Source organism: Anomaloglossus baeobatrachus, chromosome 5 (genome assembly GCF_048569485.1).
Source record: "Anomaloglossus baeobatrachus isolate aAnoBae1 chromosome 5, aAnoBae1.hap1, whole genome shotgun sequence".
In the NCBI taxonomy this organism is placed as follows: Eukaryota; Metazoa; Chordata; class Amphibia; order Anura; family Aromobatidae; genus Anomaloglossus; species Anomaloglossus baeobatrachus.
This window is the reverse complement of record NC_134357.1, coordinates 263610023-263898380: the sequence shown is the minus strand read 5'-3', so window position 1 is coordinate 263898380 and position 288358 is coordinate 263610023. Positions and strand designations below refer to the sequence as shown.

Genomic DNA, 288358 nt, shown 5'->3' with positions numbered 1-288358 from the left:
GGCCTTCCCATCTTCCCATCCTGTGGGCTGTATGACGTACGGGGTCTGTTCCCATTGATCATCCAGCTTGTGGGTTCTCCTCTTCCACTTCAGTACGACATCTCCGGGCTGAAAAGGGCCAGCAGACGCCTTTTGATTGAAGCGCTGCTCCTGCAGTTCCCGACTCCGACTCAGTTCTTCTCAACATATTCTTGAATCTGCCGGTATTGTACCCTCCACCGAGTTTCCCATTCAGCTGTTGAAGGGAGTGCCTCTGGGGCCTCCAATCCCATTTCCAGGTCCACCGGCAGTCGGCCGGGGCGAGCCCTCATCAGATATGCTGGGGTGCACTTCGTTGAGCTGGACGGGATGTTGTTGTACATATCGACCAAGTCGGGTAGCTTCTCTGGCCACAGGTTCCGCTCTTCCAGCGGTAACGTCTTGAGGAGTCCCAGGACCAAGTGGTTCATTTTCCCACACATGCCGTTGGTCTGGGCATGGTAAGGGGTGGTCCGGATCTTCTTACAGCCGTACAACTGGCAGAACTCATGGAACACCTCTGCTTCAAAAGCCGGGCCTTGGTCAGTAAGCACTTTTTCTGGGTGTCCATGTGGTCGGCAGAAATAAGCCTGGAACGCTCTAGCGGCCGTTCGACCAGTTAGGTCCTTGACTGGGACAACTACCATGAACCTCGAATAGTGGTCTACTATGGTCAACGCGTAGGCTTACCCACTTCGGCTGGGGGTGAGCTTGACATGGTCCAGGGCGACCAGCTCCAGCGGCTGATGTGTAATGATCGGGTGTAGGGGCGCCTTCTGGCTGGCCTCGTCCTTCCTCCTCAGTGTGCAAGGACCGCACTCTCGGCACCAGGCCTCTACAGACTCCCGCATCCCACTCCAATAGAACCGCCCTCTCAACAGCATCTCCAGCTTCTTCCTTCCGAAGTGTCCGGCACCATCATGGTATGCCTGCAAAACAGTGGGCACATCAGCTTGGGGAATAACCAACTGGCGGATTTTCTCATGAGTCTTCGGGTTGATCAGCTCACGGTACAGCTTCCCTTGATGTAGATACAGCCGGTTCCGTTCTTTCCACAAGCGTTGGGCTTCAGCTGGGGCGGCAGGGTCCATTCCAACAGCGCCTTGTTCCACCAGGGTCTTGACTAGGAGGACAGCGGGCGCCTGGTCTTGAGCTTCCTGCCACTCCTGACTGGGCAGTGGATCCAGGTTCACCCGTTGTTGGTGGACATGTACCTTCTCAGTTGGTGGCTGGTGAAATGCAGGCAACTCGATCTCTTCGAGGTCGTCATCCTTGCACCCTTCTTCTGACAAGTGGGGCATCCGAGAGAGTGCATCAGCATTAATGTTGACACGACCAGCCCTGTATTTGATTGTGAAGTCATAGTTGGCTAGTCTGGCCACCCACTGCTGCTCCAACGCGCCCAACTTGGTCGTGTCCAGGTGAGTCAACGGATTGTTATCCGTGAAAGCGGTGAATTTTGCTACGGCCAAGTAGTGGCGGAACCGCTCGGTGATAGCCCATACCAGTGCCAGGAGCTCGAGCTTGAAGGAGCTGTAGTTCTCAGGGTTCCTTTCAGTTGGCCGGAGCTTTCGGCTAGCATAAGCAATCACTTTCTCCTTCCCATCCTGGACCTGGGACAGGACTGCCCCCAATCCCACATTGCTGGCGTCTGTGTAGAGGATGAATGGGCAGCCATAGTCAGGATACGCTAGGACCTCTTCTCCGGTCAAGGCCGCTTTCAGCTGGCAGAAGGATTCCTCATGCCTTTCTTCCCACACCAGTGGGGCTCCGATGGGCCTACCACCTTTGGTCTGTCCCACGAGGAGATCTTGCATGGGGGCAGCCCTCTTCATGTACCCCTTGATAAAGCGCCGGTAGTACCCCACCAGACCCAGAAACTGCCTTACTTCCCTCACTGTGGTTGGTCTCGGCCAGCCTTGGATGGCAGTGATCTTCTCAGGGTCGGGGGCGACACCTTCTGCACTCACCACATGCCCCAGGTACTGCACTCTGGGTTTCAGCAGGTGACACTTGGAGGGCTTCAACTTCATCCCGTATTTAGCAAGGGGCGCGAACACCTCGGCCAGGTGCTCCAGATGGGCTTCATACGTCTGGGAGTACACAATCACATCATCCAAGTATAACAGGACGGTCTCGAAGTTTAGATGTCCCAGACAGCACTCCATCAGCCGTTGGAAGGTTCCTGGGGCGTTGCACAGCCCGAACAGCATACTATTGAATTCACAGAGCCCCATTGGGGTGGTGAAGGCGGTTTTCTCCCGGTCCTCCGGTGCCACTGCCACTTGCCAGTATCCACTGGTAAGGTCAAGGGTAGAGAAGTAATTTGCAGTTCTCAGTGCGGCCAAAGACTCTTCAATACGGGGCAGTGGATAAGCATCTTTATGCGTTATCTGGTTAATCTTCCAGTAGTCCACACACATCCGCATGGTGCCATCCTTCTTCTTGACCAGTACCAACGGGGCAGCCCAGGGACTACAGCTGTCCCGAATAACCCCTACCTCCTTCATGTTCCTCAACATATCCTTGGCGCATTGATAATGCGCAGGGGGAATAGGCCTGTACCTCTCTTTGATAGGGGGGTGCTCACCGGTGGGGATGTGGTGTTGGACCCCTTTAATCTGCCCAAAGTCTAAGGGATGTTTGCTAAAAACTTGCTCATACTCCCGCACCACCCTGTACACCTTTTCTTTGTGATGTGTAGGGGTATCGTCAGTGCTCACATGTAGCTGTTGGTGCCACTCATTTAACTCCCCTTGGGGCGGGTGAGTGCTGGTAGTAGGTGGAGAGACTGGGGGAGCTGCCTCGTGGATCGTGTGGGGATCTAGGGTGAGCAGCTTGGCAAGGGTGGCATACCGGGGAAGCCTGACTTCTTCCTCCCCACAGTTCAGCACCCTCAGGGGCACTCTCCCCTTCTTTACATCTACCACCCCTCGGGCGGCCATTACGGTGGGCCAGTGTTCGGAGGGCATGGGCTCTATCATGGCAGAGTAGTCACGCCCCTGAGGCCCTACTGCCGCTCTACACCAAATCATCATCTCACTCCTAGGGGGTACAATCAATGGAGCAGCATCCATCACTCTCACTCCACCAATCTCTCCTCCTGTTGAGTTCACATGTTGGCGGTACATCAAGGCTCGGATCTCACGCTGCACAGCTCTCTGTCGGCTTCCCGCCGCCGTGGCGGCCAACTGCTGCAGTAGGGCCAACACATCACCCATACAGTGCTCCATCACATTGGTTCCTAGCACCATCTTCGGGTTATGGTCACTGGGTTCATTCATAATCACAATCATACCCTGGTGTTGCAGTTCAGCTCGCCCCACGGTCATAGCCACTTGTTTATACCCCACTTGGGTCAGTGGGAGTCCATCAGCGGCAATCAGTGTTATACTAGTATCTGGGGGTGCCAGCTCGTCTGTCCCCCAATACCGCTGGTATAATGTGTATGGTATGGTGGTTACCTGTGATCCAGTGTCCAAGAGAGCCATCACCGGTATACTGTCCACAGCCACGGGGATGATGGGCCGGGCACCGATATACCGGTCCAACCAGTCTGGGGGGCCACGGGGTTCTACTCCTGAGGATTGGCCCGTGGCCCCAGGGGTTGCTCGTTTAACGGGCACTGTCGGAAGTAATGGCCAGGCTTGTTGCACTTGTAGCAGGTTGGAGGTCTGCTCCGTGAGTTGTTAGCACTTCTCCGCTGCATCCAGGGAACATCCTCAGGGCTGTCGGCGAGCTGTATCCTGGTTGGAGGCTGAGATCTGGTCAAAGGTTGGAGTGCAGCGAGAATCTTGGCGAGGTCTCCGTCCATGCGGCGGACCTGGGCTGCCAGCTCTTCCATTGTGCTGCTGGGAGCTGTAGGCATTGGAGAGGCTGGTGGAGCAGGGGCCACCTCAACGGGGGCTGTCTCAATTGGCCACGGGGTGGGCTCCGAGACTTCTGAAGCTGGGGGTTGCAGTGCTTTAATGGCCCGTTCCTTTAATACAGCAAAGTCCACATCAGGGTGTTCCAGGGCCCCCAGCCGGAGCTGTTTGCGATCCTCAGAGGACCTCATCCCCTGCACAAATTGCTCTACTAACATCTTGTTGCTGTCCACCTCATTGATAGTGTCTACCCGCTTTAGGGTGCGAAGAGCGGTTTGCAGGCGTAAAGCGTAGTCCCGAATGCTATCCACAGGCCGTTGCTGGCATTGGTAAAACTGCATCCTCAGCTCAGCTTCGGTACGGGTCTCAAAGGCAGTCTGTAGCTTCTCAAAGATGGTGGCTACAGAGAGCCGGTCCCCCTCGGCCCAGGTCTCCGCTTCCTGCTCAGCCGAGCCGGTTAACTGGCCCAGCACTACCACTGCACGTTGCTTATCAGTCAGGGGGTACAATTCCAAAAGCGGATTAAGCTTTTTCCGGAAGACCTGTAAAGCATCAGGTTTCCCGTCATACTGCGGTAGCCAGGTAGCTCCGGGCGCATAGGGCAAGGAGAACGGTATCACCTGAGCGAGAGCGGGGGCCGCGGCACCTCCCGCCAGCACGGCCGGGACCTGGGCAGGCCCATTCCCATCCACGGGTGCCACTGCGGCTGCGACCACCGCTCCTCCAGCGGCTCCGTCGGGTGCAGACATCTTGTTTCCGTCCCCCTTAGCCTTTTTCCGGCCCCTCCTCTATCGGGGCGGGGTTTTGGCCTTCGCGCCTCTGCTACTCGAGCAGACGCTCGAGCGGGAACTTTTCGCGCCAAAGATGGCGACTTCTGAATTTTTCCGGCCGGACACCTCCGGCGGTCACAAGGCGCACCTCTACCCAACGGCAGAGCGGTAAGATCCTGTTCGTGACGCCAAGTTGTCGCGGGCGGAGGAGGGGACGCTGCGCTCTCCCACTGCTCGGGTCCGGCTGCCGCGGCTGCTGCGGCCTGCTGCTACTCGGTGGCTCGAGCGATGGGCCGGATCCCGGGGACTCGAGCGGCGCTCCTCGCCCGTGAGTGAAAGGGGTTTGGTTTTTGGGATAGTCTATTGTCCGTGACGCCACCCACGGTTGTGGTGATGGTGTGGACACCACCGCTGCTCTGGACAGGGATCCCGGGAGTGATGATATGGAGCAGCCAGATGTTGGTTTGCCCCTCCGTGGGTAGGGGTTTTGGTAGTCCCGGGGCCCAGTGATGGGGAGGTGGTCAGGATGGTGGACAGGCGGGTTATGGGGCCTGTGGAGGTGCAGGGACGCAGGGGCAGCGCTGTGCCGCACAGCACGGAGGTACTCACTCAGCCAAAAGATGATGACACAGTTCACGGTAAACAAACGGCTGGTTGGACGGGTCCCTCGGACGGCTATGGTGCTGATGTTCCCTGCAGTTAGCGGTGACGGTCACTTCCCTGCACCTAAGTACGGTTCTTTGGTAGCGATGGGTTCCCACCGGTATCCCGCTCCCCAGCTTGGATGTGAGCCGGAGGAGCCCCTCTCTTGCCCGCAGGCGCTGGCCCTGAGAAACTGGTGCCCTGGCGGTGGCGGTGTCTCTCCTCAACGGTCGGACTGTTGCCTTCAATCGGGACTTGGTTGTTGGGAGACCCAGAGGTCCCGTTCACTGACGGATTTGGCAAATTCACGGCGACTCCTAGCCTTGCCGGGATCCGAAAGGCCCCTGCCAATAGTGCTGACTGCTCTTCGTATACCGCTCCGGTACCGCCGGGCCACCACCCGTCCACGGTCCTTTCGGCAACCTCCGAGTAGCCTCTCCTGCAGACGGTCACCGCCGTCTGCCAACCTTGCTGTCTCAGTCCAGGGCACACACCCGGACCAACTTCAGGCTTTCAAACTGTCACTCTCTCTGTCACTACTCTTTACTCCTTTCTCTTGCTCCTCTACCACTTCACTCTTTACTCCTTCACCTCTCCTCTCTATCTCTTCACTCCCTAAACTCATCTGCCTGGTTTTCCCGCCTCCAGGGCTGTGAACTCCTCGGTGGGCGGAGCCAACCGCCTGGCCCACCCCCTGGTGTGGACATCAGCCCCTGGAGGAAGGCAACAAGGATTTGTGTTCTGACCTTGGTGTTCCTGCAGGGAATGTGGGGTGTATGTGGTGTTGTGACCTGTGACCCCTGGCTTGCCCAGGGCGTCACAATTACAGGTGGCGTCACGGACAATCTCACCTGTAAATACCCCCCTTTTTCACTGTTGCGAGGATGGGCGGTTGCACGAGCCCCGAGTCCGGTCACCACTCAAGCCCCAGATACAATCCCGGATCCGAGCGTCACTCGAGCAGCCCGGTTGCCGCAGCGGAGGCGGCACCCGTCCGCGACAATCTCTTTTCATAAATAAACACAAATCATATCAACCAAAGTTCGCCACTGCCATGAAGTACAATGGGACATGGAAAAACAGTCTCAAAATCAGAGGAAAAATGTTGAAGTGTTTCAGATTTATTATATCATAAAGTGACACGTCAGAATTGTAAAATATGTGTCTGGTTATGATGGGGAAAACAGTCTTAGGGATGAAGGGGTTAAAGAAGTCTGATTCATCACTCCACAGAACACTTTCTCCCCCTCAAGAGTCCAGTGGTGGCATGCGTTATGCCATTTCATTCAACTCTTGGCTTTGTATTTGGTGATATAAGGCTTACATGTAGCTGCACGGCAATGGAAACCCATGCCACGGAGCTCTTGGCACAGTTTTTGTGCTGATTTTAATGCAAGAGGAGGTTTGGAGCTCTGCAGTTATTGACTATAATGCACTATGTACCTCAGCACTTTGAGAACCAAGTCTGTAACTTTACATATAGACTGGCATTACAATGGCAATATGCAGGAACACGCTGGAATTCAGTGAGCACTTTGGATCAACTCGTTCTTTCATTAATGTATGTAAAGGAAAACTGCGTGATCAGAGGCTGAATTTCATACATTTGGAGCACCGGGATTGGCTGAAAAGTCATAATTTAATTATTTAGAGGATAGTCCCATAGAGGATAGTGTATGTGTATAGCAGGATGTGCAGTTGTCTGAGTGATAGTTGGCTTCTACTGTAGACTGTGCAGCTTTACCACCAAAATGTATGGCCTTTAGCAACTATGCTAATGGTCAAGCAGTTTTGTAGGTGAACCTGTGCATTTACCTTTCATGAAATGAAACTGACAGTATTTCATGTGTGAGACATGTAGCGCCCCTGAGCCCCTCAGGGCACTACAGGGAACTGCATCCTCTTGGGGATGCAGGACCTACTGGGCCACCCCCGTGGAAGCAGCCGAGCTGCTCGGATCCGGGTTCTCAGTGGCTCGAGGGTCTCCGGACCCGGGGGTCGTGCGGCCACTCAAATGAAGGGGGTATGTACAAGGGATTATAGAGTTAGTGATGCCACCCGTGGTGCGCAGTAACTGGGGTGAATATCGCCGCTGCCATTGGGGAGTACCCGGGGTGATGACAGGGGGCAGCCAGGTGTTGTGACCCTCCACGGGTAGGGAGGATGCCCCGGGACTCGGTGTGAGGGTAAGGCCATGGGATGCAGGCATCACTCTTGTACTCACTCAGTCCATTAAGCAGACACCGACAACTGGGTAAATCAAGTCTCTGGACACCGCTACCGCTGAGGGGAGCTAGTTCGGGTCCCATTCCCAATGGTGCTGCCTGGTGATCCGTGACCTGCTTCCTGGCCTTAAGTTTACTTCTCTGGTGGTCCCGGTAGTGGGAAACTTGCCGGGTCCCGCTCCCCACTGTGGCTAAGTGTGTGAGCTTGCTCTCAGGGCTCATGCTTGGGATTTTCTGGACTGTTTTGGATGGAAAGTCCTATACCCCTCATTGCGGTAGCGCCCCGATTTTGGAGCAGTTGGGAACAAATCTTGAAGGCTCCGTTCTCCACGGGTAAACTATCGGGTTGCCTGCAGCTACTCCCCGACCTAGGATCCACGTACCAGGTCGTGCCTCAGTCCCAGGCCAGTGATGGTGCAAGGCCGCTGGCTGTCCTGCTCGACAGATCTGAGCCGACTCCTCTAGGCCCAGACCACCGTCTGCAACCTAGACAGCTTCCTTATGGGAGTCACCACTCCCAACCTCCTCGGACTTCCTCACAGCTCGAGGGCTACTCTCTCACCACCACTGACTAACTCTCTGACTAACTGACTACACTCCCCACCTCCCCTCCCTGACCCCCCAGGTGGGCGACTCTATTCCACTCAAGCCGTCCACTGGTGTATCTGGTGGGTGTGGTGCAGGGTGTATCTAGGATTTGATTTGCTGTTGTAGGCAACACCATCTGGTTAGGGACCCATAACCAAGAGGTAGGTGGATACTGCACGGGAGGGTAGATTGTGCAATACCCTGTGACGACCTGATAGTCCAGGGGCGTCACACTACCCCCTGGGACCTGTAGTACCAGTGCCGATTCCACCAAAGCACAACCAAAATCCTAGTTCTCCACTCCACACTGGGCATAGTAAGGGGATGGTCACCATGGGAACGAGTCCCTGGGTTTGGCCAGTCTAGTGGAAGGGGTCAGCAGTCAGTCAGTAGTGAGTCTGGAGAGTGTAGCACACAAAAGTGGTGTGCGGACATGCCTGAGCTGGGTCCCTGTAACGGTGACCCGGGGGGCACAGGAGTGAGGTCGCCAGAACGGGTACCGGAGATACCGCTGGGACCGGAGCATGAACGTGGCACAGGGCCCTAGGTCAAGCGCAAGTTTTATTCTGTTTGGCAAATACCTGCCCTGTGAGCACACCTTCACGGACTTCACTGAACTAAATAATCCGGGGGCATCAGCAGTAAACTAGGATCGGGGTTCGGACACTTACCTCCCCGCGGGGTCCGCACTGCCCGCCGTACAGAGAAGGACACTGTACCATAAAAGGGAAAGTCGGGGCCCCCAAACACTCCACGCTACGGGGACCCAATCAACTGAGAGTGCCGGGGACAGAGCAACCTGTGTCACTGCATTGGCACTGGTCCTCCTGGGACCTGAACCAGCAACCCCTGAGTCCACAGTGAGTAAAGACTGTTAAAGACAACCCGGTATGGTCTCCATTATTACCCAGTTACATTTCCCAGGCACAGCCCTACTTGTGGAGGGCCTACCATCACAGCTGCCACTTCCAACAGCTCTGGGAGTACCCTCATTCAGCAGTGGCGGTTCTCCATCCTTAACCGCAACCTGCAGGTGGCGTCACATGACAAAAACTCTTATCTTACCTGTAAATGCTTCCATTTCCAAAAGGGGCCCAGGGCATGGGACGGGGCAACGGCCACCAGAGTGACATTCCCATTTATTACTGCCCGGGACTGAGTACCCCCTTCCCTGGGCGACACAACTCCCTTTTTCTGGTGTCACGAACAGGATCCAGACAAGGCCCGTTAACACGGGTGATGTGTGCCTTAAGAACTGTATTTAATGCACTGTTTGTGTAAAGACTGTCGCCATCTTTAATGCTGAAAAATTTGCTGCACCATCACTGTCCCCAAAAAAGCGCAAAACTGCAAAAGCGTGCGAATGGTAGGCTCGCCCACGAGCCCTGAGAGCGCGGGTGGAAGTCGGCAATAACCGGACACGGAAGTTCCCAGGGCGCTCCATCCCCGCGAGAGTGGTGAGAAATGACCGAGGGGGAACAAAGGATGCAGGCACCGGACGACGAGAGTGCCGCGGGGTCCTCCCAGGCCATGCAGGGCGATGACAACGCATTGGGCCCTGCTCCGGTAGAACAAGCAGCACCCATAGCCGTGGCGGCCGCCCGATCATGCCGATCACCTTACCATATGTACCCGGAGCAGCCTGGCTGCCCCACTATGATGGCAAACCCGACGCCTTACCGGGATTTAAAAAGAAAATTTTCACTGTACTGGACATGTACGTGATGACCGTCAGACAACGGGCGTCTGTGGTGTTGGGACAGTAAACGGGCGCATCGGAGTTGGAGGTGGAGACCTGCTCAGATGACGATCGGAACTCAGTAAACACTATATTTGAAAAGCTCAAAGCTGCCTTTGAAACTCGCACTGAGGCAGAGCTCAGAATGGAATTCTATAACTGTAAACAGCGGTCCCAGGACAGTATCAGAAACTATGCCTTGAGGTTGCAGGCAGCGCTGCGGACCCTAAAGCTTGTGGACCCCATTATTGACAAGGAAGGAAACAAAATGATGGTTGAGCAATTCCTGCAGGGTTTACAATCAATGGAGGACCGCAAGCAGCTGAGGCTGTGGACCCTGGAACACCCAAATGTGAACTTTGTCATCCTCAATGACCGGGCCATCAAAGTGTCGTGGGCGGGGAGAACGCCGCTGCGCTGCGCTCGCCAACGCTCGGGTCCAGCGCTGCTGCGATGACGGCTCGGTGGCTCGAGCGATGGGCCGGATCCGGGGTCTCGAGCGGCGCTCCTCACCCGTGAGTGAAAGGGGTAGTTTGGTTTGGGGATATTTAGTCCGTGACGCCACCCACGGGTTGTGGTGAGGTTGGGCACCACCGCTGCTGGTGACGGGGATCCCAGGAACGATGGTAGGGAGCAGCTGGGATGTTGTTTTCCCCCTTTGTAGGTAGGGGTTGGTGGTCCCGGGGCCCGGTGAGGTGTCAGGGAGGCAGGGTTGGTGTCTCGGGGCGGGGGTGTGTGTTGCAGTACCTGTGATAACCTGGCTAGTCCAAGGTGCCACATTCCCCCTTGGTTAAATGCAGACCGTCCGCGGGCTGCCCGTCCATCACCGGTTTTATTTTTAACTGTAAAAATATAAAACAAAACAACAACACAGTATACTTTTCAAATCTTCCCATACGGGAGGCAGGTCACTTGAACATTGCAAAACGCATATATATATACTTTTAATAACAACGGACGGACGGTTCCACTCTCCCACCCAAGCAACCTAGCCCTGATGCTGCCCCTAAGAAGTGGGCAGCACCCCTTGACCCCAGTCCAGATCCAGGCTGCCCGAGCGGGAACGGGTACGGTGACTCTCACCCGACTGTCACTTCAGGGGAACCCACGTCCATGGGGGACCCCTGACTCCCGGAGCGTCACCACCGGTTACGGTAGTGGCGGGCCTGGGCCATCACTTTCCTCCAGGCCCATCCTCCAAACCTGCCTCTCCGGAGGCGGCAACGGAAAACATATCCCCAACATATTTACAATCCCACAAGTTCGTGGGTGCCCTGCAAGTTCTCATGCATGTCCATGAAGAGTTCCTCATGCCAACGGTAGCAAAGGGTCCCTACGGGGACAACTTGCCGGCAACGGCCGGGTCAATCACGGTGTCAATCAGGTCATTCTCTCGGTTTGATTAGTCTTATCATTCATTTGTAACAAAAACGGTGCTGAGGGTCCCAACAGGGACAACTTTATGCAACGGTGGACCGCTGCCGCATCCTTTTCCTCCAAGCAGCAGTCTTAAGGCACAGCTGCCATGGCCGCCGCTCTTGGTCAGCTGGTGTGGGGGACGGGCCTAGCCGGAGCCTCTCCGTGCCGGCTACGACCGGCACCTCCAGTAGTGAGGGGCCCCGCTGTGACGTGGCCTGCTCTGCCGCTTGGCAGCTACGTCCCCGCGGTGCCTCATTCGAGGCCGGGTGTCTGGAAGCGGTCAGCATGGCTTGCGGTGCTGGCGTCGGGTCGAGGATCACCTCTGTTGCGGCTGAGCGGACTGCCGGAGCCGTCGTCATCTCCGTCGCGGCCAGGATGGAAGCCGGGATGGGTGCCAGGGCGGTGGTGAAGGTAAGGCCCGGAGGCCGCAGGTCTGGGCCCTCTCCCACAGACGCTACGGGCTCCGCTACCGGTGGCAGTGGTAACGGGTCGGTCGGGGCGGTGGCCGCGGGCATGGGCAGTAAGGGAGGTGGCGTAGTGGACGGCAGCAGGCCAGGCCCCTCAGACGCAGCCGACGTTCCATCAGGGACATAGGGGTGTGGGTCGCTTATGGGCTCCTCGGAAACCACCTCCACTTCGCATGCCCACACGGTTGCAGCCAGGCCCTTCTTCTCCGACGTCCACTCCGCCATCATGGAGTGGACCGTGGCCTGGAGCTCCTGGCATGTCTTGCTCCTGGGTCCAGGAACGTGGTCCGGCAGGGTCCTGGCGTCCCTGCACTTCTGCGGCGCTAATTACATGCGGCCGCTAAGCACTGCCGCTCCTGCGGCCAGCGCTCCTCCGCCAGACACGGACATCTTCTCTCCGTCAGGCGCAGACATCTTGTTTCCGCCCCCCCTTGGTCTTTTCTCGGCACCTCCTCTTCAGGGGCGGGGCTTCGGCTTTCGCGCCTCCACTGCTCGAGAAGACGCTCGAGCGGGAAAATCTTCGCGCCCAAGATGGCGGATTCTGAAATTTCTCGGCCGGACACCGCTGGAAGGGCACTTCTACCAGCCGGTAGAACGGTAAGATCCTGTTCATGACGCCAAGTTGTCGCGGGCGGGGAGGACGCCGCTGCGCTGCGCTCGCCAATGCTCGGGTCCGGCGCTGCTGCGATGACGGCTCGGTGGCTCGAGTGGTGGGCCGGATCCGGGGTCTCGAGCGGTGCTCCTCGCCCATGAGTGAAAGGGGTACTTTGGTTTGGGGATATTTAGTCCGTGACGCCACCCACGGGTTGTGGTGAGGTTGGGCACCACCGCTGCTGGTGACGGGGATCCCGGGAGCGATGGTAGGGAGCAGCTGGGATGTTGTTTTCCCCCTCCGTGGGTAGGGGTTGGTGGTCCCGGGGCCCGGTGAGGTGTCGGGGAGGCAGGGTTGGCAAGGTGCCGGGTCGCCTGGACTGCGCAGTGCGGTGCCGGATGGCACGGTTGTACTCACTCAGCCACAAATGTACGCAAAGTCTCTGGTAAACCAAACGGCTGGATGGACGGGTCCCGCAGCCGGCTGCTGTAGCTTCTCCCGGACGGTTGGTGGTGGCTGCCTTTCCCTGCACCTTTGTGTATGTTCGGTCCCGATGGATTCCCACCGGTAACCCGCTCCCCAGCGTATATATGCGCCAGAGGAGCCCTTTTGCCCGCAGGCTCTGGCCCTTGGAACTCTAGTTGTGGTGGTAGCTGTATTTCCTTCTACCGTCTGCCAACCTTGCTCTTAGTGCCCGGGCCACACACCCGGACACGGTCAGATTACTCCTCCACTACTACTTCACTCCTCTCTCCTTCACTTCGCTAACTGATCTCCTCTGACTTCCTTTTCCCACCTCCAGGACTGTGAACTCATCAGTGGGTGGGGCCAACCGCCTGGCTCCACCCCACCTGGTGTGGACATCAGACCCTGGAGGGAGGCAACAAGGATTTTGTGTCTGGCTGATGTGCCTGTCTCGGGGCGGGGGTGTGTGTTGCAGTACCTGTGACGACCTGGCTAGTCCAGGGCACCACAAAAGCCTTGCAGCCCCCTGAGATCATTGACTCTAACCCACAGTCCTGGCAAGCCAGCCCCTCCCCACTGCAGGCGGAACCCCCTTCTTTAACTGTGGCAAAGACTATACCTCAGGTAGCGCCCTCATGTGCTCCTAGTGATCTGCGTTCTCATGTACAGCAGCTGAACAAAGATGTGGCCAGAATCCTAGAGGTCATGCAACTCCTGCCAGAGATCAAGCCGGCAGAGAGGATCGAGCTGGCTGATTGCCCTGAGGATGTCCCCTGGATTCGAGGAAGGAGGACCCCACCGCTTCGAGGAAGGAGCAGCAACCACTACAGTGCATCAGGACAACCTATCCGCCGTAGGTGCCAGCAAGTCGGCCATCTTGCCAGAAGGTGTCCTTTAAACTGGCAACCCCTGGGGCCAAGGGCCAATCCCCAGGAATAGGACAACAAGGCCCCGCTGACTGGCGAGACCGGTATGTAGGTGGGCGTCCCATAATCTCCATCACCTTGGATGGGATCCCTACCTCTGCCTTGTTGGTCACCGGCTCGCAGGTAACAACCATCCCGTACGTACTGTATAAAAGGTTTTGGTCAGATGCTGAACTCACCCAGCCCCGTGCAGGCCTTACCATCTATGCTGTCAACGGTTCACCAGTGACTCAGATTGGGTTTAAAGAGGTGACCATAAAGGTGGGACGGGTAGAGCTAGCAAAAGAAGGACTGATTGTTGTGGAAAATGATGCTAATGATAAAAATCCTAAAATGATTCTGGGGACAAATGTCATTGAAAACTGTTTGGGAGAAGTGTTGTTTTTGCTCCAACAGATTGCTGAGACTGTAGGTGCTGAGCAGCAGCGGGTTCTGCAAAGAGAGATCAAAACCCTCCTGCAGAGACAACAGGTAAACTCGTCTGGTGGTGAAATTGGCAGTGTAAGGGTCATAGATGCTGGTCCTCTTGTAATACCCCCGAGAAGTGAAATGATGATATGGTGCCGGGCGGCTATAGGCCTTAGCGGACAGGACTACCACTAAGCCACTACATTCTAAGCACTGGCCCACTGTTTTGACAGGTAGGGGGCTAGTGGATGTCAGCAAGGGGAGAGTTCCCGTGCGAGTGTTGAACTATGGGGATGAAGAGACCAAATTGCCCAGGTATGCCACCATTGCCAAATTATTCACTGTCACTGAAGAGTCCATCCAGGCAGCAGAACCCACAACCCCACGGGAGCAAACAGAACATGACAACCCCCAGGGTCAATTAGAGGGTTGGTGCCAAGAACTGCATGTAGGTACTAACTCTACACCCTCACATCATAAATATGGAGTCTTCCAGATTGTGCAAGAGTATAAGCAGGTCTTCAGCAAACACCCATTAGACTTCGGAAGGATAAAATGGGTACATCACATACCCACAGGCAACCATCCACCCATCAAAGAGCGATATAGGACTATACCACCCACACACTATCAATGTGCCATGGAAATTTTGAGGAACATGAAGGAGGCAGGGGTCATCCGAGATAGTTGCAGCCCCTGGGCAGCTCCACTGGTTCTGGTTAAGAAGAAAGACGGCAGCATGAGAAAGTGCGTGGACTATAGGCAGATCATCAAAATCACTCATAAGGATGCCTATCCATTACCCTGTATTGAAGAGTCGCTGGCTGCACTGAAGGCTGATAACTATTTCTCTACCCTAGATTTAACCAGCGGCTACAGGCAAGTCTCAGTTGCTGAAGAGGATCGGAAGAAGACTGCCTTCGCCACTCCTATGGGTCTGTGTGAATTCAACATCATGCCGTTTGGACTGTGCAATGCACTATGAACGTTCCAGCAGCTAATGGAGTGCTGCCTGGGCCACCGCTGTTGAGGGAGACCTCTAAGGGGGTCTCTCTCAGGGTCACAAAGAAGGATTCCAAATCAAATCTGTACAGACATATATGAATTAAAATGACCACTCAGAGACATGTCTCTATCTGGGAAAAGGTACAATGCCCTTCTAACCCGTATATTATAAAATACACACAGTTATACAGTTCATCATTGTCCATGATTGGTTAGAGATAAGCAACAGGGTCTATGCAGTACATCATCAGCCTGCTACTAGCATTCTAATACCAGTTTGAACCAGCTACTGAATACTTGAATTGTTCAGCCTAGCATAATTTGTTTCTATAACACATTCCAAAAGGCGCATCCTAGTATGGACATCAGAATTTGAGCAATAATCATACAAACACAGATTTTGGACAATTGATTCATGGCCAGGCCCTCACACCGCAACTTCGAGACCGTCCTGCTATACCTAGATGATGTGCTCGTATATTTAAAAACTTACGAAGAACATCTGGAACACCAGGCAGATGTATTCGAAGCCTTGGCGAAGTATGGGATGAAGCTGGAGCCCTCCAAGTGTCATCCGCTGAAGCCTAAGGTCCAGTACCTGGGTCATGTGGTCAGCACTGAGGGAGTGGCCCCCGACCCTGAGAAGATAACAGCTATCAAGAGCTGGCCTAGGCCAACTACCGTCAAGGAGGCGCGCCAGTTCCTGGGCCTAGTGGGATACTACCGGAGGTTTGAGAAGGGGTACACGAAGATGGTTGCGTCCTTACAAGAGCTCCTGGTGGGTCAGACCAAGAAAGACAAGACTCTAAGCCCTCCATTCACATGGGGTTAAGAGGAAGAAAGCTCCTTCATACAAATGAAGTTGGCCTTGATAGGAGATGCGATTCTGACGTATCCTGATTACCATCTTCCCTTTGTGCTGTACACAGATGCCAGTAACGTGGGATTGGGAGCTGTACTATCCCAAGTACAGAGTGGCAAAGAAAGAGTGATTGCCTACGCAAGCAGGAAGCTCCGTCCTACTGAGAGGAATCCCGAAAACTACAGCTCCTTCAAGCTGGAGTTCCTGGCACTAGTCTGGGCAGTGACTGAAAGGTTCAAACATTACCTGGCAGCTGCAAAATTCACGGTGTACACCAACAACAACCCTCTGACCCATCTGGACACCGCAAAGCTGGGTGCGCTGGAGCAACGCTGGGTGGCAAGACAGGCGAACTATGACTTTATCATCAAATACAGAGCTGGTCACAAAAATGCCAACACGGATGCGTTATCCAGGATGCCTCACCTGTCTGATGAAGGGACAGATGAAGATGAACTAGAAGAAATCGAGTTGCCAGCTTTTCACCGCCCTAGTAACTGAGGAGACCATCAACCTTACAGCATGCGGCAAGAAACCACATTAGATTCCGTGCCTCACCACGGGTGGAGAGAAGTACAAGATAATGATCCTGCAATCAAGTTGATCAAAGAGCTGATAGTTCAACCAGACTCACATCTGGATCCTGGAGCTCCACCAGAGACTCAGAAGTTGTGGAGGGACAGAAGTCGATATTATCTTCATCGAGGAAAGCTGTGCCGAAGCCGCACTAATCCTAAGACACATGAGAGGGTTTGTCAGATAGTGATACCAAAAAGCCATGTTCCTGTAGTTCTACAAGCGTACCATGATCGAGCAGGACACTTTGGCTGGAAGAAGCTGGAAGCGTTACTACGTGATTGGTTCTATAGGGTTGAGATGAGAGGTACCATAGAAGAATGGTACAGAAGTTGTGGTCCTTGTACCTTGAGAAGACATGATGGTAACTGTCAAAAGGCACCACTACAGCCCATAGTCACCAAGCAATCTTTGGAAATTGTTGCCCTAGATCACGTCAAGCTCTAACAATGGTAGATCACTACTCCAGATTCATGGTGGTGGTATCTGTCAAGGACTTAACAGCAAGCACAGCAGCCAATGCTTTCCAAGCCCATTTCTGCAGACCTCATGGTTACCCAGGACAGGTGCTGACAGACAGAGGCCCTACTTTTGAAACTGACATCTTCAGAGAATTCTGTAATCAGTACGGGTGTAAAAAGATACGTACTACACCCTACCATGCCCAAAGAAATGGGATGTCTGAGAAGATGAATCACCTTGTCATCAATCTGCTGAAAACCCTGACACTAGAAGAGAGAAACTTGTGGCCTGAGAAGCTACTTGATTTAGTGGATATGTATAACAACATTCCAGTGAGTTCAACAAAATGCACCTCCGCCTATCTCATGAGAGCGAGACCAGGGAGACTACCAGTAGATCTTGAAATGGAGGTTGAAATACTAGAAAACAGCTTACCAGATGAAAACTGGTACTCCCACCGCCAAGCCCAATGTAAAAGAATCCAAGACTATGTTGAGCAGAACTTAAACTGTAGTCAAGCAAAACAAGAAAAAGACTTCAATAAGAAAGTGCAAGCTAATCCTCTCACGTCTGGAAAAACAGTTCTCAAAAAAAGACAAGACTTCACAATTTTGTTGATCAACGGGAGAAGGAACCTTATGTTGTACTACCTTCAAATTTTGATAATCAGAAGACCTGTCTAATTAGCAAAGATCAGGGAAGAACAACATCTATTGTCTCACGTGACCACTTGAAGAAATGTCCGGAACCACTGAAACCAAGAGAAGGAGTACCCCATCCACCTCAAGTCGAAGAAAAGGAAGAAAAAGTGATCCACACTATCTTGGGAGACTTTTCAGAGAATTGGCCCTAGTATAATGGAACTGTCATTGTACCGGTCCTTACATTTCCACAAGTTGCGGAGGAACAAGTTCTAGAGGAGCCCTCAGACCATACACTGCTAGGCTTACAAAGAACACGTAAACAATTGCCTAGTCCACCTGCAGACAATAGGGAGACACCTGCCCTAGACATCAGAACACAACCGAGGTTAGATGAAGGACCAGAGTTACATAGATTAATAATAATAATAATTTTATTCATTTATATAGCGCTATTAATTCCATAGCACTTTACATACATTGGCAACACTGTCCCCATTGGGGCTCACAATCTAGAGTCCCTATCTGTATGTCTTTGGAATGTGGGAGGAAACCGGAGTACCCAGAGGAAACCCACGCAAACACGGGGAGAACATACAAACTCCTTGCAGATGGTGTCCTTGGTGGGATTTGAACCCAGGACCCCAGCGCTGCAAGACTGCAGTGCTAGCCACTGAGCCACTGTGATACCAATGTGATATGACTGAAAGAATGTGTGATTAGATAGGAATCAAATCATAATCAAAAGATAGGAGTGATCCCAGATATTATTTGATCCATCAATAATTCAGTATCAAAGAAGATGTCCTTTGGATAATATTTCACTAATACCAAGGAATACATGTCTTGAAGCAGTTTTAGATAATAAAGGAAGTAACATTTACAGTTCCACTTACAGGAAACTTGTGGTTAGCTTAAAGACAGTTTTAAGGATGAAATTTACGGTTCATTGCAATATTTCACTAACACTGGTCAAACTGTGGTCAGCCAGTTGTCAACTGGCAGGATGTGCTGGAAATGTGCAGGAAGCTGCCGTTACCTACAACATTTTGTGGTCAAGTTACATGAACATGACTCAGCTGTCACATGCCGGTGACCATTTAGACACAACCTACAATATTTTCCTATAAAATATACACCGAACTCGCTTAAGGTAGGGAAATACCTTCCAGGACATTGAAGTGTACGTACGCACTGTTCCTGTGATGCCATGCCAAGATGCCATGTTGATTCCTTATCTTAACTCGAGTTCCCTCCGATGTGAAAGGATTGCTACAACATAACGGTAATGTTGATGCATATTTCTGTTATTGTATAAGTTTCTATGACTATAGTTCTTATGCCTATGTACCATTGACTATATATATATTCATGTGCTATTAAAATAAATAGTATCTTGCTATAAAGAATATTAGTATTCGTGCCTGATTAGGATATCAGTGAGCGCTTCGTAAGTACGGGCTTTCAGCCCCCTTTTTAGTAGAATTTAGCAAGACATAAATTGGCGTAGTCGGCAGGATTACTTCTATAAGAAGTAATTAACGAATTTTTGTAATTTAGAAATTAAAAACATATATTTGGCAAATTTCCAGATATATTTTTTCAATCTTTTTGCATAGTGTCAAAATGTTCAGAAAACGTAAGGATAATGTTAAGGAGGTTGTTGTGGAGATCCCATGCTGGACTGAGGCTCCCTACAATCTTATAGCACATGAATTGGTCAATTGTGGATTGGCAGAACAATGGCAGAATAAGCATAAGGGTTGTGTACCTACTGATGTTGTAAATGTACTCAGTAGTGCCCCTGTGAAAACAGGTGATGTAGTGTCTTGTGGATTGGCAGAACAATGGCAGGACAAGCTTATGGGTAGTGAAGCTACTGATGTTGTGAATGTACTCAGTGGTGCCCCTGTGAAAGCAGGTGATGTAGTGTCTTTAGCACGGCACAAACAATGGCAGGATAAGCTTAAGGGTAGTGAAGCTACTGATGTTGTGAATGTATTCGGTAGTGTCCCTGTGAAAACAGGTGATGTAGTGTCTTTAGCACGGCGCAAACAATGGCAGGATAAGCTTAAGGGTAGTGAAGCTACTGATGTTGTGAATGTATTCGGTAGTGTCCCTGTGAAAACAGGTGATGTAGTGTCTTTAGCACGGCACATCTGGATTTTGGCAAGTGCATATAGTGTAATGCATGAGCGTAATCTAAAGATGCAGAAGAAAAGTTCCCAGATGGAACAAAAGATGATAGAATTAGGTGGCCTGAAGACAGTTCTGGAATGTAATACCAGACTGTTGAAGGATAAATTGGAACATTATCAGAATGTGGCAGAAAAAGCTGCCGTAAAAATTGCTCAAAATAAGTACAAGAAAAGAGGAAAGGTAAATAAAATCAAAATTGCTCAAAATAAGTACAAGAAAAGAAGAGGAAAAGTAAATAAAACCAAAGTACATAAAAGTATCGTCTCAGCTTCTATAAACTGGGATCCCGATACTTGGGATGGGGATTCATCTTCATCATCTGATGAGGAGGATTACCATAAAGGGAAGATTCAGGCTAATCCCATAAGGAGGTGCCTAGAGAGGACAGAGAATGAGATCATCTGGGAACATGTCCGGGATGGTCAGGGGAATCTGCAATATGACAAAGATGGTAATGCCATCACAAATGAGAGAACGATTCCTCATGTAAAAAATCGAGTAACCATTGAAGATTACTCTCAGGGAGAAGTTGATAGCATTTTAACACAGTTTAGACAAAAACCAGGAGAAGGAGAAATTCCCTGGTTGGTCAGAGTGCACGATCTCGGAAAAGGTGGAGTGCACTTTGACGCCGGAGACGTGGCAAAATTTGTCACCATGTCTCGTGACCCAGAAATTCAGAGATCAATAAAAAATTATTTTGTTGATCATAATGAGCATGGTACTCAAAACTTAATCATGATCCTAGCCCATGCTTTTCTGGACAAATACCCATCAGAAGCAGACTTTCCTATCAATGGTAAACCTTGGTATACCTTAAAAGATGGTATGGAAAGACTGAAGGAAGAAGCAATGAGGAATGCTCTTCCTCTTTTGGGAATGGATGATGATGATTATCTCCAGTACCCATTGACAGCCAGCATAAGAAATAGACTGGTTAAACATGCTCCTCCAGCATACAAAACGGTTATTTTAAGGTTAACTGTAGCGCTGACTGGAGAATCAATCGGTGTAGTTCTAGGGAGGATGAGGGAGTTACAGGATATGGGACAGTGGGATAAACCATCCCCTGGAGGCCATGTTGGTAACAGTAAGCCAAACAATCCTGATTGGAAAGAGAAATCAGTAGGGGAGGCCCCATGGGTGCCTCGCAAAGACATGTTCCAGGCTTTGCTTAAAGCCGGGATCAATAAGGAAAGGATTGATGGAAAGGAGATAGGAGAATTATGGAAGTTGTACAAACAGAAAGTTCTATCCACAAAGAAAGTGACCACTACAAATGTGGAAGGGGGTTCAAAAACCCCCAAGGTAAAGAAATCAGAAGGAAAAGGGGAAAAACCCCCAAAGAAAGTGTCTTGGGAAGATTTTCAGTCAGTTTATCCATTGGAAGAACTGGCTGCAGCCGTGGCCACAAAGGTCACGGAAGGAAGGGCTAATACACAGACTGAAGTCTGTGTAAATGAAAGTTCAGAAGGAAGTGATTTACCATAGGTAGCCAGCCAAGCCCCCCTATTGATAAACAGGGACGAACGTCCCTACATCAATCTTAGCATACATTGGAAAGGGGGAAATATTCAAAGAGTCCCAGCTTTGATTGACACGGGGGCGGAGGCTACTTTAATTCATGGAAACCCAGAAAAAATAAAAGGACCTCGAGTAAAAATTGCTGGACTAGGTGGTCAAGTGATCACCAGGGTTCAGACACAGGTAGCTTTGAAGATAGGTAATTTACCTATCAAGCAGTATACGGTGCTGGTAGTACCTATACCAGAATATATTTTGGGAATTGATATCCTAAAATGGATGACTCTTAATCTAACCGAAGGAAAATTCTCCTTTGGGGTTATGTCTTGTCATAAGGAAATGCAGATCTCACATTATATCAATGATATAATGATACAAGGACAAGATGAGCAAAGTGTGAAAGATCAATTGACAAAACTGGTTGCTCATATGTGGAGTAAAGGATGGGAAATCAGTGATGCCAAGGTTCAAGGACCGTCTCAGGTGGTAACATTTCTAGGGATTCAGTGGAACAAGGGGCACAGAGAGATCTTGCCCAATGCCAGACAGAAAATTATTAATTTTCCGGTCCCTAAATCCAAACAGGAGACTCAGTCTTATATTGGATTGTTTGATTTTTGGAGACAACATATCCCTCATTTGGGACAAATGTTGGCTCATTTGTACAAAGTAACGAGTAAAAAATATGAGTTCCAATGGGGAGAGGAACAGCAAAATGTGTTTGAGATGGTCAGGGAAGTGTGGCAAGACATTGAAGGGATTATTCAATCTACCAAGACCACTGTATTTCATGTCGATGCTCATGTCCCTACTAACTCACTTGAACGTTTGTTTAATTCAGAAGCAGATAAAGCAGCAGCCATCAGACAAATCAGTCCAACAGTTGACAAGGCAAGGTACAGCTGTTTGGGCACACCAGAAAGAGCCACGCCTTATTCAGCAGGTTTAGACCTCAGTACATTGGAAACTGTCGTGGTACCCCCAGGTAAGGTAAAACCAATTTCAACAGGATTGGGTTGCCATATACCAAAGGATCATTATGGTCAAATAGCCACTTGTTCTAGTTTAGTGTTAAAAGGAGCCATAGTGGTGGGAGGGGTAATAGATGCAGATTATCAGGGAGAAATCAAGGTACTGATGCTAAATTTGGGAAATGAACCTTTGATATTGATGAAACACCAGAAGGTGGCTCAGGTGTTAATAATTCCAATAAACTTGTCTGAAATAAGAGAAGGAACTGCCCCAGCAGAATTAACAATACGGGGTACTAAAGGTTTTGGATCCTCTAATATTACAAATGTAGGAGCAAAAATATGGATTCAAAACCTCCAAGGACCGCCCTCAGAGACAGCGGTAATAGCGGTCAGAAAAGATCGTACTCTCCTGATAATGAGACCAGGAGTGGAAAAGTGGGAATATGTCCCACAAGAAAAATGTTATTTACGAGAATAATAGTGTATCTTTATTTGCAGATGGTGTTGTAAATAAGCGAAATCCATGGTATCGGCTACTGGGAAGAGCTCGATAGTGATGAGATGGAGAAATTCCTGTGTTTGATGTTTGCCTCTCTGGTCGTTGGATGGACAAGTCTACATCAGGAGGAACCTGTGGCGAATGAATTTCTGATGCACCATCACATTTTCAACACACAGATTGCTGGATCTGTACACATTCTCCGGTTACAGCCACCAGTATCCCTTATCTGGATGTCCCGGTATCGATGGAGGAAATCTTAAAGTAGAAAAGTTGTTCTGATCATCTTGCTGATAAAGACACTCGAACTGTTCGTCTATAGAATACTACAGTACCCATTTCCATAGTGGGATGGATCAATCTTCCATGGTGGCAAGGCAATTTGAATGCAACAGTCACCAATTTGCAATATCTGGCTTTCAAGGGAAGAATTTGGGTACCAAGAAATAAGACTGGACTGACTAACCTGGGATTCATCCCTATGGGGAATATAAAAATAAGTTTTGGGACAGCTATAAATACTGTAGATGCTTTTAAACCCAGCTTAGTGGAAAAGACAATTCATGATATGTTATGGCCTTATGCCAATATGTTCATAAATCGGACTAGTGAAACTTCTAGTAACATATCGGGAAATGTAATGTGTAATGATTCCTTTGAATATCGAGCAAATGCCAAAACACATGATATTCAAGGGAGCTTGTCAGATAATATTGCTTTTAGTTTTAATATACTGTACAAAAGTAGTGAAAGTGATTATATTTGTGATTCAACGTTTATCTAAACAAACCAAGAAAACAAAATTTGTGGCAAACAATATTTCTTGGTCATGGTATGGTATGTTCCGAGTGATCTTCTTCTAGTGGAATACTGATGATGGAAAATAATCCCTGGGATCAAGGACCGATTGTGATACCAATGTGATATGACTGAAAGAATGTGTGATTAGATAGGAATCAAATCATAATCAAAAGATAGGAGTGATCCCAGATATTATTTGATCCATCAATAATTCAGTATCAAAGAAGATGTCCTTTGGATAATATTTCACTAATACCAAGGAATACATGTCTTGAAGCAGTTTTAGATAATAAAGGAAGTAACATTTACAGTTCCACTTACAGGAAACTTGTGGTTAGCTTAAAGACAGTTTTAAGGATGAAATTTACGGTTCATTGCAATATTTCACTAACACTGGTCAAACTGTGGTCAGCCAGTTGTCAACTGGCAGGATGTGCTGGAAATGTGCAGGAAGCTGCCGTTACCTACAACATTTTGTGGTCAAGTTACATGAACATGACTCAGCTGTCACATGCCGGTGACCATTTAGACACAACCTACAATATTTTCCTATAAAATATACACCGAACTCGCTTAAGGTAGGGAAATACCTTCCAGGACATTGAAGTGTACGTACGCACTGTTCCTGTGATGCCATGCCAAGATGCCATGTTGATTCCTTATCTTAACTCGAGTTCCCTCCGATGTGAAAGGATTGCTACAACATAACGGTAATGTTGATGCATATTTCTGTTATTGTATAAGTTTCTATGACTATAGTTCTTATGCCTATGTACCATTGACTATATATATATTCATGTGCTATTAAAATAAATAGTATCTTGCTATAAAGAATATTAGTATTCGTGCCTGATTAGGATATCAGTGAGCGCTTCGTAAGTACGGGCTTTCAGCCCCCTTTTTAGTAGAATTTAGCAAGGCAGCCACCGTGCCGCCAGAGCATAGATCTACCCATAGCAACTTCGGCCAACCCCCACATAGGTACAGAGAGTAAAGCGGGCTTTACACGCTACGATATATCTAACGAGATATCGGCGGGGTCACGTCGTAAGGGATGCACATCCGGCATCATTAGTGATATCGTAGCGTGTGACAGCTATGAACGAGCAGAAATACTCACCTTCTCGTTCATCGCTGACACGTTGCTCATTTTCTAAAAATCGAGCGTCCGGTTGTTCATCGTTCCCGTGGCAGCACACATCGCTCCGCGTGACACCCCGGGAACGATGAACACAGCTTACCTGAGTCCAGCCGGCAATGCTGAAGGAAGGAGGTGGGCGAGATGTTTACGTCCCGCTCATCTCCGCCCCTCAGCTTCTATTGGCCGGCCGCTGTGTGACGTCACTGTGACGCCAAACGTCCCTCCCCCTTCAGGAAGTGGATGTTCGCCGCCCACAGCGAGGTCGTTTGGAAGGTAAGTACAAGTGACGGGGGGTTACAGGATTGTGCGACACGGGCAAGAAATTGCCCGTGCCGCACACACGATGGGGGCGGGTGCGATCGCAAATGCGATCGCACAATAAATTGATAGGTGTAAAGCAGCCTTTAGCCCTAAGTGAAGTATACAGTTATTAATGTAAACAAGGTTAACAATGTTGAAATGTTATATTTGTTATTTCTGCTAAAAATCTGCAAAATGTTTACCTAAATCTGAAAATGTTTGAAAAGTTGAATCATCCCGGAAAAGTAACCTGATTAACCTGTTTCACAATGTTAATTTAAATATGGACCACGGCTGCAGAACTGGCAGCAGCCAACTCAAAGTTGTGTCTTGTATATAGTTGCACCCAGTGTGCCTTCCAGAGTAATCCCAATTTGCACCATCAGGACATTGAGCCTGCCACCACGGAGAGGAAGGTTGGAGGAAAGGTCTGTGATAGAGAAGGCCCAGATCTGGTCACCAAAGGGACCGGTGACCTGCCTCCTCAAAGGGTTTTGGGGAACCAGGACCTTTTTGGGAGGTGGGTTGATGGGGGGATGTTCAAAGTTCGCAACGTTCAAGAAAACGTACCTCCCCTATGTGGGAAGAATGTTATGTAACTTATTTAACCTTTTACTTATTGTTTATTGCAGTTATAATAAAACTCTATCTTGCCTACAGCCCGAGGACGTGCTGTGTTTCACCAAGGTGGAATTTAGCGCCCCTGAGACTCTCAGGGCACTACAGGGAACTGCATCCTCTTAGGGATGCAAGACTTACCCCCTGGGACCTGGAGTACCAATGCCGATTCCACCAAAGCACAACCAAAATCCTAGTTCTCCACTCCACACTGGGCATAGAGGGTTAACCATGTAAGGAGATGGTCGCAATGGGAACGAGTCCCTGGGTTTAGCCAGCCAGGTGGGAGGGGTCAGCAGTCAGTCAGTAGTGAGTCTAGAGAGTGTAGCACACAAAAGAGGTGTGCAGACGTGCCTGAGCTGGGTCCGTGTAATGGTGACCCCGGAGGCACAGGAGAGAGGTCACCAGAATGGGTACCGGAGATACCGCTGGGACCGGAGCATGAACGTGGCACAGGGCCCTAGGTCAAGTGCAAGTTTTATACTGTTTGGCAAATACCTGCCCGGTGAGGACACCTTCATGGACTTCACTGAACCAAATAATTCGGGGGCATCAGCAGTAAACTAGGATCGGGGTTTGGACACTTACGTCTCCGCAGGGTCCGCACTGCCGCTGTACAGAAAAGGAGACTGTACCCCAAAAGGGACAGTCGGGGCCCTCAAACGCTCCAAGCTACAGGGACCCAATCAACTGAAAGTGCCGGGGACAGAGCAACCTGGGTCACTACATTGGCACTGGTCCTCCTGGGACCTGAACCAGCAACCCCAGGGTCCACAGTGAGTAGAGACTGTTAAAGATAACCCGGTATGGTCTCCGTTATTACCCCCGTTACATCCATCTCCTAGGCAGAGCCCTACCTGCGGAGGGTCTACCATCACAGCTGCCACTACCATCAGCTACGATCCTTAACCACAACCCGCAGATGGTGTCACATGACAAAAACGCTTATCTTCCCTGTACATACTCCCAATTCCAAAAGGGGCCCAGGACACGGGATCGGGCAATGGCCACTAGAGTGACATTCCCATTTGTTACTGCCCAGGACTGAGTACCCCCTTCCCTGGGCGACACAGACACATTTTAAGAAATAAATTGTATGGTACATAATGAAGAATACAAGAAATCAGGCAACTGTAGCCAAAACAGTTACTGAGTCACAAAAAAGAGGAAATAGAGAATACACACTGGGTGGGTTATTAATATAGTTATGTGTATGGTTGTGCAATTATCCTATTTCTGCCCTTTTTTTTTTTGTTTCATGCTGATGTCCTGCTTTTCACATAGCGAGGCCGGGTTCAAATCACGTTTTAGCACACATTAGTAACAACTCAATTGAGACTTTTGCTTAAAATGTAGTCAAGCAAGTTTTTGTTCTCTCCAAAAAAAAGGCGGACACTGACGAAAATGGGGTCAGACAGAGCACAAAGTGACTGCTATGTTAAAGTCTTTGGCTTCATCGATGGATGCACCTGGTTCTTGTTCTTCAGGGCTTGAGATTGAAGCACCAACTGACCCCTGACATGTGGCTATAATGTGATGAGAACCCGCCCTTAAGGCCTCTTTCACACGTCAGTGAAAAACACACACGTTTTTCACAAACATGAAGGTACGTATGGCCCTCTGTGTGCCATGATTTTGGTGCACGTGTTCTCCGTGTCCTATTTGTGATAGTACACGGAAAGCAGGAACCTTTTACTCACCTGTCCCCTTTGCTGCTATCCGTGGTGCTGATGTCTCCAGCGCTGTGGTCACACTTGATTCCAGGACCGCGGTTCATGGAATATTCATGAGCATAATAAGAGATCCCTGAAGCAAGTGACAGCAGCGCCGAAGACAGCATCGCTGGAAACAGGTGAGTTTAGAAATTAATTTTATTTCAAATACACGTTTTCTCCAGTACCTGTCACATGGATCACACCACTGTGTGGTCCGTGTGACATCAGTGCTGCAGGGGGAAAATGGACTTGTCTTCCTGCAAAACACGTGGAAACACGTGGACACCACGTGGACACATGGTATGTGAGAAATCACTGATAAGTGCGCAGACCCGCTGATTTTAAGGGGTCTGTGCATGTCCTTGATTCCTGTATTAAAACAGCATCATACGTACCGGAATCACTGACAGTGAAGGCTGCCTAAGCTAAATATAAATGGTGCTCGCTTCCATCTTTATCCATATGTAAGCACAATAACACAAATTGGACTAGTACCATTTATTGCTTCTGGACATGAAAAGCAGCAGTAATTGCCTATACTTCTATTTGTGACAGTTTCTCTCTAGTAGCCAATTTCTCTTTCAGTGACCCTGACATTGCTCACTCCAGGGTTTATATTGTGGGGTTCACCCTTGTTTGGAATGCTAGTGTCGCGGGCGGAGGGAACGCGCTCGCCACGCTCGGGCCCGGGGCTTCTGCTGCTGCTGCTCGGTGGCTCGAGCGGTGGGCCGGACCCGGGGACTCGAGCGGCGCTCCTCTCCCGTTAGTGAAAAGGGGGTGGTTTGTTTGGGGAGATAGTTCGTGACGCCACCCACGGGACGTGGTGATGATGGCACCACCGCTGATGGTGACGGGGATCCCGGGAATCCATGACAATCAATGACAGAGTCTCTGGTAAACCAAACGGCTGGATGGACGGGTCCCGCAGCCGGCTGCAGTGTTGTTCCCCTGACCCCGGGTTGGTATTGTGAGTCCTTTCCTGCACCTTCTTGTACGCTCCTCCTGTGCTCCGGTTTCCAGCTGGCTCCCCGGTTCGGTACCGGACGGGCCACCACCCTGTCCCGGCTACCTACGGTTCCACCAAGACTGTCTTCCCGGCTCCTGCAGACGGCCACTACCGTTTGCCTGACTGGCTACATGAGGGCCCTAGGCTCCAACCTAGGCCCCAGTCTGCGTCTGCCTCTCTGCACACCTCCTCTCTCTTCCTCTGCCTGGACTTGTCTGAACTTGTTTTCTGCCTCAGGCCAGCTAGACTCCTCGGTGGGCGTGCCCATCTGCCTGACTCCGCCCACCTGGTGTGTCTGTCTGAACCCGAGGGAAGAAATCAGGTCTCAATGTGTGTGTGTGTTGTTACCTGTGACCCCTGACTAGTCCACGGCATCAAACTAGTGATTCCTATTACAATCAAGCCCTTGTCAAGAGGTATAAATGTGATGCCCTGGACTATCAGGTCGTCAAAGGCTATTGTGCAATCTGCCCTTCTGTGCAATATCCACCTCCTTCCTGGTTATGGGTCCACAACCACACGGTGTTGCCTACATCAGCCAATTAAAGTCCTAGGTACACTCTGCACCACACCCACCAAACACACCAGTGGACGGCCTGAGTGCAATAGGGTCGCCCACTTGGGGCGTTGGTAAGGGGAAGTCAGGAATGTCAGCGAGTCAGTCAGTGAGTGGAGTTTGAGAGTGAAGGTGGAGGAGGTCAGGAACCGGGCTCTTTGGAAGCAACTAGGTGGCAAACGGTGGTCTGGGCCTAGTAAGAGCTGGACCCCCGGTCACAGGGGATCGTGACAAGGGGCACGGAACTGTCGAGGAGGACAGCCGGCGGCCTTGTACCATCACCGGGCTGGGACCAGGGAACAACGGGGTACGTGGACCCTATGTCAGGGAGTAAGGTATCACAAATAAAGTGGTAACAATTAAAATATAACTTTTAATAGTTTATGATAAAATTTTAAACCACACAACATAAAAGGTTGTAAAACCAACCTAGCATAATTAGGGCCAGTGTAGGCTCCTACTATTACCAAAATAGGACAAATAGACACGGTAGGAGAGTTCCCCACCGTGGCAAAGAGTATTGGAAGTGACAAAAAAGACTTAAATTGTCACACCAATATGCACATTAAGATGTACTGCACTTTAGTCCACAGTACTCAAAACAATTACCAGGACCCTAAAAAAGGCCCCACCATAGTAATTAAAGAATAAAGAAGTTGTACAGTAGAGGGGGGGGCAGACCCTTCAGCATCACAGTACACCTCAAATGGCAACAATCTGACCTTAAGATGTTCTTAGACCTCTCAACGCGTTTCTTAAGTCACTTAGTCATCAGGGGACTGTGGTCAAGAAACCAAAGGCTGCAATAAATGAGCAATGTCAAAATGAACAATGTATAAAAGTGCACAAAGAATCCCAGCATGTACATAGAAAAATGCTCCTACCTTCAGTATAGTACGGACTTCCTGCATGGTGTGTCCGGGCATGGCCTATAGCACAGGGCTTTTGAAATTACCGCCCTTATATATCCTGTGGGTGTATACAAGTACCATCCCACGTCAAGGGCCCAGCCCATAAACATGTCTCTACACAACAGTGAGAAACACTGCAAGGATACCGCCCATTAAATGTGTTGCCTAGCAATTACCAGGAGTCAGGGCCCTGGGAGGAACGCCCACCGCCACACTGCTCCAATAGAGCACAGACACTCACAGAAACGTCAGCCAGGGCGACGCCCAACATCGCGTCGCTCCCTGGCAGACGCCCCACACAGTGTCACCAGCGAAGACCACACCCCCACAAAGGACATCACGAGCCAGGTAGTGCCGCCCATCCGGTCACATGTTAGCCTCTAACGGGGACGCTATTGGGCAGATAGCATTAAAACGCCACCCATCAGCGCGTCACTCACCCGGTCACGTGGCCGCTACTCTCGTGCACTAAGGGGCCAAAACCAAACCCCTAGCAGACGCCCCCACACAGCATCACCGACCATAATCACGCCCCCACCAAGGACGCCACCAGGTCAGGCAGCGCCGCCCATCCGGTCACATGCAAGCCTCTCCAGGGGACGCTATTGGGCAGACATAATTCAGTCGCCGCCCATCATCGCGTCACTCACCCAGTCACGTGGCCACTCCCCTCATGCACTAAGGAGCCAAAGCCTTGGTGACACTGTGTGGGACATGCCCGGACACACCATGCAGGAATTCCGTACTATACTGAAGGTAGGAGCATTTTTCTATGCACATGCTGGGATTCTTTGTGCACTTTTATACATTGTTCATTCTGGCAACATTGCTCATTTATTGCAGCCTTTGGTTTCTTGACCACAGTCCCCTGATGACTAAGTGAATTAAGAAACGCGTTGGGCGGTCTAAGAACATCTTAAGGTCAGATTGTTGCCATTTGAGGGGTACTGTGAGGCTGAAGGGTCTGCCCCCCCTTCTACTGGACAACTTCTTTATTCTTTAATTACTATGGTGGGGCCTTTTTTAGGGTCCTGGTAATTGTTTTGAGTACTGTGGACTAAATTTTCTCAAGAAATTCTTCTCAAGGAAATTTCTTGAGAAAAATCCGCAGTGTGCGCACAGCTATTTTTTTCACATATGATTTCCTGGGAAATGTCTGCACAAAGATTGCAGACATTTCTCAAGAAATTTCCGCGGCAAATCCGCGGGTAAAACGCACTAGTGCGCACATAGCCTTAAGTCTTTTTTGTCACTTCTGATACTCTTTGTGGAGGACTCTCCTACCGTGTCTATTTGTCCTATTTTGGTAATAGTAGGAGCCTACACTGGCCCTAATTATTCTAGGTTGGTTTTACAACCTTTTATGTTGTGTGGTTTAAAAATTTAACATAAACTATTAAAAGTTATATTTTAATTGTTACCATTTTATTTGTGATATCTTATCTGCTTGGCTGGTTATATTATCATTGGTAAGCATTGACACGATTAGTCTTCCTAGGTCAGGGAGTAGCTTCAGGAAACTTGACAATTGACCCGACGAGAACGGAGCCTTCAAGATCCGTTCTCCACCCACTCCAAAATCGGGGTACTAGCGTAACGAGGGGGATAGGACTTTCCACTAAAACGGTCCAGAAAATCCCAAGCGTGAACCCTGAGAGCAAGCTCCCACAGTTAGCCACACTGGGGAGCAGGACCCGACTTGTTTTATGCTACCGGGGCTAACCAGGAAGTGAACTAAGTGCTAGGGAGAAGGTCACAGATCATCAGGCAACACCATCGGGGACGGGACCCAAACTAGCTCCCCTCAGCGGCAGCAGTGTCCAGAACTTTGGTTTACCCAGTTGTCGGTGTCAGCTTTATGGACTATGTGAGTACGAAAGTGTCTCTTCACTCCCCATTGCACCCCCCACTCACCAATGTGTCGCCCTGGGCAAGCCAGGGGACACAGGTCACACACCACCACACCCCACACTCCAGGTAGGCACATCACAGCTAAACTACAAATCCTTGTTGCCTTCCTCCAGGAGTCTGATGATGCACACCAGGGGGTGGGCCAGGCGGTTGGCTCCGCCCACCAAGGAGCTCACAACTCTGGAGGTGGGAAAACCAGGCAGAGAGAGTCCAGTGAGGGACATGAAAGGGTGAACAGAGATAGCTCAGGGAGGAGCAGGAGTGAGGAGCTAAGCAGAGGAGTTAAGACAGTGAAAGTGAAAGTAGAAAAGTGGAAAAGGAGGAAAGCAAGTGAAGTGACGGAAGAGAAAGAAAGCCTGAAGGGTCCAGCTTTGTGTAGGGCCAGATCAGCAAGGTCAGCGACGGCGGTGACTGTCTGGAGGGGGACCGTTTGGAAGTTCCTGGAAGGACCCCGTTGGCTGTGTGCCCGGTGGTCTGGAGCAGTGTTCCGAAGGACAGTCAGCACCAGGGCAGGGGCCTCTCGGACCCCGGCAAGGCTAGGAGTCGCCAAATTTGCCGAATCCGTCAGTGACGGGGACGCAGATCCCCCAACAACCAAGTCCCGATTGAAGGCAACAGCCCAACCTGAAGCAGAGAGACACCGCCACCGCCACGGCACCAGTTTCTCAGGGCCAGCGCCTGCGGGCAAAGTGTAGAGCTCCTCCGGCCCAGATTGCAGTCGGGGAGCGGGTAACCGGAGGGAATCCACCGCTACCACAAGTCAAACATAGGTGCAAGGAAGAGGGACATCACCGTCACCTACCGGGAGTGCAGGTGCAGCCGTCTGTGGGACCGTCCTACCAGCCGTTTGGTTTACCGTACAAACTGTGTCCATGTCTCAGGCTGAGTGAGTACCACAGTGCCGCAAGGCACAGCGCTGCCCCCGCGTCCCTGCGCCCACCAGGCCCCGCACCTACTTCTCCATCACCGGGCCCCGGGATCACCAACCCCTACCCACGGAGGGGCAACACAACACCTGGCTGCTCCGCATCACCATCCCCGGGAGCCCCGTATAGAGCAGCGGTGGTGAAATCACCACAACCGTGAGTGGCGTCACGAACTATAACAATCCCCACACCCAACCACAAACCCCCTTTCACTCACGGGCGAGGAGTGTCGCTCGAGAAACCCCGGGATCCGGCCCACAGCTCGAGCCACCACAGAGCAGCTGCCGGACCCGAGCAGAAGGGGTGAACGTAGTGTGCCGACACCCTCCTCCCCGCCCGCGACACCATCACCGAGTCCCGGGGCATCCCCCCTACCCGTGGAGGGTTCTAACATCTGGCTACCTAACTCCATCGCCCAGCAGTGGTACTCCACATTACCACACACCACGGGTGGCGTCACGAACTCTAACACAATTCCCTATAAATACCTCCTTCATTTGAGTGGCCACATGACCCCAGGGCCTGGAGCCCCCTCGAGCCAACACGGATCCGGATCCGAGCAGCCCAGCTGCTGACACGGGGGCGGCACACCTCAAAATTCCTGGTGTCACGAACAGGATACGAGCAGGACCCACTTACCTGGGTGGTGCGCGCCTTAGAAGTCAAAACCGCAAGTCAAGATCCCGTTTCCCACCAATTCCGCCATCTTCCACCATCTTTTGGCGCCAAAACACCGTCTTCTCCACAAAAGCGCGTGAAGCCAAAGCCCTGCCCTTTGTCCTGAGAGTGAGCCCGGAACCAGAAGTTCCCAGAGGGCCTCAGCATCGAGAGGTGTGCTGAGTGAAAACCGAGGGGGCATGACAGCATGTAGCAGCAGCAGAAGAGAAGCAGGGGCACCAGGACTCTGCCATAACGTTCCTGGACAGCGCAGAGTAAGATGACAGAGCGGCGCGGCTGTTCAGCAGAGGATACAGCTCCAGGGCAGCTCCCCGGACAGAGATGCAGAGGACGGCCGCGGCGATGCAAGCCCGTGAGATTGGAGTCCCACGAGAGGAGCGGGTAAGTGGTTACCCAGTCCCAGTTGATTTCACTAATCCGGCTGTGGGATCCGAGCCGCCCCCGCTCACGGCAAGCACTCAGCCACTGTCAGCTCCGCCCTCCACCCCGGGTGACCCAGAGGCGCTGCCCTCAACACCGGCAGTGGATCCCTCGACTCCTGAGAGAGATGACCAGTCTGCGGCCTCTGACCAAATTGACCCAGTTACCGTGGACTCGGAACCGGAGGAGATGGCGGATTCAGGTTCCAGCGCCCCAGAAGCTGCCTGGGTACCACGTTTTGGAGGGAACGGCTGTTTGATGTCTCTATTATCACAGGCACTAATGGCATTGGAAATAATGGAGGTGGAAGCAGAGTCCACTTCGGATGAAGAGAATTCAGTCAGTACCATGGATGTGGTGGTACCCATATGTCGTCGCTGCATTTTACCAGGGCACTGTACAAGAGTGTGTCCAGTAGATGCCCGACGTTAAAGGGATGGAACCTGCGAGTTTTAAAGTTTTGTATGGATTGTCACCTTTGTTGAACGTTCTCCAGTGTTCAAATGGCAGAGGCTGTCGGGGACCGGCTGAAGTGTTCCTGATGGAAGGTGACAGGAAAGTTCTGCTATAATTAGACTGCACCCTCCCTTGTTGAACCTTTTTCCACCCTTTGTTCCAGGGAAAAGGCCATCAGGGCCTTGGACGGTGCAGTGCTGGTAGGCAGCACCAGGAGGCCCCGGTGGGGGTTGGCGCAATGGGCAACGGCTACCAGGATGCTCAGGACTGCTACCAGAGTCGTCTATTGCAACACCCGGGACCTTAATCTGGTCCTGGACCCACCATAGGTTTGCAAGGGGTCAGGTTGTTTGGGTGGTGAGTTAATGGGATCCGGGACATTGAGACTGGACTGTTGCAGGAAGAGGCTGCAACGGAGCAGGTTGAGCCTCCACTACTACTGAAACCAAGAGAAACCAAGCAAAAAGAATTGTGAAAACATACCCTGCTGTAACTAAATAAAAGCATAGTGCATATAAACATAGGGTACTTAGTAAACACTGTGTTTTGATAAAAAAAAGCATAAAGCTATCCCACCGACGCCAAGGTGTACCCAGTTGGGATAGTACCTACACTCTCTAATATTAAAACCTTACCATGGGTCTAAAATAGACCTCAATGTGACTAAAGCGGGCTTTACACGCTACGACATCGCTAATGCGGAGTCGTTGGGGTCACGGAATTCGTGACGCACATCCGGCCGCATTAGCGATGCCGTTGCGTGTGACATCGATTAGCGATTTTGCATCGTTGCAAAACAGTGAAAAATCGCTAATCGGCGACACGGGGGTCCATTCCCAATTATCGTTACTTCAGCAGTAACGAGGTTGTTCCTCGTTCCTGCGGCATCACACATCGCTGCGTGTGACGCCGCAGGAGCGAGGAAGCTCTCCCTACCTGCCTCCCGGCCGCTATGCGGAAGGAAGGAGGTGGGCGGGATGTTACGTCCCGCTCATCTCCGCCCCTCCGCTGCGATTGGGCGGCGGTTCAGTGACGTCGCTGTGACGCCGCACGGACCGCCCCCTTAGAAAGGAGGCGGTTCGCCGGTCACAGCGACGTCGCCGGACAGGTAAGTATGTGTGACGGCTCTGGGCGATGTTGTGCGCCACGGGCAGCGATATGCCCGTGTCGCGCAACAGATGGGGGCGGGTACGCACACTAGCGATATCGGGACCGATATCGCAGTGTGTAAAGTAGCCTTTAGGGCTGAGAGTGACCGGGTCCCAACAGGACACACAGCCATGGGATGCACAGAATGAAATGCCCAGCTCACTGAGAGGGAGGGCCACACCCTATTTGTACTAAATACAATAGACTACATAAAAACAAAAAAGTGAGCCGGAGTATGAGGTGGTATACATGGAGCTTGTGAGCTCATGTTCACACTGGCCATAAGACAAAGAGGAACCAAGGAAAAAAAAAATGTGAAAACATACCCTGCTGTAACTAAATAAAAGCATAGTGCATATAAACATAGGGTACTTAGTAAACACTGTTTTTTGATAAAAAAAAAAGCATAAAGCCATCCCACCAACGCCAAGGTGTACCCAGTTGGGATAGTACCTACACTCTCTAATATTAAAACCTTACCATGGGTCTAAAATAGCCCTCAATGTGGCTAAGGGCTGAGAGTGACCGGGTCCCAACAGGACACACAGTCAGGGGATGCACAGAATGAAATGCCCAGCTCACTGAGAAGGGGGCCACTCCCTGTTTGTACTGAATACAAAAAAAAAAAATATCTGTCTATAAATGTCTTATGGCCAGTGTGAACATGAACTCACAAGCTCCATGTATACCACCTCATAGTCCAGCTCACTTTTTTGCTTTTATGTAGTTTTTTTGTATTCAGTACAAATAAGGTGTGGCCCCCTTCTCAGTGAGCTGGGCATTTCATTCTGTGCATCCCCTGACTGTGTGTCCTGTTGTGTGCCGCTGTGACGCCGCACGAACCGTCCCCTTAGAAAGGAGGTGGTTCGCCGGCCACAGCGACGTCGCTAGGCAGGTAAGTACGTGTGACGGGGCCTAGCGATGTTGTGCGCTATGGGCAGCGATTTGCCCGTGACGCACAACCGACAGGAACGGGTACTTTCACCAGCGACATCGATAGCGATGTCGCTGTGTGTAAAGCCCGCTTAAGAAAATACACGGTATTAAAGGGAATATGCCACCAGGTTTTTGCCCCCCTGAGCACACAACTGCGAAACACGTGTCAGGGTGCAGGTACACGCCATTTGGATCACCACTGCCACCACTTAACTGAGGTAAAAACATCCTATTGTCTCTAATAAGCTATGGCAGTCTGTCATACCCATACACAGTATGATTTTGACTGGGATTTTGATTGGGATCAAATTCCCGCATCACTTCTGAGATTTTACTTATTTATAGCACTACACTGTTAGGCTATGTTCACACTAGAAAAATGATTTTTCTTAAGAAATTTCTTAAGAAATTTCTTAAGAGTGAAGGATTAGTGCACCTGCATTAAAAAACGCATCAAAAACGCACCTGCGTTTTTGCCGCGTTTTCGCCGCGTTTTCGGTGCGTTTTTGGTGCGTTTTCGGTGCGTTTTTGATGCGTTTTTACCGCTGGTTGCTCCCTGCGTTATTGTGCCAATTATCTATGGCAAAAAACGCAGTTAGCTGCAGAAAAGAAGTGACATGCTCATTCTTTTTCTTAAGAAAATCTACTGAAAGAATTTTCTTAAGAAAAAAACGCAGTGTGCGCACAGCTAATTTTTTTTGCCATAGGTTTTGCTGGGGAATGTCTGCAGAAAGGTTACAAGAATTTCTCAAGAAATTTCTGCAGCAAAAACGGACCCAAAACGCAGGTAAAAGACGCAGTGTGTGAACATAGCCTTAGTTGTTTTACCCTGCCCGCAGTACCATACCTGGCTTTTTAGGACATGTTATAACTTATGATACCTCATATGCTTGAATTCAGTCTATTCAAATATTATTGTTACATATATATAGTGCCTACAAGTAGTATTCAACCCCCTGCAGATTTAGCAGGTTTACACATTCGGAATTAACTTGGCATTGTGACATTTGGACTGTAGATCAGCGTGGAAGTGTGAAATGCACTGCAGCAAAAAGGAATGTTATTTCTTTTTTTTTTTTTTTTTTTTTTAAATTGAGAAACGTTTTTTCAGAGGGTCATTTATTATTCAACCCCTCAAACCACCAGAATTCTGTTTGGTTCCCTTAAAGTATTAAGAAGTATTTCAGTCACAAAGAACAATGAGCTTCACATGTTTGGATTAATTATCTCTTTTTCCAGCCTTTTCTGACTAATTAAGACCCTCCCCAAACTTGTGAACAGCACTCATACATGGTCAACATGGGAAAGACAAAGGAGCATTCCAAGGCCATCAGAGAAAAGATCGTGGAGGGTCACAAGGCTGGCAAGGGGTACAAAACCCTTTCCAAGGAGTTGGGCCTACCTGTCTCCATTGTTGGGAGCATCATCCAGAAGTGGAAGGCTTATGGAACTACTGTTAGCCTTCCACGGCCTGGACAGCCTTTGAAAGTTTCCTCCCGTGCCGAGGCCAGGCTTGTCCGAAGAGTCAAGGCTAACCCAAGGACAACAAGGAAGGAGCTCCGGGAAGATCTCATGGCAGTGGGGACATTGGTTTCAGTCAATACCATAAGTAACGTACTCCAACGCAATGGTCTCCATTCCAGACGAGCCCGTAAGGTACCTTTACTTTCAAAGCGTCATGTCAAGGCTCGTCTACAGTTTGCTCATGATCACTTGGAGGACTCTGAGACAGACTGGTTCAAGGTTCTCTGGTCTGATGAGACCAAGATCGAGATCTTTGGTGCCAACCACACACGTGACGTTTGGAGACTGGATGGCACTGCATACGACCCCAAGAATACCATCCCTACAGTCAAGCATGGTGGTGGCAGCATCATGCTGTGGGGCTGTTTCTCAGCCAAGGGGCCTGGCCATCTGGTCCGCATCCATGGGAAGATGGATAGCACGGCCTACCTGGAAATTTTGGCCAAGAACCTCCGCTCCTCCATCAAGGAGCTTAAGATGGGTCGTCATTTCATCTTCCAACAAGACAACGACCCAAAGAACACAGCCAAGAAAACCAAGGCCTGGTTCAAGAGGGAAAAAATCAAGGTGTTGCAGTGGCCTAGTCGGTCTCCTGACCTTAACCCAATTGAAAACTTGTGGAAGGAGCTCAAGATTAAAGTCCACATGAGACATCCAAAGAACCTAGATAACTTGGAGAAGATCTGCATGGAGGAGTGGGCCAAGATAACTCCAGAGACCTGTGCCAGCCTGATCAGGTCTTATAAAAGATGATTGTTAGCTGTAATTGCAAACAAGTGTTATTCCACAAAATATTAAACCTAGGGGTTGAATAATAATTGACCCACACTTTTATGTTGAAAATTTATTAAAATTTAACTGAGCAACATAACTTGTTGGTTTGTAAGATTTATGCATCTGTTAATAAATCCTTCTCTTGTTTGAAGTTTGCAGGCTCTAACTTATTTGCATCTTATCAAACCTGCTAAATCTGCAGGGGGTTGAATACTACTTGTAGGCACTGTATATACAGTCATATGTAAAAGTTTGGGCACCCCTATTAATGTTAACCCTTTTTTCTTTATAACAATTTGGGTTTTTGCAACAGCTATTTCAGTTTCATATATTTAATAAATGATGGACTCAGTAATATTTCTGAATTGAAATGAGGTTTATTGTACTAAGAGAAAATGTGCAATCTGCATTTAAACTAAATTTAACAGGTGCATAAGTATGGGCACCCTTATCAATTTCTTGTTTTGAACACTCCTAACTACTTTTTATTGACTTACTGAAGCACTAAATTGGTTTTGTAACCTCATTGAGCTTTGAACTTCATAGGCAGGTGTATCCAATCATGAGAAAAGGTATTTAAGGTGGCCACTTGCAAGTAGTTCTCCTATTTGAATCTCCTATGAAGAGTGGCATCATGGGCTCCTCGAAACAACTCTCAAATGATCTGAAAACAAAAATTATTCAACATAGTTGTTCAGGGGTGGATACAAAAAGTTGTCTCGGAGATTTAAACTGTCAATTTCCACTGTGCGGAACATAGTAAGGAAATGGAAGAACACAGGTACAGTTCTTGTTAAACCCAGAAGTTGCAGGCTAAGAAAAATATCAAAAAGGCAGAGAAGAAGAATGGTGAGAACAGTCAAGGACAATCCACAGACCACCTCCAAAGACCTGCAGCATCATCTTGCTGCAGATGGTGTCAATATGCATCGGTCAACAATACAGCACACATGCACAAGGAAAAGCTGTATGGGAAAGTGATGCGAAAGAAGCCGTTTCTGCAAGCACGCCACAAACAGAGTCGCCTGAGGTATGCAAAAGCACATTTGGGCAAGCCAGTTACATTTTGGACGAAGGTTCTGTGGACTGATGAAGCAAAGATTGAGTTGTTTGGTCATACAAAAAAGCGTTATGCATGGAGGCAAAAAAACACAGCATTCCAAGAAAAGCACTTGCTACCCACAGTAAAATTTGGTGGAGGTTGCATCATGCTTTGGGGCTGTATGGCCAATGCCGACACCGGGAATCTTGTTAAAGTTGAGTGTCGCGTGGATTCAACTCAGTATCAGCAGATTCTTGACAATAATGTGCAAGAATCAGTGACGAAGTTGAAGTTACGCAGGGGATGGATATTTCAGCAAGACAATGATCCAAAACACCGCTCCAAATCTACTCAGGCATTCATGCAGCGGAACAAGTACAATGTTCTGGAATGGCCCCAGACATGAATATCATTGAAAATCTGTGGGATGATTTGAAGTGGGCTGTCCATGCTCGGCGACCATCAAACTTAACTGAACTGGAATTGTTTTGTAAACAGGAATGGTCAAAAATACCTTCATCCAGGATCCAGGAACTCAATAAAAGCTACAGAAAGCAACTAGAGGCTGTGATTTTTGCAAAAGGAGGATCTACAAAATATTAATGTCACTTTTATGTTGAGGTGCCCATACTTATGCACCTGTCAAATTTTGTTTAAATGCAGATTGCACATTTTCTGTTAGTACAATAAACCTAATTTCAATTCAGAAATATTACTGAGTCCATCATTTATTAGATATATAAAACTGAAATAGCTGTTGCAAAAACCCAAATTGTTATAAAGAAAAAAGGTTAACATTAATAGGGGTGCCCAAACTTTTTCATATGACTGTATAAATATATATATATATATATATATATATATATATATATATATATATATACACACTCTTTCACCTATGAGTTTTTCACTCAATAGTAATAGCACTACACTGCTAGTGGTTTCACTTTTTTGTATCTGGCTTTTTATGACATGCTATGACATCTCTTATGTTTGAATTTAATCTATTTGATATCATTGTTACACATATATACATATACCCTTTCATTGTGAGCATTGTGTGGTCCCCATACCTTGCTACAATTTGTGCTCTGTCCATATATACTTTTGAGGGTTGTTTCATTATTTAAACGGTCTGTGTACCTCTTTTGATCTCATGAGGCACTGTTCTTTGCTCTTTTTAACTTATTATATCTAATAAAAATAATATCATTTTTAAAGATTTTTTTCTGACCTTGTCACTGGTTATTTTTGGTTCATTTGTGCTGAAAATTGTGTTATACCTTATATCTGAGAGCAGCATAATGTAAAGACAGAGACACTGACTCCAACAATGTATCACTTAGTGTACTTGTCGCGGGCGGAGGAGAGGACGCTGCGCTCACCCACTGCTCGGGTCCGGCTACTGCTGCTGCTGCTGCTCGGTGGTGGCTCGAGAGGTGGGCCGGATCCCGGGGACTCGTGCGGCATTCCTCGCCCGTGAGTGAAAGTGGGTGGTTTGGGTTTAGGATATTGTCCGTGACGCCACCCACGGTTGTGGTGAGATTGGTGACACCACCGCTGCTCTGGACGGGGATCCCGGGAGCGATGACAGGGAGCAGCTTGGATGTTGGTTCTCCCCTCCGTGGGTAGGGGGGTTTGGTTGTCCCGGGGCCCGGTGAGGGTTAGGGAGGACAGGCGGGTTACGGGGCCTGGTGAGGTGCAGGGTTGCGGGGGCAGCGCTGTGCCGCACGGCACTTTGGTACTCACTCAGCCAGTAATTCACACGGAGTCTCTGGTCAAACAAACGGCTGGATGGACGGGTCCCACAGGCGGCTGCGGTTGTTCTCCTCCCGGTAGGTTGATGGTGACTGCCTTTCCCTGCACCTGTGTTATGTTACGGTTCCAATGGCTTCCCACTGGTAACCCGCTCCCCAGCTTGGATGGATGCTGAAGGAGCCCCTTTTGCCCGCAGGCTCTGGCCCTGGGAACTGTAGCCTTGGCGGTGACTGTGTTTCCCTCTACGGTGTGAGCTGTTGCCTTCAATCGGGTCTTGACTGCTGGGAAACCCCGGAGGTTCCCTTCGCTAACGGATTTGACCAGTTTTACGACGACTCCTAGCCTGGTCGGGGTCCGTAAGCCCTGCCGGATGGTGCTGGCTTCTCTTTGCTCTCCGATCCAGTACCGTCGGGCCACCGCCTGTCCACGGTCCTTATGGTTCGCTCCAATCAGCCTCTCCTGCAGACGGTCACCACCGTCTGCCAACCTTGCTGTACCGTCCGGGCCACACACCCGGACGCCGTCAGACTGCTCCTCTATCACTCTACTTCACTACTCCTCAACTCTTCTTCAAAACTGATCTAACTCCTTTTCCCGCCTCCAGGACTGTGAACTCCTCGGTGGGCGGGGCCAACCGCCTGGCCCACCCCCTGGTGTGGACATCAGCCCCTGGAGGGAGGCAACAAGGATTTTGTGTTTGGCTTCGGTGTGCCTAACCGGGGTGTGGGGTGTGTTGGTGTAGTTCTGTGACGACCTGGCTTGTCCAGGGCGCCACATTCCCCCTTAGTAAAATGCAGACCGTCCGCGGGCTGCCCGTCATCACCGGTTTTATTTTAACTGCAAAAGAGTAAAAACGGTAAAACATGTAAAAACATCATAAACATTTTATAATGGTACGGCTTCCGCTCTTCTCCCACCCAAACAACCTGGCCCTGATGCTGCCCCTAAGAAGCGGGCAGCACCCCTTGCCCCAGTCCAGAACCAGGTTGTCCGAGCGGGTTCTGTCTCTTTCAGGGGACCCACGTCCATGGGGAACCCCTGAACCCCCGGAGGATCGCCACCGGTTTCGGCAGTGGCGGGCCTGGGCCATCACTTTCCTCCAGGCCCATCCTCCCAAATCAGCCTCTCCGGAGGCGGTAACGGTATCAAGCCAAAACACATTTTTATTTACATTCCACTTAGTTTGTGGTTGCCCTGCCAGTTCTCGGGCTTGTCCGTAAGCAGTCCCTTACGCAACGGTTTGCAGACAGTCCCTACGGGGACAACAGTTGCCGGCAACGGCCGGTTCAATCACGGTTCAATCAGGTAAACTTCTTCGGTTGATTTTTCCTCGCTTATCATTCACAAACTTTTAACAACAGCGGTGCTGACGTTCCCAACGGGGACAACTTCTAACAACGGTGGACCGCTGACTTACTCCGGATCCACGGTGTCGGCCGGGGGAGGGGGCTGGGCAGATACTCGGGCCTCTTGACTGCCCCTCAGCTTCGCATCCAGTGCAAACCAACGCCTCTCCCCGCAATGCCTGGTGTACTGCACCAAGTCTCCTGGCATCAGGTTGCGTCCCGGGTGGTCTTCCAGCAGATGGGCATTGACGTCCCGTCGGGCCACAAAAACTTCGGCCTCCAGGCCCGGCTCATATATAAAACCATAGCCCCGACGGACGTCAAACCTCCTCACTTGCCCTTCATAGAGCGGGCCCCGGACACGGAAGGTGGCTTGGCGGAGGCTTTCCTTCTCTCGGAACGTGCGGGCCACCAGCTCCGCCTTCCTTCACTCCCTCTCTGCAATCTCCTGGCCCAGCGGGGTCTGTCCTCTGTCCCAGTAAGGGGCTACTGCGGGCCCCGGTGCACGGGTCGGGCCCCACGAGACTTCCTTCACACTGCCAAGGACTGGCATTCTGGGGGGATGGTCCCGCGGTGTCGTGGCCTGGGGTGCTGCCCTGCAGCGGCAACCCGGCGCGGCCTCAGCCGAGGCGTGGTGTATGGGCACAGGGGTCGTCTCCCGCTGGACCTCCTGCACGGAGCAGTCTGTCGGCACCGGTTCGGGGGGAGTCTCCACAGGTGCCTCCGGTTCGGACTTCGGCACTTTCCACGGGAGCGGCTCCGAGCGGTCACGGGCCCCGGCTGCAGGTCGGTCCGCCTGGGCGGGGTACCGCTACCGGTGGTGGTGGTAGCGGGCCTAGTGGCGGGGCAGCAGCAGCCAACACGGGTAGTGGGGGAGGTAGCAAGGCGAGCGGGTGTAGACCGGGCCCTTCGGCTGCGATGACCGACCCACTAGGGGTACAGGGGCGTGGGTCACTTACCCTCCCTTCCAAAACTCCCTCCACCTCGCGTCTCCGTATGGCCGCCACCACTTCCGCCATGTCGGCCTCCCACTCCTCCAAGAGGAGTTGCATCCTGATCTGCAGCCGCTGTTGGAGCTGGGCGGTCCGGACCTCCACCCACGCCGCGGTTCCAGGCGCGAGGGCTACGGTGCTGCGGGATGGCTGGTACATTGCTGCGGCGGCCTCTTCCAGGAACAAAAAGATGGCCGCAGGGTCCTGGCGTCCCTGCTTTTATAGCCACGGGCTACATGCGGCCAGACGCCATCCGTCCCCCTTAGCCTTTTTCCGGCTCCTCCTCTACAGGGGTGGGGTTTCGGCTTTCGCACCTCCACTACTCGGGAAGACGCTCGAGCGGGGACTTTTTGCGCCCAAAATGGCGGCTTCTGAAGATTTTCGGCCGGACACCTCCGGCGGTCGCAAGGCGCACCTCTACCAGACGGCAGAGCGGTAAGATCCTTTTCGTGCCACCAAGTTGTCGCGGGCGGAGGAGGGGACACTACGCTCACCCACTGCTCGGGTTCGGCTACTGCTGCTGCTCGGTGGTGGCTCGAGCGGTGGGCCGGATCCCGGGGACTCGAGCGGCGTTCCTCGCCCGTGAGTTAAAGGGGGCGGTTTGGGTTTAGGGATATTGTCCATGACGCCACCCACGGTTGTGGTGAGATTGGTGACACCACCGCTGCTCTGGACGGGGATCCCGGGAGCGATGACAGGGAGAAGCTTGGATGTTGGTTCTCCCCTCCGTGGGTAGGGGGGTTTGGTTGTCCCGGGGCCCGGTGAGAGTTAGGGAGGACAGGCGGGTTACGGGGCCTGGTGAGGTGCAGGGTCGCGGGGGCAGCGCTGTGCCGCACGGCACGGTGGTACTCACTCAGCCAGTAATTCACACAGAGTCTCTGGTCAAACAAACGGCTGGATGGACGGGTCCCACAGGCGGCTGCGGTTGTTCTCCTCCCTAACGGATTCCCTTCGGTTCCCTTCGCTAACGGATTTGACCAGTTTTACGGCGACTCCTAGCCTGGTCGGAGTCCGTAAGCCCTGCCGGATGGTGCTGGCTTCTCTTTGCTCTCCGATCCGGTACCGTCGGGCCACCGCCCGTCCACGGTCCGTACGGTTCACTCCAATCAGCCTCTCCTGCAGACGGTCACCACCGTCTGCCAACCTTGCTGTACCGTCTGGGCCACACACCCGGACGCCGTCAGACTGCTCCTCTACCACTCTACTTCACTACTCCTCAACTCCTCTCCAAAACTGATCTAACTCCTTTTCCCGCCTCCAGGACTGTGAACTCCTCGGTGGGCAGGGCCAACCGCCTGGCCCACCCCCTGGTGTGGACATCAGCCCCTGGAGGGAGGCAACAAGGATTTTGTGTTTGGCTTCGGTGTGCCTAACCGGGGTGTGGGGTGTGTTGGTGTAGTTCTGTGACGACCTGGCTTGTCCAGGGCGCCACATACTGGGTGCAGCAGTTATGACACAATTAGAGTTCTTAGATGTAGCATGTAGAAGAGCTCAGAAAGCTAACCACACCCACACCACAGCTTTCTCTGTACATTCTCTATTAACTGTTATGCTAATCAGTGGTGGGGGTGTGGTTGGACCAGTATGCATGTGGGCAACTATTCCAACATTGATAAGGTCCTGCTAATAATACACTCAGTGTACTCAGCACCTCAGCTGGCACTGTCATTGTGAGATTAGAATATTCGAGCTTTCAGAACTTCCAGGGCCACATACCACAAACCAGCAGCACCCTGCTTTGGCAGGCTCCCACCGGGAATAGGATAGTGACAAGCGTAGGAAGCTTCACAAGCACAGCAAAGTCCGTAGCCAAGTAACTGAATCATCCCAACCTGGGTTTCTTCCAGCAGCATACTAGAATTCTTGGCGGAGATTCTGCAAAATATAAACCAGTTTCTGATCCCCTAACCTGTGCCAAAGTGCCTAGACTGGATAAAGGACTTTCCACCGTGACCAAAACCCCTAGATTGAAGCTATGTAGAAAAAAACACCCTGGTGACTCAGGCAGTCCCTTTTAATATCTCTCGGGCACTCATCATAGGGTACTGTCGTCTTACAGGATTGGTGGAATAAGGATGTGCTCTTATTGGGTGACATTCCAATCTGCATAGTTAATTCTCCTGCATACTGTAACTGAGGAAATTTACATTAAATTAGCAATAAACTACCTCGAACAATGGAAGGCTTCGATGAATCCGGTGGAAAATAATGACTTAGGCTAAGTTCACATTTCCGCTAAAATGTATCAGTCACAATCCGCTGCTTTTGTAAACGACGGAATCCGTTTAGCGGATTCCGTTGTTCCCATAGACTTGTATGAGCAGCGGATTGTGACTGATGATGCTGCGTTGCACCCTCCGCCCGACTGATCAGTCGTGGAACGACTGACCGCCGGTCGGGAGCAACGCAGCCTGTAACGTTTTTTGAGCAGCGCGATCCGTCGGATTTCGCTACGCATGCTCTCTGGCTCCCTGCACACGTAACCAGCTTTGGTTGGTTACCCGATATTTACTCTGGTTACGGTGCAAGGAGCCAGCGCTAAGCAGTGTACGCCCGTAACCAAGGTAAATATCGGGTAACCAAGATAAACATCGGGCACTTTGCTGTTACCCGATATTTAGTCTGGTTACGTGTGCAGGGAGGCCGACACTTCCCTGCTCGGCCCCGCCCCCTCCCGCACTCCGCACATGTGTGTACACACACACACACCTGTCCCCTGCCATGCAGACCAGCACTGCCACTGACACCCTCGTCTGGCTCCGCCCCCCGCTCGGCTCCGCCCCCTCCCGCATTCAGCATGTATACACACACACACTCTCACACACACTCACCTGTCCTGCAGTCCCTGCGGCACTGACGTCCTCAGTGCCACGGCCCCGCTCGGCTCCACCCCCCCTGAACTCCGCCCCTCGCGCTCCGCCCCCCGCACACAACGGAGTCCGACAAAGAATTCTGTTCTTTGTCATCCGTTGTACAGCGTTGTACAGCGCATCAGTCACATGCGTGAAGCGACGCATGTGACTGATACAAAACAACGGAAATGTGAACTTAGCCTTAAACATGAGTTACAACACAAAAGGGACCCACGTCTGGCCAAATTATGAACATTAACCCCTGTCAGACATTTAACCCTAGAACGCATACCTGGGGCCTCGCAGGCCTGCTAGGTCATTTGTTTTCTATGGTAGATTGTTATGCTTGCGTGTTCTAGGGTTAACAGGGGTGTGTCTTCACACCTAGTTGTCCAGCTTTATCATGGCTGGGTATCAAAATTGGTAGCGACCACACGCCAGTTTTTAAAATTATTTATTAAATAATAAAAAAAAATCTAAATCTGCATGCGGTTCTTGTTTTGATACAGAGCCAAGATAGGAGCACGGCTGGCGGCTGCAACCTGTAAGTGTGTCGCCCAGGGAAGGGGGTACTCGGTCCCGGATGGTTGCAAATGGGAATGTCCCTCTGTTGGCAGTTGCCCGGTCCCGTGCCCTGGGGCTTCTCTTGAAAAAGGGGATTTATTTAAAGTAGGGGTGAAAGTTAGTGTACGTGATGCTGTGACACCCTGGACTATCAGGTCGTCACAGGGTATTGTGCAATCTGCCCTTCTGTGCAATATCCAACTCCTCCTTGGTTATGGGTCCCCAACTACATGGTGTTGCCTACATCAGCCAATCAAAATCCTAGGTACACTCTGCACCACACCCACCAGACACACAAGTGGACGGCCTGAGTGGAATAAGGTCGCCCACTTGGGGGATTGGTTGGGAAGGTCAGGAGTGTCAGTGAATTGAGTTGAAGTTGAAGTTGAAGTTGAGGTTGGAGTGGAGAAAGTGAAGGAGAGAGGAGGTCAGGAGCCGGGCTCCTTGGAAGCAACTAGGTGGCAGATGGTGGTCTGGGCCTAGTAGGAGCTGGACCCCCAATCGCAGGGGATCGTGACAAGGGGCACGGAACTGTCGAGGAGGACAGCCGGCGGCCTTGAACCATCCCCGGGCTGGGACCAGGGGACGACGGGGTACGTGGACCCTAGGTCAAGGAGTAGCTTCAGGCAACCTGACAATTTACCCGACTAGAACGGAGCCTTCAAGATCCACTCTCCACCAGCCAGCTCCAAAATCGGGGTACTAGCGCAACGAGGGGGATAGGACTTTCCACTAAAATGGTCTAGAAAATCCCAGGCAACACCATCGAGAACGGGACCCAAACTAGCTCCCCTCAGCGGCAGCGGGGTCCAGAACTTTGGTTTATCCAGTTGTCGGTGTCAGCTTTATGGACTGTGTGAGTATGAAAGTGTCCCTCTTCGCTCCCCACGGCAACCCCCAGCTCCCATCACCGAGTCCTGGGGCATCCCCCCTACCCGTGGAGTGTTCTAACATCCGGCTGCCCCACTCCATCACCCCCGGGTACTCCCAACTGCAGGGGTGGTACGCCACATTACCACACACCACGGGTTGCGTCACTAACTCTAAACATCTCCCCCTGTAAATATCCCCCTTCATTTGAGTGGCCGCACAACCCCTGGGTCCGGACACCTCTCAAGCCACTGCGGATCCGGATCCGAGCAGCCCAACTGCTGACACGGGGGCGGCACAACGCCACCTGCAGGTTGCGGTTAAGGGTGTAGAACCGCCGTTGCTGAATGTGGGTACTCCCAGGGCTGGTAGTAGTTGCAGCAATGATGTTGGGCCCTCCGCAGGTAGGTCCGTGCCTGGGAGATGTGAAGGGCAATAACGGAGACCACACACGGTTGTAATGAACAGTCTGTACTTACTGCAACCCGTGGATGACTGGTTCAGGTCCCTTGGAGTATCAGTGCCAATGCAGTGACCCATGTTGCTCTGTCCCCGGTACTCTCTGTTGGTTGGGTCCCCGTAGCATAGAGCGTTTGGGGCCCGACTGTCCCTTTTGGGGTATCAGTCTCCTTCTCCGTTCGGCGGGCAGTGCAGACCCTGTGGAGAGGTAAGTGTCCGAACCCCGTTCCTAGTTTACTGCTGATACCTCCGGATTATTTGGTTCGGTGAAGTCCATGAAGGTGTTCTCACAGTGCAGGTGATTATCAAGCCGTGTAAAACTGGCGCCTGATGTAGGGCCCTGTGCCCCGTGCGTGCTCCGGTCCCAGCAGTACTTATCCGTACCCACCCTGGCGAACTCTCTCCTGTGCCCCCGTGTCACCGTTGCACGGACCCAGCTCGAGCACGTCCGCACACCTCTCTGTGTGCCGCTGTTCTCTCCCTGTCCCCTCCCACCAGGCTGGCTAATCCCTGGACTCGTTCCTAACTCTAGGCGACCATCCTCTTACTTGTTTAACCCTTTAGTCTTGGTGTGGAGTGGAGAACTAGGATTTTAGTTGTGCTTTGGTGGAATCACCACTGGTACTCTAGGTCCCAGGGGGTAGGTCCTGCATCCCCTAGAGGATGCAGTTCCTTGTAGTGCCCTGAGTGACTCAGGGGCGCTACATAAGCTTTATCTGTGCTGGGTATCAGCGGCATGGGTGGAAGCCCAGACTGCGCGGATGTGTCGCCGGATCCAGACGCAGGCGCGCTTTATAATGGAGCGGTGGATGGCCGAGATGGAGGAGCTGGCTACGGCCGTGTGGGCACGTGAAGTGGAAGCAACCTTAGAGAAGCGGGTGAGTGACCCACGCCCCTATGTCCCCGAGGGACCGGCCGGTTCGGCTGAGGGACCCGGTCTGCCCCTGCCCGCTATATTGCTTCCCTCTCCGTCCGTACCGGTTGCCGCCGACCTCCCGCTCGGTCCGCTGCCATCAACACTGGCAGCAGAGTCCGTCCCACCGGCCCATGAAGACCCGCCTGAGGAAGCCACCGACAGCCAGCCCGGCACCACCCCGGCACCAATACCAGCCCCGAGGAAAATCAGTCCCCGGAGGGTGCCCTGTCCCGATGTGAACCTGCCGGTCCCGGAAGAGGCTGCACCCCAAGCAGCAGTGGCTCCGGCAATCCGCCCGGCCAAGATGGAGGTGGCTGCTGACCGGAAGTGGACCCAGTGGGCAAAGCTGGCCAGTCCCAAAACACAGGCCTCGGCTGAGGCACCGCGGGGCTGCCACTGTCAGGCAGATGAGCAGGCCGCGACACAGCAGGGTTCCCCAGAGCAGAAAGGTGTTGGTCGTAGCCGACACGAGGGAACTCCGGCTGGGCCCGACCCCCGCGCAGAGTGAGCAGGAGTAGGCAGACGCTCCATACCGGGAGCGGCAGCAGCGGCAGCTGGGCCGGGAGATAGCAGCCAGGGAGAAGAGGAAAGCGGAGGTACTGGCCCGGACCTATTCGGAGAAGGAGCCCGACGCACGAAGGCCAGGTCCGGCACTTTGACCCCCGACGTGGATGGGGTTTCATCTTCGAGCTGGGCCTGGACGAGGAGATCTGCGTGTCCCGGAGGGACGTCTACTCCCATCTCCCAATTGGCCATCCCGACCGGGACCTGGAACCCGGGGAATTGGTTACGTACAACCGGCATTGCAGGGAGAGGGGGTGGTTTGCCCTCAATGTCAAGAGGAGGGTGGGTCACACCCGCGCCCAGTCCCCTCCGCCGCCATACAATTCAGAAGAATGTTAAGTGGTAGCGGTTCCCGGCTACCTTTCTGCAAGTCCCTGTTGGGACCCTGTTGATGTTCCCGTTTATTAATGTTCTACAAAACAAAAAGACAAGGCCGAGAACTTGCAGGCCAACCCAAAAACTATTGGGCCTCGTAAATAGCCCTGGACCACCCTTTTCATTGTCCCGCAGCCTCCGGAGAGGCTGGTTGGAGGAAGGGCCTGCGGCAGAGTAGGCCGGGGTCCCGTCACCATGGAAACAGGTGACTACCCTGTAGGGTCAGGGGTCCCCTGGACGTGGGACCTCTGAGAGAGACTGCCGGGTAAGGAACTTATTACCCGGCCCGTGTGGGCACCACCCGGACTCGAACCTGTTTCCTGGACTGGGGAAAAGGGGTGCTGACCTGTTTTTTAGTGGCAGCATCAAGGCTAGGTTTGTTTGGGTGGGTTTGCAGTGAAAAGGACCCGGTCCCGTCCCGTTCCCGGTTAATAAAAATGTTTATGCAACGTTTAAGTAAAAATGCCTCCCGTTATGCGAAGAAAATAAGCTTTCATATAATTGTAAATATGTTATTATAATTGTAAATGTTTTTATCTTTTTCCAGTTCAAAAGCAAAAAAAAACAGTGGTGGTCAGACAGCCCGCAGATGGGCCAGGTAGTCACAGATAGGGCCTCGCATTACACCTTTCCCTCACAGGTAAAACACAGCCAAACATTTACACCCTAGTCACCTCCCTCAGGGCTGATGGACACACCAGGGGGCGGAACCAGGCAGTTGGAAGACGCCCACCGAGGAGTTCTGATAGCTTGAGGCGGGAAAAGTAGTCAAAGTTTGGAGTTTAAGGAGAGTGGAGGCCAGGCCTGTGACAGGGCCTGAGGCAAACTGACTGGTGCCAGGGTTGGAGCCCTGGTGCCTTTGGCTAGGAGGCAGATGGCGGTCTCGTCTGCAGGACTCGGGGAGACGGCTCGGTGGAACCGAGGTGGACCGGGACAGGGTTGTAGCCCGCCGGTACTGACCCGGGGAACCGACCCGGAAACCGGAGCAAAAAGAGGGGTACTCAGACCCTGAAGCTAGGTCCAGAAACCACTGGGGACTAGTTAATTAACTGATTGAGACCAGGACTCTAGGTCCTGTTCCACCCAAAGTCCCGACTGAAAACAACAGCCCACCGAGAAGGGATAAAAGGCTACCGCCACGGCTCAGAGATCCCACGGGCCAGCGTCTGCGGGCAAGGGCTCCTTAGGCAGTCACAAGTCGGGAGCGGACTCCTGGAGTTGCAAGCACAGGCAGTCTACTGTTCTAAGAAGGTGCAGGAGAAAGACTGAGACCACCAGCCGGGTGGGGGAACCAGAGCGCAGCCGGTTGCGGGCACCATCATCTTGGTTTATCAGAGACTCGTGTGTTTACTAATAGTGAGTACATCAGCACCCTCCGGTCGCCCATCTCCCTGCACCGCCAAGCTCCCCACGGGTCCCGGTGCCACCATCCCTGCCCACGGAGGGGTTAACAACTTGCTGCACAACATCTCCCCCGGGTGCCCCGTAACTGCAGCAGTGGTGTCCAATATCACCACACACCGTGGGTGGCGTCACAAACTCCGTATGGCCCAGCTCGTACATCTACGTCCTACACCCACCATCCCATCACCTCCCCTTTACATTTGAAGTGACCGTGAGGCCTCCGGGTCCAGAGACCCTCGAGCCACCTACCAGAAGGGCCGGATCCGAGCGGCTCGGCTACCGCCGAGCACGGGGCACTACACTACTGTTTTCAATGGCTAAGCCAGCCCCATTCTTAGTTTGTTCATGGCTCAGACAAAAGGTTGTTTCCTGGGCCCAACAATGCTTCCATTGAGAATTGAAAATTATAGGTTTATGTGACGCCCTGGACTAGCCAGGGGTCACAGATAGGCCCCCTGCACAACACCTACCCCCCAAAAAGGTTCCACCAGTCAATCAAAACCCTGAGTCTCCCCTATCTGTCCCAGACATCCACACCCGGGGGCGGGGTCAGGCGGTTGGTCATGCCCACCGAAGAGGATAGATGGGCAGGGGCGGGGAAAACAAACAGTGAGTTCGCAGATTGTGTTAGGGAGAGGAAAGGAGAGGAGGTAGCTGAGCGAGCTGTGAACTAAATCTGTCAGGGCCTAGGTGGGAGCCTAGGGACCCTGTGGCCAGGAGACAGACGGTGATGGCCGTCTGCAGGAGGCCGGGAGTAGAACCGGCGGAACCGTCAAGGCACCGGGACAGGGTCGTAGCCCGCCGGTACCGAATCGGGGAGTCAAACCGAAACCGGAGCACCAAAGAAGGGTACTCAGACCCCGTACGAGGCCCAGAAGCAACTGGACCGAGTCAAATCAACTGATTGCGGCTTGGACTTGAGGTCCACTGCCACCCAAAGTCCCGATAGACGGCAACAGCCCACCGAGGGGGATAGGAAGCCACCGCCCAGGCACCGCAATCCCACGGGCCAGCGCCTACGGGCAAGAAGGCTCCTCCGGCATCCACAAGTCGGGGAGCGGACTACCGTTGTTCAGACATAAGTAGTCATACAGTCAAGGATGTGCAGGGAAAAGGCAACACCACCAACCCGAGTAATGGGAATCACGCAGCCGGCTGCGGGCACCGACCACCATCCCGTTTTTGGTTTACCAGTGACTCCGGTGTGTTTCTTCTGAGTGAGTACACGAGTGCTCTCAGGCACTGCACCGCGCTACGCCGCCCTGCCCTGCATCCCTCCGGCAGCCCCATCATCCCACCAGCGGGCCCCGGGACTCACACCCCCTACCCACGGGGGGGTCAACACCTAGCTGCGCCACAACACCGTCACCCGGGAGCACCCACCATCACCAGCAGCGGTGGTGCCAACAATCACCACGACCCGTGGGTGGCGTCACGAACAATCTCCATAGCGGCTCCGGCCGCGCACCCACCCGAACACCCAAAACACCACCACCCCTTTACAGAGCGACGTGACCCCCCAGGTCCGGGGGCGCTCGAGCCACCGTCACTCACCCGAGCACGGACCCGAGCGGCTCGTCGGCCGCAGCCGTGCCCCAGGGTGGTACATTTATGTACTGTATCAAAAATTAATAGCTAAATGTAATTGTGCCGCCCCAGCGCGGACCAGGGTGGTTGGATCCGGGGTGGTCATGGCTCGAGGGGTCCAGACCCGGGCTAGGCAAACACTCCGATCATTGAAAAGGGATTACTTACAGGGGAGAAGTTTGTGACGCCACCTGCGGGTTGCGGTAATGGGAGTAACGCCGCTGCTGGAAAGAGTACCGGGGCAGATGGTGTGGAGCAGCAAGGTGTCAGTCCCTCCACAGGCAGGGAAGGCCCTGGCCTCCGGGGTTTTGATGGTTATTTGGTAGTGCAGGGTGCAGGGATCAGGGTACTCACTGTGGTAGTTGTGGTGCTGGATGAGGTTTATAAAGTAGACACCCACACTGCAGGTAAACCAAAGTCTCTGCGCATCACTGTCACTGCGGGGAGCTCGTCCAGGTATCCGCTCCCACCGGTGTCACTTGGTAATCCGGAGCCCATCTCCGTGAACAATTTAGTTGTCTGTTGTGGCCCCTTGGCTTGAAGCTGTTAGGGCCCCGCTCACTATGTATAGTGTAGTTGTGCTCTTGATGGCTGGCACTTGGGATTTCAGTGGGCTGCTTTACTGGAAAACCCTATCCCCCGCGGTGTGCTGACGCCCTCAATCTCTGAACTCTTAGGGAAGTTTGTGAAGATACTCTCCCTCACAGGTTAATTATCAGGACGTTGAATCGGTTCCTGACCTAGGGTCCTGTACCCCGTCGAGCTCGGTACCGGTTAGTTCTTTTGGGTTTCTGATGCCGACAGTCCTCCTAGACTATGTCCGTCAAAACCTTTTCCAATGTCCCTGCCACCGGTCCCCGACTCCTCTGGTCCCAGACCACCGTCTGCGACCCAACCTCGGTCTAGCTTCCCAGGAGCTACCATCCAGCTCCTCACTCCTTGAGGGCTCTCACTGAACTACTCACTTCCTCCCTCCCACCAGTCTGCCTGACCCCTAGGGGGTGGCTCTAATCCAGCTTAACCAACCCACTGGTGTGTCTGACAGGTCATGATGTGAGGTGTTGTTGGGATTTGTGGTGCTGATGGTAGTTACAACGGTTGTTGGGAACCTGGAACCATGAAGAGTAGGTCCTGCACCCTGGGTGAAAGGATGCAGTTCCCTGTGGCACCCTGATATATTCAGGTGCGCCACATAATTATGTTCTTTATACTATGTATTAGGCTCACCTACTGAGGTGGATTCTCCAAGCCGTAGGTCCGTGTGGGCACACGAGCGTCAATGCTGTAGGAAGGTGAGGCACATGGGAAATACATAACAGAGATACTAGACGCTGCAAGCAGACAGAAGGCTTTTAGCAGAAGTACTGGTGGCCACAGACAGACAGAAAAGTGGTAGCTGAGGAACTGGACACTGCAGACATACAGGAGACCGGTACTGAAAGCTGCAGGCAGACAGCAGACAGGTACCAGAGGTACTGGAAGTTGTAGACAGGAGATTAGTAGCACAGGTACTGGAATCCTCAGGCAGACAGGAGACCGGTAGTAGAGGTACTGGATGTCGCAGGCAGACAGGACACAGAACCATTAAAAACCTTAATACCAAGACACAGGTGTGTGTCTTGCTGAGCCTTATATAGTCCCAGGCAGACGATCACATGGGAGCTTGCCAGGCCACCTACAAAGCCCGAAGTGGAGCACAACAGAGTTCAGCAGAACGGGGTGAGGGGAGCAAAGCTCGGATCCCGGACAGGTGTGTAACATTATATAAAATATTTGAAGCCAAATAGAACACAAGGTATTTATTCTTCTTAACAAAATCCCTTCTCTCCGGGCTATAGCCATCAGTTATGATTACACAATGATAATAAATCAAGAAATTATGGGGGAAAATCTTCAAAGTGCTTTCAGCAGAGAACTAACATAAACACTAGTCCCAAAATGTTTGTGCAGCACAGACTTGTGCAAAAAATGGCCAACTTTTGGCTCTTCCATGTCAGTTTCAAGCAGCTCTGCCAAAGTGGGTAGATCTTGGGAGGACGAGGCGTAGCTACGCTCCCCCTTCATATTCATCGATAGTGCCAGCGTTTCTTACAGAGGCAGAGACCAGTAATAAAATGTGCTGAATTTGGTGCATTTTGTTTCTGTACAGCCCTAATTAAGACTAACATTAGAGATGTAGCAAATCATCACGTAATATTAATTTCTGGTAAGACAGGTCTTACCAGCATGTTCCTACACACATTATATTGTTTAATATTAAAGATCATTAATTCTGTCCGTGTCCAGACTTGTTCGAATTTGATATTTCTCATAAGTTACAGAAAATTAAATGCTGATTAAAAGAACACTCCAGATTTATCAGGAAGGAATTTGTCTAGTGAAATGTTTGCTCAATGTGTGGTACATGGACCAATGTGTAGCTAAAGATAATGGACCCCCTGACGATACCAGAAATTACATATACAAAAGCGTCTGCTGTGTGTCCAGCTATGAAAGACATTGAATTTTGCAGTTAAGGTGGTTTTCCCATGAACAACGTTCATTTTAAAGTTGATTTTAATCAATAAATCTTGGAATAATAATAATTTCCACAATTGGATGTATTTTAAAAAAATGTTCCTGTGCTGAGATACCGTATTTTTTGCTTTATAAGACGCACTTTTGTTCCCCCAAATTTTGGGGGAAATTAGGGGGTGTGTCTTATAATCCGAATATACGGGTCCAGGGGAGGGTAACTCTGGAGCCGTGCTGGGGGCTGGTGGAGGCTAGTGGAGGCTGCAGGAGGCAGCGGAGATCCCCTGCTCCCGCTCATATAATATGCACTGCCGCTGTCCATCACCGTAGTGCTGAAACCACACCGCTGCGATGGGCTGGGGGAGCTGCGCATATTATATCTGCCTGCTTCCCGCCTTTGATCGCACATGCCCCCCCCCCCCGTGTTAGATATGGCCCCCATGCTGCTGCCCATCCTAAAATAAAAAAGATTTACTTACCTCCTCCAGCATGTCTCCCAGTGTCTCCCCGATCTCACTGCTGCCGCTGTGATCAGGCACGCAGAGAACATGTCACTCTGCTGTGCCGATCACATGACCAGCACCAAGAACCAGGAAGTGCAGGAGCTCAGCCGCACGGAGGGAAACACGAGGAAGGACAGCGCTGGAGAAGGTAAAGTAAAGTGTTTATTTTACTATGGGCAGCAGCATGGGGGCCATATCAAACACAAGGGGATGTGTGCCAGCAATAGGAGACCTGAGCCAGCTGTATGGGATGTGTGGCAGCTATAGGAGACCTGTGCCAGCAATATGGGATGTGTGCCAGCTATAGGAGACCTGTGCCAGCTATAGAAGACCTGTGCCAGCTATAGGAGACCTGTGCCAGCTATAGGAGACTTGTGCCAGCTATAGGAGACTTGTGCCAGCTATAGGAGACCTTTCCCAGCTATAGGAATCTTGTGCTAGCTATAGGAGACTTGTGGAAGCTATAGGAGACTTGTGCCAGCACAAGGGGACATGTGGCATCACAGGTGGACGTGTGCCAGCACAAGGGGGCTATATTCAATATAAGGGGGCCATATTCAGATTAAGGGGGCTAATTATAGGATGGGGGCTATAAGAGACATATACCCTATATGATTTGTTAGACGGACACTAGCATTATAAGACGGACCCCATTTAACATTTAAAAAAAAATTTCTCTTTTCCTTCACCAAATTTGGGGGTGCGTCTTATAATCAGGTGCATCTTATAAAGCGAAAAATACAGTAATCTTATATATATGTCCCTGTTATGTACTGTGTAATGGCCGTGTCTGACCGTACATGGACATGGTCTGATCATACTACACCTGCTGGGCCAGGGATGAAGTAATAAAGTATACAGACATTACATCCTGGGATCGCAAATTATTCTTTCTATGAGGTAAAACATTTTTTAAAAACAGGCAGGGAAATGCTTTCCCTGAAAAAAAAAAGAATTAGATACGATCCCATGCTGTGCGATCTGATTATTCACTTTTGTGTCCTCCTTTGTCCAAGAGATGTGGTATCATCAGACCATGTCCTGTTGTAAGACACATCCATTACACAGTACATACCAGGGGCACATTTCTAAGATTATCTCAGCACAGGGGAAAAAAATTAAACACATCTAATTGTATAAATTATTATTATTATAAGATCTATTGATTGAAATCAATTATCAGGGGGCTGGCTGTTAGTAACAGAATGGAGCAGGTCCCCTGATGGGTGATGTAAGGTCCCAGAGGGAAGAGGGAGAAGTGAGAGCAGCTCATGTGTCACACTGAATTACAGGTATTATAAGAATAATAGAACTGTACTGGGCATCTCATCTTTATAGTTTATGAGTGCAGGTACAGTACAAGAATTTGTAATCTCTCCAGAGTACCCCTTTAACAATTTGATGCAGAGACAGCCCATTTAAAAAAGCAGACACTGATCGCCTCCATGCCACGCCGCATTGATGCAGTAATTCATGCAAAAGGAGCCCCGACGAAGTATCGAGTGCATTTAATGTACATACTTTTCAATAGGCCAACATTTCTGAGTTTAAAATAATTTTTTCAGTTGGTCTTATATAATATTCTAATTTTCTGAGATAATGACTTTTGGGTTTTCATTGGTTGTAAGCCAATATCATCAACATTAATAGAAACAAACACTTTAAATAAATCACTCTGTGTGTAATGACTATGTAATATATGGGTTTCACTTTTTGTATTGAATTACTGAAATAAATTAACTTTTTGATAATACTCTAATTTTTTTGAGATGCACTTGTATCTGCATCTGTCTGAAACTGCACTGTACGTATGAAGAAACCACTACATCGCGCCTTCAGTACAGAGCTTCAGTAGTTACACTGTACAGATCGATGCAGCACGCTGTGTAAAAGGGGTTGGTTGTTTAAAAGGCGTAGTGTTGTTTTTATTTTTTTAATGTCAGTAGCTGTGGGGACCCTCATACTGAGTGGGGGGTTGGCAGTGAGGACCACATTGTGAGTGGGGTGCAGTTTAAAACATCCTACTGAGTAGGGGGTGGGTTGTGGTGGCGTCATACTGAATGGGGGGTGGGCATGTAGAGTCACCTTACCGAGTGAGGGGTTGGCATTGGAAGTTATCATACTGAAGGAGGGGTTGGCATTGGGGAGCATCATACTGAATGGGTAGTGGGCTGTGGGGACATCATGCTGATTAGGGACTGTTGGGACAATTTACTCAATGGGGGGTGGGCCTTTGGAGATATCGTACTGAATACGGGAATGGCATTTGGGGCCATCATACTGAGTGGGTAGTGGGCTGAGGGAACCATTATACTGACTGGGGGTGGGCTGTGGAGGACATCATGCTGAGTGGGAAGCTGTGGGGACTATTTTACTGAGTGGGGGTTTGGCTGTGGGGCCTGGAACTGGAGGCCAGGATACTGAGTGGTGGCTAGCATTGGGGGCCATCATACTGAATAAGGGGTTGGTTTTGGGGGCCATCAAACTGAGTGGGTGGGAGCTGTTGGGGCCATCATACTGAGTGGGGGTTTGGCTGTGGGGGACATCATGTTGAGCGGCGAGCTGTTTGGACATCTTACTTAAGTGGAGAGCTGTGCAGACATCTTACTGAATGGGGAGCATTGTGAGACATCATTATGAGTGGGCTGTGTGGACATCATACTGAGTAGTGTCACGCTCCCCGGGTCCTTGGCTCCCCTCCCCGGGTCCTCTGCTCCGCTCCCCGGGTCCTCAGCCCCGCTCCCCGGCTCACCTGCCACGCTCCCCGGGTCCTTGGCCCCGGTGCCCGTCCTTCCCAGGCCCCCTGGTCTCCGATCGCGGCGCCCGACGGCTTCCCAGGCCCTGGCCGGCTCCCCTGCGTCCTCTTCTCAGCCTCCTTCCCTGGCTTCTGGCACCCGGGCTGCGCGCATGCGCATTAGGGCGCGCGCGCGGTCACTGACCCTTTCTTAAAGGGCCAGCGTCCATTAACAGGAAATGAGGCTAAACAGGTACAGGGTATAAAGGGGTGTATTGTCCAAGAGGGCGGGGCCTGATCTTCGTGTTTTCCAAGCTAGGAGTCAGGTCTCCTTGTGTCTTCGTGCCATACTCACGTATCTCTCTTCTAGAGCTGATCCTGCCTCGCCATCCGGTCCTGCTGAATCCCGAACCCCGCACGCTGTCCGTCTGCCATCTGACAGTCCGTACCATCTCGGATCCCTGCGGTGACCCGCCATCTCGCTCCAAAGGTTCCGGACCCCGCCTGACACCACCTCGGCTTCCGAACCTGAGCTACGTCACCCGGACTACCATCTGTGACTCCGTGGTCCCAGGGACTTCTTCGTTACACTCACTGGCACGGACTGTTCTACTGCCCATAGTGCTTCAGCTACCAGACTCCTTACCACCATCTTAGAGTTCGGCCCAGTGGATCCACCTCCTGGGTCTGCCCGACCGCCTGGCCCTGACAGTAAGATCAGGCCATGGATCCCGCTGCAGCACTAGCAGCCTTGCAAGAGGAACTCCAACGCCAGCGTGAAGTCCAGACCCGCATGCTGAACTTTATGACTTCCGTGGACACCCGCCTGACCACGCTACAAGCGGCAGTCACGTCTTCGACATCCCAAGCCGCCACTAGTCAAGCCACGTCCCCCGCTCCCGTGGCTGCTTCTTCGGATGCTTCCAGACTGCGTTTGGCCTCACCACCCCGGTACGCCGGAGATCCCAAGTCCTGCAGGGGGTTTATAAACCAATGCTCCCTCCATTTCACGCAGCTGCCACATCTGTTTGCCTCCGACCAAGCCAAGGTCGCCTTCATCATGTCTCACCTGGAGGGCGAGGCACTGGCGTGGATGAACCCGTTGTGGGAGAAGGAGGACCCTATGACCAAGGATCTTCAAGAGTTCCTGCAGGCCTTTCGCAGCACCTTTGACGAGCCGGGACGCGCCTCTGCGTCTGCTTCATCCCTCCTCCGCTTACGTCAAGGAACACTGACGGTGGGCCAATACGCCATCCGTTTCCGCACTTTGGCTTCAGAACTCGGGTGGAATAATGAGGCCCTAACAGCCGCCTTCTGGGAAGGACTCTCGAGTCGCATCAAAGATGAGTTGGCGGGTCGTGACGTGCCCTCCACCCTAGATGCCCTGATTGCCCTAGCAACTCGAGTGGACATTCGTTTTCAGGAGCGCTCCAAAGAGCTGTCTAGTGAGAGACGTCCGGTACGGCATTCCTCTCCTCCACAGAAGCCCTCCGTATCTCAGTCATCAACAGCTGGGATTCCCGTCCACGAGCCCATGCAGATCGACCGAGTACGACAGTCTGAACAACGTCGAGCAGAGCGGCTCGCCAAGGGTCTCTGCTTTTACTGTGGAGAGGACACACACCTCCTACGCTCCTGTCCGGAAAAGCCGGGAAACTCCAAAGCCTAGGGTTGGTAGGAGAGGCCACCCTAGGTGCTGGGACTCTCTCAGACCCGGTTATGTGGACTGTGCAAGTGTCAACGGGAGAGACGCGCTTCACGGCTGAGGCATACCTCGACTCTGGAGCAGCAGGCAATTTCATCCAGCAGGCCACGGTGGACAAGTACCAGCTGCCTGTTACTCCACTCGAGAAGCCCCTAGTGATTGCCTCTGTGGATGGGAGACCCCTCTCTGATACCATCTCCTGGGTCACCAGTCCGGTCGAACTGCGTATCGGTGCCCTGCACACCGAGAACATCGCTCTCTACGTCCTTCCACACATGTCCCATCAAATCCTGCTGGGACTTCCCTGGTTGCGGACACACGAACCATCAGTCAGCTGGGGTACTGGCGAAATCACCCGATGGGGTCCTGCTTGTCATGAGAAGTGTCTGAAGTCCATACAACCCATCCGACGACCTCCGGTTCCAGAGAACCTACCGGAACTGCCTTCGGCCTATTGGTCCTTCGCAGACGTTTTTGACAAGAAGGAGTCTGAGGTGCTTCCGCCACACCGTCCCTACGATTGTGCCATCGACCTGCTCCCAGGAACAACACCGCCTCGAGGACGGATATATCCGTTGTCTCCAGCCGAAACCAGGGCCATGTCTACCTACATCACAGAGAGCCTGGCAAGTGGATTCATCCGGAGATCCTCCTCTCCTGCGGGAGCAGGCTTCTTCTTCGTTAAGAAGAAAGAGGGTGACCTACGCCCATGCATCGACTACCGGGGTCTGAATCAGATCACCGTAAAAAACAAGTACCCTCTGCCGCTCATCCCCGAATTGTTCGACCGGCTCAGAGGAGCCCGTGTGTTCACCAAGCTGGATCTTCGGGGTGCCTACAACCTAGTTCGTATCCGCTCTGGGGACGAATGGAAGACCGCGTTTAATACTCGCGATGGGCATTATGAATACTGCGTGATGCCCTTCGGCCTGTGTAACGCACCAGCAGTCTTCCAAGAATTGGTGAACGACATATTCCGGGACCTCCTCTACATCTGTGTAGTAGTTTATCTGGATGACATCCTTATCTTCTCTCCGGACCTCCAGACCCACAGAGAGAACGTACAGCTGGTTCTACAAAGACTGAGAGAGAATCGTCTCTACGCCAAATATGAGAAGTGTGTCTTTGAGCAGTCTTCTCTCCCTTTCCTGGGATACATCATCTCGGGCACTGGACTGCAGATGGATCCAAAGAAGGTCTCCTCCATACTCAACTGGCCTCCCCCTTCTGGACTGAAGGCAATCCAACGGTTCCTGGGATTCGCCAACTACTACCGCCAGTTTATCCCTCACTTCTCTGCCCTGACTGCTCCTCTCTCCGCTTTGACCAAAAAGGAGGCTAATCCAAAGGACTGGTCACCTGCGGCCGACGCCGCGTTTTGCTCACTGAAGCGAGCATTTGCCTCCGCTCCTGTACTCCACCGTCCGGAGTTAAACCGCCAGTTCACCTTGGAGGTGGATGCCTCCTCCTCGGGAGCCGGAGCAGTGCTCATGCAGAAGTCCTCCTCCGGCAAGATGGTGACGTGCGGTTTCTTCTCCAAGAGCTTCTCAGCGCCTGAACGTAATTACACCATCGGTGACCGAGAACTATTGGCGGTCAAACTGGCTCTGGAGGAGTGGCGCTACCTCCTGGAAGGAGCAGTGTACCCCGTGATTATCTACACGGACCACAAGAACCTGGAATACCTGCGGTCCGCTCAGCGACTGAACCCACGGCAAGCCAGGTGGTCCCTATTCTTTGCCAGGTTTGACTTCCAGCTCCATTTCCGACCCGCGGACAAGAATGTACGCGCTGATGCCTTGTCTAGGTCTTTCATGCCCATGGAGCAGGAGGAAGAGACTACCCAACCCATCATCTCTCCTAGCAAGATCATTCCGGTGGCCCCTGTCACCCTGGCCCAGATACCGCCCGGAAAGACCTATGTCTCTGAGACTGACAGGCAAAAAGTGTTACACTGGGGTCATGCCTCAAAAACAGCCGGTCATGCAGGCCAGAAGAGAACATGGGGTGCGATTGTACGCCATTACTGGTGGCCATCCCTTCGCACGGACGTCGCTGCTTTTGTCTCTGCCTGCTCCTCTTGTGCCAGGAACAAGACGCCCAAACACCTGCCCTATGGCCGTCTTCTGCATCTGCCTATACCCTCAGTTCCGTGGCAACACATAGCGATGGATTTTATTACGGACTTGCCATTATCCTCTGGACACACAGTCATATGGGTCGTGGTGGACCGGTTCTCCAAAATGGCTCACTTCATCCCCATGGCTGGACTGCCCTCTGCTCAGGAACTCGCGGAAGCCTATATACATCACATCTTCCGCTTGCATGGCTTTCCATCCCACATTGTGTCCGACAGAGGAACTCAGTTCACCTCCCGCTTCTGGAGGGCGCTCTGCAAACATCTGGGAGTAACTCTGGACTTTTCGTCTGCATACCATCCTCAGTCTAATGGCCAAGTGGAGAGGGTCAATCAAATCTTGACATCCTTCTTACGTCACTATGTCAACGCCCATCACGACGACTGGTCCACGCTTCTGCCTTGGGCTGAATTCTCACATAACCACCACATCAGTGAATCGTCCTCCAAATCTCCCTTCCATGTCGTTTACGGACTTCAGCCCTCCGTCCCATTGCCTATATCCCCTTCTTCGGATGTCCCTGCGGCTGATACTGTAGCCCGTGACTTCGCTACCATTTGGGACTCTGTCAAGGCGTCCCTTGGACGCGCTTCCCAGCGGATGAAGAAACACGCTGACAAGAGGCGTCTGGACCCTCCGTGTTTCTCTCCTGGTGACCTGGTCTGGCTTGCTTCCCAGTACATCCGATTGAAGATACCTTCCTACAAGCTGGGTCCTCGCTACATCGGGCCGTTTAAGGTCCTCAGCAAGATCAATGAGGTCTCCTACAAGCTACAGCTCCCGGCCACGATGAGGATACCCAACTCGTTCCACGTCTCCCTGCTCAAGCCGGTTGTCCTTGGTCCCTTCTCCGCTGCTGCCAGCCCGGCTCCTCCACCTATTGCCGATGACGACATCTATGCGGTAAGGGATATCGTGGCCATGAAGACCGTACGAGGTCGACAGTTCTTCCTGGTGGACTGGGAGGGGTATGGTCCTGAGGATAGGTCCTGGGAGCCCAGGGAGAACGTGGGCACTCCTCTGATCCGTGCCTTCATGTCCCGGTTGCGGGGAGGGGGGCGTGGGGGGGGGGTACTGTCACGCTCCCCGGGTCCTTGGCTCCCCTCCCCGGGTCCTCTGCTCCGCTCCCCGGGTCCTCAGCCCCGCTCCCCGGCTCACCTGCCACGCTCCCCGGGTCCTTGGCCCCGGTGCCCGTCCTTCCCAGGCCCCCTGGTCTCCGATCGCGGCGCCCGACGGCTTCCCAGGCCCTGGCCGGCTCCCCTGCGTCCTCTTCTCAGCCTCCTTCCCTGGCTTCTGGCACCCGGGCTGCGCGCATGCGCATTAGGGCGCGCGCGCGGTCACTGACCCTTTCTTAAAGGGCCAGCGTCCATTAACAGGAAATGAGGCTAAACAGGTACAGGGTATAAAGGGGTGTATTGTCCAAGAGGGCGGGGCCTGATCTTCGTGTTTTCCAAGCTAGGAGTCAGGTCTCCTTGTGTCTTCGTGCCATACTCACGTATCTCTCTTCTAGAGCTGATCCTGCCTCGCCATCCGGTCCTGCTGAATCCCGAACCCCGCACGCTGTCCGTCTGCCATCTGACAGTCCGTACCATCTCGGATCCCTGCGGTGACCCGCCATCTCGCTCCAAAGGTTCCGGACCCCGCCTGACACCACCTCGGCTTCCGAACCTGAGCTACGTCACCCGGACTACCATCTGTGACTCCGTGGTCCCAGGGACTTCTTCGTTACACTCACTGGCACGGACTGTTCTACTGCCCATAGTGCTTCAGCTACCAGACTCCTTACCACCATCTTAGAGTTCGGCCCAGTGGATCCACCTCCTGGGTCTGCCCGACCGCCTGGCCCTGACAAGTAGTTGCTGGTATTTGAGGCAATCATACTTAATGAGGGTCTAGCATTGGAAGATATCGCCATCATACTGAGTGGGGGACTGGCATTGTGGGCCATCATACTGAGTGGGGAATGGGCTGTGGAGACCATCATACTGAATAAGTGGTGGTAAGGACATCATACTGATGGGCCATCATACTGTCTAGAAGATGTGTAGTGGTCATGTGGAAAAAACTGAGTGGGAGGCTGGTATTGGATGCCATCTGAGTGGCGGGCTGGCATTGAAAGTAATCATACTGAGTGGGGGCTGGTATTGGGGACATCATACTAAGTGGGGACTGGGATTGGAGGCCTTCATACTGAGTGACGAATAGGCTATCAGGGCCATCATCCTGAATAAAGGGCTGTAGGGGCATCATACTGTGTTGGAGGTTGTGGGGACCATGATACTGTGTGGAGTGGGGGGCTATGGGGTATTATACTGGGTGGGGGCTGTAGGAGCATCATACTGAAGGGCTATGCGAGCATCGTAATGAAGGGTTATCATACTGAATGGGGAGCTAGCATTGCCTGTCATCATACTGAATAAGGGAGGTTGACATTGAGGACCATCATACTGACTGGGTGATGGGCAGTGGGGGCCATCATACTGAGTGGGGGGTGGGCTGTGGGTGACATCATGCTGTGTGAGCAGCTGTCAGGAGATCCTATTGAGTAGTGATGTGTGGGGACATCATACTGAGTGGAGGGCTAGCATTGGAGGCCATCATACTAAGTGGGGGGCTGGCCTTGGAGGCCATAACAATGAGTGGGGGTATGTTACGAACCGGCGCCGCCATAGCCGCAAGCATCCTGCTGCGGTTCCTGTTGCGCCCAGGCGCCGGCTGCCGTTCTTGGCCGTGCCTCGGGTCGTCCAGTTGGCTGCTCCTTCCACCACGTCTAAGTGTGGAGAGGCGGCTAGTGCGCATGTGTGCGCCGATTTACCCCAGCCGGAGTCTAAGCCTGGTGTTTTGCCTAGTGAGCATGCTCAGCCTGATTGTGTTATGTCTGAGACTAAATCCTCAGTTCAGGCTACTGAGCATGCTCCCACAGTTAACCCTAACAGCCTCTTTGCACAGGTACTTGGACTTCGTGCTGTGTCTAAGTTCTGGGATGTGCCTACTGAGCATGCTCAAACTGATAGTCTGCTTTCTGAGCCTGTTGCTCAGGCTACTGACCATGCTCAGGCACTTAGTGCATAAGAGGCTAGGTCCGGTAAGGACCTCACTGAGCATGTCCGCGAGGTGGCAGGCCCTGATAGGGCAGAGGGTGTCAGGTGTCCTGATGGCGTGGCAACTCCGGACTGGCTCGCAGAGGCCCGCCCCTATGATCTGGCACCTCACCATTGGTCGTCAGACGATGACTGGTGAAGTGTTTGGGGCGTGGCTGCCATGAGGTCATCAATGACATGGCGGTTCCTGATAGGTCGCATGTGACGTCACTGATGACATGGCACTCTGCTATTGGACCTTGGTGGTTCCACCCTGGGTTTGGGGTGGACCCAGGTGATAAAAGGGGCTGGAGACAATATGGAGGTGTGCAGTCTTCATTTAGAGTTCTTGGTGGCATAAGCCTTGTTGGAAGCGGTAGGTAGGGCTAGGCGAACGGTGCCTGTCACGCTAAGATTCGTGGCTCAGCACATGAGGGTAAGGCGCCGTGCTTCCTTGCCACCGTTCCTGTTGTGCTAGAGCAGTCCAGTGGCGTTAACTGGACTGCGGCTGCTGCGTCACCTGTTCAGTTGTGCCTCCTACGCACACGGACAGAATACCTGTTGCGTCACCTGTTCGAGAGTGCCCTCTACGCACATGGACAGTGTACCTGCTGCGCCACCTGTCCGGTTGTGCCCTCTACGCACACGGACAGCGCACCCCAGAACCCCTGTAAAGTTAACAGGGTGTTCCTGGATTGGGTGTGTGAACCCTATTATCCTCCTCGGCTTCCCAGTCAAATGCTACTGGTGTGACTACCTGGTCTGACGTGTCCTTTACACACGTGGCCAGTCGAGTGGTGGCCAGAAAAGCTAATCGGAGGACCGCTCGGCCTGACTTGTCTTACACACGTAGCCGACAGGGCGCTGTCGCAGCGGTCTTCTCGGTCAACGCTAACTGGTTACCATCCGGCCTAACGTGTTGTTACACACGTGGTCGGAGTAGCGTCCGCTCCACCGAAACACTAACTGGGTTGTTGTCCGGTCTGACGTGTCCCTACACACGTGACCGGTTCCTTGAGTTATCTCAGAGCCATACAGCTCTATAGTCTCCGCCTAACCCACAGGGTGCCAGCAGCTCCATTACCATCTGGAGCATGGTGGGCTCCGACTGACGATTGGGATATATACCCCTGGTCCTAATCTGCCGGTCCCCCGTAACAGGGTATCATACTGAGTGATGGTTGTGGGGGCATCATACTGAGTGAGCAGAATCGTATTAACAGATGTGGGGAAATTATACTCTGTGTGTGTTAGTGGGGTCATTTTTGAGTGCATCAAATTCTATACTGATCATGAAAGGAGTTTTGTGGGTGAGACCCCTAATGGACTTCAACAGGGGCATTGTTACTGTGTGTGTGCTGCAATACATGTCTCTCTCCCATTTTATAATGGTTGGGAGATGTGACTCTGTCTACTCACCAAAATAGTTTTTTTTTAGAGAGGTATAACTAAAACTGTTACCCACCTGTCCCCAGTCCACTAAATTTTTATGTGCTCAAGTTGAGTGACGTTACAACTGATCGCGCGGCTCACTCAGTCTCTGCCTAAAGGTCACAGCTGACAGTCATGTTCCATGATCGCGCACTGTGACTTTAGATGTAGCTAGAATCATAGTGGGACCTCGTGTGGATTACGTTGGACCTGCAGGGGTGTTTTTGAGGTTACTAAAGTGGTGAAAGAGGGTGCTTTTTTGTCTTTTATTTCAATTAAAGATTTTTTTCAGTATTTGTGTTTATTTACTTCACTTACAGATTAGTGATAGGGGGGAAGGTTCATAGATACCTTCCATTACTAATCAAGGGCTTAGTAGTAGCTGTGAGCTGCCATTAACTCTTTATAACCGGGCCCGAGCCCGGCACTCAGGTACCTTTGAACCCACGGGTGTCGGACTTTACAGGATGAAGTTCTGTGGTCACCACAAAGATGCAGTGTGCGCACATAGCCTTTAACTACCTACCTGCCTGCAGTTTCCAGTAGCTCAACTGTCTGCCTGTGGTCTCAAGTCCCTCTGCTGTCTGTGCCCTTCAGTGCTTCACATGTCTGCTGCAGAGATGCCTGTCGTCTATGTGCCCTCCAGAACTTTGGTCTAAGAGGATCTACTTTACCTTGCGAGAATATATGTAACAAAAATTTTTGCTATGGGGCCCCATAAATTTTATGTACGCATCTGTCTGGAGTTATACCAAGCAAAAACACAAATAACTAGTTATGCCTGATAGAACCAAAAGTACTCATCAACTTTTAGTCTCCACCCTATGATACATATAACAGATGGGTGCGTTTGACTACTATTTTAATAAATTGGGAAAGCAGTCTTATCTTCTAATTTTATCTTCTATGCAAGGCTTATAGAATAGCTTGAATTGAAACTTGTCTGGCTTTGTAGAGACAAAAGACAGCTCCAGCGACCACAAGCAGATATGCCATAGCAATACATCCACGCCCTCTCCCAAATTCAGATATTCATGCGGTAAGAAACTTCAAGGAGTTACCTCACATGTTTACAGAAGGGTATGTGCACATGTTTTCTTTGTTTTGACAGAGCCTAGTTTTTTTTACGTGAAGCCAAGTCAGGTATCTGAGGTCAGTCTTTCTCCTGAAGTGGCTTTGCTGTCGGTTTCATCGTCTATTTTTGCCGCCGTCTTTTTTTTGTTTCACTTCGCGCTATAGTGGAGAGTGGTTTCTTAACAGAAACTGCCTTAAGAATAAACATGTTACCTTTTTTAACCGCTTTAGGGTTTCTGTAACCTGAAGTGGTTAAAAGAAGTAAGAGACCGACCGCAGTAATGTCCTTCTGACATTGCTGTGAACTATGTTTATTTTTTACAGTGCTATTTTCAGGTGGATTCCCTATATGCCTTCCTGACTGGCTGAAGGATCTCACTAAGAGGCGTCTTGTGTCTCATTTTTTACCAAAACATGAAGATATTGATCCTGCACACAACATATGATAAAACAATATCTCAAAGCAAACCTGTCACCAGATTTGACCCCTATAAACTGCAGCCACCATTAGTAAGCCCTCATAAAGAGAAAAGTGTGCGTGCGCAGGAAATCAATGGTGGCCTCTGTTTGGTTGGTGCCAGGCCAAGACCAACGATGCCCATCGGACCGAACCGCTCCACATGTGAGTATAATAAAAGCTGTTTTTTACATTATACAGATCGGCCTGGGCTCTTATATACAGAGTTCTAGAATGATGTATGTAAGGGCTCACTGGTGGACAAATTACTAGGGGACAAATCTGGTGACAGGTTACCCTTAAATTAAACTTGAAGCCGCAAAACAACATAAAAATTAATTTACATATGTTTCAACATGGGCTCTTCATCAAATGTGACCATGTATTGCATAAAATCCATAAGCATTTTTATACTCTATGCAAAAGAAAGAGAAAAGTCTCTGTGGTCAGCTCCCCCGAAGAAAGATCCACTGCATGATCACTGCGGTACATCAGAGATAAGTAGAGTATTGAAGAGTCCAGCATTCGAAAGTTCTATAGATGTCCATAGTTTAATGATGAAATTCAAAACTCCAATAAACGCAAAACTCCTCCACCAAATACCATTAAAAGCATTTAATATACATAGCAGACATATTTTGGACATAGATCCCTAATCATTGCATATCTTCCAGTGGTCACATGTGGGAAGTCAGCCAATCACGGAATTGGTCTTAATAACAGGTGTATAATATTTAACAAAAAATTTAAATTAAAAAAATTCTTTACTCATAGTAGTGATAGATCATATACTGCCTTATATTACATCCTAGGGGAGATCGGGTCTGTAATATATTCGGTAGGAAAAGCTTGCCACCGATAAAAGGCTGCTTAACCCTCTCAGTTCCATGCGCTCTAAAACAAGAAACATCACCATTATGTTTAGTGGCAAAATGTTTAGAAACCACTGAACTTGTGTAGTAATTTATTTACCGCCTCATTATTATTTGTAATACATAAATAATAATGAATTAAAGTGATCCTGTCAGGTGTAACATGCACGCAGAACCACGAGCAGTTCTGGGTGCATATTGCTAATGCCTGCCTAACTGTCCCTGTATATTCTAGTATAGATAAAAAGATCTTTAGAAAAAGTATTTCTAAAGACCCTTTTATCCTAATTAGCGAGGGGACTAGTTCCCTGGGCATTAGTTTCCCTTGCCAGTCGGCTCCATTAGCATGTTACTACGCCCCTGTGGGCGTGCTAACATGCTAATGATTTAAACAGCGTCACAGGATGATCTCACTCACCTCTCCGCCGCCATCGCGTTTGACAGGGGATTTAAGCTCAGTGCCCATGATCCCGGAGTTTCGGTCATGCGCACTATGAAGCCGGGTGTACGGGTCCTGGCTTCAAACTGAAGTAGTGCGTATGACCCAAACTCTGGGGTCATGCGCAATGAGCTGAAATCCAAAAAGGATAGTATTGAAGGAAGGCCCTGGAACTAAGGAGAGGGGACACCTCCTCAACTCACCTGAGTCAGTACTCTAACTGACTAAGCCACTAACATCCCTATACGGGTCCTTCCCCCCGTCGCAGTAACATGCCTAGGCCCTCACTTGCCCTGAACTCACCCTGGCTAGTGAAAAGGTTGGAGAGAGCACTTGTTTCACCACTACAATAATACAACACTAGGTAAGGTAGACACACTGAGGGAAAAAGACTCAAAAATTAAAACACTACAAGGTTCTTCAATGCAGCAAAGGACCCCCCTTGCAATAGTCACGATTCCTCAGCTTCTTCCAGAGAATGGCTCCTTCCATAGTGGACAGCATAAGAATGACATTCTATAACCGGCATCATATGGTAAGACACATGACTTTTTATAGCAAAGGGGAAGGGTCATATTGAGCTGCACCTCACAGTAAGGCTACAAAGGACAGCCAGATAGGAAAAAGTCCTTTACAGCTCTAAAAGAAAGTAGATTTCACTAAAATACAAATAGTGGATCTGTGAGCTATAAGGTATTGTGATCTTGTGATCCCAGACTCGCAAGAGGTCTCCCCAGAGCAGGACACACTCATGACAATACTAGAATCATTATTTTTTAGGTCACTTCAACTGCTGAAGCAGCTCTTTCACTACCAATACACCGCGTGCAGAATTAATAGGCAAGTTGTATTTTAGAGGATTTTTTTTATTTGTGATCAACAACTATGTTCTCAATCAACCCAAAAGACTTGGAAGTTGGAGTGGTTTTTTTAGATTTGGCTATCTTAGGAGGATATCTGTTTGTGCAAGTAACTATTACTGTGCAGAATTATTAGGCAACTTAATAAAAACCAAATATATTCCCATCTCACTTTGTTTATTTTCACCAGCTAAACCAATATAACTGCATAAAATGTATAAATAAACATTTCTGACATGCAAAAACAAAACCCCAAAAAACTAGTGACCAATATACGGTAGCCACCTTTCTTTATGATGACACTCAACAGCCTACCATCCATAGATTCTGTCAGTTGCTTTATCTGTTTACGATCAACATTGCGTGCAGTAGCCACCACAGACTCCAGACACTGTTCAGAGAGGTGTACCATTTTCCCTCCCTGTAGATTTCACATTTTATGAGGAACCACAGGTTCTCTATGTAGTTCAGATCATGTGAACAAGGGGGCCATGTCATTATTTTTTCATCTTTTAGAACTTTACTGGCCAGCCACGCTGTGGAGTAGTTGGATGCATGTGATGGAGCATTGTACTGCATGAAAATCATGTTTTTCTTGAACGATACCGACTTCTTCCTGTACCAATGCTTGAAGAAGTTGTCTTCCAGAAACTGGCAGTAGGTCTGGGAGTTGAGCTTCACTCCATCCTCAACCTTAAGAGGTCCCATAAGTTCATCTTTGATGATACCAGCCCATACCAGTACCCCACCTCCACCTTGCTGGTGTCTGAGTCGGAGTGGAGCTCTCTGCCCTTTACTGATCCAGCCTCTGGCCCATCAAGAGTCACTCTCATTTCATCAGTCCATAAAACCTTTGAAAAATCAGTCTTAAGATATTTCTAGGCCCAGTCTTGACGTTTTATCTTATGTTTCTTGTTCAAAGGAGGTAGTTTTTCAACCTTCCTTACCTTGGCCATGTCCCTCAGTATGGCACACCTTGTGCTTTTTGATACTCCAGTAATGTTGCAGCTCTGAAATATGGCCAAACTGGTGGCAAATGGCATCTTGGCAGCTTCACGCTTGATTTTCCTCAATTCAAGGGCAGTTAGTTTGCGCCTTTTTTGCCCAACACGCTTCTTGTGACCCTGTTGGCTATTTGCCATGAAACGCTTGATTGTTCGGTGATCACGCTTGAAAAGTTTGGCAATTTCAAGACTGCTGCATCCCTCTGGAAGACATCTCACAATTTTGGACTTTTCAGAGCCCGTCAAATCTCTCTTCTGACCCATTTTGCCAAGGGAAAGGAAGTTGCCAATAATTAAGCACACCTTATATAGGGTGTTGATGTCATTACACTACACCCCTCCTCACTACAGAGATGCACATCGTGTTTGAGTGGGGGTGCTGGAGGCCAGGAAGCGGTCCATCCTGCTTGTCCCGGTCTCCGGATCTGCTGCTTGCTTGAGGGAACATCTGGGTCTGCCCATGTGAGGTTTGGGCTCAGCTGCACCACCTGTAAGAGGCTGAAAGGGCGGCCTGGGCACAGAGCTAAGGAGATGTGTGTCTCACTCTGCCATCGTCAAGCCACGCCCCCATACTCCATTCTGTGCTTTTTGATACTCCAGTAAAGTTGCAGCTCTGAAATATGGCCAAACTGGTGGCTAATGGCATCTTGTCAGCTTCGTCAATTCATAGGCAGTTATTTTGCACCTTTTTTGCCCAACATGCTTCTTGCGAAGAAACCATAGGTGCTGCATAGGCTGACAAAGCTATATGCGAAACACGTCGGGGTACAGTCAGTGTGAGTCACTTGGTCCACATACTATGACATGCAATGGGTAATCCTTTAAGTGTCTAGACTTTTTGTCTACATAAGACCATTATTAGTTGGCCAGCATAATTGCTTATATGGTCAAATGACTATAAGGTTGATGTATATAATACCACTATTGGTGTTTTGATACGTTTATTATTTGCATTATTCATTTATAATACATAATCTTTTAATTCTTGTATCATGATTGTTATATTGGTTTATGTGTAGTTTCCTTCATTGTACCCCCCCCCCCCCCACTGCTTTATGTGTGATAATTCCTGATTGATATTACATGGTGCCATTCTGAGACTTACCTTTGTATTCACACTGCCTGGGTTTTTAATAGGGGTTTTTTTTGGCAATTGTTTGTCATTTATTTTTTTGTATTTAATAAAGTTTGCATATTTGTGTTCAATACAGTATGGTTATTTATCCTATATTGGAATTTATGGCTTTAGAGTAATTTATAGGTATCTTTATAGGTAATCTTTAATGCTTTCTAATTATGTTACAAACTTATTATGGGTCTTTTGGCCCAATTTTGGTTGCTTCCTGTTAAGAAATGCATCTAAAACTTGAGCCCAGCAAAAAAGCTTGGGGAGCAAGACACCTTCAGTAGTCTAACAAGGTTGGGCATCTACAGTATAATATGGGAAATACAGGTTTTCCTAGATGTACTACTCATGACTTGGAATAGTAAAAGTTATGAGGATTGGATTGAAGCCCAAAATGCTCCACCTGTTACACAGGACCCGCCTAGATCTTTCTTTCATGTCAGCCAACATTTAGACTATATTATAGCTTCCCATCTCTGCTTCTCCCTGTCCTTGGCCAAGAACTTTGCACCTCAATCCAGCAAGCCTTAAATGTCTCCGTTGTAGAGGATAAGGGAGGTAAGTCGAAATCATATACAACATATCAAATACGCACATACTGTGTGTGTATATATATATATATATATATATAGTATATATATATATACATTATATATAATCCCAGTAATGTAATGCAATGTAATGTATTCGGTGTATTTGCTGCATTTATAGCGAGTGCAATAATTACTGAACACATCACCAATTTCGTACCAGGTGTTGATAACAACCCATCCGATCCACTCGAACAGAGAAATCCGACCATAGATATCCATAAATGTGGTAATATGTAATTATCTGAAATGGCACAGGAAAAAAGTATTGAACACTGTTACTAAAATTTATTTAATACATAACTTCATACAAAAGCATTTGCTGTCGAGTACAGTCTCCTGTATGGTGAAAGTAGTTGCATGCATTGCTCAGGTGTGATTTTGACCAATTTTCCACACAAACACTCTTCAAATCCTGAAGGTTCAGTGGGCTAATTTTATGAACTCTGAGCTTTAGTTTCTTCCAGCATGTTCTGTTGGATTCAGATCAGGTGATTTGCTGGGTCATTGTAGCAGCTTTATTTTCTTTCTCTGAAACCAATTGAGAGTTTCCTTGGCTGGGTGTTTGGGATCATTGTATTGCTGAAATGTCCACCCTTGTTTTATATCCATCATCCTGGTAGATGGCAGCAGATTTTTATCATGAATGTCTTGGTACATTCATCCTTCCTTTAATTACATGAAGTTTGCCAGTGCCGTATGCTGAAAAGCAGCCCCACACGATGATGTTGCCATCTACAAACGTCATTGTTGGTATAGTGTTTTTGGGGTGATATGCAGTGATGTTTTTCCTCCAAACACTGTTTTTTTTATGGCATCCAAAGAGTTCAATTTTGGTCTCATCTGACCAGATCATATTCTCCTAGTATTTCACAGGCTTGTCTAAATATTGTTGAACAAACTTTAACCGTGTTTGAATATGCCTAGTAGTGGAGAGTTGCATGGTAAACGAGCCTACAGGCCATGGAGGTTGTGTGCATTACTTATTTCTTTCTTTGAAACAATTGTCCCTACTGATTTTAGGTCTTTCAGTAGCTCTCCACATGTAGTTCTTGGCTCTTTAACAACTATTCTGATAATTATTTTCATTTCTGTCTGAAATCTTGTGGGGAGAACCTGGTCGTGGCCAGTTTATGGTGAAATGATGTTCTTTCCAAATCTGGATTATGGCCCCAAACGTGCTGACTGAAACCTTCAGCAGTTTAGAGATATTTCTGTAACCAATGCCATAAGTAAGTTTTGTAAAAAATAAGGTTGGACGTTCTTAGACAACTCACTGGTTGTACTCATTGTGAGATGTTTCTTGTGTGGCACCTTGGTAATGAGACAGTTGAGCCAGCTGATATTATTTTTCACTAAGTAGCAGAATTGCTTTCTAATTACTGATAGATTTCAACTGGTGTTATGACTTCCCAAGGCTTTTTGTATATCTTTTTTCATGTGTTCAATACTTTTTTCCTGTGTCATTTCTTATTATTATACCTAATATATGGACATAAAAGGTTTGATATTTTTGTCTGTGGAGATTGGATGAGTTGTTACCAACATCTGGTGAGAAATTCATATCAATAGAATCTTTCAAAACGTATTTACTTAGAAAATTGGTGGCATGTTCAATACTTATTTCACCTGCAGTATGTAGAGATTTAAAAAATGTATAAAATCCTATTTTATAATTTGCCACACTCAGGTTGTAATCATAAAGATGTGGAAAATATTATATATCGTTACGGTCACTGGAGTATTCCTTCAAACCATCAATGGTCAGCAATGGGACATTAAGAAGATGGAACAATGTGAGTATTAATACTTAGAAGTAGCAACTATTATAACCCTGGCTGGCTGTATTACATAATGTTATAAAAACTACAATGTGCTTTTTAATTAGTGCCATGGTATCTAAAAAATCAATGTCTGACAAGGTGGACAGTCGGTAAATGTACAATAGTAGACTTGGTTGTAAAAGCCATGCATGGGCATAAAGTTTAGCTTGGAACTGTGTAAAAGTAAATGTTGCTGATGACAAAATAAGGGTTAGCATACATCAATCATGATGGATAAGACAGGAAACTAATGAATCTGATTAGAAGGAATGGTATATATTATGAGTGACATCAAATTAAATTTGGGAATACTTAGACATAGGGACTGATTTATCAAGACCAGTGTTTTTGATGCAGGTCTTGATAGTGAGATATGCTCCAGTCAGATGATCCTGGTTCATGAATAGACATATACCTGTTCATAAATTAGGAGCACAGGACAGGTGTAGCGCACCTCCATGCGCTAAGCTAGAAATCTTACTCTAGTCCCTGCTGGAGTTAAATTTGTAGCATAGCGAACACCACCGCTGGTCATGAATTTGTCGAACAGCAGATCCAACTTTGTCAGAGCTGGGCAAAATTGGTAGAAGAATGCCAAATGTTGCATGACTTTAGCACAGCCACCAGTAGCACAAAATGTATGTGATTACTCAATGCTTTTTCACACCAGAAAACTCGCTTAAAAGCTGTGATGAATAGGGCCCATAGTATTTTGGTGTCACATACTCTGGTCAAAGGTCTAGTAAGCCATAGGAAACATGATACCAGTTTTGAAAGTTACTAATATGTAGGTAGAATTGTGACACAGACAAGAAAGTGTAAAGATTTAGGCAGATATTAATTAGGTTGCAATGAAAACAAGGTGGAGTCCATGGTTAATATTACAAGTGAACATTTGTACTAATAAATGGGTGGATAATTTAGTAGGAATTATATAAATCAGGGAGGGTGAATATGGAGAATATATGATGAAGGTGTGTTGATATGTTGGGGTGGATAACTTAATATTTCTGAATTGGAGCCAATTTAGCAGGTAAAACAAAAGTGTTTGGGTGTAAGGAAAGCTCTAGCTGTATTCACTGTTCATGGTTATAAGGAGAAAGGCTGTTTATTAAAAGGTACTTTCTGGAACAAGAAAAAAAAAAGCTTCTGATTTCTTCAGAAACCACTTTATCCAGCCCTTCTGCTTTCTCTAGTATTGCGGTGCAGCCCATTTTACTTCAAAATGTGAAGGACAAGGGGCCGATTGATTCTAGAAATTTTAGGCAACCCATTTGTGACTGGATCTGGCCAGTCAGTCAACGAACATTTGTCTGTCAGCGGTTTCTTTCCAACTCCACCATAAACAGGCATGCTTGGCTGAGTTTGCATATTTATTTCAAAGGGGGAAAAGGAATAAGGCACTGCCTAAACTGTCTCCCATGGTAATAAAGGTACAGTGATCCCTCACCTATCGAAGGAGTTACGTTCTAGAGACCCCCGTGATAGGTGAAAATCCGCAAAGTAGTGGAGTTACATTTACTTTACTATTTTTCAGATTATAAGATGCACCCCTCATTTTCCTCCCAAAAATTTGGAAGGAAAATGAGGGGTGCGTCTTATAATCTGAATGTAGCTTACCAGGGGATGGTGGAGAGGGGTCACTGAAGGGGCTGTGCTGTGCGCTGTGCTGCGGGCAGTAAGGCCGGGGCCGCCATCCTGAAAATGTCGGCGATGCGGGCTTTAAGTAATTGCGCCCGGAGTTGGCACGTGTGCAGATAAAGCTCTCGGCTCAAGATCTCATCTGCGCACGCGCCACTTTTAGCCCATTGATCTCCCAGCAGCGGACTTAAGGAAAATGACGCCTAGAGGTGGCACGTGCGGAGATGAGATCTCGGTTTTTCATTGAGTCGATAGCTCAATCTGCACACGTACCAACTATCGGCGCCATATCTTTGAAGCCTTCACAGCTGACCATTTCTGGATGTTCCTGCCAGCGCACACAGCAATCATCTGGGACACCCACCGCACCGCCCACAGCATCGTCCTACTCCACCACTGCCTCTGCCTCCTGTGACCCCGTTCCACCACCGCTGCCACCCCCCGATAAGATATCACTGCATTATAAGATGGACCCCATGGTGGGTTTTTTATCTTTTTTTTCTCTAAATATGGAGTGCATCTGATACACGATATACCAGGGGATGACTGTACAGTAAAACCTGACAATCCCTCTTTTCTTGAATTGGGAGTTGGAAAGCCCCAGATACACATAAGATATTTAGGCCATCTTTTATCTTACGCTAGATGAATGACCAGCTTTACTGACAAATTAATATTGCTTTATTTTCTACTTATTATAGGTCCATGTGGAGATAAAGTAATACAAAAATTTTTAGACTCTGTGTCCAAAAATACTGTTGAAGTTGATAATGGTCAAAAACTAAGGTAGGTATGAGGTCTAGATCTTATATGTCTGAGAAAAGACAAAATTCTAGGCATTAGGTTAGGAAGATTGCAATTTGTAATGACCTATTTTAGATGCAAGCCCTTACAGCTACTAATTACACCAGACCCCTAAATAAGTAAATATAACTTTTTATTAGTAAAATCAAAATATTAAATGTACAGTTAATATAATCTACAATTAAAAAAAGGCAAATAACTCACCATACTTTGCCTTGTCTGCAATATCTATTGCAAAAATAACCATTGCTGGGTTGAGCTATCGCAGAACACTAAAGTTTCTATTGTGAGACCAGATCCTTGATGTCCTAACCAGTGATGGGCGAACCCGCAGATATCTGGGATCGGGGGGTCTAACCGGATTTTTAAAAGAAACCTGGTTCGGGCCTGGAATTGATCCCGGATATCTGGCCGGATGTCGATGACCATATAAATCTATGAGAACCGGAATCATGTGCTTTAAAATGTTGGTAGAAAGGGTTGGGGGGGATTAGAGCAGGCGTGTTATATTTACCAGTCTCTGTGTGACTGTAACGCTACTTCCGGCACCGCTCGTTAACATCATGCATATGCACTGCTTCTCCAGGCCACCGGAAGTCCCGATGTCTGTGATTGGTTGCAGTCAGTCCGTGATCCCACCCTAGGTGACAGCATGTCTGACTGCTTGTAGTTGCACATGCTTTGTGTGTCCCTATCGTTATGTAAAAATAAATAAATAAACAAATAAAAATAATGGGGTAGGGTCCCCTAGCACAGATACCCAGCACAGATAAAGCATACGGATACAGGCTGCAGCCCTTCTCATGCTGGAGAGGCCCATGGTTATTGGTCCCCCCAGCCTAAAAATGGCAGCCTGCAGCCACCCAGAAATATTGCATCCATTAGATACGACAATCCTAGCACTTTACCTGGCTCATCCCAATTGCCCTGCTGCGGTGGCAATCAGGGTAATAAGGGGTTAATGACAGCTGCCAGTAAGCCTTAGATTAGTAATGGGAGGCATCTATGAGACCCCCATTACTAATGTGTAAGTGAAAAGAAATAAAAACAAATACCAAAAAAATCTTTTAGTTGAAATAAAATGCAAAAAACACCCTCTTTCTCTAGTTTATTAATTCCAAACACTCAGTTCTGCCGTAATCCACATAAGGTCCCATGACGATTCTGGCTCTATTACATACATACTGAAGTCACAGCGTGTGGGCACAGATCATATTTGTGTTTATTTCTTTTCAATTACAGATCAATAATGGGGGGTCTCATAGATCCCTCCCATTACTAAGCTAGGGTTTACTAGCAGCTGTGAGCTGTCATTAACCCATTATTACCCTGATTACCACCATGCCAGGGATAAGCTGGGTAAAGTGCTGGGATTGTCGTATCTGATGGATGTGACAATTCTGGGTTTATACAGGCTGTTATTTTTAGGCTAGGGGGACCCAATAACCATGGGCCTACCCATCCTGAGAATACAGCCTCCAGCTGTCGGCTTTATCATGGCTAGGTATCAACATTGGGGGTTTCATGACAGTTTGTTTAGTTATTTACAAACCTGCATGGGGTCCCTCTTATTTTGATACACAGCCAAGCTAAGCACACGGCTGGGGGCTTCAGCCTGTAGCCGTATGCTTTATTTGTGCTTGTTATTATAATATGGTAGACCCTATGCCAGTTTTTTTATTTATTTATTTTTACACTGCGATAAAGATGCAGATAGAGTGTGCAATTGCAAGCAGTCAGACACTGGGCAGGAGAAGCAGTGCATATGCATGAGGTTAATGAGCTGCCCTGAAAGTAGAATTACAGCCACGCAGAAGCTGGTAAGTATAAAGCTCTTGCTTTATTCCTCTTTTCTTTCTTTTCTTTTATTACTCGGGTTGCCAGATCCATATAGTTACAAAGAGTTCCCTGAGAACTTTGGGGCCGGGATCAGTGCATTGGTACTAGGTTACCGCATCAATCCAGACTTTTAAAGTCTGGATTCACTCATCACTAGCCCTAACTAAAACCTGACATATATGCGCTAATTTACCTTTGACCTCATCAGAAGCATCCAAAACAAGGATATTTAGCATTTTAATTATCAAAGAAAAGGTCTTTCTACTAATAAACATGAAACAACTAAAAGCACAAAATTAATATGTGAACCTTGCCATTTGGTTGTCAGCACCCTACCTCCTCTCATTAACAAATCCAAAAGTTCCAAAACCACTGATTTTGTATTTTGATTGTTAAGAAGATAGAAAATTGAAGCTGCCAAAAGAAAACAAACTGGTTAATATGTAAAAATAGGTCAGATGAGAGGAATTCATGAAAAAAAAAGCCAACTGAAAGCTTGTACATCATGGTCTCTGGTGTAAGATTTTTCTGCTATTTTTCAATTTTTTCATTATATATTACAGATTACAATTATGGCAATTAAAAAATAAGGATTGCACTGTCCATGTTCAGGATAAATCTCCACAGCCTGGACAAATAGATATCAGTATGGTTTATAGGGGAAGCGTACTTATCAAAGGAACGGGTGAGAGTGACGATATGGAAGACCAACAAACAAGTGACTATGGTGATCAACAGCAAGGAAGAATAGATATTGGACAACAGCAAGCAGTTGGGGATATTGGACAACAGCAGAGTGTTGGGAATAATGGTCCACAGCAAGTGGATATCGGACAGCAGCAAGAAGATGGGGAAATTAGTCAACAGCAATCGAATATCGGACAGCAGCAAGAAGCTGGGGAAATTGGTCAACAGCAAGCAGATATCGGACAACAGCAAGAAGATGAGGAAATTGGTCAACAGCAAGACAATATCGGACAGCAGCAAGAAGATGGGGAAATTGGTCAACAGCAAGATGATATCGGACAGCAACAAGAAGATGGGGAAATTGGTCAACAGCAAGACGATATCGGACAGCAGCAAGAAGATGGAGAAATTGGTCAACAGCAAGACGATATCGGACAGCAGCAAGAAGATGGGGAAATTGGTCAACAGCAAGACGATATCGGACAGCAGCAAGATGATGGGGAAATTGGACAACAGCAGGGAGTTGGGAATACTGGACCACAGCAAGTGGATAACGGACAGCAGGAGGAAGATGAAGACTCATATATTGAAGAAATACTAGGTAGTATTCAGCAACAGGAAGTGGATTTCGCACAGCAGCAAGAAGATGGGGAAACTGGTCAACAGCAAGTAGATATTGGACAGCAGCAAGAAGATGGAGAAATAGGGCAACAGCAGAGAGTTGGGGATATTGGACAACAGCAAGTGGATAACGGACAGCAGCAAGAAGATGAGGAAACTGGGCAACAGCAGGATGATGGGGCTATTGGACAACAGGTGGATAATGGACAGCAGGAAGAAGATGGGGAAACTTGGCAACAGCAGGGAGTTGGGGATATTGGACAGCAGCAAGCAGCTGAAGATGCATATATTAAAGAAATCCTAGGAAGTATAGATTTAGAACAATTGCAACAAAGTATTCAACAAGTACAACAAGATATGGGCCTTGGACAAGACCAAGAAGAAGATGGGCAAGAACAGTAAGTAAAACAGAATTCTTTATTTTTGTTACCTTTGAATATATGTAAGCAGTGAGACTATGGACTCTACCACATGATGTAACTGCTGATTAATTACAAAAGTACCCTCCTGGATGCATTTCTTGAAGAATATAATATTTCAGGTTTTAACTACTAGTTTCTGTGATGGGGTGTTGAACCAGGGAACTAGTTTCATTGCCATATATGGAGCTGGGAAGGAATTTTTCCCCTAATATGGGGGAATTAGCAACTGCCTTATGGGGTTATTGCCTTCATCTGGATTAACATGTTAAAGTATAGGGGCATTTCAAAAAGCTCTCATGAACAAAATAAAAGGCATAAAATTGCTCATGGGAGACAAGACACCAAAAATGAAAATATTAAAAAATATATGCTTTATTAGAAAAATATTTTAAAAATTTAAATATTACGATTTTTTTCATTATGGTTACTGGGAACAAACAATATTTGAGAAGACAGGGTTATTCCAAAAAGGCAAAAGACGAGGTGAATAAATACCAGAGGGACCACCAAAAAGCTATAATTAAATATCTATCCATTGCCAATCAATAATTAAGCTCCAATAGCAGATATCTAGACAATAATAAGGTGCAATAGTGCTTAAGTGAAAATGCTGCAACGGAGACTTACTCGCTACACTACTGCCCCCTGAGGAAGTCTAACGCAAGACGAAACGCGCATCGGGCTGAAGGCTGACGAGTTTCACGGACCCCTTTTTCTAGGTATTTAATACTCCTCTCTATTGCTTAATCTTTGCAGTCTCCTTTGCAGCATTTTCACTTGAGCACTATTGCACCTTATTATTGCCTAGATATCTGCTATTGGAGCTTTAATAGTTATTGATTGGCATTGGATGAATATTTAATTATAGCTTTTTGGTGGTCCCTCTGGTATTTATTCCCCTCGTCTTTTGCCGTTTTGGAATAATCCTGTCTTCTCAAATATTGTTTGTTGCCTGTACACATAATGAAAAAAATCGTAATATTTAAATTTTTAAAATATTTTTCTAATAAAACATGTGTTTTTTAATATTTTCATTGTTTGGTGTCTTGTCTCCCATGAGCAATTTTATGCCTTTTATTTTGTTCATGAGAGCTTTTTGAAATGTCCATAGTCTTTTTTGAGCATCTAAAGCGGGCTTTACACGCTACGACATCGCTAATGCGGAGTCGTTGGGGTCACGGAATTCGTGACGCACATCCGGCAGCATTAGCGATGCCGTTGCGTGTGACATCGATAAGCGATTTTGCATCGTTGCAAAAACGTGCAAAATCGCTAATCGGCGACACGGGGGTCCATTCTCAAATCTCGTTACTGCAGCAGTAACGAGATTGTTCCTCGTTCTTGCGGCAGCACACATCGCTCCGTGTGACGCCGCAGGAGCGATGAAGCTCTCCCTACCTGCCTCCCGGCCGCTATGCGGAAGGAAGGAGGTGGGCGGGATGTTACGTCCCGCTCATCTCCGCCCCTCCGCTGCTATTGGGCGGCGTTTCAGTGACGTTTCAGTGACGACGCTGTGACGCCGCACGGACCGCCCCCTTAGAAAGGAGGCGGTTCGCCGGTCACAGCGACGTCGCCGGACAGGTAAGTATATGTGACGGCTGTGGGCGATGTTGTGCGGCACGGGCAGCGATTTGCCCGTGTCGCGAACAGATGGGGGCGGGTACCCACACTAGCGATATCGGGACCGATATCGCAGTGTGTAAAGTAGCCTTTAGGCTAAGTTCATATTTCCGCTAAAATGTATCAGTCACAATCCGCTGCTCTTATAAATAACGGAATCCGTTTAGCGGATTCCGTTGCTCCCATAGACTTGTATGAGCAGCGGATTGTGACTGATGATGCTGCGTTGCACCCTCCGCCCGACTGATCAGTCGTGGAACGACTGACCGCCGGGCGGGAGGAACGCAGCATGTAACGTTTTTTGAGCAGCGCGATCCGTCGGATTTCGCTGCGCATGCTCTCTGGCTCCCTGCACACGTCACCAGCTTTGGTTGGTTACCCGATATTTACCCTGGTTACGGTGCAAGGAGCCAGCGCTAAGCGGTGTAGGCCCGTAACCAAGGTAAATATCGGGTAACCAAGGTAAACATCGGGTGCTTTGCTGTTACCCGATATTTAGTCTGGTTACGTGTGCAGGGAGGCTGACACTTCCCAGCTCGGCCTCGCCCCCTCCCGCACTCCGCACATGTGTGTACACACACACACACCTGTCCCCAGCCATGCAGACCGCAGCACTGCCACTGACATCCTCAGCACCTGGCTCCGCCCCCTGCTCGGCTCCGCCCCCTCCCGCACTCCGCACATGTGTGTATACACACACACACACACACACACACACACACACTCACACACACACACACACACTCTCACCTGTCCCCAGCCATGCAGATCACAGCACTGCCACTGACATCCTCAGCGCCTGGCCCCGCCCCCCGCTCGGCTCCGCCACCTCCCGCACTCCGCACATGTGTGTACACACACACACAGTCACACACTCTCACACACACACACACTCACCTGTCCTGCAGTCCCTGCGGCACTGACGTCCTCAGTGCCACGGCCCTGCTCGGCTCCCCCCCCCCGAACTCCGCCCCGCACACAACGGAATCCGACAAAGAATTCTGTTCTTTGTCATCCGTTGTACAGCGTTGAACAGCGCATCAGTCACATGCGTCAAGCGACGCATGTGACTGATACAAAACAACGGAAATGTGAACTTAGCCTTATTTGGGGATCTTTATGATTAAGCATGTTAGAGTATAGGTTTAACTTGAACTTATGTCTTCTTTCAAAATCATTAAACTACAATAGGTTTATTTATATTTCAGAAATGGGTCCTGTGTATGGTCCAAGGTAGATCTATAATGCTCTTTATATAATATCAAAATGTAAGATGTTTCTGAACAAATTTTTGTGTCCACAGATCAGAAACTGACGATGACTCGCAATTAGAAACTGGGAGTGATGAGAACTATTCTACTGACTATTCCTTCATAATAGATGTGACTTCAGGAAAACTTTCAGAACCTACAGGAGCTACGTGAGTTTAATTTACCTGACTCAAACAAAGTCTGAAAAACTATGAGGCCGATTCATCAAAATTAATACACCTGAAGACTAATAAATCGGTCTCAGTGCATACACAGTCTTGGAACATGAACAGACATGATAACTCAATACACATAATAAAATACAGTAACTCTTAATGCCAGTTGTATCCCCCATGAATTGTGGATAATGTACTTGACTTTGGTTAAAGCTAAGAGAAATTATTGATAAAGGCAAATTGAAAGTTAACATTTTTAATAGAAGATGAATACACCCAACACTAATATTGATTAATGTCTAATGACGAATGTATGGAGTGGGTTCAGGAGCTGAGCACACGCCAAATTATGGAGATGATGGCTGTGTTATATAGCGATCCCAGGGTGCCAATGGGTCATCATGGCAGTCAGGGGTCTGCTAAAGCCCCTTACTGCCATCTTAGTCTTCTTATAAATGTCATTTTGACTATATACTGCAATACCACATTGCAGTATATACAAGAAACAATCAAATGATCTCATGTCCAAGTCCCCTAAGGGAAGTAAAAAAAAAAATTAAAAAAAAAGTTTTTAAAAATATGAAGAAAAAAAATCCTTTTCCACATTTAATAATAAGAAATAAAAAATTCTAAGATTTCATATTTTTACATCTATAAAAGTCTTACCAAGCAAAATAGAAAATTAATTAAGCCATATGGTAAATGCTGTTAATAGAAAAAAAATAAAAAAATGGCAGAATTGTTGTTTTTATTTTTACCAACACAACTTTCTAATAAAATGCAATAAAAATTGATTAAAGGGAAACTGTTAGCAGGTTATTCCCCTATAAACTGCGGCTACCACCAGTGACCCTTTATACAGTATTCTAGAATACTGTATATATTCTAGAATACTGTATATAAGAGCCCAGGCCGCTCGGTATAACATAAAAAACACCTTTAGGCTATGTGCGCACGTTGCGTACAGTCACTGCAGAAATCTCTGCAGCGATCTGAAGAACACATGTGCGCTTTAAATCTCTGCAGAAATGTCCGTAGTGAAAAAAAAAAAAAAAAGCCGATTCCATGCGCTCTGCCTGCAGCTCCTGCCATAGACCGAGCAGGAGCTGCCGGCAAAGCGCAGGAAAGAAGTGACATGTCACTTCTTAGAACGCAGCGCTTCGGCAGTAGCCGAAGCGCTGCGCTCTAAAACGCCACGTGCGCACGGCCCCTGCACAATCTCCATAGACTGTGCAGGGGACGTAGGACGCATGCAGTTACGCTGCGCTACAAAGCGCAGCGTAACTGCATGTATTTACGCAACGTGCGCACATAGCCTTATAATACTCACCTAAGGGGATGGTCCGGTCCTATGGGTGTTGCTGGTTCAGCGCCTCTTTTCTGCTGCGATCACCGTCCTCCTTCTTTCCAGCCCAGTGTGGATGATGCATCCTACGTCATCCACACAGGCTGGCATTACGCTCCTCGCAGGCACACTTTGATCTGTCATGCTGAGAACAGATTAAAGTACTGTAATGGGCAAAAAAAAGGAAAAGTCAAAGACCGCCTATGCATGCGCACTACAATACTTTTATCTGCCTCAGTGGGCAGATCAAAGTATGCATGCGCAGTAGCGTAATGCCGGCCTGTGTGGATAACGTAGGACACATCATTCACACTGGGCTGGGAAGAAGGAAGGCGGTGATCGCACAAGATAGAGAAGTCGCAGGACCCGCAACCAGCAGTGCCCATCAGACCGGTCCGTTGCCTAGGTGAGTATTATAAAGGTCTTTTTTACATTCTACAGAGCGGTCTGTGCTCTTTTATACAGTATTCTAGAATACTGTATATAAGTGCTCACTGGTGGTGGCTGCAGCTCTAAGGGAAAAAGCTAGTGACAGGTTCCCGTTGAAATGTCATAGACAGCCCGAAAAGGTATAAATAAAAATTTCAACTTGCCACAAAACAAATTACTTACATGATTATTTCTAATTTCTGATATTTTTTACACCACTTAACAAAAGAAAACTCACAAAACAATGGCGGAACTGCGTTTGCCATTTCAACAAACTGAGAGATTTTTCCTGTTTTTCAATACATTCTATAGTAAAATGAATGCTGTCTTTAAAACATGTAACTGGTCCCGCAAAACACATACCTTTGTATGACTGTCAAGAGACAAGTAAAAAAGTTAGAGAAGGAAAAAATGGAAATGCAAAAAAAATTAATCTCCAAGTCACAAAATATTTCATATAAAACCATCCATGGGGATTCCATGAAGTAGTGTTGTATAGCGATAACCCATGTCTACAACATCATTCACCATCTCTTCCATCATGTTTCACAAATCTGTTATTCTCCATTAGGATAAACAGAAGGAAGCGGGATCTCATGCCCTTTGATACAGTTAGAATCAATATAACAATTAACTAGTAAGTACTGATTTTATTGGATTAACATGTTAAGGGGATGTGGAAGTACTTCTTCATTTGGTGTAATTTCTTCTATTCTAGTGACCAGCAGCCAGATTCTAATGACAGCACAAGAAAAGATCAGATAAAATCTGTGGTAAGGTTTAGTTCTGTAGACAAATAATAACTACTCTTAAAGGGGTTATCAGGTCTAAATCCATAATAAGTCTACAGTCACTCTATGTATCCCTCTATGTGTCTCTCTATGTGACTGCAGACTTGTTAATCCTCTCTTCGCGCACACTGTGCGGACTCATTCAATTTGTGAAAAAAACAAGAGACATGGTAATGGTGTTTGCCAAAATCCTTTGCCCGTATTGTTCACAGTCTATAACGGACATGGCCTAGGATTATTTCACATTACGTGTGATTTTTTTAATGCCTTGAGAAAGTGTGTGTGATGCCAAACTCTTGTGAGACCTTGTTCCTTTCGTTTGGGAGCAGCACCAGGAGGAATAATATGTGAATAACGTGTGGCGCTAGCCAGTGTGGCCATCTAGAGGAGCTTTACATGTAGTACTGCCAATGAATATAGCACTGCTATATTTTTTTTCATGAGTGTAAGAAAATTGTATGTTCAAATCTCATTGCCGAAATAACTTTTTCTATTTTTCTACAGTTAAAAAAGAGCATGGCGGACTACTGGATGGCAATGGCGTTTTGCTTACGTAAGAATAATTTACAAATGTTTTCTTGATAATGAAAATTGATTAGTGGTTGTTATACTCTATAGTAAATAAAAGTACAAATGTTTGGGGGGTATTAATTAATCAAACACTACATTTGAGAAAACAGTGGCCAAAGAATCGAGTATTGTGTCATTTCATAACTTGGCAGATTTGTGGTTGACAACTTGGGGAAACGTAGGGACTGAGGGGTATTAGTTTTCACTTTGTTTTCCCTGAAACAAATTTAAAGAGATTCTTCCACTAGGAGTTTTATGTTGTGTCTTGAGTGTCCGATAGATGAGGATGCTAGAAATAAACAAAGAGAGATGACCATCTCTCCATTCCTGACAGTATGTCCCGGGGGCCTCATTCTCTAATCTATACGACATTTATGGCACATACAGTTAGGTCCATATATATTTGGACACTGACATAAATTTTGTTTGTTTTTTTTATCTGTTTCCTAAAACATATTAAAATTATAGTTATACAATGGACATAATGTCCTGACTTTTAGCTTTTATTGGAGGGTATCCACATTAAAATTTGATGAAGGGTTTAGGAGTTTCAGCTCCATTACATGTGCCCCCCTGGTTTTAAAGGGCTGGAAAGTAATTGGACAAATCATGCCACTAGTACAGATGTTTATGGAAGGATCATAATCAACTACATTTTCAATCATTTCTAAAAATGTCTATAAATACATTAAAGAGGACCTGTCACTTGCTCAAAAAGTTGAATCAAATGCCTTGTAAAAATGCATGAGCTCCCTTGATTCTGTTACTCTTTTTTTATTTTGCACTATGTTATTCAATTGTCGAAATATTCACACTTGTTGATTTGGGAGCTCAATATGTGAAATCTCTGTTTATAGTCCAACTGGGTGTTAGTTCAGAATCTTTTCTGGGGGTGTGCACTTTCACGTCTCCCTTCAGTCACAGCTCAGCAGCTGATCTACGGTAGCAGTTTATCAGTATCAGACGCTGCCGATCTGTGATTGTTAGTGTCAGGCAGTGAGAGGTGAAAGCGCATGCCAACAAAGAACATGGTGAAGAAAAGACCAGTTGAACTGCAAAACCTGAAATTTCATATAATGTGATGCAGAAAAAAACAAATATGAAAATCTCTGAAATGGAATGACGCATTGCAAAAAAGAAAAGACATGCACAATCGGAGGAGCTGAGGGAGTTTTACAAGGTATTTATCTCAATTTTAGAGTATCCAACACATCTTCTTTAGGCTATGTGCGCACTAGAAATTGACTTTTTCTTCAGGAAAATCCGGACCCTCTAAAAGAATCCCGCACCTGCTGTAAAAAAAACGCATCAAAACCATAACGAAATCCGCATGCGGTTTGTTGCGGATTTGCCGCGGTTTTTCTGCAGGTTGGTCCCTGCAGATTTTTACCATTATCTATGGCAAAACCCGCAGGTACCTGTAGAAAAGAAGTGACGTGCACATTAATTCCGCAGCGGACATTCCGCGGGTAAATCCGCAGGTATAAAAAAATGCAGTGTGCGCACAGCATTTTTTTGTACCCATAGGTTTTGCTGGGGAATGACTGCAGCAATGTTAAACACATTTTCTGCAGCAAATCCGCGGAAAATCCGCAGCGTGCGCACAGGGCCTTAAAGGGGATTTCCCCCAAACAAAGTAAAGTTTAAGTAATAGATCTTGGAATAATAATAATTTCCATAACTGGATGTCTTTAACCCCTTCACCACTAAGCCTGTTTTCACCTTCTTGAACAGGCCAAATTTTACAATTCTGACCAGTGTCACTTTATGTGGTAATAATTCTGGAGCGCTTCAATATTTCCCAGTGATTCTGAGATTTTTTTTTTCATGACATATTGTACTTTATGGTAAATTTTGGTTAATATGAATTGCATTTAATGATGAAAGTAATGAAAGTTTTTCAAAAAATGTTAAAAGCCTAGATGATAGAAAATACCCAAAAGTAACACCATTTTAAGAACTGCACCCCTCAAAGTGTTCAAAACTAAATTCAAGACATTAAAGACATGTATTAACCCATCAGGTTCTTCACAGAAATGAAAGCTATGCGGAATTTAAAAAATGAAAATATTACTTTTTCCCCACAAAAAATATTGCTTTAGCCCCATTTTTCTTTTACAAGAGTAACAGGAGAAAATGAACCATACAATTTGTTATACAATTTCTCCTTAATTCTCAAATAACCCATATGTAGTGAAAAACTACTTTGAAGCACAGTGAAAAGCCCAGAAGGGAAGGCATGCCAAATTGGAGTTTAGAATTAGTTGGAATGGTTTGGGGGTGCCATGTCACATTGGCAGAGACCCTGACATGTCAGAAAAGCAGAACCCCCATAAGTGAGCCCATTTTACAAACTACATCCCTTAATGAATTTATTTAGGTGTGCAGTGAGTGTATTGACACCACAGGTGTGTCACTCAAATTTATACTATTGGGTGGTGAAGAGAAAATAATTACATTTTACCACTAAAATGCTGTTTTAGTCCCAGAATTTAAATTTTCACAAGGGGAATGAATAAAACAGACCCCATAATGTGTTACACAATTTCTCCTGATTGTCTCCTTCTGCTGTTCTGATACTTAGGCGGGCTTTGCACGTTGCGACATCGCAAGCCGATGCTGCGATGTCGCACTCGATAGTCCCCACCCCCATCGCAGGTACGATATCTTGTGATAGCTGGCGTAGCGAAAATTATCGCTACGCCAGCTTCACATGGACTCACCTGCCCTGCGACAGTCGCTCTGGCCGGCGACCCGCCTCCTTCCTAAGGGGGCGGGTCATGCGGCGTCATAGCGACGTCACATGGCAGGCGGCCAATAGCGGCAGAGGGGCGGAGATGAGCAGGATGTAAACATCCCGCCCACCTCCTTCCTTCCGTAGCCGCCGGCGGCAGGTAAGGAGATGTTCCTCGATCCTGCGGCTTTACACACAGCGATGTGTGCTGCCGCAGGAACGAGGAACAACATCGTACCTGTCGCGGCATCGCAATTATGAAAAAGTCGGAGCCTGCAGCGATGATACGATAACGACGCTTTACACATAACGATGTCAAAAGTGATGCCGGATGTGCGTCACTTTCGATTTGACCCCACCGACATTGCACGTGCGATGTTGCAATGTGCAAAGCCGCCCTTAGAGTCTCTGCAAATGGAGTCCACAAACTAGTCTAGTAAAATCTGAACTCTAAGGCTATGTGCCCACGCTGCGGAAAATGCGCGGATTTTGCCGCGGATTTCTCGCTGAAAAGCCGCGGATTTCCCGAAAATCTGCAGCACAGCTACTCCCCAGCCATTTCTATGGCATTTGGGAAATGCTGTGTCCACGCTGCGGATTTTTCCGCAGCGGAAATCGTGCGGATTTTCGTCCGGAAAAATCTGCAGCATGTCAATTATTAGAAAAAAACCAAGGAGAAAGTTGTAGAAAAAATACCCTGACTATAAATAAAAAAATTGCAAGTGCTTAATAAACAGGGTACTTAGTATATACATTTTTGCAAAAAGGTAAGAAGCTGTCTCACCTCGTCACGGTGTACCCATCTGAGACAGTCCCTAACCTACTAAAGTTAAAAACATATTCTGTACCTGACTAGTGTCATGTCAAAACTTCAATATGGATGGTAAAGTGGTTAGCTGGGTCCCAGATTAAATACACAGCAAAAAGTGACAAGCAGGTAATTGTTCAGCCTCAGTATCAGGAGGGCTGCACCCCCAACTTGCATTAAAGCAAGATAACAGACAAAAAAAACAAAAAACTGAGCTGTGACAAATGTTCAATAAACATGCAACATTACAAGCATGTGAATTGCAGCCTCAAGACTAGAAAAAAACCAAGGAGAAAGTTGTAGAAAAAATACCCTGACTATAAATAAAAAAATTGCAAGTGCTTAATAAACAGGGTACTTAGTATATACATTTTTGCAAAAAGGTAAGAAGCTGTCTCACCTCGTCACGGTGTACCCATCTGAGACAGTCCCTAACCTACTAAAGTTAAAAACATATTCTGTACCTGACTAGTGTCATGTCAAAACTTCAATATGGATGGTAAAGTGGTTAGCTGGGTCCCAGATTAAATACACAGCAAAAAGTGAGAAGCAGGTAATTGTTCAGCCTCAGTATCAGGAGGGCTGCACCCCCAACTTGCATTAAAGCAAGATAACAGACAAAAAAACCAAAAAACTGAGCTGTGACAAATGTTCAATAAACATGCAACATTACAAGCATGTGAATTGCAGCCTCAAGACTAGAAAAAAACCAAGGAGAAAGTTGTAGAAAAAATACCCTGACTATAAATAATTTTTTTTTGTCTGTTATCTTGCTTTAATGCAAGTTGGGGGTGCAGCCCTCCTGATACTGAGGCTGAACAATTACCTGCTTCTCACTTTTTGCTGTGTATTTAATCTGGGACCCAGCTAACCACTTTACCATCCATATTGAAGTTTTGACATGACACTAGTCAGGTACAGAATATGTTTTTAACTTTAGTAGGTTAGGGACTGTCTCAGATGGGTACACCGTGACGAGGTGAGACAGCTTCTTACCTTTTTGCAAAAATGTATATACTAAGTACCCTGTTTATTAAGCACTTGCAATTTTTTTATTTATAGTCAGGGTATTTTTTCTACAACTTTCTCCTTGGTTTTTTTCTAGTCTTGAGGCTGCAATTCACATGCTTGTAATGTTGCATGTTTATTGAACATTTGTCACAGCTCAGTTTTTTGGTTTTTTTGTCTGTTATCTTGCTTTAATGCAAGTTGGGGGTGCAGCCCTCCTGATACTGAGGCTGAACAATTACCTGCTTCTCACTTTTTGCTGTGTATTTAATCTGGGACCCAGCTAACCACTTTACCATCCATATTGAAGTTTTGACATGACACTAGTCAGGTACAGAATATGTTTTTAACTTTAGTAGGTTAGGGACTGTCTCAGATGGGTACACCGTGACGAGGTGAGACAGCTTCTTACCTTTTTGCAAAATGTATATACTAAGTACCCTGTTTATTAAGCACTTGCAATTTTTTTATTTATAGTCAGGATATTTTTTCTACAACTTTCTCCTTGGTTTTTTTCTAGTCTTGAGGCTGCAATTCACATGCTTGTAATGTTGCATGTTTATTGAACATTTGTCACAGCTCAGTTTTTTGGGTTTTTTTTTTAGCATGTCAATTATTGTTGCGGATTTTCGTCCGGATTTTGGCTATAAAATTGGGGAAAAAAATCCGCACCAAAATCCGCATCAAATCCGCGGCAATTCCGCGGTAAATCCGCATCTATGAAAAGGTGCGGATTTTGCGGGAAAGCTGTGGATTTTGATGCAGAAAAATCCGCAGATACATAGTCCTGTGGACACATAGCCTTAAAATCAAATGGCGCTTCTTCCTTCAGAGCCCTGCGATGTGGACAAACAGTACGGTACAGTCACATGTGGAGTGTTGCAACATTCAGGAGAATTTGTGTAACACAATAGGGTGCATTTTACCCATCCCCCTTTTAAAATTGGAAATCTGGGGTTAAAACAACATTTTAGTGGTAAAAATGTAATCATTTTTTGTTCACTGCTCAATAATATAACATTTTGTGACACACCTGTGGTGTCAATATACTCACTGCATCCCTGGATGAATTCATTGAGAAGTGCAGTTTGTACAGTGGGGTCACTTGTGGGAGGTTTCTGCTGTTCTAGCACAGGGGCTCTGCCAATATGATATGACACCCTCAAACCATTCCAACTAAATCTAAACTCAAATATGGCATTTCTTTCCTTCTTCACTTTGTACTGTGACTCAAAAGTAGTAGGGGTATTGGCGTACTCAGAAGAAATTGCACAACAAATTGCACTGTCCATTATCTCCTGTTACCTTAGTGAATTTGATAAATTCAAAAAGTAACATTTTTGTGGTTAAAAATATATTTTTTTCATTTTCGCAGCTTAGGGTTATAAAATTCTGTGAAGCACATGGGGATTCAAGATGCTCACCAAACATCTAAACAAATTCCTTGATGGGTTCTACTGTAGTTTAAAAAAATGGGGTCACTTATGGGGAAGTTCCACTGCTTAGGCACGTCAGGTGCTTTGCCAAAGTGGCATGGCACCTGCAAACCATTCCAACTAAATCTGAACACATATATAGCATTCCTTCCCTTCTTCACTTTCCACTGTGCCTCAAAAGTAGTTTTCGACCACATATGGGTATTGGCGAACTCATGAGAAAGTGGACAACAAATTGTATGGTGCATTATCTTCTGTTATCCTTGTGAAAAAGAAAGATATCGGGTTAAAGTAACATTTTTGTAGTAAATTATTTTTTTTTATTTTCACGGCTCAACGTTATAAAAATCTGTGAACCACCTGAAGGTTCAAGGTGCTCACTAAAAATGTAGATAAATTCCGTGAAGGGTCTAGTTCCCAAATTGGGTCAATTGTGGGGGAGCTCCATTGTTTAGGCATATCAGGGGCTCTCCAAATGCGACATGGTGTCTACTAACAATTTCAGACAATCTTATGCTGTAAAATTTAAATGGTGCTCCTTCCCTTCTGAGCCCTGATGTGCGTCCAAAGTAGATTTCCACCACATATGGGGTATCAGTGTACTCAAGGAGAAATTGCACAACAAATTATAAGCTGCATTTTCTCTTGCTACCCTTGTGAAAATACAAAATTTGGAGCTAAAGTAATATTTTTGTGGGAAAAAGTAAAATTTTCATTTTCATTTCTTTAGTCCCTGTGAAGCATATAAAGGGTTAATAAACTTTTTGGATGTGTTTTTTTGCAGTTTTAAGGGTGCAGTTTTCAGAATGGTATCACTTTTGGGTATTTTCTATCACCTAGGCCTCTTGTAGTCACTTAAAATGTGATGTGGTCGCTAAAAAAAATGTTTTGTACATTTTGCTGGAAAGATGAGAAATTGCCTCGGGGGTGTCCAGAACCAGGGGCTAGGGGCCACACTCGAATAAAGAAGGGGCTATTTACAGGGGAGATATAGTTCGTGACGCCACCCGTGGGGTACGGTAATTGGGAGTACCGCCGCTGCCGTTGGGAGTACCCGGTGTGATGGAGTGGGGCAGCTAGGTGACATTGCCCTCCACGGGTAGGGACAGGCCCCGGGACACGGTGGGATGCCGTGGGATGCAGGGGTCACTCAGGTACTCACTCAGTCAATAAGCAGACGCTGACAACTGGGTAAACCAAATCTCGGGGTATCGCTGCCACTTGAGGGGAGCTCGTCCGAGTCCCGTCCCCTATAGTGTTGCCTGGTGATCCGTGACCTGCCTCCTGGCACTTAGTTTAACTTCAACGTGGTGGCCCAGTAGTCTGAAACTTGCCGGGCCCTACTCCCCACTGTGGCTAAGTGTGGGAGCCTGCTCTCAGGGCTCACGCTTGGGATTTTGGGACCGTTTGTTTGGAAGGCCCTGTGCCCCTCGTTGCGCTAATGCCCCGATTCTGGGGCGGGTGGGAACAGATCATAAAGGCTCTGTTCTCCTCAGGTTAATTGCCGGGTTGCCTGAAGCTTCTCCCCAACCTAGGGTCCGTGTACCCCACTGTGCCTTCGGTCCCTGACCGGTGATAGTGCCAGGCTGTTGACCGTCCTCCTTGACAGGTCCAGGCACCTAGCAGCAATACCCTGCGACCGGGGGTCCAACTCCTCTAGGTCCAGACCACCGTCTGCAACCTAGACAGTTTATCCTGGGAGCAACCACTCCCAACCTCCTCTCACTCTTCACTAGTGACTACTCACTACACTACTCACCTCCCCTCCCCTCCCTGACCGCCCCAGGTGGGTGACTCTATTTCACTCAAGCCGTCCACTGGTGTGCCTGGTGGGTGTGGTGCAGTGTGTATCTAGGATTTGATTTGCTGTTGTAGGCAACACCAATAAGATAGGGACCCAGAACTATGAGGGACTTGGGATACTACATGGAAGGGCAGTTTGTGCAGTATCCTGTGACAACCTGATAGTCCAGGGGCGTCACAATTACTCTCTGGTTTAAGGGTAGAAAAATTAAATCTTTGAAAATTGCAATATTTTAAATATGTTCACCAAATTTCCAATATTTTTACAAAGAAACGCAAAAAATATTGTCCTAAATTTACCACTATCATGAAGTACAATATGTCATGAAAAAACTTTCTCAGAATCACTGGGATTCGTTGAAGCGCTACAGAGTTATAACCTGTCAAAGTGACACTGGTCAGAATTGGAAAAAAATGGCCTGGTCAGGAAGGTGAAAACTTGCTGAGGGGAAAAGGGGTTAAAAACAGGCATTGAAATATTTTACCTCATAGTAAAAAACAGCAGTGATCCCATGATATGCTATATGTATACTCTTTTACTTACTTCCCTTCTCAGGAGCTGTGGTAAGAACAGACAATGTCCCTGTATGGTCAGACACGGCCATTACACAGTACATAACAGGGTCACATCTATAAAAGTATATCAGCACAGTTACATTTTTTAAAAAAAAACCTCCCCAATTGTGGAACTTATTGTTCCAATATCTATTGATTTAAATTGACTTTGTATGTGGGACAATGCCATTAAAGAGGTTATCACTACCTTTACATTGATGTCCTATCCTTAGGATAGGTCATCAATGTTTGATCGGCTGGGGTCCAACACCGTACAGCCCCACTGATCAGCTGTATTTGGTGTTGGTGGTGGTAGCAGGCAGACGGAAAAATTGTCCAGTCAAGTGATAGCGGCCAAGGCTGGGTAGTGCACATCTACCTCCTATTCAAATCGATAGGAGGCGGATGTGCAGTACCCGGCCGCGGCCACTATCAGAAGATGTCGCAGCTCCGGAACTGAGCATTTCCGGTTGCTTGCTTCAGCTGTCGGCACCAAAAACAGTAATCGGCGGGGGTGCAGGATGTCGGACCCAGCTGATCAGGTACTGATGACTAATCCTAAGGATAGGTCATCAATGAAAAAGCAGTGACAACCTTGTCAAGACTTCAGAGTCTTCTACCTAACAGGAGCACAAAATAACCCCTGCTTTATTATCCAATAGGTAAATAGCCTTTCCAGGGAGGAAGTGGACTAGAACGCTACGCCACCTATTGGGGTAGCAATCCTAAAAGTCAATATTTATCCATTAACATGCATTGCCATATGACTTAGGATAAAAAAAAAAAACACAGAAATTCCATTTGAAGACACATGTTTCAGGGAGTTTTCCCCTCCTCAATGCAAAGTAGGAGATCTGATTTGGGGGTATGAGGGGCCTCTAGCAGTGGGTCTAAAGGAGAACATTTCTCCTTGTGAAGAGTGTCAAGCCAATGTTTTTTTTTTCACAAACTCTGACAGTGTAACATGTTAAGTGATGATTTTTATTTTCATATTTGATATCACAACATTTTTGTTATTTTTCTTACAGTTGATGTTCAAGAATGAGCCAATATAAATCAAGTTTTATAATAATAACTGAATGGAGCCAAATCTCTTCATTTTCAACAGCATTGATTCTAAACGCAGGAGTTGTGAGTTTGTGAAAACATCTTTACTCCCTTTTGTTGTATTCGAATCAATAAGCCGTCATAAAGGATAAAAACATAAAATAAATGAATGATTTTACATCAGTCTCAGTGTTTTTGTGTGACAATACTCTAATCAATTCACTGTTTAAATGTTTACATGGATCGTAAATTGAACACATAATTTAAAAAAAGCAAACTGTACTCTCCTCCTGCATCCAATCCGCGGTTGCTGACCTGCATCTAATCTGTGGTTGCTGACCTGCATCTAATCCGTGGTTGCTGACCTGCGGCAGCCATCATTTGACATTGTTTGAGGCAGGAGACTGGTGGGTTCAGAGTGGTCAGTTTGGTCCAAAATGAGAAAACACTTTTTACCACACTTTTTGTCTTTTCCTTTTGAATTCCTCTCTCTGGATCCAAACCAAATAACCTTTAAAGTAGAGAAAAAAAACCTTGAACAGTAACTTCCTTGAATAGTTTACTTATATGCTAACGACATGAGATTGTTACTGGGAGTCCATACATCTGAAGAAGAAATTTGGACTCAATCTGGGATCCTAATAATTTGCGATAAATCTGTTCTTTTGCCAATGGACCCTTTCCCCTCTAAACCCTTTTTAACAGATCTAGATATAAGTCATAGCCACAAGGAAATATTCTGGGATTGTGGTGAATACCAGAATTATTCTTCTATCAACCTTGTCCGCATTTTGGCGCAATGCATTTTCACGCCACTTTCAACAGGTCAGTCATAATGGCTAGAGCTGTGGAGGAGCTGTGGAGGTGCACGGTGTGATTACGCTTGCATGTCAAATTCGTGAAAAGTGGCAGTTTCTCATGCCAGTTTCTGAGTTGACTAACATTCCTGGTGAAACGCATGCCGCTGAAAAGATGGACCAAATACTTATCAATACCTGATCAGTGAGGGTGTAATACCGGCATCAGCTATTACTAGTGGCAACCGAAAGTTATCGTATGGTGCCAGAACACATCAGCTCTGTCATTTCTATAATGACCAGGTCAGATACTGCAGATCCACCCCTATTCCAAGAAATAGTATCCAGGTACAACCAATATAGTTTTGACAGAGCTGCTGTCTTCTGGCAGCATCTGTGAACTTCCAGACATTCCCGGTAACAGCTGATTGGCGGGAGTGACGGGTATTGCCCCCCCACCGATCACATAAGGATGGCCTATTCTCAGAATGGGACATCAATAAAATAAGTAGTAGGCAAACCCTTTAATGAATAAATGTTTATTTTCAGCATATGATTGGGGCATCCAAGGGTCTTTATGGCCTTTTCTGGTTGGTATATGTCAGTATACTTTTTTATTTTTTCAGTACGGAGTAGCATTGTTGCATAAAACTATTCAATACAACGGCAAGACAAAGGAGCAAAAGAATGCAAACACACTGGTCCAAAATATAATGCAAAATTAATTTATTGTTACAAATAGAACAGGTGAAGGGGGCGTAAAAGTAGGAACATCACCAGGAGCAATACAAAGATGCAAAGATAAATAATGGTATATATCAAGTTATTGAATCAAATATCTACAACAAGGTAATCGATATGATATTACTATAAAGACAAGCGTAATACAATACCTTCACAATAATGTCAGATGTACCAACCAACGTAGTTCCAATATGTGTAAAGTAGACACACCAGAGAGACAATAGGCTAAAATCCAGATTAATAAAGGAGAAACCTATATAGTTCCAATATATGTATATGGCGTGACACTAAGAGTGTTAAAAGGTCTATATGGTACTAAGGTATATATAGTATGTTAAAGCATGTACCACAATGGATAGATCTATAGTTCCAATATGAGTATATGGCAAAAAAAAAGAAGAGCCTATAACACCAGTATCTATATATATAATTGCCTTATTCTGTCTGTCTGTCTCGCTCCAAAATGACGTCATTACAGTGACAACCGTCGCATTGGCCGCTCGGCTCGGCCCCGCCCCCGCATGCATTGGCCGCTCGGCCACGCCCCCACACACTTTGCCCGCTCGGCCATGCCCCTCCGCACACTTTGCCCGCTCGGCCCCGCCCCCCGCACACTTTGCCCGCTCGGCCACGCACCTCCGCACACTTTGCCTGCTCGGCCACGCCCCTCCACGCACTTTGCCCGCTCGGCCACGCCCCTCCGCATACTTTGCCCACTCAGCCCAGCCCCCCGCACACATTGGGCACCTATACACCTCCCACCAGGACTACTCCACCTATTACACACCTCCCCACAGGACTACTCCACCTATTATAGTCACCTCCAGAACTACTCCTCCTATTAGACTCCTCCCCCCCAGGACTACTCCTCCTATTAGACTCCCCCCAAGGACTACTCCTCCTATTAGACTCCCCCCAGGACTACTCCACCTATTAGACTCCTCCCCCCAGGACTACTCCTCCTATTATCCTCTCTCCCCAGGATACTCCTCCTATTATCCTCCTCTCTCCCCAGGACTACTCCTCCTATCATACTCCTCTCCCCCCAAAACTACTCCTCCTATTATCCTCCTCTCTCCCCAGGACTACTCCTCCTATTATCCTCCTCTCCCCCCAGGACTACTCCTCCTATTATACTCCTCTCCCCTCAGGACTACTCCTCCTATTATCCTCCTCTCTCCCCAGGACTGCTCCTCCTATTATCCTCCTCCCCCAGGACTACTCCTCCTATTATACTCCTCTCTCCCCAGGACTACTCCTCCTATTATACTCCTCTCCCCCCAGGACTACTCCTCCTATTATACTCCTCTCCCCTCAGGACTACTCCTCCTATTATCCTCCTCTCTCCCCAGGACTGCTCCTCCTATTATCCTCCTCCCCCAGGACTACTCCTCCTATTATACTCCTCTCTCCCCAGGACTACTCCTCCTATTATACTCCTCTCCCCTCAGGACTACTCCTCCTATTATCCTCCTTTCTCCCCAGGACTGCTCCTCCTATTATCCTCCTCCCCCAGGACTACTCCTCCTATTATACTCCTCTCTCCCCAGGACTACTCCTCCTATTATACTCCTCTCCCCCCAGGACTACTCCTCCTATTATACTCCTCTCTCCCCAGGACTACTCCTCCTATTATACTCCTCTCTCCCCAGGACTTCTCCTCCTATTATCCTCCTCCCCCCCAGGACTACTCCTCCTATTATACTCCTATCGCCCCAGGACTACTCCTATTATACTCCTCTCCCCCCAGGACTACTCCTCCTATTATACTCCTCACCCCCCAGGACTACTCCTCCTATTATCCTCCTCTCCCCCCAGGACTACTCCTCCTATTATACTCCTCTCCCCTCAGGACTACTCCTCCTATTATACTCCTCTCTCCCCAGGACTACTCCTCCTATTATACTCCTCTCTCCCCAGGACTTCTCCTCCTATTATCCTCCTCCCCCCCAGGACTACTCCTCCTATTATCCTCCTCTCTCCCGAGGACTACTCCTCCTATTATACTCCTCTCCCCCCAGGACTACTCCTCCTATTATACTCTTATCGCCCTAGGACTACTCCCCCTATTATACTCCTCTCCCCCCAGGACTACTCCTCCTATTATACTCCTCACCCCCCAGGACTACTACTCCTATTATCCTCCTCTCCCCCCAGGACTACTCCTCCTATTATACTCCTCTCTCCCCAGGACTGCTCCTCCTATTATCCTCCTCCCCCTAGGACTACTCCTCCTATTATATTCTTCTCTCCCCAGGACTACTCCTCCTATTATCCTCCTCTCCCCCCAGGACTACTCCTCCTATTATATTCTTCTCTCCCCAGGACTACTCCTCCTATTATACTCCTCTCTCCCCATGACGTCTCCTATTATCCTCCTCCCCCCCAGGAATACTCCTCCTATTATCCTCCTCTCTCCCCAGGACTGCTCCTCCTATTATCCTCCTCCCCCAGGACTACTCCTCCTATTATACTCCTCTCTCCCCAGGACTACTCCTCCTATTATACTCCTCTCCCCTCAGGACTACTCCTCCTATTATCCTCCTCTCTCCCCAGGACTGCTCCTCCTATTATCCTCCTCCCCCAGGACTACTCCTCCTATTATACTCCTCTCTCCCCAGGACTACTCCTCCTATTATACTCCTCTCCCCCCAGGACTACTCCTCCTATTATACTCCTCTCTCCCCAGGACTACTCCTCCTATTATACTCCTCTCTCCCCAGGACTTCTCCTCCTATTATCCTCCTCCCCCCCAGGACTACTCCTCCTATTATACTCCTATCGCCCCAGGACTACTCCTATTATACTCCTCTCCCCCCAGGACTACTCCTCCTATTATACTCCTCACCCCCCAGGACTACTCCTCCTATTATCCTCCTCTCCCCCCAGGACTACTCCTCCTATTATACTCCTCTCCCCTCAGGACTACTCCTCCTATTATACTCCTCTCTCCCCAGGACTACTCCTCCTATTATACTCCTCTCTCCCCAGGACTTCTCCTCCTATTATCCTCCTCCCCCCCAGGACTACTCCTCCTATTATCCTCCTCTCTCCCGAGGACTACTCCTCCTATTATACTCCTCTCCCCCCAGGACTACTCCTCCTATTATACTCTTATCGCCCTAGGACTACTCCCCCTATTATACTCCTCTCCCCCCAGGACTACTCCTCCTATTATACTCCTCACCCCCCAGGACTACTACTCCTATTATCCTCCTCTCCCCCCAGGACTACTCCTCCTATTATACTCCTCTCTCCCCAGGACTGCTCCTCCTATTATCCTCCTCCCCCTAGGACTACTCCTCCTATTATATTCTTCTCTCCCCAGGACTACTCCTCCTATTATCCTCCTCTCCCCCCAGGACTACTCCTCCTATTATATTCTTCTCTCCCCAGGACTACTCCTCCTATTATACTCCTCTCTCCCCATGACGTCTCCTATTATCCTCCTCCCCCCCAGGAATACTCCTCCTATTATCCTCCTCTCTCCCCAGGACTACTCCTCCTATTATACTCCTATCGCCCCAGGACTACTCCTCCTATTATACTCCTCTCCCCCCAGGACTACTCCTCCTATTATACTCCTCACCCCCCAGGACTACTCCTCCTATTATACTCCTCTCTCCCCAGGACTACTCCTCCTATTATACTCCTCTCTCCCCGGGACTACTCCTTCAACACACACACTGCACAAAACATACCTCCCCCAAAACACTCACATGCACCCCACACACCCAAACAAACTGCGTAACACACACAGCACCACACACACACAACGCTGCAGACACACAGCGCTCCACAAACAACGCAACACACACAACGCAACACACAAACAACACCGCTCTCACCCCCCCAACCCCCCCCCCACACCCAGGAAAACACCCAGAACATTTACAGCGCCCTACACAAACACTTGGCAACTACACACAACAACATCTATATATATAACAGAAATCATACATTAACTACACAATAAATTCTAGAATACCCGATGTGTTAGAATCGGGCCACCTTCTAGTGTGTAGATAATAAGGCAACACCTATATCGTTCCAATATGTGTATATGGCGTGACACTAAGGGCACTAAAGGACATATGGTTCCAAAATACATATAGTAAGTTAGAGGATATAGCACACTGGATAGATCTATAATTCCAATCTATGTACGACTTAGAACACACCAAAATATAAAAGAACCTATAACTCCAGTGGTATACTGTAATTGGTTAAACAAACCACAAGGGGAAGCCTACACCATGTGCAGAATTATTATTGCAGCAAAGGACCCCCCTTGCAATAGTCACGATTCCTCAGCTTCTTCCAGAGAATGGCTCCTTCCATAGTGGACAGCATAAGAATGACATTCTATAACCGGCATCATATGGTAAGACACATGACTTTTTATAGCAAAGGGGAAGGGTCATATTGAGCTGCACCTCACAGTAAGGCTACAAAGGACAGCCAGATAGGAAAAAGTCCTTTACAGCTCTAAAAGAAAGTAGATTTCACTAAAATACAAATAGTGGATCTGTGAGCTATAAGGTATTGTGATCTTGTGATCCCAGACTCGCAAGAGGTCTCCCCAGAGCAGGACACACTCATGACAATACTAGAATCATTATTTTTTAGGTCACTTCAACTGCTGAAGCAGCTCTTTCACTACCAATACACCGCGTGCAGAATTAATAGGCAAGTTGTATTTTAGAGGATTTTTTTTATTATTGATCAACAACTATGTTCTCAACCCAAAAGACTCATAAATATCAAAGCTTAATATTTTTGGAAGTTGGAGTGGTTTTTTTTTAGATTTGGCTATCTTAGGAGGATATCTGTTTTTGCAGGTAACTATTACTGTGCAGAATTATTAGGCAACTTAATAAAAACCAAATATATTCCCATCTCACTTGTTTATTTTCACCAGGTAAACCAATATAACTGCACAAAATGTAGAAATAAACATTTCTGACATGCAAAAACAACACCCAAAAAAATTAGTGACCAATATAGCCACCTTTCTTTATGATGACACTCAACAGCCTACCATCCATAGATTCTGTCAGTTGCTTGATCTGTTTACGATCAACATTGCGTGCTGCAGCCACCACAGCCTCCCAGACACTGTTCCGAGAGGTGTGCTGTTTTCCCTCCCTGTAGATCTCACATTTTATCAGGGACCACAGGTTCTCTATGGGGTTCAGATCAGGTGAACAAGGGGGCCATGTCATTATTTTATCATCTTTTAGACCTTTACTGGCCAGCCACGCTGTGGATTAGTTGGATGCATATGATGGAGCATTGTACTGCATGAAAATCATGTTTTTCTTGAACGATACCGACTTCTTCCTGTAGCACTGCTTGAAGAAGTTGTCTTCCAGAAACTGGCAGTAGGTCTGGGAGTTGAGCTTCACTCCATCCTTAACCAGAAAAGGTTCCACAAGTTCATCTTTTATGATACCAGCCCATACCAGTATCAAAAACGAAGAAACTTCAGCTCTCCCCTCTTCACTCCCAATTCTTACCTCCGGTGCACGGAAACACCCTGACCTGGGTGGGAACACATGAAGAAAGGAAGAAATTCCAGCAACTTCAGGAGAAAGTAGAATTTTCTTAAAAAACAGTTTCTTTATTGGTAATAAAAATATTAATATTCCATCCAAGCAAGACAAAAATAAAGAGGCAAGACAGAGGAGCTGTTTCCTACGCGTTTCAACCTGAATAGGTCTTAATCATGGAATGCCATGGATGGATGGAATATTAATATTTTTATTACCAATAAAGAAACTGTTTTTTAAGAAAATTCTACTTTCTCCTGAAGTTGCTGGAATTTCTTCCTTTCTTCATGCAGCCCATACCAGTACCCCACCTCCACCTTGCTGGCATCTGAGTCGGAGTGGAGCTCTCTGCCCTTTACTGATCCAGCCTCTGGCCCATCCATCTGGCCCATCAAGAGTCACTCTCATTTCATCAGTTCAGTCCATAAAACCTTTGAAAAATCATTCTTAAGATATTTCTTGGCCCAGTCTTGACGTTTTATCTTATGTTTCTTGTTCAAAGGTGGTCGTTTTCCGCCTTCCTTACCTTGGCCATGTCCCTGAGTATGGCACACCTTGTGCTTTTTGATACTCCAGTAACGTTGCAGCTCTGAAATATGGCCAAACTGGTGGCAAATGGAATCTTGGCAGCTTCACGCTTGATTTTCCTCAATTCATGGGCAGTTATTTTGCCCTTTTTTTGCCCAACATGCTTTTTGCGACCCTGTTGGCTATTTGCCATGAAACGCTTGATTGTTCAGTGATCACGCTTCAAAAGTTTGGCAATTTCAAGACTGCTGCATCCCTCTGCAAGACATCTCACAATTTTGGACATTTCAGAGCCCGTCAAGTCTCTCTTCTGACCCATTTTGCCAAAGAAAAGGAAGTTGCCTAATAATTAAGCACCCCTTATATAGGGTGTTGATGTCATTACACCACACCCCTCCTCATTACAGAGACGCACATCACCTGATTTACTTAATTGGTAGTTGGCTCTCAGCCTATACAGCTTGGAGGAGGACGACATGTATAAAAAGTGTCATGTGATCAAAATACTCATTTGCATAATAATTCTGCACACAGTGTATAGTTCCAATACGTGTAATTAGTTAGACACACCGGAGAAAAGGAAACCTATAGTACCAGTGGGTGAATGATATCAGCAGGGGTCTAAGCACTCCAAAAAGGCACGTAGATGTAAGTAATTGGATTTAGACAAAATTAATAATCAGATTATGCTAAAGAGGAGTCAATAATACCCCAATGATAATGGGAATGCAGCACAATCTTAGAATTGGAATCTCTGATGGCTACATAACAACATAAGGTGGAGAGATATTTGCCTTGTTAGATAGTACCCATGGAGGAAATGCGCCCTATGCGCATTTCGGCGGAAGCCTTCGTCAAGGGGCGTTGATCTGATTATTATATTTGTCTAAATATAGATTGTAGTTACGAAACATGTATACTTTTACTTTTATCTAAGAGGTTAAAAAAAATTCAGAAGTTTGTCCCCCCAAAAAATTGCGCTTTTATTGCTATTTTCCGAGACCCTTGAGTTCTCATTTTTGGGTTCTGGGGCTCAATTTTTAAGTCTTGAGCTGATGTTTTTAATTATACCATTTTTGTATAGATGCTATGCTTTGATCATCTTTTATTGGAATGCAATATTGCAGTGACCAAGAAACATAATTTTGGCGTTCAGAATTTTTTTCTCGCCACGTCATGTACTGATCAGATTAATTGATTTCATATTTTGATAGATTGGGCATTTCTGAATGCGGCGATACCAAATATGTGAATGGTTTTTATTTTTTTTATTGTTTTATTTTCAATGGTGCAAAAGGAGGGGGGGATGATGTGAACTTTTACGTTTTTTCTTATTTTTTCATATTTTTTAAAACTTTTTTTGTTTAGTTTTTTACTTATTTTACACTTTTTCACTGCACAGTCCGATCGCCTGTGCATATCGGCTGATCACAGCAGCATCGCTTTGATCAGCAGAAATGCACTCTTCCTGTGAGTGCATTTCTGTCAGCTCTCATAGAAAATATGTCATGGTAGCGTCAGGGGTCATCAGCGGACCCCGTGCTACCATGGAAACACATTGACGCCCCGTGATCACGTCACGTGGCCGCCATTGGCTGCGGGAATGGCGTGATCCCAGCCGCGCCCATTTAAATTACGCTGTCAGATTTTGACAGTGCGATCCAAGTGGTAAGCATTCACGGGGGAGCCGAACATGTCTGTTGATCGGATTAGCAGACATGTGCGGGGATTACCGCGGACTCAACTCCGAAGACCATGGTTACCAGAGGAAAACAACCTAGGACGTAGATATATACGTCCAAGGTTGTGAAGGTGTTAAAATAAAAAAAAATACTACATAAAAGGGCAACACATGTCAATATCAACATGATTTCATCCATAAGCCAATCATCGATAATACAGACAGAGAAGGAGGTATAAATTGGTACAAATGGCAGGACAAAAGGTAAGCAGGTCAATCCATACAATTTACACAGCAGTTGCTGCTTACAGCAAAAAGACCCTTAAGTCCTGGAAGTGATGACCCGGCCCCAGGGCCGGACTGGGACTAAAATTTAGCCCTGGCATTTCGGGGTACACAGGCCCACTTTTCGCGTGGTGAATGTGTAATATATTTCTGCACTTGTATATGTAAGTACTGTATGGCATTATGTCAGCACTGTATGGCACTATGTGACACTGTATGGCACTATGTCACACTGTATGGCGCTATGTCACACTGTATGGCGCTATGTGACACTGTATGGTACTATGTGACACTGTATGGCACTATATGACACTGTATGGCACTATGTGAGCACTGTATGGCGCTATGTGACACTGTATTACTCTGTCACAGTGTATGACGCTATGTGACACTGTATGCTGCTATGTCACACTGTATGGCACTATGTCACACTGTATGGCACTATGTCACACTGTATGGCGCTATGTCACACTGTATGGCACTATGTGACACTGTATGGCACTATGTGACACTGTATTAATCTATCACACTGTATGACGCTATGTGACAACTGTATGGCGCTATGTGACACTGTATCACTCTGTCACACTGTATGACGCTATGTGACACTGTATGTGAAAACACTGTGGATAGAGAGCGCAATAGGGTCTTACCCCACAAACAAATAGGGTATGATTCACGGAGGTTACTCACCAAGTAAAGTTGTGAAAGTCACAACCACTGTGCAGGCATATATACTCGGTCAACGGCAGCAGTCATCCCTGTAGTAAGCAATTTTGGGTAAGGAGATGGATGTTTGAACACCGCGCCAAAGACCACTAATGCAGGAGATGAATTTAACGTGACTTTATTCCATGTTCAGGTCTACGCGTTTCAGGAGCGTCCGCTCCCTTCCTCAGGACAATACAGGCACAAGCAACATCAAAATCAGCAGTCAAAGAATGAGCCGAAAACTATATACCTTCCGGTGTGACGTCATTAATACGCCCACTTCAGCAAGAAAAGAAAAAAATCGGCGGAAATTCCATACATTCATTGAATAGCAAGTGACATGATTTCAATGCAAAATCTGCTTTTCCTTATCATAAACATATCTATTAAAATTGTCATAAAAACTTCCAATTTAATAAAAAGAAAAAGAAAAATGAAGTCCCGTGTGTTTGTAACAATTGAAAACAATATATAGAGGAATAGTGGTAGTGTGAAAATAGAGCAACCAGTGAATCAGAATAGAACCCACAAGACATCGGGTTAATATGTGTAATGAATGTGACAGGAGATCAAACCATTGGGCCACACGGAGCAGGCCGCGGTACATGTAAAAACCCGCTCCTGCAACAGCAGAACATCAAATGTGAGTGCTATAAACACACTATATAAGATACAAGGAGCAGAGAACTGCACTTCTCAGCACAAGTGAGGTCGTGAAAGTTCAAACCGTGGGAAAAAAACTTATACGCATGCGGGAAAAAAAGGTAAGAAGCAAGATGAGTGTGTGGGGTCGAGAAAGTTCAAAGCGTGGGAAAAAACATTAAAGCGCATGCGGCAAAGAGTGAACAGATTTACCGTGCTGGATATGCACGGAAAATGTTAATACACACAGAAAACCCGTGTAGAAAAATGAAAGAAACAATAAACATATGTAAAAAAACAGAATTCACATCTGATTATAAAAAATGAAAAGAACAATAAAATACATGATATACATAAATATTAATATATATTAGCAATTTGTGTGGTCATTGAATTACACAACCAACATAGACATAAAACTAAAAGTTTTTTAATCATTTTTAGTTTTATGTCTATGTTGGTTGTGTAATTCAATGACCACACAAATTGCTAATATATATTAATATTTATGTATATCATGTATTTTATTGTTCTTTTCATTTTTTATAATCAGATGTGAATTCTGTTTTTTTACATATGTTTATTGTTTCTTTCATTTTTCTACACGGGTTTTCTGTGTGTATTAACATTTTCCGTGCATATCCAGCACGGTAAATCTGTTCACTCTTTGCCGCATGCGCTTTAATGTTTTTTCCCACGCTTTGAACTTTCTCGACCCCACACACTCATCTTGCTTCTTACCTTTTTTTCCCGCATGCGTATAAGTTTTTTTCCCACGGTTTGAACTTTCACGACCTCACTTGTGCTGAGAAGTGCAGTTCTCTGCTCCTTGTATCTTATATAGTGTGTTTATAGCACTCACATTTGATGTTCTGCTGTTGCAGGAGCGGGTTTTTACATGTACCGCGGCCTGCTCCGTGTGGCCCAATGGTTTGATCTCCTGTCACATTCATTACACATATTAACCCGATGTCTTGTGGGTTCTATTCTGATTCACTGGTTGCTCTATTTTCACACTACCACTATTCCTCTATATATTGTTTTCAATTGTTACAAACACACGGGACTTCATTTTTCTTTTTCTTTTTATTAAATTGGAAGTTTTTATGACAATTTTAATAGATATGTTTATGATAAGGAAAAGCAGATTTTGCATTGAAATCATGTCACTTGCTATTCAATGAATGTATGGAATTTCCGCCGATTTTTTTCTTTTCTTGCTGAAGTGGGCGTATTAATGACGTCACACCAGAAGGTATATAGTTTTCGGCTCATTCTTTGACTGCTGATTTTGATGTTGCTTGTGCCTGTATTGTCCTGAGGAAGGGAGCGGACGCTCCTGAAACGCGTAGACCTGAACATGGAATAAAGTCACGTTAAATTCATCTCCTGCATTAGTGGTCTTTGGCGCGGTGTTCAAACATCCATCTCCTTACCCAAATGTGACACTGTATGACGCTATGTGACACTGTATGGCATTATGTGAGTACTGTATGGCATTATGTGAGTACTGTATGGCACTATGTGACATTGTATGGCACTATGTGACACATTTTTGCAGTGTGCAGCAGACCTTGATGTATTTTCTGCTCTTTGCTTCCCTGATTTGTGGATTGTTCCGCCACATACCTGTATCCTTATCACTCTACAAGCGCTGCAGTCACTACAGGGGATTGTACTTGTGCTGACAGGTCCAGGACTAATATCACACACACACACACACACACACACACACAATACAATGCACCCCCATTACCCCTCCCCACACACACATACAATATAATGCACCCCCATTACTCCTCCGCACACACACACACACACACACATTCAATACAATGCACCCCCATTACCCCTCCCCCCCCACACACACACACACACACACACAATACAATGCACGCTCCATTACCCCTCCCCCACACACACAATACACCCCCCATCACCCACTACACTCACAATACAATGCACGTTTCCATTACCCCTACCCCCACACACAATACAATACACCCCCCATCACCCACTACACACACATAATACAATGCACCTCCCATTACCCCTCCCCCCACACACAATACAATGCACCCTCCATTACCCCTCCCCACACACAATACAATGCACCCCCCCATTACCCCCTCCCCAGACATAATACAATGCACCCCCCATCACCCCCTCCCCAGACATAATACAATGCACCCCCCATCACCCCCTCCCCACACACAATACAATGCACCCCCCATTACCCCCTCCCCAGACATAATACAATGCACCCCCCATCACTCCCTACACACACAAATTACACTACCCCATCACTACACACTCCAGCCTCCCCTCTCCCTCGGAATACAGTAACCACCCCTGCCTGTCACAAAGCTGTGTTCCTTCACAAATATTCCCCCATTATGTGTCCTCAGCCCCTCCCCACTCATCCCCATTAATTAAACCTGTCTCTTTGGCTCCTCCATGGATGTCCCCTGATGTCCCCTGTGTGCCGGCGCCCGCAGCACTGTGATAACGTCAGCAAGGTGCTGATCTCATCACGTTGCTGCACGTCGGGGGGCGGGACCCAGTCCCGGCGCACTGTTCAAATGTATTTACGTCTGAAAGACGCAAATACATTTGCATAGGAAGGAGGAAGCTGCGGTCACCGACACTGCCACCGCCGCGCTCCTCAGCTGTGTGTGCATGCCGGGCCGGCACAGCAGCACACAACAGGGCCGACACAGCACAGCGCTGCCTCCTGCTGTAGCTAGTGTGCACGGCATTCACACACTGCTGAGGAGCGCGGTGGTGACTGCAGGTATACCGGCCCACTACAGGCACCGGCCCACCATAGGGACCAGCCTATCTGGCATTTGCCAGAATTGCCCTATGGTCAGTACGGGCCTGCCCGGCTCCCACAGAGCCCTGATCTCATCATCATCCAGTTTGTCCGAAATCAAGAGACAGAAGGATTTGCACAAGCCTACATCCACAGAAGATCTGTGATTGGATCTCCAAAATGTCCAAGACAACTTCCCTTACGAGTTCCTTCAAAATCTGTGAAGAAGTGTACCTAGAAGAAAAGACATTATTTTGAAGGCAAAGGGCGGTCATATCAAATATTTATTTGATTCAAATCTCTCTTTTGATCACTCACTTTAAAATTTTGCTAAAGGGAATCTGTCGTCAGGTTTTTTATATGGAATCCGAGAGCAGCATGATGTAGAGGCACAGATCTTGATTCCAGCAATATGTCAGTTACTGGGCTGCTTGCTGTAGATTTGATAGAATCTGTTTTCCCTGCTGAAGATATGCAGTGGTCAGAATGCTGAGCTGTATAACTCCGCCTACACCCAACTGCAAGCTTCCTGTGTCCATTGTGCACTGTCAGCTAGCTGCTAATCACTGGTGAGGGTGGGCTTACACAGATTCTCTGACAGCATTTAAATGAATCTTGTGCCAGCTCCCATTGGCGCATAATTACCCAATAGCAAGGAGGCGATGGGTTACTATAAAAGTTGGGGGCTTTCTCAAGGTCCCTGTCTCTATCATTGTGGTCCTTCTCTTTAGGCCCACTTCACTCGTCCGTTGAAAAGATGCATGTGTTAAACGTTTTGTGCATCAGTGTGCCGTCCGTGTGACATCCATGTGGCAAGTACTGGAAAAAACACATGACAATCAAATGAATGGTTTTTATGTATTAAAGATCTGCAAAGATACACAGATGAATAGACGTAGATGGATGGATAGAGACATATAACAATAGTTGGATAGATAGGTAAGAGATACATAGATAATGGATATTTAGCTGCATTTAATGTACAACTACTTAGCCAAACAAATAAAAAATGAAAAAAAATTAGGTGGGTTCCCCTTTATTTAGATAACTAGCACAGGTAAACCAGACAACTGTGGGCTGCAACTGTCAGCTGCCGGTTTCACATTGGCTGTATATCAAAAATAGAGGGGATCAAAAGTTGTATATTTTAACTATTTATCTTTATTTTATTATTTATTTTATCACCTGATGATGGCTTGTGAGCCATCACTGCGCTGTACATGGATGGAGGTTTGCACGTCTTAATGGCAAACAGCACCGTTTCAATAAGGGGGTTCAGACTGTGAAGGGGCAATAAGCTTATGCTGCCTGATCAAAAGGTGTACCACAAGCCTTTATTATAAAATCCACGCAGAATTAGAGGATACTCTCAAGTCTCTGACTACTGGGACCCCCACTGATCCTGAGAGCCCAGTGTTAATGGATCAGTGGTCTATCCTATGAGCTGCCGCTCCATACATTCTCCATTGGAGAAAGTAAAGCATTCCCAGTAAAGGCCCCGTCACACACAGAGATAAAGCTTTGGCAGATCTGTGGTTGCAGTGAAATCATGGACATATTGTTCCATTTGTACACAGCCACAAACCTGGCACTGATTGTCCACAATTTCACTGCAACCACAGATCTGCCGCAGATTTATCTCTGTGTGTGACGGGGCTTTTAGAATAACTGGCGCAATGTCCATGACCGACCACTACTCAATCCACAAGAGCTTCTCAGGTCAGCGGTCACACCCCCATTCCAATGGATAGCGGGTTAACTTCCAAACTTGAAAATGCCCCTTTAACTTATACAGTCATATGAAAAAGTTTGGGCACCCCTATTAATGTTAACCTTTTTTCTTTATAACAATTTGGGTTTTTGCAACAGCTATTTCAGTTTCATATATCTAATAACTGATGGACTGAGTAATATTTCTGGATTGAAATGAGGTTTATTGCACTAACAGAAAATGTGCAATCCGCATTTAAACAAAATTTGACCGGTGCAAAAGTATGGGCACCTCAACATAAAAGTGACATTAATATATTGTCACTACCCCTAGAAATGCACAACTAGAGTAATAATTACTATAATATAATGGCATCTCCTCAGATTATATGAGCCAACACAATTAAATAATCACCAAATATACATTTTATTGAGACAAATAATAAATTAATTTACTGTATGGTATTTACAATAAAAAGTGGAGAACAATGCCCCGGAGAGAGATCAGACTGCATTCCATATACATGGGGTATAATACAAGTAATGGTGTATATTCTGCTAATGTTAGTCCGTATATATGGCGATATAGTATAAATGGTCTCATCTGAATCAGTTTACACTGAAAAAGTTCATGTCTCAGACAACAAAATACCATAGTGGAATATATAGTATATATCAATGTAAAAAAGAAATGTGTATACTATATATCCATATATAAAGACTAACATTAGCAGAATATACACCATTCCATGTATTATACCACCATTTGTATATGTAATACGGTCTGCTCTCTCTCCAGCGCATTGCTCTCCACTTTTTATCATAACTACCATAGTAAATTATTTTATTATTTGTCTGCATAAAATGTATCTCTTTTATATTACCCTTTGGTGGATATATTTGTGTTGGTTCCTATATCTACCCCGAGTACACCAGGGACACTTTTAACCCCTTACCCTCTCTAGATCACCAGCCCCCAAATCACCTCACGTCAAAACATCACTTAGGAAACTATGAACTCATCACTAATGGCATAATCTCTACATGAAATATCTACACATGGATTTATGGAAGTCTACAGTCTGCGGTTTACATAAGAACTGAAGAGAAGTCCTCGGTGCCAGTCCTGTCTCCAATGTCACCGGTCTACAAGAAAATGGAGGCGCCGCGGGCTAACAGCAGCCGATATGGCGACACTTCTGCCTATACGTGCGTCCTCTTGTAACCGTAACTACTGCTTTGCGATTGGCACTGGCAGGTACTGATCACATGATCAGGGAGACGCTATGGCTGTGTGGATGCCGGATGGTTAGTCCCTCGCTGTGACTTCCGCCGGAGGGCTCCATCACTATCTGCTGTGTGTTGTAAGGCAGTACTCCCCGCTGGTTACGGGAACAGTATGACTGCACTGTGGAGTACGCGATACACCCAGACAGGACTTGCACTGAGGTGACTCACATGCTCAGGTTAGTCATGTGACCTAGAAGCAGCTGGTATGGCAGAGGGTACTGCTACTGTACTGCCCTGTGAGCTGGGCAGAGTAATGACGCCCCTTCCTCCATCATCTAACCTCTTCTTCTGTTCTACAGTATTATGGCCAAAGGCAATGTCACTGATGCTATCCTCAGCCTCACCCTGGAGATCATCTACCTGCTGACTGGAGAGGTGAGGCATTCTGGGAAATTGAGAGGGCTTGTCACAAGGCAGACACTTGGCCATCCTCATGAGCAGCTATCCTCAGGACCACCCATCCTCTAAAGTGGCCATCCTCAGGAGCAGCTCCCATCCTCAGGAGCGGCTCCCATCCTCAGGAGCGGCTCCCATCCTCAGGAGCGGCTCCCACCCTCCCAGGACCTCCCGTCCTCGGCTGCGGCCCACCCTCCCGTCCTCGGCTGCGGCCCACCCTCCCGTCCTCGGCTGCAGCCCACCCTCCCAGGACCTCCAGTCCTCGGCTGCGGCCCACCCTCCCAGGACCTCCCGTCCTCGGCTGCAGCCCACCCTCCCAGGACCTCCCGTCCTCGGCAGCGGCCCACCCTCCCAGGACCTCCCGTCCTCGGCTGCGGCCCACCCTCCCAGGACCTCCCGTCCTCGGCTGCGGCGCACCCTCCCAGGACCTCCCGTCCTCGGCTGAGGCCCACCCTCCCAGGACCTCCTGTTCTTGGGAGCGGCCCACCCTCACAGGACCTCCCGTCCTCAGGAGCGGCCATAAGTCTATTATGTGCAGGTCCAGGCTCTCCAGAACGGGGTCTCCTGCTCCCTGGATGTTGTTTGGCTGTATCAGGGGCGACCACCTTAGTGAGACTCCAGTCTGGATATGGCTGTCTGGGGTGAGACAAGCCTGGTAATATTACATGGACAGACCAGATTTGTGATGGGTGATCTATCACCTCACTCATTTATAGTAACCCATTTCCACCCGATATATTATGCGTACACCAAAATGTTACCACTTAAAGGGTTTGCTGGTACAAGAAAAGTCTGCAGTCACTCACACTGTACTGATTACGGAGGCACGTGGGTGGTCACATGACTTGACACCGTTAACCTTGCAGTCTCATTTCACTGTATGTGACAGTGATCAGTGCGAGCACTGCCACTATTACTCATGAGACTACTCAGCATGTGGCCATAAGGATGCAAATCGCATACATGCAGTCATGTGACCGCCTCTCATGGGGTATACAGGGTGATTGTGACATCGCATAGAGTAGCTGCAGTGTTAGTCCCTGTGTGCACTAGAAAATGGAATTTTCTTAAGAAAATTCCGCAGGCTCTTAAAAGATTTCCGCACCTGCGGGGAAAAAAGCCACAAAAAATCCGCATGCGGTATGTTGCGTATTGTTGCGGATTTGGTGCGGAATTGCCGCAGGTTGTTCCCTGCGGGATTTCACAGTTCTCCCCACTCCTGCTATCCGTGGTGCTGAAGTCTCCGGGCCGTGCTTTTGTCCAGCACGGCTACCTCCGGCGCTCTGCTGTTTGTGGGTCAGCTGTGCACTGCATAACTGCATATGCATGAGCCGGCCTGGAAGCAGGAGAGCAGTGTCCGGAGGCAGCCTCGCAGGAGAAGGTGAGTATAAGATCAGCGGTGACTTCAGTCAGCTGATGTGCAGTGACAGCTGGAGTCCTCCACCTGGAGTCCTCCACCTGTCACTTCAAAGCACATCAGTGAAGTCACAGCTGATCCCGGCGGCTCACTTCACTTGCGGCCTGACCCTCACAGTGAGCAGTCATGGTCTATGGCGCTCACTCTGAGTGCCAGGTGTAGCAGAGTTGGAAGCGTCGTGGGACATCTTGTGGATTACGTCGGACCTGGAGGGCTGTTTTTAGGTGTTAATAAAGTGGTGAAAGAGGGGTCTTTTTTTGTCTTTTATTTCAAATAAAGGGGTGTTTGTGCTTATTTACTTTCACTTACAGTTTAGTGATGAGGGGGTGTCATATAGACGGCTGCCATCACTAAACTAGGACTTAGTGGCAGCTATGGGCTGCTGCCATTAACTTCTTCATTACCCCGATTGCCACAGCATCATGGCAACGGGAAGAGCCGTGAAAAGTCCGGGACTGTCGCATGTAATGGATGCGGCAATTCCGGGCGGCTGCTGGCTGATATTTTTAGGCTGGGGGGCTCCCCATAACGTGGCGCTCCCCAGCCTGAGAATACCAGCCCCCAGCTGTGAGGCTTTATCCTAGCTGGTTATCAAAATTGGGGGGGACCGCATGCCGTTTTTTTAAATTTATTTTACTGTACGCTGTAGACCCGCCTACCGGCGGCTGTGATTGGTTGCACTGGGACAGCTGTCACTCAGCGTGGGGGGGGTGTCTGCCTGCAACCAATCACAGCCACCGGTGAGCAGGGAAGGAGTGAATACGAGATGGAATAATGAGCGGCCGGCTCTGGAAGATCAAAGAGCCACCGCTGGAGCAGTGTGACAGCCGCCCGGTCATCGGTGAGTATGAAGTGCTTGCTCTTACCCCTTTGGGCTAGATTCTGTTCCCCATAAACTTTATATGGGGAGCAGCATCTGGCCAGATACCGGGGATCAATCCTCCGCCAACCCAGAGTCAGCGGGTGATTGATCTGCCAGCCCTTGAAACCGCAGGTACCTGCGGAAAAGAAGTGACATGCAATTGTTTTTGCTGCGGGAATCCTGCAGCAAAACATGCAGCTTTCAAAATCCGCATAGTGCGCACAGCATTTTTTTTTTCCGATAGGATTTGCTGGTGAATCACTGCAGAGATGTTATGAACATTTTCTGCAGCGAAACATGCAGCAAAACCGCAGGAAATCCACGGCAAAAACCGGCAAGTGCGCACAGGGCCTTATTTAACCAGTGTCTGCCTGTATTTGCAGCAGCCAGAGCTTGCTCTGATCATTGTCATTTAACCATTTAAAGAGATTGTCAACTACTTTTCCATTGATGGCCTATCCTTAGAATAGTTCATCAATGTCTGATCCCACAGTGTCCGACACCCCACACCCCGCCGATCAGCTGTTCTTGCTACCGGCAACGAGAGCAGGAAATGCTCAGTTCCAGAGCTGCCCTGTGAACTGATAGTGGCCGCAGCCGGGTACTGCACATCCACCTCCCGTTCACATCAATACAAGGCGGATGTGTAGTACCCGGCCGCGGCCACCATCAGAAGACGGAGCGGCTCCAAGTCTGGCATTGCCATAATCGCACTGACCCAAAGCATTGTGTTCCCAAGTTATTTGTAGTTCAATCAACTTTTTGACAATAAGTCTCAAAAAACAGCGGTGGCATTGAAATTTTTATTTCTTTTTTTGCAGTTTTACCGTACTTTGATTTTATTTTTATTTTCCAGTACATTGCCATTCGAAACTCCAACTTGTCCTGCAAGAAAATAAGCCTATGCCAACAAAGTGGATTAGTGGATAATCTTCAGTCTCCAAAAGACAGTGTTATAAAAATTTTATTATTTTGAATTCCTAGGATTATGTTCCAGATAAGAAGACAACTGATGAGTGTAGAAAATGGAACTGGACCAGGAGCCCCATTATTGGGTCATCTCAGTCACTGCTACAGGGGATACAAAATGATCAGAAGATGTTAGACCTCACCAACAGGATCATTGAGCTGCTGACTGGAGAGGTGAGCGCTGCTGGGAATACTGGGACATTATACAGTAACAAAGTATGTGTCTGATCATGATGTATCATTGTGTATCAGGTTCCAATAAGATGTGAGGATGTCACTGTGCATTTCTCCATGGAGGAGTGGGAGTACATAGAAGGACACAAGGATCTGTACAAGGACGTTATGATTGAAGACCTCCCAGCCCCCCTATCAAGTAAGAGATGATCATCGTTGTCAGTAGATTTCTTAGGTTCACAGTAGATATGACTACACACTAAACAGGAAAAGTTTTTTATTTTATTATTATTTTATTTTTATAGCGCCATTTATTCCATGGCGCTTTACAGTGAGGGAGGATATACATACAACAATCATTAACAGTACATAACAGACTGGTATAGGAGGAGAGAGGACCCTGCCCGCGAGGGCTCACAGTCTATAGGGAATGGGTGATGGTACAATAGGTAAGGACAGAGCTGGTTGCATAGTGGTGTACTGGACTGGGTTATTGTAGGTTGTAGGCTTGTTGGAAGAGGTGGGTCTTGAGGTTCCTCTTGAAGCTTTCCACGGTAGGGGAGAGTCTGATATTCTGTGGTAAAGCGTTCAAGAGTATGGGGGAGGCACGGGAGAAATCTTGTACGCGATTGTGGGAAGAGGAGATAAGAGAGGAGTAGAGAAGGAGATCTTGTGAGGATCTGAGGTTGCGTGTGGGTAGGTACTGGGAGACTAGGTCACAGATGTAGGGAGGAGACAGGTTGTGGATGGCTTTGTATGTCATGGTTAATGTTTTGAACTGGAGTCGTTGGGCGATGGGAAGCCAGTGAAGGGATTGGCAGACTGGTGAGGCTGGGGAATAGCGAGGGGAGAGGTGGATTAAGCGGGCCGCAGAGTTTAGGATAGATTGGAGGGTTGCAAGAGTGTTGGAAGGGAGGCCAGAGAGCAGGAGGTTGCAGTAGTCGAGGCGGGAGATGATAAGGGCATGCACTAATGTTTTTGCTGAATCTTGGTTAAGGAAAGCACGGATTCGGGAGATATTTTTGAGCTGTAGTCTGCATGAGATGAAGAGGGCTTGGATGTGTGGCTTGAAGGATAGAGCAGAGTCGAGGGTTAGTCCAAGGCAACGAGCTAGTGAGACTGGGGAGAGTGAGCAACCATCAAGTTTGATGGAAAGGCTTCTTGGAGGGGATGAGTGAGGAGGAGGAAAGACAATGAATTCTGTTTTGTCCATGTTAAGCTTTAGGAATCGTGCAGAGAAGAAGGATGAAATAGCAGACAGACATTGTGGAATTTTGGTTAGTAGAGAGGTAATGTCAGGTCCAGAGAGGTAGATCTGTGTGTCATCAGCGTAGAGATGATACTGAAAGCCGTGGGACTCTATGAGCTGTCCCAGGCCGAAGGTGTAGATGGAGAACAGCAGGGGTCCAAGAACTGAGCCTTGGGGGACACCGACAGATTGGGGGCGAGATAAGGAAGTGGTTTGAGAATGGGAGACGCTGAAAGTTCGGTCGGTTAGGTATGAGGAGATCCAAGATAGGGCCAAGTCTGTGATGCCCAGAGATGAGAGAATCTGTAGTAGGAGGGAATGGTATACTGTGTCGAAGGCAGAGGACAGGTCTAGGAGGAGGAGGATAGAGTAGTGTCGCTTGGCTTTGGCGGTTAGTAGATCATTGGTGACTTTGGTTAGGGCAGTTTCAGTAGAGTGATGAGGTCGGAAGCCAGATTGTAGCCGGTCAAAGAGGGAGCAGGAGGAGAGGTATGAGGACAATTCAAGATGGACATGCTGTTCCAGTAGTTTTGAGGCATAGGGGAGAAGGGATATGGGGCGATAGTTTGACACAGAGGATGGGTCAAGGGAGGCTTTTTGAGGATGGGTGTAATGGAGGCATGTTTAACGCAAGAGGGGAATACACCACTTGTTAGTGATAGGTTGAAGAGATGGGTTAGGGCTGGGATGAGGACTGCGGTGATGTTGGGGATGAGATGCGATGGGAGCGGGTCCAGTGCACAGGTGGTTAGATGTGATCTTGAGAATAGAGTGGAAAGATTGTTTTCTGTCATGGTGGAGAAGCTGGATTTGGAGGACGAGGGCTGAGTAGCGATGATGAGGGGCTGTGGTGATTGTGGGCCAAAGCTTGCTCTGATGTTGTCAATCTTCTGCTTGAAGAAAGAGGCAAAGTCTTCAGCTGAGATGAGAGGAGAGGGAGGTGGTGCCAGAGGACGGAGGAGAGAATTGAAAGTGTTGAATAGCTGTTTAGGGTTGTGAGATGAGAGATAAGTAGGTTTGTTTTGCAGCAGTGAGTGTGGACTAATTTAAGAATGTCTGCAACGTTGCTTAATTTTATGGATTCTGTCAAAGCTTTGGATCGCTGATCCCTTCCATTGACAAGCACTGAGATGTGCTTATCGTTAGAGAGATCATTGTAGCAATTATCAATTCAAGCTTCCAGCACCAGCTCTCCAAGGCAGGGTCAGTCTGCACCACGCATCGGCATGCTCAGATGAAAGACTTTACTGTCTTATGTACTGATTCTGCCAATGCTTTTGAGCACAAGTGTCAGCTCCTTCAACTGACAAGCTACACAATATGCTTTCTAATGACAAACACTTTGGAGCACTTGTCAATTGAAGGGGCCGGTACTTTGAAACATCAGCAGGGTCAGTTTAGTGGACACTGAAGTCTGTCACCTGAGCTTTTGCATTCAGACGTGCTGTGAAAAATGTATAGGTAACTTTGCCAGTTTCAGACAGGAAGTAGTGCCTGGACGTTAAAGGGGTTGTCCACTATTAGGACAACCCCTTCTGATTCCACATATTTCCCCCAGGTAAAATAATAAAGCCTATACTCCCCTCCCGTACTGGCACTTGTCCAGCGGTGTCTGGGATTGCGATGCCAAACCTCACGCAAGTCCTGTGTGCAGTCAGCTCTGGTTTCTGTGCTGCGTCTGCGCTCACTTCCTGTTAATTGCTCAAGGAAGCCGGTGCTGATCGGACGCATGAACCCCATTGCCATGACCTTGGACACCGCTGGAACGGCACCGGTACGGGAGGTGAGTATAGACTTTATTATTTCATCTGGGGAAACGTGGAATCAGAAAGGGTTGTCTTAGTAGTGGACAACCCTTTTAAAGGATTACAGGATCCACATGGAAATGCTCTGATAAAAGAAGTGTAGGCAATGAAAGTGTATATATAAAAGATGGTTAAACAGTAGTGGAAAATCCCTTTATTGCAAAGAATGTAATACATCCTGATGTTTCAAACACTTGCTGCATCTACGAGGGCTAGCTCTTTAAATCTTTTCTACTTTCTGATACCAAGTCTCTACATTCCAATTGTAACATTCGAGGCACAGCACTCTTCGCGTTGGGGTGCAGCATGACATGTTTTATTTCATAGCTCTTTCTATAGTGTTGAGAAAAAACGTAAGTACACCCTCTTTAAATTCTAAAAATTCTAAGGTTTTACATATTCAGGACATGATAAAAAAAACATCATCTGGTCCTCTGCACCAGGTCATTTATTTATTCATCGAAAACTGTGTGAAAAATTAAGTAAACTTTACTACTTACATTAGCATTAAAAGGGTAATCAGCAGCCTGCTGCCGCTAATCAAGTGGCCTTCATCAGCAGTTGTGACCACCTCTATATAAGAAAGCATTTTGTGAGCTTTCTGGTCTGGAGAATCAAGGTGTGTAATCCTCAATAATGATCTTCGAGGTGCAATTGTTGCTGCCCATCATTCTGGGAAGGGTCATCCTTCAATGAGAAATATTCACAAGTGGAAAAGAATGGCTGACAATCTTCCCAGGACAATCCAGCCAATTTACCCCAAAGTCAGATCATGCAATGGTTGGAGAAACAAACAACCATCCACAAGAGCTAGAGCTTGGACTGTAAAGGCCTCAATGACTTTGTTAAATGTTCAAACCCATGAGAGTGCTATTAGAAAAAGACTGAACCAGTCTGGCTTGTTTGGAAGGGTTGCTACGATAAAAGCTATTCTTTCTTTAAAAAAGTATGGTAGCATGGCTAAAGTTTGCAAAGTTGCATCTGAACAAACCACACGACTTCTAGAACAATGTCCTTTTGACAGACTACACCAAAGTGAGGATGTTTGGCCATCATGCTCATGGCCACAACTGGTAAAAATCAAACCCTTCACATCAGAACAAAAACCTCATACTAACTAGAGTATAGTGGAGGAGGGGGTGATGATTTGGGCTTACTTTGCAGCTATAGGACCATGGCACCTTGCAGTCAGGGAGTGTACCAAAAACACCTCTGCATACCAAAGTATTATACACAGTGTGCAGAATTATTAGGAAGTTGTATTTTACAGGATTTTTTTTATTATTGATCAACAACTATGTTCTCAATCAACCCAAAACACTCATAAATATCAAAGCTTAATATTTTTGGCAGTTGGAGTGGGTTTTTTTAGATTTGGCTATCTTAGGAGGATATCTGTTTGTGCAGGTAACTATTACTGTGCAGAATTATTAGGCAACTTAATAAAAACCAAATATATTCCCATCTCACTTGTTTATTTTCACCAGGTAAACCAATATAACTGCTCAAAATTTAGAAATAAACATTCCTGACATGCAAAAACAAAACCCCAAAAAATTAGTGACCAATATAGCCACCTTTCTTTATGATGACACTCAACAGCCTACCATCCATAGATTCTGTCAGTTACTTGATCTGTTTACGATCAACATTGCGTGCAGCAGCCACCACAGCCTCCCAGACACTGTTTTCCCTCTCTGTAGATCTTACATTTTATGAGGGACCACAGGTTCTCTATGGGCTTCAGATCAGGTGAACAAGGGGGCCATGTCATTATTTTTTCATCTTTTAGACCTTTACTGGCCAGCCACGCTGTGGGACAGTTGGATGCATGTGATGGAGCTTTGTCCTGCATGAAAATCATGTTTTTCTTGAACGATACCGACTTCTTCCTGTACCACTGCTTGAAGAAGTTGTCTTCCAGCTTCACTCCATCCTCAACCCGAAAAGGTCCCACAAGTTCATCTTTGATGATACCAGCCCATACCAGTACCCCACCTCTACCTTGCTGGTGTCTGAGTCGGAGCGGAGCTCTCTGCCCTTTACTGATCCAGCCTCTGGCCCACCCAGAGTCACATTCATTTCATCAGTCCATAAAAGCTTTGAAAAATCAGTCTTAAGATATTTCTTGGCCCAGTCTTGAGGTTTTAACTTATGTTTCTTGTTCAAAGTTGGTCAATTTTCAGCCTTCCTTACCTTGGCCATGTCCCTGAGTATCGCACACCTTGTGCTTTTTGATATTCCAGTAACGTTGCAGCTCTGAAATATGGCCAAACTGGTGGCAAATGGCATCTTGGCAGCTTCACGCTTGATTTTCCTCAATTCATGAGTAATTATTTTGCGCCATTTTTGCCCAACACTCTTCTTGCGACCCTGTTGGCTATTTGCCATGAAACACTTGATTGTTCGGTGATCACGCTTCAACAGTTTGGCAATTTCAAGACTGCTGCATTTCTCTGCAAGACATCTCACAATTTTGGACTTTTCAGAGCCTGTCAAATCTGTCTTCTGACCCATTTTACCAAAGGAAAGGAAGTTGCCTAATGATTAAGCACACCTTATATAGGGTGTTGATGTCATTACACCACACCCCTCCTCATTACAAAGATGCACATCACCTGATTTACTTAATTGGTAGTTGGCTCTCAAGCCTATACAGCTTGGAGTAGAATAATTATCATGTGATCAAAATACTCATTTGCCTAATAATTCTGCACACAGTGTATAGTCACATTTTCAGCCATTTATTGAAAACTTTAAGCTTAACCAAAACTGGCTAACACAACAGGACAGTGACCCAAGCACACCAGGAAATCTACATCAGAATGGCTGAAAAAGAAAAAAATCTGGGTGCCACAATTCTTCATTCAGTCCAGACCTCAGCATGATTGAATTGCCGTGATGTGACCTTAAAGGGGTCGTCCATTACAAAGCATAGTAGCCACATTGATGTATAACTGAAACAGAAAGTTTTTCTAAATACCTTCTGTTGTAAATTCTGCCTGTGAGTGGCGCTATTTACGTCCGCTCATCCCCACGTGACCCCCGGCTGCACTGACCTCTGATGTGCGGTTATCTCACGTCAACTTCTGGAGTTGGAAGTTGACCCGGCATCACCCAGGTGGGACTGAGTCATCATGAGTGACTGGACTGTGGGCCCAGCATTCCTCGTGCTTGTGGCGCTCTGCAGTGAAGGAAAGAGCGCGTGAGATGATGGGCTGTGACGTGCGGTGAAACTCTGCTCACAGCCCAGTCACTCATGGAGACTGGGTCTTGCCTCGGTGATGCCGGGTCAACTTCCAATTCCGGAAGTTGACGTGACATCACCGGATATGAGAGGTCACTGCAGCCAGGGTTCACGTGATGGGGATGAGTGGACAGCAATAGTGTCACTCACAGGCAGAATTTGCAACAGAAGGTATTTAGAAAAAAAAACATCTGATATAGCTTTACATCAATGCGGCCACTATGCTTTGTAGTGGACCACCTTTTTAAGACCACTGCATATAAACCAATCCCCACAAATCTCAAATGAAGCTAAAGGGGTGATCCGGGACTAAGTTTTTAGGCACATAGATTAAAAAAAAGCAGGTAGTTGCTAACAGAGGCAAATTCCTGCCTGCTGTAACCAGGCGCTAGCACAGAGCAGTCACTGATTACTCCTGCCGGTGATTCAGCTGCTCCATGTCAACAGAGCAGCTTTTCTTCTCCCAGGTTGCTGATGAAGCGTAACTGCTGATGTCATGCTGATTGCTTAACTGCAGGAAGCCAACTGTCAAAGAGGAGCCGGCTGTCATTCGACATGACGTCGCCAGTCACACCTCGTCAAGAGAGCAGAGCGGAAAAGAATCCACCACTCTGTCAACATGCCTTCAGTGGAAGCCGTTGAATTCTCCGACAGCAGCGGCTTGTGAGAGACCACTCTGTGCCGGCAGGGAATGGTACCAGTCAGAAAGCAGTAGTTAGCAACTACTTGCCTGTTAGTTCTTAAGCACAGTGTAAAAAAACAAAAACCTTTTAAAGGGGTTGTTCAAGCTTTAGACTCAAATCTATGACTGGACATTTGTGAATCCTCACAGCACTCTGTGTGAGCGAATTCTCCAGTGCCAGCGGATTGAGCTAACCGTTCTGTGACCTCAAGTATGCAATTAGCATATTTCCAGCCACATTACACCTAATTCATTTGTATTGAGCGAGGCCGTCCACTTCTAGTCAGCATGTGATTGCATGCATGCAAATCGCATTCTTGTGCTTACGCTTCTGCCTGCTCCTGACTTCGGACAATTCTGACAGCGCGTGCCCGGCACACTCTGAGGAACCATAAGTCTGCAGTCAAATAGAATGGGGAACCCCTTTAAATGGACTCTGTCAGCACATGTTTGTCTGTTTCACATTGTTCTTTACAACAGTACTCAAAGGGACTGTCAGCACAGAATGATTGTTCAAATCAAGTACAGGCACTCAGTGCATCATGGCGGTGGTCAACCTTTTATGTGCACCTTCACACCGGCTTGTTTTCCATTTATCACCGCTCTTCTCTGGCTCTATGAAGCCTAAGCTGTCAATAACAGAAGGGGCTGAGGGGTAGAGAGGGCAAGCCAGCAGGTGGGAAGGTGCACTTAAAATGTTTGGTTCCCGCCATGATGCACTGAGTGCCTGTACTTGATTTGAACAGTCATTCTGTGCTGACAGTCCCTTTGAGTACTGTTGTAAAGAACAATGTGAAATAGTAATATAAAGTTTTTCAGAAAATAACTATGAAGTTATTGCAGCTAAAGATGAATGTACAGCTATTGATTCGTGGGGTGTTCTTAATGTTTCACACGGCGTCTGCATTTTGACCTAGTTTTTGGCTAATAATGACAGTGTAATTTTTCATATGTTGTTAATCTGAAGTTTTTATATAATGTCATTTTAATACCTTGTAAAGACCAGATGTTTGGTTTCATCATGTAATGAGACGTATTGCAGTAGCATTCAAAGAGGGTGTACTTAGTTTTTCTCCAGACACTATATGTAGGAGAAGTGCAAGAAGGGTGAAGATATCAGCCTGTAACCTCCATCTTCCCTGCACAGTCGGCAGTCAGCCCAGTGTGTAATACAGATAAAATGTTCACTGGCCAAACATGTTTGGTCTCTTCAGTTTTGATGGTTTTGTGAAGATCCAGTGCACACATGTATAAGTGACATCTGAGGATCTGCTTAGGCCCAACTTTTAGCCACAAAGATGACTTTTACACAGCAGCAGACCAAAGAAGAAAGGCCAGAACTTGCCTAACATCTTGAAAAAGTCAATCCTTTATTTCATCTGATAAAGGCAGAATGGAGGGGAAGGGGAGCATGCAGAGAGCAAGCAGAAGGACGACTGCCGTTTCGCGCATATGGTCCCGTAGAAGCATGGCAGTTGTCCTGGTAGTTACAGAGATAAGCGAGCACTACCATGCTTGGGTGCAGTCTAGCCTGTCCCTTTTTGCACAGTGACCTCTGTATAAACACAACACTCCCTCATCAGTCACTTTTTTTTACTGCCCAGGTGCTTGCTGTAAAGCCAAGTTCTGGATCTGTGCTTGCAGTAAATCAAACATTGCTTCCTGCACATTCATGGAAGGAAAATAAAAACCATGTAAAAATATTGAGTGTTTGAGTATGTAATAAACGAGCCAGTAAAATAAGTACAGTGGAACCTCGCTTAACGAGTAACCCACTTAATGAGAATTTCGCTTAACAAGCAAAGCTTTCTGTAAATTTGTAACTCGATTTACGAGAAAGCTTTGCTCTACGAGCAAAATACTCACCGCACACACTTCTGGTTCCGTACATCCACCGCGCTCTAACATGATCTTGCAGTCCGGACAAGCATGCAGAAAACACAAACAAACACGCATGCACACACATACAGTATTATGCTCACCTTACCTTCCGTTCCATCGCTGGCCTCATGGTTCTTGTAGTTCGCTGGTACATCGCGACGAGGGAGGAATCCTCGCGGCGAACTTCAAGATCCTCAAGGCCGGCGATGGAACGGAAGGTAAGGTGAGTATAATATGTGTACCTTCCGTTCCATCGCCGGCCTCCTGGGTCCTGTAGTTCGCCGCTCCGGGATGTGAATCGGCAAGCATCGCGACGAGGCAGGAACTTCCTCTGTCACCACTACTCAAAGGCAACGCGCTGACCAATCAGAGGCAAGTTGCTCCTGCCTTTGACGTCAGCGCTCTGGGTGCGGAAGTTCCTCCTGCGTCGTGATGGTTACCAGATACACTGCCCGTACTAGTGCCCAGCAAGTGCTAGGAGATCGGTGATGGAAGGTAAGGTGAGCATAATATGTGCGTATGCGTGCATGCTTGTGTGTTTGTGCATGTGTGGAATGACACAATAGGGGACCAGGATGGGACATTTAACAAGTTGTGGAACGAATTGTCTGCATTGCAATGATTTCCTATTGGAAATCTTGCTTTGCTGAATGAGTAACTTGGTTAACAAGCACACTCCCAGAACGGATTGTTCTCATTAACCAAGCTTCCACTGTAAATACATGCTACCATTTATTAAAGGGAATCGGTCACCAGGATTTTGCAATGTAAGTTGAGAACAGCACGTTGCAAGGGTTAACAAAGAAGAACATCTGCATTTCTCTTATCTGTGTGCCAGCTATTTTTTTTTTTTTACTCATTTTAATGGGTTTATTGCTCTGTGATTAATATTGATATGACTCCTTGGCTCATGGAGAGTAGACTGGCACGCCTCCTGCTGTGATTGGCACCTCACAGTCAATGTACATTTACTATAGAGAGCCTGGTGTGGGCAGGGACAGCTTCCAGCTCTGCTAAACACAATCTCGTATATAAGGCGGGGAGTGTATGTCCACCAAAGGAATCCGCACCTTCACATTTACAGTCACAAAAAAAAGGCTTATTTACTGTTTGGATGTGTGAGGTAATATATTGGCTGTTTTGACAGCCTTGATATTTATCAGGTGGCCTATAGCAACCAATCACAACTCTGCTTCTATTTTGCTTCAGGTCATTAATAGCTCTGATTGGTTGTTATAGGCAGTGAAGGACATTCTTAGTATAAGAAGCTTATGTGTCAGTTAATGATTTCGGTGATGAGAGGGAGAGTGGGAGAAAGAGACTTGGTTACTATCCCAGGTAACGCCGGGTATTACAGCTAGTTCTGAGATAAAGTCACAACGACTGCACCATGTTATCTGAGTTAAACATGGTTAGTTTCAGAATCTCTGTGTCTACATTATGCTGCTCTCAGATGCAGTAGCAAAAATCTGGTGACAGATTCTTTTAAAAGATAAGATTACAGATTCCAATTAGCTATGGACTTTTGTTGCCCTATGTCAACAGAAGTGTAATTGCTGTGTTTATTTTATATCATACAGGTAGTCCTATACAAGATAAAAGTTCATCTGACATCCAGAACCTAAGCTGTATTTATAGTCCTGATCATGATCAGAAAAATTCTATTGCGTCCCATCAAACAAAATCCATTCTGGAAGATAAAGGATGTGAAACAGGGAAGACCCTGGAGATGGATGCCCTTGTACAATCAGCTCCACCAAGAGAAAATAACTTCAAATATCATGATTGTTCCATAGCTACAGATAATACACAGAAGTGTGTATCTGCTCCCATTAAGGACAAATCGATGACATGGGAAGCTGGAAAACCTTCTTCAACTACCCAAAATCTGTCTACTTGTATTAAAGAGGAACCCATCTCATGTCAAGATGGAAATTCAACCAACATAGATGTGTTAAACCCTTACGGTCCTATACACCTCTCGACTAGTCACATTAAAGAGGAATTTGTATCATGGGATAGTGGAACTCTTCCAGAGTCTGATTTTTGTGCTCCGGCGGACATTTATCAAGAGGGTAACCTCAATATGTATACACCAGTTGACCAGCTGTATACAGACATGGGGTTTCTGGAATATGATAACTGGGATATTGGCTCAGAGAATGTCCATCACTCATCACTGATAAACTTTACTGAACATGGGGAGATCTTTACAAGTAGGTCTGCTTTTCCTATGAATCCAAGGACTTCTGTGGGAGATAAGACGGCAACTTGTTCTGACTGGTGGAAATCAGTTGCTAGTAACTCTAGTATGGCTGTCCAGCAGAAGGAGCAACCTATGGTGAGGCCAGTTGTCAGTTATGAACGAGAAAAAAGGTTTCCAAAAACATCTGACTTTTCCCGGCAACCTAGATTTAATCCAAGAGAGAACCAATTTTTTTGTTTCATCTGTGGGAAATATTTCTCAACTAAACCCCATCTCATCCGACATCAAAGAATCCACACTGGTGAAAAACCCTTTTCTTGTTCAGAATGTGGTAAGAGCTTTAATCAAAAGTCAATCCTGGTGACACACCAACGGACCCACACAGGGGAAAAACCTTTTGTATGTTCCATTTGTGGGAAAAGGTTCATAAAGAGTTCCAACCTTGTTTCACATCAGAGGATCCATGGAGGGGATAAGCCGTTCTACTGTGCAGAATGTGGGAAATCCTTTATGAAGAGCTCTAGCCTGTTTGCCCACCAGAGGACTCATAGGACAAGAAACTTCTCTTTTTTTTGAGGCGTTTGTGTTCTTCTCTTCCATCCCAAATGACTGATTTAAGAAAATATTTAGTATTTAATATATGTATTTTAGAAAAGGTATTGTAATGCAATATGCTTCGTAATTAAAGGGAAGCTGTCATGTCAAACAATATTAACTTGGATCCGTTGCAGATTTGTTCGGCTTCAGCAGAAGTAACAACAGTCAGACGTTTGTGGGAGAAAACAGATTTTACTAGAGATATACAGTAACAGTGCACATCAATGGAAAAACGCGACTTATCCAATGATAGCAGTTAACCCAGAGAGAGAAGTTGAAAACATCCAGATGAGGTATACTACATACAAGTGCTTCTCAATAAATTAGAATATCCTCAAAAAGTTGATTTATTTCAGTAATTCAATACAAAAAGTGAAATACATTTATAGAGTCATTAGACACAGTGATCTATTCCTATATATTATATGGAGTCATTACAAACAGAGTGATCTATTTCACGTGTTTACTTCTGTTAATGTTGATGATTATGGCTTACAGACAATGAATACCCAAAAGTCATTATCTCAGAAAATTAGAATATTATTTAAGACCAACTGAAAAAATGATTTTAACCTCAGAAATGTTGGCGCCTACTGAAAAGTATGTACAGTAAATGCACTCAATATTTGGTTGGGGCTCCTTTTGCATGAATTATTGCATTAATGCGGCGTGGCATGGAGGCGATCAGCCTGTGGCACTGCTGAGGTGTTAAGGAAGCCCAGGTTGCTTTGATAGAAGCCTTCAGCTCGTCTGCATGGTTGGGTCTCGTGTCTTTCATTTTCATTTTCCTCTTTACATAGATTCTCTATGGGGTTTAGGTCAAGCAATTTTGCTGGCCAATCAAGCACAGTGATACTGTGGTTCTTACACCAGGTATTGGTACTTTTGGCAGTGTGGACAGGTGCCAAGTCCTGCTGGAAAATTAAATTTCCATCTCCTAAAAGCTTGTCGGCAGAGGGAAGTATGAAGTGCTCTAAAATTTCCTGGTAGACGGCTGTGCTGACTTTGGTCTTGATAAAGCACAGTGGACTTACACCAGCAGATGACATGGCTCCCCAAACCATCACTGATTGTGGAAACTTCACACTAGACCTCAAGCAGCTTGGATTGTGGCCTTTCCACTCTTCCTCCAGACTCTGGGACCACGATTTCCAAATGAAATGCAAAATTTAATTTCATCTGAAAACAACACCTTGGACCACTGAGCAACAATCCAGTTCTTTTTTTTCTCCTTGGCCCAGGTAAGACTCTTCTGGCATTGTCTATTGGTCATGAGTGGCTTGACACAAGGAATGCGACACTTATTACCCATGTCCTGGATACGTCTGTGTGTGGTGGCTCTTGAAGCACTGACTCCAGCAGCAGTCCACTCCTTGTGAATCTCCCCCAAATTTTTGAATGGCCTTTTCCTAACAATCCTATTAAGGCTGCAGATATCCCGGTTGCTTGTGCACATTTTTCTACCACACTTTTTCCTTCCACTCAAGTTTCCATTAATATGCTTGGATACTGTGTGAACAGCAAGCTTCTTTAGCAATGACATTTTGTGGCTTACCCTCCTTGTGGAGTGAGTCAATGACTGCCTTCTGGACATCTGTCAAGTCAGCAGTCTTCCCCATGATTGTGTAGCCTACTGATCCAGACTAAGGGACCATTTTAAACGCTTAAGAAGCCTTTTCAGGTGTTTTGTGGTAATTATGGAAATTTTCTGAGATGACTTTTGGGGTTTCATTGTCTGTAAGCCATAATCATCAACAGCCACAGAAATAAACACTTTGTTTGTAATGGCTCTACGTATATAATGTGTTTCACTTTTTGTATTGAATTGCTGAAATTAACTTTTTGATGATATTCTAATTTATTGGGATGCACTTGTATTATTAACCATCAATACATAGAACAGTGCTATCTACTGACACTGCAATGTAACACCTCCAACATATAATAAGTCTGTAGCTTGTTGCATTTATCTCAACAGGATCTAAGAGTTTAATAGCATTCTAAAGCCATGCAAGCACAACTAAAAGCTTGGCTACTAGTATGAAAATTTTACTTTATTCCTCCCGACAACCTCCGGCCTTCAGTCAGAGGTGTAACCGGCACGGCTCCAGTCACTGCCCAGTACATAATGGGCAGCAGCTCTCACCACACCCCGACACTTTCACGACAGCCAGCTCTATACTGCTGCATTAGTGAGCTGGCTGTCAGTGCCAGGGCATGGGAACAGCCGGCAATCACTACGTACTGAGCGGTGATTGAAGCTCTGCCTCTGTGAATTCAACATGGAGGCTACCAGGATGAATAAGGTTAATTTCCTTCCATTAGCAGGGCTTTCAGTGCAGTAGCCGCACAGGTTTAGAACACTATTAACCAACAGATTAGCCCCATATCTGCACATTAATAGCGTTTTTTTACATGATAGATTCCATATAAAATGGGGTGAAGCTTAAAGGAGTTGTTTGACATAAACTTCCCAGAAATGTTTAAGCTAATATAATAATAAATAATATAAAACACCTCCGCATTATTTATTTATTTTTTTTTCTAACTTTGGTTCCTCTTGATTTTTTACTTTTTTTTTTCTGCAGCTCTTTAATTCCATGCAGCTCAACCAAACATGACATGTTTTACTTCTGAACTCCACAGTCACAGCTGGCACTGCCCTGCCTCACTGTCCAGACCCGCCTCCTGCCCACCCTCTGCACACACATTCCCTGTCAGTATTCTGCCCCAGCACCTGATAGATAAATAAATACTATTTAATGAAAATTATATATAGCCCCTAATGTGAGTATATAGGAGGCAAGGCATATACATACCCACCCACACATACCTAGTTTTATATATATATATATATATATATATATATATATATATATATATATATATATATATATATATATATATATATATATATATATATATACACACATATATATATACACACAGTACAGACAAAGTTTGGACACACCTTCTCATCTCTAGAACAAACTGTTAAGAGGAGACTTTGTGCAGTAGGCCTTCATGGTAACATAGCTGCTAGGAAACCACTGCTAAGGACATACAACAAGCAGAAGAGACTTGTTTGGGCTAAATAACACAAGGAATGGACATTAGACCAGTGGAAATCTGTGCTTTGGTCTGATGAGTCCAAATTTGAGATCTTTGGGTCCAACCACCGTGTCTTTGTAGGAAAGGTGAACGGATGGACTCTACATGCCTGGTTCCCACTGTGAAGCATGGAGGAGGAGGTGTGATGGTGTGGGGGTGCTTTGCTGGTGACACTGTTGGGGATTATTCAAAATTGAAGGCATACAGAATCAGCATGCTACCACAGCATCTTGCAGCGGCAGGCTGTGTAAGGGCTATTTGACTAAGGAGAGTGATGGAATGCTACGCCAGATAACCTGGCCTCCACAGGCACCAGACCTGAACCCAATCGAGATGGTTTGGGGTGACCTGGACCGCAGAGTGAAGGCAAAAGAGCTAACAAGTGCTAAACATCCCTGGGAACTCCTTCAAGACTGTTGGAAAACCATTTCCAGTGACTACCTCTTGAAGCTCATCAAGAGAATGCCAAGAGTGTGCAAAGCAGTAATGAAAGCAAAAGATGGCTACTTTGAAGAACCTAGAATATAAGACATATTTTCAGTTGTTTCACACTTTTTTGTTAAGTATTTCATTCCACATGTTTTAATTCATAGTTTTGATGCCTTCAATGTGAATCTACAATTTCAGAGTCCTGAAAATAACTCTTTGAATGAAAAGGTGTGTCCAAACTTTTGGTCTGTACTATGTGTGTATATGTATGTATGTATATATGTGTGTGTATATATATTAGTCTCTCTATATCTATATCCCCCTGCGCTGCCTCCTCTGCCCCCCCAGCACCCCCGTCACGGTTTTCTCTGCCCCAACCGCTCTGTCGCCCGTGCACTCTCTTCTCTGTCCCCCCCGCTCTCACCAGTGCACTCTCTTCTCTGTCCCCCCCCCTCCGCTCTCTCACCAGTGCACTTTCTTCTCTGCCCCCCGCTCTCTCATCCACCATGCACTCTCTTCTCTGCCCCCCGCTGTCTCCCATGCACTTTTCTCTGCACCACCCGCTCTGTCTCACACCTGTACACTTTCTTCTCTACCCCCCCGCGTTCTCTCACCTGTGCACTCTTCTCTGCCCCCGCCGCTCTGTGACTCGTGCACTCTTCTCTGCCCCCCCGCTCTCTCACCCGTACACTCTCTTCTCTGCCCCCCCCACTCTCTTCTCTGCCCCCCCCGCATGCTTTCACCCATGCTGTCTCATCTCCGTGCTGTGATGAGTGCAGTGTCCTTACAGCCGAGGGATACAGAGCTCAGTGCTGCTGACCTGGTATTAGGTGACATCCCGGCTCTCTGCTTCTGACTGTATTCAGAAGCCAGGAGCATAAGAGGCTGCATTCATCACAGAGCCAGCGCACAGGGGATGGGGGTCACAGTTGCCCGGGCACCATACAACATAATGAGCTGAGGACACCGTCAGGCAAACAGCGCTGACTGTGTCCTTGACAGAGAGGGCAACCTGCAGGGCACGGGGGTGGGGCGAGGACTCCGGTGCACTGTACCTGCCCATCAGTGCAGCTACATGACGTCGGCTGTGATGCCCGTCTACAAGGCGAGCATAAGTTTCTGCCCCTGTGGCCGTGACACCACAGGAAGCAGCAAAATCACAGCAGGAGCGGTCACATGACCGCTCTGAGCCGCGGGACAGGGGCTGACAGCAGGGCAGGTAGGTAGTTACTATCTACTTACCTGCCCCAATGTAGCCCAATAGTGAAATAAACAAAAATAAGTAAACTAACCCGGATAACCCCTTTAACTTTTGGGTAGTAGCATTTTGATTAAATTTCACAATGAAATTCCTAGTCTCTGGAGCAAACATGGCCTTAGGATGATGCTAATACAAGGGAAAACTTCTTGTAGAGGACACACTCAGGGTCACAGAATGGACATAGGGCAAGGACTGTTGGTGTGATTGGCACATCTGCTTGTCTATGTCCACTATAACAATGTGCTATATCTAATGAGGATTACATGGCGCCCTTTGGTTAAAAGTACTCTCCTATTATTTTCCACAGGAACACACCGCTCCTCTGTTTTCTGGGGGTTATGCCTTCTCAAAGGTTGAAAGATTGGACCAAATATTAAGGTGTCACTGCTGCTCCAAAGTGAACAGCTTTGCATGTGCAGCTTGGCAAAAGCACAGGGACACGAAGGCTGGTCAGATCCATCTTCAGAGAGGTGCTGGAAGGCTTTAAAGCATACATCCTGCAAGTGGCACATGCTCACTGCCTAAGTAATATCCTGTATAAAAAAAAAAGCGTTAAAGGGGTTGTCCGACATAACAAAATTTTTTGAGTTTAAGCTAATCTGTGCTGTATTGTCATATAAAACACCCCTACATTGTTATTTTTTGTTTTCTAACTTTTGTTCCTCTAGAATTATCCCTTTATTCTCTGCAGCTCTTGTTTACATTCAGCTCCAGCAAACTGACCACTTCCTGTGCAAAACCTCCCAGTCACAGCTGGCACCGCCCGGCCTCAGTGTCCAGCCCCACCCCAGTGTCCAGCCTCGGCCCCTGCACACACATTCCCTGTCAGTATATTCTGCCCCAGCACTGACCTCTCATCACTACAGCATTGCAAATAACAGCCCCACATCGGGCTGTGCACCGCACACACACACACACACATCGGGCTGTGCACCGCACACACACACACACACACACACACATCGGGCTGTGCACCGCATACACACACACACACACACACACACCGGGCTGTGCACCGCATACACACACACACACACCGGGCTGTGCACCGCATATACACACACACACATCGGGCTGTGCACCGCATATACATACACACACACACACACACACACATCGGGCTGTGCACCGCATACACACACACACACACACCGGGCTGTGCACCGCATATACACACACACACATCGGGCTGTGCATCGCATATACATACACACACACACATCGGGCTGTGCACCGCATATACACACACACACATCGGGCTGTGCACCGCATATACACACACACACACACACCGGGCTGTGCACCGCATATACACACACACACACACACTCATCGGGCTGTGCACCGCATATACATACACACACACACACACATCGGGCTGTGCACCGCATATACACACACACACACACATCGGGCTGTGCACCGCATACACACACACACACATCGGGCTGTGCACCGCATACACAAACACACACACACCGGGCTGTGCACCGCATACACACACACACACACACACATCGGGCTGTGCACCGCATATATACACACACACACACACACACATCGGGCTGTGCACCGCATACACACACACACACACCGGGCTGTGCACCGCACACACACACACACACACACACACACACACATCGGGCTGTGCACCGCATATACACACACACACACACACATCGGGCTATGCACCGCATATACACACACACACACACACATCGGGCTGTGCACCGCATATACACACACACATCGGGCTGTGCACTGCATATACACACACACACATCGGGCTGTGCACCGCATATACACACACACACATCTGGCTGTGCACCGCATATACACACAGACACACATCGGGCTGTGCACCGCATATACACACAGACACACATCGGGCTGTGCACCGCATATACACACAGACACACATCGGGCTGTGCACCGCATATACACACACACATCGGGCTGTGCACCGCATATATACACACACATCGGGCTGTGCACCGCATATACACACACATCGGGCTGTGCACCGCATATACACACACACACATCGGGCTGTGCACCGCATATACACACACATATCGGGCTGTGCACCGCATATACACACACACACATCGGGCTGTGCACCGCATATACACACACACACACACACACACATCGGGCTGTGCACCGCATATACACACACACACACACACACATCGGGCTGTGCACCGCATATACACACACACAATCGGGCTGTGCACCGCATATACACACACACACATATCAGGCTGTGCACCGCATATACACACACACACATCGGGCTGTGCACCGCATATACACACACACATCGGGCTGTGCACCGCATATACACACACAAACACACATCGGGCTGTGCACCGCATATACACACACACACACACATCGGGCTGTGCACCGCATATACACACACACACACACACATCGGGCTGTGCACCGCATATACACACACACACATCGGGCTGTGTAGGCTCCCATAGGGAACACATGTAGGGAGTACATACTCACCCGTCCTCGGTCCCCGCCGCTCCTGCACGTTCGCGCGCTGTCTGTGCTCTGGCCATATCAGCACAGTAGTGACGTCACCGCTGTGCTGAAGAGAGCACAGACAGCCGGGCAGTGATGAGAAGCTGCACTCCTTCTCATCAGCGTTTTCAAATATATCGGCATCTGTGATGCCGGTACATTTGAATGTGCGATCCTGAGCAGGGGGCCTGGTGCTGGCGCTGACACCACGGCAGCCGCCAGGCCCCTCCCCCAGGTCACAGACCCCACAGAAGTGCAGGGGGAGGTTGTGGGCAGAGTACGGGGTGTGGGGGAATGTGTGGGAGGGTGCAGGGAAGGGGGGCGGGGCTCATCGCACTGTACCCGCCCAGCAGGGAGGCGACATGCTGTTTCCAGATTTGCATGTCAACATGGCCCTGCCCATGTTGACATGAAATGACCGGAAGTAGCAAAATCGTGGCAGGAGCAGTCACATGACCACTCTGAGCCGGGGGAGAGGGGCTGACAGCAGGGCAGGTAAGTGGTCACTATCTACTTACCTGCCCCAATGTAGCCCAATAGGGTAATAATGAAAAAAATCAAAATAAGCCGGATAACCGCTTTAATCTTTCCCTGTCCTCACATGTATGTAAGCTGATTGAGACTATTTATAACCGAGTGATGGAGCTTGAGTCCAAGTTCAGACCTCTATGAAACTTTCGACCTGAACATAACAGCCTTATATATGTCTCAGGCTGTTGAGTTTGGGTCAGGAGACCCATGACTGGACCATGCGTTATGGATCCCTGAATTCAGACTAAAATTAGGATTAGGGGTTGATGTCAGCTGTGTAGTGTCAGTTGGCATCACGTTTTGGTGATAATTATGTACTTACTAACCCGGTAAGTGTAAAGAGGAAAATAAAAACACACACACAAAAATATTTATTTAAAAAAACACTCTCCAACTCTTTCCCTGGTTCACCAATTAATTTTATTTAAAAAAAAAAGCTATGCTGGTCCAAAGTAGTCTAAGGATTCCGATAAAGTCACAACTGGAAATATGAAAGACATAAAAATAGAGAATAAAATAAAGTTAATGGACTGTACCTCGCAGGGCTGCAATCAGGGCATGACAATCATGACTGGTATATGGGGCCTGGCTGAGACTGGGGTAATTACTTAGCTTTATTCAGCCCTGGTCCGTGCTCCCCTCTTCACCGGACCCAAGTCACAGCAGCAGCAGAGGGGCCTGGCCATATTGCTTCGGCCACTACACATGGCTAATTTGCATGCGAAGGGGCATCATATGCAAATTAGTCATGTGTTGGAAGGTCAGTGGAGAAGGGTGCTGGCTCGTCATCCTGTGGCCCAGCGTGCAGCAGTGTGATGAGGTTCTCATTCTGAGACCTCATCACACCGCTGCAGGTAACACCCACAGAGGTGGCGAGGATACAGCGCTCCGTGAGCTAAAGACAGGAGTGAGAGATCACTGGGGGATTGGGCGGGGATTGGAGAGTGACCTGCTGACCCCAGTCCCTGCCTTGCTTCAGCTGGATGTGCGGCCGAGGGCACATATCCAACTGAAATGCATCGCGGCTCAGAGAGAGCAACGTGGGAGCCAGGGAGGGTGAGTAAAATGTTTTGTTTTTTTTTATCTTTTTGCGGCACACAAATATACAAGGAGGAGTCCAAAAAGGGAACATATATACCAGGAGCAGGACATACCAGGAAGAGGGCAAAATCCAGGATGGGACATATATACCAGAATGTGCCCGGGGGGGTGCTATATATATACCGGAGGGGCCCAGGTTGAGACATATATACCAGGATGGAGACAAACCAGGATAGGGGCATGTCTACCAGGATGGACCCATATATACCAGGAGGGGGACGTACATGCCAAGAATGGTCCAGGGTGGGGCTATATATACCAGTAAGAGGACATATTTACCAGGAAGGTTAACATATTTACCAAGAGGAGGCCATTTATACCAGGAGGATTTTATACAGAGGGGCGGTGTATGTGTGGCAGATAGTATATAGAGGGGTAGCGTATGTAAGGGATATTATACAGAGGGGCAATGGGGTGGGGGGATATTATACCAAGTTTCAGTGTGTGTGTTGGGGATATAATATAGAGAGGCAGTGTGTGTGTGGAAGAGATACTATACAGAGGGACAGTGTGTGTTGGGGATATTATACATAGGGACAGTGGGGGAGAGATATTATGGAGAGAGGTGGTGTAGAAGGTGTGTTATGGAGAGGTGTGGTTACACATGTGGTCAAAATTGGTGGTCCCCTTGTTTAATGAAAAACTGACAATGGTCACAGAAATAACTTGAATCTTACAAAAGTAATAAAAAACTTCTGAAAATGAACAAATGAAATGCTTTTCAACCACGCTTCCCAGAATTAAAAAAAAAACAAAAAAAACACTCATGAAATAGGCCTGGACAGAAATGAATATTTTGTTGCACAACCTTTTGAGGCAATCACTGCAATCAAACAATTCATGTAACTGTCAATGAGCTGAGACATCTGCACCTGTCGACAGATATTTTGTCCCACTCCTCAACAGCAAACTGCTCCAGTTGTCTCATGTTTGAAGGTTGCCTTTTCGAGACGGCATGTTTCAGCTCTTTCTAAAGATGTTCAATAGGATTTAGATCAGGGCTCATAGTAGGCCACTTCAGAATAGTCCAATGTTTTCCTCTTAGCCATTCTTGGGTGTTTTTAACTGTGTGTTTTGGGTCATTATCCTGTTGCAAGACCCATGACCTGCGACTGAGACCATGCTTTCTGACACTGGGCAGCACATTTCTCTCTAGAATCCCTTGAGAGTCTTGAGATTTCATTGTACCCTGCACATGTTGAAGACACCCTGTGCCAGATGCAGCAAAGCAGTCCCAGAATATAACAGAGCCTCCTCCATGTTTCACAGTAGGGACAGTGTGCTTTTCTTGATATGCTTCATTTTTCCGTCTGTGAACATAGAGCTGATGTGCGTTGCCAAATCGTTCCCTTTTTGTCCCATCTGTCCATAGGATATTCTCCCAGAAGCTTTGTGGCTTGTCATTTAGTTTGGAAAATTCCAGTCTGGCTTTTTTATGATTTTTTTTTTTTTCAACAATGGTGTCCTCCTTGGTCGTCTCCCATGAAGTCCCCTTTGGCTCAAACAACTACGGATGGTGCGATCTGACACTGATGTTCCTTCAGCTTGAAGTTCACCTTTAATCTCTTTAGAAGTTTTTCTAGGCTTTATTGTTACCATTCATATTATCCGTCTCTTTGATTTGTCATCAATTTTCCTTCTGCAGCCACGTCCAGGTTGGTTGGCCACAGTCCCATGGATCTCAAATTTCTGAATAATGTGCAACTGTAGTCACATGAACATCAAGCTGCTTGGAGACGCTCTTATAACCTTTACCATTATTGTCTATAATTTTCTTTCTAATCTCCTGAGGCAACTTCCTTCGCTTCCTCTGGTCCATGTTGAGTGTGGTACACACCATGTCATCAAACAGCACAGTGAGTATCTGTAGCCCTATATACAGGTCCACTGACTGATTACAAGATTGTAGACACCTGTGATGCTAATTAGACACACCTTGATTTAACATGTCCCTTTTGTCACATTTTCAGGGGTACCATCATTTCTATCCAGCTATCCAGGCCTATTTAATTTGTTTTTTTTGGGTTTTTTTAAATTCTGTGGAAGCATGGCTGAAAAGCAGTATCTGACGTTCATTTTCATATCTTTTTTAGTTATCATTACTATTGTCAGATTCAAGCTATATCTGTGACCATTGTGGGTTTTTCTTTCATTAAACAAGGGGTACCAACAATTTTGACCACGTATGTAGATGGTGTATTATGGAGAGAGGCAGAGTAGAAGGTGTATTATGGAGAGGAGCGGTGTAGAAGGTGTGTTATGGAGAGGGGTGGTGTAGAGGGTGTATTATTAATTTTCTGAGGGAAAATTTTTCCAAGAGTGGCAGTGGGACTGTGGAAGGATTGAGGGGTGGAGGCGCAGTTCGGGTGAAGCCTTGAAGAGTCTAAAGGGGCCCAAAAATGTTGCCAGTATGGGGCCCTGAAATTCCTAGTGGCAGCCCTGGTCCCTCATCCACCAATTTATTAGAAAGCAAAGTTCCCAGCTCTGACATGGTCCAGCGCTTAACAGGAGAGTTCCTTGATTGCAACGATCAAAGGCTCTGTAGCATCATCTGAGATTCCATAGGTTTTGATCAGCATTCCCTCCCGGTGCATGCTGAACTCAGCATGATTCGGTGACTGTGATGAGTGGTGATGTCCATAATGCCGCAGCTCATCAGAATTGCCGAGTCCGCTGCGGTCTGGCTGACCCAGTTACTGCGATGAGCGGTAATGTCACCACTCTAATGAGTCAGGCAGGCCGCAGCGAACCAAGCGATTCTGATGAGCAGTAAAATGTTACTGATGTCATGGCTCATCACATTCCTTGGTTCACGCAGAGTTCAGCTTGCGTCGGGAGAGGATGCTGGTTTCTGCTCACTGCATTATCTCTTTACAATGTGCACTGACTGTGCTGTCTGCTGTCAGCTCATCACTTCTTAACAGAGTCAGCGAGCGTACGGACACTGTGCATTGAGAATATTGCACAGTGTGCTTGTACTGAGCATACGTTGGAATTAACGAAGAAAGTAATCCTGCTGAGTGCTCATGGTGATTTATTAGTGCAAAACAGGCAGTGCACAGAAGACGTTAACGCGTTTCTAGCTTGACGCCCTTAATCATAACCATACGTTGGAATTGACAACCAACAGTTGCCCGCAGCCTCTGCACCTTAATGACGACCCATTTGACTATCCCAGAATGCATTGGGGGTTCTCAATGGAAGCGTCATCACACAAGAAGTAGTAGAAGCAAAAAATAAAGCAGTCTGAGTAGTGGGAGAACAACAGGAAATTTTGAATTAAAATATAGTAGAAAATATATCAGATTATGACTTTAAATAGATTTAGGGTTGAAAGAAATGTCAATTTTGGACCACCCCTTTAACTGCTTCATGACCTTGACAATTTCCATTTTGTCCTCCCCTTCTTCCAAGGGCCACAAATGTTTTATTTTTCCGTCATTACAGCAATTAGAGGGCTTGTTTTTGAAGGACAAATTGTATTTTTTTACTGAATGTATTCATTTTACCATAAATTGTACTGGAAAATAGGAAAAAAAATGTCAAGTGCAGTGAAAGTGCAAAAAAAAAGTGCAATTCCACAATTTTTTTTTTATTTACCATGTTCACTATTTGGTAAACCTGACCTGGCAATATGACTATCCAGGTCAGTATAAGTTCACACATACCAAACAGGTATAGACATTTTTTATTTTTCGGGTTCTGGGGCTGTGTAATGGCTTAGTTTTTGTGCCCTGAGCTGATTTTTTTTTTTATTGATACTATTTTGGGGTAGATATGATGTATTGATCACCTGTTATTGTATTTTAATGCTATTGTGTGGCGGTAAAAAAACGTAAATCTGATGTTTTGATTTTTATTACGCCATGTACCAATCTGTTTATTTTATGTTTTGATAGGTCGAATATTTCTGAATGCAGTGAAGACAAATGTGTAATTTTATGGTTTTATTTTCAATGGAGCAAAAGGGGGTTGATTTGAACTTATGTTGTTTTTTATATTTTTAAAAACTTTCATCCCCACTTTTCACTGTATTTACTAGTCCCCTTAGAGGACTTAAAGTTGCGGTCATCCAACTGCTTGTGCTGATCAGAGCATCAGCCCTCCCTTTGTATAGCTGAAACCAGTCTCCTATGAACATTGGTTCGCAGCAGGCGTTCACAAGTGGATCGTAATAACAGACACCGGGGCCATCAGCTAACTCTTGGCTGGTATGACAACCCATCGGCGCCTTATGATCACGTCATGGGAAAGCCAAATGGTGCAGGGAATCACACACGCTCTGCTGCTGGCACGTGTTAAACTGGTTAAAGGGAACCTGTCACTAGAATTTTCGCTATGAAACTAAAAGAATCCCCTTCTGCAGCTCCTGGGCTGCATTCTAGAAAGGTTCATCTTGCTACTGGACCCCCTTTCAGACCTAAATAAACACTTTATAAAATCTTACCTTTTGGTATGCTAATGAGGTTTGCTGGCCACAGGGGCGGGCTGCATTGCGTCCGATATTCCCCCTCCTGTCGCTGTTCGCCGCACCCCAGTGTTGATTGACACATAGATGAGTCCGCAGCCCACATCTTCCACAGTAATCCTGAAGTCTCGCGCATGCCCAGTGGCACTATTGCAGGACTGAGCACTGTTCAAATCGCTTGCGCCGGTGATCTTATTGCGCAGGCGCGAGATTATGGGCGGGTACTTGGATGACACTGGTGACATCACCAGCGTCATCCAAGTTTAGGTCTGAAAGTGGGTCCCAGTAGCAAGATGAACCTTTCTTGAATGCAGCCCAGGAGCTGCAGAAGGGGAATCTTTTAGTTTCATAGCGAAAATTCTAGTGACAGGTTCACTTTAACAGCCATGAGGCGATCTCCGATCCATCCTGTGGCTGTTAGAGGCAGATGACAGCTGATCAGATCAGCCGACATGTGGGGGGAAAGAGGCGGGATCAGCATGTGAGCCCACATCAAAGGCAGGGGAGACATGGCCTAGGACGTAAATATACAAAGGCTGTGAAGGAGTTAAACCAACCCTTATCTCCCCCCCGTTAATTTTTTTATTTTAAATTAAATAAAGAAAAAATGATGGCTATGTACAAAAAAGTCTGGTCAAAATATATTTCGACCGTAAAAAATATTTAAACCGTACATTTAACAACAGAAAAATAACAGAAAAAACACAACCAAAACACAAAGTGCCAGGTTTTCGGTCATTGCACTTTTTACCCCATAAAATTTGCCATACAAAACCACTGACTGTCATATTCAACCCTCAGCTCAGGGGCAGAAATAAAACAAGGCCTCGCTGCGCTCCGTGGACGTTATGGTAAAACACAACAAGCCTCACATACAAGACGTGCAGACACCTGCTACTTCGCGGCTCTCGGCTGCTCCCGTCAGCAGACAGAGCAGACTGCAGCAAGCGGTCACGTGAGACGGGAGGCACGTGACTCTACGATGAACCTTCTAGGAGCCCATACTCTGCGGCCGCACATCCCGGAAGTGCTGTGGAACGCAAGCAGGGTGTTTCCGGTAAACAACTTCCGGTTCGGGTTTATAAGAAGCAGAGGGCAGAGGAGTCTCTGTGGTGAGTTTCGCTTATTAGCACCGCTGGTTTCGTAGCTGCCACACTAGCCATTTACACGATGTACACCGCCTATATAATATGTACTCGCCGTATGTACATCGTGTAACCCAAGGATTCTTTACTGTCCTTTCATACAGCGTATGACACCCTCAATTACCTGTACTGTCATTATATACACTGTATGAGCTGATATTACATGTACTATTCTATATAGCATATATGATCTCAGTAGTATGTATACCATCCCTATATACACTGTATGAGCTGATATTACATGTACAATTCTATATAGCATATATGATCTCAGTATTATGTATACCATCCCTATATACAGTGTATAATCCTGATATTACATGTACTATTCTATATAGAATATATGATCTCAGTAGTATGTATACCATCCCTATATACACTGTATGAGCTGATATTACATGTACAATTCTATATAGCATATATGACCTCAGTATTATGTATACCATCCCTATATACAGTATATAATCCTGATATTACATGTACTATTCTATATAGCATATATGACCTCAGTATTATGTATACCATCCCTATATACAGTATATAATCCTGATATTATATGTACTATTCTATATAGCATATATGATCTCAGTAGTATGTATACCATCCCTATATACACTATATAATCCTGATATTACATGTACTATTCTATATAGCATATATGACCTCAGTATTATGTATACCATCCCTATATACAGTATATAATCCTGATATTATATGTACTATTCTATATAGCATATATGATCTCAGTAGTATGTATACCATCCCTATATACAGTGTATAATCCTGATATTACATGTACTATTCTATATAGCATATATGATCTCAGTATTATGTATACCATCCCTATATATACAGTATATAATCCTGATATTACATGTACTATTCTATATAGCATATATGATCTCAGTAGTATGTATACCATCCCTATATATACAGTATATAATCCTAATATTACATGTACTATTCTATATAGAATAAATGATCTCAGTAGTATGTATACCATCCCTATATACACTATATAATCCTGATATTACATGTACTATTCTATATAGCATATATGATCTCAGTAGTATGTATACCATCCCTATATACAGTGTATAATCCTGATATTACATGTACTATTCTATATAGCATATATGATCTCAGTATTATGTATACCATCCCTATATATACAGTATATAATCCTGATATTACATGTACTATTCTATATAGAATATATGATCTCAGTAGTATGTATACCATCCCTATATACACTATATAATCCTGATATTACATGTACTATTCTATATAGCATATATGACCTCAGTATTATGTATACCATCCCTATATACAGTATATAATCCTGATATTATATGTACTATTCTATATAGCATATATGATCTCAGTAGTATGTATACCATCCCTATATACAGTGTATAATCCTGATATTACATGTACTATTCTATATAGCATATATGATCTCAGTATTATGTATACCATCCCTATATATACAGTATATAATCCTGATATTACATGTACTATTCTATATAGCATATATGATCTCAGTAGTATGTATACCATCCCTATATATACAGTATATAATCCTAATATTACATGTACTATTCTATATAGAATAAATGATCTCAGTAGTATGTATACCATCCCTATATACACTATATAATCCTGATATTACATGTACTATTCTATATAGCATATATGATCTCAGTAGTATGTATACCATCCCTATATACAGTGTATAATCCTGATATTACATGTACTATTCTATATAGCATATATGATCTCAGTATTATGTATACCATCCCTATATATACAGTATATAATCCTGATATTACATGTACTATTCTATATAGCATATATGATCTCAGTAGTATGTATACCATCCCTATATATACAGTATATAATCCTAATATTACATGTACTATTCTATATAGAATAAATGATCTCAGTAGTATGTATACCATCCCTATATACACTATATAATCCTGATATTACATGTACTATTCTATATAGCATATATGACCTCAGTATTATGTATACCATCCCTATATACAGTATATAATCCTGATATTACATGTACTATTCTATATAGCATATATGACCTCAGTATTATGTATACCATCCCTATATACAGTATATAATCCTGATATTATATGTACTATTCTATATAGCATATATGATCTCAGTAGTATGTATACCATCCCTATATACACTATATAATCCTGATATTACATGTACTATTCTATATAGCATATATGACCTCAGTATTATGTATACCATCCCTATATACAGTATATAATCCTGATATTATATGTACTATTCTATATAGCATATATGATCTCAGTAGTATGTATACCATCCCTATATACAGTGTATAATCCTGATATTACATGTACTATTCTATATAGCATATATGATCTCAGTATTATGTATACCATCCCTATATATACAGTATATAATCCTGATATTACATGTACTATTCTATATAGCATATATGATCTCAGTAGTATGTATACCATCCCTATATATACAGTATATAATCCTAATATTACATGTACTATTCTATATAGAATAAATGATCTCAGTAGTATGTATACCATCCCTATATACACTATATAATCCTGATATTACATGTACTATTCTATATAGCATATATGACCTCAGTATTATGTATACCATCCCTATATACAGTATATAATCCTGATATTACATGTACTATTCTATATAGCATATATGACCTCAGTATTATGTATACCATCCCTATATACAGTATATAATCCTGATATTATATGTACTATTCTATATAGCATATATGATCTCAGTAGTATGTATACCATCCCTATATACACTATATAATCCTGATATTACATGTACTATTCTATATAGCATATATGACCTCAGTATTATGTATACCATCCCTATATACAGTGTATAATCCTGATATTATATGTACTATTCTATATAGCATATATGATCTCAGTAGTATGTATACCATCCCTATATACAGTGTATAATCCTGATATTACATGTACTATTCTATATAGCATATATGATCTCAGTATTATGTATACCATCCCTATATATACAGTATATAATCCTGATATTACATGTACTATTCTATATAGCATATATGATCTCAGTAGTATGTATACCATCCCTATATATACAGTATATAATCCTAATATTACATGTACTATTCTATATAGAATAAATGATCTCAGTAGTATGTATACCATCCCTATATACACTATATAATCCTGATATTACATGTACTATTCTATATAGAATATATGATCTCAGTAGTATGTATACCATCCCTATATATAGTGTATAATCCTGATATTACATGTACTATTCTATATACTATATATGATCTCAGTAGTATGTATACCATCCCTATATACACTGTATGAGCTGATATTACATGTACAATTCTATATAGCATATATGACCTCAGTAGTATGTATACCATCCCTATATACACTGTATGAGCTGATATTACATGTACAATTCTATATAGCATATATGATCTCAGTATTATGTATACCATCCCTATATACAGTGTATAATCCTGATATTACATGTACTATTCTATATAGAATATATGATCTCAGTAGTATGTATACCATCCCTATATACACTGTATGAGCTGATATTACATGTACAATTCTATATAGCATATATGATCTCAGTATTATGTATACCATCCCTATATACAGTGTATAATCCTGATATTACATGTACTATTCTATATAGAATATATGATCTCAGTAGTATGTATACCATCCCTATATACACTGTATGAGCTGATATTACATGTACAATTCTATATAGCATATATGACCTCAGTATTATGTATACCATCCCTATATACAGTATATAATCCTGATATTACATGTACTATTCTATATAGCATATATGACCTCAGTATTATGTATACCATCCCTATATACAGTATATAATCCTGATATTATATGTACTATTCTATATAGCATATATGATCTCAGTAGTATGTATACCATCCCTATATACACTATATAATCCTGATATTACATGTACTATTCTATATAGCATATATGACCTCAGTATTATGTATACCATCCCTATATACAGTATATAATCCTGATATTATATGTACTATTCTATATAGCATATATGATCTCAGTAGTATGTATACCATCCCTATATACAGTGTATAATCCTGATATTACATGTACTATTCTATATAGCATATATGATCTCAGTATTATGTATACCATCCCTATATATACAGTATATAATCCTGATATTACATGTACTATTCTATATAGCATATATGATCTCAGTAGTATGTATACCATCCCTATATATACAGTATATAATCCTAATATTACATGTACTATTCTATATAGAATAAATGATCTCAGTAGTATGTATACCATCCCTATATACACTATATAATCCTGATATTACATGTACTATTCTATATAGAATATATCATCTCAGTAGTATGTATACCATCCCTATATATAGTGTATAATCCTGATATTACATGTACTATTCTATATACTATATATGATCTCAGTAGTATGTATACCATCCCTATATACACTGTATGAGCTGATATTACATGTACAATTCTATATAGCATATATGACCTCAGTAGTATGTATACCATCCCTATATACACTGTATGAGCTGATATTACATGTACAATTCTATATAGCATATATGATCTCAGTATTATGTATACCATCCCTATATACAGTGTATAATCCTGATATTACATGTACTATTCTATATAGAATATATGATCTCAGTAGTATGTATACCATCCCTATATATACAGTATATAATCCTGATATTACATGTACTATTCTATATAGCATATATGACCTCAGTATTATGTATACCATCCCTATATACAGTATATAATCCTGATATTACATGTACTATTCTATATAGCATATATGACCTCAGTATTATGTATACCATCCCTATATACAGTATATAATCCTGATATTATATGTACTATTCTATATAGCATATATGATCTCAGTAGTATGTATACCATCCCTATATACACTATATAATCCTGATATTACATGTACTATTCTATATAGCATATATGACCTCAGTATTATGTATACCATCCCTATATACAGTATATAATCCTGATATTATATGTACTATTCTATATAGCATATATGATCTCAGTAGTATGTATACCATCCCTATATACAGTGTATAATCCTGATATTACATGTACTATTCTATATAGCATATATGATCTCAGTATTATGTATACCATCCCTATATATACAGTATATAATCCTGATATTACATGTACTATTCTATATAGCATATATGACCTCAGTAGTATGTATACCATCCCTATATACACTGTATGAGCTGATATTACATGTACAATTCTATATAGCATATATGATCTCAGTATTATGTATACCATCCCTATATACAGTGTATAATCCTGATATTACATGTACTATTCTATATAGAATATATGATCTCAGTAGTATGTATACCATCCCTATATATACAGTATATAATCCTGATATTAAATGTACTATTCTATATAGCATATATGACCTCAGTATTATGTATACCATCCCTATATACAGTATATAATCCTGATATTACATGTACTATTCTATATAGCATATATGACCTCAGTATTATGTATACCATCCCTATATACAGTATATAATCCTGATATTATATGTACTATTCTATATAGCATATATGATCTCAGTAGTATGTATACCATCCCTATATACACTATATAATCCTGATATTACATGTACTATTCTATATAGCATATATGACCTCAGTATTATGTATACCATCCCTATATACAGTATATAATCCTGATATTATATGTACTATTCTATATAGCATATATGATCTCAGTAGTATGTATACCATCCCTATATACAGTGTATAATCCTGATATTACATGTACTATTCTATATGGCATATATGATCTCAGTATTATGTATACCATCCCTATATATACAGTATATAATCCTGATATTACATGTACTATTCTATATAGCATATATGATCTCAGTAGTATGTATACCATCCCTATATATACAGTATATAATCCTGATATTACATGTACTATTCTATATAGAATAAATGATCTCAGTAGTATGTATACCATCCCTATATACACTATATAATCCTGATATTACATGTACTATTCTATATAGAATATATGATCTCAGTAGTATGTATACCATCCCTATATATAGTGTATAATCCTGATATTACATGTACTATTCTATATACTATATATGATCTCAGTAGTATGTATACCATCCCTATATACACTGTATGAGCTGATATTACATGTACAATTCTATATAGCATATATGATCTCAGTATTATGTATACCATCCCTATATACAGTGTATAATCCTGATATTACATGTACTATTCTATATAGAATATATGATCTCAGTAGTATGTATACCATCCCTATATATACAGTATATAATCCTGATATTACATGTACTATTCTATATAGCATATATGATCTCAGTAGTATGTATACCATCCCTATATACAGTGTATGATGCTGATATTACATGTACTATTCTATATAGCATATATGACCTCAGTATTATGTATACCATCCCTATATACAGTATATAATCCTGATATTACATGTACTATTCTATATAGAATATATGATCTCAGTAGTATGTATACCATCCCTATATATACAGTATATAATCCTGATATTACATGTACTATTCTATATAGAATATATGATCTCAGTAGTATGTATACCATCCCTATATATACAGTATATAATCCTGATATTACATGTACTATTCTATATAGCATATATGATCTCAGTAGTATGTATACCATCCCTATATACACTATATAATCCTGATATTACATGTACTATTCTATATAGAATATATGATCTCAGTAGTATGTATACCATCCCTATATATACAGTATATAATCCTGATATTACATGTACTATTCTATATAGCATATATGATCTCAGTAGTATGTATACCATCCCTATATATAGTGTATAATCCTGATATTACATGTACTATTCTATATACTATATATGATCTCAGTAGTATGTATACCATCCCTATATACACTGTATGAGCTGATATTACATGTACAATTCTATATAGCATATATGACCTCAGTAGTATGTATACCATCCCTATATACACTGTATGAGCTGATATTACATGTACTATTCTATATAGCATATATGACCTCAGTAGTATGTATACCATCCCTATATACACTGTATGAGCTGATATTACATGTACAATTCTATATAGCATATATGATCTCAGTATTATGTATACCATCCCTATATACACTATATAATCCTGATATTACATGTACTATTCTATATAGAATATATGATCTCAGTAGTATGTATACCATCCCTATATATACAGTATATAATCCTGATATTACATGTACTATTCTATATAGCATATATGACCTCAGTATTATGTATACCATCCCTATATACAGTATATAATCCTAATATTACATGTACTATTCTATATAGCATATATGACCTCAGTATTATGTATACCATCCCTATATACAGTATATAATCCTGATATTATATGTACTATTCTATATAGCATATATGATCTCAGTAGTATGTATACCATCCCTATATACAGTGTATAATCCTGATATTACATGTACTATTCTATATAGAATATATGATCTCAGTAGTATGTATACCATCCCTATATATACAGTATATAATCCTGATATTACATGTACTATTCTATATAGCATATATGATCTCAGTAGTATGTGTATACCATCCCTATATACACTATATAATCCTGATATTACATGTACTATTCTATATAGCATATATGATCTCAGTAGTATGTATACCATCCCTATATACAGTATATTATCCTGATATTACATGTACTATTCTATATAGCATATATGATCTCAGTAGTATGTATACCATCCCTATATACAAATCAAATCAAATCAAATCAAATAAGCTTTATTGGCAGGACCAAATACAAATTAGTTTTGCCAAAGCAAGTGTACATTAGGGCCTGGGGCTGTGGGGATGGTGGGTGGGGATTGTAGGAAGGATGGATGGGGCACATCCAGGGTGGGGACTGTGGGGGCACTTCTAGGATGGGGGCTATGGAAGTCCATGGCTTATGATGGGGCATACCCACTGTATGAGCTGATATTACATGTACAATTCTATATAGCATATATGATCTCAGTATTATGTATACCATCCCTATATACAATGTATAATCCTGATATTACATGTACTATTCTATATAGCATATATGATCTCAGTATTATGTATACCATCCCTATATACAGTGTATTATCCTGATATTACATGTACTATTCTATATAGCATATATGACCTCAGTAGTATGTATACCATCCCTATATACAGTGTATAATCCTGATATTACATGTACTATGCTATATAGCATATATGACCTCAGTAGTATGTATACCATCCCTATATACAGTGTATAATCCTGATATTACATGTACTATTCTATATAGCATATATGATCTCAGTAGTATGTATACCATCCCTATATACAGTGTATGAGCTGATATTACATGTACTATTCTATATAGCATATATGATCTCAGTATTATGTATACCATCCCTATATACACTGTATGAGCTGATATTACATGTACAATTCTATATAGCATATATGACCTCAGTAGTATGTATACCATCCCTATATACAGTGTATTATCCTGATATTACATGTACTATTCTATATAGCATATATGACCTCAGTAGTATGTATACCATCCCTATATACACTATATAATCCTGATATTACATGTACTATTCTATATAGCATATATGACCTCAGTAGTATGTATACCATCCCTATATACACTATATAATCCTGATATTACATGTACTATTCTATATAGCATATATGACCTCAGTAGTATGTATACCATCCCTATATACAGTATATTATCCTGATATTACATGTACTATTCTATATAGCATATATGACCTCAGTAGTATGTATACCATCCCTATATACAGTGTATAATCCTGATATTACATGTACTATTCTATATAGCATATATGACCTCAGTAGTATGTATACCATCCCTATATACAGTGTATAATCCTGATATTACATGTACTATTCTATATAGCATATATGATCTCAGTAGTATGTATACCATCCCTATATACAGTGTATAATCCTGATATTACATGTACTATTCTATATAGCATATATGATCTCAGTATTATGTGTATACCATCCCTATATACAGTGTATAATCCTGATATTACATGTACTATTCTATATAGCATATATGATCTCAGTAGTATGTATACCAGGGCTGTGGAGTCGGTAAGCCAAACCTTCGACTCCGACTCCGACTCCGACTCCTCAAATTCTCTTGCACCGACTCCGACTCCGGCTCCGACTCCGACTCCTACATATATTGCTTATAGTTAGGTGAAAAATTTATTGTGGTACATGAATATGTGTAAGTGAACATCAGACATTTAATAATTTTTATGATACAATAATCAAGATATTTGGATAGAACATAAAATATATTTATTGGAATACAACTTTAGAACACAAAAAACTGTAATAAATTGTAAATATGTAATACACTATGTAATATACAGTAGATTACATATATATCTTGTGTGTGTATATACACTGTATGTATATATATATATATATATATATATATATTACATATTTACAATTTATTAGTTTTTTGTGTTCTAAAGTTGTATTCCAATAAATATTTTATGTTCTATCCAATTATCTTGATTATTGTATCATAAAAACAATTAAATGTCTGATGTTCACATTGTACTACAATAAATTTTTCACTTAAATATAAGCATTATACTAAATGTTATTATTTAGTAAAATATTCAGCACATTCTGCATTGCACTCCTGTCCCCAATTTATTATATATTTTAGGAGTCGGAGTCGGTGCATTTTATACCGACTCCGACTCCACCAAAATGAGCTCCGACTCCGACTCCACGACTCCGACTCCGACTCCACAGCCCTGATGTATACCATCCCTATATACACTATATAATCCTGATATTACATGTACTATTCTATATAGCATATATGACCTCAGTAGTATGTATACCATCACTATATGCAGTATATTATCCTGATATTACATGTACTATTCTATATAGCATATATGACCTCAGTAGTATGTATACCATCCCTATATACAGTGTATAATCCTGATATTACATGTACTATTCTATATAGCATATATGACCTCAGTAGTATGTATACCATCCCTATATACAGTGTATAATCCTGATATTACATGTACTATTCTATATAGCATATATGACCTCAGTAGTATGTATACCATCCCTATATACAGTGTATAATCCTGATATTACATGTACTATTCTATATAGCATATATGATCTCAGTATTATGTGTATACCATCCCTATATACAGTGTATAATCCTGATATTACATGTACTATTCTATATAGCATATATGATCTCAGTAGTATGTATACCATCCCTATATACACTATATAATCCTGATATTACATGTACTATTCTATATAGCATATATGACCTCAGTAGTATGTATACCATCCCTATATACAGTATATTATCCTGATATTACATGTACTATTCTATATAGCATATATGACCTCAGTAGTATGTATACCATCCCTATATACAGTGTATAATCCTGATATTACATGTACTATTCTATATAGCATATATGATCTCAGTATTATGTGTATACCATCCCTATATACAGTGTATAATCCTGATATTACATGTACTATTCTATATAGCATATATGATCTCAGTAGTATGTATACCATCCCTATATACAGTGTATAATCCTGATATTACATGTACTATTCTATATAGCATATATGACCTCAGTAGTATGTATACCATCCCTATATACACTATATAATCCTGATATTACATGTACTATTCTATATTGCATATATGACCTCAGTAGTATGTATACCATCCCTATATACAGTGTATGAGCTGATATTACATGTACAATTCTATATAGCATATATGACCTCAGTAGTATGTATACCATCCCTATATACACTATATAATCCTGATATTACATGTACTATTCTATATAGCATATATGACCTCAGTAGTATGTATACCATCCCTATATATACAGTGTATAATCCTGATATTGCATGTACTATTCTATATAGCATATATGACCTCAGTAGTATGTATACCATCCCTATATACAGTGTATAATCCTGATATTACATGTACTATTCTATATAGCATATATCACCTCAGTAGTATGTATACCATCCCTATATACACTATATAATCCTGATATTACATGTACTATTCTATATAGCATATATGACCTCAGTAGTATGTATACCATCCCTATATACACTATATAATCCTGATATTACATGTACTATTCTATATTGCATATATGACCTCAGTAGTATGTATACCATCCCTATATACAGTGTATGAGCTGATATTACATGTACTATTCTATATAGCATATATGACCTCAGTAGTATGTATACCATCCCTATATACACTATATAATCCTGATATTACATGTACTATTCTATATAGCATATATGACCTCAGTAGTATGTATACCATCCCTATATACACTATATAATCCTGATATTACATGTACTATTCTATATAGCATATATGACCTCAGTAGTATGTATACCATCCCTATATACACTATATAATCCTGATATTACATGTACTATTCTATATTGCATATATGACCTCAGTAGTATGTATACCATCCCTATATACAGTGTATGAGCTGATATTACATGTACTATTCTATATAGCATATATGACCTCAGTAGTATGTATACCATCCCTATATACACTATATAATCCTGATATTACATGTACTATTCTATATAGCATATATGACCTCAGTAGTATGTATACCATTCCTATATACACTATATAATCCTGATATTACATGTACTATTCTATATTGCATATATGACCTCAGTAGTATGTACAGTTAGGTCCAGAAATCTTTGGACAGTGACACAATTTTGGCGAGTTGGGCTCTGCATGCCACCACATTGGATTTGAAATGAAACCTCTACAACAGAATTCAAGTGCAGATTGTAACGTTTAATTTGAAGGTTTGAACAAAAATATCTGATAGAAATTGTAGGAATTGTACACATTTCTTTACAAACACTCCACATTTTAGGAGGTCAAAAGTAATTGGACAAATAAACCAAACCCAAACAAAATATTTTTATTTTCAATATTTTGTTGCGAATCCTTTGGAGGCAATCACTGCCTTAAGTCTGGAACCCATGGACATCACCAAACGCTGGGTTTCCTCCTTCTTAATGCTTTGCCAGGCCTTTACAGCCGCAGCCTTCAGGTCTTGCTTGTTTGTGGGTCTTTCCGTCTTAAGTCTGGATTTGAGCAAGTGAAATGCATGCTCAATTGGGTTAAGATCTGGTGATTGACTTGGCCATTGCAGAATGTTCCACTTTTTTGCACTCATGAACTCCTGGGTAGCTTTGGCTGTATGCTTGGGGTCATTGTCCATCTGTACTATGAAGCGCCGTCCGATCAACTTTGCGGCATTTGGCTGAATCTGGGCTGAAAGTATATCCCGGTACACTTCAGAATTCATCCGGCTACTCTTGTCTGCTGTTATGTCATCAATAAACACAAGTGACCCAGTGCCATTGAAAGCCATGCATGCCCATGCCATCACGTTGCCTCCACCATGTTTTACAAAGGATGTGGTGTGCCTTGGATCATGTGCCGTTCCCTTTCTTCTCCGAACTTTTTTCTTCCCATCATTCTGGTACAGGTTGATCTTGGTCTCATCTGTCCATAGAATACTTTTCCAGAACGGAGCTGGCTTCATGAGGTGTTTTTCAGCAAATTTAACTCTGGCCTGTCTATTTTTGGAATTGATGAATGGTTTGCATCTAGATGTGAACCCTTTGTATTTACTTTCATGGAGTCTTCTCTTTACTGTTGACTTAGAGACAGATACACCTACTTCACTGAGAGTGTTCTGGACTTCAGTTGATGTTGTGAACGGGTTCTTCTTCACCAAAGAAAGTATGCGGCGATCATCCACCACTGTTGTCATCCGTGGACGCCCAGGCCTTTTTGAGTTCCCAAGCTCACCAGTCAATTCCTTTTTTCTCAGAATGTACCCGACTGTTGATTTTGCTACTCCAAGCATGTCTGCTATCTCTCTGATGGATTTTTTCTTTTTTTTCAGCCTCAGGATGTTCTGCTTCACCTCAATTGAGAGTTCCTTAGACCGCATGTTTTCTGGTCACAGCAACAGCTTCCAAATGCAAAACCACACACCTGTAATCAACCCCAGACCTTTTAACTACTTCATTGATTACAGGTTAACGAGGGAGACGCCTTCAGAGTTAATTGCAGCCCTTAGAGTCCCTTGTCCAATTACTTTTGGTCCCTTGAAAAAGAGGAGGCTATGCATTACAGAGCTATGATTCCTAAACCCTTTCTCCGATTTGGATGTGAAAACTCTCATATTGCAGCTGGGAGTGTGCACTTTCAGCCCATATTATATATATATATAATTGTATTTCTGAACATGTTTTTGTAAACAGCTAAAATAACAAAACTTGTGTCACTGTCCAAATATTTCTGGCCCTGACTGTATACCATCCCTATATACACTGTATGAGCTGATATTACATGTACTATTCTATATAGCATATATGACCTCAGTATTAGGCCTCACTGTCATTAGCATATAGCGTTTGATGTGAGGGTATCTGATGCGATATGTTAATGACCCCCGACTTAGGCTCTGCTGTGATCTGCCTGCCTGGTCGTATATCGCACTGCAGTCGGATGACATCAGTGCAGTGTGATGTTTTATACGCACCCATAGACTTGTGTGAGTGCGTGTGATGGAAGACTCGCTGCCTGATGTAGCCTGCTGCGATTCATTTCTCGTACCGATTCAGCGTGAGGTAAAAATTGCAGATGAACATGGTTTTTTTAATGCATTTTTTTAGCACAGTTTTCACATAAAACTGAAAGCAAATCCTTATACCAGCAAAGTCAGTGAGAAACCTGAAGTGGAGTGCACATGTTGAGTCTTTTTCCTTGAAGATTTGGTGCAGAAAATAATCTGCAGCATGTCAATTCTTTCAGCATGTTTGCCTGCGTTTTTTACTATTGAAAGCAATGAAAAAAAGTGTTTACAACACTCATTTTTGCACTGCATTTTTCTTGCCAAGAGATGCAGAAATGGTGCAGAAATTTTGCACATAAACCTAATGTCGCCCATAAACTATACAAAACCTTTGAGAAACAAAGTGATATCTTTTTGGGTGGATACAGAAAAATTAATGTGGTTGCATAAATATGCACACTCTTAAAGAGGTTGTCCGGTCTTATGCGGGCGTCACACGAGACGATATATCATGCGATATGTCGTCGGGGTCACGTCATAAGTGACGCACATCCGGCATCGTTAGACATATCGTAGCGTGTGACAGCTACGAGCGACTGTGAACGAGCAAAAATACTCACCTTATCGTTGCTCGTTGACACGTCGCTCATTTTCAAAAAGTCGTTTCTTCTTCTCTGTGCCGGTTGTTCATCGTACCCGGGGCAGCACACATCGCTCCGTGTGACACCCCGGGAATGATGAACTGCAGCTTACCTGCGGCCGCCGGCAATGCGGAAGGAAGGAGGTGGGCGGGATGTTTACGTCCCGCTCATCTCCGCCCCTCCGCTTCTATTGGCCGGCCGCTGTGTGACGTCACTGTGATGCCGAACGTCCCTCCCCCTTCAGGAAGAGGATGTTTGCCGCCCACAGCGACGTCGCTCAGCAGGTAAGTGCGTGTGACGGGGTAAACGATTTTATGCGCCACGGGCACGATAGATCGTCTTGTGTGACGCCAGCATTAGGCTACAAGTCTGCAGTCATTCTATGTGACTTCAGACTTGTGAATCCTCACATTGCGCGCTCTGTGCACAGTGAAGGTTCTTCAGTTCCAGTGCTGAGAACGAGCGGTCAGGTGATGGTTATGGTATCACATTATTGGTGGTTATGGCAGTTATGGTATATGCACACTCCCAGCCACATTCCAACTAAATTGTGGCTAGCCTCTCTCAATACACTTGCAATAAGAGAGTCCGCGCCCATCTAGTTGGAACATGCCCACATGTATGTAAATTACATACTTGTACACACCCCGCCGCTCTTGGCATCAGCATCGGAGAAGCCTAAGGCGGGCTTTGCACACTACGACATCGCAGGTGCGATGTCGGTGGGGTCAAATCGAAAGTGACGCACATCCGGCGTCACTTGCGATGTCGTAGTGTGTAAATCCTAGATGATACGATGAACGAGCGCAAAATCGTCGTCATCGTATCATCGCTGCAGCCTCCGACATTTCCATAATGCCGGGGGAGCGACAGGTACGATGTAGTTCCTCGTTCCTGCGGCCGCACACATCGCTGTGTGTGAAGCCGCAGGAGCGAGGAACTTCACCTTACCTGCCGCCGGCTGCAATGAGAAGGACGGAGGTGGGCGGGATGTTTACATCCTGCTCATCTCCGCCCCTCCACTTCAATTGGCCGCCTGCCGTGTGACGTCACTGTGACGCCGCACGACCCGCCCCCTAAGGAAGGAGGCGGGTCGCCGGCCAGAGGGACGTCGCACGGCAGGTATGTGCGTGTAAAGCTGCCGTAGCGATAATAATCGCTACGGCAGCTTTCACTAGATATCGCACGTGCGACGGGGGCGGGACTATCGCTGCAGCATCGGTAACACATTGTTACCGATGTTGCAACGTGCAAAGCCCGCCTAACAGTGTGCAATGTGAGATTTCACAAGTTTGCAGTCACATAGAGACTGGCACCCTAAGACTGGACAATCCCTTTAAGATATATTATTTAGGTACTCTTTGAATTTATGACAGTATTCAGTCTTTTTAAGTAGGAAACTATCAGTATGGCACATGTTGAATTGGTAAACTTTGGTCTCATCTCCTTGCGATAGTTGAACTTTGGTCTTAGACCATAACAGGTTTTCCCACAGGCTTGTGGCAGACTTGATGTAGGTTTTGGCAAAACGAAGCTGGGCTTTGGATGTTTTTGTTGTCGGAAAATGCTTCTATCTTGCCAGTCTACCTCACAGGGCAACACATGAAAGATATGGGAGATTGTTTTCACAAGCAGAGCACAACCAGTAATTGCCAGAAATTCATGCAGCTCCTTTAAAGCACCTCACCAGCGGGTTTTTTTGTTGTTGTTTTTTTTTTTAATATTTCAATTCTGAACTGGTGCTATTAATCTAAGTTCCCAGACCTTAGTATTGTACTTACCAGCTGCCTCCTTCTGCTCTTTCCCGTGTTGTCCTGGTCTCGCACCACCATCTTCTAATCCCAACTTCTGACCTAGTGGAAGTCAGAGGGTAACGATTAAAAGCTCTCAGTGTAAGTCTATGAGAGTATTTTTCTGGCTCTCATAGACTTACCGTATTTTTTCGCTTTATAAGACGCACCTGATTATAAGACGCACCTAGGTTTTAGAGGAGGAAAATTTAAAAAAAAAAAAATAATTGAGCCAAATAGTGTGCTAAAACATTTTAATAAAATTAAAAAAAACATTATTTTAACAATTTAGACTCAACAGGAGGGTCTGTTATGGGGGGGATCTGTGGATGATGCACTGCTGTGGGGGACCTGTGGATAACGCACTGCTATGGGGGACCTGTGGATGACACTATGGGGAACCTGTGGATGGCGCACTGTTATGGGGGACCTGAGGATGATGCACTATTGTTGGGGACCTGTGGATGACACTGTTGTGGGGGATCTGTGGATAACGCACTGCTATGGGGGACCTGTGGATGACGCACTATTATGGGGGAAATGTGGATGACGCATTGCTATGGGGGACCTGTGGAGGACGCACTATTATGGGGACCTGTGGATGACGCACTATTATGGGGGACCTGTGGATGACGCACTATTCTGGGGACCTGTGGATGATGCACTGTTATGTGGGATCCGTGGATGACACGGCTATGGGGGACCTGCATGATGCACTTTTATGGGGATCTGGGACTACCACCCCCCTCATCCTTAGGAATACACCCATGTACTGTATACCATACATGGCTGTATTCTGAAAGATGAGGGGGGTGGTAGTCACATTTACACTTTGGCCACTACATTAGTCCCTCACTGGAGTGTTTACACTAAAGGACTACAGCCCCCATCATCCTTCAGAATACACCGATTGATACAGTATATTCTGAAGGCTGATGAGGGTTGTGTTCCCCTTCAGTGTTTTTTGCTCACCTATTAGGACCCTTCGTTCAACTGATAACATTTGTCAGGCTCAGATCACTGATTGGTGGAGGCAGCTCTGCAGAAGTTGTCTCCACCAATCAGCATCCAGCCCTAGCGAGGAGAGGGAGAATCGTTCTTCTCTCTCTCCTCTTTCTTATGATAGTCTCCGTCTGCTGCGGAGATCTAACATGGAGCCCGCGCATGCGCAGATCTCGATCTTCGAGAGCCGCGATCTCTATCTGCGAGATGGACTTCAGGAAAATGGCTACGGAAGGCAGCGCATGCGCAGATGGAGATCTCGCTTCTCCGAGATCTCCATCTGCGCCTGCGTCACCTCCGCAGCCATATTCCGGAAGTCGCGTTGGAGGCAGCGCAGGCGCAGATAAAGATTTCGGCTATGGTGACCGCCACCGCAGCCGATTGCCGGGGGATCCATGGCGGCCGCCACCGCAGCCGATTGCCGGGGGATCCATGGCGGCCGCCACCGCAACTGATTGGCGCGGGATCCATGGCGGCCGCCTCCGCAGCCGATTGCCGGGGGATCCATGGCGGCTGCACCAGCCTCCTGTGACTCACTCCACCGCCGCATTGCTGCCCGGTAAGTTACATTCACTTTGTAAGACGCACTCCTATTTCCCCCACAATTTTGGGGGAAAAAAGTGCGTCTTATAAAGCGAAAAATATGGTACATTGAGTTGCGATATCTGGATCGACCAGCAACACTTGAGTGATCCGGCAGGTCACAAACTGCTGGAGACTGACCGGAGTGGCGCTGATAACAAAAGAAGATGTGTGCTGGTAAGTATGAGACTGAGTGCTGGGAACTTCGATTAGGGGTACCTATTTATTTAAATAGGGGGCAGATCTGCAGTACCTCAACGTAACTACTGCACTGCACTCATCTGGCTGCCGCTGGCACTGGGAACAGCTGATGGGGTTCTGGGTGTCGCACAACGGATGATCAGCCATTGATGACCTATTCTAATTGGCTATCAATATAAAAGTCACAGATAACCCCTTTAATTGTAGTTTCACTAACTAGAAATTATTCTCCTGATAACAATAATTACAGCATAGAGTCTCCCCCTCTTTTCTGTTTTTCAGGTTGTATTGAACTAAAGATGGGGCCCAGTCTAGAAACTGATGATGTCAGAGAAATATTTTAGGCTAGATGTAATCAACTACTGTCAAATCATTAATGTCAACACCAGGAACCGGACTGAAGATGGATAATGAAAGAATATTAAACCTTACCCTGGAGATCATCTACCTGCTGACAGGAGAGGTGAGGTTTCTGGGATATATATATATATATATATATATATATATATATATATATATATATATATATATATATATATATTATTTATATTTCTTAATCTCTTCCATTTATCTTTTTGTACGTATGTGTGTGTATATCCGAGCTCGGAACACTGAATATACAGTAGTTATGCACACACAGCTGTGTGTTTAAAAAATGTAGGCATATGTGGATAAAAATGCTGCAAAGTAAGAATTCTTTCACAAATAGAGGTGTTAAAGGGAACCTGTCCCCAGTTTTTTGGCCTATAAGCTGCGGCCACCACCAGTGGGCTCTTATACACAGTATGTTAGAATGCTGTATATAAGAGCCCAGGCCACTGTGTAGAACATAAAAAACCACTTTATAATACTCACCTAGGTCGCTCCGGTGCACAACAGTCGGATGGCTGTCTCCGTTCTCCGGGACCGGCGCCTCCCCTTTCGGCCATCTTGGTCTTCCTTATTCTAAAGGTGCTGGTCCCGGAGAACAGAGACAGCCATCTGACTGTTGTGCACCGGAGCGACCTTCTAGGTGAGTATTATAAAGTGTTTTTTATGTTCTACACAGCGGCCTGGGCTCTTATATACAGCATGTTAGAACCCTGTATATAAGAGCCAACTGGTGGTGGCCGCAGCTTATAAGCTCAAAAACTGGGGACAGGTTCCCTTTAACCACTTCAGCCCCCGGGCATTTTGTGTTTTTCCATTTTGTTTTTTTCCTCTCTTTCTTCCGAGAGCCATAACTTTTTTATTTTTCTGTCAATCTTGCCATATGAGGGCTTGATTTTTGCGGGACGAGTTGTACTTTTAAATGAAACCGCAAAATTTTCGGCGACCAAAAAACGTAATTTTTTTGCCGCTACGCTTTTTACTGATCAGATTAATTGATTTTATATTTTGATAGATCGGGCATTTCTGAACGCGGTGATACCAAATATGTGTATATTTTTTAACCCTTTAATTTTCAATGGGGTGAAAGGGGGATGATTTGAACTTTTAGGTTTTTTTTTTTTATTTATTTTTTAAAACTTTTTTTTAACTTTTTTTTTTTTTTATTTTACTAGTCCCCCTAGGGGGCTATAGCGATCAGCAATCCGATCGCTCTGCCCTATCTGCAGATCACAGCTACGGAGCTGAGAACTGCAGATTTGGTGCTTTACTTTCAATGCCGGCTGTATTCTGGCATTGAGAGGAAGTGACTCATGTTAGCTACAGGCGTCATCACATGACCCTGTGCTACCATGGCAACCACCGAAAGTCACGTGATCATGTCACGTGACTTCCGGTGGGGGCGGGGTAAGTCACTGTCATGGCGGCGCGCATATACATCTCTCTGCCAGATTTTGGCAGCGAGATGTAAGGGGTTAATGGTCGCGGGTGGAAGCAGATTGCCGCGACTTGCCCACGGCAGGGGGTAAGGATTAACCTCACACGATCCATGACGTACCCAGTACATCATGGGTCGTTAAGGGGTTAATTGCAAAGTGAAATAAAAGAGAAATCAATCAATATATGGCGTAACCATCCTTTGCCTTCAAAATAAGATCACTTCTTCTAAGTACACTTACACACAGTTTTTAAAGTAAATTGGAATGAAGATTGTTCCAAACATCTTGGAGATCTAACCACAGATCTTCTGTGGATGTAGGCCTGTGCAAATCTTTCAATCCCTTTATGAGATGTCCAGCATTGCTAGAGGCTCAGAACTGACAGCAATCAGTGGGATCCAGCTTTACTTATCTACAAGTTTACTCATATGCCGAGTGGAGAAATCTGTCCAGAAATGGTTTTCATGTGGCCAAAAAACATACCTGCAATATAGAAGTAAAGCCATGCAACTCAACTAGACACGAAAGACATAGGAACTAGAGTGCAGAAAAAAGGCAGCAAGTGCAGCAGATAATCGCTCTGTGGGTGTCATATCTTCACTTTGAGGACTCCTTTTTTACACTTAAAATCGTTCTTACAGACAAAGGTTGTATGTTTTGGGTCATTGTCCTGCTATAGACTTCATTTGGAGCTCATCAGATGCCTCTCTGGTTGTACTGCATGAGAGATAAGTATCTGCATCTATTTGTCAGGTCCAATATGCACCCATTGACCACGAGCAGTTCTGGGTGCATATTGCTAATCCCTGCCTAAACGACCCTGTATCTAGCAGCAAACATAAAGAGATCTAAAGTATTTCCAAAGATCTTTTATGATATGCTACTGGGCGCAAGGAGTAGTCACAAGGGTGTTAGTTCCTGCGCTCATTCTGCCCTCTTAGCATGTTAGTACACCCACAGGGCCGTGCTAACATACTATTCCATGCAGCATCACCATGGGTGACGCGCGTACCTGTATCCGCTGTCACCGCTCTTCTGAATGCCCTGCACTTCCGGTTATGCGCAGTATGAAGCTGGGTGTACGCGTCTCGGCTTCAGAGAGGTCTAGTGCACGTGACCAGAAGTGCCGCGGACTTCTGAACAACGGTGACAGCGGACTCCGGTTTGCTCCTCACCGCTGATGATGCTTCATTGAATAGCATGTTAGTACAGAATAGCAAAAAAATCAAGGGCATCCAGCGCACCTGTTCCTCCAAGTGCACGACATCCATCCAAGGCAATCCAAGAAAAACTTTGTTCCAGCACATATGGAGTAAAAACTTCTTTTATTGGAAAAATTGTACTAAAACACACATGGATGGCAGGTGAAAAAAACTCAGTAAACTGGCCCCAAAAACACCGGTTTACACGTTTCGAGACATGCCTTGAAATCTTATGATTAAAAGGCGGATGTCTCGAAATGCGTAAACCGGTGTTTCTGGGGCCAGTTTACTGTGTTTTTTTCACCTGCCATCCATGTGTGTTTTAGTACAATTTTTCCAATAAAAGAAGTTTTTTTCCATACGTGCTGGAACAAAGTTTTTCTAGCATGTTAGTACACCCCTGTGGGCATGCTGTCATACTAAGAGGGCGGAATGAGAGCAGTAACTAACGCCCTTGCGACTTGTCCCTACACTCATTAGCATATCATAAAAAATCTTTGGAAATACTTTCTCTAAAGATCTCTTTATGTATGCTACAAGATGCTGGGACGGTTAGGCAGGGATTAGTAATATACACCCAGAATTGCTCGTAGCTCTTGGTGTATATTGCACCTGACAGGTTCCCTTTAAGGACACCAAGAAATCTGAAATGTTGAGAACCATACACTCAGTGGTTGGCCAAGGAAACGTATTGCAGCAGATGAAAGACACATCACAGTTACTTCAAAACTGGAATATGTCCAGCAGTGGCATCATTTCAGACCTGGGAAAATCTAGCAGGACACAGCCACAACTATCTGTTATTTGATCGTCATGGCCAAAAAACAATGTATGAAAACACATGAACTGGAGGGCAGAAACATGGCAGCAGGTGCTCTGGACTGATGGATCAAAATTTGATATATTTGGCCGAAACAAAAGGCAGTTTTTCACCACAGGACTGGAGAACAAAACAATAATGAGTGTCTGCAGGCAACAGTAAACATGGAGGAGGCTCCTTGCAAGATGTGCTGGATTTCACCAAGTGGAGTTGGGGATTGGATCAATCTCAATAGTGTGCTCAATGCTGAGACATAGAGGTAGATGCTTATCATTCATACAATATTGCTTCTCTCCCTATTTATTCTGCTGCAGGACAAATCCCCAAACATAGAGCCAATGTCATTAACTATCTTCAGCGTAAAGAAGAACAAAGAGTTCTTGGAATATTGATATGGATTCCTGATCTCAACATTGAGTCTGTGTGTAATGAAGAGACAGTAGGATTTGCAGAAGCCTAGATCCATAGATTTGTGGCTAGTTCTCCAAGATATTTGGAACAACCACCCTGCCAAGCTCGTTCACAGCAGACCCTGCTCTCCTCCCTTCACAATGACTTTTGCAAAGGCTCATTTGATGCTTCAATACAAAAATATAAAGTCATATCTGACCATTGTGACTATGTACATGTGTTGTTTCCTGAAACATAAGGAAGCTGGAGTCTAAAAATTCCCTAGTGGCCAATGTGAAAATTACAAGCTCTCTATTGCCAATAATAATAAAAAAAAAAAATACATTTAACACAAAAACCTGATTTAATTATTCAATAATTTTCTGTTGATAACTTCCCTTTAAGATGTTAATAACAAAGCCACAACAGGAGAGATGAGGGATTAATTTAATTTTTGGTGATACTGTATTTGTACTGCAGGGATATTGTTTCTTGGGTCATAAAAATGACACTTACTGTATTATGTAGGATTATGTTCCATCTGGTGAGTGCGAAAGGAGGAATAGGACCCAGAGCCCCATCACAAAGTCAAATCATTCACTGCTCCATGAGAAGAGCAATGATCAGAAGATCCTAGACATCACCAACAAAATCATTGAGCTGCTGACTGGAGAGGTGAGCGCTGCTGGGAATACTGGGACATTACACAGTAACAAGGGATGATGTGTCTGGATGATGACTGTATCATTATGTGTATCAGGTTCCTTTAAGGTGTCAGGATGTCACTGTCCATTTCTCCATGGAGGAGTGGGAATATATAGAAGAACACAAGGATCTGTACAAGGATGTCGAGATTAAGAACTACAAGCCCCTCACATCATCAGGTAAGTTATGCTTTAAGGGGATCTCCAAAAATGAGAGAAAATGGTATCCATTACATAATTCAAACAGCCACCCATCTTAGTCATGTTAGTATGTGCTGTAGACTGAAGTCATACAGCCGACAAGACCTATGTCTCAACTGAGAAGCGCTGTATCACACATAACTCAGTTGCTGGCTGGGAGCAGGGCTGTGCTATAGGAGGAAATGTATCTTTTTGTCTCAGAGTACAGTGCAACAGGGGTCAGTTTTATCCTCTTTAATGTTTGTATTACCATTTCACACAGTCAATTGCTATGAAGTCAGTCAATGTGGCGATACACATATAGCCACCGCTCACTGTGTACCAAGCGGTAACTGAGGCCACGCCCCTGGGACTGAAAACCAGAGACTGTCGGCCTTTCAGTGTGGTGGCTGTGTAGCTTCAAAATGCTATTAACCTGCAAATTAACCCCAGATCTGCAGGTTAATGACGTTTGGGAACATGAGAAGATCACTTTAAGTGATGAAAAATATTTGTAAAAGTAATATTTCTCTTGTATCTCTATTTTCTGAGACCTGTAACATTTTCAGTTGATGGCGCAGTGTGAAGGCGGTTTTTTGTTTTTTGTTTTTTTTTTGCACCATGAGTTTATGTTTTTATTGATAACATTTTGGGATAGATGTTTTGATCGCCTCTTATTGCATATTTTTTAGGTGTTGCTTCGGTCAAAAAAAAGCAGTTGTATTGATTTATTTCTCTTATAATGCCATTTACTAATTGCGCTAATTAATTTTATATTTTTAACGATCAAACGTTTTATGTTCGTAGCGAAGCCACATTTTTTATCTTTAATAGGAAAAAAGAAGGGTGATTCCAACTTTTGTGTTATTACTTTATTTTTTTAATTTTCAAATATATATGTATTTGACTTGTATTAGTTAGTCCCTTTAGAAGACTTGAACCTGTGATCGCCTGATCGCTCGTACTATACACTGCAATACCTTAGTATTGCTGTGTATAGCAAAAATCACTGTCTCCTATGAACTATAAAAACCTGTGGCTACCTTCATGACAGGACAGGGATATTCAGCAGATGCCTGACTGTTGTCCTGTGATCACATCACAGGGGTGCCAATGGTCGCGGTTACAACCACGCACCCTCAGGACATGCACTGTAAATGCTACTGTCACAGATTGATAGCAGCATTTAACAGGTTAACAGTCGCAGGTTGAGCACTGCTCCACTCATGGCTGTTAAAAGGAAATTGATGATTGAGTAACACAGCCATCATTTGTTGGCATAGATGCGGGCTCAGGAACTGGGAGCCAACATGACATACCAAAAAAACACCTCTCGGGCCAGCGCCATTTCTCCAATCTCCCCTCTGTCACGTTTGTCACATGAATTAAACGATGTCACGTTACCACTGCAGCTTTTTCTAATCCATTCTGAGGAAATAGTGAAGTCTGCAACTGATTAATGGTGGCTGACTGAATGCAGCGTTCATGTGACATTCTGTCATGCGACTTACGGGAGACACCGCGTTGAGATCGGAAGAATGTTGGGGGTCCACGAGCTACGTCTGCTGTTTTTTTAGTTTGTGCAGAAGACTGGAGCCATTGAGATATGGTTGTCAAGTAATGGACAGCTCCTTTAACACTACAGTAGAAGTCCCAGAAATTTCGAGCTCCCCCTGAAGTCCCGAAAGAGGGTCAAATGACTGATGATAAACTGAATAGAACTAACTAGAAACTAAATGGCTAAACTCAATGGAAAACCACAACCTCCTGTGGTGCGACAGTAATGGCCTTAGTTACAGAACAAAAGACGGTGATTATAGGATGTTAGCTAAAATCCTTCAGGTCATTTGACCCGTCTCTGGGTTCCAAAGGTAGAAATGTTAAATGACCCCTCTCTGGGACTTCTAGTGTTAAAGGGGAATCTGTCATCCGATTTCATAATACAAACTGCATACATTATTAGGCAATGTGCGCACGCTGCATCTTTTATCACAAACATGTACGTTTTTGGTCTCAAAAATTCGCACTCACGGCAAAAACGCATAAAAAAAGCATGCCTTTTGCTTCGTTTTTGCCCAATGCATTTTTTTTTTTTTTAAGTCAAATCTTTTGATAGAAAGAATAGATAGATAGAAACAACATATAGAATAGATAATAAAGAATAGGTAGGAGAGAATAGATAGAAAGAAATAACAGAATAGCTCAATTGATAGAGCGATAGCTAGCTTGCTAGCTGTTTTTTAAATTTTTGGTAAATAAAAATGACGTGGGTTTCCCCCCATTCTTCATATCCAGCACAAGAACAGCAGCAGCTGCAGGCTGCAACCCTCAGCTGTCTGCTGTACCGTAGCGGGTTATGAAAAATAGAGGGGATCCCACGATTTTTTTTTTTTCTTTCTTAATTGCTTGATTTGTTTAAAAAAAATAAAAATAAAAAATATGATGATGTGGTCCCACCCATTTTTCTAAAACCAGCTAAGTTACAGTAGATAACTGAGAGTTGATCTTATATGGGTGGTAAAGGCCATGGTTATTTGACCCTTTTTGTCCTAACAATAGCAGCCCGCAGCTGCCCCAAAAGTGGCGCATCCATTAGATGCGCCAATTCTGGCATTGGACCCGGCTCTTTCTGTTGCCCTGGTGTGGTGGCAATCGGGGAAATAAGGAGTTAATAGCAGCCCATAGCTACCACTAACCCCTAGATTAGTAATGGGTGGGTGTCTGAGACCCCCCCATCACTAATCTGTAAGTGAAACTAAATAAACAAAAACACCCAAAAAATCCTTTATTTGAAATAAAAGTCAAAAAACACCCCCTTTCACTACTTTATTAACTTTAAAAACACCCCTGCAGGTCTGACGTAATCCACAAAATGTCCCTCAAGCCTTTCCAGCACTGCTACATCTGAAGCTGACAGCGAGCGGCCATAGAACAAGACTGCCCGCTGTGAGCTCCAGGCAACTGAAGTGAGCTGCGCGAGCATGCTCTGTATGGTTGCATAAAACATCCGAGACTCTCCAATGTAAGTTCATGGGTGCGAGAGAAAAAAAAAAACAGTCGCACCAACAGGCTGTATGCAGTCTGTTTTATACAGATACATTACTATTCTGTAACATGGAACACTGTAAATGGTTGTGTAAATGATTGTAGAATATTAGCTGCTGTGGAAAAAAAACTGATGGCGCATATGGATACTCCTCGAGAAATAAACATGCAAACTTGCATAGCTCTCGCATGACAAATGGAACACCAAATGGATTTCACTCTTCCTACTTTTCTGGATGAGAATGGGAGCTATTTATTTTTTTTTTTTATAAGCCAGAGTGAACGAGCCCTAAACAAAACAGTCTATCATCCACAAAAGGCTACATTTTCCACTTATAGGGGTACATATGAGATTTAGGCGGGCTTTACACGTTGCGACATCACTAGCAATTGCTAGCGATGTTGAGCGTGATAGCACCCGCCCCCGTCGCACGGCCGATATGTGGTGATTGCTGCCGTAGCGAACATTATCGCTACGGCAGCGTAACACGCACATACCTGTGCAGCGACGTCGCTGTGACCGGCGAACCGCCTCCTTTCTAAGGGGGCGGTTCGTTCAGCGTCACAGCAGCGTCACTGAACCGCCGCCCAATAGAAAAGGAGGGGAGGAGATGAGCGGCCGGAACATGCCGCCCACCTCCTTCCTTCCTCCTTTTCCGGTGGACGGAGGTAAGGAGATGTTTGCTGTTCCAGCGGCATCACACATAGCGATGTGTGCTGCTGCAGGAACATCAAACCACATCGTACATGCAGCAGCACCGATGATATGGAAATGAACGACGTGTCAACCAGCAATGATTTTGCACTTTTTTGCGCTCGTTGATTGTCGCTCAATTTGTGTTACACGCTGGGATGTTGCTATCGGCGCCGAATGTGCGTCACTAATAACGTGACCCCAACGATATATCGGCAGCGATGTTGCAGCGTGTTAAGCCCGCCTTAGTCTCTATAAAAGTCATACCTGTTTAGCTTTTAGATGTTTAGTTAGTATAACATTTATTTTAGACGCAAATGAGCGGTCTTCAGTGCACATATTATACAGCCATATGAACATGGATTTTCAAAGTAAGTACATCATCTTCATCAGGTTAGGGAAATCTATTTAATAGTGTATGCAGTATCTATTGTGATTTCACTGTAACCCTTTCGAGCTCACTGCCATGCTTGTACGTCGCAGTCGGTGTGCATGTATGCAGCAGGCTATGGAACTCTGCCCACTTGATGTAGGGCAGATGTAATATATAGCTAGCATCTACTCGTAACCGCACTAGCCGCGATCGCTGTTTAACTGTTTAAATGCCGCTGTCGTTCGCTGCGTGATTGCTGATGTGTATTCCCATAAACGCCCTAGAACGTGATAACGGGTTACCATGGCAGGGGGTCTGTGTGCTGAAGCCCCCCCTATTGCCACCAGCTTGGTACTGAAAATATAGCACAATTTCTACTACATATTGCAGTACTGTGGTACCACAGTATAAAGTATAAGTGATCACACTATTGTAGATTAAATTTCCCTAACGGGACTAAAAATTAAAGCAAAAAATATTGAATTGATGTTTTTATAGGTACCGTTTTGGAATACTTAAGATTTCCATTTTTTGGGACAGATAAACAAAAAGCAGCAAGTCTGCCATTTTTTATGGTGTTTACTTTATGCTTTTTTTATTATCAATTTTTTTTTTATCTAAAACTGAAATAGATAAGGAGTAAAGGACAAGGGTCCCAATTCATCAAAGTGTTTATAACAGATCCTGACATAGACCACTTTGAAAAGTCGCAACAGTTTTGCGTACCATAAGGTTGTGAAATTGTAAAATTTGCGGCTTTTGACGAATTGGCTCAAATTTCAGCCGTCTCCACCAAAATGTGTAGAGGTGAGGCAGGGCGTGGTGACAAGCTGAGGCACTTCTGGCTCAACTTATACTCCATAGAAGAGATGAGACTGCACTCTCCGGAGTATGCCAAAAAATCTTCTTTATTAAATTATCGGTGCAAGGTAAAAAGCAGGAGAGGAGCTAGGTGCAGGACCCCTCACGGACGACGGCCGTTTCGCGTCTAATCACGCTTCAACAGATCCACATGGAGAGACGGGAAACACACCCTTTTAAAGGGGAGCACCTAGTCCACATCACTGCCATTAAAAACAATGAGGAATATGCAAATACAAAACTGCAACATAAACAGAGATCTCAATAATCCCATACACAATACATAGTGCCCAAATAAAAAAAAAATGGATGCAGGGGTATGAGGATGAATCATACAAATACAGATAGATCATTTCTATCATTTAATCCCAGATCTCCTTGTGCCTTAAATATAATGATCAACTTTGCCTCAGTCTGCAACAGCAGTTTATGCAGGTTACCGCCCTGAGGGGGAAGATTAACCCTTTCAAGTCCGGCAAAATGTAATACCTCTGCAGTGTCATTGTGACTGTCACGAATATGATCAATTAGGCGAGGAGAGCCTCTGCCAGTAATGATCGAATTGTAATGTTCCTTAAACCGGACATACAAGGGTCTAATTGTTTTCCCAATGTAAAACCTGCCACATGGACAGAAAATGATGTATACGACAAACTTAGTTTTACATGAAATGAACTTTTTTACATAGTGAGAGAAAGGGCCAACCTGTAGGGGATTATTAGTAAGGTGTAAGCTACAAAATCTTCTGTCTCAACTGCATGCCTATCATCAAGGCATGAACTGCAGTAAGACTGATGACTCCTAGAATACTGCACTTCTGTCCTTTGTTAGGATCTAATAGACTAAATACATGGCCAAGGAGCAATTGGAAGGACCAACCCCTGTTCCCTTGACAGTATGATAGAACCTATATGATCGAGACATGGGTGGGACAGGAGAAGCCTAAAGGTGGCTAAAGCGATCTCGTTTGGGTCACGGAATTTGTGACGCACATCCGGCCGCTTTAGCGATGTCGTTGCGTCTGACACCTATTAGCGATTTTGAATTGTTGCAAAAACGTTCAAAATCGCTAATCGGTGACATGCCCCCCTATTCCCAAATATCGTTGCTGCTGCAGTAACGATGTTGTTCCTCGTTCCTGCGGCAGCACACATCGCTCCGTGTCACACCGCAGGAACGAGGAACCTCACCTTAACTGCGGCCGCCCGCAATCAGGAAGAAAGGAGGTGGGCGGGATGTTTGTCCGGCTCATCTCCGCCCCCTCCGCTTTGATTGGGCGGCCGCTTAGTGACATCGCTGTGACGCTGAACGAACCGCCCCCTTAGAAAGGAGGCAGTTCGCCGGTCACAGCGACGTCGCAGAGCAGGTATGTGCGTGTGACGCTGCCGTAGCGATAATGTTCGCTACGGCAGCGATCACCACATATCGGCCATACGATAGGGGCGGGTGCTATCACGCTCAACATCGCTAGCATCGGCTAGCGATGTCGCAGCGTGTAAAGCGGCCTTTACCCTCTAGAATCATAGTTGCTCAATTTTTTTCTTTTATTAGTCTCTTAGCAGAATTACTGCTGTGCAGTGTGCATGATTTCTTATACTTAGCAATGACATTTTTCTATGGACAGAATCGTTTCCGTCGTCTTCCGCACTACATGCAGATCATCCAGCTCAACAACGTCTTTTATCTGCACCGAATCTTGCTTTCTCAACATCAGCTTATGCAGGGCCAGATTAAGGTTGGTGGGGGCCCCTGGGCAGAAAATCTGGTGGGGGCCCCATAACGTTAAAATTTTTATCCATAACAGTAGAGCGCGAACTGTAGCATTTAGATATAAATCCAATGAACATGTATCTTATCCTGTTCTGCCACATTCAGATTTACAGAACTACAATACAGATACAGTCCAGGATCACTCACAGCCGTCACTTATACACACAGTACAATACAGACACAGTCCAGGATCACTCACAGCCGTCACTTATACACACAGTACAATACAGACACAGTCCAGGATCACTCACAGCCGTCACTTATACACACAGTATTACTATACAGACACAGTCCAGGATCACTCACATCCATCACTTATACACACAGTACAATACAGACACAGTCCAGGATCACTCACATCCATCACTTATACACACAGTACAATACAGACACAGTCCAGGATCACTCACAGCTGTCACTTATACACACAGTACAATACAGACACAGTCCAGGATCACTCACAGCCGTCACTTATACACACAGTGCAATACAGATACAGTCCAGGATCACTCACAGCCGTCACTTATACACACAGTACAATACAGACACAGTCCAGGATCACTCACAGCCGTCACTTATATACACACAGTACAATACAGACACAGTCCAGGATCACTCACAGCTATCACTTTTACACACAGTACAATACAGACACAGTCCAGGATCACTCACAGCCGTCACTTATACACACAGTGCAATACAGATACAGTCCAGGATCACTCACAGCCGTCACTTATACACACAGTACAATACAGACACAGTCCAGGATCACTCACAGCCGTCACTTATACACACAGTACAATACAGACACAGTCCAGGATCACTCACAGCTGTCACTTATACACACAGTACAATACAGACACAGTCCAGGATCACTCACAGCCGTCACTTATACACACAGTACAATACAGACACAGTCCAGGATCACTCACAGCCGTCACTTATACACACAGTACAATACAGATACAGTCCAGGATCACTCACAGCCGTCACTTATATACACACAGTACAATACAGACACAGTCCAGGATCACTCACAGCCATCACTTTTACACACAGTACAATACAGACACAGTCCAGGATCACTCACAGCCGTCACTTATACACACAGTGCAATACAGATACAGTCCAGGATCACTCACAGCCGTCACTTATACACACAGTACAATACAAACACAGTCCAGGATCACTCACAGCCGTCACTTATACACACAGTACAATACAGACACAGTCCAGGATCACTCACAGCTGTCACTTATACACACAGTACAATACAGACACAGTCCAGGATCACTCACAGCCGTCACTTATATACGCACAGTACAATACAGACACAGTCCAGGATCACTCACAGCTATCACTTTTACACACAGTACAATACAGACACAGTCCAGGATCACTCACAGCCGTCACTTATACACACAGTACAATACAGACACAGTCCAGGATCACTCACAGCCGTCACTTATACACACAGTGCAATACAGATACAGTCCAGGATCACTCACAGCCGTCACTTATACACACAGTACAATACAGACACAGTCCAGGATCACTCACAGCCGTCACTTATATACACACAGTACAATACAGACACAGTCCAGGATCACTCACAGCTATCACTTTTACACACAGTACAATACAGACACAGTCCAGGATCACTCACAGCCGTCACTTATACACACAGTGCAATACAGATACAGTCCAGGATCACTCACAGCCGTCACTTTTACACACAGTACAATACAGACACAGTCCAGGATCACTCACAGCCGTCACTTATACACACAGTGCAATACAGATACAGTCCAGGATCGCTCACAGCCGTCACTTATACACACAGTACAATACAGACACAGTCCAGGATCACTCACAGCCGTCACTTATACACACAGTACAATACAGACACAGTCCAGGATCACTCACAGCCGTCACTTATACACACAGTACAATGCAGACACAGTCCAGGATCACTCACAGCTGTCACTTATACACACAGTACAATACAGACACAGTCCAGGATCACTCACAGCCGTCACTTATACACACAGTACAATACAGACACAGTCCAGGATCACTCACAGCCGTCACTTATACACACAGTACAATACAGACACAGTCCAGGATCACTCACAGCCGTCACTTATATACACACAGTACAATACAGACACAGTCCAGGATCACTCACAGCTATCACTTTTACACACAGTACAATACAGACACAGTCCAGGATCACTCACAGCCGTCACTTATACACACAGTACAATACAGACACCACTCACAGCCGTCACTTATACACACAGTGCAATACAGATACAGTCCAGGATCACTCACAGCCGTCACTTATACACACAGTACAATACAGACACAGTCCAGGATCACTCACAGCCGTCACTTATATACACACAGTACAATACAGACACGGTCCAGGATCACTCACAGCTATCACTTTCTTTGTCGCTCTATTGGGAGACCCAGACAATTGGGTGTATAGGCTATGCCTCCGGAGGCAGCACAAAGTATTACACTCAAAAGTGTTAAGCCCCTCCCCTTCTGCCTATACACTCCCCGTGCTCCCACGGGCTGCTCAGTTTTATGCTTTGTGCGAAGGAGGCAGACATGCACAGCACAGCTCCACAGATTGGTCAGCAGCAGCTGCTGACCAGGTCGGATGGAAGAAAAGTGGGCCCATATAGGGCCCCCAGCATGCTCCCTTCTCACCCCACTCTTGGCGGTGTTGTTAAGGTTGAGGTATCCATTGCGGGTACGGAGGCTGGAGCCCACATGCTGCTTTCCTTCCCCATCCCCCTCTGGGCTCTGGGTGAAGTGGGATCCTATCGGTCTCCAGGCACAGGAGACCGTGCTCCATCCACAGCTCCTGAGGACCATGCTGGATAGGAGCCGGGTACCGTTCAGGGACATGGCCCTGCATCTTGAAGGTACTCTGTATCCCTGTAGGGACCGTGCACGGCAACACCTCAGCTTTGCTGGGTGTGCTAGTGCACCGGGGACCGCGGCGCTGACCGGGTCTATATGTGCCATTACACACTCAGCGTCGCTGAGTGTGTTTATATGTAGGGGCTACCGCGCTAACCGCCGCTGCCATGTGAAACTGCGGCGCGCCTGGGACTTGTAGTTCGCCGGGGACTTCGGCGTCGGCCGCGCTTTTACGGCGGCGACGCTTATACTCGAGTCCCCGGCTTTCTTGCGGCCTAGCTTCCTTTTTCCCGCCCTCAGCCCTGACAGGCAGGGGGAAGGGCGGGACGCTGCACGGAAGAGAGGGACAAACGAGCAGCATGAGGGCTGGAGCATGCTTTGCATACTCCACTCCCCTCACTGTGCACTGTGTGAGATGCCCACGGCTCCCTTCTCTCGGCAGGACGCCGCAGCCATTTCCTGTCAGCTCCTCCGACGCTGCAGAGAGGGATTAACCCTGGGAGACCCAGACACGGTCTCTGGTGGCCTCACAACCGCCTTAGGCGGCTGGTAAGCAGCACCTGTGGTGTTAGCCCCATGGTGCTGTAGTGTATTGATACATTCTGTGTTATTACTATATACTTTACACTGTATGAGCACAGTTCATTATGGCTATTTACCCTTTTGTGTTAATCAGGGAAAACAATAGCATGGCGCCCACAAAGACAGGGGTGCCAAAACACAGGCTTATTATGCTGCCTGCACCGCTTGTACGACCCAGCTGCCGGCAGGTCCCATTGACCCTCATTGTGTGCAATGTGTGGCCCCTGTGACTCTCTTCTTCAGCCAGAGCATCTGCTAAGAGGGGCCCAGGGGGAGACACCTGTTGACACGGTCCTTAATGATGGGGATGGAGTTTGCAAAACTCTCTGAGACTATGGCTGAGATACTAGAAGCCTTGCAGTCCAGGCCGGTATCTCAGCAAAGGGACTCTGTTGAATCATTGTTCCCTGGCCCCCCTCAATTGGACCAACAATGTCCTCCCGGGACACAATTTCCAGGCTGAGGGTTCTGACTTAGACCCCAGCCCCAGACCGACTAAGCGAGCTCGCTTAGAATTTCCCTCGACATCATGTTGTTCAGGGTCTCAGCGGGGGGAATCTCCGGTTGATGATGCGGAGACAGCTGATCAGGATTCTGATCCTGAGGGCGCTCTCAATCGTAATACTCCAGACGGGGACGCCATAGTGAACGATCTCATTGCGTCCATCAATCAAATGCTGGATATTTCTCCCTCAGCTCCTCCGGCGGAGGAGTCAGATTATCAGCAGGAGTAATTCCGCTTCAGGTTCCCCAAGCGTACACCGAGTATGTTTCTAGACCATTCTGATTCCAGAGAGGCAGTCCAGAATCACCATGCTTGTCCAGATAAGCGTTTTTTCTTAGCACCTTAAGGATACACGTTGTCTTTTTCCACCTGACGTGGTTAAAGGTTGGACTCAGTGTCTCAGAGTGGACCCTCCAATCTCACAGACTGGGGGCTAGATCATTACTTGCAGTGGAAGATGGAGCCTCGCTCAAAGATGCCACTGACGGGCAGATGGAGCTCTGGTTGAAATCCATCTATGAAGCTATCGGAGCTTCTTTTGCCCCAGCATTCGCAGCCGTATGGGCGCTACAAGCTATCTCAGCAGGTCAAGCGCAAATTGAAGCAGCCACATGCACGTCCGCGCCACAAGTGGCATCCATTACCTCCCAAACCTCGGCAACGCTATTAGTGCTGTCCTGGACTCTGCGAGCTGTACGGCGGTTGCGGCCGCCAATTCGGGGGTACTCCGCAGGGCCTTATGGCTACGGGAATGGAAGGCAGATTCTGCTTCCAAAAAAGCGCTTAACCAGTTTGCCAATTTGTGGCGACAGGTTGTTTGGCGAGCGTCTGGATGAAGTCATCAAACAATCCAAGGGAAAGGATACATACTTACCCCAGTCCCAACCAAACATATCCCAACAGAGGAGAGGGCAGTCGAGGTTTCGCTCCTCTCGGGGCGCGGGCAGGTCCCAATTCTCCTCGTCCACAAGGTCTCAGAAAGACAAAGGAGCTCTGATGCATGGCGGTCTAAGTCACGTCCAAACAGACGGGTAAAAACCAGGCGGTTCCGGATGGAATCCCTCCGCTCCGTCATCGCCTCAATGTCCCAAGGAGATTTCCTTGCATCAATCGATATCAAAAATGCTTATCCCCATGTACCGATTGCTCCAGAGCACCAGCGCTTCTTGCGCTTCGCCATAGGACACGAATACCTGCAATTCGTGGCACTGCCGTTCGGCCTGGCAACAGCCCCACGGGTTTTTACCAAGGTTATGGCTACTGTAGTAGCGCTTCTACACTCCCTGGGTCACTCGGTGATCCAGTATTTGGACGATCTGCTGATCAAGGCACCCTCTATAGAGGCATGCCAACGCAGCCTTGACGCTACCCTGGAAACTCTCCAGGGTTTCGGGTGGATCAGCAATTCTCCAAAGTCAAATCTGACACCGGCCCAATCGCTGACATATCTTGGCACGAAGTTTCATACTCTCAGCGATAGTGAAGCTTCCGCTGATCAAACAGCAGTCACTACGGAAAGGGGTACAATCTCTCCTTCAAGGCCAGTCACATCCCGGGAGGCGCCTCACGCACTTCCTGGGGAAGATGGTGACAGCAATGGAGGCAGTCCCTTTCGCGCAATTTCACCTGCGTCCCCTTCAATGGGACATCCTATGCAAATGGGACAGGAAGCCGACGTCCCTCGTCAGGACCGTCTCCCTCTCTCAGACGACCAAAGCTTCCCTTCGGTGGTGGCTTATTCCCACTTCATTAGCGAAGGGGAAATCTTTCCTACCCTCATCCTGGGAAGTAGTCACGACGGACGCGAGTCTGTCAGGGTGGGGAGCGGTTTTTCTCCACCACAGGGCTCAGGGTACGTGGACCCAGCAAGAGTTCTCGCTTCAGATCAATGTTCTGGAGATCAGAGCAGTGTATCTTGCCCTGAAAGCTTTCCAGCAGTGGCTGGAAGGCAAGCAGATCAGAATTCAGTCAGACAATTCCACAGTGGTGGCATACATCAACCACCAAGGCGGCACACGCAGTCGGCAAGCCTCCCAGGAAGTCCGGCGGATTTTGATGTGGGTGGAAGCCACGGCCTCCACCATCTCTGCAGTTCACATTCCAGGCGTGGAAAACTGGGAAGCGGATTATCTCAGTCGCCAGGGCATGGACACAGGGGAATGGTCCCTTCACCCGGGCGTGTTTCAGGAGATCTGTTGCCGCTGGGGGGTGCCGGACGTCGACTTCATGGCGTCCCGGCACAATCACAAGGTACCGACGTTCATGGCACGGTCTCAAGATCCCAGAGCTCTGGCGGCAGACGCCTTAGTTCAGGATTGGTCGCAGTTTCAGCTCCCTTATGTGTTCCTCCGCTGGCACTGTTGCCCAGTGTGTTACGCAAGATCAGGACCGACTGCCGCCGCGTCATCCTCGTCGCTCCAGACTGGCCGAGGAGGTCGTGGTACCCGGATCTGTGGCTTCTCACGGTCGGCCAACCGTGGGCACTACCAGACCGACCAGATTTGTTATCTCAAGGGCCGTTTTTTCCATCTCAATTCTGTGGCCCTCAACCTGACTGTGTGGCCATTGAGTCCTGGATCCTAGCGTCTTCAGGATTATCTCAAGACGTCATTGCCACTATGAGACAGGCTAGGAAACCAACGTCCGCCAAGATCTACCACAGGACGTGGAAAATTTTCCTGTCGTGGTGCTCTGCTCAGGGTTCTTCTCCCTAGCACTTTGCCTTGCCCATTTTTTCTGTCCTTCCTTCAATCTGGACTGGAAAAGGGTTTGTCGCTCAGCTCCCTTAAGGGACAAGTCTCAGCGCTCTCTGTGTTTTTTCCAGAAGCGCCTAGCCAGACTTCCACAGGTACGCACGTTCCTGCAGGGGGTTTGTCACATCGTTCCTTCTTACAAGCTGACGTTAGAACCCTGGATTCTGAACAGGGTGCTGCTGGTTCTTCAGAAATCACCATTCGAGACAATGAGAGATATTTCTCTCTCTCACGCCTTTCGCAGAAAGGGTTTTTTTCTAGTAGCAGTCACTTCACTTCGGAGAGTGTCCGAGCTAGCAGCGCTGTCATGCAGAGCCCCTTTCCTGGTTGTTCACCAGGACAAGGTGGTTCTGCGTCCGGTTCCGGACTTTCTCTCTAAGGTGGTATCCCCCTTTCATCTCAATCAGGATATCTCCTTGCCTTCTTTTTGTCCTCATCCAGTTCACCAATGTGAACAGGATTTGCACTTGTTAGATCTGGTGAGAGCACTCAGACTCTACATTTCTCGTACGGCGCCCCTGCGCCGCTCGGATGCACTCTTTGTCCTTGTCGCTGGCCAGCGTAAAGGGTCACCGGCTTCCAAATCAACCTTGGCTCGGTGGATCAAGGAGCCAATTCTCGAAGTCCACCGTTCGGCTGGGCTTCCGGTTCCCTCAGGGCTGAAGGTCCATTCTACCAGAGCCGTGGGTGCGTCCTGGGCTTTGAGACACCAGGATACGGCTCAGCAGGTGTGTCAGGCGGCTACCTGGTCGAGCCTGCAAACTTTCACGAAACACTATCAGTTGCATACCTATGCTTCGGCGGATGCCAGCCTAGGTAGACGAGTCCTTCAGGCGGCGATTGCGCACCTGTAGGAAAAGGCCGTTTTACGGCTCTCTTACGAGGTATTATTTTACCCACCCAGGGATTGCTTTTGGACATCCCAATTGTCTGGGTCTCCCAATAGAGCGACAAAGAAGAAGGGAATTTTGTTTACTTACCGTAAATTCCTTTTCTTCTAGCTCTAATTGGGAGACCCAGCACCCGCCCCTGTTTTTTTGTGTACACATGTCATTCATGTTGAATGGTTTCAGTTCTCCGATATTCCTTCGGATCGATGTTACTTTAAACCAGTTTATAATTCTTTTTCCTCCTTCTTGCTTTTGCACCAAAACTGAGCAGCCCGTGGGAGCACGGGGAGTGTATAGGCAGAAGGGGAGGGGCTTAACACTTTTGAGTGTAATACTTTGTGCTGCCTCCGGAGGCATAGCCTATACACCCAATTGTCTGGGTCTCCCAATTAGAGCTAGAAGAAAAGGAATTTACGGTAAGTAAACAAAATTCCCTTCTTTACACACAGTACAATACAGACACAGTCCAGGATCACTCACAGCCGTCACTTATACACACAGTGCAATACAGATACAGTCCAGGATCACTCACAGCCGTCACTTTTACACACAGTGCAATACAGACACAGTCCAGGATCACTCACAGCCGTCACTTATACACACAGTACAATACAGACACAGTCCAGGATCACTCACAGCTGTCACTTATACACACAGTACAATACAGACACAGTCCAGGATCACTCACAGCCGTCACTTATACACACAGTACAATACAGACACAGTCCAGGATCACTCACAGCCGTCACTTATACACACAGTACAATACAGATACAGTCCAGGATCACTCACAGCCGTCACTTATATACACACAGTACAATACAGACACAGTCCAGGATCACTCACAGCTATCACTTTTACACACAGTACAATACAGACACAGTCCAGGATCACTCACAGCCGTCACTTATACACACAGTGCAATACAGATACAGTCCAGGATCACTCACAACCGTCACTTATACACACAGTACAATACAGACACAGTCCAGGATCACTCACAGCCGTCACTTATATACACACAGTACAATACAGACACAGTCCAGGATCACTCACAGCTATCACTTTTACACACAGTACAATACAGACACAGTCCAGGATCACTCACAGCCGTCACTTATACACACAGTGCAATACAGATACAGTCCAGGATCACTCACAGCCGTCACTTTTACACACAGTACAATACAGACACAGTCCAGGATCACTCACAGCCGTCACTTATATACACACAGTACAATACAGACACAGTCCAGGATCACTCACAGCTATCACTTTTACACACAGTACAATACAGACACAGTCCAGGATCACTCACAGCCGTCACTTATACACACAGTACAATGCAGATACAGTCCAGGATCACTCACAGCCGTCACTTATACACACAGTACAATACAGACACAGTCCAGGATCACTCACAGCCGTCACTTATACACACAGTACAATACAGGCACAGTCCAGGATCACTCACAGCCGTCACTTATATACACACAGTACAATACAGACACAGTCCAGGATCACTCACAGCTATCACTTTTACACACAGTACAATACAGACACAGTCCAGGATCACTCACAGCCGTCACTTATACACATAGTGCAATACAGATACAGTCCAGGATCACTCACAGCCGTCACTTTTACACACAGTACAATACAGACACAGTCCAGGATCACTCACAGCCGTCACTTATACACACAGTACAATACAGACACAGTCCAGGATCACTCACAGCTGTCACTTATACACACAGTACAATACAGATACAGTCCAGGATCACTCACAGCTGTCACTTATACAGACAGTACAATACAGATACAGTCCAGGATCACTCACAGCAGTCACTTATACATACAGTACAATACAGATACAGTCCAGGATCACTCACAGCTGTCACTTATACAGACAGTACAATACAGATACAGTCCAGGATCACTCACAGCCGTCACTTATACACACAGTGCAATACAGATACAGTCCAGGATCACTCACAGCAGTCACTTATACACACAGTACAATACAGACACAGTCCAGGATCACTCACAGCCGTCACTTATACACACAGTACAATACAGACACAGTCCAGGATCACTCACAGCCGTCACTTATACACACAGTACAATACAGACACAGTCCAGGATCACTCACAGCTGTCACTTATACACACAGTACAATACAGATACAGTCCAGGATCACTCACAGCTGTCACTTATACACACAGTGCAATACAGACACTGTCCAGGATCACTCACAGCCGTCACTTATACACACAGTACAATGCAGATACAGTCCAGGATCACTCACAGCCGTCACTTATACACACAGTACAATACAGACACAGTCCAGGATCACTCACAGCAGTCACTTATACACACAGTACAATACAGACACAGTCCAGGATCACTCACAGCCGTCACTTATACACACAGTACAATACAGACACAGTCCAGGATCACTCACAGCCGTCACTTATACACACAGTACAATACAGACACAGTCCAGGATCACTCACAGCTGTCACTTATACACACAGTACAATACAGACACAGTCCAGGATCACTCACAGCCGTCACTTATACACACAGTACAATACAGACACAGTCCAGGATCACTCACAGCAGTCACTTATACACACAGTACAATACAGACACAGTCCAGGATCACACACAGCCGTCACATATACACACAGTACAATACAGACACAGTCTAGGATCACTCATAGCAGTCACTTATACACACAGTACAATGCAGACACAGTCCAGGATCACTCACAGCCGTCACTTATACACACAGTACAATACAGACACAGTCCAGGATCACTCACAGCAGTCACTTATACACACAGTACAATACAGACACAGTCCAGGATCACTCACAGCCGTCACTTATACACACAGTACAATGCAGACACAGTCCAGGATCACTCACAGCCGTCACTTATACACACAGTACAATACAGACACAGTCCAGGATCACTCACAGCCGTCACTTATACACAGTACAATACAGACACAGTCCAGGATCACTCACAGCCGTCACTTATACACACAGTACAATACAGATACAGTCCAGGATCACTCACAGCCGTCACTTATACACAGTACAATACAGACACAGTCCTGGATCACTCACAGCTGTCACTTATACACACAGTACAATACAGATACAGTCCAGGATCACTCACAGCCGTCACTTATACACACAGTGCAATACAGATACAGTCCAGGATCACTCACAGCAGTCACTTATACACACAGTACAATACAGACACAGTCCAGGATCACTCACAGCCGTCACTTATACACACAGTACAATACAGACACAGTCCAGGATCACTCACAGCCGTCACTTATACACACAGTACAATACAGACACAGTCCAGGATCACTCACAGCCGTCACTTATACACACAGTACAATACAGATACAGTCCAGGATCACTCACAGCTGTCACTTATACACACAGTGCAATACAGACACTGTCCAGGATCACTCACAGCCGTCACTTATACACACAGTACAATGCAGATACAGTCCAGGATCACTCACAGCCGTCACTTATACACACAGTACAATACAGACACAGTCCAGGATCACTCACAGCAGTCACTTATACACACAGTACAATACAGACACAGTCCAGGATCACTCACAGCCGTCACTTATACACACAGTACAATACAGACACAGTCCAGGATCACTCACAGCTGTCACTTATACACACAGTACAATACAGACACAGTCCAGAATCACTCACAGCTGTCACTTATACACACAGTGCAATACAGACACAGTCCAGGATCACTCACAGCCGTCACTTATACACACAGTACAATGCAGATACAGTCCAGGATCACTCACAGCCGTCACTTATACACACAGTACAATACAGATACAGTCCAGGATCACTCACAGCCGTCACTTATATACACACAGTACAATACAGACACAGTCCAGGATCACTCACAGCTATCACTTTTACACACAGTACAATACAGACACAGTCCAGGATCACTCACAGCAGTCACTTATACACACAGTACAATACAGACACAGTCCAGGATCACACACAGCCGTCACATATACACACAGTACAATACAGACACAGTCTAGGATCACTCATAGCAGTCACTTATACACACAGTACAATGCAGACACAGTCCAGGATCACTCACAGCCGTCACTTATACACACAGTACAATACAGACACAGTCCAGGATCACTCACAGCAGTCACTTATACACACAGTACAATACAGACACAGTCCAGGATCACTCACAGCCGTCACTTATACACACAGTACAATGCAGATACAGTCCAGGATCACTCACAGCCGTCACTTATACACACAGTACAATGCAGACACAGTCCAGGATCACTCACAGCCGTCACTTATACACACAGTACAATACAGACACAGTCCAGGATCACTCACAGCCGTCACTTATACACAGTACAATACAGACACAGTCCTGGATCACTCACAGCCGTCACTTATACACACAGTACAATACAGACACAGTCCAGGATCACTCACAGCAGTCACGTATACACACAGTACAATACAGGCACAGTCCAGGATCACTCACAGTAGTCACTTATACACAGAAATTAGAGTTAAGGCCGCTTTACACATTTTAATTACATATGCGATCTCGTATGCGATCGCACATGTCCCCATCGTATGTGCAGAACGGGCAATTTGTTGCCCGTGTCGCACAGACGATTAACCCCTGTCACACGTACTTATCTTCCAAACGACCTCGCTGTGGGCGGCGAACATCCTCTTCCTGAAGTGGGAGGGATGTTCAGCGTCACAGTGACGTCACACAGCGGCTGGCTAATAGAAACGGAGGGGCGTAGATGAGCAGGACGTAAACATCCCGCCCACCTCCTTCCTTCCGCATTGCCGGCGGGACGCAGGTAAGCTGCTGTTCATCGTTCCCAGGGTGTCACACACAGCGATGTGTGCTGCCTCGGGAACAATGAACAACCGGACGTTCAATTTTTAGACATTGAATGACGTGCGTGTAATCAACGTTTTAACGCACAATTAGGGTCGCACGTAGCTGTCACACACTACAATATCACTAACGATGCCGGATGTGCGTCACTTACGACGTGACCTCGCCGACACATCGTTACATATATAGTGTAGCGTGTAAAGCGCACTTTACTCACATTTTTTATTGATCCCAATGTTAAGGCAGCCAGGGCCGGCTCCAGGTTTTTGTGGCCTCCGGGTGAAAGAGTTTCAGTGGACTCCATCCACACACAGACACGCACATGCACATACAGGCATACGTACATATACATATCTGAAGACAAATTCAGAAAAATACATATAAACAATTATATGCACAGTCATATACACTGACATACATGCAGACACAGACGCATTAGGGCTCGTGCGCACGTTGCGTAATTCCATGCATTTACGCTGCGTATTGCACTGCAGTGTAACTGCATGCGTCCTGCGTCCCCTGCACAGTCTATGAAGATTGTGCATGATACGTGCGCACATTGCTTTTTTGAACGCAGCGATTTGGATGTTAAAATGTTGACCCAAATCTGTGCATTCATAAAATGAGCATGTCAATTATACCGTGCGCTATGGATGCAGCTCCCACTCTGTCTATGGTGGGGACAGCAGCCAGAGCGCATGGAATCGGCTTTTTTTGTACAGAAAAACTGCTTCCATTATGCAGTGTTTCCGCAGCGATTTGACGCGCACATGTGCTGTCAAATCGCTGCAGAATATTCAGCAGTTACGTGTGCATGAGCCCTTACAGGTATTAATATGGGGAAGTCGCCAGCAGCCTCACTCACCTCTCCCGCTTGTTTCCGTCCAGCTCCTTCAGGACATGTGGCTGTGTTTCACGATGGCTGTCACTAACAGACATGACTGCACACTGACAGCACTGCTGTATATACATCACAGGAGGGGCTGGGGGCTACAATATATATATTACAGGAGGGGCAGGGGGCATAGACGTTACTGGAGTGGCATACAGCTCTGGTGGTGTACTCATTACTGGGATGGGTGACATAGCGCTCTGGGGGACCCATATAGTTCTAGGAGGGGGCCGCACAGACTGCTTTAATTCATATATATATATATATACACACACACACACACACACACACACACACACACACACACAGTACTGCTTCTTACACACACACACACACACACACACACACACACACACACAGCTCTGACACACACACAAATACAATGCACCCCCCATTACTCCATACACACACACACACATTACAATGCACCCCCCATTACGCATCCCCCCCCACACACACTACAATGCACCCCCTATTACCCCTCCCCACACACACACACTACAATGCATCCCCCATTACCCCTCCCCCCACACACAATACAATGCACCCCCCATTACCCCTCCCCCCACACACAATACAATGCACCCCCCATTACCCCTCCCCCCACACACAATACAATGCACCCCCATTACCCTTCCCCCCATACACAATACACCCCCCATTACCCTCCCCCCCACACAATACCCTTCCCCCACCCACACACAATACAATGCACCCCCCATTACCCTTCCCCCCCACACACAATGCACCCTCCATAACCCCTCCCCCCACACACAATACAATGCACACCCTATTACCCCTCCTCCCACACACAATACAATGCACCCCCATTACCCTTCCCCCCATACACAATACACCCCCCATTACCCTTCCCCCACCCACACACAATACAATGCACCCCATTACCCCTCCCCCCACACACAATACAATGCACCCTCCATAACCCCTCCCCCCACACACAATACAATGCACCCGCCATTACCCCTCCCCCACACACACAATACAATGCACCCTCCATTACCGCTCCCCCCACACACAATGCAATGCAACCCTCATCACCCCCTACACACACAACTTACACTGCCCCATCACTACACACTCCTGCCCCCCCCCCCCCCCGGAATACAGTGCTCCTCCTCTGCCTGTCACAGACCTGTGTTCCTTCACAAATGATCCCCGTTATGTGTCCTCAGCCCCTCCCCACTCATCCCCATTAATTTAACCTGTCTCTTCAGCTCCTTCATGGAGCGCTCGCTTCCTGATGTCCCGTGTGGCGCGCGCCTGAAGCACTGTGATGACGTCAGCATCAGCAAGGTGCTGATTTCATCACGTTGCTGCATGTCGGGGGCGGGGCCCAGTCCCGGCGCGCTGTTTAAATGTATTTACGTCTGAAAGACGCAAATACATTTGAATAGGAACTGAAGGAGGAAGCTGCGGTCATCTTTACCGGCTCTGCTGCGCTCCTCTGCACTGTGTACATGCCGGGCACACAGCAGAGCCCACACAGCGCAGCGCGCTGCCTCCTGCTCCTGCTAGTGTGCTTGGCACAGCAGATACAGCGGCCCACTACACCGTGCCCCTGCTGGGTACGCCCATGACGGTGCAGCACATAACAGGGAGGTCACTGGCACACCTCTGACCCCGGAAGTGCAAGCGCTGGTACTTCCAGGGTCAATCAGCGTCCTGTGCCGGCAGTTTGTTTTTGCGTCTTAAAGACGCAGATACAAATAAATAGCGGTGCGCCCCCCCCCCCCCCCCCACCCGAAAACACAGCTGATTTATTAGACTGTCTTTACGGAGGGGAGAGGGTGTGAAGAGGAAAAAAAAAATGCTGACAGGTGCCTAGTGGCAAGTATGGCCCTGGTGGTGGGGGCCCCCTTAGAAGCTCTTTTGGTGGGGAACCCGGGGCTGAAGCCCTGCCTGCCCCGCCTATAATCCGGCCCTGAGCTTATGAGACTCACACCGAAACGCTCATAGACTTCTACTGAGAAAGCACCTTCTAGTCCACACAAATATTCTGTGAGAGCTAGCTATTAGTGGTCATGTGGTGCAAAAGAGGACTGAACGGCACCAGGAACAGGAGAAGATGGAGACTGGTAACTATATATTCACAGCCACACTGTTCAACATACATATTGCTAAAGGACTATAGAATATTTTTATGGAAGTCCTTCTATAAATTTTGTAACGTTGTAACCATGCTACTCACTTTGCTGCGTTTTGAGGCAATAATAGGAACTGTTTCATTTGAATATTCCGGCTGGTTTATTTAGAAGTCCCATAAACCGTTCCAGAGGAAACATAAAGCAAGCCTTTTCGGCCACAAAGGTACAAAACAAAAAAAACCCAAACAATAAGTCCTTGTCACTGCGGGCTCGCCCGCTCGGGCTAAACAGTTCTGTTTCATACACAGAAATCCACTCTGTTAAGCTCTAGCAACCTTCAGGCACAGACCGCATATGAGACTACTGGTATCATTTTATATCCAGAACCACATGCAGAGGTGGAGATATGTGAGCAGCCAGACCAGCCCGTCTCTCCGGCTGCTCGTAAAACCCGGCCCTCTAATTCCCTAATATTCTGCCAGCACTACCTGTACTGGAGCTTACTCCCGGGCTTACATTACAGAGGATAACCGCTTCTGCAACACATACCTCCCATCGACTATATGACCAGCATCCCAGTACTTTCACTCATTTTGACCTTCTATTTTATCATGTCTTACACCTGCAATTAATTTTTTTAAAAACTGAAATGTCGATGTCTATTGATCTAATTGAGTTCTAATGAAATTTTACTTTGTTTATCAGATGGATCCATCAACAGACAAATAGCGGGAATACCTTACATAGCTGCTAGTTCACCGAATAGAAGAACCGGTCATGGCAGTAATACTGGCAAGGAGTTGGAAGCCGGACACTTACCGCTTATTAAAAAATGCAAGAAGGGGACTTTAGAAAAAACTAAATATGAAGAATCAAGGAGTGAAGAAAATATTGTATTAGAAATAAATAGAAATACACAATGTACATCTACCAGTCGACTGTCCTATCCACAATGTCCATCCACTGATATTGAGGAAGAAACAAACTCATGTCATGGAGAAAACCTCACAGACCACAGCCCCTATAAACCTACCGAATGTATCCAACCATTTCCATTGACCCGTATTAAGGAGGAACCAGTCTCTTGTGATGAAGGAGATAACACAGATGCTGAGATTTATACACAGACTGATCAAAGACAACAGTACCTATCTCCACGATTTAGGGAAGCAATAGTCTCTCATGGTAGTATCACAGACCTTGAGTTCATTACGCCTACAGCTCGTACACAACTTTATGCGTCTATTCATATTGAGGAGGAACCAGTCTCATGTGACGGAAAAATCACAGATACAGACAGTTATGTAACTGCAGATGATAGTCATCAATACCCTTCTATTCTTATTGAGGAAGAAGCAGATACGTGTGATGGAGGAAACCGTACTACCGTTTATACACTCACAGATCCTAGACAACAATATCCCGCTCCTCGTATTAAGGAGGAACCAATCTCATATGATGGCAGAAACTTCACAAATTCCAACTTTTACACACCCAAAAATCATACACAACAATATCCAGCCATTCATATTAAGGAGGAACCAGTCTTCTGGGAAGAAGAAAGTCTTACAATCCCCTCTAGCAATGCACAATCTGATTATACCTCTCCTCAGGATATTAATGGTGCAGATTTTATCGAATACATAAGTATACACAATGGCAAGACTCATGATTATGGTGAATACAGCAACCAGTTATTTTTCAATTCTAAGCGAATTAAGTCAGAAAAAATTCCAGTAGAACAATACCCATTATACAAGTACGGAAAATGTTTTTCAGAACCTTCAAGTCTTTTTACCCACCACCGGATTAGTAATTCAGACTTACCTTTTGAATGTTCATATTGTGGGAAAAGCTTTGTGTATTACACTCATCTTGTGACTCACCAGAGAATCCACACAGGAGAGAGACCGTATGCGTGTTCTGTCTGTGGGAACCGTTTTGCGCATAACTCGACCCTTATCACTCATCAGCGGATACACACGGGAGAACGACCCTACGTTTGCTTCCAATGTGGAAAATGTTTTACTAAAAAATCAAACTTAACCACTCACAACCGCATTCACACAGGAGAAAGGCCTTATACCTGCACCAGATGTGGGAAAAGCTTCGGAAGTAAGAGTCATTTTAATAGACATGTCAAAATTCACAAGAAAGAAACAAGCCGCTTTTAAAGGTCACATAAAAAGTTCTAACTTTCTTGTGTTGAGATCATGCGAGGCGAGTTTGTGCGGCACATTAATGTTAACATTTGGTACATTAGCTAGTTTATATTAAATTATTTGAACAAAAAAAAAAGATTTTTAATCAATTTCTAACAGATATAAAACAATAGTGCGGATGATAAAATGTTTTTTGTTTTTTTTTTGTCTGATTGAAAGTTGTCGTTTTGTTAACTGTTTTCGTACATTGTTTTTTTTATGGCTTCTTTATATGTTCTTTTGAAGAATGTTAAAAAATAAAAAGCAATATAATGGAATTGTCATTAATATACATTAACCAAAATGGGACCAAATCACACACAAAGCAGATAATTTTAATAGTATTCGTTCAATCATATATTGAGAAGGCGGACATTAGTGAATTTTACAGGTGCAGATTAAGGCTTGGTTTTTACATTGTGCCTGTGGATCCGTGTTGGGCCATAAACCGCATACAAGAACCACCTGTGATTTGCCTGTGATATAGTTAGTCCATGTGAGGCACAAAAAACCATGTGCAGGTACAAGGCATTTTTTTTATTTGTTTTATTGAAAATTGTTATACAACAATAATACACCTATTTCAAATGGTTTCTTCGAAATAGGAAACAAAAGAACAATATGCATTATTCTTTATGAGGTATATAATGGAGCTGCCCAGGTACACGTATCATTACATAGTTTATTAGCAAGTCAATTAAAACCCAAGTTGAGTTGAAGAAGCATAGAAACAATATATATGTTACTCTTCTATCATCAAATCTGAAGTACAAGGTCAGAATTCAAACTGCTAAGATCTAACAATAAAACCTTGTGCTTTCCACTGTAAGATTCCCACCTACATCTCCGAACTATAAGTGACCTTTAACTGCTAATGTAAACAATACCTGAATTGTGAAAGACCATTTGCGCCCATGAGTTCCATTCCTCATCTAATTTCTGAGGGCATCCTCTATTATGATACACTGTTTTCTCATATACAGTTAGGTCCAGAAATATTTGGACAGTGACACAATTTTCGCGAGTTGGGCTCTGCATGCCACCACATTGGATTTGAAATGAAACCTCTACAACAGAATTCAAGTGCAGATTGTAACGTTTAATTTGAAGGTTTGAACAAAAATATCTGATAGAAATTGTAGGAATTGTACACATTTCTTTACAAACACTCCACATTTTAGGAGGTCAAAAGTAATTGGACAAATAAACCAAACCCAAACAAAATATTTTTATTTTCAATATTTTGTTGCGAATCCTTTGGAGGCAATCACTGCCTTAAGTCTGGAACCCATGGACATCACCAAACGCTGGGTTTCCTCCTTCTTAATGCTTTGCCAGGCCTTTACAGCCGCAGCCTTCAGGTCTTGCTTGTTTGTGGGTCTTTCCGTCTTAAGTCTGGATTTGAGCAAGTGAAATGCATGCTCAATTAAGATAATTAATTAAGATCTGGTGATTGACTTGGCCATTGCAGAATGTTCCACTTTTTTGCACTCATGAACTCCTGGGTAGCTTTGGCTGTATGCTTGGGGTCATTGTCCATCTGTACTATGAAGCGCCGTCCGATCAACTTTGCGGCATTTGGCTGAATCTGGGCTGAAAGTATATCCCGGTACACTTCAGAATTCATCCGGCTACTCTTGTCTGCTGTTATGCCATCAATAAACACAAGTGACCAAGTGCCATTGAAAGCCATGCATGCCCATGCCATCACGTTGCCTCCACCATGTTTTACAGAGGATGTGGTGTGCCTTGGATCATGTGCCGTTCCCTTTCTTCTCCAAACTTTTTTCTTCCCATCATTCTGGTACAGGTTGATCTTTGTCTCATCTGTCCATAGAATACTTTTCCAGAACTGAGCTGGCTTCATGAGGTGTTTTTCAGAAAATTTAACTCTGGCCTGTCTATTTTTGGAATTGATGAATGGTTTGCATCTAGATGTGAACCCTTTGTATTTACTTTCATGGAGTCTTCTCTTTACTGTTGACTTAGAGACAGATACACCTACTTCACTGAGAGTGTTCTGGACTTCAGTTGATGTTGTGAACGGGTTCTTCTTCACCAAAGAAAGTATGCGGCGATCATCCACCACTGTTGTCATCCGTGGACGCCCAGGCCTTTTTGAGTTCCCAAGCTCACCAGTCAATTCCTTTTTTCTCAGAATGTACCCGACTGTTGATTTTGCTACTCCAAGCATGTCTGCTATCTCTCTGATGGATTTTTTCTTTTTTTTCAGCCTCAGGATGTTCTGCTTCACCTCAATTGAGAGTTCCTTAGACCGCATGTTGTCTGGTCACAGCAACAGCTTCCAAATGCAAAACCCCACACCTGTAATCATCCCGAGACCTTTTAACTACTTCATTGATTACAGGTTAACAAGGGAGACGCCTTCAGAGTTAATTGCAGCCCTTAGAGTCCCTTGTCCAATTACTTTTGGTCCCTTGAAAAAGAGGAGGCTATGCATTACAGAGCTATGATTCCTAAACCCTTTCTCCGATTTGGATGTGAAAACTCTCATATTGCAGCTGGGAGTGTGCACTTTCAGCCCATATTATATATATAATTGTATTTCTGAACATGTTTTTGTAAACCGCTAAAATAACAAAACTTGTGTCACTGTCCAAATATTTTTGGACCTAACTGTATGATTATTGTCTATGGAATCAACCCCAGCCCTTAATGTTGGGGAAAGAATTACCCATCCATCTTGTAGCTATCAATTTCCTGGCAAGAAATAAAGTTTCTCTAAGGTCCCTTTCACACGTGATTCTGGGACGTTTTAAAAAAAGCACAAACGTACCAGAATCACTGACATATGCAGACCCATTATAATGAATGGGTCTACTCACACGTCAGTGATTTTCACTGCACGTGTCTCCGTGCAGCGTACCCGCGTGTGCGTGATTGCCGCACGGAGACATGTCCATTTTTTTCTGGCATCACTGATGTTCCACGGACCACGCAGTGGTGTGGTCCGTGAAACACGTGCCAGAAAAAAACGTGCTTTTAAAATAAAAATCATTTTTACTCACCCGGCGTCCAGCGATGTCCTCTGCAGCCCGTTCTCCCTGCTGCTTCTGAGCCGGCTCATTATTGTCGCGCATATTCATTATGCGCGACACAGCCGACCCGGAAGCAGCTACTGCGGGGGTCACCGCCGGCCGGATGCTGCACCGCGGGAGCGATCAGCACCATGGACAGCGGGAGCGCGCACAGGTGAGTTGTTTTCTAAGTGCAATCACGGGCCACGGAGAACGGAGCCCGGATTGCACTTAGACAACCCACGTGTGCCGTGAATCCCGGCACACGCAGGGACTGACGTGTGAAACGGGCCTAAGAAAGATTTTTGTATGATGACTCCATATTTCCTCTTCCAGTAGCCCAAATAAACATAATTTAGGATCTATGGGAATGGATATTAAGGAGGATAGGAAAGTGACTATACTCTGGACAAGCCCAAACCATGTGCCAGAAATCTGCATTTAAGGTGTGACACTGCAAACATTCTGAAGAGGGTAATATACTCATTTGGTACAACCTTGATGGGGTTCAGTAGAGTTGGTGAATAATGTATAATTTAATCATTTTATTGTTCACTGAAGGAGATACATAAAGGGAGAATCCAAGATCTTCTAGTCCTCCCATTAGTGTGAATAAGCAGCTCCTACTTGTCTTTCACCTTCAGTGAAGTTAGACCAATACCTATTAATAGCATGTATGTCTACAGGGCTGCTGAGACCTTGCAGGTCTTGTGACTTAAGAATACCTATCATTTGAAAGGGTAAACCAGCATCCCTGCACCACTCGCCCCCCTCACTGCAGGGGCGCCAACTCACCAGAGCGGTCAGCCTGGACCATGCTGCCTGGCTTCCCTGCGGTCTTCCACGTGGGTATTCTCTGCTCACTCCTCCTGGGGCCTGTGCATGCCACACAAATCCTCTGGGAGTGCTCCTAGGACTTGTGCACGCACTGCAGCCCTTCTCTTAAAGGGCCAGCCCATCATTTCCTCGAAGTGCCTCTCAGCCTTTCGTTGAGAGGCACTGGGTTCTTAAGACACTCTTCCACTAGGGGAAGTGCCTGATCAACATGGTTAATTAGCAATATGTTCCCTAGCCAGCAAGTTGTCAGGTCCCCTTGTCCACTGTGCATCCCCGTGTCAGTGTACAGTGTCATTTGCCTGTTTCCTGGCCCCATCGGTACCCCTGTGTCTGTCCACACTGGCTGTATTATCAGCCAGAGCTGTCCCATCTCCAGCAGCGAGTGTTACAGGAAACTAGATATGGTCACCATTATATTTTGTGAATACAATTTTGAATGGAGAGCAGACTTTATTTGTAGACATCTAAAAATTTCTCAGCACATCATACTTATTTCTTAACAGACCAAAAGATAACAGTATATTCTCGTCATAAAATTTGACACTTGTCTCGCCTATCTTCAGACTAACCACGCCAAGGCAACATTTTGGGAACGTCATGTTTATTAAGCTCCAGAAATCCTAGTAGACAGCTATCGTTTGCCGCTTCCGTCAAGTGACTCTGAATTGGGCAGCTGAGAACCCGGCATCCAACAACTGCTTAGCACCTTTAGCTGGTCTACTATGTAAGAAAGAAAGAAAAATCTGGCAAAGCTGTACTCTGAAGCTTTTTGGGTCTTTAAAGTGAATCTATCAGCAGGTATTTGCTACCTCATCTGAGAGCAGCATGATGTAGGCAAAGAGGCCTTGCATCCAATGATATATCACTTAGATTACAGCCTTTATGACACAATCCAAGATTTTAGATTTTGTATGTAGCAGAACCCAAACAGCTGCCCCCACCCAGGCTTTCAGTGTACATTTCCATAAACAGAAGCTGCTAATCACAGCAGGGGGCAGAGTCAAACTACAGTTTATGTTCTCAGACCCACTAATGATAAAGCTAAGAGACTTAAACTAACATTACAAGTAAACAAAGACTGTGATAAGAGATGCAGGGCTCAGTTCTCTGTTTTAACTCTTACAGCATGCTGGCTTCAGATTACATACCAGAAACCTGCTGACAGGCCCTTTAAAGGGTGGATAATTTAAGTTTGGGTAGAGAACTACCCCACACAAATTAAGACTTAAGTGTTGTGAAGAAGGATTTAGGGTTAGGTACCACACTGAGTTACAAAGTATATCTGAATTTTGACAATAATATCAACTTAATTACCATGTTTTTCAGATTATAAGATGCACTTTTCCTCCCAAAAATTTGAGGAAAATGAGGGGTATATCCGAACATAGGTTACCGGGAGGTGGAGAATTGGCGGGTGGGCTGTCTGTGCGGCACTCTGTGCAGGCGGCCGGTTGCGTGCGGGCGGCTGCCTCTCTGTGCCGGTGGCCTGCTGGCTGCCACTGTGTGGGCGGCCAGCTGGCTGTGCGGACTGCGGTGGCTGTGCTGGCAGCGGAAGCTACGGTGGCTGAGCGGCGGGTGTCCCAGATGGTCTGTTCGCGGTCCAGCCTTCAAATGATAGCACCCAGAGTCCGCGTGTGTGTAGATGGAGCTCATGGATGAGAGCTCCATCTGTGCACGCGCCGCTCTGGACACCATTTCTTTGAAGCTCGGACCGCCAACAGAACATCTGGGACACTCGCCACACCGGCCTGCTCCACAACACAACCACCGCAGCTTTCGCTGCCAGCATAGACCCGCCAGCACTGACCCGCCACTGCCTCCGCTGCCCCCCTCCGGTAAGACAACACTGGAGTATGAGACGGACCCCATTTTTTTTTTTGTTTTTACCTTTTTTATCTTTAAATTTGGGGTGCGTCTTATAATCTGGTGCATTTTATAAAACAAAAAATACAGTAGAAAAAACACCAATAAAAATGAATCTCATAGTAATTAGGTTACATTACCCCACATGGTTCATTGAATCCAGAAAATAGAAAAAAGGGGGTTCCATAATGTTAATATGTAATAGAAATAAGTAATATGTCATATAAAATTCTTTTAAGCTGCTTTTTTTATTTGAAAAAAAGTGCACATATATATACAGCGAGAAAAATGGCAAGTGATTTAAATAAGTGAACATAAAGTACCAGAAAAAAGGGGTAGGAGGAGGAAAACAGATCCCACAAACATGAAAACATCCCTCTGGATGATTTAATAAAGGTTACAGATTTTGTAAAAAGTTAGGATTAGTAAAACAGAGGAGGTCAGACACAGGGCCACTTACTTAACCAACAGTTCCATTAAAATAGCCAATATAACAGCATGCTTAAAGGGAACCTGTCACCAGAATTTTCGCTATTAAACTAAGAGAATCCCCTTCTGCAGCTCATGGGCTGCATTCTATAAAGGTTCATCTTGCTACTGGCCCCCCTTTCAGACCTAAATAACAACTTTATAAAATATTATGTTTTGCTATGGTAATGAGGTTTGGTGGCCCCGTGGGCGGGCTGTATTTTGTCAGTTATTCCCCCTCCTGCTGCTGTTCGCCGTCCCCCAGTGTTCATTTACATAGATGAGGCAGTTGTCCTCTTGTTCCGCAGTGCTCCTGAAGTCTCGCGCATGCGCAGTGGCACTATCGCGGGTACTGAGCACTGTTTTCAAATCGCGAGCGCCGGTGATGTTATTGCGCAGGCACGAGATTATGGACAGCTACTGGAATGACGCTGGTGATGACACCACCCAGCATCTGTACTTTTTTTTGCAGTTATACTGCCAGCATCTGTGATTGGTTGCCCTAACACTAGCTGTCTGAGTCCCGGAAGTGGAGTGTAAAAATAAATAAATTTAAAAGAAACAAAAGAGAATCTAATTGCACTCACAATCCATAAAAACACATCTTAATTGGAGATACACTAAAACTCCAGGCAGGACTGCATGGCAAGGACGCAGGGCACAGACGACTACCATTTCATGTGCTAAACACAGTTCTAAAAAAAGTAACCAAATTATTATATATATATATATATATATATATATATATATATATATATATATATATATATATATATATATATATATACACCTATATAAAAAATATACACAACAATCCATCACAGAAACACTGAAAAGTCATTTATTTCATTAAATCCTACTGGATCATGCACATTTAGTTTGAGAATCCATTCTGCTTCACGGAACAGCCTGTGTTAACCACCTCCTCTATTAGGTAGGTTAACTCTCAAGACTAACGAACCGCAATATTTCTTCGGCGATTTTGAGTGCTTGGGAGGTGCCAGTGTTTTTCCTTTGTTACCTCTAAAAATAAAGAAATAATTGGAAATAAATAGCTGCAGCCTCCAGCTGTGTGAGTTATCTGGCTGTGTATCAAAACACAAGGGACCCATGCTTTTTTTTTTTATTATTATTATTATTATTTAAACAATTTAAAAAACGGCATGTGGTCATACCCCCAATTTGGATATTTTGCCAAGATAAAGCAGACAGCTAGGGGCTTGTATTCTCAGGCTGGGGAGTCCCATGGTTATTGAGCCCTCCCCAGCCTAAAAATAGCAGCCCGCAGCTGCCCTAGATTTGGCACATCCTTTAGATGCGCTAATCCTGGCACGTTACCCAACTCATCCCAATTGCCCTGGAGTAGTGGCATTCGGGGTAATGTAAAAGGTTAATGGCAGGTTAATTTGTCAAAAAATCACAGCTGCAACGACGCCCTGAATTAGTTATGGGTAGGGGTCTATGAGGCACAAATAAAAAGAAATAAATACAAAACAGAGAAAAATCCTTCATTTCTAAAAAAAAACAAACAACCGCCTATCTCCAATTTATTAACCCCCAAAACACCTCTGCAAGTCCATTGTAATCCACAGACAGGACGTCCCATGACGATCCTGGCTCTGCTACATCCGAGGTCGCAGTGCACAATAACATTAGAAAATGTGACCGAGCACTGCGGCTGTGGGGGTACACTGATGGAGCGGCAGCTGTGAGAGCGCTGACATTAGTGAGTTCACTTGAGGTTACAGCTGATGGTTCCCATGGTACCCCAGCTGTGATCTTATGGGAATTGACCTGAGGTGAACTCATTGACCTCACCTGATGTGAAGTCATTGAACTCCATGCCGAATTACTGGATTAGGTGATGTGTGCACATTGAGCATTTGGTTGTAGACATTTCTGCCCCAAATCTGCATGTCCTGGTAGAAAAAAAAAAACACTAAAACTGTATCAAAAACACATGGAGTTTCGTTGCGTTTTTTTTGCCAGGAGATGCAGATTTGGTGCAGAAATGTCTGTAACCAAATATTCAATGTGTGCATATAGCCTAATCCAGTAATCCAGCATTGAGTTCATTGACTTCACCTGAGGTGTGGTCACCTGAGGTCACAGCTGGCGTACCATGTGAACCCCAGCTGTGACCTCAGGGGAAGTCGGTGAACTCAATGCCGGATTACTGGATTAGGCTATGTCTGCACACTGAGTATTTGGTTGCATCTCCTGGCAAAAAAACGCACCGAAACCGCAAGCGCTTTTGATGTGGTTCGCTGCATTTTTCTGACAGGAGATGCAGATTTGGTGAAGAAATATTTGCAATCAAATACTTAATGTGTGCACATCGCTTTATTCGGTAATCCGGCATTGAATTCAATGAGTTCAGCTCAGGTCAGTTCACCTGAGGTCACAGCTGTAGTACCATGGGTACCTCCAGCTGTAATCTCAGGTGAACTCACTGACATCACCGCTCACAGCTGGGACTCCATCAGTGTGTCCGACACTACAATGCCTGGTCGCGTTTTCTAATGCGACCGTGCTTTGCAACCTCAGATATAGCAAAGCCAGGATCGTCATGGGACGTCGAGGTGTGGATTACGTCGGACCTGCAAGGGTATTTTGGAGGTTAATTGGAGAAAGATTGTGTTTTTGTGTGTTTCTTTTAAAATAAAGTATTTCTTTCTATATGTTGTGGGTATTTCTATTTACTTGCACATTTAGTAATGGGGGGGATCTCATACAACCCTCCCCATTACTAACCTGGGGCTTGATGACAGCTGTGATTTTTTTTGACAAATCACAGCTGCCATTAACCCATTATATTACCCCAATTGCCACCGCTCCAGAGCAATCAAGATGAGCCAGGTAAAGCGCTAGAATTAGCATATATAATGGATGCACCAGTTCTGAGGCAGCTGCTGGCTGCTATTTTTAGGCTGGGGAGGGCCCAATAACCATGGGCCTCCCTAGCTTGAGAATACCAGCCCCCAGTTGTTCACTTTATCTTGGCTGAGAATCAAAATGGGTGGGGGGAAAGAGGGATAGCCCAAAATAAATAATTTTAAAAAAAAAGCACCACATAGGGTTCCTCATATTTTGACACACAACCAAGATGAGTCTGAAGCCTCCAACGGTCTGCTTTATCTGTGCTGGGTATCAAAATACGGGGACCCTATGCCATTTTTTCCAATTATTTATTTTTACACTCTACTTCTTGGATCCAGACAGTTTGAGGGCAACCAATCACAGATGCTGTCAGAGAGGGTGGGCAGGGGAACCACTGAATATACATGAGATTTAATGAGCGGACCTGCAATCAGTGTGACAGGCGCATGGAAACTAGGTAAGTTTAATTGTCCTGCTTTAACACCATTTTACTTACTATGACAGCCTCCTAGCTTTTACACCATTATATAACATTTAAGTTCAGGTCCCTTAAACTTATATGGGCTCGGCGTCTGGGGTCAAGTTCGGTGTCAAACCGCACTTTTTTTTTTTTTTTTTTTTTTTTTTTTTAATCACTCTAGCCGGACCCGTCAAACCCAAACATCTGTGGGTTCACCCATCTCTAGTCCCGTGCTTTTTTATTCTTTATATGCTTGACCGAGACATGCTGTGAAACTGGCAAATCACAACTTTTTTTTATAAATGATCTCACGGTCCAGTAATTACTCACTTAAAGCTCAAATTATGATGATGTGGGCCCCATAGAGTAATACTTTTCACTATTGTAGCTTCCATACCAGAATAATGTTCTCTATTATAGCCCCATACAGTGTACTGTCCTCCATTTCATCTCTTATACAATATAATGTCTCCCATTCTGGCACCTGTTTAGTATTAATTTCCCTCATTATGGTACAATATTGTTATAATCCATTCTGGCCTTTATAGAGCAATAATGTGTCCTACTCATAATGTCCCGCATTCAGTATAATGTACCCTATTCTGGTCTACATACAATATAATGTTATACATTCTGGCCCTCATGCGATAATAATTTCCCACATGCTGACCCCATACAGTAATAATGCCTCCAAGGTATAATGTATATAAAACTGTGGAAATAAACAGCAGAAACAGGGTCTTACCCAATATAAGGAGAAAGGTTAAGAAAGCAAGCGGCTCACCTTGTATGGTTGAGTGACACACATCCAGTATGAAAGCAAATATAAGCTGCCGCAAAGACAACAAGCTCTAAGGCGGGCTTTGCATGCTGCGACATCGGTAACAATGTGTTACCGACGCTGCAGCGATAGTCCCCACCCCCGTCGCAGGTGCGATATCTTGTGATTGCTGCCATAGCGAACATTATCGCTACGGCAGCTTCACATGCACTCACCTGCCCTGCGACATCGCTCTGGCCGGCGAACCGCTTCCTTCCTAAGGGGGCGGGTCGTGCGGCGTCACAACGACGTCACATAGCAGGCGGCCAATAGAAGCGGAGGGGCGGAGATGAGCGGGACGTAAACATCCCGCCCACCTCCTTCCTTCCGCAGAGCTGGCGTGAGACGTGGTAACGCAGGTAGGAGATGTTCCTCGCTCCTGCGGCTTCTCACACAGCGATGTGTGCTGCCGCAGGAACGAGGAACAACATCGTACCTGTCGCTGCTGCCAAATAATGGAAATGTCGGACCCGACACCGATGATACGATAACGACGCTTTTGCGCTCGTTAATCGTATCAAAAAGGATTTACACACTACGATATCGACTGCGACGCCGGATGTGCGTCACTTTTGATTTGACTCCACCGATATCGCACCTGCAATGTCGTAGTGTGCAAAGCCCGCCTTAGGCTGAAGAACCAGATAGGGACATGGCAACCGTGGCAGAATCTGCGCTGCTGTAAATGAGATGATGGTCCAATCCGTCTTGTGAGCGAAAAAAGTGCTTTATTTACATGTTTCAAAGTGATTCCCCACTTCTTCCCCAGAATAAGCATTGAATTGGTAATTCAATGCTTATTCTGAAAAAGTGGGGAATCACTTTGAAATGTGTACTGTAATTAAAGCACTTTTCTTGTTCACAAGACTGATTAGATCATCTCATTTACAGCAGTACAGATTGATCCACGTTTGCCAAGTTACTATCTATTCATACAATAATAATTTTACCCATCTGGCCCCACAACCGTAATGTATCTATTCTTGTGCTGAGCACAACACACAGGGAAACCCAGGGAAGATGTAGAGGAATCTCCTGAGGATAGGGAGAGAGGTCACCACCTCACACTCACCTGTGACTGATCCCTGAGCTCCCTGATGTCCCTAGATGGATCCTTCCCACCGTGCGCCATCACATTCCTAGGCCCTCACAGACCCTAAACTTACTGACTAGTAAGTCAGCGAAACACTTCTACAATAAAACACAAGGAAAGTAAGACAAATGGGGTGGGGAAAGACACAACAAACACCCTTAGGTTTCTTCAGCAGGAACTTCACAGCTGCAACTGAAACGCCACCTCAGCTACTCCAAACACAGGCTCCTTCAAACTGGTCAGTATAGAGATTCTATCAACAGCATGAAGTAAAGTCAGGAGTGGATAAATATAGTGGAAGGGCATGATGACAAGATGCTGCATCTGTGATTAAGGCTATGGGAAATCTCAGCCACAAAGGAGAGTACTAAAACTTTTCATCATCAAATGAAAGTAAATCCACTCCAATACAAAATGTAACCTGCGGACAAGACACACATGACATCTGGCCTCCATTCAGTATAATATCCCCTAATATGGTCCCCATATAGTATAATGTCCCCATTTCTGAACCAGATAAATGACCACAATATAGTGATAATATCCTCCATTGTGGCATTATTTACATGGCAAATAAAAAAAAAACAACAAAAAAACATCCCACTCACCTGTCCTACAACAAACAGTTCCTTCTATTGCTCAGTGCAGGTGGCACAATGCAGTGACATAATTACGCTGCATAGGACGGGACTCCTGACGTCGCCTGCTTCTTCTGGCCTTTGATAGGCCAGCGCCATGTACAGGTATTGCAGGGCAGGGAGCCAGTGGCATTCTGTTCTGCCTAGTGCATCTGATTAATACATCTACCTGAAGATAGCAGTGCCACAAGCGGGCCCCCTTCACCCCAACCCCAAACTGTTTGTATACGTGGATCCTTACTGAGGAATCCTTTCTAATCTAGATTAATAACTGCAATCAAAACTGCATTGCAGGGGCATTCCATTAACACTTTCATAGTCCCTTATATAATGCTGTGTAACATAATATTATGTTTAACACAATATGCATAACATTTTTTTGTATAATTGGAGGTACACTATATAGTGGATCTGTCACCAGATTTCACTATTCAAATTGCATACATTATTAAATAGAACTTTTTGAAAGTTTTCCAGCAGAATATTAAAATGAGCACTTCATGAGACAAATTGCAATTTGTTGTGCAATTCCTCTTGCATACGCTAATACCCCATATGGGGTGGAAAACTACTGTTTGAGTGCCCGGCCAGGCTCAGAAGAGGAGTATCATTTTACTTTTCAAACACAAAATTGGCTCCAATTGTTGGCAGATTCCATGTCGCGTTCAGCGATCCCCTGAGGTGCCTTATGGGGACTTTCCACTGTTAAGTGACTACAATTTGGAAACTAGACCCTCAAGGAACTTATGTAGATGTGTGGTGACCATCTTGAACCACTAGGTGCTTCACATAATTTTACTACATTAAAACGTGAAACAAATAGGGTTTTCTTTCCCACAAAAATGTCGCTTGCGACCCAAAATATTTCATCTTCACAAGGGTAGCAAGAGAAAATGGACCCAAACATTTGTTGTGCAATTTCTCCCGAGTACGCCAATACCCCATTTGTGGTGGAAAACTACTGTCTGGATACACTGCCAAGCTTCAAAAAGCAGTGATGTTTTGGAGCGCGGATACAGTGCCTACAAGTAGTATTCAACCCCCTGCAGATTTAGCAGGTTTACACATTTGGAATTAACTTGGCATTGTGACATTTGGACTGTAGATCAGCCTGGAAGTGTGAAATGCACTGCAGCAAAAAAGAATGTTATTTCTTTTTTTATTTTTTTTTTTAAATTGTGAAAAGTTTATTCAGAGGGTCATTTATTATTCAACCCCTCAAACCACCAGAATTCTGTTTGGTTCCCCTAAAGTATTAAGAAGTATTTCAGGCACAAAGAACAATGAGCTTCATATGTTTGGATTAATTATCTCTTTTTCCAGCCTTTTCTGACTAATTAAGACCCTCCCCAAACTTGTGAACAGCACTCATACTTGGTCAACATGGTAAAGACAAAGGGGCATTCCAAGGCCATCAGAGACAAGATCGTGGAGGGTCACAAGGCTGGCAAGGGGTACAAAACCCTTTCCAAGGAGTTGGGCCTACCTGTCTCCACTGTTGGGAGCATCATCCGGAAGTGGAAGGCTTATGGAACTACTGTTAGCCTTCCACGGCCTGGACAGCCTTTGAAAGTTTCCACCCGTGCCGAGGCCAGGCTTGTCCGAAGAGTCAAGGCTAACCCAAGGACAAGAAGGAAGGAGCTCCGGGAAGATCTCATGGCAGTGGGGACATTGGTTTCAGTCAATACCATAAGTAACGTACTCCACCGCAATGGTCTCCGTTCCAGACGAGCCCGTAAGGTACCTTTACTTTCAAAGCGTCATGTCAAGGCACGTCTACAGTTTGCTCATGATCACTTGGAGGACTCTGAGACAGACTGGTTCAAGGTTCTCTGTTCTGATGAGACCAAGATCGAGATCTTTGGTGCCAACCACACACGTGACGTTTGGAGACTGGATGGCACTGCATACGACCCCAAGAATACCATCCCTACAGTCAAGCATGGTGGTGGCGGCATCATGCTGTGGGGCTGTTTCTCAGCCAAGGGGCCTGGCCATCTGGTCCGCATCCATGGGAAGATGGATAGCACGGCCTACCTGGAGATTTTGGCCAAGAACCTCCGCTCCTCCATCAAGGATCTTAAGATGGGTCGTCATTTCATCTTCCAACAAGACAACGACCCAAAGCACACAGCCAAGAAAACCAAGGCCTGGTTCAAGAGGGAAAAAATCAAGGTGTTGCAGTGGCCTAGTCAGTCTCCTGACCTTAACCCAATTGAAAACTTGTGGAAGGAGCTCAAGATTAAAGTCCACATGAGACACCCAAAGAACCTAGATAACTTGGAGAAGATCTGCATGGAGGAGTGGGCCAAGATAACTCCAGAGACCTGTGCCGGCCTGATCAGGTCTTATAAAAGACGATTATTAGCTGTAATTGCAAACAAGGGTTATTCCACAAAATATTAAACCTAGGGGTTGAATAATAATTGACCCACACTTTTATGTTGAAAAATTATTAAAATTTAACTGAGCAACATAACTTGTTGGTTTGTAAGATTTATGCATCTGTTAATAAATCCTGCTCTTGTTTGAAGTTTGCAGGCTCTAACTTATTTGCATCTTATCAAACCTGCTAAATCTGCAGGGGGTTGAAGACTACTTGTAGGCACTGTATTGATGGAATGGTCTGCAGGCCTCATGTTGCGTTTGAAGAGCCGCTGATGTGTCAAAATAGTAGAAACACACACAGCGACTACAGTCATGGCCAAAAGTTTTGAGAATGCTACAAATATTAATTTTTACAAAGTCTACTGCTTAAGTTTTTCTAATGGCAATTTGCATATACTCCAGAATGTCATAGGCCTAAAACACACTTCCGCAAAAAAACCGTACGCGTCTCACGGTCCGTTTTTCGGGTCCGTGTTCCGTTTTTTAGGGGCGTTTCTCCGGTACGTATGGCATCCGTGTGATGGCGTACGCGAGCCGTGTGTGCGTGTGGAATGTCCGTATTGACATAAAATACGTACGTGTGCAGTCCGTGTGCCGTCCGTTTTTTCAGATCCGTATTTTCACACAAATAACCTTGTTAGCCCATCATAATGTGCTCCTGGTGTGTTAAATTGGTCAATTAACTACCCAATTTGGTTAGTTTGCTTAAAAAAACCTTTAAAAACATGGCTTCTGAGCTCATTCTCACATTATACATACTCCAAAATGTCTCTCTCCACTGAAGCAACCATGTATTTGCTCTGGTTGATATCTAGGAGATTTGGGGTTAGGCGACATATGATTGAAGAAGAGCCACCACTGGAGAGAAGGATGTGGATTCACCCCCTTGTGAAGCTCAGGAAAACACATGGGCATTTTAATATTCTCTATGGCGAAATGCGGAAATTTCCACCAAAATTCCAAGCCTACTGCCATCTCACCATGAATTCATTTGACAACATCCTTGGCCTTGTGTACCATCGTTTGAAGCATCAGGACACCTGTATGCGCCTCAGCATCTCCCCTGAGGAACGACTGTTGGTGACTTTACGGTAGGTGTTGTCATGTATACTCATGCTTTATCTGTTATTTTGAAATACATGTTAAATCTCAAAGGCATCATTTTGGTGAAATTATGTAATTTTAAATTTAGGTATTTGTTTTGCTGAAAATTTATATAGATCACATAACCTCATTGTAATCTTAAAATATGATCTGAGTGCTCACATCTACCATTCTATCTCTACCAAAATTAAAGAAACAAGAGTCATAAATCAAACAATCTTGTTTATTAACCCCTTAGTGACGGAGCTAATTTTCACCTTAATGACCAGACCAAATTTTGCAATTCTGACCAGTGTCACTTTATCAGGTTATAGCTCTGGAATGCTTCAACGGATCCCAGTGATTTTGAGAATGTTTTTTCGTGACATATTGGACTTCATTTTAGTACCAAATTTTGGACAACATTTTTTGCGTTTATTTGTGAAAAAAAAATGAATTTTGGCAAATTTTTTGAAAATTTTGAAATTTTCAACTTTTGATTTTTTTTACCATTAAACCAGAGAGTTCTGTGACACAAAATAGTTAATAAATAACATTTCCCACATGTCTACTTTACATCAGCACAATTTTGGAAAAAAAAATATTTTTTGTTAGGAAGTTAGAAGGGTTCAAAGTTCATCAGCAATTTCTCATTTTTACATCAAAATTTACAAAACCATTTTTTTAGGGACCACATCACATTTGAAGTGACTTTGGATAGGCCTAGATGACAGAAAATACCCAAAAGTGACACCATTCTAAAAACTGCACCCCTCAAAATACTCAAAACCACATTCAAGAAGTTTATTAACCCTTTAGGTGCTTCACAGGAACTAAAGCAATGTGGAATGAAAAAAGCAAAAAATAAAATTTTACCTAAAAATGTTGCTTTACCCCAAATGTAATCAATTTTAGAAGAAATAACACAACAAAATAGACCCCAAAACTTGTTACCCACTTTCTTATGAGCACGGTGATACCCCACATGTGGTCATAAACCTCTGTTTGGACAAATGGGAGGGCTCGGAACAGAAGGTGCAATATTTGAATTTTGGAAAGCAAATTTGGCTGAAATAGATTGTGGGCACCATGTTGCATTTACAGGTCCGCTAAGGTACCTATACAGCAGAAACCCCTCACAAGTGACGCCATTCTGGAAACTAGACCCCTCAAGGCTTCTATCTAGGGGTATAGTGAGCATTTTGGACCCACAGGTACTTCACAGATTTTGATAATGTTACGTTGTCATATTGAAAATTTTCATTTTTTTCTCAAAAATATTGCTTTAGCATTAATTTTCTCACTTTTTCAAGAGGTAATTCCAAAAATTGGACCCCAATGTTTGGTACCCACTTTCTTATGAGCGCGGTGGTACCCCACATGTGGTAAGAAACCTCTGTTTGGACAAATGGGAGGGCTCGGAAGACAGGGAGCAATATTTGAATTTTGGAAAGCAAATTTGGCTGAAAAAGATTGTGGGCACCATGTTGCATTTGTAGGGCCCCTAAGGTACCTAAACAGCAGAAACCCCCCACAACTGACCCAATTTTGGAACCTAGACCCCTCAAGGAATTTATTTAGATGTTTGGTGAGTACCCTAAAGCCCCAGGTGCTTCACAGAATTTTATAATGTTGAGCCATGAAAATAAAAAAAATTAAATTTTAACACAAAATTGTTACTTCAACCATGTAGCTTTTTTTTTCACAAGAGTAACAGGAAAAAAATCACCATAAAATGTATTGTGCAATTTCTCCTGAGTTCACCGATACATCATATGTGGTGGAAATCACCTGTCTGGGTGCACGGCAGGGTTCGGAATGAAAGGAGCACCATTTGACTGCAAAATTGGCAGGAATGATTAGCGAACGTCATGTTGTGTTTGGAGACCCCCTAAGGTGCCTAAACAGTGGAGCTCCCCCACAACTGACCCCATTTTGGAAACTAGACCCCTCAAGGCATTTATTTAGATGTTTGGTGAGTACCCTGAACCCCCAGGTGCCTCACAGAATTTTATAACGTTGAGCCATGAAAATAAAAAAATTAAATTTTAACACAAAATTGTTACATCAACCATGTAGCTTTTTTTCACAAGGGTAAAAGGAAAAAAATCACCATAAAATGTATTGTGCAATTTCTCCTGAGTTCGCCGATACATCATATGTGGTGGAAATCAACTGTCTGGGTGCACGGCAGGGCGCGGAATGAAAGGAGCGCCATTTGACTGCAAAATTGGCAGGAATCATTAGCGCACGCCATGTTGCGTTTGGAGACCCCCTGAAGTGGCTAAACAGTAGAGCTCCCCCACAACTGACCCCATTATGGAAACTATGCCCCTCAAGGATTTTATCTAAGTGTATAGTGTGCATTTTGAACCCACAGGTACTTCACAGAATTTTATAACAATAGGTTGTCATATTGAAAATTTTCTTCTTTTTCACAAAAGTGATGCTTTAGCACCAAATTTTCCACTTTTACAAGATGTAACACCAAAAAGTGGACCCCTCATTTTGTTACCCACTTTCTTACGAGTCCAGCGATACCCAACATGTAGTCAAAAACTTCTGTTTGGGCAAAGGCAGGACTTGGAAGGGAAGGTGCACTTTTCAAATTTTGGATTATTTGATTTGCAGAGCCTATGTGTTATCAGAACAACAGAAAACCCACATAAATGGATTTTTTGTACATTTTATCTTGGAGTGAAGGGCAAAATGTGGAGGAAAATACCGCCAACTATATGGCAGACTTGTGCTTGTTCCAGAGATGAAGGAACACCAGGAGGGCTAGAAGGACACGTTAATTTTTCAGAGACTGGTCGTACAACGTCTGTTTAGCACCATCAATCCCTATATGAGGGACAATTGTGCCAGCCGACGTGGTACACCATAACAGGCTCCTACCTGCCAAGGTCGGAACCGCTATATGCACAAAACAACCAGTCCCCTACAGGGTTATAAAAGTATTGTCCAGTGCAGGAGGTTCGGCAAGAACCATGCAGTAAAGCCCAAGGTGTAAAATTACAGAACAGCTTCAGATCCTGCAATAAAATTATCATGCCCGTATCACCAAGACATAGTTGTAATAGCACTCAGACTAAGATGATTGGTGCTAAAATTTTGAGTGATCAAATCTTGGAATTATTTGTCAGATGATCAGATGTTTCAAGAACATTTGCGGGGTGCACATTCTGGAGTACGCAGACGTGGGCATATAACGAGAATTTGTCTGCATAACACTTCGGTATGTGAGTGATCAAGTCCTGGAATTATTTGTGAAATGGGGTAAAATGTGTTTTACTGATGAAAATAGTAAATTTTATTTGACAAGTAACACAGGGGCTCACTACATAGAAAATATAAATGTGAAAGAAAAACCCTACCACACAATTTGGGAATAGTGTATGATGTCTAATAATTGTGAGATGTGTGGTAGATTTCGAAGCAAGGGTAACACAAAGTCCTGGCTGGGAAGGGCACATGGGACAGTAATATCTAGATTCACTCCTACTGCCCTGTTTGCTGCAGACCCGGCACCTTTTTTTAAGACGGTTTTGGGTGGGAGTAGGAGGCATGAGATGCATAAAATGCCGTTCTGTTAGTCTCCGGGCATTCTCTGACTCGAAGGCTGCCTCTGGTGCTGCTGAGTCAAACATGAGGGACTCAATTTTTTCCTGGTATTGCAGAAATGTGAGGGCCCCTTGTGATTTTTTTATACAGTACAAAACTGTTGTAGGTAGCAATCTGTATCAGGTAGATTGCTACCTTTTTGTACCAGGCCCTCGTTTTCCGCTTTACCAGGTATGGTTGGAGCACCTGGTCAGACAGGTCCACGCCACCCATAAACCTGTTGTATTGTGTCACACAGAAGGGTTTTTGTTTGTCCCTGGTGGCTCCCCTCTCTCTGACCGACACAGTGGTGTCCTCATGCAGGGTGGTGAGCATGTAGACGTCCTTGCGGTCATTCCAGTTTACGGCAAGCAGTTTGTCACTTGCCAGTGCGAATGACGCCACCTTCTCTAGACGTCTGGACACTAACTGTGCCGGCAAACCAACACGGTTTTTCCTTATTGTCCTACAGGCCTCTGTATTTGCAGCATGGAGGGATTGGTATAGGGGGATACTGGTGTAGTAGTTGTCGGTGTACACGTGGTAACCTTTACCAAGAAATGGCGTCATTAGCTCCCAGACAATTTTTCCTGGGATGCTAATTGTCTGGGGACAGTTGGGTGGGCTTATTTGGCGGTCCCTACCCTCATAAATGATAAAGTTACACGTGTACCCGCTGGTGCTTTCGCACACTTTATATAATTTTATGCCATACTTGGCTCTTTTGGAGGGAATAAACTGACGGAATGAGAGACGGCCCTTGTAACTCATTAGGGACTTGTCAACCGAAACATTCTCCTCTGGGCTGTAGGAAGTTAGGAAGGACTCTTTCACGAGGGATATTAGGGGGTTCAATTTATTAAGGCGGTCATAATTGGGGTAAGTTCTTGGGGGGACTTGGGAATTATCACTAAAATGGAGGAATCTCAATAGGGTCTCATATCGGGTTCTGGGCATTACGGCTGCAAATACAGGGGTGGCGTGGACAGATTTAGTTGCCCAATAGGAGCGTAAACTGTTTTTTTTCACTAATCCCATGTTGAGGGTAATGCCTAAAAATTTTTTGATTTCCGGAACGCTTGTGGGGATCCAGGACCGGGAATGGACAGATGTCGGCTTTTGGGCAATATATTGACGGTCGTACAAGTTGGTGTGGTGGGTGATGAGCTCAAGCACATGCTGGGTAACAAAAATTTGGAAAAAATCCAGTGGGGCAAAATTGGTGACATTTATTTTGATGCCAGGGTCTCCTATGAAAAAGGGAATTGTTGGGGTAAAGGACGGGTTGGGATACCAGGGAGGATGGGGGACTGCATAGCGTCACCACTATCCGAAAACGCCTCTCTTTCTGAGGCTGATTCGGTCTCCGACCCAGAACTGCCGGAGGCAAGCAGTGAGTACGCTTGCTCTGCCGTAAACATCCTGCGGGCCATGTTTTTCTTGGGTTGTTTTTTTTTTTATGTATCCCTGCCTAACAAAAAATAAACCTGAACCTAATCTAACACTAGTATTTTTATTTTTTTTTAACCCTAACCCTAAAAAAGATTTATAATGATTATAAAAAAAAAATATTGATTAGGGGAACGGAAGGGATGACAGAATGATGGAGGGGGGGATGATCACAGGGAGGTGATCAGAAAATTGGGAATTGATTATCAGAAATGTTGTAGATTTATAACGTTTTCTCTCTATATGGCAGCATGTAGTCTCTCTCTCTTCTCTCCCAGATCAACTACAAGGGAGAGAGGAGAAAGGCAGACCTAAATGCTGCCATATTTAGCAAATATTGGGAATTTGACTACTGTGATAGGATCTATCACAGTATTCAAATCACAACAGCCAATCAGATTTTTTTTTTTTTTTTGTTGCCGGGTGCAGGAGGAAGATTATGCCAAGCACACTGCGCATGCGCCCGCCATTTTCCCGGAGAAGGGAGGAAGGGGGGATGCAGGGGACCGGGGGGTTCAACGATTCTTTATTGAGGTACTGTGCGGGGGCGGTGGGGGAACAGGGGATCCCAGATCGTGTGGGAGATACCGGGAATAGTGGATAGGACCCCGGTGGACCGCAGGGAGGGCTCTGGAGAACCGGAGGGGGCTCCGGGGGACCAGACAGCTCCGGTGTACCAGTGGAGGGATCAGGGGTAGGACATTTCCCTCCGATCTGAAATGTTTCATCATTTCAGATCAGAGGGAAATGAATGCACCGGCGGCGGCAGCAGCAGTTTTCAGCGCGCATCGGCATTATCTTGCATGCTCCGGAGGGGGGCTCTGGAGAACCGGAGGGTGCTCCGGGGGACCAGACAGCTCCGGTGTACCGGTGGAGGGATCAGGGGGAGGACATTTCCCTCCGATCTGAAATGTTTGATCACTTCAGATCGGAGGGAAATGAATGCAGAGCCGGCGGCGGCGGCAGTTTTCGGCGCGCGTCGGCGCCATTTTGGATGTCCGGTGGGGGTGGGGGTGGTGGGAGTTGACACCTCCAGTACCAGGGGCTTTGGGGGCACTAGGGGCTTATATTTCTTTCTCATCTGACATGTTTGATCATGTCAGATTGGAAAGAAATCAGTATTATTTGCCATTTTTTTTTTTTATGTGTACGTCGGTATACGGTGTATACCGGCCGTCATATTATCGGGGTCCAAAAAAAACACCCAGATTCATAATCTTGGGGGTCTCAGCTACCTCCGGTAGCTGTAACCCCCGAGATTTTCCGTTACTGGGGGGCGCTACAAGCTTTTTCCGGCCTGACGTCTCAAGACGTCGGAACAGAATAAGTACCCTGTTTTTCCGACGTCTTGAGACGTTAGGTCGTCGCTATGGGGTTAAACAGAAAAGTAATTATTTTTCCAATATGGAAAGTAAATATCAACACATGTTTTTCCAACAAAAGCAATAAAATAATAGTCATACACAGTATCTCGCCAGTCACTGGATGACACAAATATTTGTTTTGAAAAACAACTTTCATGAATAGTCAAAGTAATGTCATTTTTTTTTTCTATTTCAGTTACCTTGCAACTGGATAATCCATCAGCAGTCTACATTTCGAATTCTTATTGGGAAGGTCTACAATTGGCAAGATTATCCTACATACCTGCACTGTGCTATTGAAGAGACCCTTAGGCATCATGTCATGCAGCTGCCTTCAACACAGGAATGGATGCACATTTCAGATGAATTTTTGGAGAAAACAGCTTTCCCTAATTGTATTGGCGCCATTGACGGAAAGCACATTAGAGTGAAGAAACCACCTAACTCTGCATCAAGATATTTTAATTATCATAAGTTTTTTTCTGTAGTTATTTTGGCCATGGTAGATACAAACTACTGCTTTTTATTTGCTGATATTGGGGCCTATGGCAGTGCCTCAGATGCACGCATTTTCAGAAGCTCACGTTTAGCAAGACGATTAATGTCTGATAGTTTAAGTTTGCCTGCACCAAGACCATTGGCTGGTAATAATGGCCCTATTGTTCCTTTTGTCATGGTTGCAGATCAGGGGTTTGCATTGTCTAGGCATTTGATGCGTCCATATCCCAGAAGGGGGCTGGACAGATCAAAAGCCCTATTTAATAGCAAATTGGCCAGAGCACGTTGCTATGTTGAACGTGCCTTTGGCATTTTGGCCTCAAGATGGTGCATTTATCAAACCACCATCCAACTCCAACCAACCACCGTCAAGGCTGTCATTAAAGCTACAGTAGTGTTACATAATTACTGTAGATTACATGAAAGCAATGACGAAGACATTGAGGAGTTGCCAGCTTTAAATGCACCATTTGTAGAGAATGGTAGTGTTAGAACCAATGTGTCCACTTCTGGTCTACAAGTGAGGAATCAGTTTAAAGATTATTTTAGTTTAAATCGCCATAGTCATGTATAAATTTGACATTGCTATAGTTTTTTTATCACTTGGTTACATAATCACAAACACATATGTAATACAAAAGAGAAAATGACCATACATAGGTATAATTTGTGGGTTTTTTGTTGGTTGATTGTGTTTGTGGTCCCAATAAGCTATTGTGATTTAACTTTATTGCTATAAAATCAGGAATTTTTGTTTTGCAAGTAACAGTACTACTGAATGTACATGACTAATAAAAATATGGCAAATTGGATTTGAAAAAATTAGTCCAGATTTTTTATTGAACCTATGTATGTCTGTTATCTTTTACAAAACACCCTGTATTCTATTATTTTTTTTACAGAATTTTGTCAGTGACATTAGCCCATACAAAACACCATACTTTATTATGCAATAATGTCACGCAAACATAATTTGTTTGACACTATTGGAATACAAGTATGGGACCAGACCATATGCACATACTGCATAGTGGCTGGATTTTTAATAATAAAGGTGTCTGAATGTTAGTGTAGTAGTTTATGTGCATGCATTTTTTCCCTAAACCCAGTTTTTTCTAATGGATGGTCCAAACAACATGTCCAGAGCAAGGCAACATTCTAACAGGCAGGTAATGTTTTTGAAGTGATAGAGTAATTTCTATTGAATCTTTGGAAAGGAAAACACAAATATAACCCCATGCATATAAGTAATGTGTTACATTTTGAAATGTTTTCCGACCAGCAATACCCTAGAAAACATACCAAAATGTAAAATAATACATTCAATATCACATTATGATTCAACTACCGTATTTTTCGCTTTATAAGACGCACTTTTCCTCCCAAAAATTTGGGAGGAAAATGGGGGGTGCGTCTTATAAAGCAGTACCTGGGGGGGTCCTGTCTGAGGCGATCGGGCGGCCGGGTGCCTGTGGCTGCATGCAAGCAGCCGGGTACCTGTGCTTGCGTGCGGTGGCAGCAGGGTACCCGTGGCTGTGTGCCGGCGGCAGCCGGGTGCTGTGTGGGGTCGGCAGCCGGGTACCCGTGCTTGCGTGCGGTGGCAGCCGGGTACCCATGGCTGTGTGCGGGCGGCAGCCAGCTGCTGCCCTCACACAGGCACCCAGCTGCCGCCCTCACACAGTCACCCAGCTGCCGCCCGCACACAGCCATGGGTACCCGGCTGCCACCGCACACAAGCACGGGTACCCGGCGGCTTGTATGCAGGGTGGGCGGGCAGCCTGCTGGCTGCCACTCTGTGCATGCGGGGCGGGCGGCTGTGCAGCATGTTACCAGTTGTCCGCGGTCCCACTTTCAAATGATGGCGCCGGTGGAGCTCTTGGATGAGAGCTCCATCTGCGCACGCGCTGCTCCGGGAGTCAGCGCGTGCGCAGATGGAGCCCTTGGATGAAAGCTCCATCTGCGCATGCGTCGCTCCGGGCGCCATTACTTGAATCGGGACCGCAGACACACTGGGAAAACACCGCATCCATCTGCTCCACTACTGAGCAGTCCCTGCCGCTGCCACCACTGAGCAGTCCCCGCCGCTCCCACCACTGAGCCGTCGCTGCCGCTGACACCACTGAACCGGGACCGCGGACACTCACTGAACCGGCCTGCTGCACGGCTCACCCGCCACCGCTGCTGCCGCCACCACGGACCCCACGACTCCTGCCACCGCGGACGCCACCGCGCCTGCCACCACGGACGCCACGGCACCTGCAACCACGGACCCCGCTGCCACTCACCCGCCGCGCCTGCCAGCACAACCTGTGCCTCCTGTGACCCCGCTTCACCACCACTGCTGCCCCCCTCCGGTAAGAGAACACCGGAGTATAAGACGGACCCCATTTTTCTTTTTTTTACCTTTTTTTATGTCTAAGTTTGGGGTGCGTCTTATATTCTGGTGCGTCTTATAAAGCGGAAAGTACGGTAAATCCTCTAGGGTAGTGATGCTTTCCTGTGTAGTCTCCATTGCATTGACACCTACAGAATATGTTTGCTGCACAACACTAGATGTTGTAGTGAGTGACTGATCAGTGTTTCCACTAGTAACAGTTGTTGTACTTGGAACAAATAATGATGCAGTTGTTTGAGCAGATGGAAGACCAAGTGTAGGTGGTACATATTGATGTGTTGGAAGAGGCTGAGTATGTGTGTATATAAAGTTAGTTGGGTAAGTCTGATGTTGAAAGTACTGTTGTTGTGGATTATTAGGAACATGGTTGGATGTTGGTTGTTGAAACATTTGAGGTAGTCTATGAACATTACTAACAATACTAGGATAGTTACAGTGCCTACAAGTAGTCTTCAACCCCTGCAGATTTAGCAGGTTTGATAAGATGCAAATAAGTTAGAGCCTGCAAACTTCAAACAAGAGCAGGATTTATTAACAGATGCATAAATCTTACAAACCAACAAGTTATGTTGCTCAGTTAAATATTAATAAATTTTCAACATAAAAGTGTGGGTCAATTATTATTCAACCCCTAGGTTTAATATTTTGTGGAATAACCCTTGTTTGCAATTACAGCTAATAATCGTCTTTTATAAGACCTGATCAGGCCGGCACAGGTTTCTGGAGTTATCTTGGCCCACTCCTCCATGCAGATCTTCTCCAAGTTATCTAGGTTCTTTGGGTGTCTCATGTGGACTTTAATCTTGAGCTCCTTCCACAAGTTTTCAATTGGGTTAAGGTCAGGAGACTGACTAGGCCACTGCAACACCTTGATTTTTTCCCTCTTGAACCAGGCCTTGGTTTTCTTGGCTGTGTGCTTTGGGTCGTTGTCTTGTTGGAAGATGAAATGACGACCCATCTTAAGATCCTTGATGGAGGAGCGGAGGTTCTTGGCCAAAATCTCCAGGTAGGCCGTGCTATCCATCTTCCCATGGATGCGGACCAGATGGCCAGGCCCCTTGGCTGAGAAACAGCCCCACAGCATGATGCTGCCACCACCATGCTTGACTGTAGGGATGGTATTCTTGGGGTCGTATGCAGTGCCATCCAGTCTCCAAACGTCACGTGTTGGGTTGGCACCAAAGATCTCGATCTTGGTCTCATCAGACCAGAGAACCTTGAACCAGTCTGTCTCAGAGTCCTCCAAGTGATCATGAGCAAACTGTAGACGAGCCTTAACATGACGCTTTGAAAGTAAAGGTACCTTAAAAGGCTCGTCTGGAACGGAGACCATTGCGGTGGAGTACGTTACTTATGGTATTGACTGAAACCAATGTCCCCACTGCCATGAGATCTTCCCGGAGCTCCTTCCTTGTTGTCCTTGGGTTAGCCTTGACTCTTCGGACAAGCCTGGCCTCGGTACGGGTGGAAACTTTCAAAGGCTGTCCAGGCCGTGGAAGGCTAACAGTAGTTCCATAAGCCTTCCACTTCCGGATGATGCTCCCAACAGTGGAGATAGGTAGGCCCAACTCCTTGGAAAGGGTTTTGTACCCCTTGCCAGCCTTGTGACCCTCCACGATCTTGTCTCTGATGGCCTTGGAATGCTCCTTTGTCTTTCCCATGTTAACCAAGTATGAGTGCTGTTCACAAGTTTGGGGAGGGTCTTAATTAGTCAGAAAAGGCTGGAAAAAGAGATAATTAATCCAAACATGTGAAGCTCATTGTTCTTTGTGCCTGAAATACTTCTTAATACTTTAGGGGAACCAAACAGAATTCTGGTGGTTTGAGGGGTTGAATAATAAATGACCCTCTGAATAAACTTTTCACAATTTAAAAAAAAAAAATAAAAAAATAAATAACATTCTTTTTTGCTGCAGTGCATTTCACACTTCAAGGCTGATCTACAGTCCAAATGTCACAATGCCAAGTTAATTCCGAATGTGTAAACCTGCTAAATCTGCAGGGGGTTGAATACTACTTGTAGGCACTGTAAAAGAGGTTTGCATTGGTGTCTGTTGGGGTACTTGTGGGACAAATGATGGCTGTTGAGATGGCCTTTGTGTCATTAATGTACCTGTTTGGTGTGGGTCAATTGTTGGCCTGATTTGTACATCACTTCCCATAGATGAAGATGGACACTGTATATGTGTTTGTTGCACTACAGGATTTAGTTGAAAATTAGAGTAATGTTCATCAGTTTGGGTTTCCACAGTTTGTTGGGTTGTGTTTGTGTGTGGACCACGTGGATTAGCTCTCCATTGCTCTATCACTTCAAAACAATATATGGGTTCTGGCTCACGTTGGGTAGCAGATATTAGTGTTATTAAGGACGCCCTCAATCTGTCCTGCCTATCAGCATGAACCAATGCAAGAGAGGGAGAAAGGGAGCGGCAAAATCTCTCTCCATCACTTTCTGGTATCAGTGAATTCATCATGTGTATTATTCTGGTATCAATGATATCTGGCAGGGAACGTAAATCTTCATAACGCCTATGTCTGCGACCACGGATAGATTGGGCTACTGTGCGCATGGTATGAGTTGTTATTCTTGGCTGTGTGCCTGCATGTTGCTGTGGACTACTCTCTGCAAGAACTGGTGAAGGGCCACTTTCTTGCCCTGTAGACTGGCCTGCAATTACATTAGTGGATTGACTTGTTCCCAAACCCAAATCAGAGGACATTTCTTCTGCGTCTGGCTGGCTGGTGTTGGGGATTGGTGGAGGTTGATATGAGGTAGGCTCCATCTCGGAAGCAGAGGTCACTGTTAATACTGCTGACTGGGCTTCCTCACTATCTTCCAGGTTATCCTCTGTACTTTGAAGAAAGAAAAAAAACAAAACAATTAATGTGTGCATTTCAAAAAAAACCCCGCCATGTGATGTAATGGTTTAAACTTACGTTGGTACTCCATAATGGGCATGAGGAAGCTGAGTCTTTCATAATGGACATATTTTTTCTTTTTGGCTGCGGCAGCTGTGGTTGCCACTGGGTTATATTCTCTTCTGAACTGGTCACGGGCTGAGCGCCATCGCCGTTTAACAAGATCCACTGTTTAAAAACAAAAAATTGTATAATCAAGGTCACAAATTAAACCAATTGAACAATAAAAAAATAAAACATTATTCTTGGATTGCAGCAATTTAAATAAATTGGAACACACATCCATGTGTATGAAAACAACAACCCATGACACTCATATAGTGACATAATAACACAATAAGCATGACAAAGTAAACAAGATCTCCAGTAAAAAGATTAAACCACTGTATAATCATTTATCTCCTTTTTTACTTACAAAAATAAAAAAAAAAAACCCTTCAGTAAGCCATGAGAAACAAAATGTCTATAAACCCATGAAGTTCCATATGTTCCTCAAAGATTTCCCATTCCACACTACACATTACTGTTACCATTTCAGACATGGTGACACCAAGGAACATGCATAATAAACCAAACATGAAAATACAACTCAAAATGTATAGACATTTCACAGCACATTTACAATAGAAATAGCACAAAATTGAAAACAAAAATATATTTCAAACATGTTTAATTGTTGCTTGACCACCCTGAAATGCCTTTTGTATATGCATAACATGCTTTGCAGACCACATATACACATGCTGACATTACTAGAAAACTGCAATGAATAGTTCAAAAGGCCAAAAAAGTACACTCTCCTGTTTGTGAGTCTCCAGTGTATCTCAAAATGAGTCAGGCCCATTAATACATGCCAAACAAACTATACAAATATGGATATACTCTGCCTACAGAATGAGCACATGTAGGTAAAGACAGAAGCAATGCAAATATCTGTACTCACCATATCTATTTTTACTTCCAGGGGTACATTGAGACCATCCATTCCTAGGGTAGACTAGCTCTGCCACAGACATCCATGCTCGTTCCACCATTAACCTGTCATGGTAGCCATCAACACGTGTGTCCCACAGCTCTGGATGCCTCTCCACTTCTCCAATCAGCCTCTCTGTATCGATTCTGGGCGCCATGCTCAGTACCTGTGGTGTTCTCTGTGCTCAAAGTACCCCTGCAGTGAGAGGACAGGTGCCCAGCTGCTGTCTGGCGTGCAAATGAGACAGGAAATGTATGTTTGGCGCCAAAATTAATGGCCATCAATTGACCTGATAGATTGGTAACAAGTGTTTCAGATTTTGTGATGAAAAACGGACACGGACGATACGTGCTGAACACGGACATACTCCGTGTGCGGTCCGTGCAGGCACGGACCCATAGACTAAAGCGGGTCCGTGCCTGCGTGCTGCCGGACAAAAACGGACATGACGTCCGTGTAGAAAAGCGCACACACGTACTTACCACACGGACACACGTTCTGTGTGATTTTACGTGTGTGTGCCATCTACCATTGAATAACATGGGTCTCCGTGTCTCCGGTACGTGCAAATACATACCGCACACATACAAAAAAAATGGATGTGTGTTGCGGGTCATAAAGAGTGATCAGCTTAACAGCAATTACTTGCAAAGTCAATATTGGCTAAGAAAATGAACTTTAACCCCCAAAACACATTTCAACATCATTGCATTCCTGCCTTAAAAGGAGCAGCTAACATTGTTTTAGTGATTGTTCCATTAACACAGGTGTGGGTGTTGATGAGGACAGGGCTGGCGATCAGTCATGATTAAGTAAGAATGACAGCACTGGACACTTTAAAAGGAGGCTGGTGCTTGGTATCATTGTTTCTCTTCAGTTAACCATGGTTATCTCTAAAGAAACACGTGCAGCCATCATTGCTCTGCACAAAAATGGCCTAACAGGGAAGAGTATCGCAGCTACAGTCTTGCCTAAAAACACAGCCATGAATAAAGAATGGTACCAGAATGTCCTCCAAGAGCAACTTCTCCCAACTGTCCAAGAGCAGTTTGGCGCCCAACCAGGGCTGTGGAGTCGGAGTCGGAGTTGTGGAGTCTGAGTCTGAGTCGGAGCTCATTTTGGTGGAGTCGGAGTCGGTATAAAATGCACCGACTCCTAAAATATATAATAAATTGGGGACAGTAGTGCAATGCAGAATGTGCTGAATATTTTACTAAATAATAACATTTAGTATAATGCTTATATTTAAGTGAAAAATCTAATGTAGTACAATGTGAACATCAGACATTTAATTATTTTTATGATACAATAATCAATATATTTGGATAGAACATAAAATATACTTATTAGAATACAACTCTAGAACACAAAAAACTAATAAATTGTAAATATGTAATACAATATACAGTGTATATATATATATATATATATATATATATATATACACACACACACACACAAGATATATATGTAATCTACTGTATATTATATAGTGTATTACATATTTACAATTTATTACAGTTTTTGTGTTCTAAAGTTGTATCCAATAAATATATTTTATGTTCTATCCAAATATATTGATTATTGTATCATAAAAATTATTCAAATGTCTGATGTTCACATACACATGTTCATGTACTACAATACATTTTTCACCTAACTATTAGCAATATATGTAGGAGTCGGAGTCGGTGCAAGAGAAATTGAGGAGTCGGAGTCGAAGGTGTGGCTTACCGACTCCACAGCCCTGCGCCCAACAATGCCTTTTCTAGCATGATGGAGCACCTTGCCATAAAGCAAAGGTGATCACTAAATGGCTGATGGAACAAAACAGAGATTTTGGGTCCATGGCCTGGAAACTCCCCAGATCTTAATCCCATTGAGAACTTGTGGGCAATCATCAAGAGACGGGTGGACAAACAAAAACCAACAAATTCTGGCAAAATGCAAGCATTGCTTATGCAAGAATGGACAGCTATCAGTCAGGATTTGGTCCAGAAGTTGATTGAGAGCATGCCAGGGAGAATTGCAGAGGTCCTGAAGAAGAAGGGTCAACACTGCAAATATTGACTTGCTGCATTAACTCATTCTGTCAAAATAACCTTTTGGTACTCATAATATGGTTGCAATTATATTTCTGTATGTGATGTAAACATTAGACAAACACAATTAAAAACCAGAGGGCCACAGATAATGTAAAAATATAATTTTGGTGTCATTCTCAAAACTTTTGGCCATGACAGTATATTGGAATTGATCTAGTGTTTTCCTGGCATACGAATTTTATAATGTGGTGGCATATGTTGGCAAATGTCTTTTCTGATCCCCTTTCTGTAGCACACTGGGCACTTTTTTTTTACGACCTTCCTTTCTTTGCTGTTTGAGGAACCTCACCTGGGAAATGTTGCCCTGGTAAGATAAGCAGAATTATAAATAAGCTTGTTGGAAAAGACTCAGTATAACTTGTATTTTAACCATTGAAATCGATGTGGTGTTTGTATGAATATGAGTCTAGTGGGCAGATCTATTAGTGATTGACAGTTATGTCTGCAGATTGTCCTACAGGGAAGACAAATCACTGAATAGGACCACACACTGCACTCATGCATATAAACACCAGAAATTTAAATTAATAGAATGCAAGTTTTAACAGATCTATTCCCACAAAAGAGTATATCAATCTGATCAGCGCCTCCTGCAATATAACATCCTGCCTTTAGATCAGATACCATTTACAACATGACATTCATTTCAAAGCATACATGATATGGACAGACGTCGGTTTTGATATGCACTCAGTCTTCAGGCTGGTTTTACGACCTTCATAGCTAACAGACAAAAAAAGAAAAAAAGGATGCACATATCTTGAGCTCTCTGGATGAATTTCGTGTTTACTAACAGCCATTTTAAAAAAAGTAATAATCGGCCCAAACATTCATCTGTACAAACAATTATATGCAAGTACAAACAAGATGGGAATGTCCAGCCATCATACCGCTCAGGAAGGAGACAGGATCTGTGTACAAGAGATGAACGTGCTTTGGTCAGACATGTGTATATCAACCCAAAAACAAAAGACCTTGTGAAAATGCTGGTGGAACCTGGTAAGATTGTATCATTTTACACAGTGAAACGAGTACTGTTTCAACATGGGCTGAAAAGCCACTCTGCCAGGAAGAAGCCATTACTCCAAAAGAATCATAAAAAAGACAAAATGTTTGCAAATGTGCACAGGAACAAAAACCTTACATTTTGGAGACATGTTCTGTGGTCTGATGAAACTAAAATTGAACTGTTTGGCCATAATGACCATCATTACGTTTGGAGGAAAAAGGGAGAAGCTTTAAAGCCCAAGAATACCAACCCAATTGTGAAACACAGGGGGTGGTAGCATCATGTTGTGGGGTTGTTTTGCTGCAGGAGGGACTGGTGCACTTCACAAAATAGATGGCATCATGAGCAAAGAAGATTATGTGGCAATACTGAAGCAACATCTCAAGACATCAGCCAGGAACTTGAAGCTTGAGTGGAAATGGGGCTTCCAAAAATGGACAGTGACCTGAAGCATACTGCCAAACTTGTTAGAAAGTGGCTTAAGGATAACAAAGTCAATGTTTTCTAGTGGCCATCACAAAGCCCTGATTGTTGATGTATGTAAAGCGCTATGGAATTAATAGTGCTATATAAGTGAGTAAATATTATATATTATCTCAATCCTATTGAAAAGTTATATGCAAAGCTGGAAAGGTCGATATGAGCAAGGCAACCTAAAAATATGGCTCAGTTACACCAGTTCTGTCAGGAGGAATGGGCCCAAATTCCTACCAGCTATGGTGAGAAGCTTTTAGAAGAATATCGAAAATGTTTGACCCAAGTCATACAGTTTAAGGGCAATGGTACGAAATACTAATGAAATGTATGTAAATTTTTAAATTTGTAGAAAGTAATAAAAATGCCTTAAAATATTTCTCTCTCATTATTCTGGCATTTGGCAAATATAAATAATTTTGGTTCCTAATTGACCTAAAACGGGAAAGATTCATTCTGATTTCATGTCAGATAGTGAGAAAAAAAAACATACAGATGTGTCTTTATTGAGAGAGGATGGAAACTTCTGGTTTCAACTGTATGAGGGAGTCGGAGTTGGAGTCGGAATCAGGGAAATTGAGGAGTCAGAGGTTTGGCTTACCAACTCCACAGTCCTGCCTGTGACCGCATTTATGCGATATGCACACTCCCAGCCACAATCAGACTAGACTGTATCCAGTTTCACTTAATACACTTGCATTAAGCAAGCAAGCCCATCTAGTCAGAATGTTGCTGGGAGTGTGCATATCGCATACTTGTGGTCACAGAACCACCCACTCCTAGTGCTGGAGAGTCCTCACAACTCACTGCAGTTTCGAACGTCCATCTCTGCCTCCAATTCCCCCCTTCCCAATCAATTTTTAAAAGTACCACAGTGGGCTTTAAACAGAATCTGGATATTTTGCCCATATGCATTTGGCATGGCAGAACATTCCTCAGACAACCATTAATAATCTTACTGATAACAGCCAAGGTATGAGCGTGGCACACAAACTGGATACAGAATAAATTGAGAAGTTTGAACAATTTAGTTTCCATTTTTATTTTTTTCAGAATTTGCTTAACATGAACAAGTCTATCCATCCCGTTACTTCCAATAATATTTATATATATATATATATATATATATATATATATATATATATATATATATATATATATATATATATATATATACACACACACATATATATCTATATACACACACATATATACATACACATACATATATATACACACATATACACACACACACACACACACACACACATCTATATATTTTTACTACAACAAGAATTAACAAAAATTAATACAGTCTACACTACAAAAAAATACATTACTTACATAAACAGAAACAAAAGAAGGATTTTTGTGTACTCACCGTAAAATCTCTTTCTCTGAGTCTTCATTGGGGGACACAGGACCATGGGTTATGCTGCTGTCACTAGGAGGCTGACACTAAGTAAACAGAAAAAGTTAGCTCCTCCCCAGCAGTATAACCCCTGAGCCAGAGGCGGGCTCAATCAGTTTAGTGCACAAGCAGTAGGAGGAGAACCAAACAATACTGGATAAAACAAGGTAACAAAAAAACTATGACGAACAGTCGTGTGACCAGTGACCTGGGAATATGGGCACTGGGGTAACATGCATGTCAAACATAACAATCAACACAAGCAGGGTGGGTGCTGTGTCCCCCAATGAAGACTCAGAGAAAGAGATTTTACGGTGAGTACACAAAAATCCTTCTTTCTCCATCGTTTCATTGGGGGACACAGGACCATGGGACGTCCAAAAGCAGTCCCTGGGTGGGAAGAAAACCATCACCGGAGATAGGAAGGAAGTCACTTCCCGTTGCCGGGCTTGACCCGGACCTACAAGCGCCTACGGTGTTACAGGTGAGCCACTGCCACCCGCAAACCTTACGCCAAGACTGGCCTCTGCCGAAGCTTGAGTGAGAACCTGGTAGAAACTAGGAAAGGTACGCCGACTAGATCGGGTGGCGGACCAGAGGACCTGGCCGATCGACATCTGGAGTCCGACCGTTCAGGGGTGCCCCTGCTCGGTAGACCGCGGCGGAAGACCGTCCCTCATGTGATAGTCTTCACATATGGAGGAAGGGATCCATGTGATATTCAGGCCCTTGGCGCCGGCATACGCTTCTTGGGCCAGGGTGGAAGGCTGGACTGACAGTCGGTGAAACCGAAAAATGGTGTCCTGCAGACACGAAGACTGAGGGCTCGTACCAGCCCTAGAACGAACTATGCCCCTTTCAGGCTGAGAGGGGAGCCTAGAACCGAAGAACCGAGACCTAAAGTCCTCTTCTGGAAGGAAAGGCGAGGTGACCCAGACAGAAAAGAAGGTTTCTGGCTGGAGCCCCCCCCTTATCCTGCTGGCGGAGCCGGAAAAGTGGTGGAAAAGACTACAAGAGGGCTGACGCCCCGATGCCGTCTGTAACCACCAGATGGCCACGAAGAGCCCACCTCTCAAATCAGGAGGGAGCAGGGAAAAAGGGGTGCCTTGAGGAAACCCATCACTGGATTAGGGACTCACATTTCCAGTGAACTATGAAAACGCCGAGCCCGATGGGCGTTTCTCTGAGCGAAATCCATGAATGAAGGACGGGAAGTGAACGGGCTCCGAAGATGCGGTCCTCACACCACCGGGGGAGGTCTTTCCGAGTGGAAACAAAACCTCGAGGAGACTGGATTCCCAGCCCTCCTCATTGTCTGCCATCATTGTGTCCACAGACCTGACCGAGCCAGCCCCCGGGAACCACAGGTGAGGCCGTTGAACTTGGGGCTTCTGAGTCCTAGTAGAAGTAGAGGGGCCCCGACACGGAAGAATGTGGCGGTCTGGAAGAAGCCACGGCGCATCTGCGAGGAAATGAGTAATTTATGCGAACTATGCTCGCCTGTGCCACCCTCGAGCTATCGTCTGCCTTGATCCATCTTGAGAACCTTCGAGGTCATGGGAAGCCGCGGGAAGATGCGCGAGAGTCTGACCAGGCTACACGACCAGTCGAGGGCGTCGTCATCTAGTCCAGAGCAGGAGGCACCTTTGAAGCACCAATGACTTGAAAGTTGGATCGGGAGCTCAAAAGGTCCACGAGTGGAGGTCTTCCTTCGTCAGAGGTCTGGCTGGTGACTTTCCTATTGAGGAGACCTTTACCTAAGCGGGGTCCATCCTACCGAGAAAATCGGTCGTCCAAACGTCCACGCTAGGGATGTGCTGCCGCGATTAGCGAGTGAAGGGCCCCGTCCCAGAGCAAAATCTTCTTGGCCTCTTCCTTGCCGTGACGCTCTCTGCGTCATCCTGGTGGATGATGCACGTCACCGTTGTGGAATGGACCGACTGGAACCTGACTGGGCAACCCCGACTCAGAGAGGAAACTGTAACCGGGTAACCGGATGGCTATGAAATCGGAATGTTGAAGGGAAGACAACACACTAGGGGTGTCCCTCGGGACCGTGCTGAGGAATGTCGGGGTAGCCTACCTTAGCACGGGAGGCTGGAGACGGTTGACACTAAACTCCAGAGGAGGGGGGGGAAGCTTCCCAAGGGCCGGAAGCGGAGACCGGTCCGCTAGGAGGAGATTGGCGGTTCACCCGCGAAGACGGAACCTTCCTGTCTCCTCCTTGAGTGGTTCGTTGGAGAGTCAGGGACGAAAAATGGTAAGTGCACCGTCGCTATCCCGCCACAGACTGCCGAGGATTCGCATAGCAACAAAACGAAGGAAAAAGTGGCGCGGGAGGCGCACTCTGTGCCCGGAATGAAACTACTCCTGCGCGAGGAGTACCCACTCTAGAAACGGCGCGAATACCGTGCCTGATGGACGATGGACCGGGACGGGTTCAAGGAGGACTCCTTCCGGTAGCACCGCTACCTTGGTAATGAAAACGTTATGATGACGGACTACAAACTCAAGGGAGGGTCCTTGATAAGAGAACTCAGGGCCTCCCGGTCGCTTCTGGGCGAAGAGGGCCTAGCAGCTCTGTAGAGTAGGATGCACAGGGACAGTGATCCCTGCAAGCACTTCTAGAAAAAAACTGGAACGGTCCACTGCCCCGGAAGGCGGAGAAGCTGTTGGAGGGATAGAGGCTCCCTGAAGTGGCGCGGCGTGGACGGCTGGGACCTAGCGTGAGGGGACGATCCTGGCACGTCTGGGCCGATGTAGGAAAAAGGGATGTACCCTTCCGTTATGGAGCCTTGGGGAGGGATGTACACTATCCTGACGTAACCTGGCGGATCAACTGGACTTGCCTATCTCCTAGTGGGCGATTCCTAGATCGGGAAGAGAAGTCAGCGACTTCCTAGATGCCGAATCTGCGTTCCTGATCCCGAGTCAGAGGTCTCAATCGGTAGGCACACTGATGACAGAGGCTCAGGCCGAGAGGCAGGCAGACACCAGATTTGTGAAGAGGGGGTACTCACTGAAGCTGATAACCAGCGTTGGGTCGGCATAGGTGGCGCGAGGACCGCTGCGTAGAGTGTCCGTGGAGTCCCTGCGGGGCGTCGCGATAAGGACGAGAAGCTTGGAGGAACCCGGGCGGGTCGAGTACAGGGAAGCGTGCTCCTTTATCACGGAGCCCTCTTCGAGAAGGGGTAAGACAAATAAAGGACTTACCGCTGGTAAAAATTGCGACCGGGGAATATACGTGATCACGCAGTCATACGGCGAACTGGATGTCCACTGAAAACCGCAGGGACCTCCACCTTCCTGTCCTTCCTGCAAGGCGGCATGCCCCCTCTCTCCAGAGCCCTCTGGGGGAAGATAAAGACAATAACACGACTTACCGCAGGTAAACGCCGTGTCTGGCTGTTGTCTGTGATCAGTCAGCGACTCCAGTGTGGCATGCCCATTCTCTCCGGGACCCCTTTTGGAGAAGGGAATAATGACGATGACAAGACTTACCGCTGGTAAACGTCGTGTCTGATAGTTGACTGTGAGCACGCGGTAACTCGGCGAGCTCTGGATGTCGTCTGAGCACATCACGGGTCCGCTCCAAATGACTTAAGGGGGACCTGCGTGCACGGAGATAAGAGGGCTGTCCGTAGCCTTACGGCCTGACTCACCAATTCCGGCAGGCTTTTCGTCATGCGGCAAAACAACCAGGTCCTGCTTGAAGTCCAACAGAGGTGGAAGGCCTGGGCCATCACCCGAGAGGTCGGGAGACTGCCGGAGGAAGGGCAGTCTGGACCTGGGGAATAAGGTGGAAACACAGGGGGGCCACAAAAGACGAGACCTGGCGGGTCCGCTTCTAGCATAGGTAAAAGTCCCTGGAACGGGACTCACCGCCCTGGGGGGATTGCGCTAGACCTATGGATGGAATAACAGAGAATTGGCCGGGGACGCAGCGCGTGCGCGCGAAGCCGAGGGATGACGGCGAGGGGATTTATGGCCCGAGACAGGGCATTAACCCGCCCAGGGGACTAAAAACTAAAATCCCGAGCTGGGAGCGCGATATACAAAAAGGTGAAGCCAACGAAGTGCCCGAAAGTACTGCAAGAGTTAAGGTATAAAAAACTCATGTACGGAAAACTTTAATGAAAAACGACCAAAATACAAATAAAGAAAGAGTGTGTTCTAATTTTCCCCTAAGAAAAGTGTTGCTGCGGCCTCAGTAAGCCCAGACTAGGAGTCTGGTATAAACTCCCTTTTACTTTTTTTTTTTTTTTTAAAAAAGGAACGCTGTGTGAGCGGGAAAAAATATCCCCCACCCCCCAGTGATGCCTGGAGCAGGGCGGAGGGCGGGAACGGAGAGGCCGGCGGCCAATAACGCTGTGCGGGAGGCGGGGCTGGGGACGCCGAGGACAGGGCCGAAGCCGGGGGCTAAATTTTGAAGGTGCCGGGGCGGGCCGAGGCAGCGCCGGCGGACCCGGCCGCAGGCGGCGGCGGAGAGGAACCTTGGCGCGCTGTGCGGGAGGTGGCCTGGGTACGCCGAGGACAGTGGCCGAAGCAGAGGTGCCGTCGCGGGGAGAGGCAGCGCCGGCGGACCCGACCGCAGGCGGCGGCGGCGAGGAACCTCGGCGCGCTGATGGGACGCCGGGGAGTAAATTTTGGAGCGGGCCGAGGAGGAGGGTAGGGGAAAACGGTCCTACCTGAACTCGGCGGCGGAGGCCCAGCGACGGAGGCGGTGCAGGCAGGGCACCCTGCCCCTGCCTGTGAACGGTGCCCTCGCCCTGGGAGACTATCGACTCCGGGAGAGAACGTGTAGAAGGCAGGGAAGTGGACCTCATGATGGGGGAAGGAGCCCCCAGCAGCAGAAAGCAGCGGTGAGGGCCCATCAGATCACAGCGCGCTGCAAAGGATCCATCCCTGCTGAATGTCCCTGTAGGCCCATTGGGGTGATACCGCAGGGCGAATCAGGGGTGCCCACGACAACCTGCCCACACGAACACCCCCGGGAGTGGTACCAGCGGGGGCGGACGGGGGAGAGGGCCCAAAATCTCAAAACTCCTGCGACCCTGTGGAGTGGTACCGACAGGGCTGCGGAGGAAGAGTGAAGGGAATACCTGCATAGAGAAAAAAGACAGGTATGAGAGCGATGAGCGGCGCCGATATAAGAGAAAAAAGCGCAATAAAAAAGCAAATGGCTGAAGGGGGCCGAGACAGCCCACATCAGCCTCCTACGACACTAAGCTAAAAACTGATTGAGCCCGCCTCTGGCTCAGGGGTTATACTGCTGGGGAGGAGCTAACTTTTTCTGTTTACTTAGTGTCAGCCTCCTAGTGACAGCAGCATAACCCATGGTCCTGTGTCCCCCAATGAAACGATGGAGAAAAACGCTTTATACAATAACCATAGTAACCCGGAGAATTCATTTAACATCCTACTTGCCGTGAAGCATAGAAAAAATAAATTACACATTAGTTTTTATTTTTTTTTAGGATAGTTTGTGATACACATTTGTCCGACATAAAACAAAGCATCATATAGTCATGACAATATAAAAATAAAGACAATTATGGCTGCTGCAAAGAGGAGAGAAAAACAACCCAAAAACACAAGGCCCGATGAGGCCCATTCAAGCCCTGTCAGTAATTTCCCACAATGTGTGATTTGGTGGGTTTGTGAGGCGGCAGATTTTCTCTTACATTTTCTTCATGGAGTTTGTTTTTTATTTTTAAAGGGGGTTATCACGTTTTTTTCAGCTGCATTTCTTATCTGTTTCATGTGCTATATTTTAATAACATTATTTTGGAAAGTTCATGATACCCAGCTTTGAAAAACCTTTATTAATAGTCGTATGGATTACATATAATAATATATCCTGATTTTCCAGTCTATGGTGAAAAGCTGCAAATAAAAAATGGGAGAGGAGGAGGAGAGGAGAGGGGAGAGAGAGGAGGAGAGGGGAGGGGATAGAGAGGAGGAGAGGGGAGGGGATAGAGAGGAGGAGAGGGGAGGGGATAGAGAGGAGGAGAGGGGAGGGGATAGAGAGGAGGAGAGGGGAGGGGATAGAGAGGAGGAGAGGGGAGGGGATAGAGAGGAGGAGAGGGGAGGGGATAGAGAGGAGGAGAGGGGAGGGGATAGAGAGGAGGAGAGGGGAGGGGATAGAGAGGAGGAGAGGGGAGGGGATAGAGAGGAGGAGAGGGGAGGGGATAGAGAGGAGGAGAGGGGAGGGGATAGAGAGGAGGAGAGGGGAGGGGAGAGAGGAGGAGAGGGGAGGGGAGAGAGGAGGAGAGGGGAGGGGAGAGAGAGGAGGAGAGGGGAGGGGAGAGAGAGGAGGAGAGGGGAGGGGAGAGAGAGGAGGAGAGGGGAGGGGAGAGAGAGGAGGAGAGGGGAGAGAGAGGAGGAGAGGGGAGGGGAGAGAGAGGAGGAGAGGGGAGGGAGGAGGAGGAGAGGGGAGGGGAGAGAGGAGGAGAGGGGAGGGGAGAGGGGAGGAGAGGGGAGGGGAGAGAGGAGGAGAGGGGAGGGGAGAGAGGAGGAGAGGGGAGGGGAGAGGGGAGGAGAGGGGAGGGGAGAGGGGAGGAGAGGGGAGGGGAGAGGGGAGGAGAGGGGAGGGGAGGAGAGGGGAGGGGAGAGAGGAGGAGAGGGGAGGGGAGAGAGGAGGAGAGGGGAGGGGAGAGAGAGGAGGAGAGGGGAGGGGAGAGAGAGGAGGAGAGGGGAGAAAGGAGGGAAGGGGAGAAAGGAGGGGAGGGGAGAAAGGAGGGGAGGGGAGAAAGGAGGGGAGGGGAGAAAGGAGGGGAGGGGAGAAAGGAGGGGAGGGGAGAAAGGAGGGGAGGGGAGAAAGGGGAGCGGAGAAAGGGGAGGGGAGAAAGGGGAGGGGAGAAAGGGGAGGGGAGAAAGGGGAGGGGAGAAAGGGGAGGGGAGAAAGGGGAGGGGAGAAAGGGGAGGGGAGAAAGGGGAGGGGAGAAAGGGGAGGGGAGAAAGGGGAGGGGAGAAAGGGGAGGGGAGAAAGGGGAGGGGAGAAAGGGGAGGGGAGAAAGGGGAGGGGAGGGAGGGGAGAGGGAGAGATTATGCCTTTTTCCATCCATTTCGACCTTTTCCTTAGTGACCACAGCTCGCCGTTAGGAACAACGTGAAATTATTCGGGTTTCCCATAGACTTACATTGCGCGTCGAATATTTGCGAATACTCCAATAGCGGTGACTTGTCGGATATTCGCGAAGCCGGATATTTTGGTATTCGATCATCCCTAATAATTGCCAACTGCGGACTTCAAAGATGCCAGAAACATTTAACATTTCTAAAGCATATACAATTAAAAAAATAAATAAAAAAATAAACACGCTGTTCCCGGTGTAATGCATTGGGGTCATCTTGACAGTACATTAGTCGATGAGTGATCTCAGCATCTATAGTAGGTAGTCCCCGAGTAGACGGAATACCCCGTTCAGAGATGTTGAGCTCACCGATTGACTGCCATGCTGTCAAAGGGAGTTCAGCTTTGCAGCCATTACCAGACACTCATCGGTGGACTCGGGGAGGAGAATACAGATATTCTTTTATTTATTTTAAATATATAGCAAACTGCAGGTAGTGGAGAAATTTAATTGAATGGGATCAACCCATTTAAGGGGGTAATTTACAGCCTCTAAAACTAAAGTGAAATTCCTTATCTGCAGGTACTAATGCAGTATGACTCTCACAGCTGTATTATGGTTTGTGCTCATTTTTCACCAAGGTGTATTAACATATGCCACCTGAAATTGGCTCTAAGCTTGTAGCATTTGCCACATTCAGAACAACAGAAAGTCTCCTTCTTCTTTGGAAGGTGGACATTTAAGTGCTGCTTGAGAGAACTTTTCTGAATAAAGCGTTTCCCGCACTCTGAGCAGGCATAGGGTTTCTCTCCACTATGAGTGCTGAAATGCTGCTGAAGACAAGTCTTCTGTAGAAAACATTTTCCGCATTCGGAACATGAATACAAAGCATTTCCCGTATGGTTTCTTTGCTGCAGGACAATGGAGGGCTTACTGCTACAGCTCTTCTCTCCAGGGTGATTTATCTGAGGCCCAAATATATAAGACTTTCCCTTGTGCATCCTTTGATGAACCAGGAGGGCTGGTTTGGATGGCATGTTCTTGCCACACTCAAAGCAAGCAAACATTTTTTCCTCTGCATGTGCTGCCTGATGACAAGTGAGAGCAGAATTACAATAGAAGTTCTTGCCACATTGAGGACAAGGTATCTTTTTCACTCTATGTCCTTTCTGGTGTTTTATGGAAGAGGAGTTGGTACGGTCACATTTCCTACAATCTTGGCAGCAATGCATGCCATCAGTGTTGGGCTGAACTATCTGAGATGTATTTAATTTTCTACTGGCCTTCTTGTGAATGGATGTGGTTAGCACCTTAACAATGTGAAATGGGGTTGAAGAAACCTCTCCAAGATTTCCTTCAGCATTAAGACTGGATTCCTTTTTCAGATCATTTGTGGTATATTCTGTTTCTTCACTGGAGAGAGACTCTTCTTTGATATCGATAGCTGTATACAGGGACTCAGGAGTGGAGATTACAGCCTCAGTGAAAGGGTCTTCATCCCCAGAGAAGGACTCTTCTTTAATGTTAAGCACAGATAGTTCTTCTAATCTACACTTAGCAGAGATTTTATCTTCATTGTTCAGCTCTGCTTTTATTTGATCACAAATTGATGAATGTTGTACAGATCGGTCCATATCCCCATATTGGAGATTTCCTTTCTCACAGGAGCCGAGTAACTCAGTTATATCACCTGAAGATTTCTGTTCCTTCTCACGTATAGCTTCTCCTAGATGTTCTGAAGAAGGCTTCTGGAACATTGAGGCCATGTCCGGATATGCTGCGAGACACAGAAGAATAAGATTTAAGAATAGATATCACAAGACATAAATACCTTCAAAAAGCAGAAAATCTAACAAAGATTCCCAACAGGGGCTCTGTGGGACCATGACAATCCGAACATAATTTGTGATTTTCTAGGAAACCGCAGCAACAGTGGCCTCCCCCCCCCCCTCCCCCCTCCACAGCTATTGACCCTGGACTCCTTCATATGAGATATTACCTTAACAGTACAACTATTGGGCCGAGATCTTAATCGCAAACTCAATTCTGCCTCTTTTCTGTTATATTGCCCATTCGATATGAATCAAATTGGCTACCTGTTTTACCTATTCTCTATGGGTGGGAGGTTCTTCCTTTATCCAATATTTTGCTATCAACTTTCGTGCAACAAACAGCAATCATGCTACTGCAAGCCTCCCCATTTCTTCCAACAACACATTTTCCATACAGCCCAGATCGCAAACTATATGATCTTTTGGATCTCTGTAACTATAGGGACCATTCAATCATACTAATCAGTATTCTCCAAAAGGCATACAACTGCGAGAGTAGCCTCCTTTTAAACTGTTGAGGGTTTTGGGGGGTTTTTTGGGGTGGGGTAGGGGATGCACTTTATTGGAAAAAGGTTAGGTGTTAGAGAGAATACATTAACATCTTACCAACCATTAAGCACTTTAAAAACATCAGAGCAATAATCCACAGTAACAAAATCTAAAAATCTAATACAGTGGAACCTTGGATTAAGAGTAACTTGGTTTGAGAGCATTTTGCAAAACAAGCAAAGCTTTCTGAAAATTTGTAACTTGGTTTAAGAGCAATAATTTGCAATAAGAGCAAATACTCACCATGCACATGTCTGGTTCTGTCCTTTCACCGCGCTCTGACCCGTTCTGGAGGTAAATTTCGGTATATATGTACTGTATACAGTATACCATTCTACAGTACAGTATATACTATATAGCATATCACTTTGCATTTGTGGATACATTATTGTACTTTCTTATTGATAACCAGTGAAGCACATTGCTTGTATTGTTCCTCCCACACACCAACAATTCTATTGTAAGCTAACGTGCAGTTTAATTTGTTTTATATGCTTTTACTGTACTGTGCAGTATTTTGTATTAGTGTACTGTAATAGTTTTATATAAATACAGTACATTATATTGTATTACTGTAATAAGTTTGTATAAATATAGTAAATATTTTTGGGTTGTGGAACGAATTGTCTGTGTTTCAATTATTTCCTATGGGAAAATTTGCTTTGATATAAGAGTAACTTGGTTTAAGAGCACACTCCTGGAACCAAATATGTTCGTAATCCAAGGTTCCGCTCTATATGGTACCAAGGTGTCTATGTGCTTTAATTCTCAATGCATTTTTAAGTTAAACTTCTTGGGAAGAACCCTTGTGGTTGTTGTGAAGAAGTTATTGGCTTTTGCATAGTTTGCACACGTCAGGGCTGAGAAAGAAGGAACGCTATTTGTCTTTTACAGAACAGATTTGGCTAGAATAATTTGTAAGCGACAGAAACCCTAAAAAGTTGCCAGAACGAGAAAAAAACAAACAACAAAAAAAACCAATAGTGAGTCTGTTTTAGAAATAGACCTCTCACCAAATTCATCTACGGCTGCAGTGACTATTTTGTCACATCCAGGTCACGAACTATATTTTCAATAACAGATGACGGACCTGAGTGGGGGCTGGTTTTGTATGGGATAAATTAGGGTTTTTATTGGTAACATTTGGGGAACATAACATTTTGAGTGCTTTCAGTATAAGGCTTGGTTCACATTTATCCTGTGCGGAACACTTATGTTTCCATCTAAATTCTCGGCCAAAAAAATGGGATTCAGGTGAAACCCGTGCCAGAACCACTATCAACGAGACAGACAATCACTTCAGGAAAAGAAAATGGTCTGTTCGTCCTGTGTAGCCTTCATGCAAAGCAAGATTTAGTCCCGTCTCAAGTAGGAAAAATTAAAAATTCCAGCATCCAAAGACACTTATTTAAACTTGTATTAAAAGTACATGGGCCATGAGACAGAGCATCAAGACACTATTACACGTTTTGTCGATGTGGTCTTGGTCATAGTGTCAGTGGCCGAAACCATGCATGTAAAATTGCACTGTTATGTGTTTGATAGCTTTTGCACTCTGATGAAAAAATGGTTACCCAAGTACATTACGGATTTAACCCTTTTACCACCCAGTCTGTTTTCATCTTCTTGACCAATTTATAAATTTGTAATAATTCTGGAAAACTTCAATGGATCCCAGTGATTCTGATACATTTTTTATGACATAGTACTTTATGAACATGGTATATTTAAGACAATATTTTTTGCTTATGTTTGTGAAAATATTGAAAATTTGGCAAATATTTTTCATTTTTCAAACTTTTAACTTTTATGCCCCTAAACCAGAGTGTTATGTCACACAAAGTTAATAAATAACATTTCCCACATGTCTACACAATTTTTAAACATCTTTTTCTTGTTAGGAAGTTAGAAGGGTTCAAAGTTTATCAGCAATTTCTCATTTTTCCAACTAAATTGGAAGAATAAAAAAAAAAAAAAGATAGATCAGAATAGATTCTATTCTGATTTTTGGTAGGCAGAATTAACAAAAAACAGCAACTCAGGAATGTATTTTTTATTTCTTTTTTTTCTTTATTTTTTTGGTTATTAAAAATATTTTTACAATTTGTTTTTCTTTACTTTTTACTTAGTCCCTCTATGGGACTTTAACTTTAATTACTCTTATGACTGATATAATTAATGCATTGCCATGCACCAGCACCTGTAGGTGATGCAGTGACAGAAGCCAGTTAGACCATGCTCCTGATATGGTCTAACAGACTTGCTGTATCGGTCTAACTCGGAGGTCATCATGATGACCTCGGGTTGCAACGGCAACGATCAGGCCCTTGCGATGATGTTGCAGTGTTGCCAATTGGACAGGAGAAGCAGCTCTCTCTCTCTCTCCCAGCCTCCTAAATATTGCAAACTATATCGATCATAGCATTTAGGGGAGTTAAACAGCCCGCGACAGTGCAGGCAGAGCTCCTGGCTGTAAGTCGGAGCTCGGCCGTCACCTAAGCCATGCTACCGGCGGCGATCGAGCATACACGTACAATCGCCACAATGTACTGGTAAGTTCATGGTTGGGAAGTCACTGAAAAAAAGGGCGTACCAGTCCAAAATCAGAAAGGGGTTAAAAAGCTTATAGCAATATTGGAGTCCATGTATTCATTGATCACAGTGTGCTGACTCAGTGTATGTATATTTTCTTATCAAAGTGCCTGGCACTACAGTCATGGCTAAAAGTTTTGAGAATGACACCAAAATTATATTTTCACATGATCTGTTGCCCTCTGGTTTTTAATTGTGTTTGTCTGATGTTTACATCACATACAGAAATATAATTGCAATCATATTATGAGTACCAAAAGGTTATATTGACAGAATGAGTTAATGCAGCAAGTCAATATTTGCAGTGTTGACCCTTCTTCTTCAGGACCTCTGCAATTCTCCCTGGCATGCTCTCAATCAACTTCTGGACCAAATCCTGACTGATAGCTGTCCATTCTTGCATAAGCAATGCTTGCATTTTGCTAGAATTTGTTGGTTTTTGTTTGTCCACCCGTCTCTTGATGATTGCCCACAAGTTCTCAATGGGATTAAGATCTGGGGAGTTTCCAGGCCATGGACCCAAAATCTCTATGTTTTCTTCCATGAGCCATTTAGTGATCACCTTTGCTTTATGGCAAGGAGCTCCATCATGCTGGAAAAGGCATTGTTGGGCGCCAAACTGCTCTTGGACAGTTGGGAGAAGTTGCTCTTGGAGGACATTCTGGTACTATTCTTTATTCATGGCTGTGTTTTTAGGCAAGACTGTGAGTGAGCCGATTCCCTTGGCTGAGAAGCAACCCCACACATGAATCGTTTCAGGATGCTTAACAGTTGGCATGAGACAAGACTGGTGGTAGCGCTCACCTCTTCTTCTCCTAATAAGCCGTTTTCCAGATGTCCCAAACAATCGAAAAGGGGATTCATCTGAGAAAATGACTTTACCCCAGTCCTCAGCAGTCCACTCCCTGTACCTTTTGCAGAATATCTGTCGGTCCCTGATGTTTTTTCTGGAGAGAAGTAGCTTCTTTGCTGCCCTCCTTGAAACCAGGCCTTGCTCAAGCAGTCTCCGCCTCACAGTGCGTGCAGAAGCACTCACACCAGCCTGCTGCCATTGCTGAGCTAGCTCGGCACTGCTGGTAGTCCGATCCCGCAGCTGAAACAGTTTTAAGATACAGTCCTGGCGTTTGCTGGTCCTTCTTGGGTGCCCTGGAGCCTTTTTGGCAACAATGGAAGCTCTCTCCTTGAAGTTTTTGATGATGCCATAGATTGTTGACTGAGGTGCAATCTTTGTAGCTGCGATACTCTTCCCTGTTAGGCAATTTTTGTGCAGAGCAATGATGGCTGCACGTGTTTCTTTAGAGATAACCATGGTTAACTGAAGAGAAACAATGATACCAAGCACCAGCCTCCTTTTAAAGTGTCCAGTGGTGTCATTCTTACCTAATCATGACTGATTGATCGCCAGCCCTGTCCTCATCAACACCCACACCTGTGTTAATGGAACAATCACTAAAACAATGTTAGCTGCTCCTTTTAAGGCAGGAATGCAATGATGTTGAAATGTGTTTTGGGGGTTAAAGTTCATTTTCTTAGCCAATATTGACTTTGCAAGTAATTGCTGTTAAGCTGATCACTCTTTATGACATTCTGGAGTATATGCAAATTGCCATTAGAAAAACTTAAGCAGTAGACTTTGTAAAAATTAATATTTGTAGCATTCTCAAAACTTTTGGCCATGACTGTACAACAGCTGCCCTGAGAAAGGACAACCTGCAGTAGCTGATATGTTCTCTTTAAAAAAGGGAACATATATTTTAAAGTTGATTTTAAATCAATAGATCTTAGAATTATAATAATTTCAACAGTTAGAGGTTTTTAAATTTATAAATGTTCCCGTGCTGAGAATCTTATACAGTGTGTCCACCCATATCTTGTCCACCGCCATTAACTTGAGAACAGTGGCAGCTATAGGCATAGAAGTGGTGTCTAGGTATAGTAAAGTAGCCATGCAATAAAATCACCTATAGCGCCACCTGGTGGAAAACAATGGAGTTAGCATTTTTATCTCGAAAACGGAACGAGATAGAGAAAAAAAGATGCCCTGCAACTTTGTAATTCACATCAATTCAATACGAATCGACACCTTGCATACAGAAATACTATAATATGAAACCCATGACTCACCAAAACATTGAATGCTGGTCACGCATATGGTGCTCATTTAACTTTGATTCTCAAAGTGGCCACCGTCAGCTGCAATGCACATCTGGACTCTGTATCTTGCTGTACGTTGTGCAATATGGTAGGTGACATGTTTGCACAAGCATCTGTGATACATCGTCGTAGGTCCTGCAATGTTGGTGGAGGGGGTCACATACATCTGCTGTTTGATGTGACCTCACAGAAAGAAGTCCAATGGGGTCAGGTCAGGTGAGCGTGGAGGCCATACCCAATGACTTGTAGGAAGGTCTCCATGAGGTATCTCTTCACGTCCGCAGCCTTGTGACTTTTACACGTTCTAATCATATCATAGCATTTCTGTATGCAAGGTGTCGATTCGTATTAAGTTGATGATGCCCTACTACTTTGTAATTCACTTTTTTTCTCTATCTCGTTCCGTTTTCGAAATAAAAATGCTAACACCGTTGTTTTCCACCAGGTGGCACTATAGGTGGTTTCATTGCGTAATGCATGGCTACTTTACTATACCTAGACACCACTTCTATGCCTATAGCTGCCACCGTTCTCAAGTAAATGGCAGTCAACAGGATATGGGTGGACACACTGTATATGCGTCCCTGCTTTGTACTGTGTAATGGCCGTGTCTAACCGTACAGGGACAGGGTCTGATTATACCACATCTCATGGGCCAGGGAGGACACAGAAGAGAGTGTACAGATATTACTGCACATGATCACACCTTATACATTTTTGTGAGATAAAAGCATTTCCCCACCAGTTTTTAAAGAAATGATTTACCTAATAAAAAGGTAAAAAAGGAGTAATTTGTAATTTCGTGCTGTAATATCTTTATACATCTACTTCCTCCCCGGCCCAGAAGCTGTGTTATGATCAGATCATATTCCTGTGCAGTCAGACAGGGCCATTACACAGTATATATCAGGGGCACATACAAAGTGGCCATAAAATACTCTAAGGTGTTTGGAGCTGTGTGCAGACTGAACCAGTGGACAGAATTGGCTGAAAATTGGTATGTATGCTATTCAAAGCATAGGGAAACGGAAGGCATCTTTAACCCCTTCACGACCAATGACGGATCTATCCTTCATGGATTGTGTGAGGTTAATCCCCGCCCCCTGCCCTGGGAAGGTCGCAGCGATCCGCGCACATATCAGCTGTTTTCAACAGCTAACATGTGTGCCTGCATGTTACGAGTGGAAACGCATTCCACCCGCAACATTTAACCCCTTACATCTCGCTGCCAAAGTCTGGCAGCGAGATGTATATGTGCGCGGCCATTATTTTCACTTACCGCCGCCCCCACCAGAAGTCACGTGCGTGATCACGTGACTTTAGGTGGTTGCCATGGTAGCACAGGGTCATGTGATGACGCCTGTAGCTATCATGAGTCACTTTCGGTTTCACTCGGCCCGGAGCAGAGTGAATCAGAAAGTGATCATATCTGCTGTTTACAGCTGTGTAGCTGTGATCAGCAGACAGGGCAGAGTGATGAGATTGTTGATCGCTATAGCCCCCTAGGGGGGAAACTAGAAAAATAATAAAAAAAAAAGTTTAAAAAAAAACCAAACCCTAAAAGTTCAAATCACCCCCCTTTCACCCCATTGAAAATTAAAGGGTTAAGAAAATAAAAAATATACACATATTTGGTATCGCTGCGTTCAGAAATGCCCGATCTATAAAAATATAAAATCAATTAATCTGATTGGAATTTTTTTGCCGCTACGCCATTTACCAAACACCAAAATTACGTTTTTTGGTCGCCCCAAGTTTTACGCAAAATGCAATAACAGGCGATCAAAACTTAGCATATGCGCAAAAAATGGTACCATTAAAAATGTCAGCTCGAGACGCAAAAAATAAGCAGTCACAGTCATAGATCCCGAAAAATGAGAACGCTACGAGTTTCGGAAAATGGCGCATTTTTTTGCTGTTTTCCAGTACACTATATGGTAAAACTTATGGCTCCATTTAAAAGTACAACTCGTCCCGCAAAAAACAAGCCCTCATATGGCAAGATTGACAGAAAAATAAAGAACATTTACGGTTCTCGGAAGGGGAGCAAAAAACAAAAACGCAAAAGTGTAAACCGCTCTGGGGCTGAAGGGGTTAAAAAATAAATAAAATCTATATATATATATATATATATATAATTGCCTTATTCTGTCTGTCTGTCTGTCTGTCATGTTCCAAAATTGTGTCCTTACGGTGACACAAAGCTGATTGGCCGCTGGGCTCGCCATGGCCCCGCCCCCCCACACGGATTGGCCGCTCGCCCAGGCTGCGCCCCCACACGGATTGGCCAGCCGCTCGCCCAGGCTCCGCCCCCCCCACAGATTGGCCTCTCGCCCCGGCACCCTGCAGGCATTGGCAATTCGGCCACGCCACGCCCCGCCCCCCTCACGCAATGCACGCTAGCTCTGGCCCTGCCCCCTCCCTCCCCCCGCGCATTCCCCGAACTGACACGGCTGTCACGGAGGTGAGTACTGTACTCCCCCCCCACCCCCACCCCCACCCCCCCCCCCGGCCCCCGCTCGCACGGGAGTGGTGTGGATACGTTGGTAACCATGCTCGCATGGTTACAAGCGCATCAAGGTCCTGCTGCGGCGGAAGATCCACACGCACACACATAACAGCACACACACAAACATACACACACGTCAGATCACACTCACTCTCACACACACCTCACACACACCTCACATCGCATCCACACACTCACAGCATCCGGCGATATCGCTTGCTTCTCGGCCTCGATACTGTGCTGTTGTGACCTTCCAGGACCTGACGGAGGATCACATGGCCAGAGGCATGTGGTATCTCCGGATGTTGTGAGTGTGAGCGCGTATGTGCGATATCGTCAGTGTCTGTGTGTGTGAGTGGATGCGATCGGGTGTGTGTGAGTGGATGCGATCGGGTGTGTGTGAGTGGATGCGATCGGGTGTGTGTGAGTGGATGCGATCGGGTGTGTGTGAGTGGATGCGATCGGGTGTGTGAGTGTCGGCAGAGGAGCACGGCGTGCTGGAGGAGGCTGGGAGCAGAGAGGCTGATCATGGGGAAGGCTGGGAGGGGGAGGCTGATGCTGGGGGAGACTAGGAGGGGAAGGCTGATGCTGAAGGAGGCTGGGAGGGGGAGGCTGGGAGGAAGGAGGCTGGGAGGAGAGAGGCTGATCCTGGGGAAGGCTGGGAAGGGGAGGCTGATGCTGAGGGAGGCTGGAAGGAGAGAGGCTGATGCTGGGGGAGGCTGAAAGGAGAGAGGCTGAGGCTGGGAGGAGAGAGGCTGATGCTGGGGAAGGCTGATGCTGAGGAAGGCTGGGAGGGGAAAGCTGATGCTGGGGAAGGCTGGGAGGACGGAGGCTGGGAGGAGAGAGGCTGATCCTGGGGAAGGCTGGGAGAGGGAGGCTGATGCTGGGGGAGGCTGGAAGGAGAGAGGCTGATGCTGGGGGAGGCTGGAAGAAGAGAGGCTGATGCTGGGGGAGGCTGATGCTGGGGGAGGCTGGGAGGAGAGAGGCTGATGCTGGGGAAGGCTGGGAGGAGAGAGGCTAATGCTGGGGACAGAGAGGAGAGGCTGATGCTGGGAGGAGAGAGGCTGATGCTGGGAGGAGAGAGGCTGATGCTGGGAGGAGAGAGGCTGATGCTGGGAGGAGAGAGGCTGATGCTGGGAGGAGAGAGGCTGATGCTGGGAGGAGAGAGGCTGATGCTGGGAGGAGAGAGGCTGATGCTGGGAGGAGAGAGGCTGATGCTGGGAGGAGAGAGGCTGATGCTGGGAGGAGAGAGGCTGATGCTGGGGGAGGCTGGGAGGGGGAGGCTGATGCTGGGGGACGCTGGGACGAGGGAGGCTGATGCTGGTGGAGGCTGATGCTGGGGGAGGCTGATGCTGGGGGAGGCTGGAAGGAGAAAGGCTGATGCTGGTGGAGGCTGATGCTGGGGGAGGCTGATGCTGGGGGAGGCTGATGCTGGGGGAGGCTGGGAGGGGAAGGCTGATGCTGAGGGAGGCTGGGAGGGGGAGGCTGGGAGGAAGGAGGCTGGGAGGAGAGAGGCTGATCCTGGGGAAGGCTGGGAATGGGAGGCTGATGCTGAGGGAGGCTGGAAGGAGAGAGGCTGATGCTGGGGGAGGCTGGAAGGAGAGAGGCTGATGCTGGTGGAGGCTGATGCTTGGGGAGGCTGATGCTGGGGGAGACTGGGAGCGGAAGGCTGATGCTGAGGGAGGCTGGGAGGGGGAGGCTGGGAGGAAGGAGGCTGGGAGGAGAGAGGCTGATCCTGGGGAAGGCTGGGAAGGGGAGGCTGATGCTGAGGGAGGCTGGAAGGAGAGAGGCTGATGCTGGGGGAGGCTGGAAGGAGAGAGGCTGAGGCTGGGAGGAGAGAGGCTGATGCTGGGGAAGGCTGATGCTGAGGGAGGCTGGGAGGCGAAAGCTGATGCTGGGGGAGGCTGGAAGGAGAGAGGCTGATGCTGGTGGAGGCTGATGCTTGGGGAGGCTGATGCTGGGGGAGACTGGGAGCGGAAGGCTGATGCTGAGGGAGGCTGGGAGGAAGGAGGCTGGGAGGAGAGAGGCTGATCCTGGGGAAGGCTGGGAAGGGGAGGCTGATGCTGAGGGAGGCTGGAAGGAGAGAGGCTGATGCTGGGGGAGGCTGGAAGGAGAGAGGCTGAGGCTGGGAGGAGAGAGGCTGATGCTGGGGAAGGCTGATGCTGAGGGAGGCTGGGAGGGGAAAGCTGATGCTGGGGAAGGCTGGGAGGACGGAGGCTGGGAGGAGAGAGGCTGATCCTGGGGAAGGCTGGGAGACGGAGGCTGATGCTGGAGGAGGCTGGAAGGAGAGAGGCTGATGCTGGCGGAGGCTGATGCTGGGGGAGGCTGGAAGGAGAGAGGCTGATGCTGGTGGAGGCTGATGCTTGGGGAGGCTGGGAGAGGGAGGCTGATGCTGAGGGAGGCTGGGAGGAGGGAGGCTGGGAGAGGTAGGCTGATGAGGAGTGCGCAGCATGGGGGAAGGTGTACGATGGGGGGTGCGCAGCATGGGGGATGGAGCACGATGGGGGTGCACACCTCCCCCCAAAACACACACACACACACACCGCCACACACGCACCGCACAACACACCACACACTGGGAACCACAAACACCGCTCTACACAGACACCCACACACACAGACAACGCCGCACACACACACAACACCCAACACACAAATACCGCGGCATACATAAATATACGCACGTAGCGCGCAACACACACTGCACAAAACATACCTACCCCCTAAACACACACCCACACAAACCGCGCAACACACACAGTACCACACACAGAACGCTGCAGACACACAGCGCTCCTCAAACAACGCAACACACATACAACACCGCTCTCACACCCCCCACACCCAGACAACACCCAGGACATTTACAGCGCCCCACACAAATACTGGCAACTACACACAGCAACATCTATATATCTATATCTATATATATCTATATCTATATATATATATATATATATATATATATATATATAACACAAATCATACATTAACTACACAATACGTAAATTCTAGAATACCCGATGCGTAGAATCGGGCCACCTTCTAGTAATTATATATATATATATATATATATATATATATATATATATATATATATATATATATATATATATATATATACATATACATACACATACATATACACACACACACACATATCCACTCACCAAAACTCTCTACCTGGTGAAAAAGTGGCGCTGTACAGTAAACGAGCAACCCAAAAACCATGTGCCAATTATTGAAGATGTCACAATTGTTCCACAAACTAGCATAACTGTTCAATATGGCCGCCATCATGCATGGTGATCATGTTCATTCTATGCAGTACATGCTCGACGCTTGCATAACATGTCTGGGCACTTCCAAAATGATGTAGTCTTTGAGGTCAGCCAGGATATCGACATTTTCCCTATAAAGAGGCTCTTTCAAGTGTTCCCACAACCAGAAATCACAAGGATTGAGATCGGGCGAACGCGGTGGCCATGCGTTAGGGAAGTAGCGGCTCAAATTCCTGTCATCGACAAAACGTGCACACAGAATTTTCTTCACACTATTTGCGATGTGAGGTGCTCCATCATGCATGAAGGTGGTTGTCTGAAGACACTGCCGCTGTTGGAGTTGCGGAACGACCACTGTTTCCAGCATTGTCTGGTATTTTGCTGCTGTCATGGAACAAGTAGCAACTCCAGTTGGCCTCATTTCTTCATAAAAGATCGGTTCGAGGATGAATGATGAGGTGAAGCCACACCAAACAGTTACCTGTAACGAATGCAGCGGAACCCCCTCAACCGCATGCGGATTTTCAGTAGCCCACATGCGACGGTTTTGTGTGTTCACCGTTCCATTCAGGTAAAAATGCACTTTGTTGCACCACAGAACATTCCATGGCCAATTGCCATCCACTTCCACTGTCGCCAGAAACATGCATGCAAATGTTATGCGGGTATCATTGTCACGAGGAAGAAGTTGTTGATGATGGCTAATTTTGTACTGGTATGCCCTTTTGGAGAAATTTCCCCACTATGCTGTACGGGACCACCCATTGCCTGGAAACACTGCGTGCACGGCTTTTCCCGGCAGGGTTTTTCGTGCCCTGTTCCATGACGGCAGTGGCAATGTTCTCCACAATCTCTCTTCTTACCGGTCGTCACCCGCGCCCTGGCTGAACACTCAGTAACCCTGTTGCATCAAAACGTGTCATCATCTGTCTCAGCGAATTGACAGCCATTGGCCCGCTACGTGTGTGAAGGTCTTTCAAACGACAAAAGGCTCTCAGTGCAGCTGTAGCATTCCTGGCATTCTCATAAACCAACCTCACTAACAGCGCATGACCCAGCAAAGAGACCGGCATCTTGTAGACTGAGTTGCAAGGTGCGGTCACTGTACAGCGCCTTTTTCAGCTGGTGAGGAGGTTTGGTATAAGAATTTTTTCTAAGATGCCTTCTGTTTCCCCATGCCTTGAATAGCATACATACCAATTTTCAGCCAATTCTGTCCACTGGGTCAGCCTGCACACGGCTCCAAACACCTGAGGCTATTTTATGGCCACCTTGTATATAAGATTATTTCAGCACAGGAACTTTTTTATTTTAAAACACATCCAATTGTGGAAATTATTATTATTATTCCAAGATCTATTGATTAAAATCAACTTTCTTTGTGGGAAAACCCTTTTAACGTCTAAATTTGGTCTACAATTCTTTCCTTACCATGTGAGGAGCAGCCAGCCTGGTAATCCCTCTGAGGAATGTCATTGCAGACTTCGGTTTTCACATCCAGCAACCTCTACAATAATGGAAAGATGGTGACATGATAAACATTAACACTGAATAAAATGTCAAATTATTTTTTTTTAGCTCACAAGAGAACCAGCCAGCAGGATTTTCATATATGAAGTAAAGCTGTTGCTATACTGGCTCTAGGATACCAAGTGTAAGGATAGCTTGTGTTCTGAGATTGGATGTTTTATTTCAGAAATATGTGCAAATAAAGTTACAGAAATGCGCTGCTTTGATTGATAGCTACTACAGGGTAAAGGTACTTTCACACTTGCGTTGTTTTCCTTCCGTTACAATCCGCCCTTTTGGAAAACAGCGGAATCCGTGAACGGATTCCGCTGTTTCCCATAGATTTGTATGGATGACAGATTGTGCCAAAAGGACCTGCATTGCTTCCGCTGGGCGACGCTCCGTTGCTTCCGCCCAGCGGGAGGAACACAGCATGTAACTTTTTTTGAGCAGCGGAATCCTCAGAATTTCACTGAGCATGCTCTTTTTTTTTAAAAAATCACAAACTTTATTTTGTCTCGTGGTGGCCGAACGTTCAGCTGAGCGCCCGCCCGCCGGCATGCCCGGCCGCCGGCAAGTGACAGCGCTCAGCTGAGCGCCCGCCCACCGGCATGCCCGGCCGCCGGCAAGTGACAGTGCCCGGCCGCCGGTTATTGAGAGCGATCAGCTGATCGTTCACAATAGTCTGCTGCCGGTAAAACTGTAAAGAAGAAAAAAAATAAATAAAAAAAAAAAAAGCTTTCCGTTGTTTTGTATGATCCGTAGCATCCGTCACACAACGCAATGCTACGGAAGCTGTCCAACGCAAGTGTGAAACTAGCCTAAATAATAGGTGGGTCGGGTTTTACCATCTATTCCCACCCATCTGCCTACCTGTCCTTGGTAGATGCTAGACTGTATGGGCTCCTTCCGGGTAAGAGTCAGGTCTTGCCATCTGTTCCTAGCCCGGTCTGCCTGGTCGTCCTCCCCACACGTTAATTCCGATGCAGGCAGACAAGACCGGGTTGAGAATAGATGGAAAGACCTGACTCACGTATTCCCTTCCTGTTGCACCTGTCAATCAAATAGCACTGCATTGCTGGAACTTTACTTGCCCATATTTCTGAAATAAAACCTCCAATCTGTAAACAGGTATGCCTACATTCAGCATCCTAGCCCCAGTATAGCACTGGCTTTACTTTATATATGAAAATCCTGGTGCTTGGTTCCCTTTAACGTATGGATTTATATGTAAAAAGAAGATGCTGTTCACAACCTTCAGTCTTTTGAGCTTCTTTTAATGGCTTAGGTTTCCGAAGAAACAAAGCGGATAAAAGAAGTGACCTGACTATTCTTTAGGCAAGAGCTTTTCCTGAAGCATCTTATGATCGTTGGCTTCATACAAGAGGAAAAAGACAGTTTGCCGATACAAGACATTCATTATGCATGGTAGAAATTAGGGTATCTCCAGCAGCGCTCACCTCCACAGTCAGTAGCTCAATGATCTTGTTGGCGAGGTCTAGGATCTTCTGTCTGTCATTTTTCTGTAGTGAACGAGGAGGAGGCTCAATGAAGATTGCGTTCCCACACTTCTTCACGGTAACATTTTCCTGCAGGAAGGAAGACCGTTCATGTCACCTTCTTTTCTGAACTTTTCATCTGCTTTTTATATGGGTAATACAGACTCCCACCACAGCCACACACAAATTAATTGGCACAATGGCAGGTTGCAGATACAGTTAGGTCCAGAAATATTTGGACAGTGACACAAGTTTTGTTATTTTAGCTGTTTACAAAAACATGTTCAGAAATACAATTATATATATAATATGGGCTGAAAGTGCACACTCCCAGCTGCAATATGAGAGTTTTCACATCCAAATCGGAGAAAGGGTTTAGGAATCATAGCTCTGTAATGCATAGCCTCCTCTTTTTAAAGGGACCAAAAGTAATTGGACAAGGGACTCTAAGGGCTGCAATTAACTCTGAAGGCGTCTCCCTTGTTAACCTGTAATCAATGAAGTAGTTAAAAGGTCTGGGGTTGATTACAGGTGTGTGGTTTTGCATTTGGAAGCTGTTGCTGTGACCAGACAACATGCGGTCTAAGGAACTCTCAATTGAGGTGAAGCAGAACATCCTGAGGCTGAAAAAAAAGAAAAAATCCATCAGAGAGATAGCAGACATGCTTGGAGTAGCAAAATCAACAGTCGGGTACATTCTGAGAAAAAAGGAATTGACTGGTGAGCTTGGGAACTCAAAAAGGCCTGGGCGTCCACGGATGACAACAGTGGTGGATGATCGCCGCATACTTTCTTTGGTGAAGAAGAACCCGTTCACAACATCAACTGAAGTCCAGAACACTCTCAGTGAAGTAGGTGTATCTGTCTCTAAGTCAACAGTAAAGAGAAGACTCCATGAAAGTAAATACAAAGGGTTCACATCTAGATGCAAACCATTCATCAATTCCAAAAATAGACAGGCCAGAGTTAAATTTGCTGAAAAACACCTCATGAAGCCAGCTCAGTTCTGGAAACGTATTCTATGGACAGATGAGACAAAGATCAACCTGTACCAGAATGATGGGAAGAAAAAGGTTTGGAGAAGAAAGGGAACAGCACATGATCCAAGGCACACCACATCCTCTGTAAAACATGGTGGAGGCAACGTGATGGCATGGGCATGCATGGCTTTCAATGGCACTGGGTCACTTGTGTTTATTGATGACATAACAGCAGACAAGAGTAGCCGGATGAATTCTGAAGTGTACCGGGATATACTTTCAGCCCAGATTCAGCCAAATGCCGCAAAGTTGATCGGACGGCGCTTCATAGTACAGAAGGACAATGACCCCAAGCATACAGCCAAAGCTACCCAGGAGTTCATGAGTGCAAAAAAGTGGAACATTCTGCAATGGCCAAGTCAATCACCAGATCTTAACCCAATTGAGCATGCATTTCACTTGCTCAAATCCAGACTTAAGACGGAAAGACCCACAAACAAGCAAGACCTGAAGGCTGCGGCTGTAAAGGCCTGGCAAAGCATTAAGAAGGAGGAAACCCAGCGTTTGGTGATGTCCATGGGTTCCAGACTTAAGGCAGCGATTGCCTCCAAAGGATTCGCAACAAAATATTGAAAATAAAAATATTTTGTTTGGGTTTGGTTTATTTGTCCAATTACTTTTGACCTCCTAAAATGTGGAGTGTTTGTAAAGAAATGTGTACAATTCCTACAATTTCTATCAGATATTTTTGTTCAAACCTTCAAATTAAACGTTACAATCTGCACTTGAATTCTGTTGTAGAGGTTTCATTTCAAATCCAATGTGGTGGCATGCAGAGCCCAACTCGCGAAAATTGTGTCACTGTCCAAATATTTCTGGACCTAACTGTAGTTATGTGTATATTCACAGATTATCACTGTCAAGATGCTCCTATTTTGTGATATAGATGTATTTTATGAGGAACAGCAGCTACACAGATAGTCCATATAACAATCATCCTGCGCATTGTAACAGCAGACCACATTGCTAACATCTACATAGAAGTCTAGGTTAGCCTCCATGAGATCAGATCACCAGTCCATTAACTAGGTCTAAGGGGCACTTTGCACACTACGACATCGCAAGCCGATGCTTGCGATGCCGAGCGCGATAGTCCCCGCCCCTGTCGCAGCTGCGATATCATGGTGATAGTTGGCGTAGCGAACATTATCGCTACGCCAGCTTCACATGCACTCACCTGCCCTGTGACGTCGCGCTGGCCGGCGACCCGCCTCCTTATTAAGGGGGCGAGTCGTGCGGCGTCATAGCTACGTCACACGGCAGGCGGCCAATAGAAGCGGAGGGGCGGAGATGAGGGGGACGTAAAAATCCCGCCTACCTCCTTCCTTCCGCATAGCCGGCGTGAGCCACAGGTAGATGTTCCTTGCTCCTGCGGCTTCACACACAGCGATGTGTGCTGCCGCTGGAACAAGGAACAAAATCGTAACATCGGTCATTTCCAAATTATGGAAATGACCAACGCTACACCGATGATACGATTACGACGATTTTGCGCTCGTTAATCGTATCCAAAAGGCTTTACACACTACGATATTGCGTGCGACGCCGGATGTGCGTCACTTTCAATTTGACCCCACCAACATCGCACCTGCGATGTCGTAGTGTGCAAAGTGCCCCTTAAGCGGGCTTTACACGAGGCGATAGATTGTGCGATGTTGTCGGGGTCACGGTTTTCGTGACGCACATCCGGCATACCGCACGACGTCGTCTCGTGTGACACCTCCTAGCGACGCAGTAACGTTCACAAATTGTGAGTGACTCCAGGAAGTGGACGTTCGTCGCCCACAGCGAGGTCGTCCAGAAGGTAAGTATGTTTGACGGGGGTTAAACGAGTTTGTGCGCCATGGGCAACTAATTGCCCGTGACGCAAAAACGACGGGGGCGGGTACGATCGATTGTGCTATTGCACAATCTATCGGCTTGTGTAAAGCAGGCTTTAGACACCTAATCTACTTTTTAGTCAGAAAAGAAGTTAAGTGGTCTGTTGCGGTCTTTGATCATTACCCGGAAATAAAGTACTGTGCAGAAGTTATAGGCAGGAGAGTTAAAAAAAAAGTTTCTAAGTTGCTTTCAAATATAGGAGTGTTAATAGTTTATTTTTATCAGTCAACAAAATGCAAAGGGAATCAACAAAAGAGAACTCTAAATCATATTGATATTCGGTGCGACTACATAGCCTTCTGAACTGAAAGCGTCAATTCTTCTAAGTACACTTGTACACAGATTTTGAAGGGACTCGGCAGGAGGGTTGTTCCAAACACCTTGGAGAACCAAACCCAGATCTTCTGTGTATGAGACTTGTACAAATACTTCTGTCTTTTCATGCAATCCCAGACAGACCCCATGGTGTTGAGCTCAGAACTCTGTTGGGACTATATCATCAGTTCCAGGGCTTCTTATTCTTCTTTACGCTGAACATATATTTCAATGATTTCTTAATTGGCTTTTGTTTGCAATAACTGTCTTGCTGCAGAATAAATTTGGTGCCAGTAAGAAGCCTGCCAAACAGTATTTCACGAGATCATTAGTGATGAGTAAACCTGAACTGTAAAAATCTGGATCCACACTGGCTCAAAAGTACCCGAGCACCGACTCCGGGCCCGCAGTTCTCAGGGAACTTCAGGTAACAATCAGGGTCTGGAAACTCGGGAATTAAAAAAAATAACGATATAAAAAAAAGGAAAGGGGGTGAAGCAGACAAGTTATACTTAAACAGTCTTTCGCACAGCTGTACACTACTTCCGGGCCACACATACTACTTCCGGGGCCGCTCAATATTCTTTCTGCATCAGCACTGCTTCCCCCGCCCACCAACAGTCCCGGCGTCTCTGATTGGTTGCAGTTAGACAGCGCCCCCACTCTGAGTGCCAGAATGTCTGCCTGCTTTCAATCAGAGACGCTGTCTGTGTGACTATATTGGTATAAAATTAAATAAACAAAAAATGGTGTAGGGTCCCCCCCATATTATGATGCCCAGCACAGAAAAAGCATACAGCTACAGGCTGTAGCCCCCAGCCGTGTGCTTATCTTGGCTGTGTATCAAAGTAAGAGGGACCGCATACATTTTTTTTTTTTTAAACAATTAAAAAAAAATTAAAAAAAAAAAAAAAATTAAAAAATAGCTTGCGGTCCCCACCAATTCTCATACCCAGTCATTGCAAAGCCGAAAACTGGAGGCTAGTATTCTCAGGTCGGGGGGCCCCATGCTTATTGGACTCCCCTAGTCTCAATATAGCAGCCCGCAGGCGTCCAGAATTTTTGCATCTATTAGATGCGACAATCCCGGAACTTTACCCGGCTCATCTGGTTTGCCTTGCTGCGGTGGCAATCTGGGTAATATCAGGGGCTAATAACAGCTCTCCACTGCCACCAAGCCTTCGATTAGTAATGGAAAATACAAGAATTGCTGGAACTTCCTAATCTTATAGTCTGAATTGGTGCAAACTGAGCATAGCATACATTATCAAAAATAGCAGTTGCATTCAAGTAGAGGCAAGGAGAAAAATCAAAAAGATGTATAATGTGAACATTGGAATGTGAAAATGCATTACTGCAAAGAACACATGAAAAATTTGAAAAAATATTTTTGGGGAAAAAAAAAGTAGTTATTTTACAAATAAAATTGGCCCAGTTTACTTGAGCCCAATTACCACGACAAGATATACCGTATTTTTCGGACTATAAGACGCACCGGACCATAAGACGCACCCTGGTTTTAGAGAAGGAAAATAGGTAAATAAAATTTTAAGCAACAAATGTGGTCATGACACGTTGTTATGGGGAGAGTATCTGCTGCTGACACTATTATGGGGGTAATGTCCCCAAATTCTCTACTAAGGTACCCCATCCCGGTAATGATCCTCCTGCCTTGTGTATATATATATATATGTCCCTCATCCTGGTCTAGCCCCATATTGCTATATACTGCCATCCTGGTATGTGCTCCCATCCTGCTATATATGCCATCATCCTGCTCCTATACCCCCATCATCCTGCTATGTCCTGCATCCTGTAGCACACAAAAAAAATAAATAAATAAATAAATAAATGTTTACACTCACCTTTCCTCGCTCCACGCAGCGTCGCTCCTCCTCCTGTCTGCCGGAAGCGCTGTGTTGAGCCGGCCACGATCCCTGCAGCATTGCGATGTCCTCCTGTCTGCCGGCGCGACTGTGTGGACACGTGCGCACAGCGATGATGTCATCGCTGTGAGCACCGCTAGTTTTCATAGAGCTGCGGCCGGCAGACAGGAGGACATCGCGGTGCTGCAGGGGAACGGCGAGTACATTGATTCACTGCACCCCGCGCTGATGATGATGCGCGGGGAGCAGTGAATACAGCCGCACATGATCACTCCAGGCTGTAGTTGCCAGGGGTGAGCACGCGAGCTGGCTGTTTACTATGCGCGCGTCCCTGCCCATCACCCCACCCACCTGTAGCGCCGGCTTCAGCGCTGAGAGATGGGCAGAAGGATGGGCGTGCATATGGAATGAGCGGGCCCACGTGGTCACGGCAGGCGCTGCTGCAGCCTGCTCGTGCCGCCGATGACCAGCTCCACCCTCATTCCCCGCAGCCCTATATTCAGACCATAAGACGCACCCCCCACTTTCCCCCAACATTTGGGGGGGGGGAAAGTGCATCTTATAGTCGGAAAAATACGGTAACGCTCAACTAATTCCTAATCTAAATTTCTGCCTCTTTTCATATAATTCCTCAACGAAATAGGAAACTGTGGACAAATAGCGCAATAGGGTCTTACCCTTATAGGCACAGGGCAAAGGAGGGGGGAGCAAATATACTCACCAACTGTAGTTGTGACAGTCACAACTACTGTAATCGCATGTAGAGATAAGATCCCGGCAGCAGCAACCCAGTGGCTGATAACAGAGAGTTTGATAGAAGAGGGTTTCTATACCGCGCCAAGGATCACAAGTCTGGATGTCAGATCAATGAGGCTTTATTATATCATAGGTCTACGCGTTTCAGGAGCACTGCCCCCTTCATTCTGTCAAAGTCATCCACAGAAAAAGAGCGGTCCTCCAATGAGGTAATTTTACGGATCAGGGATCATGCTGCTCACAGATAAGAACGCACCCTGGCAATACAATGGCTGATCAGCCACTTTATTAACCTCAAACACAGGTCAGACATAATCCACATTAGGTCTCAAGATAATTCCAGATCTGCTATACTACTGAAGGCACAGCGAGCGAGCATAGAGCATGACCGCCTGCTGTGAGCTTCAGGCTTAACTCACACGAATGTATTAAAAAACGGTCCCATTCTCATCCAGGAGAGTAGGATGATTTTTTACTCACTTGTCATCCGTGGGCTGTCCGTGTGCAATCCGTTTTTTTTTCTCAGCAGCTATTAGTGATTTACAGTCATTTACAGTGTTCTCTGCTAGATGAAAAGATTGTATAAAAAAAAAAAACGGACGTCACTAGGATAGTCAGTGTGTCGTCCATGTGACGTCACTTTTTTTCTCACACTCATTGACTTGTATTGGCGAGTCCGGGACGATTTCGGCAGAAAATCTCAGCATGTTGTGACTTCTCTCATCCAGAATCTGGATGAGAAAAAAAAAAATAAGCAACTGCTCTGCCTCATTGATTAACATTGGGCCGAGTACAATGTGAAATTTTCTTGCATTGCACTCGTCCGATTCATACGCTCGTGTGAGCGTACCCTCAGGCAGAGACTGAGCCTCAGCAATGATGTCACTCAGGTTATTTGTGGTCACAGCTGGGGGTTGCCATGGTCCTCCACCTGTGATCCCAGGAAACCTGTCCTCAAGTGACCTTGATGAACTGAGTGATCTCACCTCAGGAGAGGTCACCAAGTTCACAGATGTGCTTCTCCTGGCAGAAAACCGCAGTTTTTTTGCCAAGAGATGCAGATTTAGTGCTGAAATTTCTACACCATAATTCCTGCACCCGATTTACACCTCTTGGCAAAGAAAAACAAAAAAAAAAAAAAAAAAAAAAAACACTACCACACATGAAAACACCATGCGGTTTTCATGAGATTTTTGCCAGGAGGTGAATATTGGGTGCAGGAATATGGCTTAAAAATTCAGCACCAAATTTGCTCCTCTTGGCAGAAAAGCGCACCGAAACGGCGTCAAAACACTTTTTGGCCAAGAGATGCAGATTTGGTGCTGAAAACTTTACACCATACTCCTGCACTCAATCTATACCTCCTGGCACAAAAATCGCATCACTATCGTATTAAAACCGCATGGTGTTTTGATGTGGTGGTTTTTTGCCAGGAAGTGTAAGTTGGGTGCATGAATACAGTATAGAAATTTCAGCACCAACTCTGTATCTCTTACCCAACAAACAAACAAGCAAAAAAAAAACCCTTCAGTTTTCTGTCAGGAGATGCAGGTCTGTGAAGGTGAGGTCACTCAGTTCAATTAGGTCCCCTGAGGTCAGGTTACCTGTGGTCACAGGTGAAGGACCAGCTGTGACCACAAATAACCAGAGTGACGTCACCGCTCATCACTGAGGCTCAGTCTCTGCCTGAAGCTCACAGCATGTTCTATGCCGCACACCATGCCAAATTTATTTTGCAGCAGAGCAACATCCCCAAATATCCAACTAAACTCAATAAGAGCCATCTTCAGCGTAAAGTAGACAAAGAAGTCCTAGAAGTGATAATATGGCCTCCACACAGCCTTGATCTCAGCATCATCTGCCTGGGATTACATGAAGAGAACGATTTACACAAGTCTACATCCACAGAGGATCTGTAGTTAGGTTGCTCCAAACATCTTGAAAAACAATCTCCCGAATTCCTTCAAAAAACAGTGAACAAGTGTACCTAGAGGAACTGATGCAGTTGTGAAGAGAAAGGTAGACTCACCAAATACTGATGTGATGTATCTTTTGTTCACTCACATTGTATTTCGATGATAATAATCAGTTAAAGCACCTCTCCATTTTTATTTTTTTTTAAATATTGCACCGCTTGAGTGGGCCCTTAAATCTAAGTCCCCTGACCCCTGTGTTATAATTCACTTACGGCAGCTGCACCCGCCATCGCCACCGCTCTGGTCAGCCTCAGCAATTTGTGACCTGCCAGCTGCTCCAGTGTTTCATGGCACACGCCAGAGGTCACCACTCAATGCATCTCTTACGAGAGCCTCATTTTGGCTCTCATAGAAAGGCATTGAGACCTTCATGATGCAACTTCTGGCCAATCGGAAGTTACCAGCAGAAAATGGCGCTCGGGGCGGCGTCTGTAAAAGTTAAAGCAGCTTAAAGGAGAGAATAATACATGGGGCTTAGATTTAAAGCACCACTCCAGTGCTGGGAAAAAAAACCAAAACACTGGAGTGGTGCGTTAACACTCTTACTCACAGCATTGTATCCACACCTGGCTACATCTTTAGCACTGTATTGTAAATACTTAATAATTCTGCTCACCTAGGACACAATTTAGCTGCATTGCTTACTGAAATATTAGATATTATCTGCTACAACTTAAATGCAGCTCTCAGTTTCTTCATATTCTCCATTAGAGTGTAATCACAAGATGTCCTATGCGTTTTTTTGCCATGAGCTTCTAGATACAAGGTAGAATTATCCCATTTTACTGCACGTTTTGAGAATCGCAGAAAAAAAAAAAAAATAATGGGGGAGCGAGGAGGGGGGGGGGGCAGAGTAAGGCTATGTGCACACGTTGCGTACTGTCACTGCAGAATTTTCTGCAGCGATCTGAAGAGCACACGTGCGCCTCAAATCGCTGCAGAAAATGTCCATAGTGAAAAAAAAAACCAAAAAAAAAACCGATTCCATGTCACTTCTTAGAACGCGTGCTTATGGCAGCAGCCGAAGCGCTGCGCTCTAATACGACACATGCGCACGGCCCCTGCACAATCTCCATAGACTGTGCAGGGGAAGCAGGACGCATGCAGTTACGCTGCGCTACAAAGCGCAGCGTAACTGCATGTATTTACGCAACGTGCGCACATAGCCTTATAGAAAATGAGACTATATGGAGGGGAGGTTAAATGACAGCTTTAACGCCTACTTGTCTTTATATTAGAGATGTCAACCGCTTTGATCTCTAAAGGAGCACAGTCATTAAGCCCCCCCCCCAGCAATCACTAAGACAAGCGGGCAGGTCACAAATCCCCCGGCAATCGCTAAGACAAATGGGCAGCTCAAAAACTCCCCAGCAATCGCTAAGACAAGCGGGCAGCTCAAAAAAACCCCGGCAATCGCTAAGACAAATGGGCAGCTCAAAACCCCCCCCCCGCAATTGCTAAGACAAGCGGGCAGCTCAAAAAAACCCCGGCAATCGCTAAGACAAATGGGCAGCTCAAACCCCCCCCCCCCCGCAATTGCTAAGACAAGCGGGCAGCTCAAAACCCCCCCCCCGCAATTGCTAAGACAAGCGGGCAGCTCAAAAAAACCCCGGCAATCGCTAAGACAAATGGGCAGCTCAAAAACTCCCCAGCAATCGCTAAGACAAGTGGGAAGGTCACAAAACCCCCCGACAATCACTAAGACAAATAGGAGCAGCGCTGTAGCCTTTGTATGGTCCTCCTCTAACAGCGGAGAAAAATCAAGAATTCCTCACCTGCCCAATCAACAAGCAGATAATCTCCATGGTGGCCTGTAGTATCGTCTCCATGGTCACACAGACGCTCTTTCGTCCTTTGTCACCGCAGCATCTAGGATCCGAGCAGAACCAGCATAATCCAGGGTGCGGAATCGAGTCTACCCATCACAGGAAATGGCGCTCACGGTGCATCACTATATCAAGACAACGAGGCAGGATCACAAACACTTTCCAAAGAAAAAAAAACTTACAAAATAGCAACCAATTACAGTGCAGCTCTCATTTTATCAGAGCTGTTCCAAAAATGAAAGCTATGCCCTGATTGGCTGCTTTGAGAGGAAAAAAAAACAAAACAGTTTTTCTTTTAGTCTGGTTGAATAAATGAGTCCGGGCACTCTGCACATGATAATAATACAGAACAGGGCACTTATAGTGACTATATAACAGCAATATCAGGGCATACGTACTATATCCAGCGTTCACCTACCGGGATGAGGGTTCTTATTCCCACTCCAGACCGTACACTGGATCAATAAGGGTCCATCCGCCATTGTTCTGGAGCGACGATGTTAAGACAAGCAGAACATAGCAGTACATGACACTTCTCCCTCTGTAAAAAGGATCTAGAAACATTGACCAATAGCAGGCCTTGGAGAGCGCATGCGTGCTAACAAATTAAAGGTGGGCGGAAGGAATCATTTTGCAGTCCGCAGATATGGGAAAGGGGCGTGTCCAGCACTGCCACTGAGACAGCTGAGCTCAGTACTGGCGTCTGCAGAGGACAGGAGGGTCTGGTGACGGCGGCTGTTTGGCTCTTGTAGCCGAGTGCTGCAGCGCTCAGTCAGTCAGTCAGTCAGTCAGTCAGTCAGTCAGTCAGTCAGTCAGTCAGTCAGTGAGGAGTCGGCCATGTGTCAGGAATATACCGGAGGGGACTCCTGTCACATATCACGGGTGTCTGCGCACAGCAATGTACCGTCCGACTGAACACATTCCTTAGAGGCTTATCAGATTTGACGCCCCACAACCGTGTGACATGAGCCACTCCAATGGGAGGCTTCACGTGGTAAAATAGAGACGAATAGCTGGTATTCCATAGGATGAACTGTGTGGGAAATGTATTAACCCCTTGTAAATGCAGCCATTTTCGGCTTTTGCGGTTACTCCATTCCTTCTCTGCTTCCTAAAGTCATCACTATTTTTACTTAAATAATTAAAAAAAAATGTTACGGGGTCCCCCTTATTTTTGATAAGCAGCCAAGGTACAGCAGACAGCTGGGGGCTGGGAATTATTATGCTGGGAAAGCCCATGGTTATTTGTCCCTTCCCAGCCTAATAATAGCAGACCGTAGCCACCCCAGAAGTGGCACATCCATTAAATGCTCCAATTCTGGCCCTTCACCCAGGTCTTCCTGATTGCCCGGTGCAGTGGAAATAGGGGTAATACTTTTGGGGTTGATGTCAGATGTGAATTGACAGCTGGCATCAAATCCTGGGGTTAATAAGGGATAGGCGTCTATCAGACACCCAATTACTAGCTCAGTAATTGTGGAGTAAATAAACATATACACACAGTTAAAAAAAAGGTTTATTTGAATAAAGACTACCCCCTGATCAGCAGACATGGGAGGCTAACAGGCGCTGGTGGATCGCTGATCCACCAGTGCCTTTTAACTCCTTAGATCGCACTGTCAAACTATAATGTATGAGGGCTCCCCTCTTTAAGGCCTGTTTCACACGTCAGTGAAAAACACGTTTTTCACTGACGTGTTGAAGGTGCGTATGGCTCTCCGTGTGCCGTGATAGCACACAGAGAGCAGGAACTTCATACTCACCTGTCCACACCGCTGATGTCTCCGGTGCCGTGATCACACTTACTTCCGGGTCTGTGGTACAGTGAATATGCAATGAGCGGGACCCAGAAGCAAGTGACAGCAGCGCCGAAAACCGCAGCGCTGGAGACAGGGGAGTATAGAAATTCAGTTTATTTCCAAGACGTGTTTTCTCTGTTACATGTCACACGGATCACACTACTGTGTGGTTCGTGTGACATCAGTGCTGCCGGAGAAAAACGATCTTGTCTCCATGCGTAACACATGGTCCCCGAGAAATCACTGATGTGTGCGCAGAACCATTGATTTTAATGTGTCTGCATATGTCCGTGATTCCAGTATGTATAAACGTAGTGGAATCACTGACATGTGAAGGGGGCCTAAGGGCCGCTTTACACGCTACGACATCGCTAAAGAGATGTCGTTGGGGTCACGGAATTTGTGACGCACATCCGGCCGCGTTAGCGATGTCGTTGTGTGTGACACCTATGAGCGATTTTGAATCGTTGCAAAAACGTTCAAAATCACTAATCGGTGACATGGGGGTCTATTCTCAATTATTGTTGCAGCTGCAGGTACGATGTTGTTCGTCGTTCCGGCGGCAGCACACATCGCTCCGTGTGACACCGCAGGAACGAGGAACCTCTCCTTACCTGCGTCCACCGGCAATGAGGAAGGGAGGAGGTGAGCGGGATGTTATGTGTCCCGCTCATCTCCGCCCCTCCGCTTCTATTGGTCGGACGCTTAGTGACGTCGCTATGACGCCGCACGCACCTCCCACTTGAAGGAGGGATTGTTCGGCAGACACAGCGACATCGCTGAACAAGTAAGTGTGTGATGTTGCCGTAGCGATTATGTTCGCTACGGCAGCGATCACCACATATCGGCCGTACGACTGGGGCGGGTGCTATCGCGCTCGACATCGCTAGCAAATGCTAGCAATGTCGCAGCGTGTAAAGCGGTCCTAAGGCAGTAGATTTTGTGTGGCAATCCTCAACAAATCTGTCTAAAAGTTCCATCAAGGAAATTTGCTTCTAAATTTGTGAATAAGTTAACTAAAATCATTAATCCTGTGACGGTCACCTCCCGTTGCATGGAGGATTAATAATTCCTTCCTTTCATCGTTACTTAAAAAGTTTAAGGGGACACTGGGTCCTCGGCATATCATTGAGGTTGACTTGGAGGAGTATAAGGTGGAACGAGTTTTTGGTTCCAGACGTGTCAGACGTTGCCTGCAGAATCTTTTTAATTTGAAAGGTTTCGGTCCGGAGAATAATTCTTGGGATGATGCAGGAAATTTGCATGCGGAACAACTAGTGAGATGGTTCTGTCAGCGGCTCGGGATCTCTGGGGATCTAGTGGCACCACTTAAAAGTGTGGGGGGGTTTGAGAACTACTCTAGCGAAACACAGAGCTCTGCGCCCAGTACTCATGGACCGGAGAGAAAGAATTATCCCTTACACATGGGGCTTCCCTCTCCAATTGCAAATGTGTAATCACAGGGGAACATTTTCTCTACAAGATCCACAGGGTTTGCAGTCATTCGTTGAGGACTTGGGACTACCGATGATTTCTGTCACGGGCTAGCTGACAAATGTGGATCTGCACCTCCAGATCCTTTGTGTTTCATCATTCCAACCGGTATCAGTGCTCAGATCTAATGTTTTGAATCATTATTGCTTCAGGATTTCTAGGATATAGTCAATCGCTTCACAATCTGATGAAGCTACATCTTGGAGTCTTCAAGTGAGAGAGGGAGATTGGAATGGTCTTCATGGGAGACAATTTGAATAAAGCCTTCTTTTGTGCACATAGACTTCCTTTAGCATGTATGGTACAAGAAAAAAAAACTACAAAATTATCACCAGGTGGTAAAGATGCCCATTTCACCTGCATAGACTATACCCACCGGTCTCGAATCTCTATTGGAGATGTGAATCTGCAGAGGGTACTATGTTTCATATGTCCCTCAATCCAACAATTATGGTACAAACATTTTGATGTGCATACACGTTTCTGGAGTCTTTCTGCTTAGATCACCCCACACAGCCTTTTCTGTACGATTCCAGGCTCTTGTATATCTGTCAAAACAAGAACTGCCTAAACATCGCTTGACAGCTATGGCTTACTAAGACAGACCCTTCACTGCAGAAATAGACATTGGAAATGGACCTCTTGTGCAGAATGGAGAAACTTTCAGCACATCATAAAACTAACTCTGAAGGTTTCTTTTGAACTTGGCAAGGTTGGATTACGTTTAGGCACACTGCTTTCCATCCGTTCTCTATAATTGATTTGCTTATTAATTGAGACTACTTCTCAATATGTTAACGTATTTTTCGGACTATAAGACGCACCCTGGTTTTAGAGGAGGAAAATAGGAAAATAAAATTTTAAGCAAAAAATGTGATCATGACACACTGTTATGGGGCGAGGATCTGCTGCTGACACTGTTATGGGGTAATGTTCCCAAATTCTCTACTAAGGTACCCCATCCTTGTAATGATCCTCCTACCTTGTATATGATCCCCATCCTTGTTTATATGTCCACCATCCTGGTATGTGCCCACATTCAGGTATCATATATGCCCCCATCCAGGTATATGCCCACATCCTGATATGTGCCCCCATCCTGCTCTATGCCCACATCCTGATATGTGCCCCAATCCTGCTATAAACCCCACTCCTGGTATATGGCCCGCATCCTCTGGCACACAAAAAAAAGAAACGTTTATACTCACCTTTCCTCGCTCCACGCAGCATCGCCCGTCCTCCTGTCTATGCCAGCAGCAGGGCCGCTGACCTGTGTGGAGCTGTGTGCACAGCGATTACGTCATCGTTGTGCACACCGCTCTCCACACACATCAGTGGGCCGGCAGACATGAGGACATCATGATGCTGCAGGGATCGGTGGCCGGTGAGTATACTTATTCACTGCCCCCCGCGCTGATGATGATGCACGGGGGGCAGTGAATATAGCCACACATGATCACTCCAGGCTGTAGTGGCCAGGGATAATCACGCGGGCCGGCTGTTAATTATGCACGCCCCCGCCAATAATCCCGCCCACCTGTCAGCGCCGGCTTCAGCGCTGAGAGATGATGGGCGGGAGGATGGGCGTGCATATGAAATGAGCGGGCCCACGTGGTCACGGCAGGCTGCTACAGCCTGCTCATGCCGACGATGACCCGCTGCACCGCAGCACCCTCATTCTCCACATATGGACTATGAGCCCTACATTCTGACTATAAGACGCACCCCCCCCTTTCCCACAACATGGGGGAAAAAAGTGCGTCTTAGAGTCCGAAAAATACAGTAACATATGGCACTCATCCTCTCCTTCCCCTATTTTCCTTTCCTCTTCTGTTTCTCTTTTCTTTCTTCTTTTCTTAATAATTCCTTCGTTTTAGTGATGGGAGCATTTTGAATTTTGGAAATAATATTCTGATTTTTTTATGACACTATCTGGTATTACTGTAATCACAGTGAGCTGAAAATCAGAGCGATCTCACTTATACTGCACGATGAAAGGTATGAAAATAATTCTGCAGTTGAAATATCTTAGTAAAAAGCAATGAAATGCAATAAAACAGAAAAAAATGTAAATCTGGTATCGCTGTAATTGTACTGACCTTAAGAATAAAGTCACCGTATCACTTATACCGCACAGTGAACCACGCCAAAAAAAAAAAAATTAATTATTGAACTGCTGTGGATTTGTTCATTCTCCCTCCGAAAAATCAGTATACGGTTAAGATTTATCGTGTACTCTATGCTGAGTACTTTGACCCCAAAAAAGGCGATTCAGACGAAACCTCCGACTACCTCTTGAAGCTCATCAAGAGAATGCTAAGAGTGTGCAAAGCAGTAATCAAAGCAAAAGGTGGCTACTTTGAAGAGCCTAGAATATAAGACATATTTTTAGTTGTTTCACACTTTTTTTTAAGTATTTCATTCCACATGTGCTAATTCATAGTTTTGAGGCCTTCAATGTGAATCTACAATTTTCAGTCATGAAAATAAAAAAAACTCTTTGAATGAGGTGTGTCCAAACATTTGGTCTGTGTGTGTGTGTGTGTGTATATATATACACACACACACACACACACTTTTTTTCCCCAAAAAAATCCCTTTATTTTATAAGTTAGAATGGTCAAAGGAAATCTGTTGGATAGACCCTCGTAAGCCTTATAAATGAGCATCTAGGTCATAGAAAGTTGAGTCCATTGATACCTTGATGTCTGCTATCCATTGGCTTAAACTGTAAAATTCCTTCTTTTTCTTATATGTAAATGAGGTGTTAAGATAGATGGGCACAGAGATCTTCCTCAGGCCATGTTCACATGTTCAGTCTTTGGTCAGTATTTCACATCAGTATTTGTAACCCAAAATCAGGAGTGGAAAAATCAGAGGAAAAGTATAATAGAAACACATGGACCACTTCTGCATTTTTCACCCACTCCTAATTTTGGCTTACAAATACTGACCGTGTGACCATGGCCTTAAAGTGTGCCTCCACAGCTTATTACAATGCTTAGGAACGCCTCTGGATGTAAATTGATCTGTTTGCTGCATGTGTGACTTCAGGTTTCATTCATGAAAGGTTGGGCATGTACAGATCGCCACTTCGCTTCTGCGGAGTTCTGCCCTTCTATGGGCACTGGCTTCAACTTCCTTCTGTGCAGGAGTTTCCCATAAATATCACTGGAGCCTGGTTAACGCAAGCTTCTATCACACTGCTATAGCCTCTGTGTTACAGGCACCATTAAGCAATGAGCACATAACCTCTTCTGTAGGAAAGATGCTTTTTGGTTAATTCATAATGTTCAGGACTGCATACCTCTGTAGCAATAGCCTATCAATCTGCTAATTCCGGCACTTGCCTCCAGCAGAAAATGAAGCAAAACATTCGGTTAGGTGGCCAAGATCCTTATCAAATCTCTTATGTTGTATAGTACTTTTTAAGGATAAAGTGCACTTGTTTTTGCTTTGTTCTGCAAACTTTCTTCTGGTAGCATTCCTGCCAGTTCCTGGCTGTCAGTAGGTAAGGGCAGTACAGGCACCTTACCTCCTTCACCATGTCCCTCTGGAGATGATCGTCTCATCATTATGCTTAATAACAGTTGAAGCCAGAAGATGGTCCCTATTCTTTGCTTTCTCCTACTATGTCTTATTGTGTTTCAGAGCTTTATCTAATATATAAAGCTGAGTGTATTTGTGTGAATGTATGTCCGCTAAAGGAGTCTGCACCGTCGCATTTACAATCATGAAATTTTGCACAGCCAACTCAGTCGACTTACGGAACGAGAGACTATATTTTGAGGGAAAAATTTAACCCTGCGCTTTACAGTTATTCATCAAAAAACCTGCTTACATTAGAGTCAATGGAGCTGGGAGCTACAGGCCATTAATAGGAACTCTGATTGGTTGCTATAGGCAATGACATTCTTAGTATAAGACAGCTAATGTATCAGTTAATATGATTTTGGTGGAGAGACGGGTGGAGCACAAGACAGAGAAACAGAGAGAGACAGACAGGGAGATAAACAGAGAGTGAAACAGAGAGACAAATAGAGACAGACAGAGAGACAGATACAGGCAGACAGGGAGAGAGACAAACCGAGATGGATAGAGAGACAGACAGGGAAAGAAACAGACCAAGAGAAAGAGGCAGACAGGGAAAGAGGCAGACAGGGAACTAAACAAACCAAGAGAGGGAGGAAGACGGAAAGAAACAGACCAAGAGAGGGAGGCAGACAGGGAAAGAAACAGACCAAGAGAGAGAGGCAGACAGGGAAAGAAACAGACCAAGAGAGAGAGGCAGACAGGGAAAGAAACAGACCAAGAGAGAGAGGCAGACAGGGAAAGAAACAGACCAAGAGAGAGAGAGAGGCAGACAGGGAAAGAAACAGACCAAGAGAGAGAGGCAGACAGGGAAAGAAACAGACCAAGAGAGAGAGGCAGACAGGGAAAGAAACAGACCAAGAGAGAGAGGCAGACAGGGAAAGAAACAGACCAAGAGAGAGAGAGAGGCAGACAGGGAAAGAAACAGACCAAGAGAGAGAGGCAGACAGGGAGAAGGACAGAGAGAAATAGAGAGAGACAGACACACAGACAGAAAGAGAAAAACAGGCAGACAGAGCGGGAGACAGAGGAGAAAGACAGAGAGTGGGAGAGAGACACTGAGACAGTTACTATCCCGGGCAATGCAGGGTACTACAGTTATTACATTATATGATTAGAGTTAACCAAACATAGTAAAGAGTAATCTTTTATCCCTTTTTTAGATTTTGTGCTCACTTTACTTTCTTGAAGATCTCTCCCATTTTTTGAGCGTCTGGTTGGGGTTGCATGCCTGCGACCTCCACTGATAGTTCCAAAGACAAGAGAAGTGTGCATCTTAGGATGCAGGAGCAAACACAAAGCAGAGTATGCATAGTCATATGCTTTATTTTCTATTATGTCTGTAACGCCACTCAATGTGCTCAGGTGGGCGTTCTGCGCTCATACCTCTTAAGATGCACATTTCTCATCTTTTCAGCAATGAGTGGAGTCCCAGGCCTGAGACCGCCAACAATCATTTCTGTCTCCTGACCTGCACAGTTTTATACCTTTTTTTTTCAGTGATTTGTGAGTATCTCAAAACCTGATCACCTATGGATTTGCAAGCTAAAGTGTCTGCAAAATAAAATATATATAATAAAAATATGCATAAAAATTTAGTAACTCTCTTTTTTTCAAGGATCTTCAAATAGCACCAAAAGATGTCAGGAAAACATCTTCAGATAGGACGGACTCATTTTTCTAGACAGAAGCACTTTGTATTTTGCTTATGTTTAGTGATCCTCACCAATCTGATGTCACCTATCCAATGTATAGATGAAAAGTTGGAATACTACTTTCATTTTTTTCATGTGCATGTCAGTAAGGGATTTGAATTCTGCTGTGTTGTTAGAAACCACCTCCTCCATTTTTTGTCTGTACTAGTTGTCTCTTCCAAGACCTGTGTAGCACTGCACATTACAAAATGAGAAATAAGTCATATTTATGCCCAATGAGGCTGATTCAGTACTGCAGTCACACTAATTTTTTCTGGCACATAAAAATGTTTCACAAGAAGAGGATGTGCTTCAGAGTAACAGAGTACAACTTATTTGTCTGTCATTCAAAAAGTCTCAGACAGGTCGGCTGGTTTCACACTACGTCTTTTTAACATCCGTTGAAAACGTTATTTTAGCGGAAGTACGGATCCTGCTTTTACAGCAAATAACGTATGCAAACGCATCTGTTATTTTGCAGGATCCTGCACTGGATGTTTAGGGGCGGGCATTGGAGTCATGTGATCGGGAGTGAGGGAAACTAGACTGGGAGCCGGCTTCTGACAGCTGCAGACACTGGTAACCAAGGTAAACATCGGGCTTGGATACCCGATATTTATCTTGGTTACGAGTGTCTGCAGCTGCTAGGAGCCGGGCTGCCTGCACACGTAACCAACGTAAACATCGGGTAACTAAGAGAAGTGGTTACGCGATATTTACCTTGGTTACGAGTGTCCGCAGCTCTCAGGTGGGAGAGAGAGGAAGGGGGAAAGACATAGATAGAGAGAGAGAGGGTGAGGGAGGGAGGAGGAGAGAGACAGATCACGCGAGACTGGTTCTGGGCATGCTCAGTACTTTCTGGGCATGCTCAGTACAAAAGCAGGATCCTGTCTATCAGCACGCCAGCGTTCACCTGCGTTCGCGTGCTGTTTAGTCAGGATCCGGTGACTTGCAGTATTTTGACGCAGCTCAAAAACGCTACAAGTAGCGTTTTTGAAACATGTTAAAAAACTGCAAGTCACCGGATCCGCACTATAACGCACGCAAACGCAGGTGAACGCATGTTAACGCGAGTCCATTGCAAATGCATTGAAATGAAAACGCATTTGCACTGGATCCGTACTTCCGCTAAAATAACGTTTTCAACGGATGTTAAAAAGACGTAGTGTGAAACCAGCCTAAGCTGTCCTTTTCACCCCACTCTATATACAGTGCCTTGCAAAAGTATTCGGCCCCCTTGAATTTTTTATCCTTTTCCCACATTTCAGGCTTCAAACCTAAAGATAAAACTATTAATGTTATGGTGAAGAATCAACAACAAGTGGGACACAATTGTGAAGTTGAACAAAATGTATTGCTTATTTTAAACTTTAAAAAAAAACAAAACTGAAAATTGGGGCTTGCAATATTATTCATCCTCTTTACTTTCAGTGCAGCAAACTCACTCCAGAAGTTCATTGAGGATCTCTGAATGTTGTCCTAAATGACTGATGATGATAAATATAAGCCACCTGTGTGTAATCAAGTATAAATGCAACTGCTCTGTTTTAAGCGGGCTTTACATGCTGCAATCTCGCTAGCAAGATCGCAAGCGATAGTATCCGCCCCCGTCAGTTGTGCGACATGGGCAAATTGCTACCCGTGGCGCACAACCTCGCTTAACCCCATCACACATACTTACCTGCCCTGCGACGTCGCTCTGGCCGGCGAACCACCTCATTTCTAAGGGGGCGGTTCGTGCGGCATCACAGCAACGTCACACGGCAGCCGTCCAATAGAAGAGGAGGGGCGGAGATGAGCAGGATGTAACATCCCGCCCACCTCCTTCCTTCCGCATTGCCGGTGGAGGCAGGTAAGGAGATGTTCGTCGCTCCTGCGGTGTCAAACACAGCGAAGTGTGCTGCCGCAGGAACGACGAACAACATCGCTAATAAGCAGAAAACGATTTTTTGTTTCAGGACAACCTCTCCGCAGCAAACGATTTTGACCGTTTTTGCGATCGTTTAAGGTCGCTCATAAGTGTCACACACTGCGATATCATTAATGACGCCGGATGTGCGTCACAAACACCGTGACCCCGACGATAATTCATTAACGATATCGTAGCGTGTAAAGCCCGCTATAGTCTCAGTATTCTGATTAAAGCACAGAGAGCATCATGAAGACCAAGGAACACAACAGGCAGGTCCGTGATACTGTTGTGAAGTGTAAAGCCAGATTTGGTTACAAAAAGATTTCTAAAACTTTAAACATCCCAAGGAGCACTGTGCAAGCGATTATATTGAAATGGAATGAGTATCATACCACTGCAAATCTACCAAGACCCGGCCATCCCTCAAAAATTTCATCTCAAACAAGGAGAAGACTGATCAGAGATGCAGCCAAGAGGCCCATGATCACTCTGAATGAACTGCAGAGATCTACAACTGAGGTGGGAAAGTCTGTCCATAGGACAACAATCAGTCCTACACTGCACAAATCTGGATTTTATGGAAGAGTGGCAAGGAGAAAGCCATTTCTCAAAGATATCCATAAAACGTGTTGTTTAAAGTTTGCCACGAGCCACCTGGGAGACACACCAAACATGTGGAAGAAGGTTCTCTGGTCAGATGAAACCAAAATCGAACTATTTGAGCACAATGCCAAACAATATGTTTGGTGTAAAGGCAACACAGGTCATCACCCTGAACACACCATCCCCACTGTCAAACATGATGGTGGCAGCATCATGGTTTGGGCCTGCTTTTCTTCAGCAGGGACAGGGAAGATGGTTAAAATTGATGAGAAGATGGATGGAGCCAAATACAGGACCATTCTTGAAGAAAACCTGTTGGAGTCTGCAAAAGACCTGAGTGTCAGGTTTCCAGGTTTTCCAGTTCTCTTTTGAATGAGCTTGCCCTCGGTTAACATGGAGTTTACTGTTCTGTTGCCCTACTTCCTGTCCAGCTGCTTAAAAGGCCGCCTCTAAGCCTAGTCCAGTGCCTGAGTATACTGCTTGCTGTGTGCTCCTGCTTTGCTGCTGCTAATCCTGATTACCTTTGGATCCTCCTAAAGACTACCGACCGACCGACTATGGACCTTACCCGGTTTCTCAAAGCTGTGCCCGGATTCCTTCTGCCATCTTCGGTCAGCACTCTGCCCGGTTCTCTCTGGTTCGTAACCACTCTGGACAATCATCCCGTACGGACACTCCTGGACTTTTACCGCTTGCCCCTTGTCTCCCGGCTGCTGCGCATTTAGGCCTTCCGGGGTGATTGCCGGACAGTCCCTGTATAGGGGTTCGCTCTGGTGGTCTCCCTGGGGGAGTCCGGTGCGTGGCCCCGGGAATTCCCTTCGCTCCGTTTCGGGAAGGTATTTTGTGTATTTATACCGCTGTGTTTTCCGTTGTGTATCTACCGTGGTTACATATTATAAAATATCTTGTACCAAGAACTCGTCTCTGATTGTCATTGCCCTACGCTATCGAAATCCTCAGAACATATATAAGTATTACACTGAGACTGGGACGGAGATTTGTCTTCCAAGAAGACAATGATCACAAACATAAAGTAAAGTCTACAGTGGAATGGTTCACATATAAACGTATCCAGGTTTTAGAATGGCCAAGTCAAAGTCCAGACCTGAATCCAATCGAGAATCTGTGGAAAGAGCTGAAAACTGCTGTTCACAAACACTCTCCATCCAACCTCACTCAGCTTGAGCTATTCGCAAAGGAAGAATGGGCAAGAATTTCAAATAGGAATAACGTTTGGAACACCATTCTAAGTCCGAACTGGGTGCAAAAACCTAAAAAAACATCACTATGGGGAGATAAGGTATGCACACCAGTGACTATGTAAGGGGAATACATGAAATAGCAGAAACTGTTGTGTGAATACTGACTTGAAAAATCCAATAGCTATATGCAAGAGTGAATATGTGAAAAATGGAACCTGCATTACTGCCATGAATATATGAATCAAGAGAAATTTAGCTACTGAATTGATCAATGCAATAGAGCCCCAACACTACGCCAAAGTATTTCTCTACGTTGGGGTCCCTAGCTTGTGTGTGTCCTCTCATGCAGTTAAAAAAAACCTACCGTGTATGGGAAGCTGAGACCCAGGCTATTTATGCGTATGATATGGATTGGCAATAGGTGTGGTTGGGGAGGGTTCACAAACGAAAAAATACTAACAAATAGGAATAACGTTTGGAACACCATTCTAAGTCTGAACTGGGTGCAAAAACCTAAAAAAACATCACTATGGGGAGATAAGCTAGGGACCCCAACGTAGAGAAATACTTTGGCGTAGTGTTGGGGCTCTATGGCATTGATCAATTCAGTAGCTAAATTTCTCTTGATTCATATGTTCATGGCAGTAATGCAGATTCCATTTTTCACATTTTCACTCTTACATGTAGCTATTGGATTTTTCAAGTCAGTATTCACACAGCAGTTTCTGCTATTTCATGTATTCCCCTTACATAGTCACTGGTGTGCATACCTTATCTCCCCATGGGCAAGAATTTCAGTCTCTCGATGTGCAAAACTGATAGAGACATACCCCAAGAGACTGCAGCTGTAATCGCAGCAAGAGGTGGCGCTACAAAGTATTAACTTAAAGGGGCTGAATAATATTGCACGCCCCACTTTTCAGTTATTTTTTTAAAAAGTTTAAAATAAGCAATAAATTTAGTTCAGCTTCACAATTGTGTCCCACTTGTTGTTGATTCTTCACCATAACATTAACATTTTTATCTTTATGTTTGAAGCCTGAAATGTGGGAAAAGGTTGAAAAATTCAAGGGAGCTGAATACTTTTGCAAGGCACTGTAGGTTAATATGCAAAGGGTAACACAATTTTTCACCCCTTATCTGGTCACACTGACATAATCATTAAGTCTATGCTAGGCACTACTTATTAAATGATGAACTATTTTTTGCCACAAACTGAAAATGACCTTTGGTTATTGCAGGCCCTTGTGTCACAGGAACCTTCATCGACCAATGAGTGATTTCACACAACTCGGCTGCCGGCATGTCAGGGCACTCAGCCAGCTGAGCGCTCGGCCGCCGGCATGTCAGGGCACTCAGCTGAGCGCTCGGCCGCCGGCATGTCAGGGAACTCAGCTGATCGCCCGGCCACCGGCATGTTATAGCGCTCAGATGAGCGCTCGGCCGCCGGCATGTGAGAGCGCTCGGCCGCCGGCTATTAAGAGCGATCAGCTGATCGTTCACAATAGTCGGCTGCCGGTACTGTAAAGAAGAAAAAAAATAAATAAATAACGCTTTCCGTTATTTTGTACGATCCGTAGCATTGCGTTGTGCCACTATATGCAACGCATCCGTTGCATCCGTCACACAACGCAATGCTACGGATCCCGTCCAACGCAAGTGTGAAACTAGCCTTACCCAGAGTAAGTATTGTCTGAATTGAATGCTGGCAATAAATAAGGTTTTGTGTAAAACTAAGTTCCTTACAGGACTATATCTTTGATATAAAAGTGGTTTTGACTTTGACAGGCTCCTTTAAGAAAAAAAGCCCAAACTTATTATCACATAGGTCATGAGATTGCCTACCATTCTAAATATGACAGTATCCCGGCTCTCCCAATATTAATATCGCCACATTATTTATCCAACAGAGTGTCCCTCATTTAAGGATTGTCCCATGAAGAAAGTTAATTTTAATTAGTAGATCTTGAAATAATAAGTTCCACAATTGGATGTGTTGGAAAAAAATTCCTCTGCTGAGATAATCTTATATAAGTGACCCTGCCATATACTGTCTAATGGTTGTGTCTTACCATACAGGGACATGGTCTATTCAAACGACATCTCCTGGTCCCGGAGGAAGTAAAAGAGTGTACAGTCATGGCCAAACGTTTTGAGAATGCTACAAATATTAATTTTTACAAAGTCTACTGCTTAAGTTTTTCTAATGGCAATTTGCATATACTGCAGAATGTCATAAAGAGTGATCAGCTTAACAGCAATTAGTTGCAAAGTCAATATTGGCTAAGAAAATGAACTTTAACCCCCAAAACACATTTCAACATCATTGCATTCCTGCCTTAAAAGGAGCAGCTAACATTGTTTTAGTCATTGCTCCATTAACACAGGTGTGGGTGTTGATGAGGACAGGGCTGGCGATCAATCAGTCATAATTAAGTAAGAATTACACCACTGGACACTTTAAAAGGAGGCTGGTGCTTGGTATCATTGTTTCTCTTCAGTTAACCATGGTTATCTCTAAAGAAACACGTGCAGCCATCATTGCTCTGCACAAAAATGGCCTAACAGGTAAGAGTATCGCAGCTACAAAGATTGCACCTCAGTCAACAATCTATCGCATCATCAAGAACTTCAAGGAGAGAACTTCCATCGTTGCCAAAAAGGCTCCAGGGCGCCCAAGAAGGACCAGCAAACGCCAGGACCGTATCTTAAAACTGTTTCAACTGCGGGATCGGACTACCAGCAGTGCCGAGCTAGCTCAGCAATGGCAGAAGGCTGGTGTGAGTGCTTCTGCACGCACTGTTAGGCGGAGACTGCTTGAGCAAGGCCTGGTTTCAAGGAGGGTAGCAAAGAAGCTACTTCTCTCCAGAAAAAACATCAGGGACTGACTGATATTCTGCAAAAGGTACAGGGAGTGGACTGCTGAGGACTGGGGTAAAGTCATTTTCTCAGATGAATCCCCTTTTCGATTGTTTGGGACATCTGGAAAACAGCTTATTAGGAGAAGAAGAGGTGAGCGCTACCACCAGTCTTGTCTCATGCCAACTGTTAAGCATCCTGACACGATTCATGTGTGGGGTTGCTTCTCAGCCAAGGGAATCGGCTCACTCACAGTCTTGCCTAAAAACACAGCCATGAATAAAGAATGGTACCAGAATGTCCTCCAAGAGCAACTTCTCCCAACTGTCCAAGAGCAGTTTGGCGCCCAACAATGCCTTTTCCAGCCTGATGGAGCTCCTTGCCATAAAGAAAAGGTGATCACTAAATGGCTGATGGAACAAAACATAGAGATTTTGGGTCCATGGCCTGGAAACTCCCCAGATCTTAATCCCATTGAGAACTTGTGGGCAATCATCAAGAGACGGGTGGACAAACAAAAACCAACAAATTCTGGCAAAATGCAAGCATTGCTTATGCAAGAATGGACAGCTATCAGTCAGGATTTGGTCCAGAAGTTGATTGAGAGCATGCCAGGGAGAATTGCAGAGGTCCTGAAGAAGAAGGGTCAACACCGCAAATATTGACTTGCTGCATTAACTCATTCTAACTGTCAATATAACCTTTTGGTACTCATAATATGATTGCAATTATATTTCTGTATGTGATGTAAACATCAGACAAACACAATTAAAAACCAGAGGGCAACAGATCATGTGAAAATATAATTTTGGTGTCATTCTCAAAACTTTTGGCCATGACTGTATATAGTCTTTACAGCACGGGATCACAGCTGATTCTCTCTGTGAGATAAAGCTTTTGCTGCTCACTTTTAAACTTCCAGGGAAATGTTTTACCTCACAGAAAGCATCAGCTGTGATCTTATCTGTATACTCTCTTTTGCATACACCCCTATCCAGCAGATGTGGTATGATCAGACCATGTCCCTGTAGGGTCAGAAACAGCCATTACACAGTACATAGCAGGAGGACATTATCTCAGCACAGGAACATTTGTTTTGAACACATCCAATTGTGGAAGTGATTTTTATTCCAAGATCTATTAATTAAAATGTATTTTGTTCGTGGGACAAACCTTTTCATTCTTTACCATCATGCTACACATTCACATTGCTGGAAGCCTGTTATTGAGTCAGACTTACGTGTTGAATGCCTCAGCTGTCACGCTCTGTGAAGTTACATGGTCTGCCACTGGTCTTCGGTGGACTGGTTCCTGAATGCTTCTACTATTCAATAATACCTCTTACAGTTTATAGTGGAACACTTAGGAACTGGTGGCATCCTACTATTGTATCACACTCACATTCAGTAAGCGCTGGAAAATGACCAATTCTTTCACAAATGTTTGCAAAGGCAGAATACATTACTAAGGGCTGGATTTTATCCACCTGTGGCAGAGGATGGAGATAAATCCTGAACTCAATGATTAAATGTGTCCCAGTACTTGTCAACATAGTGTAGAAATGCTTTAAAGCATAACCATTGTTCTCATTTTTATTTAGTAAATCAATAGTACACATGTGAAGATAAGCAACTGTGTAATATATCTTATCGGACAAATTTGCCCACCCCTGTGGGCGTACTAACATTCAATGAATATGCAGCTTCATGGCGGCCGGCGGAGGATCGATGCGCACTAAATTGATGTCGGGTATAAGCTTCCCGGCTTCAGTGAGGTATAGTGCGCATGACCGAAAGTTCCGGGGACTCCGGATCATGCGCAGTGTGCGTCCATCCTCCGCCGGCCGCCATGAAGACTGAGGTATGTGCGGCAAAGTTGCACATTCATTAGCATGTTAGTACACCCACAGGAGCGTGCTAACATGCTATGGGGGCCAACTAGCCAAGGGAACTCACGCCCTTGCGACTGTTCGTGGGCCTCATTAGGATATAAGAAACGATCTTTAGAAATACTTTTTCTAAACATCTCTTTATCTATGCTACTAGATACAGGGACGGTTAGGCAGGGATTAGCAATATGCACACAGAACTGCTTGGGGTTTTTTTCATATTGCATCTGACAGGTACCCTTAAAGGCCCCCCTACATATTAGATAAAAGTGGGCCAAACCCACCGATCTCAACAGACCTTCTAATATGTATGGGGCGACTACCTAGAAAAGGACTCAGGCCTTTGGAATTTCAATAGCAAACCCTTTTGTTCTCCAGGGAGATAAGCCAATGCAAGAGACAGCTGGCAGTGGGTCTCAAATAGAGAACAGAAGTATTCATCCATTTCGCTCCTCTGTACGGAGAAGTGGGTATAGATACCCATCCCTCAATCACTTGTTTGACTTTTTAAGATATATAATGTATTGAAGGCCTTCTGATGAATCCATAGCTTTTGAGCATTTTCAAAATCATAACACCGTTTAGAAATAGAGACAAACCTGTGAAAACAAATAGTTATCTTGCCCTTTAATGGCTAATTATAGCTGTATGGTGGCTAACATTAGATCTGCTGTGCACAGACATTAATACATTGTGAAACCTGAGTTAGGGTATGTGCGCACGTTGCTTTTTACCTGCTTTTTTGCGGCTTTTTCTTCTGCGCTGTTTAATGCCAAAATGGATGTGTTCTTCTATTCAAGCAAAGTCTATGGGAATTTGGGTTTCTTGTTCACACTATGTTCAAAATGCTGCCTTTTTGTGGCAGAACTTTGGTCAAAAACTCAGCTTTGCAGTGCAAAACCCAAATGGCAAAAACAACTGACATGTTGCTTCTTTGAAAAGCTGAGTTTTTGACCAAAGTTCTGCCTCAAAAAGGCAGCATTTTGAACAACATAGTGTGAACAAGAAACCCAAATTCCCATAGACTTTGCTTGAATAGAAGAACACATCCATTTTGGCATTAAACAGCGCAGAAGAAAAAGCAGCAAAAAAGCAGGTAAAAAGCAGGTAAAAAGCAACGTGCGCACATACCCTTAACATGGTCAGTACTAACTGGTTGTAAACCTCTCGGGATAGATTTGTTAAAGGGAATCTGTCACCAGTTTTTTGCCACCTAATCTGAGATCAGCATAATGTAGAGACAGAGATCCTGATTCCAGCGATATGTCACTTACTGGGCTGCTTAGTGTAGTTTTGATAATTTACTGCTCCTTAATCAGTGATTTATTATTACAGGACTACTTGCCCTTCTGCCAGGTAGTGCAGCACATTCATGAGCTCTGTATAACTGCTGGATCTGCAGCAGAGAAAACAGCTCAGCAAGTGACACCTCCCTGGAATCACGGAGGCTGTCTCTACATTAGGGTAAGTTCACACAGTGCGTTTTTCGCAGCGTTTTTGCCCAGAAAACTGCATGACTTTGCTTCCCCCAGCAAAGTCTATGAGTTTTCATTTTTGCTGTCTGCACACAGCGTTTTTTTTCAGCTGCGTTTTTGTGGTCACCACAAAAACGCAGCATGTCAATTATTCCCGCGTTTTTCATCCATTGAGTGCAATGGGATGTTGAAAGACGCAATGAGAAACGCAAATTGTTATTATAGCTGTGTTTTGGTGCGTTTCTAAGACCAAAAACGCAGCTATAAACGCAGGAGGTGGGTAGTAAAGTGACATGTACAGGAAGAGGATTCCTTCTGTCAGTAAATACAGAAGCGTGAATCCTCCCGGTACCATCACCACCGCTTCCACCTCCAGTCCTGTGCATGTATGCTGCCGTGCGGCGCCATGTCTGGGCGGGAGGTGGAGGCAGCTGCGAAATCAAAAGTGAACAGTAGAAAAAAAAAAAGTCATACTCACCTGTCTGCAGACTCCCGGTGCCATGCCCGCTCCCAGATCCTCTCACGGTACCGCCGCTCCGGCTGTGTGCAGTGTCCCTGGGTACATATGCCTGCAGGACCTGGCGATGGATCACCTGATGCAGTCACCTGACGCATCAGCTGATCGTAAGTCTCGGGCTGACGCCAGCGCCCGGCCGCTTTAACCTATCAGCGGATGCCATCAGGAGACTTCATCACTGATTACCGACAGCTCCTGCAGCGATCGGACAGGGTCAAACTCCGCTCCAGGAGCTGCCGGTAATCAGCACATAAGTATTTTTTTTTTTTTTTGCACCGATGCATCAGCTGATTGTATAAACGGCTTTTATACAATCAGCTGCTGTGTCATGTGATTCAGGCCTTGAACCTGACACATCATCTGATCGCTTTGCCTTCCAGCAAACCGATCAGATGATATTGGATCCGAATTGGACGGCGCGGGACCCTTGACCCAGGATTACTGCGGAGGGGGGCTCTTTATTTCAATAAAGATGGAGTAACTAATTGTGTTGTGTTTTATTTCTAATAAAAATATTTTTCTGTGTGTTGTGGTTTTTTTTTTATCTTTACTAGAAATTCATGGTGGCCATGTCTAATATTGGCGTGACACCATGAATTTCAGGCTTAGGGCCAGCTGATAATACACAGCTAGCCCTAACCCAATTATTACCCAGCAAGCCACCATCACCAGGGCAGCTGGCAGAGTTGGATACAGCGCCAGAAGATGGCGCTTCTATGAAAGCGCCATTTTCTAGGGTGGCTGCGGACTGCAATTCGCAGCGGGGTGCCCAGAAAGCATGGGCACCCTGCACTGTGGATTCCAATCCCCAGCTGCCTAGTTGTACCCGGCTGGACACAAAAATTAGGCGAAGCTCACGTCACTTTTTTTTTTTAATTATGTCATGAAATTCATGAAATAATTAAAAAAAAAAAAAGGGCTTCCCTATATTTTTGGTTCCCAGCCGGGTACAAATAGGCAGCTGGGGCTTGGGGGCAGCCCGTACCTGCCTGCTGTACCTGGCTAGCATACAAAAATATGGCGAAGCCCACGTCATTTTTTTTGTTTGGGGGGGCAAAGAAATCCTGCATACAGTCCTGAAAGGAGCATGCTGAGCCTTGTAGTTCGACAACTGCTGTCTGCTCTCCTGCATACACTATTGGATGGAGGATGCTGAGCCTTGTAGTTCTGTAGCTGCTGTCTGCTCTCCTGCATACACTATTGGATGCAGCTTGCTGAGCCTTGTAGTTCTGCAGCTGCTATCTGCTCTCCTGCATCCACTAGTGGATGGAGTATGCTGAGCCTTGTAGGTCTGCTCCCCCTGACTCTCCCTCCAGCATACAGTCCTGGATGGAGCATGCTGAGCCTTGTAGTTCTGCAGCTGTCTGCTCTCCTGCATACACTAGTAGAGAATGAAGAACATATGGAAGAAGGAAATGACATCAGACCTTTTTTTTTTTTTCCCAACAATCTTTAATAGCAATGTTCGCTGATAAAAAAAACGCAGCAAAACACAGAGATCAAAAACGCAGCAAAACGCAGAGATCAAAAACGCACAAAATCACGGTAAAAACGCATGCGTTTTTTCATGCGTTTTTAAAGACGCTATGTTTCTGTGCGTTTTTAGCGCTAAAAAAATGCACAAAAACGCCACGTCAAAAAAACGCAGTGTGCGCACTTAGCCTTATGCTGCTCTCAGATGGGGGAGCAAAAACCTGGTGATAGATTCCTTTTAAAACTAATTTTTAGGCAGTGTAAACTTACTTTACAGTATAAAAATACCTTAAATGTTTCACAGTGGCCTCTATCTTCATAATAAATTTGATGTATCTTTAGACGCTTGTGTAAATTTGTACTAGCTAGTAGTTGCCTTACGTTATGCCAGAAATGTGATTAAATCTAGAGCAGAAATTCACCAACTATCCAATCAAAACTCATAATGCCCATTAGACAATGTAATGAGCTGAGGAGTCCTGCTCTGTGCATTGCTTCCATTTGGTCAATACTGATCTGAACAGAATGAATCTCTAAACCCAGTGATTGGTTGCAGTTGTTATTGAGATGATGTCACAACATCAAGACTCCCAACTTTTGAGGATGTTGGTGAGCATGATGGAAAATTTTACTCAATTTGCGACTATTTTATTCTAACCAGTTTGCGTTATTGTGCAAACTGCATATTTTGGGGGCTCATTAGATACATGTTACTTGGATCTATATCACACTATATCCATGATTTCCTACTTTTATGGACATAGCCATAAAAAAAAAATCAGAGAACAAACTTGCGTATATTGGACTCTGTTTGCTTAACTGAAGTCTAAGGCTATGTTCACATTTCCGTTGTTTTGTCTCAGTCACAATCCCATCACCTTGAGGAATGACGGTATCCTGCAAAATAATTCGCAGGAATCCGTTTTTTCCCCATAGACTTCTATTAGCGACAGATTGTGACTGATGGCCCTGCGTTGCATCCGCCGTGTGATGGATCAGTCGTTTACTGACTGACCGTCAGGCGGGAGCAACGCTGAATGTAACGTTTTTTGTGCAGCGGATTGATTTTTTACTGTGAGCATGCGCACAGTAAAAAAACCATGATCCACTGTAAATGCAGTTCCAGCGCCGGAACGATCAGCTGTTCGCCCGGCAGCCGACTTTTGAGAGCAATCAGCTGATCGCCCGGCTTTTCTGAACGATCAGCTGATTGCTCAGAAAAGCCGGTTGCCGGGTGATCAGCTGATCGTTCTCTCTCTCGTGTTTATACTGAAATCATTTCACGGAATGCGCTTTCTCATGACAATAAATTTAACTTCTTGCCACCCGTTGTACAACGCATCAGTCACAAGCGTCAAGCAACGCAGGTGACTGATGCAAAAAAATGGAAATGTGAATATAGCCTAAGGCCCTGTGTCCATGAGAGGAAATACCTGCGGAATTTTCTGCAGGTATTTCCGCAGGTTCGCGCAGCAGCTCCCCTGTATCCGCAGCTATCAGTTATTGCGGATTTCATGTGGAATTTTTGCGGAAAACATGCGGAATTCGAGCGTTATTCCTGCAGATTTCCCCCCTGTATCTCCATAGTAGAAAGTCAGCAAATCCGCAGGAATAATTGAAATGCAGTTCTTTGTGGCTGCGGGAAATCCGCAGCATTTTCCACAGGTGCAAAATCCGCAGCATTGAAACAGCACTCCCCAAATCCCATAGGATAACATGGGGAGTGTCTGTACTTGCACAAACCTGCGGATTTATCTGGAAAATCCGCAGGTTTTCTGTAACAAAATCCGGAGGTATTTTCTCCCATGGGCACAGGGCCTAAGGCAGGAAACAGGGCTCAAGCGTGGTGTAAGTGCAGACTAATTCTCATTTTTACCACTTGTTTTGATTCTTTCGTGCCATGAAATACCGTAATACATTTTTTCATGAATAATTATTTTTGGTGTTGCGACAGTTCTAAGAAATATACCGGTGCCTTTATTTATTTTTTTTTCTTCAATATATCTGTATGGGAGCTTATTTCTTTTAACCCTGTTCACCACGCTGCATGTTCTCGGCACTGCGCCCCTGCCATGGTAGCACGTGGTATGAGAGTTCCAAGTTCCACACTTTAACCCTGTCCTGAACCGCAGTGTAAATTTTCCACTACAAACTGAATGTATTTTCATACAGATATCTTCGACCGGAATAGATGAGATTACTGATTATACCTTCAAAATCCATGTCAGAAAAGTTGTATAATCCTGGTATTGCCATTCTTACATGAATTTTAAAATTAAGAATACCCAGCTCTCAATTTAACCCCTCTAACCTCTCAATTCAGCAAATAACCAGTACACCTTCACATAACTCCACACACATCTATGTAGTTAGCGTACTTCCATGTAGGCTGGTGTCGCACTTACGATTACCTCGCGTGTATCTCGAGGTGCATCACCCGTCACGGACTCACACTCTGCTCACAGGATCGGGTCAGCTGCATAGAGATCCATGCAACCGACCCGCTCCTGTGAGGAGAGAGTCCGTCCCGGGTGATGCACCACAAAACTCGCGCGAGATACACGCGAGGCAATCGCAAGTGCGACATCGGTCTTATAAGAGTTTTCCAGTTTCAGAAAACAAGTTTTAAAAAAACAAACTGTGCTTTACTGACGCTCCCTGAGTCTAGTGCTATGTCTCTGACGCACCTCCCAGTGCCTATTATTGTCGGCAGCACTGAGGATACAATAGCGCTGCAGCTATAAATTTGAGCTCAGCAGCTCTGCCAGAATAAATGACATCATCTGTGTAGAGCCACTGACCTCACCGATTGGTTGCAGCACTGTCGACGTGATGTCAGTGCTGCAGCCAATAACAGACACTGGTTGCAGCGGCAGAGACTCAGTACTGGACTCAGGGAGGGGGAGTATAACAGTGTGTTTAAAAAAAAACCAAAAAACAGCCTGACGATAGATTCTGAGATTGGAGAACCACTGTAACCATTATACCTCCATTTATTTACTTTTGCTCCATATATCTATAACCTTACAGTTCACCATATAACTACCATAGCATGCCTGGTTAAAACAATTATATAGGGTGTAAAAGACACAGGTCCATCAGGTTCAAGCCTTCCATCTTTATATAACTATTATACCGCTATATTCTCACACTTAACTCTATAATACCTTTATACCATATAATTACACCTCAATATAACCATTATGAAACCATATTCCTTCAAACATCATCATGCAGCCTCACATAGCCCGGTATAATAGTAATCCTTATAAATTCTCACTATGAAATCTCTGCATAACAAAGTAACATAAAGTCTACCTGCATATAACATTATATATCACCATATAACCAGCATGCTTTGTATTAACTCACATACTATTTTACCTCCGTATAATCAGCATACCGTTGTATTAGCTCACATACTATTAGGACTACATACTATTATTACATATTGCGTCCATATTCCCTTAAAAATCACAATATATGCAATCTATGCCCATATAGCCTTACATTCAAACATGCGCTCAAATGGCAGTCAGTAAAACTTGGCACATATTATTACCAGTACACCTTCATATAACTACTATGCCTTTATAAAAAGTCAAACTACAATATGTATGGAAAACATAACCAATTCAAAAACTATTACTATTAGGGAAGAGCGGATCTGTGGATGTTTGGGTTAGCCGGACTTTAGTTAAACGTTCGGTTCAGGACCCGAAATTGCCCCCGAACCCAATATAAGTCAATGGGGACCAAAACTTTGGTACTGTAAAATGGTTGCAGTAAGGGCTAAGGGGCATCAAAAGGAAGCAAAAATGGGGGTAAGAGAAGGACAATTGCCCTGCAAGCAAATTTGGATAGGGAAATTATTTGGTATTATCAAGTATTATCAGGCTGGGAAGGCCCAAGGTTATTTGGCCCTCAGCTGTCTGTTTTACCTTAACTGGTTATTAAAAATAAAGGGAACCCACGCCTTTTGTCATATTCTTTAATTAAATCATTTTAAAAAAAATGGCGTGGGGCATCCCTATTATTGATAACCAGCCAAGATAAAGCAGACAGCTGGGGGCTGATATTATCAGGCTGGCAAAGACCAAAGTTATTTGGCCCTTCCCAGCCTAAAAATAACAGCCCGCAGATGCCCCAGAAGTTGGGCATCGATTAGATGTGCCACCTTTGGCACTTTGCCCAGCTCTTCTCAATTGCCCTGGTATAGTGGCATTCAGGGGTAATATTTTTGTGGTTGATGTCAGCTATGAATTGACAGCTGGCATCAAGCGCATAATGGAGAGGTGTCTATCAGACACCTCCATTACTAGCCTGTTAAGTGTACAGTTAAAAAACACACACAGCAAACAAAAACTAGTTTATTTGAATAAAGACTTCCCTACACTGCCTCGTTTACCAATTTAATTAAAAAGAAACCATCGACGTTCCAACGTAATCCAATGGTTTAATGTCCCACAACGTCCATCGAATCCTATGGAGCCTCAGAACGAGGCTCCAAAAGGTCACTAGTGGTCAGCGGCAGACCCAGAATTTCTCACGCACATTAAAATGAAACTCCATAGGGTTCAATGGGCATCGTAGGACATTAAACCATTGGATTATGTTGTAACTTCGAGGATTTTTTAAATTAATAAATTGGTGAAAGTTGGAGCATGGGCGAGTCTTTATTCAAATAATCTATTTTTTTCCTGTGTGTGCATATTTTTAACTATACACTTACCGGGTTAGTAATGGAGGTGTCTGATAGACACCTATCCATTACTAACCCCTGGGCTTGATGCCAGCTTTTAATTCACAGCTGACATCAACCTCATCGTCCCAGGACAATCAGGAAGAGTTGGGCAAAGCTCCAGAATTGACACATTTAACGGAGGCACCACTTCTGGGCTGCCTGTTGGCTATTTTAAGGCTGTGAAGGGCCAAATAACCATGGGCCTTACCAGCCTTATAATACTAGCCCCCGGCTGTCTGCTTTACATTGGCTGGTTATCAAAAAGAGTGGGGACCCCACATCATTTAAAAAAAAGCTTGTTGATTGAAAGCTGAAGAGCAGTCAACAAGCTTTATTCTGCATGCGAATAGCATCCGAACTCCAAACTCAGACACAGACTTCCATGAAAACTCTGTGATTAAGTCCCGGACACTAGAAGTCTGGTACGAACGCCGAACTTTACAGTTCGGGTTAACTCATCCCTAATAACAACTAATCATCAGACTTTGCGTTCCTTATTACAGTGCTAGGAATAATCATTTAGTCATATACACTCTGTTCATGCCATCTCAACACTGCTATTTCTGTATACTTCCATACAACCTCACATACTTCCATTTAACCAGTATATTTGTCCACCTGTGATGTTTTTCTTTTAATATACCACTTAAGGCCCCCTTCACAGGCACGTGAAAAAAACTAACCGTTTTTTCACGGACGTATTAAAGGGGTGGTTTGCTCCCCGTGTGCCGTGTTTGTGGCACATGCGTGTTCTCTGTGTGTTATACGTAATAACACACGGAGAACGGATAGACCCGCCTTACCTGATTCTTCCGGAGCTGTCTGTGGTGCTGAATGACAGTGTCCGGCACAGGCCACACCCCACTGACGCTGCTTCTGGCCCCCAGTGAAGAAGATGCGTTGTTCAAATTCACCGGTGGTCGGATGCAGGTGACAGCCGCGGCAGAATGCAGGTATGGTGGAGGTATGTGTTTTTTTATTTTTACAATGACACGTGTTTCTCCGGCGAGTGTCACGTGGGACCGCATCCACACTACATCCGCGTGGTACGTGTGCGGGCCGCGTGACACCCGTGCTGCCGAAGAAAAACGGACATACCTCCGTATGGAGCACACGGGCTCATGTCTGCTCCACACGGAGGCACGGGCCAATGGCTGAACACGTGCGTGCACATAAACCCATTGATTTTAACGGGTATACGTGTGCCCGTGTCTCCGGTACTTGCGGAAACTGACCTAGCATGTACCGGAGGCACGTGCGTGTGAAGGGGGCCTAAGACAGATATTTTACTGTTCCAAACTGGAGTGTAGGGCCATTTTCATACACTACTGTTTTGATGCAGATTTTGTTGTCATTTCTGCACTCATATATATCCACAACTACAATTAAGTAAATGGAGCTTTACAAAACGCTTGCGTAGCCAGTCCCGGTAACGCCAGTGTGCATCTAGACTAAAATGTTGTATTTCTCTTTACATCTTCCTCAACAATAACAGAAAACGTCTCAGGGTCTAATTTTGACAACAGCCCAATACACCTATTGTCACGTGACTTCCTTGCACCCTACAGATAGCTAAAAGACTGAAAAAGTGAGGCAAATGTTTATTAAGATGACTGAAAGCTTGCAACGCACAAACAAGACATGTTCAACTCTTTACCTCCTACATAATGAGGTAAAATAAACAAGTGAGTAGTATCTTTTCTGTGCAATCCCAATGTTAAAGAGTTGCCTTCAATACCTCCTACTCCTTTTACATACAGAACACCTACAACTTCTCTTCCTTTTAGTTAATTTGTTTAGTTATGGCCCCACTTGCCTACTGACTCCCAGATGAAGTGAAGGCCCCTTCTGCGGCATGGATTCTCTGATGTCGGACAAGGTGTGACTTATAAGTGAAGTGCTTGCCACATTCAGAGCACAGAAATGGCTTCTCCCCAGTGTGAATCCTTTTGTGTATAATAAGATATGTTTGACGGCTAAAGGATTTATCACACTCTGGACACGTAAATGGCTTCTCCCCTGTGTGGATTCTTTGATGTCGGAGAAGATCCGATTTCTTGCTGAAACACTTACCGCACTCTGAGCACGCAAATGGCCTACCTCCTGTGTGAGTTCTACCATGTGCAGCAAGGGCTGTCCGTTGACTAAAACATTTACCACACTCTGTACAAACAAATGGCTTCTCCCCTGTGTGAACCCTTTGATGGATCCCCAGGTAAGTGTGCCTACTGAAACATTTTCCACATTCTGAACATGCAAAAGGCTTCTCTCCCGTGTGAATCCTCTGATGACGTATCAGGTCAGACTTTGTGATGAAACATTTGCCACACTCAGAACACACAAAGTGTTTCTCTTCTGTGTGGATTCTCACATGCTTCCTCAACTCATATTTTAACACAAAGCTCTTTCCACACTCCGAACATAAGAAAGGTTTCACCCCAGTATGAAGAGTCATATGCTTCTTCAAATCTCTTTTCTGGGCAAAACCTTTTCCACAATCTGGACAAGCAAAAGGTTTTTCACCTGTGTGTATCCTGCGGTGCGAGATGAGGGTTGAGTACTGAGTGAAGCATTTGCCACATTCGGAACAGGAGAAGGTTTTCTCTCCTGTGTGTACCCGTTGGTGGATGACAAGATGAGAATGTCGGCTGAAACATTTGCCACATTCCAAACAATCAAATGGCTTCTCCCCGGTGTGAATCTTCTCATGCCTGACAACATCTGATTTCTTACGGAAACACTTATCACACTGTGTACAAGAAAAAGGTTTTTCTCCGGTGTGAATTCTCAAGTGTCGGATGAGTTGTGACTCTCTGGTGAATATTTTCCCGCACTCAGAGCATGTAAATGCATGTTCTATAGTATGGATTCTTTGATGCCTGTTCAGATGCGAATCTCGGCTAAAACACTTTCCACATTCCGGGCAGGTATATGGCTTTTCACCGGTATGGATCTTCTCGTGTCTGATAACGTCAGATTTTTTGCTAAAACATTTGCCACATTCGTAACACAAAAAGGGCTTCACTCCTGTGTGAATCCGCTCATGTCTTGCAAGGTCTGATTTACTGCTAAAACATTTATCACACACACAGCATGATAATGTTTTCCTCTGAATGTGAATTCGTTGGTGTCTCACTCGTTCAATTGATGTATTAAAAGTCTTTTCACATACTAAACAAGGATATTTTCCTTCAGATTGGGACGGGAACTTGGGGTTTATATGTTCTTCTGACAGCTCAATGTCACCATCTGTGAGGTTATCTTCATCACACGAGACAGATTCTTCTTTGATGATCACTGGGATATAATCTTTGGTGGGGTGAACCTCAGGATCAGAGACATTGTCTTCTTCACAAGAATCGGATTCTGCCTTAAAGTCAGTAGCTGGAGAACACGGTGCATGATCTGAGGGTGTACTCACGTGTCCACTTGCTGATTCCTTATCGGCTTGGACAGAAATTTGCTCAGCACTGACACTGTCCTTGGGTGAATATTTGTCAGTATCTGAGAGGTTTTCTTCCTCACATAATTTAGATTCCTCTTTTATGTGTGTAGATTGACAAGGTTCTGTATTTTCTTTAGGTAAAACGTTTCTATTTAATTGGACAGATGTATACTGTTCTTGTGTGTGATCGGTGGGGTTATCGATGTCGGAGCTTGTCTGACTGTCCTCCTCGCTAGACAATGCATCCATGTCACTATAAGTAGACAAGTGTTGGGTTAGTATCTTGGCGATGTAATAGTCAGAGTTGTCTTCTTTCTGGGACTCTTCCTTGATATAAGCAGTATTGTGTTGAGTATCTGGAAATTGAGAGTCTGTGGAATATCTATTGCCACTTTCCTTATGTAACATGGACTTCTTTTTAACATTTCTGACAGGTTGTCCCTGATTACAACACTCGCTATGGCGGTTGTATGGTCGATGGAAGTAAGATTATGAAATCCTCCAGGTGGTTTTCTGTCTGGTCCGCAATCTACAAAAAAAAAATAAAAAAATCACAGTTAGATTTTTAGGGTAGCGAAAACTGGAGTGCACACACACATCGTCTTCTGAAGGTGATAGTGAATGGGAGGAGAGTCCCAACATACAGTACTATTCACTGCACAGTAAAAGTGAAGACTTTAGTCAAGAGAATGCTGCATTTAGTTGAAATTCAAGCAGTCATCTTGATCGTAATGTTTCAATTCTCCAAATCAAATCATTGCTATGTGGATGGGAGTAGGGATAAAGTAGGATAAATTGTGTACCAATGACTAGTGATAAACACAGAGAGATGAGATTTTATATATATACTGTGTGCAGAATTATTAGGCAAATGACTGTTTTGATCACATGACACTTTTTATACATGTTGTCCTACTCCAAGCTGTATAGGCTGTTAGCCAACTACCAATTAAGTAAATTAGGTGATGTGCATCTCTGTAATGAGGAGGGGTGTGGTGTAATGACATCAACACCCTATATAACGTGTGCTTAATTATCAGGCAACTTCCTTTCCTTTGGCAAAATAGGTCAGAAGAGAAATTTGACGGGCTCTGAAAAGTCCAAAATTGTGAGATGTCTTCCAGAGAGATGCAGCAGTCTTGAAATTGCAA

The 288358-nt window shown here is 45.6% G+C and overlaps 5 protein-coding genes and 1 long non-coding RNA gene across 8 annotated transcripts in view; 3 read left to right on the top strand and 3 right to left on the bottom strand.

Annotated features, from left to right (window-relative positions):
* Positions 1 to 73803: 73803 nt before the first annotated feature.
* On the top strand, positions 73804 to 97531 carry LOC142311208 (uncharacterized). The gene is made up of 9 exons (XM_075349405.1): positions 73804 to 73912; positions 75635 to 75740; positions 78110 to 78194; positions 80615 to 81757; positions 84705 to 84821; positions 87173 to 87238; positions 87320 to 87374; positions 87897 to 87945; positions 97335 to 97531. Exons 2-9 carry the CDS (start codon positions 75650 to 75652, stop codon positions 97349 to 97351), a joined length of 1623 nt encoding a protein of 540 aa, XP_075205520.1. The 5' UTR covers positions 73804 to 73912; positions 75635 to 75649; the 3' UTR covers positions 97352 to 97531.
* Positions 97532 to 109467: 11936 nt separating this feature from the next.
* On the bottom strand, positions 109468 to 113980 carry LOC142309947 (uncharacterized). Of its 2 annotated transcripts, none has more exons than XR_012754040.1 (5): positions 113912 to 113980; positions 111754 to 111927; positions 111427 to 111572; positions 111257 to 111342; positions 109468 to 109647 (listed from the first exon to the last, which is right to left on the bottom strand). It is a non-coding gene; the product is annotated as an uncharacterized LOC142309947 (long non-coding RNA). The 2 variants fall into 2 exon arrangements; XR_012754041.1 differs by having other exon boundaries at positions 111427 to 111569.
* A 233-nt stretch (positions 113981 to 114213) lies between these two features.
* LOC142311206 (uncharacterized) lies at positions 114214 to 132077 on the top strand. The gene is made up of 5 exons (XM_075349403.1): positions 114214 to 114284; positions 114408 to 114483; positions 117768 to 117926; positions 118005 to 118125; positions 128371 to 132077. The coding sequence occupies exons 1-5, from the start codon at positions 114277 to 114279 to the stop codon at positions 129570 to 129572; spliced, it is 1566 nt and encodes a 521-aa protein (XP_075205518.1). The 5' UTR covers positions 114214 to 114276; the 3' UTR covers positions 129573 to 132077.
* Positions 132078 to 144058: 11981 nt separating this feature from the next.
* On the top strand, positions 144059 to 192307 carry LOC142311197 (uncharacterized). Of its 2 annotated transcripts, none has more exons than XM_075349390.1 (5): positions 144059 to 144144; positions 162666 to 162846; positions 167132 to 167278; positions 167364 to 167487; positions 190567 to 192307. In XM_075349390.1, the coding sequence occupies exons 2-5, from the start codon at positions 162760 to 162762 to the stop codon at positions 192033 to 192035; spliced, it is 1827 nt and encodes a 608-aa protein (XP_075205505.1). In that variant the 5' UTR covers positions 144059 to 144144; positions 162666 to 162759; the 3' UTR covers positions 192036 to 192307. The 2 variants fall into 2 exon arrangements, with proteins under 2 accessions (XP_075205505.1, XP_075205506.1); XM_075349391.1 differs by lacking the exon at positions 144059 to 144144 and adding an exon at positions 144219 to 144282.
* A 40450-nt stretch (positions 192308 to 232757) lies between these two features.
* On the bottom strand, positions 232758 to 259034 carry LOC142311202 (uncharacterized). The gene is made up of 5 exons (XM_075349400.1): positions 258930 to 259034; positions 258461 to 258636; positions 248793 to 248921; positions 247255 to 247330; positions 232758 to 234683 (listed from the first exon to the last, which is right to left on the bottom strand). Exons 2-5 carry the CDS (start codon positions 258512 to 258514, stop codon positions 233533 to 233535), a joined length of 1410 nt encoding a protein of 469 aa, XP_075205515.1. The 5' UTR covers positions 258515 to 258636; positions 258930 to 259034; the 3' UTR covers positions 232758 to 233532.
* Positions 259035 to 285343: 26309 nt separating this feature from the next.
* LOC142311193 (uncharacterized) overlaps positions 285344 to 288358 on the bottom strand; it is a 4727-nt gene continuing 1712 nt past the window's right edge. Inside the window, exon 2 of the mRNA XM_075349386.1 lies at positions 285344 to 287736. Coding sequence (XP_075205501.1) covers positions 285579 to 287615 — 2037 coding nt within the window. The 5' untranslated portion in view covers positions 287616 to 287736 and the 3' untranslated portion in view covers positions 285344 to 285578. The remainder of the gene's footprint in view (positions 287737 to 288358) is intronic.

Bases quoted from the DNA above. Each gene is read 5' to 3' on its own strand.
- LOC142311197 (XM_075349390.1), top strand. From the start codon at position 162,760: ATGTCAACACCAGGAACCGGACTGAAGATGGATAATGAAAGAATATTA. The intron at 162,847-167,131 runs GTGAGGTTTCTG...TGTATTATGTAG, and splicing joins TCTACCTGCTGACAGGAGAG to GATTATGTTCCATCTGGTGA. The intron at 167,488-190,566 runs GTAAGTTATGCT...TTTGTTTATCAG, and splicing joins CAAGCCCCTCACATCATCAG to ATGGATCCATCAACAGACAA.
- LOC142311208 (XM_075349405.1), top strand. From the start codon at position 75,650: ATGTGGAAAATATTATATATCGTTACGGTCACTGGAGTATTCCTTCAA. The intron at 84,822-87,172 runs GTGAGTTTAATT...ATTCTCCATTAG, and splicing joins TCAGAACCTACAGGAGCTAC to GATAAACAGAAGGAAGCGGG. The intron at 87,239-87,319 runs GTAAGTACTGAT...CTTCTATTCTAG, and splicing joins ATCAATATAACAATTAACTA to TGACCAGCAGCCAGATTCTA.
- LOC142311202 (XM_075349400.1), bottom strand. From the start codon at position 258,514: ATGGAGACGATACTACAGGCCACCATGGAGATTATCTGCTTGTTGATT. The intron at 248,922-258,460 runs GTGAGGAATTCT...TCCTTCCTGCAG, and splicing joins TCTGCTTGTTGATTGGGCAG to GAAAATGTTACCGTGAAGAA. The intron at 247,331-248,792 runs GTGAGCGCTGCT...CCATTATTGTAG, and splicing joins TTGAGCTACTGACTGTGGAG to AGGTTGCTGGATGTGAAAAC.
- LOC142311206 (XM_075349403.1), top strand. The intron at 117,927-118,004 runs GTGAGCGCTGCT...ATTGTGTATCAG, and splicing joins TTGAGCTGCTGACTGGAGAG to GTTCCAATAAGATGTGAGGA. The intron at 118,126-128,370 runs GTAAGAGATGAT...TATATCATACAG, and splicing joins CCTCCCAGCCCCCCTATCAA to GTAGTCCTATACAAGATAAA.